This window comes from Dromiciops gliroides, chromosome 2 (genome assembly GCF_019393635.1).
Source record: "Dromiciops gliroides isolate mDroGli1 chromosome 2, mDroGli1.pri, whole genome shotgun sequence".
Lineage (NCBI taxonomy): Eukaryota > Metazoa > Chordata > Mammalia > Microbiotheria > Microbiotheriidae > Dromiciops > Dromiciops gliroides.
Window position 1 is genome coordinate 10,605,013 of NC_057862.1, and position 288,358 is coordinate 10,893,370.

The following is a 288,358-nucleotide window of genomic DNA, read 5'->3' on the forward strand; positions in this document are numbered from 1 at the left end:
GGGGGTTAAGTGACTTGCCAGGGTCACACAGCTAGTAAGTGTCAAGTGTCTGAGGCTGGATTTGAACTCAGGTACTCCTGAATCCAGGGCCAGTGCTTTATCCACTGCTCCACCTAGCTGCCCCCAAACCATGCTTTCTTAAGTACTTTCAAGTACCAGCCAGATGTGCTTAGAATCTAGTCAACTATAAATCAGCCAGTAATCCAGTCAAATCAGCCAGTAATCCACTCAGGTGGGCTCCTGAGTATCTGCCAAATGTCATCTATCACATTCCATTATTTTGACAGTTTCCCCCCTTTGTTTCTTCTAGGAACAGGGTGTTCCTTGATGAAACACACCCTATGCTAACAAACAGTATGATAATAACAATATAGAAAAGAGAGAGAGAGAGAGAGAGAGAGAGAGAGAGAGAGAGAGAGAGAGAGAGAAAAGTTTTGTCCAGAGGGGTGGTCCCTCATGGACGTGATGCTTTGACATTGGTCTTGCAGAGGGAGGGCCCCTGCAAGTATATAATAACAGAAGGAAAAAACAAAATCAACAAAACAAAACTGTTCATCTGAAGTCTCTGGGTTCTCTTGTCTTCTTGGAGTGGTAAGATGTCATCAGGAGAAAACTGGACTCTGTTCTGTATGATGTTTAAAATCTAAATTGTGGTCGCCTTAAATTAGAAGCTTCAGCACCAGTCTTTGGGCATTAAACATTTATTAAAGCATAGAGGTATTCACAAGGAGTTCAGAAGAAAAAAAAGTCCTACCTAGCCTAGAGTTCCAGCCTGGTTGGGTTCTTCCTGAAGTCCTCCTCCATGAGCCTACTTTAATCAGGAACTCTCCAGCAAGCTGACTGTGGAAGCTTTTTATAGGTCTGGAACAGGGACGGTCCTTACACACTGCTTCAAGCTGATTGGTTGGCATCATCCAAATCCATTGGTTTTGAAGGTGTTCTCAAGTTGAGTTCACAGTCTAGCTTCTGAGAACAATACCTTCTTAAGAGTTAGCCAGGTGTGATTACAGTCCAGTTAACTTGAAGTAGGCTAATCAGCAGTCAATCACCCTCACTTGATTCAATCAGTCTAGATTAATCTCCAGGTGGGTCTTTGAGTATCTGCTAAATCCCATTATTTCATCACATCTGGAAAGCTGGACTTTCTTCTTTAGCTATTTGAGCTGCTGGATTTTTTTACTAATCCTTAGCATAGCATTCTCAAGTTGATTGGCTGGTAGCCTTGATAGACAGTACCCATGAGCAAACGTCTTGCCCTCAGAGGCATTCTCCTCATGATGGAGCTTTCCTATAGTAAGTCTCCAGCAGGTAGCATCATTCTAATCATCACACCCCTCTGTTATCCCCACTCTATCACTTATCTCCAGTCTCTCCCTCTCTATTCATTGTTTTCCTACCTCCTACAAATGGGCCCCGGGCTTACCCATCCTCAAAACCCCCACTGGATCCTTCCATCCCTGCTAATTATCCTCCCATGTCTCTTCTGCCCTTTGCGGCTGAACCCCTTGAGGAGGCTGTTTACAATCAGTGCCTTTGTTTTCTCTCCTCTCGCCTCTGAACTCTCTAGTCTGACTTCTGGCTGGACATTCCACCAAACTGCTCCCTCCAAAGTTACCAGTGATCTCTTCATTGCCAAGTCCTCAGTCCTCATCCTTCTTGGAAGCCTCTGACATGGTTAGCCACGCTCTCTTCCTTGATACGACTCTCCTCTCTAGATTTTTGGGACACTCGCTCTCTTCTGGTTCTCCTCCTCCTTCTCTGACTGCTCCTTCTCCATTTCCTCTGCTGGATCCTCTTCCAGGTCAGGCCCTATAATAATGGGTGTCCCTCCCAGGTATGCCCTGGGCCCTCTTCTCAACCTCCTCTATGGGAAATAATTTGGTGATCTCATCAGCTGTGGATTTAGTCACCATCTCCATGCTGATGATTCTCAAATCTGCCTAGCCTGCCCCAGTCTCTCTGCTGACCTCCCATCTCATGTCTCCAACTGCCTTTTACATGTCTCAGACTGGAAGCCCAGTAGACACCTGAAACTCAGCGTGTCCAAAATGGAACTCTTTCTCTTTCTCCCATTTCTCCCCTTTCCCCCTCCAACCTTCCCTATTTGTATAGAAGGCAATACCGTCTACCCAGAACTCCAGACGCGAAACCTAGGGCTCATCCTGGTCTTCTCAGTCCTTCTCAGCTCCCTCCCCCAAATCCAAGCCGTCAATTTCATCTTTTTGACATCTCTCAGATTTTCCCCCTTCTCACCTCTACTACAGTCCCAACCCTGGTGCAGGCTTTCCTCACCTCACCCCTGGAATATTTCAATAGCTGCTGGGGGCAGGGGGATGGGGGGAGGGGGCTGCCTACTTCAAGTCTCTCCCCTCTGAAGTGCATCCTCCATTCATCCACTGAAGTGATTTTCCTAAAGTGCAGAGTTGACCTCCTACCCCTCACCCCAACTTGATAAACTCTGGTGGCTCCCTATTGCCTCCATCATAGCCAGCTCTGCTTCTACACACACCCTTTTCCAGTCTTCTGACACCACCACACACTTTGCAGTCTTGTGACACTGGATGGATTCCTCCAACAAAATCCTCCATATCTCACTTCCAGGCACTTTTTTTTTTCCTTTGGTGAGGCAATTGGGGTTAAGTGACTTGCCCAGGGTCACACAGCTAGTAAGTGTTAAGTGTCTGAGGCTGAATTTGAACTCAGGTCCTCCTGAATCTAGAACCGGTGCTCTATCCACTGTACCACCTAGCTGCCCCACTTCCAGGCACTTTCTCTGGTTGTCTCTGCTCCCTGGCAAGTTGTGGGGGCGGGGAGGCTCTCCTTCATCTCGACCTCCTGGGTTCCCTGGCTTTCTTCAAGTCCAGCTAAAACTACTTTCTACAGGACATCTTTCCCAATCCCTTTCCATTATATTCTATGTATCCCATATAGAGCTTGTCCATACCTAGCTGTGCTGGTGTTGTCTCCTCCACTAGACTGTAAGCTATTTGAGGACAGGAACTGTCTTCTGCCTTTCTTTGTGTGTTTAGCACATTGCCTGGTATGCAATAAGACCTCAAATGCACATCCACCCACTGATCAGACCCACTCTCATTGTCCCTGGACGGAGAGTGCCCACCTGCCTCCCTAAGTGCCCACCTGGCCAAAGTGGCCCTCTCTGGCCTCGAAGCAGGGACTGATTCTGATCGTGTATGTATATCTGCAGTATTTGGCACCTTTTATATGCTTAATAAAGCTTTTCCCTTTATTTTTCATTTGTGCCCATCATTCAAGGCTCCACACAACACTTTCAACTGTGTTTCATCCTAGTCTCTGACCAAACTTGCTAACACTTAGCTCTCTGCCCCCCAGCCAAAATCCCAACACACCCAGAATTCCATTTTCAATGCATTTCCTCCCAACAGCTCTCTACCCTAGGAAGCCCTCCCTCTTAAGCTAAATTTCCCAACAGCCTTTCAAGCCTAATATGCCACTTCCCCCATGAAGACTTCCTTGATTTTTTCTTTCTTTTTTTGTAGGCAACGGGGGTTAAGTGACTTGCCCAGGGTCACACAGCTAGTAGGTGTCAAGTGTCGGAGGCCGGATTTGAACTCAGGTACTCCTGAATCCAGGGCTGGTGCTTTAACCACTGTGCCACCTAGCTGCCCCCTTCCTTGATTTTCTAATCTGGGGTTCCCAACTTTTTTCAGACTCTGTACCCCCTTTCAGTAAACATTTTTGCTTCCTCTATTCGATAGAAAAGGAAATAAATTCAGTTTACCACTCACATGCATGTAAGAAATGAGATTAACTATTTCCAAAGTCAACTTTATTTGATACATAACATTTTTAGTAGCATAAAGTTGCTCGAAGTTTGTCAGAACACAAGTAAATGAGACCCTTCATTCTGCCTTTTGTTGTCCAACAGTTTTATTCTCCACATAATTTTAAAAGAGATATCTACGTGTCATGTGCAGCCTTCAGGTTGGTTCTTGCTTTGGATTTGGTTGAGAAGTGCACTGGGTAAGACTGGCATGGACTTTGCCAAAGGGTCACCCCGAGTGGTGGAACTTCATTGATGGCAAATCACTTTGGAGTTTCTGGTTACTGTGGAGATCAATTATCTCAGCTTCCACTGGGTATTTGTCACAGGTTGCTCAATATGAAAAAGCTTTCTTGTGCAATCCTCATTCAACTGGTCCTTTAATTTGCTCGAAATTGTTGGATGCACTATAACAACCTCTTCCTTTCCCCTCAGCCTTTAATAATTATTTTTCTAGTCATTTATTCATTCATTCAGCAAACACGTATTAAACACATACGGTTTCTTTTTTAAATCATGCCAAGGACCTGGCTGAGGGTTTGGGTGGTGGGGCAAGTAAAGACAAAAAGAGGCAAAAGACAGTCCCTGCCCTCAAGGAGTTTACTAGCAAGCAAACAAAGCAAGCTATCTAAGATAAATAGGAGATACAAAACCCAAGGTAGGCTCCTTAGAGGAAAACTTCCAGTAAAGGATGACATTTTCATTAGGACTTAAAGGAAGGTTGGGAGGTAGAAAAGTGTTCAGGGTATGGTGCACAGCCAGAGAAAATGCCCCGAACCGAAAGATGTAGGGTCTTGTGCACGGAACAAAATTGTTTTCCTAATGATTTCAATAGCACTGTAGGGATTTATGAAATAGCTCCCACACCCCTTTGAAAAGTTTCTCAGCCCCTCTGGTTTGGGTGGGTACTCCTGCCCTGCTCAGGAAAGACCTTGCTCCCCACACGTCAAAGAACACTTCGGCTTGTGATTCAGAGCCTCTAGCAGGCAATCTTGTGGATCAGAGATGTCAATGTTGGTATGTGGTGCCCCTACCAGGCTGTGAGATATTACCACGTCATGTGTGTTGGTGTCTAATGCCCTTGCCAGGAGGTATGAGTGAGTGTCATGAAGACAGACTGAACCCACTCCAGTACTTAGGGGCTCAGAGAGCCAGAAGTTGAGGAGAAGGCAGAGCTGGGTTCAAATCCCTGTGTGACATGGGCCAATCCCTTAAACTGTCTAAACAGGTTCCTCACAGCCTTATGGGCTGTTGGGGGGGGGGGTAGGGACCCTGTAAAAGTACTCCCAAAGCTCTGTGACCTCAGCCATTCCCATGTTCCCTCCAGTCTGGGTAGTTATCCTCCCAAACCCTTCCCATGATGATGTCCTCAAACCACTCAGCATCCATCCAATGCAACAGACGATTTGGGGCAGGAAGACACCATAGAGGTCTAGGCCAACCCACTCATTTTACAGATGGGGAAACTGAGGCCAGAGAGAGTGCAGTACACTTTGCCCAAGGACATATAGCTAGTGTCCCAGGCAGGGTTTGAATACAGATACAGCCCTCTCCCTAGGTACCAGCGTAACTCCGGGGCTGTCCACACTCCTCACCAGGGAAAGCAACATAGAAGCAGCAATTCTTGTTGTGATTACAGGTAGCACTTGTTTTGTTTCTTCTGCGCATGGTGGGGGCTGCTCTGCCCACTTTTCTTTGGTTTGAGCTTGTGATTTAAGCAGTGTGCAAACCAGCAGCTCCTCTTTCACTTAGAGATACCGAGGGCAGCAGCCAAGGGCATCGGGAGGTAAAGCAACACTCCCTGGGGTCAGTGGGCAACAGAGGAAAGACCTGAACTGGGGTCTTTCAGGGAGAGTGGGGAAGATGAATGGACTTAGAGGAATGAGCGGTCTCTGTTGCTTACAACCTATGTGACCTTGAACCTTTGTAGATCTCATCCTCATCTGTAAAATGCAGGGGCTGGAACAGAGGGCCTCCTAAGACCTAAACCCAGCTTTCAATCTGGGTTTTAATGACCAGCCTGACCCCAGGGTCCCACTTCCTATCTCTGCACATTGTAGGCACTCAGCAAATGTCTGTTAGGAATAAAGTTGTTTTCCAGTTGTGTCTGACTGTGACCTCATTTAGAGTTTTCTTGGCAAAGAGACTGGAGTGGTTTGCCATTTTCTTCTCCAGCTCATATTACAGACAAGGAAACTGAGGCAAACAGGGTGAAGTGACTTGCCAAGGGTCAGATTAGAACCCAGGTCTCCCTAACTCCAGACAGAGTACTCTTGTCACTACATCAGCTTGCTGCCTTAGTGGTGTTTAATAATGGCTTTTTTTTTGGTGGGGCAATGAGGGTTAAGTGACTTGCCCAGGATCACACAGCTAGTAAGTGTCACGTGTCTGAATAATTGCTCATTGGGCGGCATTCATTGCAAGGATCCAGATAACTTTAGAGGTAGAAGGAAACAGAAACAATCTAGTTGAACCCCCTCATTTTACAGATAGGGAAACTACCCCCCCCCCCCCAGGGACTTGCAAAAGTTCTCACAGGCAGTAACTGGAAGAATTGAGTTTGAACCCAGATCTCATCCTTCCTTCCAAGGATCTGCTAAAGCCCCACCTTTGACAAGAATCCTTTCCCCAGCTTCCTCTTCCTTCCCTCTCAGATTATCTCCAATTTATCCTGCACTGATTTCATTTGTATACAGGAGCTTTTTTACTGTATCCCCAGAACCTAGAACCATGTCTGGCTCTGGCATATGGGTGCTTAATGAGTCCTTGTTGATTTAACTTGAGATTCCCAAACTTTCCTCCCTCCCACCTTGGTCAGTCTCCCATCTTGTCTGTCCAGCCTTCTTCTTTTCCCCCTGGTTGGGGGACAGCAGAGAGTTTCTCCCATTCCCCTCCTCATTTCCCACCCTGCTCTCCTGAACGCCAAGATCTCCAGAAACTGACCACCTTTCAAGCTCCCACCTCCTCCCATCATTCCCTATTCCACAGAAGGACTTCTTCAAGCCCCTTCTGGGAGGGGCAGGAGGTGTTACCTTCCTCACCCTCTTTTCGGAGTCTTTGTATGTCTTCCTTCATTAGACCATGAGTTCCTTGAGGGCAGGGACTGTCTTATGACTTCCTTGGTATCCCCAGTGCTTAGAGCAGTGCTTGGCACGAATTAGTAGGTGGCACAAAGGACAGAGCCCAGGCCTGGAGGCAGGAAGACTCATCTTCCCAAATTCGAAATCTGGCCTGAGACACTTCTAGCTGTGTAACCCTGGGCAAGCTACTTCACCCTGTTTGCCTCAGTTTCCTCATCTGTAAAGTGAACCAGAGAATGAAATGGCAGGCCACTCCAGTGTCTCTGCCAAAACCCTAAATGGGGTCACAAAGAGTCAGTCATGGCAGAAAGCATTGACTCCCATCCTACCTAACCAGCTTTCTCCACCCCCCCCCCACCCCCCCAGTACAATCTTGGAATCCCATCAACCACTCCACTGAGTGTTTGTTGGTTTGAAATCAGCCAATCAAGTAACTGGAGACTTCAGTTGAAATGGTGGCGCTGGGGATGCAGAGTATTCACGTTTTCATTGAATTCCTCTCTGGCCTCCGATCCACCTTGGTTACTGCTCCTTTAGGCTAAGGCGATCTGCAGATTTCCTGGGGTCCAGGGCTGCCGAGTGAGGCACAGGAACCTCAACTTCGAAGGCTGGAGAATGGGTCACAGATCAGCTGGGGGAAAGTGCTCCAAGGGGTGGGGGCAGGGTATTTCTGTGGGGAACTTGGGGTTCAGGCACACCGCCTGAAACAGAAAGGAGGGCAAGGAAAAAAATCTGCTTTCCCGTACCTTTCTCCCGGTCACGCTCCGCCCTCCCGCCCCCACCCCCCGGACAGTTTCTTCCCAATGAACTAGGCTGCAGTCTCAAAGCCCCGATACCACCCACGCATGACACGACAGCCACCATCTCCACTACGAGGGGGAAGTGGCCTGAACGAAGGGGAGAGGGCACTTGGGGAGGGTTTCCTAGAAAGATGCAGCAGTGAAGATGAAGGAAAGCTTCGAGCTATCTGAATGCACACAGCCTCGGGGCCCCCCCTCGCCCCCCAAATGTAAAGGGTTCAAGGTCTTTCTCGAGATGTGGTCAGAAGCTCCCCATAAGATTTGGCTCTGGTTGGGGGGAGGGGCGGGGGCTAGTTTGTTCAAACAACTGCTTCCTCTGGGGGGAAAGAAGGGGGCCAGGCTACCGGGAAGCTGGCTGATTTGGGGAGGATTAGGGGCGCCTAGGTCCGGGAGGCCCAGGCTGCTGGCAGCCCCTGGCCCAGCCCTGACACCCGAGGTCCGGCCTCGCCGCTCTCACTGCCCCGGAAAGGCCGAAGTGGATCGGGGGCCCAGGGTGGGGGGAGCGCCCCACAGGTGAGGTGGATAGACAGCAGGGGGGTTCGGGGGGGTTCCGCAAGACCAGGGGCTGCGGGGCGTGGAGCGTGAACAGTAAAGTTGGGTGAGAGGAAGACTCTGCACGTAGCTGGGCTGTTTCTGGGTGCTTAGAAAGCTGGTGGATTGGGGCACCCAGGAGACGCGAATACACGTGGGCCGAGGAGGAGGGGGCGCCCCCAACTCCACGTGGTCGGGCGAGCCCCCTACCAGGGGCAGAGGCCCGGGCGTGCGTGTGGGTATGTGTGTGCTAGCACGCCCGGGGAGCGAGGGGGAAGGTCTAGTTTTTGCTCCTGGGTGGAGAAAGGGCCCCCGGATTTCTGGCCTGGGAAAGCTCACCCTCTCCGGGTTCTCGGTGCCCACGGGCCTCGGGGATGGAGGTTGCCCAGAAGACTAGGGGAGAGATGGGGATGGGGAAGAGATGATGGGGCCGGGGACTGCAGGGGAGGGGAGGGGAGGGGATGGGGACTGGGGCCGTGCCCCTCCCAGCTCCCGCCCCCGGCCCCGGGGCGCTCTGGCCACCGCCGCCTGCCCGCCCGCCCGCATCCCCCGGGAGGGCAGAGCGCGAGCCCATTTGTAGGGACGCGGCTCCGCAGGGGGCGAGGCTGGTCCATGTGGGGTTGTGTCATTGGTTTGCACGGAGAGACCCCGCCTTTGCCCAAAAAAAAGAGCGAGCGAGCGAGCGAGCCCCAGACCCTCACCTCACCTCGCTCCATCTCCGCCAGGAGGAGGGAAGGAGGGAGGGAAGAAGGGAAGAAGGCAGGCGGAGGAGGGGGCGGGAGGCTCCGGAGCGCGCGGGGCTCCTGCGGTCGCCACTAGCAGGGCTCTCGGCAGAGCTCTTCCTGCGGGCAGCAGCCGCGGGCAGCTGGGAGCCCCGGCAGCCGCGAGAGCGGGAGCAGCCCCGGGGCGGGCGGCGGCGGCGGCAGAGGCAGCAGCGGCAGCGGCGCTCCGGCTCGGCCTCCTCCAGGACTTTCTCCCCCCCGCCCCGCGCTCGGCAAAGGAGCCAAGTTGGGCTCAGCATCCTCCGGGGGTGAGCGCTCCTGAGCCTCTGGGCGGCGGAGAGGAAGCGGCGGAGGGGGCGGGGTGGGGAGGGAGCGGGGGGCGGGGGTGGGCTGGGCTGGGCTGGGCAGGGCTGGGAAGGCTAGGAGCTGGAGGAGGAGGAGGAGGAGGAGGAGGAGGAGGAGGAGGAGAAGGAGAGGAGGGGAGGGGAGGGAGGGCAGCGGCGGTGGTGGCGGCGGCGGCGGCGGCGGCGGCAGCGGCAGCGGCAGCGGCAGCAGCAGACCAGCAGCAGCAGCAGCGGCCGCAGCTGGGAGCGCTGGCGGGAGTGGGGGGGAGGACGCCGGCCGAGAGATTAAGTTTTTGTGTGGCTTGGGCTGCGTGTGCGTGTGCGTGTGTGCGCGCGTGGCCTCGGAAGGTGGCTGGCGAGCGGCGGCGGCGGCGCGGGGAGCCGGGGATGAGCCGGCGGCGGCGCTGAGGGCCGGCCTGGGGGCCGAGGGGCCGGGGTCCCGCCTGCCGGAGCCCACCGAGGCGGCAAGCCCGAGCCGCGCCCGGCCACCGCGCCTTGTCCTGCGGCGAGCCCTGCCCCTGCCCGGCCGGCCAGCCCGGCGGAGCCCAGCCGAGCCCGGGGACGCCGCGGGACCCCGGCCGCGCGGCCGGTGTCAGGTAAGCGCCCGGGGAGGGGGATGCGGGGCGCGGGGGCCGGGGCCGGGAATGCGGCGGCTACCTGCGGCGGGGGCCGCGTCCATGTGTGCTCGCCTCACTGCGCCACAGACAAGAGCTGGGGGAGGGGACAGAAGGGGAGGGGGAGGGGAGGACGAGGAGCCCGACACGGACCCGAGGAAGGACATCTGTGGCCACTCGCTGCGCCCTGGCCCGGTGGGGCTCGGGTCCCCCGATCGCCGCCTCTTCCTCCTTCCCCAGAATCTTCCCCATCCCCACCCCGCCCCCACTCCCGGGATCTCCCGATTTGGGGGACTGTGGGTCCGAGGTGGTGAGGGCGAAGTAGGCGGCCGCCTTCCAGTACACCCGGACAGCCGGGAGCCAGCTGGCAGGCGGCTGGGCGGCAGCTCTGCTCCCGGGGACCCCCGTTCCCTCTCGTGGATCTGCAGGGACAAACGGGCTTTTAAACAGAAAGCAGCGCCCACGTAGATGCCCGTGGGCAGAGTGCCGGCCCCTCGGTCCTGCCGTGTTTGCACGGACTTGGAGCCAATGTTGGGGGGGTAAGGGGAGAGCAGTCAAGGCTGGGGGGGGGCACCGGGGAGCGGCAGGGTTGGGCATGGGGGCACTTGGGGGAGGGCAGGGGGTGAGGAGGAGCCTGTCCCCATCCGAGCCCTGCCCACCCCAACCAGCCCGGGGTGCCCCCAGCCCGGGGTGCCCCAGCCCCAGGCCCCGGTCGGGGCGGCCTGAGAGGGAAGACTCTAAACGAGGTGAAGTGGGAATCTTTTGTTTTGCCGGGCTGCGCATTGTTTACTAGGGGCCGCGGGTGATGGACTACAGCTGCCAGCAGATTAGCGGGGTTACCCACGGTTTGCAGCCCAGCCAAAGTCTCGGCCAAGACGGGGTGGGGGAGGGGCGGGGGCACCGGCGGAGGGGGCAGGAAGAGGGGCGGGGGGCCGCGCGGGGGGAGGGACGGACCGGGAGGAGAGGAGGGGACGTATTTTCTCTGGCTGGCTCTCCTGCGGGCAGTGACTTCCTCTTCACACGCTTTGCAAACCTCCTCCCCCCCTTCCCTCCTGTCTCGGCACTTTATTTTATGCTAGCAAAAAAAAAAAAGTTTAACTGGAGAAAAGGGAGGGGGGAGTGAGTGTGTAAAACACGAATGCACGCACCCCGTGCTTTGTTGAGACTTGGGGGGGGGGGACCCGAGTCCTTGTTTGCTTGACGGTTGCTGACAAATCGAAAGATTTTTTTTTCTCCTTAAATTTGATTCCTCCCTTCTCTTCCTGATGGCAGGAGGTATCCTTCCAGAGAAAGAAAAGGAAGGGCCGGGAACCCGGGAGGGAAACGAGCCGCTGGAGGAAAATCCTTTCCTTTTTCCTGCCCCCCCCCCCGTGCCCACGCTTGGGCCCCCTTTCTTATTATTATTTCTTTTTTTCCCTGAGAGTTTGGGAAGAAAGGAGGCTGGGAGTTGGGGCTGGGAAATTTCCCGCCGCTGGTTTGCCCCACTGGTGGCTCCTTATCAAAGAGAGGTTGTGGAGAGGACTCTGGGTCGGCCTCCCCAGGTCAATTTCAGGGTACAGCTTTCTTGGACCACTCACTGCCTCTTGGGAGGACTTCCCCTCTGTCTCGGGAAAGCCAGCCCTCTCTTCCTCCCGGACGAGCTTATAGGCCTCTCTATTGAGGTGGCCAAAGCGGTCATCGGGATGGGGGGCGGGGGCCAACATTTTCCCAAATGCATTTCTTGAGGAAGGGGCTTCTGGAGGAAGTTGAGCTGTCTACCCAGTCTTTAGGGATTAGATGTGTGTTGGCTTTCTCCTTCCTCGCGGTCCTTTTCCTGGGAGGGAGGGAAACTGATGGTTACTTGGTGCAGCTTGGCCCCTGGAAGTGCCCCTCTGAGGGTTTTAGGGTTTGATCTGATGAATGAATTGCTGGGGGCCAGTAGACATTGCTCATGATTAAAGGGGCCTTGGTTGCAATGTCCCTTTTCTCCCCTCCCATATCTTTGTATGTGTGTTTGTGTTTTTTAAGATTTAAGAACGGGTTATATCATCTTAGAAAGTCCCCTCCGGGGTGGGGGGTACGGAACTTGTGTATGTTCTGAACACTCCAAAGGAGAATTCTTTTTTCTAAAACAGTGCCTTGGAAAATTAAAATGCTTAATATCGCCTTTGTCTTTCTGTGCCCTATGGGGGGGGAAGGAGGCTAATGCATTTTGATCTGCAGATTGATACTCTTTTGGGACTTAGCATCATGGGAAGTAAACAGACCTCTGGTGCAACTTGAAGGGCACAGGATAAAGTTTTCTTACCTTTTTCTGCTGCTGCTTCTCTCCTCGAGGCCTCTCTGTTTCCTAGATCCTTCACAAACGAGTTAGGACTGAGAAAGGCTGGCCCTTCCCCCCCCCCCCCCTTGTGTTCTCAAAGTGTAATCGGTCTTTTTATGTACGTGTAGATAATTTCACTGTGATGAAATACCTTTCAAGAGTCTTCGGGGCCTTTGTAGCTGTGGCCCTAACTAACTGGAAAAATAAAAATCCCTTTTAAAATATCACTTCGATGTAAAAGAACATTTCTAAGACTTGTTTAGAGAATCATATTTAAAATGTTAATTAAACCTTTTTTTAATTCAGGAGTGATTTTAATATTAAAGCAGCCTTTTTTTAGTAACAGGAATTTTATCTTTCTCCATGAAAAACTGCATATCCTTTTGTCCTGCCTTCAGAGCTCCCCCCAACCGGCCCTGACACTTTCTTGTAAACAGGGAACCGTCCCTTTTTATTGCCCTAAAAGAAAAGTTAATGAGATGGGAGATTTCCAGCTGAAAAAAAGCAGCCTCCTTCCCGTGCTTAGAATGGCCACAGAAGGTGCCTTGAAGTTAGCTGTGACTGCCCAAGGTTTAAATGGAAAACCAGTTTAATGTTCACACTTGATGGAGTGTAACTGACCGATGTAACTGACCAAACAAAGGAAATTAACAAATAGGTTTCTGGTAGAGGCTCGGAAGGGGTCCTTGGGAGCCTTGCTCTCCTTCCCCACCCCCACTCCAGGGCTCAGGAGATAAATGGAATGAATGCTAAAAGAATTTCGGGACTACTTGGTTCCTGCCCCCCCATGCCTGGAGGTGCTCGGCCACCCCTCTTATTTCCCTTCCCCTGGGGAGGGGCGGGGCAGCTCTTTCCTAGATTGGCATATGAAAGTGTTGTGATTGGGGTGGTTGTGAAAGATCTCTCTCCAGCCTGCAGTTTGTTTGGGACAGTGAATGAGGTAGGAATGAGATAAATTTTTGTCTTGTGACGGAGGCGGTGTTTTTGTTTTGGAGGCTCAGGGCACAGGCCGAGTTGGCATTCTTCACTTAGTCTCTTAATAATTATGCAAGAGAGTTGGAGATGGTCTCCTTGGGAAAGTCTAGACCCAGAATCCTGTGGTTTATGGAGGACTACAGTTGGGATCTTTCTCTAAATGTGTGTGGTCTGCAAGTAGGACATTCTCTTTACTGTGGTTAATGCATACGTACACATATATTTATTCATGTGTATTCTTTGTCCTGAAAGTGTGCTTTTTTCAAATGCCTTTATCTTTTCTAGTTGAAATGACAATTAAAAAAATCTGCCTGGGGGTAATTTATTCAGGAAAGGAGTTTTGTATAATGGATGGTAAAAGATAAGAAAATTGGCCTTCCAAATAAATATCTCTGTTTTAACAAGTGACTTGAATACTTATTTTGTGACACCTTTTAAAAATCCTACCCAAGCCTGTTTGTTCCCTTAAAGTTAAACTTTGTCTTCTAGGCCCTTAAGATAGGTGAATTACGAGTGAACCCTTTCTCTTTCTGTTGAATACTGTATCTTCACCTCTTTTTCAGAGCCTGCACAGAAATTCTGTCCAGGGAGAAATCTGAAAAGAGGCTTTGGAGAGAGAAGGAGGGGGTTATAAGGCCTCAAGAAATAAGAATCCGAAAAGCAAATGCTGTTCCTTGGATCCTTAGGGTAAATAGAGGCTGGTCATCTGAGCTTATTTCCTGCAGACTGAATTGTCTTTAGAAATGGAGGAAACTCTCTTAGTTTATAATTATACTGGGCCAGTCTGTGAAGGGAGAGGAGGGAAGGTCCTCCTGGTGGTCTAACTTTGCAACTGATTAGGACTGACTAGGACAGCCTCTCCACGTGGACACCCTGGGTGCAGTCACCTCTCAGCCTTTGGCTCATGGGCCTCCCTTCCACCATTAATCCTTCTGAGGGCTCAGTTAAATGCCCCTTTCCTGCTTAATGCTTTTCCTAAGTAGAAAAAACGGGGAGAGAGTAATTGTAGTTAAGGGACAGAAGTCCTATTGGTTCTTATCTTTAAAGGCTGTGTGTGTGTGTGGGGGGGTCTGTCTTTTTGTCCATCTGCCCGTCCTTCGGCCTAGTGGCATCGTCTCCCAAGCGTTCAGATACAGGAGCCTCGATGTACAGTATCCCAGAACCGTGCCCAGTGTAGTCATTAAGTCTAGGGCTGGTGAAGAAAATGGAAGTGGGCCGCTAGTCCCAGATTCTAGCAGTATGGATGGATGGATTGGGTCTTAGGGAGGAGGAAGGCGCTCTTCACTGTTGGAATGAGTTTTTTTTTATGGGAACATGATTTCCTAGGTCTTCACTTGGAAAGTAAAGGATGAGGATCAAGAACAGAAATGGGGGGGATATCTTACTTTGCTTGAAATCGCTTAGCTTCTGGTGCTTCTACTCCCCAAACTTTTTGTAATGGGTGTATTAGAATGTCCGCTAGGGATCTGCTGTCAGTCTAGATGACTTCACCTGCGGAGGTATCTGTTTCCCACCTTACATCTGGTAAGCGTGCCCTCATTTTCACTGAGCCTCAGTTAAAGTTACAGAGGACAGACACTAAGGAACAAGAAGGGGGTAAAGGATGCCCCCCCCCCCCACAAAATGTTGTGAAGTTAATTTGTATTCAGGTCTGTGTTTTATGGACCATATATCAAAGACCAGAGAAAGCTACCCCCTCCCCCTTGTGTTCCATCATTTCTCAGAACTTTAGAATGATTATTTTTAGGGTCTTTCATGCTTCCTTTGATGCTGCCTTAACGACCACTCTCCCAAAGCCGTCTCTGGTACATTCATCAAGTAACACTGGATCCCACTGTGGTCATCGAGGTTTGCTTTTAGCTCTCAAGTAGGAATGGTGAACGTTGAACTAACTGCTTTCCTAGTTGGACCTGAACTTGGGCTTCACGCACATTGGGAGTGAGCCTCCCATTGCTCCTGGGAACCTTCCTCTTGGGAGCCCAGGGCTGGTGGGAGCGGTTCTTTTAGGCTCAGGACCTCAGCCAGTGAGGACTTCAGGAGCTGGGAATTGGTGGAGAGCAGGAACCACAGGTGCCTTGGCGGGTGGGCGTGAATACCCACCCGCCTGCTGCCCTTCTGCAGTCCTGGGGAGGACTGATGTTCGGGGCTCTGCTCTTGGTAGAAGCGGTTGGTTTTGTGTTCAGGAGAGGTCCAGAAGAAGTGGCCTGTTAGAAACGTGCATGTCTGGCTTCCAGCAGTCACTGCCTTCCTCTTGTACATTTGGGGCTGTGACCAAGAGGAGAGATGTTGGTCCCTTCTTCAGAGCCCCCTGCTTTGGGGCCCTGTGTGCTTGGGACTGTTCTCAGTCAGCCCTGTGTTGTCCAGAAGGGAATGCAGCAGGAAGAGCCCTTGGATCTGTTGGGGCCTGGCATATATCAGGCACTTAATCTGGATGGATGGATAGATGGGTGGGGATGGATGGATGGGTGGGTGGGTGGGTGAATCCATCAGAGCAGCTCATAGATTTAATGACACCTTTTCGAATGGAAGGAGTTGGGGGTGGGGGGATGGCAGCAGCCCTAATTTTGATCTTCATCTTGAGTGTCTGGGGCATATTGGGATGAATAACTATAGAAAGTTTTTTTTTTTAGACATATTTTATTTTTCAGGGCATTGAGGGTCACTTAGACTTACCCAGGGTCACACAGCTAGTGTCAAGCATCTGAGGTCAAATTTGAACTCAGGTCCTCCTGAATCCAGGGCTAGTGCTTTATCCACTGCGCCACTTAGCTGCCCTTGGAAAGGTTTTTTTGTCTTTGTTTTACCAAAATTCATTATTGATTAATCAGCTGCCTCTGTGCTAGGCCCTGTGGGAAACAAAGACCAGAGTGAAACTGTTCCTGCACACTGGGAGCTTGCGTACTACTGTGGAGATATCAGTAACACAAGATAGTTGTTGAGTCATTTTTTCAGTCCATTCTTTGTGACCCCATTGGGGGTTTTCTCTTTTTTCTTTTCTTTTTTTTTGGGGGGGGGCAGGGCAATGAGGATTAAGTGACTTGCCCAGGGTCACACAGCTAGTAAGTGTCAAGTGTCTGAGACTGGATTTGAACTCAGGTCCTCCTGAATCCAGGGCCAGTGCTATATCCACTGTGACACCTAGCTACCCCCTGGGGGTTTTCTCAAAAGAGATACAGGAGTGGTTTGCTATTGCCTTCTCCAGCTCATTTTATGGATGAGGAAACTGAGGCAAACAGGGTGAAGTGACTTGCCCAGGGTCACACAGCTAGCAAGTATCCAAGGTGGGATTTGAACTCAAGAAGCTAAGTCTTTCTGACTCCAGGCCTGGCACATTATCCACTTTACTACTTGGCTGTCCGTGGAGTCCCTTACAGTAAAAACAAACAGATAAAAACTTTGGTCTGCTGAGGGCACTAACACATCATTGTGCCTGCCATGTGCTAGGGATTGGGGAGAGCCCCTGCCCACAGAGAGCTTCCGTCTTTCTGGGGAGACAAAGTACATACCAAAAAAAGTGGGGTTTTTTTGGTGGGTAGGGGGAAGATGGGCAGTAGCTGTGGGATGCCGAAGGAGAGCAGCTTGTAGGTTGTGTGTGTGTGTGTGTGTGGGTGTGTTGGGGGGGGCATTTGGGGGGGTGTTAACAAGTTTTTCCAGGCCAGGCTACTGATTGTCCCTGTTTGAGGATTGTCTGCCTTGCTCTTGGCCAAGCACTGTGTTTTGGGGCCAAGTTAGTCTCTTAATTTTTTGTATTAGTATTTGCTAATCTACACATTTCGAGGGTCTTTGATACTAGTTATCGATGTTTGGAGATTCAGTGGGGAAAGTCACCCCAGAAAAGCTAGTAATGGCCGTTAATCAGGCTTGCTTCTGTCCCTCTGCTCTCCAGGCTGTGGGGAGGCAGCCCCAGCCCCATTTTATATGCATCAAAAATAGGAAATACGCAGTCTGGAGTCATCATGGGACCACGGTTTTAGAACTGGAGAGAACCCCAGAGGTCATGGAATCTACTTTTTTCATTTTACAGAAGAGGGAACTGAGGCAGATGGGGGTGGGAAGAGTGGTCAGTCTAGTGTCTTTCATAGGGAACATTTGAACCCAGACCCATTGAGGGGCTAATCCAGTGCTGTGACCCTGGGCAAGTCACTTAGCCTTCATCCTCCTCAGTTACCTCAAGTGTAAAATCGGGGTTGTTGGAGAATCAAATGAGGTGATATTTGCCCGGTTCCTGGCACATTGTAGGCCTTAATAAGTGCTCGTGGGGCTGCTAGGTGGCACAGTGGAAAACGCACCTGCCCTGGATTCAGGAGGACCTGGGTTCAAATATGGCCTCAGCCGTTTGACACTTACTAGCTGTGTGACCCTGGACCAGTCACTTAAGCCTCATTGCTCAGGCCCCGCCCCCCCCCAAAAAACCTGCTTGTTCCCTCCCCTTCTCCATATGTTGGTTCATCATGAAATTCTGTTTTCTGTATCTATATTCCTCTATCAGCCATTACTCTTGCTTGGATTAGAGGTCAGCTCAGTTTGAGAGGCCTGCCTGAGGGAGCTTTCTCACCCACACCTGTCTGAATTTCAGGGAGAGAACAAGGCTGGGGGCGGGGGGCATCCTCCAAGTGAGGACAGAATCACCCATAGCATTGGTCATAGAAACATAAATTTAGATTTGGAAAGGACCTCCCATGTCTTCTGGCTGGTCTCCCGAATCTTACAGCCGGAAACCAGGTCACCAAGTGCACAGCTAGGGTTTCAACCAAGTCCCCCTGACTCAGCATACTTGCCACTTTCACTTAGTGGATATTTCTTCTCTTTTAAAGAAGGAATTCTCAAAATAAGCCTAAGTCTATTTTTAAAAAAACATAGAAGTCTCTTAGTGCCATGGACTATAGTGTCAGGATGTTTTCAAGAAAATGAATGAGTAAAAAAGTAAGATGATGACAATACGACTAATAACGAAGGGGTTTACATCGAGCTGAGGGCTTTGCGGAATGAAGTGGCCATTCCCAAAGTGGGGTCTGGGCTCCCCAGAAACTTTCATCAGGCCCACAAGTTTAAAACGATTTTCATAATAATCCCCAAATGGTTTAATTTCTAAGATGGTAAATATCAATGCATTTGACACATAACAAGCTCTTGGAAGGGAGATCCTTAATATTCTAAAAGAGGTAAAGGTGTCCTGAGCCCAAAAAAGTTTGGTGCTGTGCTTTGAGTCAGGCCAGATTCGGGAAGACTCTGTGATGCTGCATGAACCAGCAGATCGATGCCCATCTGCCTTGGTCTTAAGTGTCTCACCCTGCTCCATCAATACCAGCTTCTTGGATCCCCCAGCCCAGCTTGGTCCCCAGTACTCACTTCCTTGTTGGATTGGATCCTCTGGATATTAGTTCTGGGTTTCGACAGCGGCACTGGTTGAGTCCAAGCTTGGGTTACTCTGAGAATCAGTGGTGCCAACCTCAGAAATGGGGGAAGCCAGTTAAGGGAGACAAGTTAGTTTGGGACCTGTTGAATGTGAGGATGTCCACTGGGGTTTTCCAGCCAGAAATATTGGCTGGGGGCCCTGGTAGGGGAACCCATCTCCCTAGAGGTGATAATTGGAACCCTGGGTGTGGATGAGATGAAGGGGTGTGTGGGGGGTGGGGAGTTGGGAAAATCCTTGGCCTCCCTAGAACTTCAAGGAACTCTCTTGGGGAGGTGTAGGAATAGAAAGAAGGGAAAAACAAATGGAAGAACTGGGAGAGACCATTTTGGACATCTGGGGAGGAGCTAAAAGGGGGAGGGTTTGGCTCCACTGGGTGAAAGGTGAATAACAGGGTCATTGGCTGCTTTGGGGAGAGCTGTTTCAAGAGTGAGTGGTTGGGAGAGAAGCTTGGAAGTTGTCTGGGGGCTAATGGAGTGTCTGTGTAGACTGCTTCTAAAACATGGATTGATCTCTTGGGAGGACCTCCGCTCTCCCTCCCATCCCCTCCCCCGAAAGCCATCCTTTGTATCAGTGAACAAAAAAGAAAGGGGGGAGAGCTGGGCCCTCCTCCACGTGACCTTCATAGTGATGGATGGATGGATGGATGGATGGATGGATGGATGGATGGATGGATGGATGGATGGATGGATGGATGGTGTTCAGGGTCCACACCCACCACCACTTCCCAGAGGGCTGCATTTTCCCTTGGGAGGGGCTGGGGGTGAGCTTGGTCTTTCTATAATTAGACCAGTTTTTCCAGAAGTTTAGCCCTGGGGGGAGGAGTAGGGAGGAGTAGGGGAGGGAGCTAAGGAGGAGGCCGGGAGTTGAGTGCAAGGTCAGGGGACTGGACTGAGTTTATTGCTATTGTCTACCCCCTGGGACCGGGGCGAGCCTGTTCTAAAATTTGTATCGCTTGGAGTGTTCCCGGGGTTGTAAATTGTTAAAAGAAAAGAGAGTCTGAGTTGGTGCTTGTCTCCTCCCCACGGCCCCCCCTGGACCCCGGTATGTGCGGTAAGAGCTTAATAAATGCTCGCTGATGTTTGGGTCCGGGGCACGGTCCCATGTTTTTTCCTTCATTTCTCCTTCTGAGCCTCAGTTTCCCTCCTCTGTAAAATGAGAGGGGAGGGGGCTCGGCTGAGCTTCCTCTTGACCTCCTCCAGTTAAGCTGCACTGATTGACCTCTGCCCCTGTTGGTTGTGCCCTCCCAGCCCCAGGAAGTCACTTGAGGGCAGGCTCTGCTTGTCTCCTTGAGGGCTTAGGTGTCCTGGGTCCCCCGGCCAGCTCCCCTCCCACTGCCTGGGCCTCTGGGCCCTCTGGTCAGGCTTTGTTGGCTGCCCAGCCCCTCCCCTGGCTTTGGGTGAATTTCAGCTCCTCTCCCAGGGTGACCAGCTTGTTTTTTCAACTTGTAAATGAGGGAGTGTTTCTGGCTAGGGGAGGTGTGAGCCCCATCCGGTACTGGGATCCCACCCCCTTCCTAGTTTGCATATGCCTTCCTCACCCCCACCTCCTCCAGTATTTAGAGCTGCCAGGACCTCAGGGGTCCTTCCCCTCATTTGACAGATGAAGAAACTGAGGCCCAAAGTGGACATACAGGAAGTGGAGGGCAGGGTTGTTAGGGCCTGCTTCCCATTATTTGATAATCGCTTGTATTTTCTCACCCGTGGTTATTTTTCTTCCAGCTGGGTGGCCCAGTGGATAGAGCTCTGGGCCTGGAGTCAGGAAGACCCTAGTTCAAATTCATCTTCAGACACTTACTGACTGGATGACCCTGGGCAATTCTCTTCTGCTTGCCTGTTTCATCCAGTGTAAATGAGTCAGTAATAGTACCTACTTCCCAGGGCTGTGCCCAAGTGAGAGCCCATTTGCTTAAAGAAATGCTTGTTCCCTTTCTCCCCAGAACGAGACCTTCTGGAAGGTAGAAATTGGCACTTTAAGATTGAATCAGGTTCTGGTGGAGGCAAAGGTGGTCATCTGCCTAATCACCATTTAGTCTGGGACAAAATCTGGATTTGAATTCGGGACCTTAAACCTGCTTCTCCTCCAGAGCTCTTTATTTTTCCTGAGAAGGCAAATGAAAGGAACTCTCAATCAGCATTTATGAGGTTTGCTTGAGTTTATTTAGCTTACTACTTGGAAGAATGCCCTTCAGTGCAAGGACAGAAGGTAAGATTCTGGGAAGTCAAGCAATCTCTATAGGGAGCAAGTCGGAAGGATTTCTAACTCTTCCAAAGGGAGGTGCCCCCTCCGGGCTTCCTCCCCTTCCGAAGCCTTTGTTATGCCTTCTCTTTAGAAGGGGTGGGGCCCCCAGGTCACCTTCTTCCATTTCCCAGCCCTCCATCCTGAGTGTCTGAGGGGGCTGGACTCCGCCTTTTCTAAGTGGCCTGTGTCTAGTTCTGAGGGGCCCTGACCCTTCTGAGCAGACCCACCCCCACTCCTTCAGCGTCAATTGCCCTGGAGTTTCCCACCTGCCCTTAAAAAGAAGCCTGCTTCCAGGAAATGTTGGAGACTCTGCTGTCTCTAAGAGCCTTTGGGGCAGGGGCTGGCTCTTATTTGAGGTCATAGATTTGGGAGAGAGTACCTGAGACCATCTAGGTTGACTCCCAGTTGTATAGAGGAGAAACTGAGGCTTCCTGGGGAAGTGCTTGGAAATGCCGCTGGGGGGGTGGTAAGGGGGGCCCCTCCATTTTACTCTTTTTTCCAGGGCAATGAGGGTTAAGTGACTTGCCCAGGGTCTCACAGCTAGTAAGTGTCAAGCCTCTGAGGCCAGATTTGAACTCTGGTCCCCCTGAATCTAGGGCTGGTGCTTTTTCCACTGCGCCCCCTAGCTGCCTCTCCATTTTACTCTTGAGGTAAGCCTGTCATCTGTGGAGTCCTGCTGAGTCAGCCATTTGGAAGCCGGGTTCAAAACGAAAACCAAGTGATATCTCCTTCCAGGATCGTCAGAGGTTCCTGGCTGTCCGTCATTCAGGTGGAAGTGAGACTGTAAGGTCCTTGAGAGAAAGAGTTTGTCTTTGTATCTCTGGGCCTGGCACCGAATTCTCCCCAGGAGCACAGACACCAGTAGGACTGGAGTTTTTGTTGACTCGTTCCGGTCATGTCTGACTCTCTGTGATACAACATTGGGAGATCTCTTGGCAGAGATCCTGGAGTGGTTTGCGCTTTCCTTCTCCAACTCATTTTCCAGATAAGGAAACTGAGGCAAACGGTGAAACTGACTTGCCCAGGGTCACAAAGCTAGGAAGTATTTGAGGCTGGATTTGAACTCGTCCTCCCGACTCCAGGCTGGATGGTTCTACCGACTGCCCTAATACCTAGAAGAGGCACTTGTAAATGTGAATTGGAAGAAATAGACTGTTCACCTCAGACAGTGACCGTTGTCTTGGACCTCTGCTTTGGAAGCTTCTGGGGGAAGGGTCAGGCTCGCTTCTGTGTTTGTAGCCCAGCATTGACAATGACTAGTGGCCCTGTTCCTGTGACCGTAACTGTAGAGCTGGGGAGTATCTTAGAGATCTCCCTTCCTTAAAGGCGCTATTGTGTGCCAAGTGCTTGGTAAACTGTATAATGTGGGGCAAATGTCAATGGTGGTAATGGGGGTGGAGGTGGTGATGGTGCTGGAGGAGGAGGAAGAGAAAGAAACCCAGGCTCAGAGAACAGCTGACTTCCCCAGGGTCGCACGGATGGCAAATGGCCTGCTCTGGGACCCCTGACCTCTTCACTTTCATGAGAAGAAAGCCTTGCTGCTCAATCTCTTTCTTCTGGAATGGAGAATCCCAGTTTCCGGTTGTAATTTCTCTTTCTTTGGGACCTTCCTTGCTGGGGAAGGAATTTGAGGAAGCTGGGAGTTGGTTTGTGGCCTCCAGGTCTGCGTGTGGCCTGCTCTATTTGTCACTCTTCTCTCTGCCCGAGCTTTCTTGTGGTCATGTGGTGTGGGCAGCCTGCACTGGCTTTTCCCTCAGGTGGACGGTTCTCAGGTCTGTGGCTTCCCACCCTGTTGGAGTAGAAGGGTCCTCCCGTCCTTCCCAGCTCTGAATCTGTGTGCGTTATTAATGTTGTCCCCCCCCTTTTCACATGTGGGTTCCTGGGTAAATAAATCATTGCCTCTGGGCCTCAGTTTCCCCTCTTGTAAAAGGAGGGAGTTAGACTGGAGGGCAGCTAATGTCTCTTCCGACTCTAAAACTGTGGTCGTGCTATGAATCTTTTAGTCAGTTTCCAAAAGTGAACCAGTGACACATTCGGTGGTGCCAGTTGAGAGGAAGTGCACTTCCCCGAATTATTTGACTGGTCTCCTTGTGTCAAAACTTGTAGGAAGAAAGTTCTGGGCCTCAGTTTCCTTGTCTGCAAAGGGATGGGGTTGGAGGAATCGGGCTTCCCCTTGCCTGCCCAGTACTCAGCACTCTTTCCAGCACATAGTAGGTGTCTAATCGATGCTATGGGGTCTGATGGGGTCCATCGGGGTCCGTCGATGAGTTTTCCTGCTGGTTCGTTGCCACTTGGCATTTGTGAGGTGCCCAAGGAGGGCCCAGCATGGGGGCGGAGTTTGATCGGCAGCTGACACCCCCCCCCCTTTCCCCCTTTGCTTTGTCCCTGGGCACTTGCTTATCGGTTGGTGGGAGGGTGGGACTGGGTGTGCCCAGGCCTGGCGAGTCTTGGATGACTGCGCTGCATGAATGGCAGGCCTGGCAGGTGATCCCGATAGCTCTGACCTTGGCATCACTTCTAGGATGATTTGCCTCCAAGGTAGAAATTTTCCTGAAGAACGGGATCCGTTTCATTACAGGATTATCTCTCCCTGTTGGACAGCCTTTTCTTTGCCCTTTTCAAACTCTTTGTGTGACACAGGAGGGAGATCATTGATCCCACCGGTCCATTTGGCCACCAGCTCCTGCATGCTCCCCCCCCCTACACCCCATCCTTGAGAGGCAGCCAGCCTGAGCCAGAAGAGGCAGCCCTCCTGGGGAGAGCTTTGAACCCCACGATTGCTGCCCTTCAGGCTCCACACGGCTGCAAGGTGGCGCTTGAAAAATTACTGCATCCTGGCTGCCTTTCACCTGTTTTACTGATGGGTGTGGGGGATGTTGGGCCAAGGGCATGCCCCTTCATTGGGGGCCGCAGGGGGAGCTTCTGTCACCAGCTCTGGGCCTCTGTCCAGAAGGAGCAGTAAGCAGCCTGGCCAGGGATGCACACCTGCTAGCTGATCGGCTAATAAAGGGCAGTCATTGGGCATTTAGGGGGCTCGCCTGGAGCATCTGCCCTGGTGTGGTGCAGGGAGCCCAGGAGTGAGTCATGGAACTGATCTAGGCTCCTCACCTCAGTTAAATGAAGGGATTGGCCTGCCTGTCTTGGTGTGTTTGGGCCCATCTCTGTCCCTTCCCAAGCTCATGGACCCTGGGTAATAACCCCTCATCCTCAATGGCAGCTCTAACTCTGCCATCCTCTTCTGCCTGCATCCTTTGCCCTGGCTGGGACCCTCTTTCTCTGAACTTCGGATTTCCACTTGAACACAAGCAGGTGGGACAGAGCGCATCTAGGTCCTTTCTGTAATCTTGAAAACACCGATCCAAAGTTGGAGCCTTTGGGAGTCGGGACCATGGCTGAAGGAGGGTGTGTGCGTCTGTGCGTCTGTGTCTATGTGTGTCCATGTGTATGTTTCGCTGTCTCTGTGTGTGTCTGTCTTTGTGTCTCTATGTGTGTGTCTGTGTCCGTTCATATCTGTATGCCTGTAAAAGAGCCAATCTCTCTTTAGGGATTGGTCCAACAGCAATGCTCGGAACTCACAGGCTTCCTTCCACTATTGCCTGCTGCTGGCCACCCAGCCAAGGTCCCTGTGGTGACCTCCAAGGGCACCCTCGGATTCCGCTCCCCAGTTTGTCCCTGGTTCCACATTCGGGGGCCCATTCCAACCGGCCCCTCCCCCGCCCCATCCCCCCCAACTGTGTTTATTTTCACACACATATCCTTTCTCGCCCTTCCCAGCTAAGCTCACCCTCGGATTAGGACTGCGGCTTGGCTGACAAAAGCCAGACGATCTCAGACTTAAACCTGAAACTCTAGCGCTAATCCTGCTCTCCTGGGTCTCCTTACTAGGGGGGCGGGGAGGGGAGGGAGCCCTTGAATGATGGCTGGGGTGGTTGGGGTCCTCAGTTCTGAGGAGGGGGCTTAGAATTGTCTCAGCCTTTCTTTGTACCAGCTTTGTGTGTGTGTGTGTGTGGGGGGTTGGAGGTGGCATACATGGGAACCCCTGTACCCGGAAAGCGGAGCCTGTGCTCAGCAGTTAGGCAGAATGCGTCTCCCATTTGGGCCTTTTACTCCCACCCATTGTTAGAAAAATCCCCAAGGTTTATGACTTTTTTTGAATGGCGATGGGGAGGGGGCTCCTCTTAGGCCAAGGCTTCCCCTTCTTAGCTCTGGGTGTGAGGCAGTAATTGAGGGACCCTCTGGGCTCCTTAGTTGAACAGTGAATAATGGTGCCACCAGCTGGGGGGACTCGCATCTGTTTCTCCATCTCTGGCAAGACTGAGCTCCTACAACCTCCTAAAGGACAGAAAATTAGGAGGTCTTGGCCCCGTGGGCAGCAGTATCATCCAGCCTAGTTAGGTGGGGTCTCTTGGGACTCTCTGATTGTGTGTGTGTGTGTGTAGACGTGCACATGTAGAACACACATACATATCATTGAATATTTCATCAATGCTGTTTGTTTCCCATAATAGTCTCTTAGAGGGAAAAAATGAAAAAGTAAAGCCAAACCCACCTTCCCAATTGGATAGCAGCATGTGCAGCATCGCACACCTTTAGCCTACCACCTCTCCACCTACAGGAGGGAAATAGCTTTCTCTTTTTTTCCTTGACTAATTCTAAGAACATTAGGGGGGATACAAAGAAAGACAAAAACAGACCCTGTGCTCGTTCTAAAGGGGAGGACAACATCTGAGAAGAATGGGAAAGGCCTCCTATAGAAGGAGCACGGGAGCAGAATCTTGAGAGAGATTTTTGGTGCCCAGCACATAGTAGGTCTTTAATAAATGCCCGTCCATTGGTCATTGTTTTCTTCTTTTGTCTCTTAAAGTTGGGTCAGGGTCTGTTGGGGCAGCCAGCGTATGTTGTTTCTCAGGCCATCTCTCCCCCTCTTCCTCACCCTGGATGCTCGGTGGGCACAGGTCCTTGGAGGCATTTGCCCGGCGATGGGATGACTGGTGGGCTCAGAGCCTGCTGGTTGGGCTTCCTGCACCCAGGCTCTCCCTGCGAGGGTCTCTCCCGTACAGGTCTGATCGTGTGGCCTCCGTCTTCCACTCAGCCCTCTCCTTGGCTTTCACAACTGGTTTCTTCACCTTAGTCCCTCTTCCTCATAGTGTGTGACCCAGTGATGCCAGCCTCCTTGCTGGGCCTCACCACAGGCTCCTCCATCCCTGTCTCCCAGCTGGCTGGTAGCCTTTCACTGGCTCTAGCACACCAGCAGGGCTCTCCATGCTGACCTCTGGAGGCCTCCTGGCTTCTGTCAACAGTCAGCTCATATCCCACCTTCCTGGTGACCAACTGGGTCAATGTACCCTCGTTCTGAAATGGCGTAGCCGCTCTTCAGAAGTGTGTGTGGTGTGGTGTGGCATGGTGTGTGTGTGTGTGTGTGTGTGTGTGTGTGTGTGCATGCACACACACCCAGGGCTCTATGTGTGTGCTTGTACGTATCCCTACACCCAGGACTGCCTGAGGGGCACCCCCTGAGCTCTGCCCCTTCTACCTGGCTGGGCTCCTTTGTCTTCCCTGTCACAGACATCTTACAAAGTAACACGCTTTATTTACGGTTCTTTTGCTTTCTTGAGAGCTCACTGAAGCTTCCCCAAGTACCTTCTTATTGGACCAAGCAGAAACCCCAAGATGTCTGCAATTGAGCCCACATCCCATTTGGTGACTGAGGGGAATGAGGCTTAGGAGAGCTTGTCTTACCCAAGGTCGCACACTTGGACTACATAGCCTTGAAGGTCCTGTCTGGCTCTCTATACCTAACTCCTCATTTTGTAGAGGGAAACTGAGGCCCAGAAGAGAAATGCGTGCCCAAGGTCATAGAACTGCCCAGTTCCAGGTGGATGTTCACTGTCATTGAACCTGGAGCCGGGGAGGTAGGGGTGGGGGTGGGGCACCCTCCCCATGTGGCTGCAAGCTAGTCCCAATAGCTAATGTTTACATAGACCTTTAAGGGATACAAAGTGTTTAGTGTTTTACTTGTCTCACGGGATCCTCAGTGACTCTGGGAAGGAGGTGCCATCATTCTGCCCATTCTGCCGACGAGGGAACTGAGGTGGAGAGAGAGAGGCTAAAGGACTGATTGAGGTTACCGGCTCCTAGGTTTCTGAGGCAGAGTTCACACCCATATGCTCCTGAGGCCTATACGAGCCCTGCCGCCGCCCCCCCCCCCCCATGCTGCTTTCCTTGGAAGGGTTTTCATGGGGAAGAGGGTCAGACCTATTGTTCTGCTTGGCCCCAGAGCTGGTGGGAGTTGTGGTGGGGGCAGGGCTCTCTGTCAGTGTATGTGTGGTAGAGAGGTTCCCAGCTCAGGAGCATTATGCAGGGATGGACTGGACAAATCGGAAGACCGTCCACTCTGAGCTCCTGGCATCCTCGGTTGGCAGCGAGGCCCCTGCCCAGCAATGAGTTCCTGTTTTCATTGTTTCCTGGGGACTGAAGGGACCAGCCCAGGGCTTGAATGGAGCAGGGAAGGCTGCCCTGATTCTGTGGAATGTGACCAGGCGTGAGGTCATACAGGGCAATGTCCAATAACTGCCTTCCTTTCTGTTTAAGACCTGACTTTGTGTCTTTGCAGAGAGGGAAAGGGAAAAAAATGAGTAACGTGATCTGGGCCTGACTGCCCTTCTAGCCGAGTCAGGCCCAGCAGCGAGGAGGAGGAGGAAGACAAGAAGGAAGACGAGGGCGGAACGGGACATCCCCCAGCACCACGAGCCGAGCAGATACAGGTATGCCCCACTTGAAGAAAACCCTCATAACTGGCCCATGGAACCCAAGGATGGGCCGAGGGCCAGGTGGGGTTCTTTGGTCCTCAGCCACAGCGCCTTTGTTTGGAGAAAGGCTGCTTCCCCTCTGGGCTCCAGGCCTGGAGGCCTTGGTGGGCAGCCGGTCCAGCCTCTTCCTTGTACAAGGTCACCCTCAAGCCCCGATTCAAATCCGCTTCTCTGCCTCCAGATTGGGGTCTTTGGAAGTTCAGATGACATTGGTTATGGACCTGTCTGATGGGCTGATCCTGCCTTGTAGATGTTGTCTCCCCTCTCCTGGGGTAGAATTGGTCATCTCCTCAAGGGCAGTGACTGTCACAGAAATGAAATGGGTCCCCATAGACCCAGGGCTTAGCGCACAGTAGGTGTTTAATAAGTACCTGTTGATGGATGATCTGATTTTCTACCGCATGGCGATTTCTGGGTCTCCCCCTCTCTGCCCCTCCCCTGCCCCCATCTGGAGTAACAAAAATAATTAAGCAGAGTCAGGCTCAACTGCAGCCATGTCGGACAACATATGGCACCCTCCCCTCCAGCAAAAGGAGGGAGAAGACTTTCTTTTCTACTCTCTGGTCCTGGGCTTGGCCATTCTCAGCAGGCAGCCTGAGATTCTGTTGTCGCTGCCTCCCTTTTTTCCTGAATCCTCTTGCTTCCTCATTTCATGCATGTATTCCCCTTCTCCAGATTCCTCAGGGAGTAGGAGTATTCCATCACAAGGCTCATCCACAATCTATTCAGATGTTTCCCATTTCCCCATCGGTTTCCATTTCTTTGTCACTGCCAAAAATGATAGGACAAACTTCAGGGAAGATCTGAGACCTTATTTTCTGCCTTCGTCGATGGTACGTCCTGTGGTGAGTCTCTTCTCCGGCAGAAGATAGGAACCCAACAATCCCAAGGTGTTTTCCAGGAGCTGAATCCACCCACAGACTGTCTTCATCCCCACAGACCTGGCATCATCAGGAATTAATAAATCAATACTAACCAGTAAGACCAAATCTGATGGTCTTTTCCCGTTCCTCAAACTTTTCACCCTCTCTGCTGTCTGTTTTTGACACTGTGGACCATATTTTCCTGTTGGATAGTCTTCCTTCTCTTGGATTCATTCATTCTCTCTCTCTCTCTCTCTCTGATTTAATTCTCATCTCTAGTCAGCTGACTCTCAAATTTGTATTTCCAGCCCCAAGTCTCTCTCCTGAGCATTAACAAACTGGATGCCCTGGATACATCTCAAACTCACCTTCCAAAACGACCCCTTATCTTTCCCTCTCCGCCCTCCCCTAACCCCAACCCCTGCCCCTTTTTCTTACTTCCCTGTTACTCTCCAGGGGGGCTGTCTGCTTCTTCCAAACTCCCAGATTCACTACCTCAGCATAATCTTTGACTCTCCCTCTCCTTCACCCCTCATCTCCAGCACCTGCTTAATACCATAGAATGCTTGTTCATTGATTGATTTGACAATTGGCTTTTGCCGTTTTTGCCAGTTGACTGGTTTTGAAGTATATAACTTTGGAGTTGTATTTTTAAAAAAATGAGTAGTTTTCAGCAGTCATTCACTCTGATTCATTTTTGAGAATTGCTTGTTCCTGTCTTTTGGCTATACTCATTTCATTTCCTGGAGGCAACGACTCTTGGTCTTAAATATTTGTATTAATAACCCAGGGATCTTGGCTATTAAACCTTTGTTTGAGATATTTCATGCAAAGATTTTTTTCCCCTTCAACAGTTTTCCTTATCCTTGCTGCATTGTTTTTGTTTTTTCAAAACTATTTAATTTCATGTCATCAAAATTGCCTATTTTATCTTACTTCTGTCCATTCTTTGGCTAAGAATCCTTCTTCTTGCTATAACTGTAAAAGCTTCCTTAGTGTATTTTAAGTGATTTAATTGATAATTAAATACATTTTCACTTTAATGCTCATTTTTACAGAACGCTTCTGTTCTATAAATTGAGATGCCCCTATTCAGGTATTAGCATAAAAAGTAATACTCCCAGTCATGTTATTTTAAATCTTAAACTTTTTTTTTATCTATCTTATCTGTCTGTCTATCTATCCTACCCCAACTCCCACTTCTTCCCCAGTAAGAACTGGCTTAAGTTATTCAGTCTCTAAGCTCTGTGGAGACAAAAAGTGCAATAACCCCTGTCCTCAAAGAACTTAGATTCTGTTCGGGAAACAGCTTGTACATATACAAGTCCAGTGTGTACACATAGAAGGTAAAGGGATGGGGAAGTAGGAGCCAAGTAAGAAAACTAGTTAAGGGGAGAAAAGCTTGGGGACCTTGTATGACCTGCCCCGCCTGGTACCTCCCTGCCTTTCTTCCTGGAGGGGGAAGGGGAGTACATTTCATTGATCTAAGATTAGTCACTCTAATTACTCAGCTCTGGCTTCCTGGCCTTGGTTTTTTTTGTTGACATTGGTGTGATTGGTGTTGTTGATGTTCCCTTGGTTCTGTTTATTTCCCCCTGCATCAATTCTTACAAGTCAGAGCTGGATTTGTCAGTATTTTTGAATGCTTCCTTAACTCTTGTCTTGAGATCATTACTTCTTTGTGGAGGAGGAGAAACTTGGGGAAATAGTGTCACAGGGATCCAGAAGAACTTGGGAAAGTCCCCAGTTTAGCTGGGGCAGGGACTTGGGGCCAGACCTGGAAGGAGATGACTTGGCACAGGGGCCAAGAAGCTCACGGTGCTGAGCTAATGCCGGGCACAGAAGCACCCTGGGGAATATCTGCTGGTGGATGAGTGACTTTGTCAGTGACTACAGGGGGAGGTATATGACAAGGCTCTGTCGGCTTGATTGGTCTGTGGCCATTTTAATGCACGTTTCCTATTTGAGATCTTGCCCTCACTTTTGGAGAAAAGGTTTTGTTGCCTGAAATACCACCATACGATGATTCTTGGCCCCGTCCCACTGGTGTGCCTCAGTTTCCCTATTTGTAAATATATGGATGAGAACATGGTGGGTTTCACCACTTTTTCAGGCAGCTGTAGTCAGGAGAACCTGACTTCCGATCCAGCATGAAACCCTTACTAGCTGTGTGACCCTGGACAAGTCACACAACCATCCTTGGCCTTAATTTCCTTGCGTATAAAATGAGGCAGTTGGACAAGCTAACCAATCTGAGGTCACTTTCAGCTCTAGATCCTAATTAGGATCATTAATTAGATACTCTGTTTGTAGATGTCAGGTTACTGAACCAGGGGTTTAGCCCTGGATGGAGGTCAGGCCCAAGTACAGATCCCATATTTGCCCTTGTTACCCGTGTGACTCTGGCCGAGTTGGTTTATATCTTGGGCTCCTGCCACATCTGTGGGGGAGCATTGTTGTAGCAAAAAGCTTTGCAAACTGTCAGGTGCCATGGATGTGTGAATTCCCCAGATAGCTTTACTTGACATGCACAGTGGGGCCCAGGGGGCCAGGAACTCCTACCCACCCAGGCCACAATTCTTTTTTCTTTTTTTTTGCGGGACAATGAGGGTTAAGTGACTTGCCCAGGGTCACACAGCTAGTAAGTGTTAAGTGTCTGAGGCTGGATTTGAACTCTGGTCCTCCTGCATCCCAGGCCACAATTCTTTACAGGACCTTTCAGCCTTGTTTCAGTCCCTCACAGGCCGCTGCTTCCAGTCTGTGACTGAGGGTTGGGGACTGGGCAGGTCGAGACCACTTGTAGAGGACACTATGGATGGGCCTCTCAGGAAGATAACCAGCACACTGATAGCCCAGCCCAGGCCACTGTTGACTCTCTGATTCCTGCCTGCTTTGGAGATGAACTGATAGTAAAGTGACTGCTTGACCGATGGTATTTGAGGGGGCTCAAACACCTATCTGTTTTCCTAGAGACATCTTGACTCTCTGATTCCTGCCTGCTTTGGAGATGAACTGATAGTAAAGTGACTGCTTGACCGATGGTATTTGAGGGGGCTCAAACACCTATCTGTTTTCCTAGAGACATCTTAATAGAGATTAAACAAGAAATAAAGTCACCACAAGCAATATTGCTGGGCTTGCCTAGTCGTTATGCTTTGTATATGCTTGCCAATTAAGTGCTTTGCCGGCGGCTTGAGGCAGACAGTGCATGTGGGGCAGTGGGAAAAGAGCTGGTTTTGTTAGCCTGGGCAAACCTCATCCCTTGCCCAGCCTCGGTTTCCCTCCATAAATTGAGGCGGTTGAACCAGACGATGGAGCTCTGTTTCCATTTCTAACTCCGTGATCCTTAATGCAGTAAAGTGAGCATTTATTAATGATCTACTCTTGTTTTTAGCAGGCTGACCCTCAGTTTTCCTTATCTGTAACATGGGAATAATCAAATACCTGTCTGGTAAGGCTGTTGTAAGGACCAAAGGTGACTCTGGCTACAAAGTGCTTTACAAACCTTGAAATGCCGTCTAGATTTCTCTTCTTGAGAGGGAGGGAGCCTGGTGTCATGGATTGGAGAGGGCAGGCACTGACATCCGCAAGACCTGGGCTCAGATCTTGCCTCTGACATGGCCTTCCTGAGTCTGAGCAGTTCACTTGAACTTTTCTTACCTGCCATAATTAAGCTCCCTGAGGGGCAGCTAGATGGCTCAGTGGATAGAGCACCGGCCCTGGAGTCAGGAGGACCTGAGTTCAAATCCAGCCTCAGACACTTAACACTTACTAGCTGTGTGACCCTGGGCAAGTCACTTCACCCCCATTGCCTCAAAAAAAAAAAAAAAAGCAAAAGAAATTAGAGGTAAACCTGAATCCTGTGTGGGATGTTGTGGGGGGGGGGGGCCAGGGCAGAAAAGCAAGAGCATCTGGTGTTTGAAAGCTTCTGAAGGATTTCACCCATCAGCGTTTGTTAGAAGGTTTGGGGAATCTTGCCTCTGTGACCCTGGGTAAGTCACTTCTTCTGCCCTCAGAGCCGCTCATAAAGCAGGAGCACCCACCTCACAGGGTTATGGGAAATGTGAGCCCACATTGTGTTCCCCCAATGGGCGCCTCTTCAATGGGAGTCCCTGATTGATTGTCTGAAGCCCGGGAGGCTGAGTGGTTTCCCCCTAAACACACAGCCCTGGGCATCAGATTCTCTTATCTCATAAACACTGCTATGAGCTCTTGCCCAAGATCTCTAGGGTCCCGGCAGGCCTGAATGAATGAATGACGTTTAAGTGCTTACTAGGGGCCAAGTGCCCTGTTAGGCCCTGGATATACCATATAAAAGTGAGGCAGGGCCTCCCCTCAACAGGTGTACATTCTGCTGAAGGAGATATGACCAGCTGGGGAGAATGGGATTCCATTGGCACAGCCTTTCCAGAGCTGGGGTGGCGAGAATCTGGGTAAAGAGAGAGAAGTGGGAATGGAGGGAGCAAGAGGGGAGAGCAGAAGGCAGGTGTGTGGCCTCTGAGGGGGCAGCACATGGGGAGGAACATTCCTGGGCAATGCAGGACTAAGTAACTTGGCTTTATGTCTGGTTGTGGGAAATCGGAGGAATGAGCATAGTCCAGGATTTCCATCGGGAATCCCTGTGGAAGACCATATGTCCTCGGTGGGGATGGGGATGAATGCAGAGGGGTGGATGGCGTCCTGAGCAGAGATCAGTGAGGGGGGAGCTCCTGTGGAGCACTCACAGTTTTCATTTTTCTGGCTGTGGAATGAATAGAAGTTGCTCTCCCCACAAATTGATAGAGACACACCCAGGAATGCTTTGTCCTAGCCCAGACCTCCCTCTGGGGTCCCATGCTCTCGTCCTCGGGACCCCAGAAGGGCTTCCTCAGGGATTCTTGTAGTCGCAGTTAGGAGCCATGGTCCCTTGGCCTGAGACGAGGGAGATTTTAGAGGCTGAAGTTCTATATTGGAAGTCTAAGTATGTGTTGGTAGTATTTCTTTCTGGGGTCCCAAGCTGTGATCACCCTCCTCCCCCGATAACTTTGTTGTATTTTATACTTAAGTACTTTCCTGTGAGCTCCCTGCGGGCATCCCCCCAGTGCTTGGCGCATAGTAGGTCCTTGATGAATGCTGTTGAGGGGATGGAATGGAATGGGGATGACAGCGCTTTGGGTGCCTTTGGTCTTCCCTCTCGCGCAGTCCTGGAGGAGTGGGTGCAATATTGGAGGGACCTGGAGGGGTGGGCCGCTGATGCTTCTTCTCCTTGGTGACAAAGGGAGGTGTGTACATGGGTGACCCTGCTTCTCTGGACTTGGCTGACTCCCATGAGGAAAGGCGGCAGGAAGCAAGCATTTATTAAGAGCCTGCTGTATTCCAGGCTGTGCTGAGCCCTTACAAATATTATCTCATTATCCTATTTTACAGTCCAGGAGGCCAGGGTTCCCACAGTGTGTGAGGCTGCATTTGAATTTCTAGACTCTAGGCCCAGAAAGGCTTGGACCTAAATAATCACACCTTGAAGATGGCCTTGTCTAAGTAGCTCTGAATTCACCCCCTAAGCCCTTGCTGAGCGCCCACTGTGGGCAAGGACTGGGTGGGCTCTTTAAGCTGAGAGGGGCACAGCCCTGGGAGGGCAGACAGCTCTGTGCCGTCTCAGCTCAGCCCCTTCTTCTGCAGCCTGACTTGGCCCTCCCTCCTAGCGTCAGAGAACAGCTGCTCGCCCCTGCCCATAGTGGGGTCTTTCAATTTATCTTGGAAAGGAAATGCCAGGAACAGGTGGGGTGTTTCTCAGTGAATGACCTAAGTCCCAATGCATTTAGGGACAGAGGGTGGGCCACTGACGCATACAGATGGACGGGCGCCGCTGCTTCGGAGGGCCAGCCGTTCCACTAATGCAGAGAAGAGTATGACCTTCCCCCCCAGTAAATCCTTCCTCATCCCAGGAGTGGGGCATCCTCCCTTCTCCCCATTTCCTGTGTCCTTTGGAGGCTGGTGGTGCTGGTGGCAAAGGATGGGGCACATCCATCAGCATCCCTCCTCAGAGCTTAGACCCAGACTTCACAGAGACTGGGGGGGGGTCCCTCTCATTCTCCCAGAATTCCAGGCTGACTTCCTATGTATTTGGCCGTATCTAGACCAAGCCTAGATAACTAGACTTCTGTTGGCCTAAATCAGTTGAAATTTGTATTAATCAACTGGTGTTTCTTAATTCTTTTTAGTTTTTTTCAATGAGCCGTCATTCATTTTTTCCCCCTCTCGAGAAAGGAAAAAAAGAAATCCCAAACCCTCGGAACAAATGGGCCTCTTCAGGCAAGACCCGTTCCCACAGCGGCCACAGCATTCGCTGTGTGCCAAGCATGATGTTAGGCCCTCGGTATATGGTCTCTGATCCCAGGGAGCCTGTATCTGTTCTCTTCTGTCTCTGGCTCCGCCACTGCAGAGACGCAGGACGTAAGTATAAGCCAGTTTGGGGTGAGGAGACACCAGCAGCTGGGGGCTCAGGAAGGACCTCCAGCCTGGGCTGGAGGAGGACAAGTTGGCAGGGAGGCCGAGCAAATGGGCTGATTCGATTAGAATGGAGACTGTGTTTTTGTCTCTTTTTTTATTCTTTTGATCTTGTCTACATTTTTCTGGGTTTCACATTGGGAAACTGAGGTACCTAGTGAGGCCTTGAACAACTTTCTGCCTCCATAAAGTTAGTTATTGGTAACCTCCAGCTCTCTGCCTTGACTTACTCCCCAGTCAGGGAACAAGTGGTCCACTCTTGCCTATTAAAAAGAATGGCCTTAGGGGCAGCTAGGTGGTACAGTGGATAGAGCACTGGCTCTGAATTCAGGAGGACCTGACTTCAAATCCGATCTCAGACACTTGACATTTACTAGCTGTGTGACCCTGGGCAAGTTACTTAATCCTCATTGCCCCGCAAAAAAAAACCCCAAAACAACAAAAAAAGAATGGCCTTTACATTCAGGAATTTATTACGGGAAAAGTAGAAAGCTGGATTTTATTAAGGGCGGGAGGGGGCAAGAGTGCCTTGTTCAGAAACACACTCATTAAGCCTACTGAGTAATGCAGTCCTGAGAAATAGACCTGTCCATATGGCCAGGGCCCCTGGCATCAGAGACCGTAGAGCCCCAACGTCCCAGGGGAGAAGCTGTGGGCTTCCTTTGCTCTGACCTCAGTGGCCGTAATTCCCTCTTGCCCAGGGAGAATGGCGAGGCCCCGGCTCAGCTGCTGCACAGCCCCCATTGCATGGGAGGAGAAGCCCCCTTCTCAGAGGAAGATTATTTGAGACAACTGGAAGCAATTTGCTCTTGGCTGGCTTCTGTCTGGCTTTCTCTGGTGCCTCCAGCTCAGCTGTTGAATGCCTGTGGCAGGGAATAAGGAGTCAAGTCGGAAGATGGTCTTAGATTGTGCTTTTATTGACATGACTCTTCCCAGAGCTGCTCGGCTAAGAAAAAACACTGTCTTGAGATTCTGGCCTCTTAGAGCATTTCAGAGAATTTCTGAATTTCAGAGTTGGAAGAAAGAAACCATTGGCTCTCTTTTTAACCTGCACCTGGAAAAGAACCCCACTCTGATATAGTCAGCCAGAATCAGCTACTTCTGTATGCATGCTATCCCATAGTGTACCATATGAGGTCATCCGCTGGGGCCACTTTGGAATAGCCCTGCTCTGGACACTTACTGTCAATGTCCTTGAACTTGGGCTGCCAATATAGACCCCACTCCCCCAAGGCCTGATTTCTGATGAAGAACTGTGAATGACTTGACTGTTCTCAGCAATATTATGATCCAAGATAATCCCAAAGGACCAATGATGAAACATACTACCCACCTCCAAAGCAAGAACTGATACTGAGTACAGACAAGCACGCTATTTTTCACTTTCTTTAATTTTTTCCCCTTTTAATCAAGTTTTCTTGTACAAAATGACAAATATGGTAATGTTTTATATAATCGTAAAAACAAACCCAAAACAAAATAGAACCCCCCCCCCCCATTTGGCTTAGGGTTTTCTCACCACCAGGCAAACAGCTGATCATTTCTCAAGATGCCTGCTTCATGGATGTCATGTAGGGTTCAGAGTAGGAGAGGAAAAGCCCTCCATGTCCAGGGCTTTCCACTTTTTCGTGCCTCGGTTTCCCCAGATGTAAAATGAGGCCATTGGATGAGCGGCCCTCTGAGAACCCCAAACCCGGGATCTGTGAGGTGATGCCCAGCCCTGACATTCTGTCATCATCAGCGAAAATTTGCAGAATTTGCTGCCAATGGGTGGGTCCTCACTGCTCTGTAGAGAGCCCTGGGTACCAGGCTGGGGACTGGAGGAGAGCATTGCTGGAGACTTGTAATTCTCATGTGTCTGTTTTCAACCTTTGCCCAGGGAGTGCTGCCCCCCCCCCCCATAGTAATTATTCTTTCCGGATATGTAAATTGATGACTGCCTCTCCTCAAAGCTTGTGCAGCCAGGTTTGTTGAGCCAGGTTGTTTTTTGCCTTGTGTTCAAAATTATTTTTAGCCTATTGGTGGGAGCTCGGCTCTCCCAGTAGGAGGGAGTCATTTTTTTACTTTGTCTGGGAACTTGGGCTCTGTTTTCAGTGGGATCACAAGCTCCCTGAGGGCAGGGACTATTTTCCCTTTTTTGTATCCCCAGTCCTTAGCCTGCTGCCTTGCATATAGTAGGTACTTAATAAATGCCTGTTGACTTCTCATAGCCACTTGAAGGCTGGCCTTGGCATCAGATATTGGGTGGGATTCACATTCTGCTGACATGGACTGTTTGTCCACACTGGTTTGTATGACCTGGGGGAAGTCACTTAATCTTAGTGCGTCAATACCCCCCCACCCCCACCCCAAGCTTTCTAAGACCAAGTTACAGATGAGTTGACTGACCATGCACATCATGGCCTAACCAGTCCTCTGCATCTGAGGAGGGACTTTGCACACTGGGAGTCCCTGATGGAGGAAATCACAGGTCCAGGCCAGAAGTGTAATCCCAGGACCCCAGCATGCCAGCGTGCCTTCCTTCACTGGGCTGGGTTCAAGCACAGGGATCTTCGGGCCTTTGTGTTGAAGAGGACCCTTTGATGGGGTCCCAGCGTGTGCTCGCTGAGAGTGAGCAGATTCAAGGCAGGGGCAGCTTCAGAGGTGTTGGGCCGGGCTGGCTAGTTAGCCCAGCCATCCCTACTTCTCTGGGGAGTGGGGTCAGGATTCCAGTCCCACCAGGAGCAGACCTGGACTCTCTCCCGCCTTTGGCTTCAAGCCACTGGTGGCCCGGATGTTTGCAGAGAGTTGCTGCTGGTTTGGGAGGAGGCTGTGTTTAAAAGCACTCCCTCTCCCCTGACACAAGACGTGAGACCCAAATTCAAATTCTGACCCATCCTTAAAAGGTGTGCAACTCTCTCTGGGGCTGTCTCCTCATCTGTAAAATGGAGGAATGCTCCCTATAGTCCTTCCTTTCGCCGGCGTTGGAGTCCCGAGGGAGATGTGTGGAGACTGCTCTGACCCCCACCACTCGTGACTTGTCTGTCTCCCGTTGGGTTGAGCAGGAAGAAAGAAGGGGCCTTGTTCATTTTCTATTTCTAACAAGGATCTTGGCAACCCCTGGTGTTTTCTGGCGTGCATTTCTATTTAAGGGGACTCATTGTGGCCGTGGCCTTTGTCACATATCCTGTTCCCAGCCGGGAAAAATGTGTCCCGTGGTCTCCCATCCGAAGCCCTGGGCCGCCCTTGGAATGGGGAAGGCTATTCTTCTGGGGAACAATGGTGAGGCAGAGAGAGGCCAGGGCCTGGAAAAGGAGGGAGGGCTCACTCCCTGTGGCCTTGGGAAAAGGCGGGGGTTAGATCAGGTGGCCCCTGAGCACCAGCCTTTCACCTCTCCAGTTCTGTAGAACAGAAGCCACTGGAGGCCAGGCCTGGCCCTGGCCCTGACCCTGGCCTTGGCCGCCCTCTGCCGTTGGGAAGCCCAGCCCTGGGACAGTGCTCAGGTCACACAGGCTGGTCTGCTGGCCTTGGGCGAGTTCGCGATCCTGCTGCTTTTCTCTGCTGAGTGCTGCTGCTAGAGGCAGCCGGGTTCTGGTGGTGCTCAGGGGTCCACAGCCTTCCTTCAGCCCGCTGCCTCCCCGAGAGATGACCCCCTCCTCGCGTCCTAGAGCAGCCTTCCCTCTGGCTGACGCTTCCTTGGTGAAATAATAAGAAAAGTGGGGAAGGGATCGTGGGTCCTTGAAATTCACTGCTGAGATGTCTTTGATGTCCATGGATGGTTTGGTCCAGTAGAAAGAACGCATTAGCTTAGGTTCAGGAAACCTGGGGTCAGTCCTCACTGTCTGGAAGACTTTGGCAGCCCCTTCTCTGGCCTCAGTTTGCCCCTCTGTGAGATGAAGGAGTTGGCTTCCATTGGCCTGGGCTGATGGACGTGGCCCCATTTCTGACCCTGCACATATTTCTGTAAATCCGAGCCCGTCGGGCTTCCTGGTATGGAGACCCTACTTCCACTCACAGCGACAATCAAATCAGTGACGCACTTCTCTAGTGCGCTTTGATTCCCATTTTACAGAGGGAGAAACCAAGGCCCGCCGAGATGAGGCCGCTTTCCCAGAACCAGGGACCTTCCCATCTGCTGCCTTTGCAGTCCTTGGTTTAGGGACAAAACTTTTCGTGCACAGTTAAGACAGATTTACCTAACCTTTTGTAGCTAGATCTCTGGGGTCAGGTGGAATTAAATTGAACTCTCTAATGCCCTGGTAGTCCTGTGTCAGGAGATGGGGACTGGTTGGTGTGCCGCCCTTGCAGAAGGATCGTCAGCACATTAGTTTGTGTAGAAACAGGAAAAATCCCTGTATTGTGAAAATCTGAGGAGAAAGGGAGTGGGGGTGGGGTGCAGCATTCTTCCCCTTCTGAGCTGATGTTCCCCCATGGCCCAACACAGTTCCCAAATGAGAATGACTGAAGGGGCAGGGGCTCATTCTTTTTACCAATCTCGTTTATAGATGGAATGGATGGAAATTGATGAAGGGTCCCATCCACTAGGGAAGCGAGTCCAGGGCTTTCCTTAGCGGGGCCTGCCTTCTCGGGGTCCCCGGCAGGCCTCTCGTCTCTCCGCGACTGCCTTTTGATTAGCCCGACGGAACCTCCAGGGCTGTCAAGCTCGGTGCGTCAAGTGATGGAAAATTAAATTTTTAGAAGTGTTTACTGATTTGAATTTATTGAACTCAATTCATTAGAAGGATGTGCAAACAGAGCTCAGCTGTTTACTAAATTGGAGCCTTACTTTTGAGGCTTCAGCACATCATCTGTTCTCACTTGAACGCCGCGGGATTTTGTTGGTAAAGAGTTCAGCAGATGAAAAGCCGCCTTTGAGGAGCAGGGTCTGTCAGAGTGTTTCTTCCGCTGGATGCGTCGAGTTGGGTTTTGCACCTGGGAGCCAGGTGGGTTGTATCTTTCTTACTTTATCTTCCTTTTCCTCATGCACTCAAAGGTGGCTGATGGGGTTTCTCAGTCACATGGGACCCGCCTCACCAAGGGACCGGCCCCTGGCTCTTTAGATGCTTAGTCACAGTGGTCTAGAGACCAGAGCACCACAGACACGATTCTGCAGCCCAGGCAGCCTCCCCTTTGGACGCAGGAGCAGATGCTGCTGTGGCTTCAATCCCAGGCCTCTCTCCCTACATCTCTGAGTCTGTTGTCTGCCCATCTCCTTCTCTCCAAGTTGGTGTATTGGCCTCCTTTGTTACCTGGTCACCTCCTAAGGCTGATAGCGGCTCAGAGATGGGCTGTGGCTGCCTTCCTGGCTGCAGTCTCTCCAAGGGGGCCCTGGCCTCCCTTTGCCCTTTGGGAGGAGGGGTCTTGGGTGCTGTTTGTCCTCATGATCCTGAGAGCTTGGGTGGCATGAGTTCCCTGTTCCTTCCCTTCTCTTTGTCCCGCCTGCCGTGAGGCCCTTAATCAGAGCTCCAGGGGCCACTGCTTATGGTTGGAGGGAATGAGATGTCAGATGTGGAGGGGGGACACGCTGAGCCTCCCAATTGGATGCTCAGTGGGCTGGGGCACTGAGACCCAGAGGAGGTGAGGCTGGAGGGGCACAGATGTGCTTATCGATTCCAGGTCATGCAGGCTTCATTTCAAGCAAGGTGAAGTGACTCACCTAGGGTCAACCTTCTTATCTTACAGATGGGGAAACTGAGGCTCGAAGAGAAGTGAGTTACCCGAGTCACACATGGAAGTGACAGAGCCCAGGTCTTTTTTCCCCCCAATCTGCTGCTTTGTTCAGGTACCATGTCCCGGTTGCTGGGGGCAACGCCAGATCTCTAGCTTTCACTGCCCCAAAGAGCTGGGTTCTAGTCCCAGTTCAGCCCCTGGCTAGCTGGGAAGGCAGAGAGCTGCTGGCTGGTCTGTCATCTTGTGGAGTTTGGTGCCTGAAGTGAGACCCCGAGCCAGAAAGAGTGTGAGAGGTCACTGAGACCAGACCCTTCATTTCCTAGCTAAGAGCCTGAGCCCCAGAGTGACTTCACCAGGATCTCCCTGCCTGTGTGTGCTTGAGGCTGGATTGGAACCCAAGTCCATGAGCCTAGCGCACTCTCCACTGTACCCGCTGTCTGTCTTGGGGATGGGGAGCCCTCATTCCCAGAGGTCTTCAGGCAGAGGTCGGTTGGCTCTTGGCCAGGACGGCCTGGACCCCAGGGCTTCAGGGCTGGCCAAGGGCCCAGCGTCCTTAGCTGTGTGTCCCCACTGTGTCAGGCATTAAAGGACGGCTCATACTGCGAGGGGGTGGTGCGGGGGCTCCTGAGAGCATCGCACTCCGGAGATGTTGTGACGCGCCTTTTGTGAGCATTTCCATCAAGAGAGCCGGGAAAGGCCTCTACTTAATCAGTCTAAATGTCAGTGGTGTATTTTAATAAATTCTTGATTCCAAATGTGCTGTTTGGAATTGCATATTTCAAAGGAAGCTGCCACCCCCTTTGGAAGGGGGCTGACATTTCAAAGATCTACAGGGAAGATTGGGTTGACGGCTTCAGATTACATTTGAAAGAGTTTTTCTTTGAAAAAAGAAAATGAGTCCTTCCCCTTTAAATGCCAACACAAAGACATCAACATATTTAATCGAATTATATATTTAATTTATGTAAAGTGTAATTTTTATTCATGGGAACGCTTCACTCGGTACATTTTTAGCAGCTTTGAAGCTGGCCAGCCGGAGTGATAGAAAATGATTAAGCTTTCTGAATAAATTGCTCTTTAAGGACTTCCAGGAGAGGCTGGGAGGGCCTGGCCTTAGGCTTAGGAAGTCCCGGGTTCAAGTTCTGACCTTTGATTGGGGGTGACCATGTAGAAGTCCCTTCAGGGTGCCTTAGATAATTCTTGAAGACCGTAAGTCACAGATGAGTTATGGGGGGTAGAAGGAGCTTCCACGCCAGGGACGTTAGGTATGTCTTAAGGGAGTTGCTGATGCAGTAGATGGGGTGCTTGGCCAGGAGTCAGGAGGTCCTGGCTGTGTGACCCTGGACAAGCCAGATAACCTCTGTGTGCCTCAGTTTTCTCATCTGTAAAGTGGGGTTCATAATAGCACCTTCTGTCTTTAAAAACAGATTTATTGCAACTTTCCGCAGTGGGATGGGGAGAGATGCTATCTGGGAACGTTGCTCTGAAGACTCTTGGGGCAGGATGCTGTTGGAATGCACCTGCAGTTGCTCGCTCTGTTTCGGGTCTCTGAAAGGCACTTGAGGTTTGCAAACCACTTTGCCGGTGTGTGGTTGGTCCAAGGGCCCTGGGGCTGCTGTGCCCATCCTGCAGATAGCCACCATGAGGCCTGGATCCCGAGTCCTCTAGAGAGGTTCCTAATCCAGGGGAGGGGAAAGGATCAAACACCAACCTGCAGAAGGAACCCTAGAACTCGCCAAGTCCAGTGCCCTCCTACAGGAAGGGAAACCAAGGCCCCAGAGAGAGGAGGTTAGTGGTGGGTCTGTGTCCTGGCCCAGTCGGACTTCTCTGGGTTATGTTAGAAGGAAAAAGGAAACCGTTTTCTAGGCAGGTTTGGTGAGCCCGAGATGCCAGACATTAGTGTCTAGGAAGTGGTCGCTGCTTGTTTGCACGCGGCTATTTTATGGAGAAGCAGACAGGCTATGAGAAGGGGTTTAGCCAGGAAAACATCAGCGTTAGTCTGTTACTACCACCGGCACTGTCGTTCTTAGGGCCACCTTATGAGGTGCCTTGGGTGCCAAGCTCAGACTCTAGTGGGTCACTTGGTTCTTGTGCCGTTTTTACAAACCTTTGGCACATCTGGGTGAACCACAGTTCACCAAGGAGAGCCCCACAGACGGCAGGGGGAGCGGAAGGGGGGCAAGCGGGGAAATGTCCACCAGAATCATTTATTATCCTGGAAAAACCACTGGCTTTCATTAATCCCAGCTCTCGAGGAGAGTCACCCCTTCTGGGCCATAACCTCTCCTTTGGCTTCAGGGGTCGGCTTTGATGACCTCAAGGGTCTGAGCCCGGGGATGGATCTGGCAGCTAGTTTGAGGCCTGGGCTTGTCAGGGGAGGCTCAGAGAGGCAGTTGTAGGAGGAGCCCCCGATGTTAACGCAGACTGGGGCTGGATGTTGGTCTTGGCATTTACTCACTGTGTGAGCATGACTGAAGAGTTAGCCTCGAGCTTCAGTTTCCTTTGTTGTAAAATTGGGACAATTCCCGTTCTATCTAGGTCAGGGTTGTGGGAGGAAGCGACACAAGTGGGAAATTGTTACTGTTAGGGGTGTGTGGAGAATCCGTCCCTCGGGAATTGGGGCTGGGCCTGGAGAGACTGACGGGGATCTGGAGCCTTCAGATGACTTCTGACTTTTATTTTGGAGTGAGGGGCTGCACAGGTTGGGGGGTGCCTTGGAGAGTGGGATGGCATTTTGTAACGGCCTGTTTCTGCACTTGGTGTCCCCTCCAGAGTTGTGTGACTTGGGGAGTTGTGTTCAGTTCCCTCCGCTGCTCCTGGGACGAGCCTGACCTTTTCTGGATGTCAGGGGGTGCTCTCCTACTCCAGGAATCGGCAGACTTCACCACATCCTCTTACGTAACTCACTTCTCCCATCTGACTCGCTGACATTTGCCAGCTGAGGTCTTCCTGCCCTGCCCTGCCCTGCCCTGACCCCAGTAGACCCTGGGGAAAAGCTGCTTTGGTGTCATGTGGTGCCAGGGGGCGAGAGGCCGGGCAGCCTGGGATGAGGGCCAGAGTAACCACCCACCCACAGGGCCTGAGCTCCTTGGGGCTTGGTTAGTTATTCCTATCAGTCTTGGACTAGTTCTACTGCTTGACCCGGAGAAGGTGCCGCCTTCTCCAGGGGTGATGGGGTCCCTATGCAGGGTGTTGATGCCAGGGGAGTATCTGCCTCAGGCCTCAGTAATGGCCTCACCAGTAGTGATTGAGAGACGTGGCCCAGTCAGGGCCCACGCAGTCCCTAGCTTGAGGCAGAGGGGTATGTGTGTGTGTGTGTGTGTGTGTGTGTGTGTGTGTGTGTGTGTGTGTGTGTGTGCGTGCGCGCGCGTGTGTGTGCGTGTGTGTGTGTGTGTATGCGTGTGTGTGTGTGTGTGCGCATGTGTGCATATACGTATCGATAACGACATTTCACTGCCATTGGTTGCCCCTGCAATCCTGTGTCTTTTAATCATTTAAAAATAAAATCGTGAGGATTGTGTAGTTTTCACAACAAAGGACTGGGACACCAAGGCTGTGCCTCCCGGTCCCAGTCCTGGTGTTCTCTGAGCTTGGAGAAGGCTCCTCCCCAGCCGCGCCTCAGTTTCTTTGTAAAACGATGGGATTGCACTGAATCTAGGTGTCTGTCCCTTGCAGCTGAGTTCTGTGCCCAACCCTAACTCTATCCCCATTATTTTATCCAGAGGCAAACAGACTAGAAAGGAATGAGCAAGGAGTCGGTTGTCAGTCACCAAATGTTAGGACTCACTTTGTGTCAGACTTTGCGGGGTACCTGGCCCCCAGGGTACAGATACCAAAAGCAGGACTCATCTCCTATTGGGGTTTTCTAGGTGATGGTGAAGGGAGGTAGCATCAGGGCAGGCGTATCTATCACATCTCTCTTGACTACTGGAAGGGCTGCCAAGGAATAGGGTATAGTCTTAGGGCCACCTCTCTAGACCTGGAAAGGACCCAAGCAGGCCTCCCCTTGATTTGCAGTGGCTCAGTGAACTCTGAAGGGTCTGGTTCAGCCAACCCAGAACCCGGATAACATCACAGGCTGGATTTGAACCATGGTCCTGTCACTGCAGAGGCCCCCGAGGGCAGACCCAGGACAGTGGAGACCAGATTAGGCTTGACTGAGGGGAGGACTCCCAAAAGTGGGAAGGGTCTCCTTTGGGTGGGTGGGGGAGCGGTCCACTCACTGGAGATGTCCTTAGCCAATATGAAAGAAGCCTCTTGGATGTATCGGGTGGGAGGCCTGAGGTTTGAAGTGGTGGGAAGAGTGGTGGCCCAGGGAGGTCTGTTTGGCCGACTTTCTGTAGAACTTACAGAATGCAGAACGCCTTGTTTCTAGTGGAAACGTGTTTGGCTGTTCTTTCCCTTAGCTCAGAGCCCCAGAAACTTCCCTCTGTTACTGGGGGGAACATTTCCCTTTTTCTTTTGCCGGACCCCTTTTGTCTCGGAAGGACTAGCTTACCACTGGTCCCATAGACCCCACTGGGGAGTGGAGGAGGCCTTTCGTGTCCATCTGACTCACCCAACTCTCCCCTGTGGCTCCAAGAAGCTGCAGGGTATGCAGCAGCCACACCCCAGCAGATGGGCTAACCCCAGGCCCAGAGGAGCCGGCAGGCCTCGGACCTGTCAGAATGGGCGGGGGGGGGGGGCATCTACCCCAAGCCGGTGAGCACTTTCTTTGGGGGATGGGCAGATGAGAACAGTTTGTTCCAGCATCTGGGAAGGTGGTCAAAGCAGGTGCCATGGGGTGCTTAGAGCCAGGTCAGGAATTAGAGACATCACAACCATCCAGTGCATCCTGGGCCACCACCGGTCATCATGGTGTTGGTCCTGCTGCTGGACTTGGATGCCTTTGGAAGAGCGAGTGAGGCCGACTCTGCAGCCGTGCCTCACTCAGGCTCTGCAAGACATCACCCCCTGTGATGTCACTGGTCCTTTTAGAAAACGGAAGTCCAGCAGGAAGAGAGCCTTCCACCCATCTCCTGCCCTTCTGTGTGTGTTTGCAAGAGTTAAAATAATGCAGCTTACACCCTTTATTTCCTCTTTTTCCTGTGTATCGTGCAATGAATGGGAGGGCTGTTTAATGTATCACCTCATTTCATATTGCATTTGCCAAGAAAGTGTAATTTTATTGAACATCAGGATTGAATTCTTAACTGACTAATCAATTTTTGTACTAAGTTAAAATGCCTGCTATTAATGGACAACTCCAGCCATCCATCAGGGGTGCAGTAGATTAACGATGGTCAGCGTTTATGCTAATGGTCCTTATAAACCAGAGGCTTATGAATTGCATCTTATAATTCCACATTGCTTGAAACATCGGGTCATGTTTCCCCTTCCCCCTCTGATGTTATTGATCGGTGCTTTCTTCCTTTGTGCTTTTTGGAGATGTGATGAATGCTGAGGGAAGCCTACCTGCCAGAGGACAGCCCAGTCCCCCTCGTATATCTCTGAGCACTGGGCCTCGTGTTGGAGAGGATGGAAAGGGTTCATTTGTTCTGGTGCGCCACCGTTGGGCCTGATATAGCACACGATGGATGGAGACAAATAGAGCCTTTTTAATGAAACTATCCATTCAATCTCGGGCAACCAGAGGCCTTGCAAGCATGCGATTAAAGGATGGTCAGGTATAAATAACGACGGCTTCAAGCTCACTGACCAGATCCATTTTCCTTTCAGGGTTTCACCAGGGAGGTGGCCGTAGGCCCATGAAGCCCGGTTCTTGCACAGCTGACGAGCCCCACGTTGCCGCGTGAGTCGTATGGTCCATGCACAGCCTGGTCTTGGTGAGTCAGAGTCCCCGGCATGGGTTGGGTTTGAGGGACCATTTGGATTTATCCAGATCTCTGTGAGAACAGCTTGTAGTACATAGCAGGGTGTCATTGCTGGTCTTGCAAGGTCATGGATCGTATTGCCAACAGTGTCTGTGGAACGGACCAGTGAGGTTTCACAGAAGAATTTGCTGGTGTGGAGGAAGGGATGGGGAGCTCTTTTATCTACTATGTTCGGGGATGACCCCATGGCTGAAGTGGAGACTCCCAAGGGAACGTAGAGGAAGGAGTCACCCACTGAGCCCCTCACGCCATGACTGACGCCAACACCTCTGGGCTAGCCCCTTTATACTCAGCTGGCGGTGACATTGACACCCTCACTGATCTTCATCCCACTGTGGGGAGCTCAGAGGGTCAGGGACAAGGGTGTCCTTCATGGGCCGGTCATCAGGCCACAGCAGAAAGAAATGTCATATAAGGGAGAGAATAGTGGTTCTCCTCAGTGTGTCTCTGACGGGGCTGCCCACCCCTTATTTCACAGGCATAGAGACATTGATCCGTTAGAAAACTGGAAACGTGCCTCTTGGTTCAGAGCCAGAGGAACAGGAAGCAGGGGGTCACAGGATGGAGGAAGAGGGCCACGGCCTGGGGAGTGAGGTCCCCATTGGACAGGCAAAGCCCATGGAAGACCCAGGGATTGTCAGGACTACATCAGTGATTAATTCAGGGGCTCCCTGCAGAGGGACTTTGCGGCGGTTTGGGAGACAAGTCGATGGGAATTATCCAAATAGGGAACGAGTCAAAATGGAAGCTACATTATTACTTCCATCACAGTAATAATTAGAAAGAATGAAAGCGTATTAGTGGAAAATTGTCTGTCGCTGAAATTGTATCATTTCTAATGGCCTTAAGTCGGAGCAATGTTCTCTGGCAAAATCTATTTTAAGAAAAAACAACCACCCTCCCTCAAGGCAAGCCTTCGATTGGATTGGGGCCTGAGGATCTCAGGGTTCTCTAGAGCTTTCTGAAGACCACCTGGTTCAGTGGTCAGTTCCGGGGATATCCTCTCTTTGGCACCATGGATGCGGATGGAGGGGGGAAGGCTGGTGGCTCTGCCCACACTGACCAAAGAAGCTTCGCTTTGTCAGCACAGCCTTTGGGGACAGATTGTCTCCCACAGCCTGAATTTAGCTTTTTATTTTATCATGGTCAGCCAAACCCCCTCCATGAAGTGGTCACCGATTGTGCTCCAACATGCCAATAGACCTGTGTGCCCTTGTCCTTGTGGCTGTGCCATTCTGTGATGCCGATTGCAGCCCCTTCTTCTCTGTCATCCCATGTGACTTTTGTTCTCCCCCAAGTTCACCTAGTGTTGGGAGGCCCTTCTTGTCTCTTCTGGGTCTCAGGTGGCTACACATGCAGCCGCTAGCCCAGAATCAAGTGGGAGGTGGAGAGTACACTGGCTGGCCGTTGGGAAATTGTAAAGTTTTCCCTTGGGTTGTAAGCATTCAATTTAGAGAAAAAGAATCCTGTTTTCTCCTTCAGTGATCTGCTTAGCCCCTTAATTTAAGGGAAGAGAAAAGACAGTGTATATGCATGTGCATCAGCGCCCCATCCTCTCCCCCTCTCTGTCTCTCTCTTTCCTCCTTCCAGTGTCTGTGTCTCTCTCTATCCATATGTCTCTGTCTCTGTCTCCCTCTCCTCCCTCCCCTCTCACTGCTGCTCCAGACAAACTCCTCTCCCTATCTGAGGATGGTTCCAGTTCTCCAGCCTAAAGACTTCTAGGGTGGGGAGGTTGCTGTTACAGCTGGGAGGATGGGGAGCAGCTGGGTTGGGTGCCAGTGAGGAAGGAAACACACCTTTCCAAGGTCACACAGGTCACCACATTCCCCTCTGCCACAGCTGCCTCCAATGATCATTAAAATGAATGTTTGCTCAATTAATCGTAACCATAATAATAAAGGAGCAGATGAGAAGAACATGATATTGATGAAGATGACGATGATGATTCTGTAGAATTAACTGGGCTCCAAGCCCTGTTTTTACACTAAAGGTGATCATGGAGCTAATGGCATTCAAAGGGCTCCTCTAAAGCTTGATATAAACGCGAATTTCTAGTCGATGTTATTTTGAAAGCCAGCCTACTGAGCCTGGTGTGGAGGGAATACAGGATGGGGAGTCAGGAGTCCGGAGTGCGAATCCCTAGTCTGCTGCCCCTTTCCCAGAAGGGGCTGGAGTGATCAACACTGGCCTGCCCCTCCCCCTGTCGTGGAGGTGATGCTTTGAACGCCCAGGTAATCATGACTGTAAAGCTGCATCTGGCATCAGCCACCAGTGTGAAGGGTGGCACTGAGAGTGCCGCTCCCTGGTGCTGTGATGCCTTTGCTCAGGGTCCTGTCCTTCAATTCAGAGTGACCTTCTTGCCTGAGTTGCCTAAGAGGGGTTTGGGGGGAGATTATGTGGACCAGTGGAAAACTCACTGGTCAGAGGACCTGCTAGTGATTATTTCTACCTGGCCAACCTTGGGCAGGTGACATTGGCTGCCTGGACCTCCCTAAGCTTCTATATCTGTGAATAGAAGCAGACAGACTCACCTCTGTGGTCTTTTCCAAGTCTGTGATTCTCGATGCTGCCAAGCTATGAAAACATGGCTACAGATTATGGTAATGCAGCCAATGTGAGATTGAGTGTCTATTCTCGAGGGCCTCAAACCCTGCCCGCCGCCCCCCCCCCCCCTCCTCTGTGTCAGTGTTGTGGCTCTGCTCCCGTGACCCCCGCAGAATGCTAGATTGTTGGGTTTTTTCTTGTTGTCTCCAGTGTCTGTCACAGTGGCTTGTGCTGGACACATGGGATTTGTTATTGTGAGCCAATCAGGACCTGGCTGTGCCACCTGGAGCCTGCGGTGAAATCTTCTCCGTGGCCATGTGCTCCCACCAGGGCCATGCAGTTCTCTGACAGATGAGTCATGTCCCGGTTTCTAGAGGCTTTGCTGAGACTAGGTCCCTGATAGCGTATTCTTCCTCCTTAAATCTGCGCCATTTCCCCCACTGCTCATTTGTAACTGGCAGGTTTCTTCTCATCCTATCCACCTGTTGCATAGCCACGTGGCTCAGCTCCTAAAAAGGAGAGTGGGCTCTTCAGCTCTCTTGTCTTCTGATGTTTCAAGGGAACATCTCCCTTCGGAACTGGCTTGTAGATGTTGGAGCTGCCACCATGTTTAACAAGATTATAGACTTGGAATAGATGGAAAGAGGTCTCTAGTCATACAGCAACAGGATACCCAGGTGTCCATGGTGGGCCCGATACATGGGATGAACAGAGCAAGGTGGCCTAGCCTAGATAGAGTGTTTGAAGTATTAAAGTCCGGCCTCTTGCCTCTGACCTGGGCAAGTGGCTTGACATCTCAGTGCCCTGGTCTACTCTGAATCTCTCCAGGTTACAAATTAGTTATTATCTGCATCTTTAGTTATCATCCCTGCATCTTCGGAAGAACTCTCCATGTTTACCGATGAAGTTGTCAGTCAGGATAAAACAAGGTCAACAGAACTCAGGTGTACTCTTTATTCAGGCCCTCCCGTGTGAGAACATCCATCCACATGTCTCTCTGTCCATCCATCCCTTTTTTGGGATCCATGACTTCCAGACCCCACCTGATTTCATGTGCTGTGGCTGCCCACAAGTGCCTTTGTTCTTTCTCCTGTGTTATTTGCTGTGATTTTTGCCCGGCATCTTCATTACCCCCCTCCTGTTTAAATCATAAGATTCCCATCTGACCTAATGGGGTATGTGGGCTTTTTGTTTTCATAATATGCTTTGGAAAGAAACTGCCAAGTCACAGAATGTCCAGGCTGGGGAGGACCTCAGGACCCTCTAGGTGGACTCTACCTGACCAGGGGTCTCATCTGCAATATCCTTGACAAATATTCCTCCAGACTCTGCTCAGATACCTATCTTCAGGAAAACTGAGGCAGCCCAGGGCCACTTGAAGAGTCCTACCTCAGAGTCAAACATTACAAACCCTACTGCCAACTACTGAGTGATTTTAATGAATTCTGGAAGAGCAAAGCAGCTCATCTGACAGCATATTCACTATTCTGACCCTGTAGGCCCCCACCTCTCTGTCCTTGTCATTGAACCTCAGCCGTCTTGGTGCCTCTTTTTTGTGAACGGATTCATTGGGCAGGTTGCTCTCCCGCTCGCGTGTCCTTCTCTGGGCTTGGCTAGGCTTTCTTCAACTTCTTCATCAACCAGTCTGTCATTGAGCCTTTAGTGAGTGCCTTCTGTGCACTCATCTCTGGAGATAGGGATGGGGCCTGGAGTTCTGATGTCCTCGCTATAGGAGTCTCCCGGGGAGGTACCTCCCTTTGCCAAAGTAGGTCTGTGCCAACCGATAGGTCAGAGGCAAGCCCTGCAGCCAGCTCCTACCCTCAGGGAACTAACATTTTGTTCTGAGGCGTAGCTACCATCCTCAGTCAAGTAGACAAGCATTTATAAAGTGACTACTGTGTGCCAGCTATGATCAAAGATCTCGGGGTCCCCCTCTTCTGAGGCTGGGAGAGGTGTGACTTACTTGAAGGTCAAGATAGGAAGCATTGGCCAGAGGTTGGGGGATGGGTGGGACTTGAACCCAGGTCCCGACTGCAGAGCCGGGTGGTTTTTTGATTGGCATCCATTGGTTTCTAGTCATTGCTGATGAAAAAGGAAAATCGGGCAGCTCTTCCTTCCATGGCAGGGGCTGATTTCTGTATCCTTGGCTTTCTTCCTTTACCACTTTGTTATCAGACATTAATATTTGCAGCAACTGCCAATTATCTTGTAATCTGAACAAATGCTCCCAAACAAGTGGGTCTGGAAAGAAAGGACCCAGCCTTTTCTGGTGTAAAATGATGGCCCCAGAAGCCCACCTGGTTCTGCAGATACCAAGTCGATGATGCTTGTGGGTGCAGACGGAGGAGATCTTGAGCCCTGTAATTTGGACACATCTCTGTAACAGTAACAGGATGGGACAGGTTCATTGTACTCTGACTGGGGGCTCATGGGGGCCCCTTGGCCCTTGGTGCCACAGAATAGAAGGGGCTCTTCTGGGATACCTTAATAGAATGGCTCTGTGTTATAATAACAATAGCTAGCATTTACCTAGTGCCCACTGTGTGCCAGGCCCTACTGTGTGCTAAGTACTTGACAATGATTATATTATTTGGTCTTCACAACAACCCTTTGAGGGAGGTGCTATTATTACCCCCATTTTTAGAAATTGAGACAAATGGAGATGAATTATCGATCCTGGGTTCCCCCGGCTGATAAGTGTCTGAGGCTGTTTGAACTCGAGTCTTCCTGACCTCAAGCCCGGCGCTCTCTTCACTACACTCACTATCCAGCTGCCATCATTGACTCAGAGGCCAGCTGTTCCAAGCTTTTCATTTCCAAAATGAGGAACTGGAGACCCGAGGAAGTGAAGACACCCCTAGCTCAGGCTTTCCAGACTGTGGAATCACACGGCGTCACAGCTGGAAGGAGCCCAAAGAGCACCTCTGTCCTCCGGCGCTCTTAGGAGGAAACTGAGTCCCACGTGCCGTAAGTGGGAGAAGGTTGGTGGGGTGCCTCTCCTCCCCCTAACCGGGCTCTCCACTTGGCGACAGTCCCTTGACCCCACTTGGCCAGATGACCCACAGAAACCCAGGGAGGAAAACATGGCCTCTGCACACAGGGTTCAGCTCAACCAACGAGGGAAGTGTTGGTTCTTTCAGTGAGCAAGAAATAGGTTAAAAGCCTAGGAAACCCCTTCCAAATGGCCCCAGTGGTCACGGAGTCCCTTGTGGTCCTCCTGTTACTAACAGCTCACCCCCAGCCTGGCCACAGTCTGCTGCTTCAGTCATGGGACCATCTTGCCCAGGTTTCTCCTGGGCCTCCTACAGATCTGCCTCATCTTCATGGTCAGCCTCCCATTTGGCCTTCTGATCGGCCTTCGTTGTCCAGGCATGGCCGGCTGAGGGCATGACTGCCCACTCAGAACTGGTCCAGTCTCCAGAAAAAACACAAGAGTGCTGGGATGGGAGACAGAGCCGGACAGAGGAGCCTCGTCTTCGAGGATTCTTGGTGGTAGAAGCGAGAAGAGAGCCTTCAAAGGCAGAAAGGGGGTGATGGGAGAATATTGGGATGCTCTGTTCTCAGGAACAGCTTTCTCTTTCCTTGAGAACTCTCTGGAACTGAGAGAGATCGAACTTGGCTCCACTGATTTCTGCTCCTTTTAGGCCCAAGAAGGCCACTGATGTCCTGTCCACTCTGATGTTCTCTGACACATTCCACAAAACTCTGCAGTAAATATCAGAAAAGCGTTGTGGTGTGTGTAGGGAGAGAGTTCTGGACTTGGAGTCGGGAGCACTTGGGTTCAAATCCTGCCTCTGACACTTAGTAGCCGGCTATTCAATTTTCTGTGCCTCAGTTTCCCCATCTGTAGAATAAGGGAGTGGGATCAGATAGTCTCCAAATATGGCATGTCCTAAAAGTCTTAGTGCAAATTTTCAGTTTTAATACCTTAAAACTGAATTAAAAAAACCAAAAACTGAATCAAGACTTTGGGGGAGCAGGTGTTATGATTACCCCCATTTTTTAGATGGGGAAACTGAGGCAAGCAAAGGTGACATGACTTGTGTGGGGTATGATTTATGGTACAGTGATTCCTAGACTGGGGAGAGGCCATGTGTTATGGTAGATAGAGTGCTGTATTTGGAGATAGACTTGGGTTCAAATTCTACTCCTGAAAAATTTATTCATTTGGGACACTTAAAACTCCCTGACCTTCAGTTTCCTCATTTAAAAAGGAGAGCTCACATGAATAGTGCCTCCCTCCAAGGATGTTTGTGAGGCTTAATGAGATCATATCTGTCAGGTGCCTTGGACACTGGCACAGAAAGGTCAGTTGTGAGGGTTTCTCTGGATAGGCTGGGGATGTCACCCGTTAGGGGCTAGAAATTTGAGGCCGCATAGCCGTTCTTTCAGCCTTATACCAGGCACTGACACCCTACCCCCACCCCCACTCATGGATAAGAACAAACCCAGGGTCTTTCAGAGTCAGTTCATGCCTTTGTTCAGATGCTTGTTACCCACGTAACCTTGGAAACATCGGTGCATTTCTCTGAAAATTGAAGGGGTCGAGCTCTTGAGCCCTCCTGACTCTAAACTCTATGATCCTCTGACATCTCCGTAGGGACCCTGGGATTTTGTAGGGATCTTGGAGATGCTTCAGAGGCTGTGTCACCCTCGGCAAGTCCCTTCACCTCAGCCTGCTTGTTTCCTCATCTACAAAATGGGGGTAATCCTGACAGCTGCTGCCCAACCTTGTTGTGAAAAACCAGTAAGGTCATACTTGGAGAGAGCTTCACAGGGCTTAAAAGTGCAGGGTAAACACTAGTTATTTAGGGCAGCTCTTGTTTGCATTGGTGACATGGGTTTGCAAAGCATTCTGTGACTAGTAATGGCCAGCTTGGGTCCTGTCACTCTCCAGGGCACCCAAAGGCCTGCCTCTCTTATCTGACCTTGTCACTAACCTAGTGTCCGGCCAAGGAGTATCAGCCTGCGTGGCAGGCCCTGACTCATGGCCCTCTGTGTGTCCTGTGTCTGGCCTGCGGGTTCCACTAAGTGCCCCTCCACCAGCTAGTCTTCCCTCTGCTTGGCTCATGTGTTATCCGTGTGTCGAGATAATGCTGAGATTTGTGATGTCCTTGAGAACAGGGGGCTGTCTTTGACTTTTCTTTGTATGCCCAGTCCTTAGTGCACAAGGCCTGGCTGACAGAAGGCACTCAATAAATGTCAATGAACTGATCGACTGCCCCTGCCAGGGGCCTAACTCCCCAAGTTTGACACTATGCACTTATAAACACTGCCCCTTTACTTTTTTGGGTTTTTTTTTTTGTGTGTGTGTGTGTTCTTTTTTTGAGGAGCAATGAGGGTCAAGTGACTTGCCCAGGGTCACACAAAGTGTCAAGTGTCTGAGGCTGGATTTGAACTCCGGTCCTCCTGAATCCAGGGCAGTTGTTTTATCCACTGTGCCACCTAGCTGCCCCCTGCTCCTTTACTTTTGAAGGCATTCTCTCATGTCCTTCCCTCTAGTCTAGGGGCAAGAATCCATCTATCAGGGGAAATTTCATGGAGTAGAGGGGGCTTTTGTTTGGTCTTATCTTTGAAGTGGAACTCACAGGTTTTCTACAGAATTTCAACATGAATCTCAGATATTAAAGGGACCTCAGAGGTCTCCTATACCTGACCCTCTGCCACATTCCTCACGAGTGGTTGGTCAGTCAGCCTTTGTTTGCAGTGAGGGAGAGCCCACCCACAACCTCCCCATTTGGGATAGCTCTGAGTATCAGGAAGTTTTCCTTATTTCCAGCCCAAGTCTGCTCCTCTCTACCCCCTTCTGCCTGGTGGCCTTTAAAACCGTGCTAATGTTACAAAGTGAATGGTGCATGTGGAAAATTTTATTTTGTTAGGTGTTGAAAACCTGCGTGGCGTTCATGTGTCTAGACTTGACTATTAATCCTTGTTAAAGTAGAAAACAATGTGATACAATTACCCTACTAAAGTGAGTCATTAACAGGGACAGAAAAGTCAGCCACCAGAAGCAAGAGGTGATGTGCCTAAGGGTTTGTTTTCATTTTTGTTTTGTTTCATTAGTGGAAGACAATGGTTGTATCTTTCATAGCAACTTTCTCCAGTGACCTCCAGGCACCGAATTAAGCATTTGTATCTCTTTGTGTCTGGACTTTGTGCCGTAAAAAAAACATGCATTTATCTTGGGCAATTGAGGAAATTCTGGGGCCCATTCATTCTCCGTGCCCATTTACAACTGGCCCTGATAAGCCCGTGCTTTCTGCCTGGCTCAGGACTGTCCTGAGTTCGTTAAGTCATCCATATTAGTGTGCACAAAAACATTGCAGGATTTGGACTTTTGCTCATGGAGATCAAACGGAACCGGTTTTTCCTTTCCTTAGCTTGAGAAGCAGCCCAAGAAATGGCATTTATACATATTTCATAGCGTGGTTTCTATGGGCACGCAGGCCCAACAAATCAATTCCTCAGCAGCGCACTATTTAAAAGAAACACCAACAACCTGTGGGCTGAGTTGCGGAAGCTGTTAAAATTAATTATAAACGGCAGAAGATGTAACATTCAGGAAAATGCGCTAATGTGTGAAGCATCCTAAGTGTGCGGGAGAGGAGGGATTTCTGGGGCCTCCTGTGGCTCTCACTCCCTTTCTCTGAGCAGGGACACTTTCAAGCAAGGGTCATTCCTGTGGCCTGGTGGGATCCAGTGTCAGCATTAGCTGTCACTCAGCCCCGGCTCAGAGTGGGATCTGAAGTAAAAGATTTGTGGATAATGCCTGCTTCTGGGAAAGGGATCTGCTTCACGTCCAGTCCCTTGTAATTCTACCCTGGTGGCGAGGGAGCCTTCTCATTTACACTCGCCCATGCCTGGTCCCAACTCAAAGGGGCCCATTGTTGTCAGGGGCCACGGTGTAACTTGCGACTGCTTGAAAAATTCAGCCCAAGGAGAACAGCCACATATCTGTTTCAGCAGAGATGACATATGGGAGAGGCCCATAATTCTCCTTTGCAGGACCCTGGGGTCTGTCACAGCAAGATTGCACAGTTCTGGAAAACTGGCAGCTGGCCTCCCAGTTTGCCACTGGGGAAACTGAGCTTTCTGCTCCCTGGATTGATCGCCAGAGTACCCACGCCCCCCCCAGGGGACCTCAGAGGCCAGCTCTGGCCCAGAATTCCCTCCTCCAGTGTAGCTGATGAGCTGTTGCCAGGGAGGGGCGTCCCACCACCTCCTCAGGCCCCCCCCTCCATTCCATTTTTGGAAGGATCCGTTAGGTAGCGGTTCCTGACTTGGCCCCATGTAGGGTAAATGAGACCCTTCCCCTGCACAACAAGCCTCAGGATAGCTCTCAGGGACCCCCTGAATCTCCAACCTGGTCTCTGGGTTGTGGTTGTCTTTGCCCATTTCATGGCTCTCTCTTACTGGCGTATTTGAGCATCTCTTCCTATTGCCTCCAGCCATGTGCTGGGAGCTGTTTGGCCCTTTATCTGTGGGAATCGTGGTGGTCACTGATGGATTTGATGGTAAGTGAAATGCCACGTCCTTGACCAGGCTTATTGGCAGAGCGTCTCCCTCCGTCTTTATGTGCTAAGTAACACGGGCTGTTTTCATAGTAGAGACTTGGGTTCGCTGACAGAGCGATGGGCTGGAGTGCAGCAGCGCCTCCGCCCATGTTCCGGGCATCACTTTGGGTTGTCACACACCCTAAGATGCAGCTTGGCTTGAAGGTAAGAGTATGCTTGGGCTTGATGCCATCCTGGGCTCAGGTGGGAATTTTCCTCCTCTAGACTAAACTTGATGTTGTTGTTTTTTTAACACACCGATTCATTTGCTCCCAGTTGACAAAAGGACAGTTAAGCCTAGTGAGTGGCAGTGTTCTTTTGTTGCAGCCCCGTCCCTCACCTTTCTTCTGTGTGGAGCAGATCCATGTATTCTATCATTTCCCCTCCTGGGACTGAGATTTCTGCCTCACGAGCCCTTTCGGTCTGCGGGGACTGAGCTCCCAATTCAGCCTTGTGTTAGCAGACCCCTCTTTGTTCCTCACGAAGGCTCGGGGCTCCCTTCTCCCCTTCCCTTTCCAGTCACCACTGACTCATGGCTCTGTGTGACCCATAATTGACCGCCGCCTTAACCATCTCACATTTGCCAAAAGCCTGCCCATCAGGCCGTGCTGGCGCCTCGTCGTGTGAGTATGCACCCAGCCTGACTTCAGCTGACTTTCAGACGACCGCCTCTCCACCCCGTATGATGGGGCTCCTCCAGGAGGGAGATTCCCCGCCCACACACGCCGCATCCCACCCCACGAGTTGGGGGCTGCGTGCCGTTTTGACCCTCTCTTTTTAAGCACACAGAAGGATAAGTCCTCAGATCGGGCGCCTGCGTTCATGGGCCTCGGCTGAAGCGAGTGATCCCCGCTGGGGATGGCCCTTTTCCTGCACAGAATTTCCTTAGATGTAGACAGACCATGGTATAGGAAATGGGAACCTGCCAGGGGATCCTCTGGCTCGTCAGCATCTGGAGGGTGTGTGGGGGAGGAGGAGGCTGGGCCAGCATCCTGGGGATGTGGCAGAAAGGCCTCTTGTGTGGCCCTTGCTGAGTTTCTGTGGGACAGGAGAGGCAGAATCACAGTGGGAAAGAAGAGGCTGGGCTGGCCCTGCTGCTTTGGCTCTCGGGTTGGGGGAGGGGGAGGGTGGTGCAGTGGGCAGACGACCTTGAATTCCAGGTCAGGATTCATAGCTGCAATCCTTCATTTTACAGAAAAGGTAACTGAGTCTCCAGCTGTAGAAGCAGCTTGTCTAGGCTCACGTGGAACTCCAGTAGCAATTGCCCATTTACATCATGAGATTTGGAGCTGGGGGGCCCCTGAGAGAGCCCCTCGCCGGCCCCTTCATTTTATAGATTCTAGGAAACGGATGAGGCATAGATGGGTAGGCCTTAGAACCAGGATTCAGAACCAGTCCAGTTCTTCTCTTCAGTTTCACCCTCCTACCTTTTCTCCCCGGGGAGATGAGATTATTTCGGTCCGGGCCTCATCAATTATTTAGAAAATTGTCCTGACTGTCAGGCCCTGTATTTGTGGACGCAGGCCCAAGGCAACTCTTCTCTTTTCCCCCTGAGGCAATAATCCACCCCAAAAGAAGTTTGTGGAGAAATGGAAATGTTGTTTTAGCCTTAAGAGGGCCCCATGCTAAGACATGCTTTATAGTTGCTGGTGCTAATGTGGAGCCATTTGCTTCCTCGGCCTGAGTTATTTTTTAATGGTTAAAACTCCATGTACCGTGACATTGGATTCCTTCTGAAAAGCTCTGTTTTTGGGGGGGGGGGAGTTGCTTAACATGGGTTAGGGCTCAGGGTTTCACCGAATTGCTGCCTAATTAAGCGGCTGGGTTCAGAAATTGGCTTGTTAATTCTGAAGTGACGGTGGCTCGGCTCTCCTCGCCTCTTCCAGGGGTTGACCAGATCCCGCCATGTTAGAATCCGTCTCTGTTCTATGTAATGCGACACCTGTTTCCTAACATATGTCCCACTCTAAGGAGACGTCCTCTGCCGGGCTGCTCATCGCCAGGGGCCTCTGCAATTTGCCGAAAATTAAGTGTGACGGAAGGCTCCTGACACTTGGGCGGCTTCCCCTCTCTTACTGTGGCCCAGTCATCCACAGAGAGAGCAAGAGGAGGGCCTGGGTGACACCCCCCCACCCCCAACAGAAGCGCGGGTTCGGGGAGGCTGTGCAAGGGGGCCGCCACCGCCACCCATGAATAGTTGTTAGATTCAGGTCAGTGAGTTTGGACGGCTGCATTTCATGGCAAAGTCTGAAAATGCAGATTTGTCTCAACTCGTGGTAATGAATTCAGACTGTGTATCTCGCCCTGAATAAGGACGTCAGCGATGGGGCCGCAGGATGAGCGTCCCTCCTGCTCTGGGGATGGACCACAGAGAATGATGTCATACCACATTATTTTTATTAACAGTGTTTATCATTAAGGAAAATGTCCATTTGGTATAATAACAATAACGATAATAACAGCCCAGTCGTTCAGGGCCTAATCATCCCATCTCCAATATGGGAGTTCACCCATGGACAGCTGATCCCTTTGTGCTGAGCTCATAATGCTTTTGTGCCCTTGGGCTTCTCACTTCTAAGCATTTAGAGAATATTCTGGTTTTTTAAAAAATGTAGATGTCCAAGTATAGTCTGTGGAAAGATGCAGAAAAGAGCGTCCCGCCTGCCGTGTCCTTCCCTTTTCACTTTCGTGATGGTTCCACAGCAAAAGCCACGTTGCAGTCAGCCAAGCTTGGGCGGTCACCCACCATTTGGGAATTAGCAGTTAGATCTCTTTAATTTGGGGGTCATCCCTCTTCCCTTCCCCTGTGGCCTAGAGCAAAGCTAAAAGGCCTCTGTGACCTTTCCTCCCGGACACACTGACCCTGAGGACCCAGACGGGCCTCTCTGTGGCTGGAGCTGCCTGTCCCATGAGAGCATGCTTCCCCTGGCACCATGTTGGGAAGGTAGTGGTTTTTAAACTCAAGCAAAGCAAACCAGGCCGGCTTAGCCTAAGCCATCTCTGGTCCTGCACATTGTGGGGGGAATCCAGCCTCGAAACGTGGCCCCTCGGGCTTGTATTCTACAAGAGGAACAGGATAGACAGGTCTGTATCGGAGCATGTGCGCAGTGGGAGAGGGAAGAACGAGGCTTTTCTGGGCCAGGGTCTCTGCCTGCCTGGGCTCTTCTATGTCTTACCGCCAAGCAGGACCAAGCAGCATGGCCTTGTTTCTCACAAGGCCTCAGGGACCCACCTTAAAGACACCTTGCCCAGGGGCCCACGACGGAGCTCCCAAGCTAGGATTCGCACTCAGTTCAGTCCTCTGGCTACAGGTGCAGAGAAGCCCCGGTCCATGTTAGTTGGGGGAGTTCCCTTAAACCAAGGAAAATACAAGTATGGATCAAAGAAACCTCAGCTGGGTAGAGAGATGCAGGGCGGGAGGGGTAGGGGGATGGACACGCCTTTTTGTTGGGATGGCTTTCCAGCCAGTGGCTCATTGGGGCCCATCCCCCAAATGCTAGGGAAAGACCAGAGGTCCTGGGTGGGGAGGGGGGAGCTAGAATTCCTTGATAAAGGTTTAGAGATTTTGAGAAATTACTCTTGAGCATTAATCAGGACTAATTATTATTAATACCACTTTAATAATATCTTATTGTCCATTTAAGACCAAGCGTTAGAGTCTGATTTTATGATGAGGGAATATGGAGGGAAATTATTTATCCAGAGATCTATAATTGGTATAGTCGAGCATTTTAAGACCTGCCCCACGTCTGGCCCCCAATGCGGGCTCTTCTCCTTCGAGGTATCAGGATGTAGGGGTGTCTCTGGGAGGGGGTCAGGGTGGCGGGATTGAAACGTCAGTAATCCATCTCACCAAGCTCACTGTTGTTCCTGTGACACCTGGCAGTTCCCCTCCCCAACAGTTGGCTTCCTTGATGAGGAAGATCCCGGGCATCTGCAGGGTGGGTACTCACCAGGCTGTCTTGAATCTACTTTGCCCACCCTAGTGTTAGGTTGCTTCAAACAAATAGGAAGACCGACAAGCTGGGTCCACCTTCTTGAAGGCTCCGAATTCCAAAAGTTGGGGGTTGGCAACTCAATACCTCATCCGTGTGGCTGTTGTATATTGAAATGAATGGAGGAAAGACATGTGTTGTGTTTGCTGTGTACCAGGACCTGCCCTCCAGAAGCGGACATTCTAATGGAGAACACAACCCATGGGGGAGTTGTGGTGTTTGTCTTGGCAGTAAGACAGAGAAGGGAAAGGGAGTGGTATTTATTAAGCACCTACTGTGTACCAGGTACTCCACTAAACCCTTTAAAATAAAAACTCATCCTTTCTATCTCCACAACAGCCCCATGAGGTAGGAGAGTTGGGTTGTAGTAATCAATGACAGGTCCTTTCCAGAAGTGTTCGTGTTGGTCACTTTTCTCAGAGCTAGGTAGAAGTGGCAGTAGGGGAGGGTCTGGGTCAGCCCAGAAATGATGAAGCGTCGCTCATCTGGAGTGAGAACTCTAGTGTGCTCTTCCCTTCCCTTCCCTTTTCTCCTCCTGGAGCTGGTGCACACTCTGTCGTATTTGGCATGTAGGGGCTTCCTTGGCCCCAGTGCTCTGGGTATTGATTGTGACTATTTCAGGTGTTGTCTCTGCTCCTCCCTTCGTTACCTTGCCTGGGTCACCTTGAACTTCTTGGGGCCTCAGTTTCTTAGTCTGTCAAATGAAGGGGTTGGATTAAACAAGTCTCCAAATTGATGTCTCCCATCTCTGAATTGGTGTTCTGTGATCCATGATTCTCACTCTCAAAAGTTGGCTTCCATACTCAGATCACTGACCCCTCGTAGCACGTATTGAAATGATTGTAGCTTCAGTATGGGGAGTATTTAAACAGCTCGGTTTCCCCTTTGAGTTTCCTGATGAGTTGGAGCTGCCTAATTCCAGCCTAGCCAGTTTCCTAATTAGATTTTAAAAGGTAAAACTGGTGGCCTTGCTTTGTCTGTCCCGACAGCGGTGAGATTCACTCTCCATGCAGGTATCGGATTATTTTGTCACGCCAACATTAATATTGGAAGCACACATATAATCGGGAGTCAGCAGGTTCACATACTACTATCTCATTAAATTTTCAGGCAAAAGCTACAAAAATTAATTGGAGGCGTGTAATAGTTTAGAATGTGAGCCGGCTTATGGTAATATAAATTACACGGCCAGAAGACAGTTTTATATACTGTGAGAGGGAAAACTGGTTTCCTTTAATGAGAAGAGCTAGAAATGGGGAGCGGTTTCTTCTTCTAAACTGTTTGGGCTTATTGATGAATAGACTTAATTCGTGGCTACAGTTCGAATAATTCATGTTGCACAGTTTAATGACTTCTAGATAAAAACAGGATTGAAATGTTAATTTCTATGAAGAAATTGGAGCCCCCTTGTACATCAGCCTGGTTTTTCTCCCTATTAAACCACTACTTAATTTCACCAAACAAGTCTCTAGGAGATATTTCATGCAACATAAATTTTGGTTTTTTTCTTACCTGAGTTGGCTTTATTAAATACTCACACACATTCCCCACCTCACCCAGCTTACTTACCTCCTGCCTCCTGAACTTTAATGTTCCTGACCAAGCTCTTTGTGGTTTGGTTTTGTTTTTTTAACCCAATGGTGGGGTTTGTGAGTGTATCAATTTTTTCTTCCCAAAGTATGGATGGTCTGGTTTGTCCTTCTGTGGCTAATGATTTGTGCCAGTTAGGGGAGATAAGCGAGTCCTTTGGGTTTGACCAGATGTGGTTAGAGCTTTCTCTGTGTGGCCTGGTTGGGACGGGCCAGGCAGCATTTGGTTTGAGTCATGTTTTCATTTGTCTCAAATGCATTCTCCTGATGTCTTCCTCCATGGACAACTGTCGTGAGCCCAGGGAAAGAAAGCAGGCTTTGGAAGCCAGCGGCCTGGGGCTGGATCCGGGCACTGCCAGCTAACTTACATGGGTGAACCTGGCCAAGCCATTTGCTTTCTGGGTCTCAGTTGCTTCATCTGTAAACATCATGGGGGAGATTGGACGGGTGATCTCCGCAGCCTAGTCCGTGTCTCTGATCTTTGGATCGGCTTCATGGCCTGGAAGTGACCCTGCGTTTTCAAAGGCTCAGCCAGTGGCGGGGAGCCCCAGCAAGCAAACCATCCCAAGCTGGGAGTCTCCGCCACGGGATGCTGGCTTTTTGCAGCCACAGCCACTCCAAAGGCTGTGACCGTGTGATGGGGTAGGGGCCACTAAAAGGGTATTCTGTAGCATTTCTTTTTCTAAAGAACAGTCAGCTGGGTACTCATCAGTACAAGTTCAGGGTTTCTTGCGGGGCTTCTCTTCCAAGGCTGATTTAGCAGTCAAAGAGTAGACGTGAGGAGTGTGGTACAGTGGGCAGAGAGCTGGTCTTAGAGTCTGGAAGACCTAAGTTCAAGTCCCACCTACCCAGTCAATTGACATACTGGTCAGGTGACCCTGGACAAGTCATTTAAGTGCCCCCAAGAAGTTCTAGGTGCTCTTTACCCAGTCTGTCTAAGGCGAGCTCTGTGGTTCTTTCCAGCTTAGGTAGGTGGACACTCAGGGGTTGAAGACAGAGGAGGAGGGAGGAGCCTGTCCTGATGATGCTTATATCGACTGCCCTGGCTCTTCTCGGGGACTTTCTAGACGAAACCCCCCAATTGTCAGCCCAAGATTCAGGGCATTTGGGCCTAGAAGTGTGGGGTGTTGCTCCTAGATGCGTCTTCTTGGGTCTTTCCCCAAATTTCAATCATCAAAACCTCAGAAATAATAGCTCCTATTTATACAGCACTTTGGACACTCATGACGCCTCTGCGAGGCCTGTGCCCACTTCACATATGGGGAGAGTGAGGCACAGAGAGTTTTAGTGACTTGTCCTGGGTCGCACCAGCCAGTTTGAGAAAAATCTGTTGTTCCTGTGGATTCTGGAAGATGACCACATGTTCCTCTCGGCGCCACCACCCCTTTGCTCAGGGACGCTTTGGTCTCTTGGCCAGGCCCAGAAGACGCAGCCTGCTGTGGATGCCCACAGAGATCCAGCCCATGTGAGAGGGAGATGGAAAGTGGTGGCGTGTTGGGGGCGGTGCAGCTTGGGCTCTTGGGAGACTTTTTCTTTTTTTTGCTGGGCAATGGGGGTTAAGTGACTTGCCCGGCATCACACCGCTAGTAAGTGTCAAGTGTCTGAGGCTGGAGCTCAGGTCCTCCTGAATCCAGGGCTGGTGCTCTATCCACTGTGCCACCCAGCTGCCCCAAGGGAGACTTTTTCAAGAGAAGTTTCTACCTCAGTAAATATTTGTACAGTGCCTGCTCTGTGCCACACACTGTGCTAAGCACTAGGGATCCAAAAAGAGGCCCTGCCCTCAAGGTGCTAATGATCTAATGGGAGAGAGGACAGGCAAGCAAATATATAAAAGGCAAAGTATCTACGGGATAAATAGGAAACAATTCTTAGAGTCTGGGCACTTGGGGGGCAGTGGAAAAAAAGCTGGATTTGGAAGTTTTAGACTTGGCTGATGGCCACTGGCGTCAATTCCTTGGGTGCTCGATGTCAGAAGCATTTTTAGGCAGGAATTTGCTTGAAAGTGAACTGATGTTTGGGGGCACTGGGCGGGGCAGTGTCGTGAAATGCTTCACCCCGGGTCACACAGTAAGAATGAAGAAGCATGATTCAAACCTTGGTTTTCCATGGCCCAAGCCCAGCTCTGTCCACTGCACCACACTGCCTCTCTTAGATCCTGAGATTGTGGTGACCAGCCGTTTCCCCCTGCACTGCCCTCACGCTGAGGACATTGTCCTTTCCTGAGGTTCAGATTGACCTCTTGGCTCCTCATAGCTCCTTCCTTCTCTCTGGGGTCAGGCAGAAGGGGCCCAATCCCCAGGCCCTTTGATGCCTGGTGGATGGAGACAGGAAGGCCGGTGGGGAGGCCGGGAGCCTCCTCCCTTCTCCCTCCTGGCTCTGCTCCCTCGCCTGGGTGTTGGTTACAGGCCCCAAGACAGACAGGTTTCTTTGTCACCTTGTCACAGTGACAGCTCGGTCTTGCTCGCCTGCTTCTGTGTCCTCGACACTCGGAGTCTGTGCAGGGCGTCATTCAAATGGGATGTAGTTGTCTTATCAGCCCGCACTGAGCATAAGTGACTGGCTGCTCTCCTCGTGTCTTTAACTTTTAATTGAAATCATTCGCCTGCCACCCCTGCTGTTGAAATCTGGGGATAATTAAGGAAGCCCCATCTGTCCTTTGAACCACAGGATATTATTTTTTTCCTCATCAGTGGAAAGAGACGGGCTTTGAAAGCAACTCTTGTCTCTCCTTCATACCCGGGCTACATCTTAGAGGTCAGCAAATCCTCTCTTAACTCGCCCAGGTGGAGTTCAGTGCCTCCATTACCACCCTCTCAGGCTACAGGGGGACGTCAGCTCCAAGGTGCAGAATCACCCCCAAACCAGTGTCACCTCATGTTGACTATTGAACTGAGGCAAAATGTATAGCATGTGCAACATTCTGCACCCATAGTCCCCTACCTGGCCATTGGGGGCATTTCCTCATCCCTTCTCCCGAGCCGGGACGAGTCCTTTCCGTGAGACAACTCGTGGCTCCGTTTTCTTTGTTGATTCTTGCATCTATTTGATCACTTATTTAATCATGTGTCCGTGCCTTTATTTGCTTGTTTTGCCTTCTCGTAGTCAGGTATTGTTTTTGAGATTCTGCCCATGTGGCAAGAGTCTTTTTGCTGCTCAGTCATGTTCTCTTACATTCCTAGATATACCCCTGTGAGTCCGACCATTCTTTCTAGCTCTCTTCTCCTGAAATCGAGACACGCCGCCGAGATCAGATGCTCTTGGGGCCGCCTTCTCACAGTCCGTGGACAACTTTGTGAACACACATCTGTGGATAACAGGTTGGAGAGAGGAGAGGCAGGAGTCTTGTTAGGAGTCGAGTTAGAAAACATTTGTTAGGCACCAGCTGTATACCACAACCCAGTCACAGAGACAAACATAGTCCCTGTGTGTAAGCCACATTTTATGGGGGTGGGGGGGAACAACATGTAAATAACTGCGTACATATAACATCCATACATCCCACAGGACAGCTAAGTGGTGCAGGTCCCCAGGCAGGAAGACCCGAGTTCAAATCCAGCCAAAAATACTAGCTGTGTGACCCTGGGCAAGTCACTGCATCCCTTTTGCCTCAGTTTCCTCCTTTGTCATGAGCTGGCAAAGGAGGTGGCAAACCACTCCATAGCTGAACAGCAACAGGCAGGACTCCTTCAGATACAGGGAAGAGCAACACTTAGAATAAGAGGATCTTTCGGAGCACTTTGAGTAAGAGCACGTGGTGGAGTAGGCAGCACCCTTCATTCTCAGCCGCCTGTGAACCGTGGTTGTGGAAGCTGGATCCCTGGCAGGGGGAGGGGGGCACGGCCTAGAGCCCCCTGGCCTGGATCCTGGGCAGGCCGTAGACTCCAGTGTGCACCCTGCTTGGCCTCAAACAGGTTGAGGGCCCCAAGTCCGCAGACTGAAAAATAAACAGTGCAAACAGGGCTGGGACCGGTTTTCCCTCTCTGTCTTGGCTGCCACTTGGGACATTGGGGTCCTGCCAACAAGAAGGCCTTTGTCCTGCACCTGGATTACCCGGGTGTCTTAGGTGCTCCCTCACCAGCCACAGCAGCTCTGCCGGTCGGGTGCCTGATGCTGGGCTGCATAGGTCATGGACCGTGGCCCTGGTTTTTTGTCCCCAAATTCTGAATTACCACCTCATGTGAAAAAAATTAAAAGCAGTTTTCTGCCCCCAAGTTTATCCTCCACTGTCTTCTCCAGTAAACCTGAGTGAGGGGACAAGGCCTTTGTGTTTATGGTCTCTTAAAAAAAACCATTATTTTTATTGATTTTGTAAAACATTTCCCAGTTACATGCACATGTTTTTCGAGGGCAGGAGCGGTTTTGTTTGTGTTTGTGTTCTGACACAGAGAAGTAGTTAATGAATGTTGGCTGATTAATTGATTGATTCTTGCTCTAGGCCCATGATCTTGTCTGGGCAGGGAAACTGTCCAATGTAGAAAACCACCTCATGCGTCAGCCTTTCGACTGCGATCTCCTTGGGGGCTCGGGCCCAGTGCTTGGCGCACAGTAGGTGCATAATGAATGTTTATTGAACTACCGAGCAGCTGCTTTCAGTCTCCAGGAAGTGGTCCCGGATTCTGACCCATTCGCGGGTCCTGACGCAGCCTTTGTGAGTCAGAGGCAAGACCAGACCCAAGGCCTTCCTGATGCCCAGACCACTGTTGGTTCCTCCCCATCATCACTGGTAATTTATCCATGAAATTCAGCAGACATTTATCAAGTACTTGCCCTGTGCTAGGGACACGGAAACACCAACAAATCAGCTCTGCCCTTGATGGCGCGGGATCAAACCTGGAATTACCTCCAGCATCTGGGGGAGGGGGACACGAGCTCAACTTGCTGTGTCGTGTGTCCCCCACCCCCATTAGAAAGCAAGCCCTTTGGGACAGCGAGGTGGCACAGTGGTTAGAGCACCGGCCCTGCATCCAGGAGGACCTGAGTTCAAATCTGGCCTCAGACACTTGACACTTACTAGCTGTGTGACCCTGAGCCACTCACTTAACCCTCATTTCCTTGCCCCCCCAAAAAAGGAAAGAAAGAAAGGGAGCCCTTTGAGGGCAGGCGATGACTGGCTTGTTTGGTTTGGTATCCTCAGTGCTTAGCACCCTGCCTGGCATACACTCAGTGCTTAATAAACGCTTTACATGGGGGAAGGTGGCCCTGAGCTAAGCTTAGCCCTGATGATGGGTCTCTATTCTCAGGGCCTCACCCATCATTGTGGGAGAGCCCTCATGCTGCTGAATTGAACAACCAGCCTCTGGCACTTCAGGCCCAGGGATCCTCCCCCAGATACCAACTCTCCCTTCAGGTGGTGTCTGGGGTTGTGGGGAAGGGTTGGCTGTTACAGGCTGCCCTTGGCTCTTGGTACCAGACTCAGGTCAACTCCCTTACCTTGACCTCAACTTACTCCTGCTTCTCTTGCTGTGCCAGCAGATCCATGGAACACTGTGGCTCACACTGACTCCTGTCTCGAGTCCTTTTGGCCTGTTGCTGGTTTAGAAGAGCTCCGGGGGAGGGTCTTCCCTTTCAGAGTTCCCCCGCTCATGAGCCCTGAGCTGCTGAGCTGCTGATCTGTGAGCCCCATCCAGCTTAATCCCATTAAGTCCTCCTGCCGGTGACAGGCCCGCATTATGCACTCCCTGCCTGCACAGGCTTATTTGGAAACTGGTTTGAAGGCTGTCAGAGAGGCCGTAGACACACATAGTGCCTGAACTCAAGGTTTGAAGGGACGACGCGCATCAGCCCAGTCTCCATGGTCAGTCACTTATTTCCAGTTTTCATTGTCCTTGAGTGAAAGAACTTTCCATCCTAAGTTATGTTTCCAGGATGGGCAAAAATACCTTTTCCCAAAAGTTTTGGCATATTGTCAAAGCCTGGCTGTTCATCATGGGCTCAGAAGTGGAAAGGCTGGTGCCTGGTGGAGGAAGCAGGGATGCCCAGCTTGGAGGAGAGAAGGCTCGGGATCTAAGAGCTGGAGCAGAGTTTGGGTTTGTTCTGTTTGGTCCTGGAGGGAAGAACTAGGAACGGGGGATGGGAGGATCGAGGCTTGAGAACAAAGAAAACCCCCGTTGCTACGACAGACCCTCAGGTGCCCTTTCTTGGCCAGGCGCTATATTTGGTGGGGGTGAATTTTCAGAAGGGTCTCCCCCCGGATTCCTAGATAAAGTTTTCTCCTCCCTGCCAGTGTTACAGGTGGCTGGCAGCTCAGCCGTGCCCCCACCCCCCAGTCCGTGCCAGAAGCATCCCCATCATTTCCCTTCGTCGGCGACTCTGTGTCTCAGTGCCTTTACCAGCCAAATCCCTCTCTGATGACATCCTCCACCCTGCAGGGGACTTGCTGTAGCCTGCCTCTTCAGGGCTCTTTGGGTGACCCCAGGCGAGTGTGGGGCCCACTCTGGGGAAGATTTTCTTCTGGGAATCAGAAAGGCTCCTTTTTACTCATTTCAAAGAGAACATTGGCCTTAGAAATACTGAGGATTGTAGAATTTGACCCAATGGGATCCTCAAAGTGTCTTGTCCAACCCTCGCCTTCCTTATTTTAGTGCCTGAAGGAACCTTAGACATAGGCCTGTAAGCCCCTTTATTTTACAGTAGAGGAAGCTAAGGCCAGGGAGGTGAAAGTACTGAGGTCACACAACTTTTGAAGCGGGGCCCTTTGTACTGTGCTGTGTGATAATTGAGACCCAGAAAGTTGGCCTGTGAATAGCCCTGAGCTGGCATGAGGGGGTGCCGGTCACCTCCACCTTGGCACCATTGTCCTGGTGTTGTAGCTCTGGATCATGAAGCATCCGTGGCTTGTCTGCACTCTCCCCATTACAGGAAAAGGAACCCCTTCGCTTGCAGGGCGGATGCTGCAAACCGTCTCCTGTTCATGGGGTTTGAAGATGGTAGGATCCTCTAGAAAGCACCGTTGATGACCACCATGTGCACGCAGCAGCTCTCTCTGGGGTAGGGGGGTTCCACGGGTATCTTTGTTTTTTGTTGTGGGTTTTTTTTTTTTTTTTTGGTTTTTGGTTTTTGTTTTATTTTTGTTTGGGTGGGGCAATGGGGGTTAAGTGACTTGCCCAAGGGCACACAGCTAGTAAGTGTGAAGTGTCTAAGACCAGATTTGAATTCAGATCTTCCTGAATCCAGGACCGGTGTTTTATCTACTGTGCCTCTACAGGTGTCTTTGACAGAGCGTGGAGTCCACCCAGAACCACCTGTCTCCACCATCTTTTCTCTGCTGTAGAAGTCATTGTCAGGGTGTCTTAGGAATCAGACAGGAACAAGATTTCTCTGATATAATTATGCTGTCAGTAAAGCTGTTTCAGTATTTGCTCTCCTTTCCCTCTCAGCCACCCAAATAAAACACTATTTATCTTGGAGTTGGCCACTGTTGCAGGTGTGTGTGTGTGTGTGTGTGTGTGTGTGTGTGTGAGAGAGAGAGAGAGGGGTTGGGTGGGGGGAGAATGTGTGCGCACACCCACCTACTCACCCACTGCCCTTTGGGTTGTGAAGCAGGGCTGTCTGGGATGAAGCCTCCCCTGACGCTGATTGCAGTGTTTGAAGCCCTTGGTCAGTCCGGGAGTGGCTCTGTTTCGGGTTCAGTTCTCTGGCTCACATGTGGCTGGGCTGGTGGGTCAGGGAGCACAGAGCCTGGGAAAGGGGACAGGTCTACCCAGATTCCCAGAACCAGGGGTGCCTTTTGGGCTCTTGTTTGGAGGGTTGGTTGTTTGCATGGAAGCCACCACTTGAAATCTTGGCTTTTACAAGCCAGGTTTCTGTAGTTAATATTTCAGTGATGCATCCCGAACATAAATTCACCCCGAAAATCAGTTACACGTCAAGTGATTTTACTGACATGGGAATAAAGGAGGAGCAGATGTGGAGGGCCGAGCTTCCCCATGTGTTGCTGCTTGTTGGCCAGGGGAATGTTTATGGAGAAGGGAAGGATCATTTTCCTGGAAGATTCCTAGATTGGTGAGCACAGCCTGGCCTCGAAGAGGAGGGAGCGGTCACACTGCACTGCAGTGCCCATCAGGCCCTGGGGGATGTTCCTAAAACATTGCATTGTGACGATGGAGCCACCCCTGCCCGGGTCTGACAACAAGAAGACTCATTTCCAAGCTCTTGGCAATGGGACGAGTCCATTGAAAAGTTTCGATGATAGCCATGTTCTTGAGCTAATGGGTGGGGGGGTGCATTTACTTATCTTTGTACATGTTCCACACACACATTCTACCTGACCTCCAGTGTACTCTCCTTTGGGCAGATCACACTTTTAGTCTCCACTTTACATCCCCGTTTACTGGCTTCGTGCTGGGTGCAGAAAGGTTGTTTAAATCTGGTGTTCTTTTTTAAAAATGCTGTCTCGGGGGGGGGGCAGCTAGATGGCGCAGTGGTTAAAGCACCGGCCCTGGACTCAGGAGTACCTGAGTTCAAATCCGGCCTCAGACACTTGACATTTACTAGCTGTGTGACCGTGGGCAAGTCACTTAACCCCCGTTGCCTAAAAAAAAAAAAAAAAAAAAAAAAAAAATGCTGTCTCGGTGGCAGCTAGGTGGAGCAGTAGATAAAGCACTGGCCCTGGATTCAGGAAGACCTGAGTTCAAATCCAGCCTCAGACACTTAACACTAGCTGTGTGACCCTGGGCAAGTTACTTAACCTTCATTCTCCCCCCCCCCCCCCCCCCCAATGCTGCCTCCACTGAGAGCCTCTTCTGACGCTCCTTTTTGCTGGAGAGAGTGTGGCTCCTCAGAGCTTGTGCCATCAGAATCTGTGCATGGTGAAGACTGTGTATAGGCAGGGTCCTGGCTGATAGCCCACGGGTCAGCTGTCAGATGATGAGTGTCAGACGCCTTCAGGATCTTCTTCCCTTGCTGAGGATATGTGCACACACTGACTAAGCCGGGGGTCCTTGGAGGCCAGCTCTGTGCCCCTTTTCCTGCAGAGGGAAAAAACTCAGGATCTTCGGACTGTAGGGGGCCTTCCACGGCCCTCAGCAGAAAGTGGGCGGCTGTCTTTGTCTTTGTCTCTTTTTCAAAAGGTAGAAACAGCATTTGGACAGAGGAAGCAATAACAAAAATGGCAGTTACTAGAGCGGTGACTTGGATTGGATCCCCTTCAAACAAACACAGGAGGACTGAGAACTTTGCAGGCAAAAGGTGTCATCAGTGACACCAACCAGCCATGATGGTGGGCTTGGTCTTGTCTTCTACATCTTATGCTTTAGACATAAAAGCAGTCAAGGGACAGGTTAGCTATAATGGGGAGACTTGGGCAGATGGCATGTGGGCCTGATTCAACCCTGGCCGGTTGTCTTCAGGCACCTGCGGGGGTCCCTTTCCCAAGGACCTTTGCATTGGTCTCATTGGTCTGTTCTGTTGGTTGGGACTCCCTGAACCCTGTGCTCACTACATTGTCCAAGCACAGGAAATTGTCCGCTTGGTTTCAGCTCGAGCCGGGAGCCAAGGGCATTGGTCTAAACCATGGTCCCCGGCCCAATGGGGGCACCCCTTCTACCTCCCACTCAGTGCCCTTTACTCTGGAGGGAGAAGATAATTTACTGAGAATTGACTGATGGGCTAGACACGGGAAACTGTGTTACCCCAGACCAGTTGGAGGATCTGAGGGGTTTGGCCCCGATGGGGAGAGGCCTCATCACTCTTCTCCGGAAAGAGAGGAGACAGGTTGTGGACAGACCCCAGAGGGCAGAACCAGGATCGTTGGGATCCTGGAGGGAGAGACTTCCATTGGCTGTAAGCAGACTTTCCCTAAGAATCGGCTTGCTTCAGCAAATGGGAGCAGCTGGAAGCGGAGCCTGGAGGGGCACTCATCTGTGCCCAGTCTGTGGCTCGCCTCCTTCCGCTGTTGGGGGTCTCACAGAGGGGATTTTGGTTTCAGCATCAGGGGCCTGTCTGAAATGATTCTGTGAAGCTGAAGTGTGCTCAGTCTCCGAGCGGGCATCTGAGGCTCTCCCTTGCCCCCTTGTGACTGTCTCTGGTCACGTCGCCCTCACCCCTAGATCAGGACCTGGAAGGGGTCTCAGGGACCATATGTGCCAAGCCCCTCCATTATGGATCAGGCACAGGCAGATGACTCGCCCGAGGCCATCCCCCAGGTAGGGTTTAGATGCCCAAATGTGTTTGTTCCCTCTGGCTCCATCATCCCTGAGGTGGTCGGCCTGCTTCTGCACCGTGCCACCCCCACCCAGCTCCTGACTCTCCTACCCCCAGTGTTCCATGTCAGCTCTTCCTCCTCAGATTAGAGGCTTAGCCCCTCCTCTCCTCTCCTTTCCAAACCCCCAAACAGCTCTCAAATATTGAATCATCATCTCTTCCCTGGTCATCACTAATTGTTAATAGTCCTAATGTGGCTTATCTGCTTTCATCCAGCACTGACCTTCCCTCCCCATTGTGTTCATGCTGGCTGATTCTGCGGTAATGGGCGCAGGGGACGGTCGGTAGGAAGTGGGGGGTGGTCCTCTCTGAGCCTCATCCCTTGGCTCTCAAAGGACCTCAGCTGCGTGGCCAAGACTCAGGACGATGCCTAAAGTTCTTAACTGCTCTCTGCCTCAGTTTCTCATTAGGGGAAATAATGCCCACGATCCATCTCCACATCATTGGGGTTGTTGTGAAGATCAAGTGAGACATGTTTGTACAGAGCTCTGTTTTTATTACTATAATTAGAAGCCATGGAAAAACCCACTGACCTCCCTAGCTGAGCTGGACCAGTGAGCGGCCTGACTAGTCCTGATCGTCATATGTCTGCTGCATTCCCAACCCACAGTCCACCACGTCTTTGTGGAACCTGGAAAGGGTTCATGATCCCTGGATTCTTCTGGGAGGGGCCGGTCATTACAGTTAAGGAGACACCGACTTCCTTTTTATTTATCATCGACTTCTGTGTGTCCTTCTCCCCACTCTCTGCCTCTCTTCCTTCCTCCTGCTTCCTTCTCGACAGCTCTGGGATAATATTCATTCCACTGACCCCTGGCCGGCCTTCCCCAGCTGATGGGCCGAGCCCTCTTTATTCCCAGTTTTTATTGTGTCCGGCTTCGTTCAGGGCATGGCACGGGGCCTGCTTCCTTGGCCTGCCCTGTCCAGATGGGCAGGAGGGAAGATGGCCCCAGGTCCATGAATTATTCATGAGCTCAGCTGCTCTTGGAGGATCTTCCCTTCCCTCTCTGCCTTTGGAGAGGAGGACCCTTGGGTTCATTCTAGGAAGGTGGTGACTTGAGTAAAGGCGATTTGGCTGTGGGCACCTGAGCCACTGCGGGGCAACCATGGTGTCCTGGAGGGGAAGGTCAGGATGGGAAGGCTCCCGAGGGGGCCCTGCTCGTCTCCCCATTGCTCCCTCCTACCATGAAGGAGGACTGGTCTCTGCTGACCCCTTCCCCTGGGGCCTCTGAGATGGGTGTAGCCCCAGGGGTTCTCTGCCCAGACTCCCCTTAAGTTCACCTGTAGAACTCTGGATCCGATTTCCAGGGCTCATTGCTTGTTTGACCTTTGGGGGGCACCTCCCTTTCCTCATTTGCACGATAATTGGTTTGGACTTGGTGGCTTTTGAAGCCCCTTTGGCTCTGGACCTCTAAGCTAAAAGGACCTTAGGTCATTCATGCCAGTCTCTTATTTTACGGATGCAGAGCTGGGGCCTACTTGCCCAAGGTCACGTCATCAGTGGGTAGCAGAATCAGGATTTGAACTCGGTGCCTTTGACTCCACATCAAGTGTTCCTTTCAGATGGTGCTGCCTTCCATTGGTTGTTCTGGTTTATTTGGGAGCCAGTGATGTTTTGGAAGGGGAAATAAGTTCTTTGGGAATCACTGAATCCCAAGTTGGCAGGGCCCTCAGCAGCCATCTGGCCCCAAACCAGCGGCCTCTGCATGGTGGCCAACCTGTGCTATTGGTTGACATTTAATAGAAGTGGATTGGATAATCTCTAATCAATGTCCAAGCCAGGTGTGACCTGCGTGAGGACCTTCTAAACATGGGAAGATCAGCCTGGGATGAGCCCCCTGTTCCTCATCTTAATGGGCCTCAGAGGCTTGGTCTGCCAGAAAGCATTTTGGAAAGGAGCGTTCCCAGCCGCAGGCCAAGATGGACCGGCCATCAAGAGCCCTGCCAGAGATGGCTGGCCTGCCACAGTGGAGGCTTCCGGACCATCAGGAGAGAAAGACCAGGCTTCCATTGGCCAGTGTTTGAGGTTAGACTCCCCGCGTCGTAACCTGCTCCGGCCTAGGGTGCCTCCCTTTCCCGTTTCACCCAAGGGAGCCCAACAAGGGGAAAATGTCTTTACGATAAGAAGCCAGGCCAGTGTGGATGCCCTACACGTGCCTGTCCTTGAGGGCAGTGTGCGTGTAACAGGATGGGACGTGTAAACACAGGGGCCCCAGGCCCGGACGTTCTCCAGTGGACACAGGCTCAGAGAGGGTTTCGTGGACCTGAATGTAGAGGGAAGGAAGGAGGGACAGAGGGGTCAAACCAAGCTGAGTCCGGAGGTCTGGGCATGGAAGAAGGCAGACACATACTTTCTGATCTTCATTTCTGACAGCTATCAATTGGGGATGATAACCCCTTCCTCGGGCTTTGCAAGGTAATGGTGTCTGCCACACTTTGGAAGCCTTTAGAATGCCACAGATGTCGGTGGTATCAGACATCTACAAGGCGGGGATGGGTTCCCCATCAGTAGACCGCTTTTGTAGGAACCAACTCTAACGTGGTATTGTGGAAGGGGAGTCGGAGAAGAGGGAGCCTCATTCTGACTCTGCTGGGGGTCTGGGAGACCGCATTTCTCTTGTGAATAAGGGGGGTAGGACGACCCCCTAGGACAGAGGGGATCCCTGAACATCGGCTTTGCCAACTGTTAGACTCGGACACGAATGCTTCGGATCACACGGAAGCACCGACCTAAAGAGATTTACAGCGGGAAGAGACGACTCCAGTCCTGTCTTTCTGCAGTTGAGAAAACGGAGTCCAGGGCAGCAGAGTTCAGCTGTGCTGGCGGGGAAGAAGGTCCTCCGGCTCTCGTCCTTTCCACCAGTTTTACATGAAGTGACTCGCGACCAGCGAGGGCTATTTCTGCTTCTAAGATGGTGGGCGGCCATCGCCTCCCTCCTCTGGGCTCTCCAAGCCCCAGGGCTGACCCTTTCTTTCCTTCAGGAAGTAAAAGTTTGGACGATGTATCTCCAGGGTTATTTCTTGCTATTGTCATGAATGGAGCCGCAGGAAATAAAGAGGCTTGTCGTTCTTGGCAGAAAAACAGTCATTTCAGGGGAAAGAAAGGGTGCGGGCAAGCCCAGGAAGGAGGGGTGTGCATTGGCCAGCTCTCCTCTCTGGGAAGCCGTCGGCCTTGTCACAACCCGGAGCCGCCATTGCACTTTCATGCCCCTGTGGATTTGTTCAACTGCTTGGGACCAAATGCTGCTTGGATGTTGAGGCTCTGGTAGGGCAGGACATTGCGGAATCTGTTTTTCTGTAGAGGCCTCCATCCATTGGGAGTGGCCCTTTGGTGAGGGGGAGGGAGGAGCTCACAGTGTGAACACAAAAGAGAGTGATACAAAAATGTTTCCTACAGCTCAGGTGTTTGGACTCAGAAGACCCAAGTTCAAAAGCCTCCTTCTGCCATTTGCAACGTCTGTGACCTCAGGCAGGTTATTTTATCTCTCTTGGCCTCAGTTTCCTCCTGTCAGATAAAAGGGCTGGACCAGAATCACACCTCAGATACCTTCCCAGCCTTAGCCCCAGGATCCTGTGACAGATCCAGGATAATGGGGATGTCCTGGGCCTGTTGTCCCCTCAGCCTTTGCCTTAGTGACCATACAGAGCTACTGATCAGTTCTTCCAGACCCCTGCAGGAGTTAGAGAGAGGGCTTCTTGTGGGGAGAGTCAGCAGCACATTGCTTGGAGTTGATTCTGCATCCCTGGGCTGTGGGATTCACTGGCCTAGGTCCAGGAGCAAATCTCACCTGGGAATCCATTAGGAAGAAGCCAGAATTGTGTGTCTGTGTCAAGGAGCCTTTGGACAGCGCCATGTTTGGAATTGGTTTCTTCTTTCCTTTTTCTTTTGTAATTCTTTTTCTTTTGGTTTCTTTTTTTATTGTTTTTAACTTGGAAAATGCCCAGCAACAGAAGCAGGACACCATGAGGATCCGCTTGCTCTTTGGAAAGTCCATGATGTGTTCAGCATGTTCATTTCAGAAACGTTCTCCTCAGAGCCTTCTTTATAACACCTGAGTAGAGTCTAGTTAAACACACGTGCCCATTGGCCACGTCAGGACATGGATGTTTCATTATGAATCTAGCATCCATCACCTCCCTGGCCGGATGCTTCCTCGTTGGGTCTCTGGACTTGTGGTTGGTCACTGCATTGCTCACAGTCCTTAGGCCTTCCATCAAGTTGATTCTTTCTTGATCATGTATACATTTTTCTCACTCTATTCTCCAGCAGTTTGTATCCATCTTTCTGGCTTTCTCTCATACCATCCCCTTTTAGCATTTTTTAAATAATAATCTATTGAGTTGTTCAGCCATTCTTAATTTGATTAGCATAACTACCTGTGGGTCCTCCTGCTCTTTGATCTCTGGGGTATTTGCTACGTAGTGGCATTGCTGGGTTAACAGGTATACCCACGCAGGTTAGCAACCCCCAGGTCCTGCCACATGGCTGGTGTGCAGCTCTACCCACGGTACATCAGTGTGCCTCTCCTCCCACTGGCCCTCCGACAATGGAAATTTTCCTTCTTTGTCATTGTTGCCAATTGGTGGGGTGTGAGATGAAACTTCAGACCTTGGCTTTCCTTTGTTAGCATTGTTCACATCCTTTGAAAGCAGCCTTGGAAGAATTTGCCATTAAGAAGTTATTCTTATACATTTTATAAAAATTCTAATAATATTGATAGGAAGAAGTTATTATGTTATTACTATGTACTTTAATCAGTTCAAGTTTATCTTGGATATCTGACCTTTATAATCGACATGTCCTGCAAAGAACATTTTCTCTTCTAATTTTAGTTGTATTAAATTTATTTGTGCAGTAGTATTTCATCTGTACTCCTTAGTTGATCAGGAATTTACATCATCCATAGTTGTAAAAGGTATTAATTTCCATTCTCCTCTTTTGTATGTAGTCCATGCATCTGGTTGGAGCTTATGTGGTGTGTGTGATGTGTTGGTCCGGACATAATTTGCACTAGACGGTTTCCTTGTTTTCCCAGCAGTGTTTGGCAGATTTTAAGCCTTAATGCTAGTGGTTGGGATTTGTCAAACTCCGTTGCTGTATTTGTATGCTGTGAGTTTCCTCTCTTCTATTGATCAACCTCTTTTATCTTTCTGTCGATACGAAATCATTTTCATTACTGCAGTATATATAGTATAGATTGAGACCCGCTTCAGCCAGGTCCCCTTCCTTCTTATTTTTCATTCTTCTTCATTATTTCATCATCAGAGGTGTCTCCACTCCAGATGTTCTGAGCTCATTCATTCATATTGGTCCGATCAGCCACATGCAGACACGCTATGCCTTGACTACAATACAATGAGGTCATCTGGGTCCTAGCTTTTCATTACGAGAATCTTGACCTCTTCAGATATGTTTTGTTGTTATTGTTTGTAGCTCTACAAAGTAACAGTTTGGTTGCTTTGATTGGTAGGACAGTGAATATGTAAATTAATGTGATTATTTTCATGAACGGTATAACTCCAACCTGGTCACAAGAACGCAAAAGCATTTGCTATGCTTTACATTCATCACTGTTACTATGTGCCAAGAGAGTGTACCAAGTGACGAGGCTACACATACCGCCAGGTTGACCCTGTGCTCAGGATGCTTATAGTCTCATAGGGGCAGATAACACATACAGGAAAGCAAAAGGTAGAAAGCTTGTGGGAAAGGAGGGAAGGACTTATTGATGTCGTGACCAGGTGAACCCAGGTAGTCTTTGAGATGGTTTTCTTGTTTCTTTTTTTCTTTTTTTTGCAGGGCAATGAGGGTTAAGTGACTTGCCCGGGGTCACACAGCTAGTAAGTGTCAAGTCTCTGAGGTCAGATTTTAACTCAGGTCCTCCCGAATCCAGAGCCAGTGCTTTATCCACTGCACCACTTAGCTGCCCCCTTTTAAATGGTTTTCTGCAGATTCTTTGCTAATATGTTAAGAAATATTTTTGTGCTAGAATTCATTAGAGATATGGGGTCCATAGCTTTCTTTGCTTTGTCTCCCTGTAGCTTAGGTAACAACATCATATTTATATCATAATTGGTAGGTTCCCTTCTTTTACTCTTTGTAAAAAGTTTGTGGAAATTATATGCAGTAGTTGGTTTCTTAACAGAAGGATAAATCCAGGGACCCCAGTCGCAAGCATTTATTAAACTCCCACTTTGGGCTCAGCTCTCTGCTGAGTTTTCTACGAAGACAAAAAATGAACTGATCTCTGACTTCTTTCATGAACTCACACTGCGCCTTTGGTAGAAGTCATTCGTTTCCTAGTCCTGCCAGCCTAGTGCCTTCCCCCTTCAAGGTTACAAGGTATTTTATTTTTGTTGGTTGTTTTTTTCTGTATCTGTACACAAACATGCTGTCTTCCCACCTTGGAACAAGAGGTGGTTAAAGGCAGAGGTGATGTGAGAAAGCATTCCAGGCATGGAAATAGGAGAGGGGGGACCAGTACAAACGGATCCTGAGCCCCTGCTACATGGCAGACACCGTGCTAAACACCGGGGAGACAGAGACAGAAGGGAAACCATCACTGGCCAAAGGAAGTGGCATCCTCATCAAGTGACAGCTATGATGAAGACTCCAGTACTCAGAATGAATTCTGTAGCACTGGGCGGGGGTTAATTTGGGGAAATGCCAGTTAGAGATTAACACCCTCTAATGGTACAGGTTTGTCTGAGCTGGTTGTCTTAAGATCGAATCCCTGCTTCCCTTCAAGGTTCAACCACCAAATGTTTGTCAATTGACTAATAGAGCTTCAGGTCTAGGAGTCGAATTGTAGGGTAAATGTTTTGGTGAATAAAAAGGAAGAAGAGTTTTTTTCCTAGATAAAGAGATGTATGGTTGAGCCAGGGGGAGGAAGGGAGCATTTTGCATCTCTAAGATGAAACATTTTTGTTCTGGGTCATTAGTTTCCTGTAGAAACCCTTCCTTTCCCAGTACCTTGTTTGTCTCTGTGCAGGTGAAGCTGCTGCCCAGAATTTGGAAACTCCCTGATAGCCCAACCTAATAGCATCCACTGTGCAAAAGCCACTAGCAATGGCCAGGTTTGTTCTGCTTTGCTCTCCTCTCTAATGCCTATTTGCGAAGAGGTCCAGGCAACGTGGTTTTTTAACATCTTTCAAAGTCTCATTATAAGTAAAGACTTCTCAGCCAAACCATTTCTGCAAAGTAATGGGTATAACAACAGAATTCATTCTGAGTACTGGAGTCTTCATCATAATATTTACTTGCATAACATTTTTTTTCTTGGGACTTATGCAAATTTTTTTCCCCACTCTGTAATGTTTTGCACATTATATGCTGCATCCCAAATTTGCTTTCCTTGTACCTTGTAACATTTTCAGTGTGTCCTGTGATACTTTCATTACATGTTTTCCTCAAATTCTGTATCATTTCTATGGTAACGGTTGACAGCATTGGCAGCATCGGGTGATTCCTGTGCTGACATCCCATCGGTAAGGTTTAGCATGTATACTGATTTTTCTGCTGTTCACAAGAGAGTGGCTACTCGCTTGTCCAACAAGGTTTAGACAGGATCCTTGATCAATTGTGAGTTCAGTTATATTCACAACAACACACAACTTCCAGCTGTGCAGTTCTGTGATTCCCTAAGTTTATGATATATGAAAATAGGCTTCCGAGTTAATTGAGGTTAATTCAGTGACCTGACCGAAGCTTCTCCATTGTGTGATTTCACATTCTCTAGGACAAGAGCCAAGAAGATGCCAACCAGCCAGTGGGTGGCTCCAATGAAATAGCTTCTTTTTGTTGACTTCAACTTTTGGAGACCCCGAATTCACTGAGCCCCAGAGTGCCCGTCATTGGGTGCCAGGCCGTCTTGTGTGTCCTTTCCATTAAATTCATTTGGAAGCTTTGCCCGTCGAAGCAGCGTTTTCGTATTTCCATTTTCACAAATTAGATTCAAAGAAAAAGCCAGTTAAAAGGGGAATGAAATCCAGCAGGGAAATCAGATTTTATTTCCAAGTGTCTTAAGTGCACAGTACCAACAAATGAGTGTGGAGAAAAATTAAAAACTATTAAAAATAATTGACGATGCTCTCCCTGTAATTAGACTGACAGTGAGGACTCCTGATGAACCCTGGGTGTTAAAACATGCAGGCACTGATTGTAGCCATTATGGGCCGGGCTCTTTTCAGACACTGTGTTCTCGGGCTCTGAAGTTTCCTCTCAGCTGTTTCCCATTCTGCCATGCTTCTGTTTATTATTACTACATCCAGCATTTTAAATAATGGCCACATAATGATCTCTGCGGCACTAATAGTAGATTTTGTTTTTTTAACTCTTCCAGGCCTTCTTTATAAAACAATCAATTATCCATCTCTCCAGGTGCCTAGAGGTAGATCCTCTGTGACCTTGAGATTGGAGGTGGGTAAGGCCCACTTGCTTTTGCAGGCCTGCCCTGCACACCCATATGTCTCCCTCCATTCTAGATGCCTCTCTTCCCTTGGGACCTGCTAGGCAACTGTTTATTCCAAATCATTGGCCTCAGTTGGCAATTGATTACAACTGACCTCCTTCCAGGTGGCCCCACCTACTACCAGGAGGCCCAAGACACACTTGCCCCTCTCCGTTCATACCAAGAATAACCGCTCACAGTGAAAGTGATTGGAGGGGAAAGGGGAGTGGGTAAGAGTTGCCAGCTGGGGGGAAATGACTCTTTTGCCTCATCCTTCTTTCTTTTGCAATTTGTTCTTTTGTCTCTAAGCTGGTTTTTTGGTTTTGTTTTTCATTTTTTCCCCCTGGCTTAGTCCTTGGGTGATCAGTTCAGATGCCATTTCCTATGAGCAGCCTTCCTCATTTCCCTGGTTGTCAGTGTTTTCTCCCTCCTCAGATTACATGGGGCTGATTTCTTTGCTCAAAGCCTGCCTCCTCTCTAGTAGAGAGTCAAGTCATTGAGAACAGGAGATGTTTTCCACATTTGTCTGTCTCTCCCTGGGCCCAGTATGATGCTTGACAGACAGTGCTGTGCACTGATCAGAACTGATATGTCGGTCTCTGAGTAAGTACAGCACCAGGGGGTCTAGGAAAGGTGTAATTGTGTCATGGGTCTGTTGATAAGCATTCATCCCTGCCACTGCCGTACACCTGGGAAATCAATCAGAAGGGCAAGTGTGTATTAAACATCAATAGCAAAGTGACCTAGTCCTGGATTCAGGAAGGATCCAGGGACTGGCTTGGTCCCACTTCCTCTCCGAGGCTAAATCCAGATTGGTAATGAGCAGATCAGCCTTTTACTTCACATTTCTAGTCCAGCCTTTGAACAATTCGGCATTATTCCGCCCTAGTGAATCTCTCCAACTGCCCCGGTGTGCGTGGGCCGTCTCCCTCCATCCGCATCTTCTCCTGGAATTACATCTGCTTAATTCAAGCACTGTAAGTTTCTGTTGGCCTCATTTTGATGATATCTCAATCTGACTTTCTCCTCACCCCTCTCCTTTCTAAAAGCAGAATGGGAGAGCCCTCGGCACCCGGACTTAATTTCCTGTGGGGTGGGGCACACCCCCCCACTACCCAGACAGGCTGATTTGTCAAAATACTTTACGATTTCCTCCAGGCACAGCTCTCCCAGTCTTCTCATCTTAATTCCCCAGCTCTCCACCCACAGAGAGGCGGCAGGGGATGAGGAATCTTTTTGTAAGGCCCCAGTGACCGCTATTCCTTCCCCAGCATCCTCAGGGCCAAGGGATAGGTAATTCAGGGAACTGCTCTTTCTACCCAGGCTGACCCGGAAAACCAGCATCTCCTTGTGCTGTTGTTCTTCCTTGGACACAAGGCCTTGTGCTTATCGAGCCTCTGCAGACCCATGCAGGGGCCCCAGATCATTGTTTCTGTGTGTGCGAGCACATGTTTGAACAGATGTGTGCTCATGCCCACAGGTGCGTGCTGTCCCTGAGACCAGGGCTGGCTTCTCACCTGTAGTCCCTGAACTGGCTTTTATTTTTATTTTATTTTATTTTATTTTTATTTTATTTTTATTTTATTTATTTATTTATTTATTTTTAGTGAGGCAGTGGGGATTAAGTGACTTGCCCAGGGTCACACAGCTAGTAAGTGTCAAGTGTCTGAGGCCAGATTTGAACTCAGGCACTCCTGACTCCAGGGCTGCTGCTCTATCCACTGCGCCATCTAGCTGCCCCTCCTGAACTGGCTTTTAAGCAGTACAATTGGCTTTCTTCTGCATTTAAAAATGGGATTCTGGGGAGCCTGTAGATTTCATCAGGTTTCCAGGAGGGTCCAAAAAAGGTGGTGCATCCTTGACCCTGAGGTGTGTTGCTTTGGTGTGCCAGAGAGCCGCCCCCCCCCCCCCAAAAGAGGTGTGTGGGCCCAGAAGGGACAAAAGACAAGGTAAGAGGGTGGAGCTGCAAATCAGTAGTGACTGACTATGTGACCCTGGGTAGGTCACTTTCTTAGCCTCGGTTTTCTCATCTATAAACTGAAAGGCCGACTCAGTGGTCTCTGAGCTGGGTTCTGGCCCTAAATTTATAATTGTGTGAGAGAGATTGAGTAATCCACCCAGATGGAGGATTTCCCACTTGGGAGGAACGTTTTCCCTGGCTGAGTTCTCCAGAAATTCTACAGCAATGGCCGATTATAACAGAGGACATTGGCACAGAAATGAAACAAGTTTTTTTTTTAATGGATTCTCTTGTGGTTCCCAATTTTACTTCATACAAATCATTTCTCCTCGATAATTTAAAGGAAAAGACGGTTTCTGGACTTTGTTCACTTGGAAACGTCATGCTCGGTGTGGGCCGGATCCACCCAGCTCGTGCACCCTCTCACCCTCAGAAAGGGGCCCACACCAGAGCCCATGTGCCAGTGGAAGTTTGTCCCTGCTGAGGGCCCCCTTTCTCTCTACTTGTGTTTGGTCTGCTGCTGTCTCTGAAGGTCTGTGTTCTCTGGGCAACAGCGATTGGCACTCCTACAGCTCATGTAATTATTAATTGTTGATGGGGTGGTCATTAACAGAAAGAGGTGGGCCCAGGGCTTTTAAAGTGTCATTAACTCCACCTATCATTTTCCAGGTGTGAGCAGGGCCCCCTCACTCCCCCCCCCCCCCCAGGGTGTGGCCGGTATTCAGGTAGAATGGGAGGTTTAGTGGAGGTGGACACAGAGAGAGATGGCAGACCCTCCTCTGTAGGGACTTAGAAGCCCTTCACTTCATGGACGAGGCCAGAGAGGGGAATGGACCATTCCATGACATGTTTGCTCCAGGGGGCCCCCTCTGTTCTCCTGTGTCATTAAGGAAATGAGATTAGATAAGGACAGGGCTGGAATTCCGGCCCTGCAGCTGCCAGGTAACCTAGGCCAAGCCTCTTCCCTTTCCTCTACCAAGCAAGGAAGGCTTGGCCTGCTTGAGCTCTTCGACCCTCCCAGCTCTGATCCCTTATGTCTCTGCTCTGTTAAGGAGACTCTCAGAAGGCCTGCCCTGAGCCTACGATACAAGTTGGAGGAAGCCAGGATCGAGCCTTGGAAATAAGGAAGGAGAACTCTCCCCCTCCCCCATAGGACAGGCATCGAGCCAGTAAAAAGCAGGGAGGTAGGAGATGGCGTTGGCAGGATCCAAGTGTAAGAAGGGGAACCACACAGGAAAGACAGGCTGTGAAGGACCGTCTTTAAAAGCTAAACAGAGGAGTTCATGTTGGATCCTGGGAGAAATGGGGAATCACTGGAGGTGATGGAGGTGGGGAATGCTATGGGCAGAGGCCAGGGCATTTCTAGGGTGGGCAGGCCGCCTTGACCTGGTAGGGAGATCTTCAGAGGGAGCTACCCAGGGTTTCTGCATTTAGCTTAAATCACCCGTTTTTGTGATCCTTTTATTTATCCATCTTTTACTCATTCATTATTCTCCTTGGTGGATGGTACGTTGGGAGTAGGGGAAGCGAGACCGTGTGGATACGAGCACCACACAAATGATGTGGTCATGATTCCTCAGTTTGGGGGTGGCGATTTCCTGATCCCCAAATTTTTATTTCCAGGAAAATGACCATGATAAGCTATCAGGGCATCTTCTTAGACTCTTCCAATTAATTTTCTCCTAGGCTTAAATTAACCCTCTCCCAACATAGTTTAGATTCTTTTCATGTGGATTAAGTTTTCCACAACTGAATTATGGGCCAGTCCTTGTCCACAGGGCATCTGGCGATAGAATTACTCTCTAGAGTGAACCATGAGGCCTGGGGGTCTCCCCAGGGATCATGGCCTGAAAATTAAAAAAACACGCATATTTTTACCTAATATAATGCAGGGGCTGAACAATGAGAACCAGTTGTGGACAATTTGGATGGAATAAACAGAAAACAGCCAGGCCTGCTGACAGCTGAACATTTTCCGGGCTTTGGGGACGGAGGCCTGAGGAGGGGGAGTCACATTCATGTCTGGGATGCTGGGGAGGGCCTGGTGTGAAGGTCCAGGAGGGAGGGGCTTTCCCGGGCTCTCTCTCTCTCTGCACTCAGAAGAAGGTGCATTCACTAAGAGATACCACAAGTTCTGTGCTGGGTCTGGGCCCTAGTCTTCCTTGGTGGGGGACCCTGAGTTTCTTTAAATCTCAAAGATGAAGGGTGAGATTTGTGCAGTTTACTTATCTTTGTTGTAGCCGTGGCTAGCAAGGTCCAGTGGAGAGTATGCAGAACCATGGGCCAGTCCCCGCTCCATGCCTCAGTTTCCTGCCATATCAAATGAGAGGCCAGGACCAGTGGGCCTTCAAGGCTTCTGAGTTGGGAAGCCAATGAGGCTGGATAGGGAAGGCTCTATGGGGGGAGCCCACGATGGAGGGTCATCTCCAGGTGGCACACAAAAGGACCCCCAAATGAGGAGGCAAAGAGGAGACAGTGACAGCCTCTCTGTTGCTTTTTGGGGGGGGGTGTTTTTTGTTTTTGTTTTGTTTTTGGCAGGGCAGTGGGGGTTAAGTGACTTGCCCAGGGTCACACAGGTAGTAAGTGTCAAGTGTCTGAGGCCGGATTTGAACTCAGGTCCTCCTGAATCCAGGGCCGGTGCTTTATCCACTGCACCACCTAGCCGCCCCCTCCTCTGTCTGTTGCTAATGGAGACCAGCTTAAATTTGTCACCATCGGGTGGGGGGGCGGGGTAGGCTGCAGAGGTTGGATTTTTCTGTTGATCTTCTTCCAAGGGATCTAATTTTCTGTGTGACAAAGCCCAGCTGCGGCTACCACTGGGGGTGTTTAAGATAATCCGGGAGAATGTTTTTCTGTTCATTAGGTAGGTAGTAAAACTTGTGTGTGAGGGACGGGTTCTGCAACGCAGTCCAGAAGCTGGAAAAACTTGGCAAGGGCTGGGTGTGAGCTTAGTCAGCACATCCGCAGCCTATCTCCTCTCCTCCTTTCCCATTTCTCTCCCTTGGGTGCGAGGAGATCACAGAGTCGTCAAGAGACAGGCTTACTGGGACCTGTCTGCCTGAATGAGACCCAGGAGCCAGCCCACCTCTCCCCTCCTGTCTGCTTTGTATTTTAGTCTCAGATGTTTATTCTCATTCCCATGTATTTGAAAGGTGGCGTTGTGGAGACAGCCAGCCAGCAAGTCCTAGGTTTGAATTCTGCCTCGGACACAGATCAAATCGCTTCCCCTCCCAGCCTCAGTCCCCTCATCTGTAAAATAGAGGTGACAATAGCACCTCGCAGGCACAAAGGAGACAGTGTATGTCAAGGGCGCTGGGGGAACATTGATTGTTATTATTTCTCAAGATTCAAGCTATTCATTGAAAAGGAATTCTAAATCTCAAAGCCTCCTCCTTGGAAGGGTTACTTTTTTAGAAGACATTTGTCTTTCTTTTCTTTTTTTTTTTTTAAATTAATAAAGTATTTTATTTTTTTCCTGTTACATGTAAAGATAGTTCTCAACTTTTGTTTATACGAGCTTTCCAATTTCAGATTTTTCTCCCTCCCTCCCCTCCCTCCCCTCCCCTAGACAGCAGGTAATCTGATATAGGTTTTATATACATACATACATATACATATATATATACATATATATATATATATATATATATATATATATAATAACATTAATCCTATTTCTGCATTAGTCAAGTTATAAGAGAAAAATCAGAGCAATGATGAAAAACCTCAAAATAGAAAAAACAACAGCACCAAAAACAAAAGAAATAGCATGGTTCGTTCAGCATCTATACTCCACAGTTCTTTTTTTTTTTTCTGGATTGGAGAGCATTTTCCATCGTGAGTCCTTTGGAACTATCTTGGACCATTGTATTGCTGAGAAGAATCAAGTCTATCACAGTTGATCAACACACAATATTGTTGATACTGTGTATAATGTTCTCCTGGTTCTGCTCATCTCACTCAGCATCGGCTCATGCAAGTCCTTCCATGTTTCTCTGAAATCTGTCTGCTCATCATTTTTTACAGCACAATAGTATTCCATTGTATTCATATACCACAACTTGTCCAGCCATTCCCCAATTGATGGGCACCCCCTCAACTTCCAATTCCTTGCCACCACATAAAGAGCAGCTATAAATATTTTTGTACATGTGGGTCCCTTTCCCCTTTCCATGATTTCTTTGGGAAAAAGACCCAAAAGTGGTATTGCTGGGTCAAAGGGTATGCACAGCTTTATCGCCCTTTGGGCATAATTCCAAATTGCTCTCCAGAATGGTTGGATCAGCTCAAAGCTCCACCAACAATGCATTAGTGTTCCAATTTTCCCACAGCTTCTCCAACATTGATTATTTTCCTTTTTTGTCATTTTAGCCAATCTGATAGGTGTCAGGTGGTACCTCAGAGTTGTTTTAATTTGCATCTCTCTAAGCATTAGAGATTTAGAGCATTTTTTCATATGGGAATAGATAGCTTTGGTTTCTTCATCAGAAAACTGCCTGTTCATATCCTTTGACCATTTCTCAATTGGGGAATGACTTGGGTTCTTATAAATTTGATTTAGTTCCCTATATATTTTAGGACATTTGTCTTTCGATGGACAAAAATACAATGAGGTTTTCCCACCCTTTCCTTGGAGGGTCTTGACTTTGGAGGAAGGGCCATCTCTTGGGTCTAATCATTCATTTGAAATCGGTAATTGGACGCTCCCATGGGATGGAACTTGTAGTGCAGGCTCCCGTTGGCCCCCTAATTCAGGCCACTTGACTAGGGTCTTGTGATGAACAGATACCAAGCCCTTTTACCAACAATTATGTGATACCAAGGTCTCAAAAGATTGGGGAAGAACATAATCCAGATCAAATTAGGTGGTGTCTGCTTTACAAGCAAACACACAAACAGATAGTTTGATGGGGATCCATAATATCTGACACCCCTCTCTCTCTCATTGTCTTAGGCTGCATTACCAGCTATTTAGAAATTCATTGCCCTTGCTTAAAACTTAAAAAAAGAAAAGGCAATCAACAGTGATTTATTCCTTTAATGCATTTTAAATAACTAGGCACCTACATGGAAAGCTGTGCTGGATAATTAAATTAGAATTGCCACTAAACTTGGGGCTCCGGATCTTTCTGGGGTTAGCGGGCCCGTCACGTTCCAAATGAGAGCTTGCCCTGGTTCTGCACGCCGCAGGATGCAGTCTGAGAGATTAATAAATTTTAATTAAATAATCATTGAATGCTGGCAACAGCGAATGGTTCGATATTTCTATTGGCAGACCATTGGCCGGCAGCCTCAGCGTGGGCCCCTCCCTGCAGTCACTGCTTATTTACTCCTTGTAAATACACTCTGGCCAGTTTTATTGAAAGCCGTTGTTTACTTTGAAATTTTGTCCCATGTTAATGAATTTATAAAACTTACATTACCCATAAAACCGTCACTGGCACAAAATAGACTCGTAAGTCAGGTAATGTATTTCAGCCGCTCCTCCGTCGGTGCTACCCTTGAGCTAATAAATTGTGTGGCTTCATTTGCCTGGAATCAGCAATTTTATGCGGTAATTAATTTTTACTGCTGTGGGGAGTCAAAGATGGAGACTTAGTTTTGTTTGCACTGATAGGGAGCTAATGTGGAACCTTTTTCCTGGAGGGGGTAGAATTTGGGGGGCATAGGGGCCATCTTTGGGAGGGGTCATAGATTAAGGTCATGGTATCTCCCCCCCCCCCCCAATGTCCTTTTAAGAACTGAGCTGAATTTGAGAATTTGCAGTTAACAATAGGGTCAGCTATCTCAGAATCATCCTTCGAGAGATGGAAAGGACTTTTGAGATCCATATGTTTTACACATGGGGAAACTGAGGCACAAATTATCTGAGGGTGGCACAGCAAATGCCTGAGGCGTGATTTGAACTCCAGTCTCCTTCCTCTTCTGTATTGCTGAGGCCAGAAATAGAAGTGTTGTTCAGAATGGTGCATGGTTGCATTTCCACGCATGCATGGCGGATACCTAGAATGTCTGGTCCAGTTATAAGAATTCTAAAAAGGAGCCAGTTGTCACTTGCTAGTTTCCCAATTATTGGCATTAGGTCCTTCGGGGTTTGCATCTGCTGTATTGTCATCTTCAAGGGGGTGGAGTATTGGCAAACCCGTGTTAGAGCTCGGGGTCATTGGGAAAACTGGAAGCATTCTCTAATACCTCTCCGCCATGGTAATCCTAGGAGGAGATGTGACCACCCCACACCCCCAGGATAGCCAGGCCTCAGTGGCCTGGGACATGTCGCCCACAATGATGGCATTGCTTGCCTTGGGCCCGTTGAATATATAGCCTGTCATCTCCTGCCTGCTGTGGCATCTGCCATTCCCCAGGGGAGCAGATGCCAAATTCTGCCAAGGAGGTCGTAACCTCCATTCTTCATTCATTCTGGGTGGACGGGTCCTGGCTGGGACATTCCCAGAACGGGAGCTAAGCCTTAGGTGGAAGCAGGAAGAGATGATGTTCAAACACTTGGCCACTGATGGTGCCCTGCACAGAATGTTTACGCGCAGGTACTTGGGTCTGAGAGCATGCCCAGCCACCGTGCAGGCTTGAGCCACCAAGACCCTTTGGCTTCCTGCTCTATCCTAGGGTCCGTGTATAGATAGGAAGGAGATAGTCTGTGGGTTATCTTTGCTTATGCATAGACTGAGTCAGAGGAGTGAGCCCAATCTTGGAGCCCAAGTCCTGCCAGTGTCGAACTGTGTGACCTTGGGCCAGTCACTGGCCCAACTCTGGGCCTGAGTTTCCTACTCATGAGGGAAAAGATTGATGTCTTGTAAATTTTCTTTCCTCCCCCATGATAGATTTAATAAATGCCTATTGATTTAAGAGTGTCATCGGGCCTTTTGGAGGGCATTCCCTTCCAACCCCCTCCCTGATTAAGTAGGTGGTATTTTAGTTATTGTGGTGCCCCTGACTCCCCCTCCCCCCACCAAAAAAAAAATCTGGTGGGCAGCATTGTGACAGTGAATTTCTTGAAGTTTGACACATCTCATATTCCAAAGACAAGTGTATTCCCTAGCTGAGCCCTACTCAGATAACCTGTTCGGTGGGTTCCAGCCAAGAGGGGATATTCCCCACCAATGTGATTCCTTAGACTCATTGATCCACAAGCCCTTGTTAAGGGCTGGTTCTTTGGTCTATTTCTCTAGCACCTTGCTCACGGCATCAGCCACTGCCTACCCATGTACAGTGCATCCTCCTCACAGAGGGATGGCCTGAGTGTATGTTTAACCTCGGCCACATGGTTTCCCACCTCTTCAAGCCTGATGATTTATTTCTCCTATATCCTTGAATACGCGAAAGTGAAAATGAGTGGTGAGGACCCAGGAGATCCAACCTTGTGGCTTTTTTTCTCCTGTACCTCTGGCTTGGTTTCCTTTAACTTGTCCTCATGTGCTAAATCCACCATGTTGATAAGCGATGGGTATTTGAACCCTATGAGTTTTTCCATTTCCTAGTTTTCAGGAATGAGAAGGAGGGCTAAAACAGAACAAGCATGTAAAATGAAGGCCGGAGATAATGGCAACCCTGGACCCGACTTTCTCCGGAAAACCCTCCTTCCTGGGGTTTGCAGCATTATTAACAAAACATGGCGTTCCTCATTTGGCCTCCTCTTTGGGGGCTGCTCCACAGAGGAGTTTTTGAGAAGCCGTTTTCCTCCTCTTTATCACTTCCATCTGTCCCCAACAAAGATTTCCTCCCACTAGCGCCATTCCCCAAGTGTTGGCAGGTCCCGGCCTGATGCACTGCAGGCTCCCCCAAAGTCCTGATTGTATTTGCTTCCTAGCAACTTGGTGGGTCAGGTCAATTACAAAGGACACCGAAACACATTCCATCTGGTTCTCCAGCCCCAGATGCGACCACCCCAAGGAGCCATCTGATTGCTCCACATTGAAACTTGGGAAGCTTCTCACTAGCTGGTGGTGCTCAGACAGACCCTGGAGAGGCAATGAGATCCACATGGCATCTCTTCCCTGCGTGGTGGGCCAGCCTGCTGCTGTTTTAACCCACCTGTAATTTCGGCAGCTGCTGTTTGAGCAACACGCAGAATTCTCAAAGGAGACGGTGCTTTTCGAGGGCTTTTAGTATCTAGTTGTTGTTTAACTCCTGTGTGAGAGCTGGGCCCCTTTTTGGCCCCTGGCTTAGTTTTACCCAGTCTGTCTTTAGTAAGGTTCTAAAAAGCCTATTAAGTCCCTGTAGATTATTAAGTAGGCATCTGTCTGTAGCTGAAACTTTGTATTACCCTCTCTTCTCTGCCTGTGGTTTTTTCCTCAAATCTCAAAAGCTCCTGAGTTAGGTTTATTTTTACCATTTAAAAAAACAAATCACTCTTGTGCGTGACTCGCTATTTGCTTCTTGTGGCCAGCGGGTAATTCTGGAGGGATTGGGGGGACGAGGAGAAGGGAAGCAAAACTTCCCCTCCTCTGGCGTCACAGTGTACACTCGGGTAAGGGCCGATCCTGTGGTCCTTTGCCCGGGCGACGGCCCAGATACCCCATCTATAATTGAGCCTCCTCTTGTCGATTTTGCAACGGAACAACTCCCTTCGTTTCTCCCTTAATTGATTTGAGTTGCTCTTGCATCAATCAGTCATTCAGGAGAATTTGAGTGTTTTTGAAAACCAGGAACATTCATTGACGTTCCATTCTCTGTGCCTGCGTGCATGTATACATTGCTCGTTTTGCGCCTGGAGACCCCCAAGCCAAGGAGGCTCACTCCTCCTCCCTCCACATTGCTTTCCTGTAAGCCCAGGAGTCCTCACACGGGACTCTGTGAATCTGGCTTTTGTCTTTGTCTCTATTGCAGTATTCCTCTGTTATTTTATGTGTGTAAAAGTGTGCTCCCAGAAGCAAGGGGTCTGTGGGCCCTGCTGTGTGGTGCATGTCGGCACCCCCAGCCCCAGTCCTTGCTTGGTCTTGACACAGGCCCAGGCCCCTGTCCTTGGAGGGCCTCAGGCTACCTGGGCCCAGCCTCCTGCCCGGGCCCCTGAGTTCAGCACCCTGGACATTCCCCTCTGAGCCATGGAACCAACTGTCCAAGAAACAACAAAACTATTTGTGCCCCTCCCTGGTCCTGGCAGCTGGGTTGTCCCAGCAGCTAATCCCTCCCATCCATTCCCAGCCGGTGGTGTTTCCCTGCTGTAGTCCCTTCATACCACGGTTTCCGGCCAGAGTCTGGGCCAGGCTCACAGGAAGCATGATTGGGCCAGGAGCAGCGGGCTGTCCGCCCCGGCTCTCCCTGTCAGGACTGTGACATAGAACAGGGCCTCCCTGGGGATGCAAGACATGGCCTGGAGCACCATCCATAGGTAAGTCTGGGCCCCCTCAAGGCTAGCATGAGCCCACCAGCCTGGTTTAAGCCCTGATGTGACCCCGCCCCAGTTTCCTGTTTTTCTTAGTGTGGCGGACTTAGTTTAGTTTCTTTGCTCCTCACTTTGAGCCTTTCGGGAGGCCGTGTGTGTCTGGGGACCAGGAGGGCAGACCTCCATGGGGCAGGGGGTGAGGGCAGTAGAGTAACCTGTGATGATGCAATGCTCACTGGGGGTGGGGAGAGTACTCCCTCCCAGGCTTGCGGGGAAGGAAGCCCAGGTGAGGGGATAACAGTAAAGAACTTTGCAGGGTGCTCTACCCCCTCAGGTTCCACCCCTCCCTTCTGAGAGTAGAAGGGGGTGATGGGGAGGATCTTGAGCAGATTGTCCAGCCTCACGGCCCAGAGCGGGGCTGGTGGGGGGGGGGGGGGGGTCATGAACACTGAGCTGAGCCATGTGGCTCTTTCGAGGAGTGCAGAGATGGCCAATCCCAGCCCAGTAAATCACCTTCATTTCCTGCTGACCTTTTAATAGGAGCAGATGTTTTTTCTTACACAAGACCATTAGGCCGGCTTTCCTCACTGACCTCATCCAGTTGGGTTGTGGCTCTATTCCTGAGGACAGTTTCTCAACACTCTTTAACCCTTCCCTGCCCATCTGGGCTCCCTCAAGGCCCCATCCACCTCCTCTGCTTGCCCCGGTGGGTTGTGTTTGGTGATCCAGCCCTCCTGTGGGCTGTGGAGGTGACCAGAAGGGCCTCGCCCATGGTCATTTAGGCACGAGTAAGTAGCTGTGGTGTTCTTGTAAACACCATGTAAAACAGCAGGTGGTCAGGGCGAGTTCTGGTTCAGCGGATGGACCCAGGATGCCAGTGAGAACTGTAAAAGAACCCCTCGCCTCAACCGCCGCCTTGCCCCCAGTGGCACCCCTCTCTGTCTCTCAAGCCCTCATCGATTCAGCTTTGCTCCTAGGAAGGGTGTACTGGGCTCTTGCCCTGTGAATCCCCTCTCCATCCCCAAAGCTTCCAGTCTGCCCCGCATCCCCAGCACATTCCCCAGGGTAAGCCCTGGCATGTGGGAAATACTCATTCACTCATTCATGATGCCAACTTCATGTGCAGAGACAAAGTTAGGCCCGGAGTGGGAGAAATGCCATCCATGTCTACACCTCAGGTGAGCCACATTTATCAGGGGCTCCCCTGTGCCAAGCACTTTCCTGAGTCCTCGGTGTGCAAAAGCAATGACGCCTCCCATCCTTCGGAGTAAACAGATGCTGCACGAGGACGGGGCCTGGTCTGTCGTCTGAGAGCCGGTCAGCACAGAGCGGGGGGCTCGGCTTGGACGCTAAGGGCAAAGGCCCGTGTCTAGTAGAGGTTCAGACTTGGGTCCTTTGAGGAGCAGCCTGTGATCCCTTTGGGGAGACTCTGTGGTAGGGGTCAAGTTCATCTCTGGGGAAGCTGGTCATAGTGGGGATGCCAGGGGCGGGGGGTGGCAGTCACTGTCCAGCGATCCCTTAGCCGCGGTCCTGGCATGCGGCCCCTGCCACCGTGTATGCAGAAAGAATTATTGTCATGCAAGGCCGTGGTCCATCCCACAGGTCAGGGAAGATGATGATTGAGAAGAGGCCCGGCCATCTTTATTTCCTGCTGTCCTCTAAGGTCAGTGGGTGACCTTTACTGCCTGACTTGTAGCAGAAACCTTCCATCTGTGTTGTCTTCCACATCGGAGTGTGAGCTTCTGGAGAACAGGCGCTGTCTTCCTGTTCTGTTTGCATCTCCAGAACTTGGCATTGGCTTTGTATACAGTAAATGTCTGATAAATGCTTTTTTCATTCATTCATTCATTCATTCGTGTCCATTTAAGCAGAGCAAACCAGTGTCTGACGGTGTCTTTACCCCTCTTCCCACCTGACAGTTTCTGACCTTCTGTTAATTTTTTTTTAAATTCTGAACTTGAACGTTCCCATATGCAAAGAACAAAACCCATAGCTCTCCGTTGGTTTCCCATTTAAAAACAGTTATAATTGTCATGTTAGTTTCAAATCTGCCCTCCCTTTTGTCTCCCTCTGTCTTCTGTGCATTTAATGTTTCACTGGCCATCTTTTTTTGGGGGGGGGTGAGGCAGTTGGGGTTAAGTGACTTGCCCAGGGTCACCCAGCTAGTAAGTGTTAAGTGCCTGAGGCTGGATTTGAACTCAGGTCCTCCTGACTCCAGGGCCCGTGCTCTATCCACTGCGCCACCTAGCTGCCCCTCACTGGCCATCTTTTGATGGGGGTGGGGGGCATCCCTATCCCCCCTCCCTCCCCCTTTGGGTGGAGGTGAGGAGAGCAGTGTGGATTGGATCCCTGATGGGTCTTCCTGTGAATTATTCTCCTGCTTCTCATCCATCACATTTTCTGAATTGATTCGATCACTGGTCAGGAGTTTGGGAGCTTAGAGCTAGATTTGGTTTTTTGGAAACTCCTTGGGAGCTAAGTCAGGGATGTGACTGGAGGATAACCTCAAACAAATTAGGCCAGAGGCGGCTGTGGTACTGACTAGCCTGGTGAACAGGGTGCTGGACTTTGACAAGGCAAGAAGGCTCAGGCTCAAATCTGTAAAGATGAGTAAGTTGGGCTTGATCAAAATCAAACCTTAAAATCTATGAGCCCGGGGGCAGCTAGATGGCGCAGTGGTTAAAGCACCGGCCCTGGATTCAGGAGTACCTGAGTTCAAATCCGGCCTCAGACACTTGACACTTATTAGCTGTGTGACCCTGGGCAAGTCACTTAACCCCCATTGCCTAAAAAAAAAAAAAAAAAAATCTATGAGCCCATGAGACTGACCTGGGTTCCAATCTTGCCTCTGATGCTTTCTGTATATAATCTTGGGCAAGTTATTGAAGCTCTCTGGGCTTCAGATTCCATTTCTGTAAAAGGAAAGGGTTGGACAGGTTAGCCTTTGGAGTTGCTTCGAGGTCCATACCATTGATCCTCTGGAGGACGTCAGAGATGACTGGATCATCTCCTCCTTCACTGAGGAAATGAAGGGCCTCCGAGGGAGGCCGTGGCCTACTTGGTCACCTGGAGATCTCGCCCCTGACGCCGGGCTCCTGCCTCCCAGTCCAGACCAGGCTTCTTGGTCTGTCCACCCACGTCCTTGAGCACTTTGAGTGAGAAAGAGTAATGAAGCCTCTGTTCTTGTGTGGCCCCGGACTGTTACAGAGATTCAGGATTGCACGGGGCTTGAGTGTGCTTGTTGCCCCTCCCAGGCTAACCCGCCTGGCCCAGCACTTAGCATTTTGCCACATGTGTAGTTGTTGCTTAATTAATGTTTGTTGACTGACTGGCCACCTTGACCACTGGCTTCTTTTTATAGTGACCCTGCTTCAAGGACAACTTCTGGTAGTACTAGAGGAAGAGGGAGTTTTATTTGCCCAGTAAATTCTCTCCCAAATCCCCACAGAGAGGTGCATTTACAGCTTGGGCCCGGTTACCTGCTAGATCTTCTTAACATTCCCAGGATTTATGTCTGGGCATGAGTCAGACGCCAGACCCCAGAGTGCCTTCGTTAACTCGATGAATATTGAGCATAGCCTTGAAATTTATTTTACGTGTCCAGAGGTAAGTAAAAATAACTGCAGGTTTGGCATTACTCAGGCCCAGGAGTTTTTGCTGATGTGAGGAGAATCTCGGAGCTGGACCCCGAGAGTTTACTTAAGGGCATCCATCATAGACCCCCTTCACCACTTCCACAGCCCCACCAAGGGATGATTGAGGGCATTCTGAGCCCCTTTTTGTCCCAGCATCCTCCTGTGCCCCGGAACTCTGGGCCGTGTTTGTATGTTTGGTGTTTGTATCTCTCCTATTTAATTATGTTGCTTCCCTACATGGAGCAAATTTGATAAGTCGGGTGAAGCCTATTGAATCTGCTGTGGGAGCGACAGGATTTTTATTTCTCATCTTGGGGGTGGAAGGGCACCAGTCATTTGGCTTCCTGCTTGGACCAGAATCTGGCCAAGGCCCACCAGGAAGGTGACTGAGCCATCTGCAGGAAGTGCCCTTTTTGGCTTGATTCTGGCCCCTCCCCCCATGTCCACAGCTGTAACAGCCCCCAGACTTATCCAAAGGGCGCTATATCCCCCAGCAGTCCAGAAGTGTTGTCCCCCTGGGGGGGAGAGGCGCATGCTGGTCCCAAAGGCCCCCTCCATATCTCTGGCTGACCCCGCCACCATAACCTTTGTCCATTCCCTGGTTAATGTCAACCAAGTGAGTCTGAGGTCCTATTGGGTGCACCTTCTCCAGATGGATTCTGGACAGCCTTCCTCCCCAAAAGCTGTTAAGCTCTCAGCCCCCTGCTGTATATTTGATCAGAGCAGAGGGAACCAGGGCCTCCTTCTGGAATACCGGAGAGTGCCTGCAGCTGAAGAGGGAGGGGGGAGAGGATAAACTGCCCCTCTGGGTGTGGAGCCCACTGGGGGTGTCTGTCCTCCCTCTGATCCTTCAGGACGAGTCTTTACTTGTCTGGAGCATCCACACCTGCGCCAAGTCTGCATTTCTCTCTCTCTCTCTCTCTCTCTCTCTCTCTCTCTCTCTCTCTCTCTCTCTCTCTCTCTCTCTCTCTCTCTGTGAGGCAGTGAGGGTTAAGTGACTTGCCCAGGGTCACACAGCTAGTTAAGTGTCAAGTGCCTGAGGCTGGATTTGAACTCAAGTCCTCTTGAATCCAAGGCTGGTGCTTTATCTCCTATGCCACCTAGCTGCCCCCAGTCTGCATTTCTCTTAAACAGTCCTGGGAGGATGCCTTCAGACTTAGGAGAAGGGATCCCTGTCTACCAAACCTGGAACAATCTCCCTCCTTCTGAGGAACAGGCACAACGGAAAACGTTTAGAAAGAAAGACCAGTTCAGAGGGGTGCGTTCACAAATCTGAGCATGCGTTACTCTTTTTATTTATCGTCCTAGGATCTTGCTGTTGACCTTGGCCTTCTGGATTTGAGCCTTCCACCAGAGGCCCACCCATGCAAGGCCACTTTGGGGATATTGGGGTCATGTGCTATTATCTTGGCTGCCCTGGATCTGGGGTCAAAGGTTGAAATAGTGGTTTTGCTTGGTGAATGTGTGACCGAGGCAACTGGGCCTCAGTTTCCTCAAGTGTAAAATGATGACTATTGGCCGTTCTTTGATCCCCCTTGAGCCTTACACGTGTGCCCTGTATACTTAACAGATAGTTCAGATGCTTGTTGGCTTGAACAATTGGCCCGGTGGCCACTCTCTTAACCAGTGACGTCCAGTGACGGCTTTGCTTGACAGTGATGATTAGTAATAAAAGAATGATAACGATAGCACCACCTTAAAGCTCGCCGAGTGCCGTCCATCTGCTCTCCAGAGCTGGCAGTCAGCTGCCAAACATACCATTGGAGGGGCTCAGATGCTGGTCATCGATCTGCTTTGGGCAGGGCAGCGTCCCTCCATCTGGATTCCAGATAGAAGGAGGGGGTGGGCGCTGTCCCAGCAGCATCACTGATCCCAGGATCTGGGGCCTGGACCAGGCCGGGCCAGGGGAAAGCACTAAGGACCCTTGCGTCTTCTCCGTGTTGGAAAAGGCACCTAAGGCGCATCATCCCCTTTGGCTTTTCAGCCAAAGCTCATTCAACGTCTGCTGAAGATGCTCAGCTTCCAGAGGCAGGCATTAAGTATCTCCTGCCCTCAAGGAGATGATAGTCAATTGGGGGAAGGGGAGGAACACAACATACAAATGGGCCAAATGCTGCTTGTCCCTGGGGGAGCCCCAGTGCTCCCCACTAAAAGCCTACTTTCAGTGAGCTCACAGTCTGCTGGAGGCATGAAATGAGTGCAAAGCCTCACCTGTCTTCTTAAGCTCAGAATATTAGATGGTGGCCTTGTGGGCCTGAATTTGGTATCCAAACACCTAATCACTTAAGAGCAACATTTCTGTCCTGGCTCTTTATCTCCCTGGGATTTCACTGTGTACAGCTTTCCCATAAATTGGCTGACGGCAGATTTATTAACTTAAAATGACCATTACCTTGTCAAGAATTCTTTTATAGGATGTTGCAATAAAACTTAAGATCCATCCGCATTAGCACCCGGTGAATTTTAATTATTTTAACAGGTTATTTCACCCGAGATGTCCTCCCCGTACCTCCCATCCTCTTGTTGACATAGAAGGTCGTGGGCCAGTCCCCAAGGACCCTGTTTGAAATTCCTCCTTACACAGGAAGTCTGGCCCTGCTGGGGAGTGGCAGAAGTAGACTTTTCTGCTCCTCTGAAGAAAATAGCGTATTATTTAGTTTTTACGGTGTCCTCTTCTTTCAAAGCCTGCAGAGGTTTTGCTTCTAAGAAAAGGGGGGAAAGCCGTGAATCTCCAAGAGCCCCCCCCCCCCACTCCCCCCGCCAAGCTTCTACCCCCTTCCCCTGTGGAGGGGCAGGGAGATGCCTCCAGGACCAAGTGGGATCATTCTGGAGTCCAGCTTCATTGTTGTGGTCTTCTGGGGCAGCATCTCACCAGGCTTCTCTGTATTGCTTCACCTTCATCCTGCTCCCAGACCTTTGTCGCAGGGTCTTAAAGGCATTTAGGCCTGGAACATCTGGACCAGCTGTGAGCTGTTCCGCCCAAGGGCCGTGTCTGACAGGAACCTTTTGCTGTCCCCCAGGTGCTGGTGTCCTTGGCCTTCTAAGTGTTATTTTTTTAAGTTCCGTTTTCTGTGACATTTCCCCCAGCAGAATGTAAGCTCTTTGAGGACAGGGACCAATTTTGCGTGTTGTTTGTTTGTTTTTAAATCATCCCCAGTGTCTAGTGGAGTTCTTGGTAACACCCGCACGGATGCAGGTAGATTGCATTCATTCCGTTCCGTAGGACTGTCAGTACCAAGAATACCCATGTTACTGGAAGATGAAGATGGACACCAGAATTTAGCCTTTCTCCTTTCTCCTTCTAGAGCGGGTGAGTTTGGCCTGGAAGGGGCCGTCCCTTCTCCTGCCACGACCCAGTTTCTTTGGTCTTTGCCATTCTGGCTCCCAAGCACACTGTGCCTCTTCCCTTTGAATTCTCTTTAGGCCGTGTCATGCACACATGGCTTCCAGCTCTTTTATTTTGTGTTGTTAACCATTTCCATACTAGATGAAGAGGTTTTCCTTGCCGCAGGTTTGAAAGAATGAGACTCTGAGATAAGCATGATTTATCAATCTGGAGACTTCCTGGAAATACGGGTATCTAATTTCTGCTCATCATTTCCATGCAACTATTTAGCATGAGACCCAGCCTGCCGTGCTGCAAATATCTTTATTTCAGTCAACACTGGCTTTATTTTTCCTTAATGAAAGGATGCAGCAGATTTTAGGAATTCTGGGAATTTCCCTCTGCAGAACAAAATCCTTGTCAGTCTGAGACCGCCCTGGCTTGGGAACCCTCACCTTGAGGGTAGGCAATGTTCTTGGGTTGTTTGGGTTTTTTCCTTTGGGCTCCTAAGGAGCTGTTAGGATTTGCCCAGCCACGAGCCTCTCTGGGCTTCAGGCTTGTGCTCTGGGAAATGAGGAGAGTGAAATGATAGAAAATCCTGGGAGGACCCAAGGTCATCTTCAGGCGCCACTGGAGAGGGGCCGGGTCACCCTGAGCCGTTAACATTTCTCCCCTCTAGATGACAAAGTAGGGAACCTTGGATGGTTCTGAGGACGTACCTCTGACTTTTATTTCTGTCTCTTCCTGGTTGTTTTCATTTGTTCCTTGTCTCTAGCTTGGTCAGATTCAGTACGGATATGCCAGCATGTGACAGGCGGGTTTTTTCTTTTTGGTAAATACATTTTTTTATCCACTCTCGCTGGGTGCACTGTCGTCCCTGGCCAATCCAGAACCCCAAATCCTGTCTCCAGATGCCATTGTCTTTTCCAGCTTATTAGTCATAATCATGGCTGACCTTTATGTAATACTTCAGGGTCTGCAAAGCGCTTCATCTATGATTCCCCCAGCCTAAGTGCTGCCCTTGGCCCCATTTCTCAGCTGTGGAGGTTGAGGCTAAGGGAGGTCAAGGAGCTTGCTCAGGACCATGCTGGAAGTGTCTGAGACTGGACAATCTGCCCAGGCACCCACACGCCCCCATAAAGTACCTTCCCTGCAAACAGATAGTTTGTGGGTTGTCAGCAGAAAGCGGGGAGGCGGACCTTTTAATTCTGACAATACATTACCAACACAAACACTCGTATCTGGGCTTTGTTTTCTCCTTAATTTGATTTGTCTTGTTGTAAGTCCGGCCTGTCTCTCGGTCTGGGACACTGACTCCTGTACTTGCCAAGATCCTTCTTTTCTCCCCTTGTTATTGACAGGGTTGGGTGTGTCTGGCTCCGGGCTGGACCAGTACCACCTCCCCCAAGTCTTTCCCTCTTCTCAGAATTCTTCACACTCATTCGTCCTGAAGGTCCAGTCATAAGCCATTAGGATCTTAGACAACAGCTGGTTCAGCCATTTCCCAATTACTGAGGAGTCTATTTTGTGGGAGCAGTGAAGGAAGGCAGTGATGAATCTTTTGTCCGGGGGTATCTGCTCTTTGTCACTGACCTCTTTCCCATTAATGTAATCTCCGAGTCAAAGGGTATGAACCCTTTATGAACCAAAGGGCATGAATCATTGTCGTCCTTCCTCTTGGTTTTCTGAAGAGTGAGTTAGGCCTGCTTTCATCTCCAAGGTATCTTCCCGGATCCCCTCCAGGGATCTTCCCCTTCTCTCATCATTTCCTTCACCTTTTCCCCTTCCAATACCAGCTATGCTGAAAGTGCCACCTGGTTCTCAAAGTCGTTATGGCCCTTCCCAAGGGTTGGAGGTGGGTTTTGAGCTGGAGATGTGCCTAAGGGTCCTTGGTTGTGTGCCCCACCAGAGGGGACGTCTCCCCTCCCAGACTCCTTGCAAAGAAATGATGAGCTTGATTGGAGCCAGGGCTGGGGAAGGAGGGGGATTCCCCTGGCTGGTGAGACATCTTTTTTATCTTTTTTTTTTTTTTTTAGTGAGGCAATTGGGGTTAAGTGACTTGCCCAGGGTCACACAGCCAGTAAGTGTTAAGTGTCTGAGGCAGGGTTTGAACTCAGGTACTCCTGACTCCAGGGCCGGTGCTCTATCCACTGCGCCACCTAGCTGCCCCCTGTGTTAATTGTTAAAGCACAGGCCCTTAGCCAGGGTCTGTTGGCTTTAAAAAAATATTTTGAGAATTATTTCAATATAATTGGTTTCTTTTTCAACATTCTGAGAAGGGTCTCTAGGGTTCACCACTTGCCCAGGGTTCTCCATGACCTGCCAGGGAAGAAAGGTCCTCTGTTTGCAATGAAGTGGATTTTTCTTGAGAGCCAGGAGAACTTGGGGGAGGAACTCAAGCAGTTATCGGACCAAGAAGGGACCTTCCTTGTGTAACCTTTGAACAACACTGCAGACCCACACAGCCCTTTGCGTTTTCTGCTGGGTTAGCCTCAAAGGTGCAATGGTGGCCTGTCTGTCGGCTTCTTCAGAGTGGCTACTGTGCTACCCTCCCCAGCTCAGGCCAGAAGGAGCCGCGGAAAGTGCCTGCTTGTTCACACCCCATTGATTTTTCTGAAAACAAAAAATATACAGCCCCCGCTAGACCCGTCAGACCAGATTTTTGGAATCGACTGTAGCTGTGGCTTATCCAAAAAAATTGTCATCCCTTCAGCAGATTTCTCCTTAAAGAGTCATTTGAAAAGAAAGTACATTTTCATCATTTCCTCCTACAAAATAGGGTTGTACTATAAGATCTCCAAGGGCCTTAGACCCTGAATTTATGATGGTCCCTCCTGGGCCAATAGCCACCAATGAAGGAATCTTCCCTCCCTGGCCAGCCTAGCTCGGCCTAGCTTGGTGGTGCCTCACCCAGCCAGGGGCATTCCTGGCTGGCCCGTCCTGTTCTTTCCCTAATCACGTTATCTTGTATTTACTTACTTGGGTAAAGTTTTATCTCCCTCCCTCTCACTCCAGCCCCCCAGTCATAGTTAACAAAATAGCTTTGATGATGGAAAAGGGCTTTGCCGAGAGTATTCCCACGCTCCACGCTTCAGATGAAGAAAATGAGGCTGAGAGAGAGAAACGTGAACCGCCCAGTCATAAAAACTGGTGGCTGCTGATGACAATCGAACTCTGGTCCTCCCAAATCTCAAGTCCCATCCTGTTAACAGCAGGCTGCCTCTAAGCCCTTGGAGGGCCAACTCTCCCTTCCTTCCTTCCCTTCTCTCTGGAGTGACCAGCTACCCATTAGTCTGGAGGTCAGAGATGTCCAGCCAGCTCTTGGGGCCTGGGTTGCAGACACATCCCCCGTCCACATGTGTCTTTCCAAAGTCCCACCCTGAGCCTCCCCTTCGGCCTCTCCAGGGCTCTTCACTTAATACAGACTGTGGCTTGGACGGTCCGTGTCCTCACTTCTGTGTAGGTGTTAGTGCCCTGTAATCATGGACCACAGGGATGGAAGGGAGGGACAGGTGTGGCCTTGAACTTGAGCTGGGGCAGATGTGCGCATCTCCTGCTAGGTGCAGGTACCCACTCGCAAGCATCCCTGGCATCCCACGGGCACAAGCCCTGGTTCTGAGAGCACAGACTCTCGGTTCTCTTGGTTCAGCTTGGAGGGCAGAACGGGCCTTTCTTCCGGATGATTAAATAGATAATGAATGGGTCGTGGCCGCCCAGACTCAGATTTCACTGGTCATATTTTAGATATTAAAACCTCTCTTGTTCTGAGATTAATCAGGGTCGGGGTGGGGGGGTATCTCTCTGCCTCCAGCTCTTGAGGCTGCCTTTTCCTGGGGGCCTCTGGGGGAGGGGAGGGGGGAGAAGAGCCTGACCCACCTCGGCTTCCCTTCCTCATCCCAGCTTCCCTTTGTCCACATGTGACACATGGAGCCTTTGAAAAGCAAACACTAGGAAACAACAAGCAGCTAAAAATACTCTCCAGCAGCTACAGATGGAGGGAGGGTGTGTGTGTGTGTGTGTGTGTGTGTGTGTGTGTGTGTGTGTGTGTGTGTGTACACGCACACATGTGCGTGCATGTGTGCCCTCTGATGGCCAGAGAGCCCAATAACGAGCGTTCAAACAGCTGCAGTGCTCGAGGTGAGATCAGTATCTGATGGGGGGGCAGGCAGACTGTGAAATTCAGAAAACTCTCTGTCCGATGGGTTCGTGGGGGGAAGTGGTGGTCATAGTGTTTGTTTTTCCTTTGCTTTTTATTTTGAATCTAAACAGCCCAGTCGAGGAGGGGGTGAAGCTTCCTTTGCACAGATGAGAAAATTGAGGTTCCCTGGTCTCTGTTCTGCTTCCGTTGGAATGGGGCTTTGAATGCCGGCGCCCTGCTCCTCCGGCCACTTAAACACTCTTGTAGCTGGCGTTTCTCCAGCTCTGTAAGTGAAATGGTTTTACCTTTTAGGGTTTTTTACACCCATCATATCATGACACTACCACTCCCCCATCGAGTCCTCCCTCTTAACAAATAGAAAGAATGAAGCGAAGGGGGTCATGTCTGAGAGCGTATGTGCCCTTCCACACCCATAGTCCCCCACCTCTAGGGAGGCTAGATCAGTGCGTTTCATCATCTCTCCTTGTCCTAGATTGGCGCGTTCTGATTAATCATGTTCTGACTGCCTTTATAGCCACGCCTTCATTGGTGCCCCAGTGCTGACCACGTCTGGGCTCGTCATGCCCACTTAGCCTCCTGACTGGTTGTTATGATTGCGTCATGGTTGTCATTGTGTTCATTTCCTTTTGCCCAGTCTGTCCATAACACAACCCCCGCAGACCCATTTCTACGGAAGTGACTTGACCCGTGTCGCATTACTCATAAGTGACTAAGACAGGACTCGAACCCGAGTCCTAGGGCCAGCTCTTAGATCATTTTGCAATCTCCCAGGTATCCAGCAGTCTCTTGAGGCCCCGTCCGGCCTCAGCCGAGAGTCTCGGGGCTCCAGGTAGACTCTTCTTTATGCCAGCCATGTTCCACTGTGGCTGGAGAAAGTGGAGGCCCTGTATTGAATGAGCTTCTCCTCCCAGTTACCACGAAGACGGTTCATTTTAGGGCCTCCCAGCAAATCGTGGAGGCCTCGGGAGTGGGCAAAGAGTCACTGAGAGTCAGACTCACCTTCTGGGAGCCAACATTTTCATTTCTCCATTAATGTCCTTTTAATCAACTGCTTTGTTTAAATGGTAGCAGATAAAAGGTCACAGCAATAAATCATCCCAGCAGCGGGGAGATGGCGCCTGTCACGGGCACCGTGCCCTTCCCAAGCAGCACCCACTGAGGGAAAGAAGAGTCGTTCTCTCTGTGAACTCGGCTTTGAGACTAAGAAAACATTTTTCCCAGTACCCATTGGGTTGAAAGTATTGAGATCTGTTAGCCCAACGTCTCTGCACCTCAGCTTTCTCACCCGGCCCTGCGCACTTCTATGGTCCCCTCCCCTCCCTCAGGTCACTTTTCTAGTCCTCAGTTGACTCCCTTTCAGTCCCAAATCTCCAACCCCATGAATTCCATTCACAGAGAAAGAAACTGGGACTCGGGGGAAGTCACCTCCCCAGCTCATGCTCCCCATGGGACAGATGAGCATGGGGCCTTCGGAGTGCTTCTGGCCCTTTCCCAAGGGCAGCCTCTTGAGAGGGGTTCTTGCTATTCCAGGGCCTCCCGCGAGGCTCGACGTACCCAGCAGGCACCAGATGTTTGATACCTCAAATTCAGTGGGAAGGGGCGATGTCCACAGAGCTAGGATCTGCCAGTGGGTGTGGCTGCGGCTCAGAACCCAGGTGGGAAATTCCATCCCTCTTGAGTCTGCAGCCACTCTGCCCAAAGCTTTCTTGCTTTGTAAACTCTTCTTTGTACAGTGTTTTTTGTTTGATTGGTTGGGGTTTTTTTTGGTGAGGCAATTGGGGTTAAGTGACTTGCCCAGGGTCACACAGCTAGTAAGTGTTAAGTGTCTGAAGCTGGATTTGAACTCAGGTCCTTCTGAATCCAGGGCCGGTGCTCTATCCACTAAGCCAGCTAGCCACCCCTACAAAGTATTTTTAAAGGAGATGTGTAGGCAGAACGTTTCAAAGAATGAGGAGCAAAATCTCTTCTGAGTTCTCTGCACCGACACTGGGGCAGCTGTGTACACACACACACACACACACACACACACACACACACACATACACTCTTCCCTACCGACCGGCACTGGTACGGGGGAGTTATCCACAGTTTGAGGCAACAAGAGGAGGAAGAAACCTGGGAGCCAAGTGTGAAAGAGATGAAGAGACAGACAGATGGACGGACAGAGAAAGGCGAGGACGGAGAGACACACAGACAGACCACGCTCCAGTTTTCCATGTTGCGTGAGGAAGGGGACCTTCACAGGGCCTGCCGTGAGGCTGGGGTCAGCTTGGCCCTCCGCCCTCCCCAGGGTGACTACTGTGGAGGCTTGGTTTCTTTCCCACTCAACCAGCACACACAGTTCCCGCCCCCAGGCTGTTGGGGCAAGTACCTTTGTGTCCCAGGGGTTTTCAAAAGGGCCAGCCCCCCACCCCCCAAGACCTACACACCCTGATGGAGGAGAATCCTCAGTTTGGGGCTTCCTGGTTTGAGGTGGGAGGGGTGAACTCAGTTTCACTGTCATGCTTTCCCTTACCTGGACTGAGGCAAGAGGTCAGGTTGTTACCACACTGCTGTTGCATTCAGGTGTGTCAATAAAGGGACAGGAAGTACATGCCTTTAATGGAGAGATTTGTTTGAGCCCCACAGACAACAGTCAGACTAACCATTGGCTAACAGATGGCTCTGTAAGCCCAACTTTGGAACCTAGAGCCACCCCCCCCACCCCCATTTTAGGTTCTTTTTTGTTATGAGCCCAAATTTTTGTGAATCTCACTTGGTTTTTTGGTCATTTAAATGTCCCTCCATATTCCTTCTAAAACTAGTAAAAACAAATGAGACTCTCAAAAATTTTTTTTGATCATTTAAAATTTTTACACACACCACCCCCTCCATATTACTTCGGGGGGGGATGTAAACTATTAAAATCTGTGTATGTGTGTGTGTGTGTGTGTGTGTGTGTGTGCGCACGCATGCAGAGAGAGATTTGTTACTTTAAATTTTTAAATTTCCCTCCTGTATTCCTTGTAGGGGCAGCTAGCTAGTACAGTGGGTAGAGTGCTGAGCCTGGAATCAGGAAGACCTGAGTTCTAATCCAGCCTCAGACACTTAGCTGTGTGACCCTGGGCAAGTCTCTTCACTCTGTTTGTCTCAGTTTCCTCTTCTGGAAAGTGAGCTGGAGGAGGAAATGGCAAACCACTTCCAATAGCTTTGCAGATGGGGTCACGAGGAGTTGCATGTGACTGACTGAAACGACTGAACAAGAAAAAAGCTCCTCCCACCTCCCAGAGAGCTGTCCCATATAAAAAAGATATTTTTAAAGAAAAAGAGAATATAGGAAGCAAAAATAATGGATATTTTTAAAAAGGAAGTTATAGAAAATGCTCCACAAACTTGACAACATTTGCAGTGTGTAATAGAGAGTCCTACGCCCGAGCTTCCCCCTTCTGCATAAGAGTGCAGTAGGAGTGTCTTCTCATAGCTTCCCTTTGATGATTTTGTTGTTCTTTCCACGTAAGTTGTGCTAGTCATTGTGTACTTTTCCTGGCTCTCCTTACTTTCCTCTGTCAGTTCAGTCCAGTCTTTGCATATTTCTGGATCCATCACATTCAGGGTTTCTTACAGCTCAGTAATACATAAACCGTGGCCTGTTGGCCGTCGGCATTCCTCATAAAAAGTGATGTGATCAACATTTATTCTTTTTATTGGTGAGTTCGTAGGGCATCATCTCTGGATGCTTTGGCCGCATGCTGTTGTCCAGAGTGGGCCACTGGAGAGGAAGGAGGGATGACCCAGCGTGGATGGAATGCTCTTGTCTTCAGCCTCATCTTCTTCATTGTAGTCTCTTGTTCCATCGTGTCTGACTCTCCATAGCCCCGTTGCGAGTTTTCTTGGCAGAGATACTGAAGTGTTTTGTCATTTCCTTCTCTGACTTATTTTACAGATGAGGAAACTGAGGCAAACGGTGAAGTGACTTGCCCAGGGTCACCCAGCTGTTAAGTGACTGAGGCCAGATTTGAACTCGGGAAGATGAATCTTCCTGACTCCACAACCAGGTGCTTTTTTGCACTCTGGCACCCCCTAGTGGCCAGCTTCCACTTCATGATGTTAGGCTTGAGTTGGTTCCCATCACATGGTTGTAGATTTGGGGGGTATTTTCCTCACTCTTATGTTCCCTCGTGCAAGTTTTCTCCCATGAGTATGTCACATTCCTTTTCTCTTTGGTAAAATAATATTCCATTGACTCATACTGGGGTAGATGTACTCTGTCATTACCCAGTCATTGGGCACACAATTTTTTTCCAGCTTTTTGTTATTTCAGATAAAGCTGCTATGAATGTTTGGTTACAGATGGGTCTTTTCTTGCTGTCAATTACCTCCCAGTCAGAGGATTGATGTTTTAAATTTTTTGGCTGCTACAGAAAGTGCCGCTCTGAACATTTTGGCTTCCTTTGGAACTTGTCTTTCTGTCATCGGACTCCTTGTGCATTAGATACGCCCAGCAGTGGGAACACTGAGTCAGGGTTTAGTAGCTGTTCTCATAATCCTGTATGGGTTTCCAAAAGAATTCGACCCAGGCCCACATCCCCGGGCAAAAAATGAGTGGACCTACTTTGCCATATTCTCACTGTCATCTACTACCTACCTTTGCCAGTTTTGATGACTCGGAAGAGATACCTCATTTCTCTAATAAATCCTTAATCCTAGAAAGTCAATGTTCTTCCTTACTTCCAAATCTGGTTCATATCGACATTGCACCCAGGCCCCTGAAACGAGCAAAAACTTAACAAAAACAACATGGCACCATCGGTATCATTTTTAAGAAGCAAGCATCCAGGGGCAGCTAGGTGGCACAGTGGATAGAGCACTGGCCCTGGAGTCAGGAGGACCTGAGTTCAAATCAGGCCTCAGACATTTGACACTTACTAGCTGTGTGACCCTGGGCAAGTCACTTAACCCCAATTGCCTCACAAAAAAAAAGAAGAAGAAGTAAGCATCCAGAGGTATAGAGTCTGTGAAAACAAGGACGTGCCTAGCATCTTAATGATCCCGGCAGTCCCTGCCAAGCCCAAATCAGGCGTCCCTTTGCTTGACTTGTCACTGCCCATCTTATGCCAGGACAGGGCAGTGGATATTAACCACGATCAGTATCATCTAGGGGATACGGTCTAGCCAGGCCTGAGACATTGGTGACAAGGCTTTTTATTCTCTTAGCTCCATCTCCTGAAAGGTGGACTGGATTTTTTCATTAGAGGACGAATTTTCCATTGTAATTCTCTCTCAGTCTGTTTGCCGCGGATCCTCCGGCTCGCATCAGCCTCCTAGGCTGATGAAATTTCGCATGAAATGCATTCTGCACACTCCACTGAGTGTCCCCCAAGAACTGTTAGGAATTGTGGTGATGCATTTGGGGTTAAAGCTGGAGACTGAGGATTTCACCCCTTTCCCTCCCCACCCCCCACTCTCCTTTAAAATTAATGTATTTAAGTCGATTTCCTTAACACAATTTAAGGCTATCATCATGTCTAAATGTTTTTAAGGAAATTTACATTTTGAAAGACATTGCTGAGGCCTGGCAAGGACATGCAATTACCCTATGTAAATCTCTCCCGTCTCATCTGACCAAAGGCTAGAAACCACCCAAACCCAGGAATTGTCTGATCCCTTTTCACAGTGTGTTTTGGGTGATGAGAAAGCTTTGGGCTTTAATTAAAATCAGCACAGGATGTACGGGTCTCTCTAACTGGTAAGTGGATGGGTATTATGGCTTAATCACCAGCAGGGTAAATAGGACTCATTCTGGCAGTGGGTGAAACTGGTTACACTCTGATCTTGGGTTCTGTCCTCCTAAAGGAAAGATTGGTTTCCATTCCCCGGCCTGCTGCTGCTGCTGCTGCTGCTGCTGGGCAGGGGCAGAATCTGAGGTAAAACAGCGTTTTCTGTTTCTTAATCATCTGTCATTCTTCCTCCAAGCCACTGTAGGGGAAATAGAATAATAATAGTAAAAATAATGACGAGTCTTCATAGCACGTCCCTTTTGTGTCAGGCACTGTGCCAAGGGCTTTGTGCAAATACTCTCTGGTGTGTCCTCACAACCACCCTGGGAGGGGGGATGTGCTATCATGACCCCCACCTTACAGTTGCCAGGTCTTGAGGAAGCTTCAAGACCACAGTCATCCGGGCTCTGGCTTCTTGTTCAATGTGGGTCCCGATCTCAGCCTGCCTCCTACATTCTCCAAGCAAGAAGCAGTTGGGCTCAATGCCAGTGTGCCTCACAGTTGGGGCAGGTCTGGTGTCAGTGTGATGGGATCCGATCAGGAATGCTTTCTGTGCCTCCCCTGTCGGTCCTGTTCTCTTTCCCCTGGGATGGCTCATCACTGTGGAACCAAAGGTGATGCTGGGGTCTCCTAAAGAGTTGGCCGTTGCTGCCAACTTGGAGTGGCTTTGCGTGTGCATTCCATCGTGGAGCCAATGGGTACCTGATGTCCAAGGACCAGCCTAGCCCAATTCCACGGGATGGGTTTTGTGTCCGTGTCTGGCCTGGTGGCTGGTGAGCAATCCAGGCTTCCTGGACACCCACAGCCAGGAATTCAGATGCTTGTGGCTTCAAAATAACTACGTGATGGGATTGGATTCCCTGCTTTTCCTTAGAGTTCTTTCTCACGTCTGACTTTTCTCGAGCCTCCCCCAGATTTCTCTCCTCGCCGACACCAGAGTGAGAGGCACTCTGCTGCCTGACTCAGTGGCCAAGTTTGCCAAGTTTAGATCAGAAAGGAAGTAGAGCTTACTGGGGCTTCTGCCGATCAAAACCAATGTGACCTCGTTCGGCCAGCTTTCCCTTCCTTGCTTGCCTCAGTTTCTGCAGCTGTGAAATGAGGACTGTTGTGACTATCAAACACGTTTGTGTCTCTTAAGCGTTGTAGAAACCTTAAACTACAGTGGAGGAAGTGCAGCCACTACTATTGCTCCAGGAGGAATTGCTGGCTTTTCTGTAGTGTTTGATGTCCACACCAGCCCTGTGAACTGGGTACCACAGGTGCTAGTATCTTCCTCTTTTGGGTGGGAAGATGGAGGTTTGCAGAAATTTAGTGACTTCCCCATGGCTATGCATCTTTTTTTATTTTTTATTCTGACCTTGAATCCACTACCCCTAAAAAGAGCATTTCTGTTGACACAGCAGAACACAGAAGAGGATTTGTCTATGAAACCATGAATTTCCTTCCCATACCAAGCTTGATTCTTTAATTTCCTATTCAGAATAAACCATCACCTTTTCCTCCCCCCTCCTCGTCCTGCTTTGTACCCTCTTCCACCACCTACGGCCAGCCATTGCCTCCATCACAGCTCTTCCACTCTCTTTGGAAGTTGGGTCTCTCCTCCGTGTTGTTGCTGTTGGGTGTATGGTCTCCTTGACTCCAGGATGCGCAGACATCTCTTCTTACTCATCTCCATTCCATTAATCCCATGGTTTGGTCAGGCACCCCCTTTGTTTCTCGTTCTTGTCTTCTCTTCTCTTCTCTTCTTCACCTTCAGGAAGTTCTGCCACACGCATAAGTACTCTCATTTTTTCCGATCTTCTCCTCAGACTAAGGTTTTCTCCAGGCTGTCGAAGATGGCCTCTGAGCCTCATTTCAGGCTTAGATCGAGATCTTCTTTGGGCATCCAGCGGTCACCCATGCTCAGGGGGTTGGCAGTGAGCGCTGTGGAGAAATCACCCTAACTGGGGATATTTGTGGAGGCAAGATTTATACACAGGAAGATTGTTGTCATTTAAACAGCTGCTGGATCTTGAGTGGAAAACTGTTTTCCCTCCAGATGTTGCTTTCATACTGGGCACTTAAGCCTCAGCCTCATTACAGAGAGAGTCCAGGAACCCTGAGATTGTGGGGGCAGTAGCCCCATTATTAGACTAAACACTAGTTCCTCTCTGCAGTTTAAGCTCTATCGGAACTGTCAACACCAAGAGGAAATTCTATGTTAATTGAGTTATCATAAATAACTTCTTGTGGAGGCCAAGGAGGGGAGGCATGAGGAAGGACATCATCCTGTTAAAGAGAAAGAGGTTGTTTCCATAGAAATGGGTGGAGGACCAGACAGCAGGGGGAGGAATCCTCTGAAGTCCAGACAGGGACCAGCATCAGTTCTGAGGCAGCTCCCCGTGGGTCCCTAGGCTACAGGAAGTGTCCATTCTTCAACTGATGGCTCAAAGTTGCTCGATGTATGATGCAGACTGAGGGCCCTACCATTCCCAGGTCTTGTGGGTGTGTTGGATGGGAAGGTCCTTCCATCCAGTTTCACTTGTCCCCCGTCCAGACCCGCCCCTGGCTTCTGAGTCTCATGAGCCTTTCTTAGACCAACACAAATAAATGGGGGTGTTGTGTGATTCCCTGATGACTAATCTTTCCTTTGATTGCGTGCTAGAGACTCTGGTGATCAGGATTTTTTTTTTTTTTCAGGAAGTCATCTAATTATACAAATTAAAATTCAAAGGAAAGCAAAAGCGTGATTAGGTCTCACTCTGGGAATTTGGAGAGGAGGGTGTGAGACGCTTCATCTCAGATGAAAAATGATAGCATTGTCATCTTCAAAGCACTTCACAAATATTAACTCAATTAATTTTCACAGCCTCGTGGAAGGGTGAGAAGCGTGTCCTCTTCCATCCACTCTGCAGATCAGACCCCTGGATTGGGAAGCAATTCTTCGAACCTCCCCATGCCATTCATGGGGCAGAGAGGGAGCTCTCCCTGACAAGGGAAAAGATCTCAAGGGGGGGGGGGGGGGGCTTTGGCATCAACTTGGTCAGAGATTCTACGCCACCCAGGGCGTATACCTCTAGACCCATTACAGATAGTGCACTCTCTCCCGTACCCTCCCGGGACAGAGAGAAGGGGCAGACCCCTTTGCTGAGTGGTGAGCCGGATGGGCAGTGGGCAAAAGCAGGCTCATTGAGTTTGAAGAGGAGTTCTGCGGCCACCAGGTTGTTCATGCCCAAGACGGATGAGCCGGCCCATTAAATGAGCTTGGTTGGCATTGGTTGGTTCCCCCTCCTCTCGTTTCTGTGCAAGGACAACAGTGAGCCTGATTTTCAGAAACTTCCTTGATTGGGATGGAAGTTTGGTCTTTCTTAAATGATGCATTAATTATGAATGCCAATGAGACTCTCACTCCTAAGTGTAGTACTCTGCCCGCCCCCACCCCCTCAATCAGTTAATCGTGGCTGTAAATCCTGGTGGTTCTTCCTCAGCCATAGTGCTGGGAAATTGCCCATTAACAACCAGGAAGAAGTCCCCTGCCCTCCCATCCGCCAGTTGCCATTGTACCACACAAGCCTTTACTTTACAAATTAACTCCCAATGTTCTGCATAATTGACATCCATGAATAATCGTCATCACTGGCTCTGTGGAGGAGACTTGTTCTCCTGTCTGCAGTCCTTGACCAGACCAGGCCCGACAGGACCCGCCTCCTGTGGAAGGTCAGTGCGCTTCTCACTCTTAATGGTTTGTACTGTCATCAGGATCCATGGGGTGCGAATAGAGAGCGGAGGATGTGGCCCAAAGCCCTGAAGCCTTCAGAAGAGAGACCCTGGTGGCTTTGCTTTGGGGGGGGGGGGAACGGGAAGGAAGCTGGCCTGTATGGAAGTCATTGATCTGGGCAGCTCAGGCCTGAGGGCAGATATGAAGACAGTAGACCGGGTTGATGTCAGGAAGTAAGGTGCATCTAGACCTTGAAAAGATATATCTGGTGGTGGTGACCTCTCCCTTCTTGGGACCCGAGGACCCAGTTATGTCTAGGACTGGCTAGTGACTGGAGAAGGAAATGGCAAACCACTCCAGCGTCTTTGTCGAGAGAACCCCAGATGGGGTCACAGAGACAGACGTGACTGAAACAGTGACCGAGCTAGTGACTGAAGTCCCCTCTGCTCTGGGATTCCGGGACTCTATGTCAGGCTTGGAAGAGAAAGGGGGACACTGCGAATGCTCAGGGAGAGACTGGGACAGGTAGCAACATGGCGGCCTCCCTATAAGGTGAAAACCAGAGGGGCAGAGGGTGTGAGACCCGAGTTTGGGCCTTGGCTCTCCCTCTCCCAGAGGGCTCTCACTACCTCTCAGAACCTTAGTTTCTCCCTTGGTCCAAGGGCCTCTGAGGGTCACAGACTGAAGAGGAATGGGTTAGACTAGAGATGCACAGCCATCCCCCCTAAATTCTGCCTCTTGCTCCCAAGATTCACAGCCGAATTGTCTTTCAGCTTAGACCCTGCTTGACTCTTCCTTTTGAGGTCTTCCTAAATGCAGCTGCAGATGATTCAGTTTTTTCAACAGTTACTGAAAGGGAGTGGGCCACAACGGGAAGAATCTGAGCGTGGCTACCAGACGTGGTGGCCAGAACCACAGGGGTGGTTGACAGGGCTTGGGGGAACAGCAGCTAGCCTCGCTGCCTCCAACCTCAGCATGCATCCAGCAAGGATGCAAAGTCATGTTGGTAGGGAATTTCTCAGAAATGACCTCTGAAGCAGCATCTGAAAGCCCAGGGCCCAGATGCTGCCGCCATCCGCTGCTTTCAGGAACTGTTGCGTGTGGGGCTGTCTCTGATTACCAGGCATGCAAGCCATCCTCGTCGGGGCTTTTGCTTCTCGAGAGCCTGTGAGTTCCCCAGCCTCAAAGGAGGGCTGCTTTGTCTCGTTGCAGGGTGTCCGGAGCCGTGATGTACGCAGGCCCTGGGCAGCGTTCCTAAATCCCCAGTGCACCGCTTTGCCCCTGTAGCGAGAGCGTCGTGACGTCCACTCAAGAATGGCCCTGGTGGATAAGCACAAAGTTAAACGCCAGCGACTGGACAGAATTTGTGAAGGTAAGTCATTCAAATGGACTTTAAAGTTGTGTGATTTTTGTCCTTTGGCTGTGGTGTCCTTGCCAAGGAAGGAAACGCCTGGGGCCGGAGCCAGACTGGAGATGGGAGCAGGGGCTAGGAGGGATGGAAATAGGGATGAGGCTCTTGGCTTCCAAGAGCTGACCACCTGTTATCCAGGCGTGGCTCAAAACCCACCTTTCAGGCCCCACTCTTACACGTGACCAACCCCAGAGATAAGCACACATACATAATACATAACGTGTACACACACGTGTATACATATACCTATACACACACAACACACATGTGCATACATGCATAGAAATGATCACTCATGAAGGTGAACATGGGAGCTCCCCTCGCTTCTCTGAAACTGAGACTCCTGCCTGCTGAAGGGGGCCCCAGCTCAGAGCAAGCCAAACCACGGTCCCTCTTTTGTCTCTGCTGGTTTTCTCTGGGCAGAGGGCCCCTTCACAAAGTCGGTGCATGCAGTGAGGGAGAAGACCTGAGTTCTTGAAGCGCAGGTGGCCAGGGCACCCGGAGGGGCCCTGGGACAGACTTTGTGATAGCGGCATCTCCTGTTTTGGGGGCTCATTCGTTCCCCTGATGTCACTTGTAAGCATGTATTGGGTGCCCCCTCAGTGTCTAGTGTGGATTTTTGCTGTTGCACCAAACCTGTTCTGATTCTGCCAGTAAAACCCAGGGAGATCTGTGGGGATGGGGCCACACACTCTCCTCCTCTCACTTTTCCAACGAGAACAGATCTTTGGCTTGGGCCCCGTGGCAGTGGGCAGTGGGCAGTGGGCAGTGGCCCAAGTGGTCCAGGTGCATAGTTGTGGAGTCTGTGCCCAAAGGACTGAGGTGAGAGGCACCCGCCACCCCGACTGATGGGGATAGACTGGGGCCTGCACCAAGGATCTCATCTCGTGCCTGGTGGAAATGATTTCAGCAATAATCAGATGCTTCGATCCTCTCCATTTGGAATGACACCAACACGCTATGAAAGCTACTGTGGGTTCTTATCTCAGGCATACATAGGCTCACTGCATCAAAGAATAGAGCTGGGAGTAACACTTTCATTTTATGGGTAAAGAGACTGAGACGGGTGGGGGGGGTTAGGGGGTTGCTCGCCTGGGTCTCCTTCTCTTCGTGCCTCAGTGGGTTCATCTTGGGAAGGCGGCCTTCAACCCAGACATTCTTGGATCCCTGGGCCAGTCTGATTCTCCATGTCATGAATGCTGGATTCTTCCTGCCCAGTCTAGCATCTAATGTTGGTCCCGATCTCCCTTTGTCATAAATGGTGGCTTCCTCCCTACGGTGGTGACGGGACTCAGACTCTTCCATTGCCTGCCTGCACCTCTCAGGGGTCTGCAGTTGCCCTGCTTCTCCTCCAGGCCCATGTTTCTATTCTGTTCTTTCCCGATCCTCCCTGGGCCAGACCCTCATTACTCTGTGGCAGTGTTCTAACTAACAAGCTGCTCAGCCTTCTGATTACTCTTGGATCACTTGGCCTCTGAGGTCCCATTACCCTTCTCCAAATTTCTCCTTGTTATTCATTGGCCCCCATTCGCTATCCTAATAGCAAAGTGCATCAAACAGTCTCTGTGACCTTGTGGGGAAGATAGTAAATGTTTTTCCTGTGCCCATTTTATAGATAAAGATAATGAGGCTTAACATGATTTGCCCATGGTGGTATCTAATTAAGGTGTGGAATGGAATGAGAATTTATTAAGCACTTACTGTTTATTTGAACCATGTGGCTTCTGCACCTTCATCTCTAAAATGGTGCCTTTTATATACAAAGGCCAGAATTATTTTCTCAAAGTCACGCATCACTTCTTAGTGGCTTCCTTTTGTCGCCAATCCACGTTTCTGCAAGGGGGCTAGCTTTTTTTTTTTTAATATCCAAAAGGAAACATAGATGTTTATTCTTATAAACTGCAGACATCTTTATAAATAAAATTACTGATTTTGCAAACAAAATTGAGAAAAAAATTTTATGCAATATTTTGCACATGGATTTAATTATAAACTGTGGGAGAGAATGATCAGGTTGTTAGATATCTGAATACACGGCATATGTGCTACCTAGATATGTATTTTATATATTTTTGAAATCCTTTAAGTTTTTCTCTTTGCTGCAACATTCTAATGCTGAATTCAGAAGAGGCAGAGTAGTATTCTTATGGGTCTAATAGAGAGAATCAAAATTACAAAGTCAAGAGAATAAAAATGTTTGAAATTTATGAAAATCAAAACATTTCCAAAGTAGTTCAATAGAATAGAATTTAAGCTAATACATCTTAATTAAAAGTCAATGAGGGGCAGCTAGGTGGCGCAGTGGATAAAGCACCAGCCCTGGAGTCAGGAGGACTCGAGTTTAAATCCAGCCTCAGTCACCCAACACTTACTAGCTGTGTGACCCTGGGCAAGTCACCCAACCCTTATTGTCCTGCCCCTTCCCCTCCCCCCCCCCCAAAGAAAAAGAAAGAAAGAAAGGTCAATGATTAACAAGTATGAAAAGTTAAGCTGAAGCAATATCGTGGTATACTTTAAGGCTATGAAGATTGTATTTTATCCTCTGAAATAAAGAACAGCTGGTGTTGGTGCTATTTTTTAAAGCAGAAGAATAACGATCTCCTTATCAATAAATATGGCAGTTGTTTGAGGCTGATTGACAGGAGTAGAGGGCAGATTGTGGGAGAGGGAGACTCATTAGGAAGATATCACAATAGTCCAGGCAAGGGGAGATCAGGCCCTGGACTAGAATGGTGGCAATTTGAGTGAAGTGAAGGGATAACCAAGCAAATATTTTAGAAGCAGAACTGACAGGCCTTGACAGCTGAGAGGAAACAGTGGGATAAGGTGGAGCTTGCTGGGGGGCGGGGGGGGGGGGGGGGGGGGGAAACGGGACAGGAAGTAATAGAATTCACTACCCTTTCTCACATAACTGTCCCTTTTTCTGGACCTATTTCTGTCTGGCACCACTTTGTTTTCCATCACTCAGGTTCTGAACCTCAGTGTCATCCTTGACTTTTCACTCACTCTAATTCACCCCCCACATAGCCAATCACTTGCCAGATATTGTCATTTTTAGGGGGCTAGCTTTTTAATAGCTGCTTATTGCTGAATTACATCCCTCCAGTCCTGTGTTTCTCCAGTTCTCTGCAAGCTCTTTGAAGACTAGAACATTTTCTGTTTCTCCTAGTAGAGTGTAAGCTCTTTGAGGACAGGCACAGCTTCATTTATGTCTTTGTAGCCTTATCACATAGTAGGTCTTTCACAAGTGTTTATTAATGGGCCACATTATTTAAATTCTTTGTTTCCCACAGCAGAGTGTAAGCTCTTTGAGAGCAGGGACGGCTTCGTTTGTGTCTTTGTAGCCTTAGCACATAGTAGGTCCTTCACAAATGTTTATTAGTGGGTCGTCTTATTTAACTTCTTTGTTTCCCACAGTGGCATGTAAACTCTTTGAGAGCCGGGATAGTTTGTATCCTCAGTGATCGGCACAGTCTCCCTCACCATTAGGTTCTTAATAAATGCTCCTTGAGTCTTTTAATTTGATTGTTTCCTCTTATAAACTCTTTGAGGGATAGCTGGTTTCTTAAAACATGTTTTGCTGATACTAGTGACTCTCTGCTCCCACTCCCCAGTAGAATCTTCCTTTGTAACAAGAAAGTAGAATCTGGCCAAAGAAGTCCGTGGCTGGGCCCACTGCCCATTTGCTGGTCTGGCTCTTCTGCAGTCATGACTGCTCAGCCCTGGGCTCAGAGTTCCCGAGCCTGTCAGCATTTTCTTTGGGGCTGTAATTGTGCTTATTATTGGTCCTCTAGGCTTTGGCGGGGGTATTTTTCCCCTCATTCTGTTCCCTTCTTCCCGTTTTTCTCAGAAAAATGTCACTTAATGCTTCGCGTGGTTCCATTTCTTTCATTCACCGGTCGGTTTAGCCATTCGCAGAGACTGGTTTTTGTAGGTCGCAGATTCAGAACTAGAATGTGATTTAGAGACCATGCAGTCCAACCCCCTCGCTTAATAGCGACTCATCTGTCCTCAGATGCCTGCACTTCACTCTCTGCCCTACTTCACAAATGCTTGTTGTGTTTGCTGGAAGCCAGCTCTCACTCCTCCGTGAGTGCAGGTGCCTGAGCCCCTTGCTGGTTCTCTTTGCAGAATGTGTTCCACACCTATTCTGTGCCTCCATGTTGTGATATTTTATCCCTCATGCGTTTGTGAGCCTTGGGGTGGGGGTGGGGGCAAGCCCAGCTTTTCCAGCTGCCCAGGTCGTGTCCCTTTTGCTTAACACAGGTTTGGAAAGACCCTTAGAGGCGGTCAGTGTCAGTGATGGGCTTGGACCCAGATCCAGCTGCCTGCCTCCCCGTGCCCTTCACTTCCACTAACACTGGCCCTGGTGGCCACCCTGTGCCGGTCCCAGAGATCAGTCACAGGCTTAAAGGCAGGGCCAAGGTTGCTGCTGACCCTTGGAATGCCACTGAAACTCAGAACTCGACAAGCATCAGGAAGGGGCTTTGAAGCTGACTTAAAAGGGCCCAGCCGTCTATCCGAGTCCTGATTTCCATTTGTGTGTTTACCATCTGATCCCTTTTTGCTGTTGTTTTTCGTGTTTCTAGCCCGAGGTGCACATGTAAGAACCTGGGCATCAAAGGCAGTGTAGACTCCCCAGCACAGACCCTCATTTCAATTTTCACATGCCACGTGCAGCTTTAAATGGTATGACTTCAGCCTCTGAGGAAAGATCCTCTTGTAAACTCTACAGAAGGGAAGAGAATTCTCTGTGGCCTTGAATCAGGACGTGTGAATTACCCAGGATGTTACTAATCGGTGCCGGTTAAGCATCCCGGTTATATCAACAGGGCCAAAAGGCCCCAGAATCTTCTGAGACTCCCCCCGGTCAGGTCTGCCGCTTTCTCTTTTGTCAAAAACCCCCTTCCTGACTGGAGTCAAATCATTCATTTGGCATCTTCTGGTCCTGAGGCTACCGAACATGGAATTCAAAAACCAAAAAAAAACCCATCAGCCAGTTTAGTTTACCTGGTTTTGTCCAAATGTCATGGAAGGCGTGGGACCCAAAGATGCTATCAGCTGGGCCAGGCTCAGCCCCTTTTCTGCCGTCGCTCAAAGGGCCCCTTTCATTGCTCCAGAAAATAGATGACAGCACCTCCTTTTAAATAAGGGACCCCATTAAATACGCCCTGGGCTGTTTCTCATTAGTGTTGCCTAGAGCAGACTCGGCGGATGGAGGACACCGGGGAGAAATTGGGGACCAAAAGTGGCAGACAGCTGTTTGTTTTGTTTCAGAATCACTGAGGGATGTTTGTATTTAAGATGGGTGGGAGTAAATTGATGCAGATTAGCTGACTGGACACCCTTTCCGGGGGGTTTACGTGCAAAGCTCTGCTTCCTGTCTTTGATCTGTGGATTGTTTCTAGAAAGCCGGTTTGCTTAGATTGGAGGAATGTAGGTAGGGACCAGCCATACACATGCTCAGCATTTTTTACATGATTTTTTACTTTTCATTAAGCAGGATGTATTTCCCATGTAGGTGCCTGAGAGCAGCACACCAGCTTAGTCATACGACATTGAAGGGCTCAAAATGGTCTTCCCCAGAACAGGCCCTCGGCACATCCAAGCCCAGGAGTTTCCCGTTTGCTCTCACCCCCTCCCATGTCCATCCTAGCCTCATCACCTCCCCACCGGCCAACCTGCGGCTCCCAACTCTCCTTACAACACAGGCCTCACGGCCCAGCCTCCAGAACCCTTCACAGCTTAGCCCTAACTTAGCCTTCGTCTACACTAGATTTCCCTTCATCCCTGTTCACAGACTGCTTAGGAGGACTGAAGAAATCACATTGCAGAGCCTAGCCCCCAAAAGGAAGGGGATTTGTTCAGTGATCTGTGTGTCACACCCTCCCAGTTCCTTGGAACCCCGTTCCCCCATCCCAGAGTGGGGAATCAGGACCACGAAGGACTTTTCCCCTTTCCATTGGTTGCCCAAAGGCCCCCCTGGTGTCCAAGGAAGGGATGTCTGAGCAGAGCATCCTTCCAGCCTAGTAAGTTCCTTTCCACTAGCCAGGGAGCAATAGACCATAACGGGTTGAAAATCCTCCTGTGAGGGGGCGGCTAGGTGGCACAGTGGATAAAGCACTGGCCCTGGATTCAGGAGGACCTGAGTTCAAATCCAGCCTCAGACACTTGACACTTAGTAGCCGAGTGACCCTGGGCAAGTCACTTAACCCCCATTGCCCCGCAAAAAATAAAAATAAAAAAATAAATCCTCCTGTGAGATTTCCAGTGTGGGTTGGGTTTTTTCCTATCTTAAATAAAATATGGTCCTACAATAAATATATACACGTTTGTGTGTATCTCTGTATACATAGGTATATATTCCTTTAGGGGTGAAAGAAGTTGAGATTGTACAAGCGTGAAAGAAACTTGAATATTCCCCCAAGCCAGATTGGGACCGGCAGCTTCAGTTACTAATTATGTCTGAGAAATATCTCCAGATACCCCCCAAAACTTGTGGGGTGTTTAAAAGTGGGATTTACAAGGTGGCTGGCTATACATCATAATGGCACGTTCCAATTAAGTAATTATGTAGGCTTCCACTAATTAGGCTATTAGCTGTAATTACATCAGTTCTGTAAATATACAATAGGCAACTAGACATGACATAAACCACATAGAGTGAGTCCAGTGAGACAATGTGATTGTTCTGAGGAAGGCAGGAGGCAACCTGGGAGCAGAGCGGGCCGGCTGGCGGGGACTCGGGGTCTAGTCTACCTCGATGCTTCTTCCCTTTCCCCACAATCGGGTTATTACTTGAGGTTGAATCAGAGCAGGTCCCTGTTCCTGGCGTGTGCTGTTTTTAGAAGTAGGGGCAGGCAGGAAGGATGACACAAATCCCCTAGGAGGGCATGGTTATAATCCTGGGGCCAGGGTAGGTGAGCTCTTGCTATTTGCTGATCGCAGCCCCTCTTGCTGCTGGGCACGTGGTCTTCAGCTCAAAAGTTCCTTACACATGTCCATGAGCGCCTCCCTCAAGGGAGGATGGGTGCTACTATGCAGACATCAAGCACCCCACCTGTTGTAGGTTCCTGGCAGGTCTCCACCTTCAGCGCGGACTTTAGGGCCCCCTGGTCCCTTCGCCCATGGCCCGGCCCAGCCTTGTGTCTGCAGATTGTCCTGGATGCATCAATATGAATTCCAGCGTCTTTTGAGGAGCTTCTGTGGAGTGTGGACTTGGAGAAGCTGGGCTCAAATTCCAGCCCCTGACTTCGCAGCCTCCGTTCTTTCCCTTGTCATGTGGCTGGGGTTGGATGGCATCATCTACCACCCTTTTCTAGCCCTTTGAGTTCTCCTTCACCCCAGTGATTAACCGGAAAGGGCTGGGCACTTGTGGCTCAGTTTGGTCGTGGGGTCCCAGATGCTGAGCATCTCCTAGATGTTGGATGAACGTTATGGGAAGAGGCAGCAAACTCCAGGAGAGACTCCCCTTCTGTCTCAAATGTTTGCAAAACTCTCTGACCTTCCCCGTCCTTGTCTTCTCGGGCTCTGATCTCCAGTTTTTACAAATGTGCTTTGGTCTTACAAGATCGACTTCCCGTTACTGGGAAGAAAGTTTACCTGCTTCTCTTTGGGGGAACCTCGGTGCTTTGTGGGCCCTTTTCCTGCCTTTCACCCAGAAGGCTTGGCTTCAGAATTTCAGCTGATGGGAGATTGCCACATGCTCAGGCACACCACCACCCTGCTGTGCTCCTGAGCTCCTCGGCCCCTTGTGCCGCGTCTGACCCGTTTCTGGTGGATCATCAGACCAGTTTATTATCCAGGCTGCAGCTTGAAGTGACATGGGTGCCCAGCAGCGTTCAGTCCTGGGGGGCTTGTTCCCAGTTTAGGGACGCAGGCCCCAACAGGACAGATGGGCTATCCTCATGTGCTTTTGTACAAGCCCACGTACGCTGTCTACACGCCTGCATCACCCTCGTCGTGGCCCTGGGGAGTCTGACAAGAACAAGTCATGGAGGTCAGTGGGGTTTACAAAGCACCACCAGCCACCTTTGGACTCTCAGGTGTCTGAGAGTCTAGCCTGGACAGGTGTTGGACATCATAGTCCCTTTGCTGCATATGAACATCTCCTTTTTGGGCTACGTTGCTGGCTTGCTCCGATTAAGCAGATGCTGCTTTTTTCTTCAGTGGGTAGGGGCTTGGAGTTTCCTCACTGTGTTATCTTGGGTGAGCTACCTTGGGAAATGTGTGGAACCTCAGAGGTAAAGACGTAGACACTGCTGTTTGGTTTTGGTTTTTTGTTTTTGTTTTTGGTGAGGCAATGGGGGTTAAGTGACTTGCCCAGGGTCACACAGCTAGTAAGTGTCAAGTGTCTGAGGCCGGATTTGAACTTGGGTCCTCTTGAATCCAGGGTCAGTGCTCTATCCACTGCGCCACCTAGCTGCCCCTTTTTGTTTTTGTTTTTGTTGCTGCTGTTTGATGGATGCCCGTGATCTTGGTCATTGACCCCGCAGGCAGAAATGTGACCTTCTGATTAGCAGCCCCCTCCCAAGGTTGTTGTGAGGAGCCTCGAGATATTTGTAAAGCACTTCTCTGACCTCAGTGCCCTAAAAGAAATGCTAGTTATTTACCATTTTGTCCCAATTTCCATTAGTCTCTGGCCAAGGTAGGTAGGCAGGCAGGGGTTGGCTATTCCTGGAGAGAAAAGAAGAGTAGCTAAGATGTACAATCCTTATGAAATAAATGATTGTCCATAAAGTAACCGGAACAGTAACAACAACAGTAACATTTATGGCTCTGTGGGGCGTGCCAACTGCTTTGCCGAATGGTCTCTAAAAGGGAAGACATCAGTATGGTAAAAGTGCCAGTCACCAGGAGAGGTCAGGGGCTGGAGGTCAGAAGAAGGGCCCTTGTTGCCAGTTAGGAGGTCATTGGTGTCTGTGGAGAGGTGTGACAGAAGTAAGGGAGCGGGTACATTTCTGCATCTTCCCCATGGCCTTCCATGTGTTTTGGACACATTAGGTGTCTATTGCATGCAGGTTCAGTGAATTATTCTTCTGTTTCCTCTTGTTTAATGTATGCACATATGGTCTCTTTTCTGTGTTACAAAATAACGTTGCTGTTTGCCTTGACAGTGTCTGAAATGGACTGTGCATCCGTCACGTAGGTAGCTCGTGTTCGGAAAAGAGACAAAGGGGGAGAGTCTGCTATTCCTGTGACCCAAGATTTTAGGGTCAGATGCAGTACGGGCCCCACCAGGCCTTCTGCCTTGGACTGGAAGCTCTCTGCCTTTCAGCTCCTCTCAGCCACCCGCTGGCCGCTACCTTCTAGGAGTTGGGGCCTGCAAAGTTGTGGCTGGCTGACCCCGGAGGGTTGGGTAATGCAGGTTAGACACAGAGTCGTGGAAGTGGTTGAGCAGAGCTCTTAGCCCAAAGGGAAACATTGATTTGAAAGTTCCTCCCATCGTCGGTCCCTCCCATGGTGCACTTGTGCGGTTGGGGTAGGTAGGAGGGTAGAGTGGGGGGTAGCAATGCACGCCGGTATTGGTAATTCCTTCTGAATGGGCTTTTGCTCATGGGCCCCCCAGAAATTGGGGGGTCCCCAAAATCCAGTCCTTTTTCTACATAGGATGATCTTTTTATGTTTTCCAGTTCAGGGAACAAAACAAGCTGGGGTGTCAGAGCAGTTCCCCCTATAACAATGCAGCCCAGCAGCCCTCATTGCCATCAAACTTGGCAAAGAATCCTCCTTAAAAAGTGAATTCCTAGGTGTTCCGCCGCGGTCAGGCGGGCGGCGCACATAGCATTAGCCCGGTGCCAGGCTGGACACGAGGGAGACAAAGGAACACAGCCCTCTGCCAAGGGCATCCAATACATTCCCCTAAGTCAGTACAGAGATAAGTTGTCGTGTCAGGCATAGTGATTGAGGAGGTGGGAGGTGACCCTTGAGCCGTGCTTTGGAGGGAGGCAGGGGTGAGGATGACGTGCCTTCTGTGCATCGGAGCAGTCTGTAAGGACACACAGTGGGACCGCAAGAGAGAGGTCTGCTTCTTGGAATCAGTGATGTGGGGAGGGCTGTTCCCACTCATTCCAAACTGTGTGAACTCCATGGAAAGGATTTGGGCCCGAGACGAGCAAATCTAAGGGAGCTTTGGGGCTTCCACCTTGCTTCTGTAGAGACAGAAGGAAAAGGGTGGTGAGTGCCTCTGCCCTGCTCTTGGCTTCCCTTGTGTTAAGGGTTAAAATTCTAGCTAGTCTGTCTAAAATATCTAATGAGTGGTCGCCAATAAATTATAAGCTTTAGCAAGAGTTAGACTTTTAAGCATTTATTAAGGAGAATAAGAATTTGGTAAAGAGAGAGAGAAAGGCCTAGATTCCTATCTATTAAAGGGAGAGCACATTTCTAGCTCCGCTCTCCGCCAGAGTCCAGCGGAAAGAGAGCGAGACTGAGCGCCAGTCTCTTCCTTCCTCCTCCCACTAGTCTGCGTCACTTCCTCCCCGCCAAAGAAAAGACTCCTGGTCTTGCCCTCAAAGACCTTCGCTTCATGGGCAGAACTCTTCTACAGTAAGTATCCAGCAGGTGGCGTTATTCCAATCGTTACAGTCCCCCCTGTTGTTCCTCAAGAAAATGTTTCCTTGACGGAACAGTAAAAACAATATGATAACTATTGCTAACTAATAATATGTGAACAACAATATAGAAAAGGAAGAGAGGAAAGTTTTGTCCAGAGGGGCGATTTTTTTTTTGTCCTCATGAACCGACGCTTTGACATTAGTCTTGCAAAGGGAGGGCCTCTGCAGAGAATACATGTTACAGATGGTGTATATTATAACAGAAAGAGAAAAAAACCAACAAAAAGAACAAATCAAAACTGTTCATTTAAAGTCTCTGAAAGTCTTTTCTCAGATGTCCTCTAGGTGTAGTCGTGGAATGGAAGTCTTTTCAGGGGTTGATGTGTGGATGCTGGTAATCAGCCAGGAAAATTTCCTACAAAATTGAGCTTAACACAACTTTAAAATAGCTTTGTCAATAATCAAATCAAACAATGAAAGTTCTCAAAAACATGTCTAAGGGAATTCAGAATCTTAGTTGTTACACATGAAACATATAATAAAACAAAAATTGAACCATTCTTTAAAGTTATAATATTACTATAGTCCCCCCCTTATGGAGGGTAATTGAGAAGACAATTGCTGCGATATTAATTATTAAAAATAATTTTTTATCTTTGTTTCATCACTTTTTGCATCATCTGCCTAATTATCCTCATGCCATTATGAGAAATTAAAAAATCTAATATAATTGGTAACAGGTGTCAAGGCCAAATTCAACACTGTATTTATCATGACACCTGAGATAATTATGGGGGTTACCATAAAAGAACAGAGAAATGATGGGATATGAGCATTCCCACACTTGAGCGATATGTACTGCCCATACAGTATGCCAGGCTTAAAATAGGTGGATGGAATATATGTCCATGCCACCAAACATATTGGAAGAAACTGAGTCAGACTTAATCAGATGCATGGGATTGAGATGTCCATGGCATCAGGCATATAGGAGGGAGCATAGAAGCCAGGTGTAGAAGTGAGATGGGTGGGATGAATACTTCCAGCCATCTGTACAATATTGTGGGGAAAAAGAGAATAAAATATTAAACCAAGAGAATCCAACCTCAACATTTGTCAAAAGCCGTTCCCTCGGCCATACCTTGACTTCATGCATGTCTCCCCTCATGTGACAGTTCAGTGTCTGCTCTTGCATGTATTCCTCTTGTGATTGGATGGCATCTTGGCCAACTGGCATCTGATAACTCAGAATAAAGGCAATTAATTGTCTTAAATGATAAGTTCCCATAATCCAAGTCTCATATGGATTTAAAATTGAGGATAATAAATGATTGCAAAAAATGTGAATACATCTTGACTCAAAATATAATATATAATTATGCAACAATTTCAAATAATACCCTTTTTTTTACTTAGTATACAATTACTTTTGTGAAAAATCAGAACATACTTAAATACAAGTTAAAGCACAACAGAATCTCAAAGAACTTTTTTTTTTTTGAAAAAAGAAAACTTTTACAAATGTTCCCCTCTTTTTTTTTTTTTTTTTTTTGGAATATGCTTATCAAAAATAATACTTCTAGAATCAATTTACACTTGCCATGGCAACCAATTTGCCAGGGAAATGCTTTAAAGAGTTTGATCAAATAATCAGTTGAGAAAAAATAACAAAAACAAACAACTCAGAATATGGGAGCACAATACTCCTAGAATTAACATTGTATTATGAAATCAAAACCATCTTGCCATGTTTCAAAATTAGATAGACAAATGAATAGAAGAAAATACAAATGGAACAATAAAAGACAGTGAAATTCAAACTAAGGAAATCTAAATGAATATGAACTTAATATCAATAAGAGTATTATAAAATATAAACTTGATCACATGACTATAAAAAGCTTTTACAAATATTCTCCTTGTTTTAAAAACTAAGTATAAGACACAATCTCAAAAGCATGAAAATCTCTATGAAAATAAACCCATACCATTAATTTCAAAATGTATATATAATAGCATAGAAATCCTATGTAACCTCTGAACTGACATTAATACTCTGAGTGAATTCAGAACACTTTTGATTCCGATATCTAAAATCCCCAACACTCGTATCAATACCTTGCTGCTTACTTCTACATTTCTCTAAAATATATACCCTTCCATGGCAAAAGAAGCAGAGTCTTGAACTATGTTGATGGTTGTCATTCTTATTCAGTTTAAGTTTTTCTTCTTTAACCCCTTTATATTGTCTGTCAGTCTTTTCACCATACAAATGCTTTATAAGATTACTAATTAAAGACAAAAGCAGGTTAGCAAAATTATGAACAAAACAAGCATATCTGGAATTTAAAGAGTTTTCTAAGATTGTCTCAAAAGCACAGCCAGGCCGGGGAAGGGCTGAGCCTGAAGCTGCAAATGCAGGTAGAAAAAGTTGAGCATGCGCATCAGATCTCTGGACTTCCCAGGCAGGGGAAGCAATGGGCTTGGCCATAGGAGGAGTAGAGGGTGGGGTCTGGAGAGGAGGGGAGGGACCAGAGCAATTTGAATCAGACTTGATTTTGAACTCAGGCCTGGATTCCTCTTCCCCCACTTTGCCTCCAGGTGCTAGGGGATTAAAAGCTTCTAGAGGGTGGGTCATTGCCTCCAGGCATGCAAAATTAGAGCAACAATTAGTGTTAGAACTGGGAAAAGCTGCGGGAATCTCTTCAGGTTTCTCTGAAAAAGCATGGTTGGGAGAGGGAGAGATATTTCCTTGTGTGAGTAAGTTGCTGGCTCTTTTAACAAAAATAAAAAGAAAAATAGAAAATCCACAAAAACAAAGCATTAACATGATCTTATCTCCCATTTGTCTGGTTAAACAGACCAAAATCAAAAATAGGATAATTAGGGAGTTTAAAAGGTCCATTCGAAAAAATTCAAAGGAAAAACACAGCCAGTACACCAGTACTTAGCAGTTAAAGGGAGAGGGAGGGGAAATTTCTTACCCAACCAGCAGATCAGAAGAAGACTGAGGGTTAGTTTTCCTCTTCGTGGTCAGCCATCTGTTAAGGGTTAAAATTCTAGCTAGTCTGTCTAAAATATCTAATGAGTGGTCGCCAATAAATTATAAGCTTTAGCAAGAGTTAGACTTTTAAGCATTTATTAAGGAGAATAAGAATTTGGTAAAGAGAGAGAGAAAGGCCTAGATTCCTATCTATTAAAGGGAGAGCACATTTCTAGCTCCGCTCTCCGCCAGAGTCCAGCGGAAAGAGAGCGAGACTGAGCGCCAGTCTCTTCCTTCCTCCTCCCACTAGTCTGCGTCACTTCCTCCCCGCCAAAGAAAAGACTCCTGGTCTTGCCCTCAAAGACCTTCGCTTCATGGGCAGAACTCTTCTACAGTAAGTATCCAGCAGGTGGCGTTATTCCAATCGTTACACTTGGATTCAAGGGCATCCACCATGGCCCCGAGTCTTGGGCTTTAAGCTTGTCCCACTTCTGACGTTCATACCCCGTTCATTTCACGGCATGTCCCAAAGGTTGGATTGACTTGGCCCAGCTTCAGGCTGGACTGAGCATGGCTGCGTGGTGAGCTCTCCTGGGCTAGGACTACTGCGTGTTCCTTGAGGCTTGAAAGACTGGGCTTTGGTCTGGAGGTTCAGTCGTGGTCTTGGAGTCCTCAAGCCTCTGAGCCTTGGGCCGGAAATCAGTAAAAGCCTGTGGCTCCAATCCAAGAGCTGAGTGCTTTCAGATGCTCTGCTGGGCCTTTGATTAGTGAAAATGATTCCTGTACAATTCAGCTAATTTTCCCTTTGTCCTCATCCAATTTAGAGGGAAAAGACGGCTTGAAAGCAGCCCATCCGTGCTCTGTGAGTCCCCCCCCACTTTTTAACCATTTCAAGATCCCCCTCCCCCTTTCCCTCTAGTTGGTGTAAGCGAAGACGTGATTTCTCCAGGGCATGTGAGAGTCAAGAAAACAAAAACAGGCTCGATCATGTACTTAGCAGACTCTTAGAACTGAACCTCCAAGGACAACAAAGGGCCGTTGGCACGGTTTGGACGGGGTCCGCCGAGGAAGTGTGGATGTGTCATGGCCACTCTGCTTTCCTGCCCTCCCTGCCAGAAGGGGGTCCCCTGAGGAGAGCCAGGCTACCGGGAGCCTCAGCCGGCCCAAAGAGCTGGCAGCCAGTCTCCCATCAGAGATGGGCTTCTGGGAGTGGCTGTGAGCTGGTGTGTTAAAAGTTAAATTCTCACGGGGTTCCCTTGGGAGATTCTGCCGGTAAAATAAATAGCATTTTGTTTCATGTATTAAGCGCCAACTGAGTACAAGGTATGGTGCTTAAGTATGGGGGAAGCCAAATCTCCTGTCCCTGAGGGATACTGTGTGTGTAATCAGCCCACCAACAAGCATTAATTAAGGGCCAGCTGTGTACCAAATGCCAGGTGTTGCTAGATATTGGAGACACAAAGACAAAAGTACAACTTGCCACAAGAACTTTCTGTTCTATTGGAAATTAGGTTTTTGGTCAGTCAAGCAACAAACCTTGATTATTAGTTGGGTGCCGTGCATGATGGTCAGGGTTCGATGCAAACCATCACAAATGTTCTCCCTTCCTGGCATGGGAAGGCAGGGCCCAGCATGGTGATAATCGAGAGTGGGTCAGGAATACAGTGGGCCTAAATAATGATAATAATAATGAACAGGAATATAACAGTGTTGTGATCGCTTACTAACAATGTCTGTACAGCACTTACTGTGTGCTGAACATTTCTCATAATTTTCTCATTTGATCCTCATCACTACTTTGGAGATAGGGGCGATTATTGCCCCCATTTTACAGATAAAGACACTGAGGCCCAGAGGGGAAAGGTTACTTGTCCCATGACAGGCAGCCAGTACAGTGTCAGACCTAGGACATGAGTGTTTGGTAAGCACCCACTGTGTGTCTGACTATGCGCTTGTTGTCTAGCACATAGTAGGTAGGTACTCTTGCTCTTGTTAGGAGAGTTAATACAAAAACTTTAGCATCTCAAGGTTTTCAGAGTGCTTTGACTCATGGCATCCTCACAACTCTGTGAGGGAGGTCATTCAGTCATTAGACATTTAACACCTACTATGTGTTAGAAACTGCTATACTTAGAGACGATATTGCTGTCTGAGACCCACTGAGATCAAGTGACCTGCCTGGGGTCACTCAGCTAGTAACCAGCCATGGAGGGATTTGAACCCAAGTTGTCCTAGGGCCTTTGGGGCTCCACTGTCTGGTCAGTGCAGATACATGCTCCCCCCTCCTCTCCATGGGATCCTGCCCCACCCTCCTCCCAGCCCCAGCATCCTTCTCTGTTAGTCGCTGGTCAGATGATGGATCATGACATTCTCATGGGACATGAACATGGGGTTTGGGTTGGATTTAAGACCCATCTCTTCAGTAGTTACTGAATGCCGGGCACGGTGTAAAATGCCATGCATTTTAAGCCCTTCCCACCTGATATTCTCTGAGGATGTGAGATAGGGTCTGCAGTGGAGCCTGGGCTCCCTCCTCCCCTTCCCCTTGTATTCTCTGACTGGAGGCTCCCCCTTCTCAGGAAGAGTTTTCCCCAATCCTAACAGTGGGCGGGACTAGGTGACTTAAGGTAGCTTCTCTCTCCAAATCCTCTGCTTCTGCTTTGGATGGGTCCCAGGAAGGGCTGATCTGCATTTTTTAAATGTCAAATCCAAAGGGATTTTTGACTTTGGGGCATCAACCAATGAGAGGCCCTTTGTGGCTGACCATGTGACTCGGTGAGCATTTGGGTCAGAGATAGCAGCCAAGGCACGGGGCCATGGGCAGGTGTCGGTGTTAATGAGCTTTAACAGATTTGTGGGTCCAGTGCACGGCCTGCTCTTGGCCATTGCAAGAAGCCGAGTGATGCTCTCTGTTCTGGATTGTTTTAAAGTAGAAAATTCTTGCCCGTTTGGCGGTGGTGCAAATTGGCCCAAGCCAGGTACTATGGTGCACGCAGGTGGTCTGTTGTCTCTCCTCTTCGTGGCTTCCAAACACAGACACAGACCCCATTGGCCTCAGAAAAACTGTGAGGCTTAAATAAGAGCTAACAGTTACTTTGTGACGATGACGAGTGTGTCAGAGACACCCAGGGCATTTGCCGTAAAGGGGTCAGATGAGGATGTTGGGGGAGCCTCCTGCCTGCCACTGCAGGTGGAAAGCCATTGTCTTGCAACAAAACAAAGCAGCAGCAGCAGCGCATTACCTTGACAGAATGTCTGTTCCTTATCAACATCATGAGTTAGAATCTTGAGGCAGAGGAAAAACAAGTCACTGGCGTCAGCCTTGGTGGAATTCCGTGTGCTCCGTATCTATCCAGAGCAGGATTCCTTTATCAGGAGAAGCCAGGCACCCCCTCCGTTCTCGTGCTCACCCTGGGCAGAAACCGCGAATGCTGGAGAAGTTTGGAGGCGTTCTGTCTATGCCTAAAAAGCGGACAAGGCGGCAGGATGCAGACAAGGGAACTGTCCTTCCCTCTCTCCTGCCCCCTCTCCTTGAGTCTGAAAATTCCCAATCCAGATGACACCCCCTCTCCCCCCGCCCCAATTTTTCTCCCTAGAAGCTTATTTCTCAGGACAAGGAAGAGAAATTTGGGTTGGTTTTTGTTTTGTGATGTGGGGGGACTTTTCCAGAATAAATGAGCCCATTCAAAATGGGTCATCTCCCCCCCCCCCCCCCCTCAGCCCAGCTCATTTCCATTCTCCTTTGGGTTGTGGGGTGCCTTGTGTCCACTGGGCTTCCCGTCCAGTCCTGTCCCCCGTTCACATTTCATTAGCGTTTGTTGTGTCCAATGGATTAACATATCAGGGAGGATTAGGATGGAACTGACTTAGAAGCCAGCCTTTTTATTTCCCCTCTCCTTGAAAATGGGACAGACCGTCCAGAAAGAGCAGGGGTGGGGGGCAGCGGGGGGTGGGGGAGGCGCGCCTGCGTTCCCCGTGAAAGCGATTGGCAGCAGAATTCCAAGGGCTGCCTGGGTGGGAGCCTGCCTTCCTCATCGGCCTAATTCTGCACCATGTCACATGGAACAAAGCTTTGTGGGCTCGCTTTAGCCCTTAATCCCCAGTCGGTTCTGCCGCAAGCCCTGTGAGCCAGCGCTGTCCGGGGCTGGAGGAAGGGATAACCAGGCCGGATTAAGTGGGCCCACCCCTTCTGTGACTGAATGAGACAGAAAAGACCTTTCAGCGCCGCTGACAGGGACAGAGGCAGAGTTACCCGGAGCTCTCTGTTTTGTCGACTAAAGTTTCAGGGAATTAATAATTCAGTAAATACTTGGAAACGCAAAACCTCCGGTGGGTTGCTGCGGCCATCTGCGTGGGGCTCGCGGGCAGCCCGTTCTTCCTGAGACGGATGTAATTGAAGCGCTGTGCCCGCCCTCTCCTTGGGCATTGTCTCTCCTTCATGCCGGTCCCCAACAGGCCCGGCAGTATCGGCCGTTCTCAGAGCTGGGATGCTGCTGGCTGGTATGACAGCAACTGGGGAAATGATGGCGCCCTGGACTACCCACGACTGCCAGCCAGCAGAAGGAGCTCCCTGACTCCCAGCAGCGAGCATGCCTGGTATGAGCAGCCCAGCCCCCAGGGCCCTGAGCTCATGCTGCATGGAGGGCCAGAGCTGAGGCAGGAGCCACACCTGTACCAGGACGCAGCATTCGGGGCCGCTCCCCCGAGGAAGAGCTCTGCTCCCGAGTTTGTCTATTACGACAGCAGACAGGTAGCAATGTCGGGGCGGAGCTCACTGCCCTCCCATGACTTCTATGGTGACCCCTCCCTAGCCGCCAGGAGATCCCCGAAAGAGCCTCCCTACTTTAGGGACCAAATGGTTAACAGGCCAGGGCTGAATTATGGGATAGCCGGAAGCCGATTGGTGTGGGATCAGATACAAGGTCGGTCACCTGCCGCTCACGAAGCCAGTCGCCTCTACCGAGATCCTGTGGGTAAAATGATCCCCGAGGGCCCGAGAATCCGCAGCCATGATCCTTCTCTCTCCAGGTATGGGGCTGAGCCGCCACCTCTTCTGAGGTATGGGATGGAGGCCCCAGTTTATTCTGGTCGGCACCTCCTGAACGATGTGGGTGCCAGGCCTCTCGAGCCCCCTCCCGGTGCCAGGCAGACAGCGCCAACATGCTTAGTGGTTGACCCCGGCATGTCCGCCGGGGCCGAGGGGAGCGCGGAGCCCTCGGCAGGCCCCCTGAGCCAGACCTATGGCCCAGGCCAGGAAGCACTGAATGCCAAGATGGCCTATGGGGTGCCTCCGCCGGCCCCTGCGTCGGCAGCTTTCTCTGGGCAGGACAGCAAGAGGACTGTGGAACCCGAGTTCCTGGCCCTCCTGAGGACAGAAGGCGTGTCCGAGAGCACCGTCCGTGCCTTGCTTCAGCAGGGGTTTGATTGCCCCAGTGTGCTGGCTGTGATGGAGGAAAATGATATCAGATCCGTGGCCCCCAACCTGGGTCAGGCTCGTGTGCTTTCCCGGCTGGCCGGTCAATGCCGGGCAGAGCTGCAGCTGCAGCGGCAGGACCGCAAGGGCCCCTCCTCACGTCCCAGGACCCGTTCCAACAGCTTCAGTCATCGTAACGATCTGTCCTACGACTGCTTGGGCCAGCCCGGCCCGGGCGTCCTTGTGGCTGCGGATGCCGGGCAGCCTCAGTCCACTTTCCCGATGCAGACAGCCCCGCCCCGAGCAGAAGCGACTCGTAGACCCTCCAGTGCACCATCTCAGCACCTTCTAGAGACTGCCACCTACTCTGCAGCCGGCATGACCCATCCAAACCCCCATTTCCCGCCCAACCCTGGATACAATTCTCCTGTGCCATGCACCGTGAATGCCCGCTTGGGGCCATCTTACTCTCCCCAGGCTGGCATAGCCATGACTACCACGGTACAAAACAGCCACCTCCACCCCAGTCCCAAGACCGCCTATTCTACCGCTTACACAGTGCCCATGGAACTAATGAAACGGGAGCGGGCCACTGCCACGTCTCCCCTGCACAGCCCCCATGGCAGCCCCCAGCTCCTGCGGAAGCCAGCCGCTCAGATGGATGCCACGTTGCCACCGCAGGCGAGCCAGAGCCTCCACACTCCTCACTCACCGTACCAGAAGGTGGTCAGGCGCACGGGAGCCCCCATCATTGTGTCCACCATGATCTCACCCGAACAAAGTAATTGCCTGCGTTTCTTAGCTTAGTGGGGTCTGTAGATCAGGGCCCGTGGCTGCCTTTTATTCGACCTCATGTTGTTGTTAAATAAGCTGTGTCCCCATCTGCACTCGGTAGGTACCAAGCCCTGACTGCTGCTTAGACTTGGGCACTTTCTGCCTCCTTAGCTAAAGGGGATCTTTTTAAGAGGAGGGTGTGGGAGGCCGTCGTTCTGATCCCTTCATTCTATAGATGAGGAGGGGACAGGCCTAGGGAGATTATGGCATCCCCAGGGGTACCCAGAGGAAAGTGACGAGGAAGACTCGGCCTCTCAAGGCTAATTTGGGGGTTTGTGCATGGGCTCCTCAGAGGGTAAGTCCAGCCTCGCTCTGGTCTGACCCGAGTCATGTCCTTCACTTTGACTCTCCGAGGGTCCTTTAAGCTTGGGGTAAAAGAAATGTGCTTTTTTCTGCAGCCTCCGCACAGAATTGTCAGGCCCGTGGAGGGAATGCTCATTCCCTGGCACAGGGTGGGAGGACGTGAGCCATTAGCCAGGTGGGTTTGTACTTCAGTCTGTGATCATCCCCTTTGAATGCCATGGGCTGAATTAAGAAAACTCTGGGCATCAGTTTTGGGTATAGCTTAAATTTTCTAAAGGATCTGCTCCAGCAGGAGCAGTGACCAGCAGGGTTTGGTTAAGAACCTGTTCCCACGGGGACCTTGACCACAGTTCTTTGCGGTCTAATAGGACAGCTTGTCCTTGACGCAGACCCCCGTGACTCCCATTGGGCTCAGTCCCATGATGGTTTTCTGCCTCCTCGCTCTGTGAGCCAACGTTGGCCCAACAGAAGTTACAACAGGAAGCCCAAAACAGAGGCCTTTCTTTCCAGCCATGCCCTCTCTAAATGGCACCATCTTTTCATCCCTCCCCTTCTCCAGAAAGCAACAACAGCTTACAGTTGTTGGGAAATTCCTAAGACAGACAAGCCTGCCGCCACATTCAGGAATAACCGTTCTGTCTCCCCCAGCCTGGAGGGAAATTGAGGGTTGGTTCTCTGTGTGCTCTGAAGGTGAATCTGTTCATTGTGTCCGCACTCATCAGGAGCACTTGAATCTCCAGTGGGAAGAGAGAATCATGGGCAACGCCAGGTTACCTTCACAATCACTTGTTATCATACTTTTTGTTTGTTTGTTTAAGTCTGTTGGTTTTTGATTTGGGCAGGGGGATCGCCTTTTGTCCTATACATGACATTTGGGCTCTTTGCCCTCCTGGGGGGGTTGCTTCTGGTTTGCTCTTTTTATCTGCCTGGTTCCACCAGTTATGTTTTGATCCATGTGTGACCAGAATCTCCTGTGATTTCTCGGGGGTCCTTCATGAGCCAAACGTGCTTGCTTTCCAGTCAGCTCATTTGCATGAGGACCACATTTGTTGCTGTAGCGATCTCATCTGATAATGGCCAGCTTGCAAAGCGGATCTGAAAACATATTCCTTAATTATGTGTTGCTAGGCGACGGAAAGGTTTGGTCGTAATCACAGAAAGATTATCTCCTCATTGAAGTCATTGAAAGGTTTAGCTAAAGTAGGACCTGCAAAATTGCCTGATTTTTTTTTTTTTTAATTTGATGCTACCTTCTCACCAACATGAGCCGGCCCCTATCTCTTTTCCCCCATTGAATTTGAAGGGTGCTGGTCAGTCAAGGTACTTTAGAAGAAACCGAGGGATGTGGGTTTTCAGCTTTGTTCCCTGGTTCTGTCTCAATTTCAAGGAATTTCATATAATTAGAATAGGAAGCTCGTCAGGGAATAAATCAATTTCTTTGTCAAACCGTTGGGTGGCAGTTTTCAACCAAATGCCCGTTTGCTAATGTGGACAGAGGCCGACACCGCCATCACCCCCTAAGAAAGCCTCTGGCTTCCTTAGTGGTTACCCCCAACCCCACCAGGGTCCCCTCATCCTCAGCCTTGTTTTGTTCTGTTGGGGCCAACAGTTTGGAAAAGGCATCATCTTCCCTCCATCCTGAACCTTTTAAGAAGGAGCTCTGTGCCCCTGGGTAGCTATGGGGAGGGGGGATTGAGGTGCCCTGAGATCCCAGCCAGATAGGGGAACACCTTGACCTCCAGCCTGGGCTTAATGCTGGCTAGCTTGCATCCAACAAGAATGAATCAGCTCCTGTTTGACTCCCAAATGACTCTATTTCTGCTTGATTTGGGGGTGGGTATGAATTGGACAGATATTGTGCCTTGTGGTCAATCCGGAGCTGGAGAGACCTTAACAATCTTTGAATCTTAAGCCAGAAAACCAACAATACCAGGCCTCAGCTCTTTTTTTCAAGGAATTTTATTTTGCGTTTTTAAAAACATTTCTGTTCTTCTTGGACTTTGAGCCCTTCTCTTGATTTTTCCCTCCTTAAATGAAAACCTGGACATCAGTGTTTTACCTGTACAGGGACCGGGAAGTTGGGGGGGGGGCGGCAGTGCCCCAGGCACACAGTCTGCAGAGAGGTCCGCATCTCATTGCAGCTGGCGTGGGCAGGAGACCAGAAAGATCATTGCTTGGTGGACCTGGGCTACTTCTCTGTGATCCTCAGATGGCCCAGACTGATCCTAGGGCATTGTGGGGAAGGGTCTGTGTGGCCACAGTCCTGCAGAAGGCTTCTGTGTAGGAGCCCAGAGCCCATCTCCTGTCCCGAGCTAGGCAGATGGAGGGGTGTTCTTTACCTATTTAAAACTGAGTGATCCCCACTGTAGCTCAGGAAGCGCTGAGGGAGACACCCATCCTAGCTTTCTTGCCCTAGCTCAGAGGGCACTGAAGGAGACACCACACCTTCTTGCTTGGGCCTTTGCATTTTTTATTTTATTTTTTCATTTCTCTTTCTTTTTTCTTTCTTTCTTCCTTTTTTTTTTTTTTTTTTTGTTTTGCAGGGCAATGAGGGTTAAGTGACTTGCCCAGGGTCACACAGCTAGTAAGTGTAAGTATCTGAGGCCAGATTTGAACTCAGGTCCTCCTGAATCCAGAGCCAGTGCTTTTTCCCACTGTTTGTTTTCATTGCCGGGTAGTTGGTTTTCATCTGCAGCACTGTTGAAGCGGCTGGAGAGATGGGCTGCATTCGTGTAGACAGGCTGCCGTCAGGCGAGGCTGGCGACTTGGCCATTCCTCTGAATCTGCAGGTGGACAAGAATCCTTCCCTGAGGATGGGAGGGAGGCCGTTGAGTTTAAAATGATTTCCAAGGCTCCTGTCTTCGTGGAATGAGTTACCTTGGTAACATTCTCTGCTGCATTAGGCTCAATACTGCACCAGTTTGAAAACCCCAGGGTCCCCTGGCAGTTCTCTCCCCCTCCGCTGTCTCCTCAGAATTGCCTTTCACTCTTGATGGTCTAATCATCCAGCAGCACCTAGTACAAGTCTGGCTGCTAAGGGGGTGCTTGTAAATCATCCTCATTGGGAGGAGCAGTGATTGACAGCAGCAGATGACAGAGACCTCTCCAGAGAGTGTTGGAGGGAAGAGGACGTTGGCCCAGGTGGGATCCTAGGCTCTGGTACCATGTCTGGTGTTGGTGGTTCCTTCTCCACTTGGGAAGAGAAGTGCCTTTGGAACACATGCAGTCCATGGCTGGCTGCACCAAGCCACCGGTGTCTCAGAACCCCAGAGACATCTAGGTGTCCCGCCCTCCACCCTTGGACTTCAGTTAACTCTGTGACGATCCTTATAAGTGGCCATTGGGCTCCCCAAAGTCCGGCCTCTTGGGCCCGGAGGGGAGCCCAGAGCTTAGCCCATATATAGACCAGGAGCCGCAGGGGAGCAGGGCCTGACTGATTTTCACCTTTGGGTCCCCAGTACCAAGTGCTATGCCTTAACACCGATTGATGGGTGTTTGGAGGTAGGTGGCCTCTGGCCCTGAGATTTCGTCCCTGTGAGGATGAAACTTCCCCATAAAGATTGCGGCTCCCCAGCTTACATTGTCCGCCCATAGGTGTTCCAAGGCGTCCCAATAGCTGAGCCATTAAAAATAATGAGCCGGGGCAGCAGAAATCCTGCCCTTTCCTCATCTGGAAAGGAATGTACGGGCCACTTGTTGAACAAATCTTCCTGAGTAACCTCAAGGTGGTCCTCAGTTTCCCCTTCTGAAAAGGAAGGGGATCAGACTCGATATGGATCTGAGGGCCCGCCTGGTTCTAAATCTGTGCTCCTGCCTCCCAGGGCCAGACCTGGAGCCATCCCAGCCCCTTAGACTATGCTGGATTTTGTCCTCTCCCGGCTCAGCCTCTGGGCACCAGGGGTCAGATCCCACAGTCGAGTTTGAGAGGACTGCCGTGGATGGTGGGGTCCGGAGCCACCGGCCTTCTCATCAAATGTTTCTGGGTGGTTCTCGTGATGATGTCTCCTTGGGTCATTTCCAGGAGCTGATTCCCTTGAAAGATAAAGATGCCTGGGGAGTGTGTGTGGGGGGGTGTCCCCAAAGAGCTGTGTTCCCTACCCAGGGTGTGGCCAGCCACATCAGAGAGTGGGCCTGTGCTCGTCTTGTTGGGGCTGCCCCCAAGCCGGCCCCTCGTCTGCTCCTCGTCTGCCCCTCGTCTGCCTGCTCTCTAAGAGGCTTCTCCACCATCTCCCGGACGGTGTCTCTCACTCGCTCACATTTCTCCCCTCCCTTCTCCAGCACGTCACCTACATGCCCGGCCGTCCTCATCACCAAACCACAGGTCCGCATCCTCTTAGGGACCCACATGGTCTTGGTTGTCACTCTTTCCGGGGCGTCTGGGTGATCTGGGAAGTGCCGCCCTCCAGTCTCGACCTGTGGCTGTGGAAGGCACCGCGTGCCCCCTGCTCTCTCCATGATAACGTGAGGAAAGCATCCAGTTTGGGGCCAGCAGGTGGATTTCCAGCGAGTTCATGGGTAGAATAGGACTTTGCAGATTTTTCTCCCAAAAGGCCTATTCCGCATGCATTTTAGACACAGGTCGTTTTGTGAAGTGCAGAGGATGCTGTTTTCAGAGTTAGAAAGGCCTGGGTTCAAATCCTGCCCCACATGCTGCGGCCCCAAGCCTCAGTATCTTCATCTGTCCAATTGGAGGCGGGGGGGGGGGTACAGGCACAGAGTGTTAGAGCTGGGAGGGACCGTGGCTGTTCTCTGTCCCTTCCTTCCCATTTTCCAGACGAGTTCATCTAAGCAAAGAGCATTATGAGCCTGCAAAGTGTTTCATCCATGTCGGCAGCTCCTGCTCTTTCCCAAGGCCTCATGGGTACTGTCAGGATTCGAGCCTGGGGCGTTCGACTCTTACATCCAGGGCTGTCCCACCGGAGCCCTCCTGCCTCACAGGGAAGGGGGGCTCCAGTCTGCAGACTCCCAGACCCTGGTGAATTCTGGCTGCTCTTCCCGGGCTGACGTAGCCATTTCCTACCCAAGGGCTGGAATCTGCCCCTTTGTACTGGGTGCCCGGTTAGAGTCCACAGCCTAGGACAGATTTATGACGTGGGTGAGGAGCGGTGATTTTTCATTTTGCAAAATTTATTATGTAAACAACATCCCCCTTCCTTGTTTGTCAGCATGGATCTTGTAACCAGCTGTTCCAGAGGTGATTGCCAAACTGCTCAGTTTAGTTATGTTTGGTTCAATATTTACAACACTCCACTTGTCCCTTTTCTGTACGTTTGGAAATTGGCAAATGCATAATGGGCTTCTCGGCGCAGATGACTGTCCCGCTTGGGGTCTCTGCCGCCTTGCTCCTCGGGGTTGGAAACAGTCTTCCATCACCACCACCACCACCCCCTCCCCAGGGAGTTCCTAAGCTCTCCTGGCTCTCTCCCAGGTGCTGAAGGATTCTCGGTATGTGTACGAGGGGAAGGTTACAAACAGAACTTCTCCCCCTTTTCTTTCTTCTGGATTCTGCCCAGCCAAATCCTGGGCCGCTGTTCTTGACTGTGGCACATCTCTGAAGCGAGTCAGTAATCCAGCTCCTTCTTTACAGCTCGAGAAGGCGTGCCCCCAACCCAGCTTTCTCTTCTTTTTTCCTTCTTGTATCTAAACGGGACTTTGCTTATTTATTGGGGGTCACAGGACCCCAGAAGGCCTCCCACACATCGTGCATGGAGCTGAGCCCAAAGCTATGGGGACTCTAGCTTCAGGCCAGATTGGACTTGTGGCCCTCATAGGAAGAGAATCCTTTAAAAAGGAAAAGAAAAATACCGTCCCCATCTTGTCCCTTGCTCTCACAATCGGAAGGTGAGGTGTGGGAACACCACGCCAGAAAATCAGTGGGGATCTTTGCAGAGTGTCCCTGAATTGATCTTGTCAACAGAATCAGGTGGGTGAGGAAAGCTTTCTGAATGTTTCCCAGGCTCTTGGCTGAAATTTAGAAATTTGTCTTTGGAAAGAGGCAGCAGCTTCGTAAACTACCAGGCTGGTATGTACAAAATACGCGGGGAGGGGAGTGGATTTTAAAACAAGTAGCCAAAGCCCGGGATCCCCCCCCCTTTCCCTTCAGAGTTCAGCGTCGTTCTGAGGCCGCTCAGTTCCAGAATGATCCGTCCATCCATTTCCGAGGAGGCCATGCACCAACATGAGCCGTGTATCCCGGTTCAGCTGAGCATAATGGGCGGATCCCATTCCTTTTGCCAAGTTCCAGAAGGGCGTAAAATCAGCCTGTAAACACCCATTCCCGCTGAGGGTAGGCCGGCCTCGGGGACCCATTCACATGTGCACGGTTGAAAGTTTTCTCCTGGAAAGGTCTCGCAAATAGAAGTGGAGCAGTGTGTTACATAAACAGCAGGCAGACACACGAGCTGGTGGATCCAGTTTCTGGGAGTTTGTGCTGGACAAGGAGGGAGGGCTCTGAGGCTCCGCTCTCTCTTGGTCGTGAGTGGGAAATTCTAAACCACCGTTGACTTGCAGGATTCAGAAATGGGGACAATTGATCCGGGTCCTCTGGATGGTTCTGGGGAGAGTCCTTGTCATTGGCGTCTGGAGGATTTAGAGACCCTGAGGCAGGGGGAAAGAAAATTGGGTCAGATCAGGGGCCGGCATCTTTGGGAGAAGGAAGACAGGCAGTCAGCCCCCCAAAGCTTGTGTGTCTGCCATAGCAGATGGTCAGAGAAGAGTCTTCTTGGGCTGGAAGGAACCGGAAAGAACATTAGGTCCAAAATAAAAGGAAGGTCCAGAGAGAGCCCATTGCCCGTGGTCTTGGTTGGATTCAAACTTGAATCCTTAGGAGGCAAATCCAGGGCTTCTTCCTCAGCCTGCTGTGGGAACAGGGAGGACCATTGTGAGCCAGGGACCCACCTCAGCGAATGAGCTCTGGCTCGGGCCGAAAAGAGAGGCCTGGGCTGAGGATTCAACCAGTCTTCAGGACCTGGGCATGAGTGTGTCACCAGGTCTTGGCTTCTGCTTCTCTAAAGCGGGTGTGATCTTCAGGTCACCAGATGCTGTCCTTACACTGTCCCCCACAGAGCAGGTGGTGCATCCCCACTGAGCCTCCAGCATCATCATGGAGCACAGAGACGTCCACCTAGACGTGTGTGAGTTGTGTCCTTGTCGATCCAACACCAGTGGGCCCCGCGTGCACACACCCACAGGGGGCCCTCCCAGCCAGCATTACCACCCCGCCCCCCACCCCCGCCTCTGCTGGCCTCTCACTCCTCAGCCTGAGGGTTTCTGTATTCTCCATCTGATTTTATTATGTGAAGAAATAATAACAAGAGCCTCCCCCCGAAAGAGGGTTTGGGGCCTGGATGGATTTAAAAGTCATCAGACTCTGGGAGGAAGTGATGGTGGAGCAGCTGCCCCTGGCAGCCCCATCAGGCATCCTCGGGCAGCCAGCTGGGCCCCAGCAGACCGCCCAGCCAGTGGCCAGGGGCTTTTTGGGAATCACTTAACCCTTGAGGTTTTATGACCGCATTAAATGCTGATCAGCCTGAGCAAGTCTTCTCCCATCTCTTGATGATAATTGGTGTTTGCTTTGGGGCGGGGAGAGGTGCACTGGGTGTCTTCCCTGTTTGGGGCATTTCCTTTTTCTTGGGGCTTTTTTAAGAGTGATAGACCAGGGTCATTGGGTGACCTCAGTGCTACTTTCCAACAGTGGGTGCTGGGGTCCGCTGTTTGACATCGGAAACCTTTATGGGAAACTCTGGCTTTATTCGGGGTGGGGACCTGCATTTGGGGAGACTTTAAATAACCCTTGGACCCGCCCGGAGTCGCCTGCGCTTCTGTTACCGTCCAGGGCTCTCGCTGACTCTAGGGGTGCACGATTAAGACATGATGCCGCCCCTCCTGAGTGCCCTTGTTACGCGGAGCCTTTTCCGGGAAAGGCTTGGGGCCAAAGCTTAGGGCTGAAATCCACGGGTGTGCTGAGTGGGATTATCCTGCATTGATTTAGGAGTTGGGAGGAGATGGAGATGATCTCGTTTAAGCCCCACATTTTTTAGATGAGAGGTTTTGGCACACGGGGCCCCAAGCTCCCTTGGGTCGGGGGTCTTCCCAGGATATGGTGTGTGCTTCCTTGGTGCTCTCTGCTGGCTGTGGGATGGCCAGAAGGGTGGAAGGGGCTTTGTCTTGATTGTCCTCACGTTCCTGAGAACGTTTGGCTGCCAAGGGCATCCTCAAAGCTGGGTCAGCGAGCCGCCCCCAGTGGGTTGACAGGACTCTTTTTTTTTTTTTTTTTTTTTTTTAGTGCGGCAGTTGGGGTTAAGTGACTTGCCCAGGGTTACACAGCTAGTAAGTGTTAAGTGTCTGAGGCCGGATTTGAACTCAGGTCCTCCTGACTCCAGGGCTGCTGCTCTATCCACTGCGCTATCTAGCTACCCCTAAAAGTTTTGGTTTGTTTTGGTTTGGTTTTTTGTTTTGTGGGGCAATTAGGGTTAAGTGACTTGCCCAGGGTCACACAGCTAGTGTCAAGTATCTGAGGCTAGATTTGAACTCAGGTCCTCCTGAATCCAAGGCCAGTGCTTTATCCACTGCACCACCTAGCTGCCCCTGACAGGACTTAGTCTTAACGTGCCTTCTGCCTCTCTGCTTCTCCTGGGGAAACACAGTTACCTTAGGACCCTTCCCAAGGGCCCGGCTGGCCCGCTGATCTTACTGCCCTTGACCCCTGTTGGCCCGGCCAGCCAGAAGTACCTGCACTGCTACCAAAGATGGGATGGGGATGCATGCGCGTGCTTATCCTGCAGGAGGGGCAAGGGGGCAGCCCCGCCTGGCATTGCCAGCTTCTTTTGGGCATCTTTGATTCTCTTTCCTTATCTTTATTTCATTTCTTTTTGCAAACATACTTTTCTGTTGTTGCCACAGGCACATTTTTAGAAACTCAGTGAACCACCCCCAAGGCTTCCAGACTTGGACGCCCCCCTGGGAGCTTGGCAGCGGGTCCCTCACAGGAGGCCCTGGGGGTGCCATGGGGCAGGCTGTGGCCACCAGACCTGGGTCTGAATGGACCAGGTACAGGCGAAATCCTTATAAGGAACTGCCTGCGGGGGTTGGGAGGAAAGGGGGAAGGGGCTAAATAGTGGGGACAGTCGTCCCCAACTAGCTTTAGTGCAAGGAGGCAATGTGCACAGGTATAGGTGGATACAGGCCAAACATGGAAGGGAGGGTTCTGGCACCGAGAGAAGGTTGACCTTGAGCAGAGTCTTAAAGGAACCCACGGGTTCTCCACATCAGAACTGAGGAGGGAGAGCCGGTGCAAAGGCGTGATGGTGGGAGATGAAGTGTCATGTAGGAGACACAGCAAGGGCACGGCCCATTTAGCTGAAAAGAAGAGCGCTTGAAAGGGGTTCGTGTGGAGCAAAACCGGAAGTTGGGAAGAGGTTTGAGGAATGTCCGTGCAGTCCTGGGGGTGATAAAAGCACCACTGCAGTCGGGGGGGGGGGGGGAGCCTGAGCTTTTAAGAAGTCATTTGGGGGCAGCTAGGTGGCGCAGTGGATAGAGCACCGGCTGAGTTCAAATCCAGCCTCAGACACTTGACACTTAACTAGCTGTGTGACCCTGGGCAAGTCACTTAACCCCAATTGCCTCTCTCTCTCTCTCACACACACACACACACACAAATCATTTGGGTGGGTTTGGAAAGTGAATGAGAAGTAGCTTGAGGCAGAGGCCAATTCAGAGGCTGTTGCAGTAGTCTAGGTCAGAGGTGATGAGGGTCTAAGGAGTGTGTTGGATGTGAAACAGCAGGATTAGACCTTTGTTTGGCCATGTGGGCTGAGAGGGAGACATTGTGAACTTGGGTGAAAGATGGTGGTGCAGGTGTAACAAGGGTGAGGCAGCTGGGGCTCTGTTCGAGGGTACCAAATTTACAGGGTGCACATGACCCTTGGAGGGCTTCTGCATCATGGGAACACCACGGCTTGCCGTGGGAGGCCAGGAGAGGCAGGGTCAGGCAGAGTAATTTTTTTGCCTGCTCTGGGTCCCTGTGCTCTCCTCCCCCTCCCGCACTGTGAGGCGGTTTCGTGACCCTTGCTCCAGGTATAAAAATTCTTCCTTAGAGTCCTCATTCCAGACATTCCCAGCACATGTAGAGCTCTGTGTGGCTGCCATTATGGGACGTGTTTTTGCCCGTTATGTTAAAGTCCTGTGAAAATTGACACATGGCCGGTGACCATCTTAGACATCAGAACCCTTTTCTGGGAATTGGGCCTGGCTTGGACTCCTTTCCTCATAAAGGATCTTTCTTGGTTCATCTCTTGCTGGTCCAAGACCTAATCTGACGCCAGTACTTGCCCAGTGGGCTGTCCGGCCAGCTGTGCTGATCTCGGCCCCCTCTTATCTGTTCACCCATCAGGTCACCCATCGGGGGTCTATTAGGAGGAGAGGCATGCTGGCTCAGCTGCCTTCCAGGGGCTGCAAGAAGGGCCTTCTTCCACTCCCACCCCCCCCTCCCCCCCGGATCTAAATGGGAATTCCTAGTGGGTGATGTGAGGAAGCCTTCCTCGAGTGTCGGAGATAGGTTGGGTGCAGGGTCTGCTAAAGTCAGGGCGGGGGGTGCATTCCTCATTCTCATATGGACTTGGCTGATGAGGTTTGGGGGCTGGTTTTCGTGTCCTGTTTTCCCAACCTGCTGTTTGTTTGTATGTTGGGATGGGCTGGGGTGCACAGAGGGAAGAGGAGCAGCTACTGGTCAGGCTCAGTGACCTTGAGGGGCTCCCTTCAGATCCCAGCTCTGCCCCTTCCAAGCCCTGTGAGCATGGGCAGGCAAGCTCCCTCCCCTCCCTGGGCCTGAATTCCCTTCACCCTAAACCAAAGGTGTTTCTGGATGGTCCCTGAGGCCCCTCCCGCCCAGGTCTTCTTCTCTCTTGAGTCTTTCCAGCTCTGAGATTCAGGGGCGGCCCCTGCTCCCTTGGCAGCCCCATTTGGGGATGCAGACAAAAGCTGTGCTCTGATTAGGCTCCCCTAGGGAAGTCACCTCCCCTGTGTGTGCCCCCAGCAGCGCCCTCAGACTCCCCTTGCAGAACAGGTTCCCCTAGAGCCCTGGGAGAAGGCATTTCCTCATCCTTACCATGCCCACACAGATGGAGGTGTGTCTCCAAGAGGTGCCAAGAGAGCACAGGGGGAGGGGGGGCTACACAATGCAGGGAGGCTTCCTGGAGAAGGGGTACCCTGGAGCTGGGGTCGAATGGAGGGATGATGGCCTGGGGCCCACACACCGCTGGACAAGCCATAAGCATCAATGGATGCTGGCCAGGGATGGTCAGCAAGGCGTCCTTGGGGAATTTCCCCCGCTGCTCTATAGACATCAGTTGGCTTGATGCTTCCCTCCCCTGCCAGAGATCTGCAGTGATTTCCTGGCCATTGGGAACATTGCCTCACTGTGTCAGGAAGTGGGTTTTTCTATGTAATTATTTATATTAAATATTCTTTATTGATATCTTTTGTTTATATCACCTAGATTTTCCCCATATCTTTCCCCTCCTGCCAGAGAGCCATCCCTTTTACCAACCCCCAAAAACATTTTTAAAGGAAAAGGCAAGAAAAAATTCCACAAAGATAGCACCTCATACTATAAGAAGTGTGCCATGGACACCCCATTTCTCCCCCGCCTGCAGAGGAATTGGGGGAGGTGCCCCCTGGTGCTTTTCTCTGGGCCTGCCGGTTTCCAGCATCCCATTTTCTAGGGTTGTGGTGGTTGGTCTTACCATGGACATTCCCCTGATTGTTGATAACAGGTTTTCCTGGTTCTGCTCTGTCTCTTAAGTCTTGTCATCATCCGCTTTTGATCTGAGCCCAAGGACAGAACAGGGAGCCCCCCTCCATGCCTCGAACTGCAGGCAGCACCTCCTGTCCTGTTAAATCACAAGGGTTGTTTAAACAACTCATCTCCCATCTCTCCCTGCACCGAGAAGCCGCTTGGGGAGGGGGATGGGGCAACAATGAAGAGACAGGAGGAGCCATGGCCAGGCTCCTTTGTAGGGAGCCCATTTCTTATCTCAGTCATCGATCCCATGGGGTCCCCTGGAATTGCCAGTGAGGCAGTTGTTGTCTTGTTGTAGGTCATAATGATGCCCTTAGGTTCCCCATAACAGGCTTGGGAGGCAGGAACTGCAGTTACTGTGTCCTCCCTTTTACAGGTGGTGGCTGACCCTTGGGATCCAAGCGTAGGACCAGCCCCCCTGCCCCCTCCCCTAAAGCAGGACCATCCCACCTACCCCAGCCCCCCTGCCCCCTCCCCTAAAGCAGGACCATCCCACCTACCCCAGCCCCCCTGCCTTCTTCCCTAAAGCAGGGGCAGCTCCTGGGGTCTGGCTGCCCTACAGTGTGAAGGCCTATTTGGGCACAGGGAGGGAGGCCCGGACATTGTCTAGTGAGGCCAAATTACCCTGGCCTCCCTGTTAAGGCTACATGGGAAACCTACCCCTGCAGGAGGAGACTGGGGGACTCTGAGGACCAGTGGGGACAGGGACCATGTAGCTTGCCTGGTGGCCTGCCAGGGGCTCACTCTCACAATAGCTTCTTGGGAGTCACTGGGGTGATGGGACGGTTGGTGTGGGGCAAGCTTAGCTCGGTGATGGCTGGACACACACGTGCCAATACCACAGGAGCATCCTTTTGGAGAAATACCCAGACCCTTCAGTGGATCCAGATCCACTGGCCTGAATCCCTTGGAGGTCTAGAGTGGGGCCCTGAATGTCAGGGCAAGGATTTGGCCTCCATTCGTTGGGCTTTCGAGGGAGGAGTGGCCACTGGGCTGGGGGCTCTGTCCTGTCCACTGTCTGAGTAAGCTGCTGGCTCTCACAGCATGTGGGGACCAGCCCGGCTGAGAGACCGTGTGGCCAGCATGGCGGCAGTGAGTGGCTGCACCATTGCAGGCCGGGGGGATTCTCCTTGGGGAGTGGTGCCCGGCTGAGTCCCAGGGTGATTAGCTTATCTCAATAAATAACCTGTACCCGGATGAGAGAAAGGTGTGTTTCACTAACCAGTAACCAAGCAAAAGCTCGGGCGGAAATGACTCGGAGATTCCCATCCAAGGGGCAGGATCCTCCCTGAAGGCTTTGGGCTCTCCAAGGGAAGGGGGCTGGGTGTGCCGCTCCCCTCTCCCTTGGATGCCCAGGTATGGCCCCAGGAAGTCCCTCTGCCTGCTTGGCACCCTTTGCCTACCCCTGGCCCAATGGTCTTGGGTGAGGGGATTGTGGGCAGGCTGGTGGGTTCTCAGGGAGCTCAGATATGGGGAGAAGTCAGGGCCCCCAGGCTGAGCTGGGACCTCTCTCCATCACCCTTCCTGTTCTCCCGTCTGCCTAGAGGGAAGGAGGCTGCCATCAGGACAAACAAGGGCCCCCACCCCCACCCCCACCCCCCAGCAAGGGCTTACTTGTAAATGCCTGAAGACCTGGGATCCTGGAGCCGAAAGGGGCACTGGAGCCCAAGGCTTGTTCTTGGGCAGACGAGGAAATGAGGGCCCACGTTCAGGTGACTGGTCCAAGGTCACACAGCCAGACTCGGGGCTTGGACCCGACCCATGTGCCCATAGACAAGCTACACCCCATCCCTGAGCCTCTACTTCTTCACTTTTATAATGGGAGGAATTCATCCAGTTTGCAGTCACTGCCCCCACCCAGAGTCATTGTGAGGAAGGGGCTTCACCAACTCCAGGGTCCTGTTGAAACAGGACTGCTTTGTTTGCTCCCCTTAACGCTGAGTTGGAGACTTGGCCAGGTGGGGGACTCTGGGACTAGCCTGGCCCCACCTGGGGCTCCCAGGGACCCCCTTTTCTACAGGATGACAGTCCCTCATCTGGGGCTGGGACTGCCCGGCTCCCTCACCCGGACACACAACCAAGGCAGTCCTCCCTGAACAACTCTACTGGATTTTTTTTTTTGTCTACTTGAACACGGCTGGCTACTCCCCCTTCCTTCCTCCCCCTCCCCCCCTGCACTTCCTGCTCCTGTCACTATTCAGGCAAGGTCAGCAGCCTCTGCCATGGCCAGGGAAAGTCCCCAAACTTTCGGACCCGAGGCTGCTTGCCCTCCCATTGTAAGCGGCTGGATTTGGCAGAGCCCCCTGCGGACAGGCGCCTTTCTTCCCCAAGAGCCCATGGTGGGGGAGCTTTCTGGGGTGAGATGAGCCAAGGAGCCAGGATTTCTGGGCAGCAAGAAGCTATGAATGGAGCCCGAGCATCTCCGAGTGGGAGGGTGCCCAGAGTGCCCATGCCACCACAGCAGGTTTGGCAAAGTCTGCCCCGCCTCTCCTGGCCTGACTGTTCTGGGGCTTGGGACAAAATCCACTTATTGGTTTGTGTGTCCGGAGATGTCACAGCTGTGGGCTCCCGCCGTGGAACTCTTCGAGGCCTGATGGGCCCCTAGCCCATGGGGCAGCAACAGAGCAGCAACACCCACCAGGGAAAGTGGTGGTGTTCCACCCAATCCTTGCTTCACCCCCCTCTCCCTCCGCTTCCAAGTGGAGGCAGCATTTGCCAGGCCCTGAGTGCCTCAGGAAGTGCCGTTTCTGGTAACACTGTCACTACTGGGGTGAGGGTGCCACCTGGGCTGCCCTACCAGGGATCCCGTCGGGCTGGCTGGCAGAGGTACTGTGGGGGGCAGTCCGGGAACTCTATCAGGCCGGCCAGTGGCCGCACAAAGCTGGCCAGGCTGCCCAGGAGGCTTCCTGAGCAGGGCCATAGTTGGGATCCGATAAAGCTCAGCAGCAGAGGGGAGGAGCCCAGGGAAGGAAGACAAGCGGGCTTTTGTGTGCGGACAAGGCAGGGAACAAAAGCGGGCTGTCCGCAGGTGGCTAGCTCCAGGAAATGAGATGGGCCCTTGGCTATCCAGCACCAAAGGGCTCCGCCAGATGCCAGCCAAGGTCTCCCCGTGCCTGGTCAGCTAGGACTCCATGGATTAACTGGAGCCCCCTGGGTTAATTCAAGGTGCTGGGCTCATCCCACAAACACCCGGGCCCTGCCTTGGGGCCCTGAGCCCAACCAACCCCCTGGCTCTTACTTTGTTTCAGAATATTTCAATGATTCTGGTGTGCGCAGCAGCGTCCATGGGCATGGGATAACTAAAGGTGGAGCCCTCTCCCATCCCAAGTCACCAGGCTTGGGTTCTGGGGTGGGGTGGATGAAGGAAGAGCACCCAGGGGTCCCTCTTGCCTTGGGATCATCTTCATCTTGAGTGTGGACATCCCGCGTGTAGGGCTGTGGAGGGAGGCAGGCACAGCCTATAAAACTTGGCTTCTTCGTTTCTGTTCTTGTCCTGAGTTTCCCCATCACTCAACTTAGAGGGGGCCTGAGGCTGCTTTCAGTCCCGACGTTTTCAGTTCTGTGTTCCAGGTCCCTTCTGGATCCCCAGACTTGCAGGTCGCGTGTTCCAGGTCCCTTCTAGCTCCTCCCCACTCTCTGACTTGGAGTTTTACAGTCAGAGGCTCTGCTCCTAGTCCAGCCCCACAAGCAGGTGACAGGCTCACCGCCCTCGACGGAGGCATCCTTTGGGCTCTGCCAGTAGCTGTGGCCACCCCCAGGGCCCGGGAGATCCCAGGCTTGGGTGCCTCCCCTTGGCTCGTCCGTCCTGGTGGGGCAGGACCTTCGGCAAGCACAGCCCTCCTGCTCGTCTGATGGGAAGGACCCAGGGCTGGCGTCTTTATGGACGCTCGTCCCTCAGCACCAGCTGGAGGTCTCTGCAAACACGCTTTCTGCGCCCTTGTGCCCGGCTGGCTGTGGCCTGGCTGGCGGGTTTGACATCCCAGCCCTCCTGGCAGGATGGGAGCCCTGCCCCAGGTTGAGATTCCGCTTCAGAGTGGTCTCCAAGCTTTGGAGAGCCTTGTGCCTGATGAAGGCCCTGGGGTCCGAGCCGGAAGGACCACCAGAGCCGGGGGGGGGGGGGGGGGGCATTCTAGATCTGAGTGCTGGAAGGGAAGGAACCACACAGCAAATAATCAACAGCCACCCCCACGGCTCCCATTTCCTTGGCCAGCCTCCCTCTTGCTTGTCCAGATCACCCACTCCCAGAAACGCCGGTAGAAACCTCGGGCCACTTCATTTGCCCACTTCCTGAGGTGGTTTGACTGTGGTTTTTTTTGTTTGTTTGCTTTTATTTTGCTCGTTCTGGCTCCTAACAGTGATTAATGTGAGCTCCCATCCAGAGGGGGTGGGGGGGCATCGTTTTCTAGCAGTGAGGAGCATTTCCATCTGAGGAGAGACTTCAGGGGCCGCCCCGCCACCCCTCCAGCAGCTGCTGAGGGTGCCTGCCCGCCCCGCCGTCTCAGATGTTCCCTACACGGGTGGCCTCCCCCAGTCAGATCTTGTCCTGTAGGCCCGTCTGTGAGAAGGCAGGAACACCGCAGCAGCCCTACCCGCCAGAGAGGGCCCACGACCTCGGCAAATGGGATTCTCTTGCTCAAACAACGAAACCCCATAGCTCGGAACTTAGAGGCCCTGAGCACTGAACTGGGCAGTGTTTGCTATTAGCAAAGTCGGGGGTTGGGGCTCCCAGAGGCTTGTCATTGTTCAGGTGGCCGGCCCGGGTGTGTGCCAGCCAGCGCCGCAGGTAGTCACGGCAGCGGTTGGCAGAGGATGCTGGGGGTGGCAAGGAGGGGCACCAGTGGCCCCCAAAGTCCCCCCATTTGTGCCTCCCAGGCACATCTCAGCTCCGTCTACCAGATCTGCCCGGGGCGGCAGAGGCAGCTAATGGCCGTCCCCCTGAGCAGGGCCCTCCTGGGGTCATTCCTGTTGGAGTCACCAGCTCCTGGGCATGCTTAGGAGGCTACAGCGTCTGGTGGCTGGGCTGGCACATCTTAGCTGTGTCTGGTCTGTGGACCTTTCTTCCACGGGCATTGCCCTCAGTGAATGGGGCTAGGAAGGTCCTCCGAGACCTGAGCCACATCTCAGTGCTGGAAATGGGAGGGCTGACAAAGCAATCTGCACCTCAGGGAACCAGCAGGGAAGAGTGGAAAGGGCACCGGTCCTGAGTTCTAGTCCTGCCTCTGATTTGTGTTACCTGGGTGACCGCGAGTGACTTATTCCCATAGTTCCCTCCTCTGTTTAGTGGCAGTGATGATATTTGTGTGATGACATGCCTCAAAGAAGCAGATTTAGAGATTGAATGTGGGGTACACCACCACTGAGACCCCCCCCCCCCCATACTGAGGCACAGAGAGATTGAGAGCATTGCCCAAGGCCAGAGGTCAGAGGCAGAGCTGACTTTGAACCCAGGCCTCTGGGGGATGTTTTTAGGAAAGTGCTCTGCAAACTATGTGGTGCTGCCAAAACGTGAGCAGGTGCCAGCCACTGCCTCTCCAGAGGGCACACCTGGGATGTACCTGGGCCCCTCCCCCATGGTGAGTGGCAGCTCCACCCATCCCCAGAGCACAGCCAGTTCTCATGGTCCCTGCCCTCTTGTGCTCCCTGCAGGTATCCGCCCCCAAATCATGAATGGCCCCCTGCACCCCCGACCCCTGGTGGCCCTGCTCGATGGGCGAGACTGTACCGTGGAGATGCCCATTTTGAAAGACTTAGCCACAGTGGCTTTTTGTGACGCACAATCAACTCAGGAGATCCATGAAAAGGTGAGTGGCCCCAAGGAGTGCGCACACAGGGCGTGCGTCAGTCTGTCCTGTCTTGTCCTATCCCTGCCTCCTCCTTCACTCCGTGTCCCTCCCTCACAGAACCAGCAGCATCCCCAGGCTCCATCCACCACCCCTGGGATGGCCTGCCCCCTGCCTCACGTGCTTTGGCTGCATACCTCCAGGGAGCAGCAAGTGGGCTTGTGTGCCTGGCAGACCCTTGGCATCCAGGTGCGGACACCGGTAGGAAGGTCCCCATCTAACCCTGCAGGGGTCGGATGGCCCAGTGGAAAGAGCAGCACCTAGACTCAGAGGAGCTGGGCCCAAGTCCAGCCTGTGACGTTCACAGCCCATGGAAACATGAGGAAGTCGCCAGCCTTCCCTGTCCCCGGGTCCCCTCCAGCCCAAGACCTCTGGCACCAAGACTGACGTGTCCCGGCCGAGATTGGGCTCGCCTCCGTCAGTCACCTAGGCCAGGTCTACAGCGACCTTTCGGCCTCAGTTTACTTTTCTCCGGATGAGCTCTGAGCCAGCTTCCAGCCCCGAGTCTGCTCTCTTCCTGTGATCTCACCCAGATTGGGGGGGTGGGAAGCCACGAGGGACAAAAGTCCCTCCTGCCTCAGATGGCCACCTACCTCCCCAGGGACCCCCAGCAGGCTTGTAGGAGCGGGTTCTTGGAGCCAGATGGACCCCAGAGCTGTCCCCCCCTTTTACGGGTGAGACAGTCATGGTCTGGGGGGCGTGACCCACAGAGACTGAGCTTGGGCGGGGGGTCAGAGGTCATCCCAGACACATGGCCGGTCAGTCCGTCGCTCCCAGCGATCACTGCTGACTCTGGGCTTCAGCATCCTGTGGGCGTATTTGTCTGGAGGGAGGGTTGCCTCGGAGAATGTCTCTTCCTCCCAGGGTCTGTGGCTCCCCTGTAAGTGACAGAAAGCAGCCCATGCCCTGCCCTCCCTGTCCCCTTCCTAATGACACCTAATGACACCCAGTCAGCCCGGGTGCCCGGGGCTGGTGAGGCTGTAGGTCAGCGGGAGGGACGCTCGTCCCCCTGATGCACGTGAAGGCTGTCGGGCTTGGCTGGGGCAGAGTTGGGGGAGGGGAGGGGCTGCTTCTGCTGTAGATGCCTTCGCTCCCTGCCCGTGTGAGCCTGGGCAGGGTCTTCCCTTCCCTGGACTTGGGTCCCTCCTGTAAAAGAGAGGGGCCATACCAGGCGTCAGTGAGCTTCCTGATGATCCCATGCCCGCCTCACACTGGCTGCATGACCCTGGCCGGGCCACTTAGGAGCGTCTAAGCGTTGATAGAGGGAGCCTTGTCGGCCCCTGGCCCTCTCCTTACAGGGACATTCAGATGGACATGTGGGGCCTCTGGCTGGAATTACTGACCCCTCCGTAGCAGTAGCTTCCCCTCCATGAATGCCCTGGACTAGCCCCCAGGATCCCCTTGCTTTTAAGAAGAATCACTTAGGGGACAGCTAGGTGGTGCAGTGGATAAAGCACTGGCCCTGGATTCAAGAGTACCTGAGTTCAAATCCAGCTTCAGACACTTGACACTTACTAGCTGTGTGACCCTGGGCAAGTCACTTAACCCTCATTGCCCTACCAAGAAAAAGAAGAAGAATCACTTAGTTTTCCTTAATGTGCCAGGTCTGCAGAGCTGCCTGGAGATGCCCTGTGAGTGATCCTAGGCTCTGGGGAGTCTGGAGACAAAAATAGGGGACATCCCCTGGCCTCAGGGCCTCCCCATTGCCCACTTTGTAGATGGCAAGGCGGGGTGATTCACTCAGGGCTTGAGGCCGAGTCTTCGTCTGCCTCACATGTTAGGGGGAAGGGCTTGGGAAAGTTGAGGGGCACAAGGATCAGGCCCCATGACAAGCACTGGCCAAGGTGGATTGGCTTTCCCGTCCTGCCCAGCATTGAACCAGAACAGCAGCAGCGAGACCCCAAAGATGGGGTGGGAAAACGCTTCCGGGGGCCTCAGGTCAGGGGAAGTCCTGACTCCCCCCATTCCCCTATCTGCCTTGGCATCTGCTGTCATCTGAAAGTCTCCCTCATTATCTCTGCCCACGTGATGCCCCTTGGCACGGCCAGAGCAGCCCACTTAATCCTGCTGGGGATTGAGCTGTAATCTCACCCCCGGCAGTGGACGGGTGGACAGTGAGGCGCCTGGGGGGGTGAGGGATGCTGGGCAGGCATCACTCTGCTTGCCTCCTTCGGGCCACCCCAGACCTCATTCCCCTGGTCCATACAAGGGACAGACGGAAGAGATGAAGGGATCGGCAGGTCTGACCACTGCTCAGGAAGCCCCAATTCAGAATCCTGTGCTGGGCCCCAACCAGAATTAGGATTCAGTCATTTCTCAGTCGTTTCCAAGACGCTGGAGCGGTTGTCATGTCCCTCTCCAGCTCATTTTACAGATGAGGAAACTGAGGCAAGCAGGGTGTCCCTAAAGCTCAGCCCACCATGCCAAGGCCCCGGGTGCCCCCAGAATAGCAGGGCCTCACTGATAAGGAAACTGAGGCCGAGAGCTTAAAACATGCCCAGGGTCTCCTAGCCAGTAAATGTCTGAGGCGGGATTCGAACCCAGATCTTTGTGGTGCACGCTCCAGGCCTCTGTTTTTAAACTACTTTGCATTGGTCACCTGCGCCAGGTCTCGCAGAGGCCCCTTTGTCTGTTCACTGTCCCACATTCCTCACACTTTCCAGAGGAGCAGGGACCACGTGGCTTGGCCTTGGGCTAGGGAGTGGTAGCACCAGGATTTGAACCTAGAGCTTGTGCCTTCACTGGCTGGGGTTGCCCAGACGCACGTAGTCCCCTGGCTGATGGTGATTCCCACTGCTCTTACGGGGTCTTGGCTCTTCTTTGTCAGGTATTAAATGAAGCCGTCGGAGCCATGATGTACCACACGATCACCCTCACGCGGGAAGACCTAGAGAAGTTCAAGGCCTTACGGGTCATCGTGCGCATTGGGAGCGGTTACGATAACATCGACATCAAGGCGGCTGGAGAGCTTGGTACGTACATGCTGGTGGGTTTTCTGCTGGTGCCTGGGTCAGAACCTTGGGGACGGACGCCATGGGAATGACCCCTTTTATACAGGGGGAAACTGAGGCTGGGAAGGAGACCCCAGCTCTGTAGGGGAGCCTCTCCTGGACCAGCCCAGCCCCACCATGGGGCCCCAGAATTGTTCCTCCTAATGCCCCTTCCAGCTCGAGGTCGAGGGGGCCTATCACGATTCCCTAGCCCCAGGCCTCGGTTTCCCTTTTTCTAGCATCAGCAGGTTTTTTACAATGTCTTTACACCTTTTAGCGGCAGGAGGTAGAGTGACGTTCTGTCTCTCCCAGATGGGCATCACAGCGTCCAGGCCTTATTTAAGCCCCTGACTCCCAAAAGAGGCTTCAGTTTCTTCATAATATGGGGATAACAATAGCACCCACCTTGCTGGGCCAATTGGGGGCAAAGAGCTAAACAAACCATAATGGGTTTTGTCAATGTCAGAATGTAGAGAGTGCACTGGACCTAGAGTCAGAAGACCTGAGTTCAAATCCAGCCTCAGACTCTCACTTGCTGGGAAGTAACTCTGGCTCCAAAGAAAGGGACAAGAAGCAGCTTCCAAAGCAGACTCCCTTCCCCCAATTCAGAGAGTACCTGCCTCCTCAGGGGGTCAATCATAGAATCAGAGCTGGGAAGAACCTCCGAGGATGGGAGAGGAAACAAGGATTGGGAAAAAGCGGCAGAGTCAAAATTTGAACTCATCTTATTAAAACAGACCTGTGACATGGTTGGATGGCATCTTGCCTCCCTCTGCCCATGCACATGCTCGCCCCTCCATTACTGGTAGGTGCTGAGGCTGAGTAATTGACCCACCCGGGCACAGCCAGAATTGGGCTGGGCTCACCCCACCTCCTTGAACCCAGGCTTACTTCCCCACCCCGAGGCAGCGGGAGGGAGGCTGTTAGGACAGTGGCCCGTCTTGCATCTTTGTCAAGGCAGGAAGACGACCTCAGTTTGAATCCCGACCCAGCCTGAGGTGAGGAGAGTGAGCATTATAGATATGGAGGTGGGAGATGACCTCAGGTGAAGGTCTGGTGTGGAGCTGTGGCCAGGACAGGTGGCCCCGGCTGCCCGCCTGCTCCCCAGCTTCATCTCTGTCATCTCCCCTCTCGCCAGGAATAGCCGTGTGTAACATCCCCTCGGCGGCCGTGGAAGAGACAGCCGACTCTACCATATGCCACATTCTCAACCTCTACCGGCGAAACACCTGGTTGTACCAAGCCCTGCGGGAGGGCACGCGGGTCCAGAGCGTGGAGCAGATCCGGGAAGTGGCCTCGGGAGCGGCCCGCATCCGAGGAGAGACGCTCGGCCTCATCGGCTTCGGTATGTACGGACTGTGGGTCCCTGTGGCTACCTCGCACCTGGCAGAGGGCACTGCACACAAGTGGTGCTTATAAACGTCAGCTGATGTATCGTGGGTAAGATGCATCAGGAAGAGCGTGTTGTAAGCTTTCACCCATTCCTGCTTTCAAAAGGCAGTTGTCCTCTGTGGGAGGGTGAGTGAGCGAGTAAAGGGAAGCGGGCAGGAGGGGACGGATGCATGAACAGACATTTGCATTTAAGTGGTGAATGACCACGAGAAACACAGGAAAACTGGCCTGAGAGGGCAGCTAGGGGGCGCAGTGGATAGAGCACCGGCCCTGGAGTCAGGAGGACCTGAGTTCAAATCCAGCCTCAGACACTTGACACTTACAACTCCCCCCATTTGACAAATGAGGAAACTGAGGCCCAGGGGCTAGTAACTTGCTCAGGACCACATAGCTGGTAACTGGGGCAAGATTAGAACTCGCATCTCCCTGCCTTCCACCTGCTATACTGTTGGGGGAGGTCAACTCTTCCCTCTCCTGAGAGGAAAGGAATTTGGGGAGGACCTGGGTTCAAATTGCAGGTCTGCCTCTTGGGACCTCTTTAGACAAATCCCTCTACCTTTAGGCCATGGTTTCCCCATCTTTAAAAAGACCCGGGGCAGGGGGTGGGGAGACTAGACAAGCCCTGCCCTTTCCAGCTCTTCCTGTGAGGTGTAGACTGTTAGAAGCTGACAGGTAAAAATTGTGGATAAAGTATTTAGAATGAATCAAAATGTCTCCCGCGTGTAAGGAGGGAAAGAGCAGCAGCCAGTGGTGGCCGTGGTCATCCTCAAGGGAGTTCATTCCCCTTTTCGTAAAGGTCGTTGATTTTAGAGAATCGTCATTGAGCTGGAAGGGGCCCAGGAGCCCATCTTATCGGCCGACGGGGAGTCAGAGGCTAGGAGGGGAAGGACTTGCCCAGGGTCACCCAGCAGCACCCAAGATCACAGAATTAGAGAGCCTCACACCCCCCCCCATCCCCCCCCCCCCCCCCGGGTCCTTGTCGGTGCTGTGGGCAGCACACAGTGGAGGGGGCAGGAGGAGCTGTGGGGAAGCTGCCCCCAGGCCCAGCCCGAGCACACGCTGCTCAGCTCACCTTCGGGAGGAAGGGGAGTCCTGCACGCCCTCTGTGTCTCCACAGGTCGCACCGGGCAGGCCGTCGCCGTCCGAGCCAAGGCCTTTGGCTTCAGTGTCATCTTCTACGACCCCTACTTGCAGGACGGCATCGAGCGGTCGCTGGGCGTTCAGCGGATCTACACCCTCCAGGACCTGCTCTACCAGAGCGACTGTGTGTCTCTGCACTGTAACCTCAACGAACACAATCACCACCTGATCAATGACTTCACCATCAAGCAGGTGAGGAGGGTGACCCAGCCCCCGCCTGGGCCACACAGTGTGGCGGGCTCAGGTTTTTCAGATCTCCTCCTTCCTCCCCTGCAGATGAGGCAAGGCGCATTCCTGGTGAACGCGGCCCGTGGCGGGCTGGTGGACGAGAAGGCCCTGGCCCAGGCCCTCAAAGAGGGGAGGATACGAGGGGCGGCACTGGACGTGCACGAATCAGAACCTTTTAGGTAAGTCCCATTAAGGGGGGAGGGGGCAAACATCTTCACTGAAAGCCACGCTTAGGTGCCTCCTGGGGGGGCAGGCCCATCCACCCCAGAGAGGAGTCTGCCACAGTTGCCTCCCATCCCCTTCCCCTTTCTGGCTTCTGCCTTCCTCCTGAACGTTACCCACGGTCTCTCTTTGCCAAGTCCCATACGCTTGCTTGATGCTCTCGATGGCCGTCCTTCTGCATGCCTTCCCAACAGCTCTGCCACCATCCCAGCTGTGGGGGCTCACCAAGGTCCATCCGGCCACTCTTTTTTCCGGTGAGGCAATTGGGGTTGTGACTTGCCCAAGGTCACACAGCTAGTAAATGTTAAGTATCTGAGGCCGGATTTGAACTCAGGTCCTCCTGACTCCAGGGTCGGTGCTCTATCCACTGCACCACCTAGCTGCCCCTATCTGGGCACTCTTGGGAGCTCCCGTGGATGTAACAGCCAGATTTCTATGGCCAGCTCCAGCCTCTCCCCAAGGCTTCACTGCAGCATACCCAGCTGCCTGCTGGACATTTCAAAGCGGATGGCCCAGACCCAGTGTTCTTTATTCTGTCCAAGGCAGCCATCCCCTCAGTTTGTAGGCTTGGCAGCATCCTGGGCTGCCCACCTCCACTGGTCGGTCAGCTGCCTTCACTTCACCAGCCCCCAGCCTTCCTCTCACTATCACTAGAATCCCCGAGGCCTGACCATATCACTCCCTGCTCAGACAACACCAGTGGGGCCTCCTGGGCTTTTAAAGCCCTTCACATAACTTTCCTACCCCCCTTTCCAGCCTTCTTGGACATCATTCCGTCCCACACCGTGAGGTGCGGACAAACTGCCCTTCTCCGTCCTTCCCTCGTGACACTGTAGTGCCCTCTTCACTTGACTTATGAGCATCACCTTCTATGGGAAGCCTTAAGTAATCCGCCCCCGACCCCCCACTAGTACCCTCTTTCCTAACTGCCTTAGCCTTGAGGCTATATTCATGCATACATACATACATTCACGTGTACTTAGGTAACTGGGAGAAACAGCTTTTGTTCCTATGTGAGGAGGCATGAGATAATTTGGGGGGACCAAGAAAGGTTTTTGCTGGCTTTGTCTCTATTCTCTTACTGAGCCTGTTTAAAGCTTCCAAGTCTGGCATTAGGTTAAGGGAAAAAAAGGCAGCAGCAAAGTGAGGCACTTGGAACAAATACATGCCACTCTCTAGCTGTCATTGGGATTTGTCTTGTGCTGCAGACACATCCGTGTACAAAAGCAGCTGGGTCTCCATGACTTTGTCTTAGAGTTCACAGGGCCATTTTGCACCTAGTATGGGTCGAAGGGAGGCCAGTCTTCCCTCTAAATGATAGAGCTCCCTGCCTCCCAGGGTGGTTGTGGAGAAAATGCAGTGCCAAAAGGGGAGCCCTTATTGAGAGGGATAGGAAGCCCTCGGGGGAGCCCGTGGCACTAGAGGGATGACCGGGGAGATGAACCTGGCAGACTGCTTTCCTGCTAACACGTTGTTCCTTCTCCTTCCCCCACTTTCATTTTCATAGTTTTGCTCAGGGTCCACTGAAAGATGCACCAAATTTAATTTGTACGCCGCACACAGCTTGGTATAGTGAGCAGGCCTCACTAGAGATGAGGGAGGCAGCTGCAACGGAAATTCGCCGAGCAATCACAGGTATCACTTTTCCCTGAGGAATTTGACATGGGCGCCCAGGCGCCAGGCAAAGCTTGGCCCAAGTTCCCCACAGCTATAGGGTCGAGTGCCTCTGCCCCCATCTTCTTTAAGGTCTCATTTACATGAAGTCATTTTTAGGGAGCAAGTCATGGGACCTTTTCACGGAACCTTGTTTCAGGAGTGGAGTAAGATTGGATGTGTTGAAGCCACAGAGACACCCCCCCACCCCCCAATAAGCTTTACACGTTAAATAACACTAGAGGGACCTCTCCACAAAAGAGCCTCGTGACAGGCTGCATCGTCCAGTTGCTTTGTTCCCATTCCCTTTTTGAACATGTAAATAAATTAATAATAAGTGATAGAAGGAAACTTACAACAGAAGGGTTCCTATAAGCTGGGGTCCAAGAACTTTTTTTGACAGGCCTCCTTTGTAATTTTACTTTATACTTCTGAGGAGGGCTCCAAAGGGGACCAGGTTAGACGACCCGCCCCCCCCCCCCCCCCCCAGGGCTTTTCCTGTGTCTGAAGCAGCCCTTGGCATGTTGGGGAAGTATGGCTGCTGTCTTCCCTCCCACCCCTCATCACCTTTTCCACTCTGAACGCTATAATCCTTGGGTTCTAGGTCGCATCCCAGACAGCTTAAGAAACTGCGTCAATAAGGAATTCTTTGTCACCTCTGCTCCCTGGTCGGTAATAGATCAACAGGCAATTCATCCAGAGCTCAATGGTGCCACCTACAGGTGAGAGGGGGGAACTGCGCTCTGCACTAACCCTGGCCTCCTGGGGAGGGATGGAAGGCCTCGTTAGGCCCAACAAGTGGCCACCCGGAGTCCTGGTGAAGACTGGAGGCCGCCCATTCGATGGAGGGATTGCTTTTGGGAAGCTTCCTCCCACAGCTCCTGGTTCTTTGGTGCAGACACAAGTTGGCTCCCTCTTCAGATGAAGATTGCTCCGACAATCCTATTTTCTTCTGGCTGAACATACGGGCCAAGTCCCTGAGCCAAACGGTCTTTTCTTAAGTCCAGGATATAAAGACTACATGTGTTCTTGAGTTAAGAACAACGTTTTGGGGGTAATGCTCAAGGGCCACTTGGAGTTGGCTTCTCTTCCTCCGAAGTGAGAGTTTAAATTTTAAAGATCCACCTTCCAGACGCCTCCTGGAACAGGGTGGAGACACTGAATGGTAAAATAAAGTCATAAAAATGGATGCTTCAAGCCAAGGCACTTCAAGCCAGTGCCTTTCACAAGGAAAGAGCTTTCTCCACTTTTGTTCACCCTTTGCATTTCTGGACATCAAGCCTCATTAATAGCAGATCAAAGAGGCAGCATCAGTACTAGCTGTGAGAGCCTGGACTGCAGCAGTATTTTCATACTAGGAGTTAATGAAATAAAAACTGACCAAGTCAGAATACCCAGTGATTGCTTAGACGAGAGGGAGGGAAGATTGGAGGAATCGGACATTTTACCATAACACATGTTCATCTAACTGCATGTTCTACCTAAGTACCCCAAATAGGAGGGACTTTTTTTTTTTTTTTTGGTGAGGCAATGGGGGTTAAGTGACTTGCCCAGGGTCACACAGCTAGTAAGTGTCAAGTGTCTGAGACTGGATTTGAACTCAGGTCCTCCTGACTCCAGGGCCCGTGCTCTATCCACTGCGCCACCTAGCTGCCATTCTGTTTAACTGTCCATTCAACTTGGTGGTCCTCCTTGCATGAAATGTCTCAGTAGACACTAAGAAAACCACCTAGGTGGTAACTTCAACCAGCACATGGACAACTGAGCAGCCTCACGCTGGGCGAAACCTCCCTTCTGTGGAGCTTAAGAGCTTTTACCACATTTCTTTACGTAGCTCACATGGACCGCAGCCAGCAGCTTCCCAGCTCTGTTCTCTTACTTGGTGTGGGAATACATTTCTACCTCACTGACATCGAACTGAAGAGAGCAAGGTCTTGTGTTCCCCAGAATCCAGTGTTCAGCTGCATCCCGCCTCCCTCTCCCCCAAGTAAACTGAGGTCTCTGAGGGGAATGAACCCTTTGTTCCAATTGAACAAAAGGCAGAATGTGGGGAGAATTTTGAGTGGGTTGTGGCTCCTCTCAAGTCTCCTTTCTTGAGAAAACTTTCTTCAGTTCCCTTCAAGTTCGAGAGACTTTCTGTGTCATGTGATCTAAAGTCCCTCTCGTTTCTGATTTACATCAACAATAAAAGGACAAACTTCTTCCTTTGTAAGATACCTCTCTCACATCTCTCCACACGCATTCCCTCTACAGTTGACATTTCCATTGCAGAATTTTTAGAAAGTTGTCTGTACTTGTAAAGGGCAGAACTTGGTATCCTAGGGGGGAAACTCCTGTTACTTTGTGATTATAAAGAAAAAGGGACTGCCTCCCAATTCCCACATGAGGGTCTGGCATAAATTTCATTAAAGCATTTTAAAATACTGAATCTTCCTTTGGCCTTTTACATTCTGACCACTCATCAGAGAGGGAGAAATGAAATCAAACCTGAGTTACCTTATTCAGAACATTAAAAACATGTAATGGGGCAGGTGCTGGATGCTTACTGCCCACCTTATTGCCTACTGTTGAAATACATAGGCTTGTGCATAAAAGAAATGGCATAGTCTGTAGGTGCCCAAGAGCACCTCTCCTCTTTCAATCAGCAGCTATCCAAGGAGGGCATTTCCCTGTGTTTGCTCCCTCCTTTGCTTCCTTGAATGGATCTAAGGCATTTTTGGTTTCCCTGGTTCCTCTTTACATAATATACATGGAGCAAAGCATCCTTGTAGTGCATATTTCCCAGTACATCCAGGGTCTAAAAGGTGTATTTTCTTCAACACAGTGCCCCTCCTTATTGTAACACACCTCCCCTATGTACTGCTAAGTTCAAACTGCTTCGGGTATAACTCCCGAATTTCAGCTTTAAGCTGGGCAAAATTTAATATTCAATTCATCCATTTTGAATTGAAGATGTCCTCTCACAAAACTATGGTTTCAAAAATAAAGGTATCCTCCAAATGTGAAAACTGCAGTGAAGCACAGATGGGAAGTGGCTTTTGCACACGTATTTGCACAAGCTTTATGGGTTGGGGGCAGGTTTTGAATCCGTTTAAGGCAAACCACTTAAAAACAACCAAATTATAATGGAATTGTAAGTCTAAACAATACTTGCTCTGTATCAGTTTTCCAGGTCACAGCCTTCAAGTCCACATTGAATTCTAAAGACTCTTCCTAGGGCCAAAAGCAAAAAAGGCATTGTTGTCATCATACGACACTGGTCACAAAAACATGCGTATTCTCACACCTCAACTGCAGCGTCTCTTTGTAACTTGCCTTAAACCACCAATCTCTTTTTTCTTCTTCCTTAGATACCCGCCTGGCATAGTCAGTGTCACACCTGGAGGAATTCCTGCAGCCATGGAAGGCATTATTCCAGGAGGCATTCCCGTCACTCATAATCTTCCAACAGTGGCGCATCCTTCCCAAGCTCCCTCTCCTAACCAGCCCACAAAACATGGGGACAATAGAGAGCATCCCAATGAGCAATAGCAGATAATTTAATGAGGATAATCACTTGCATAAACTTGGGACCAAGAAACTGAATAAACATGAACTACGAGAAAAGGAATTCGATGCAGAATTCACAACATGGATTTTGGACTGATGCATCACGGATGTCAGTGTTAAAAGAGCAGATCCAAAGGCAAGACGGGGAGAACCACCCGGAAGTCAATGCCTCTGCTTACGAGTGCTGGAGAGCTAGGACGTGATAACATTAACAATCAACTTCTGTTACTGTGTGTTGTTTTTTTCATCTGTGCACCAATCACAAGAATAAATAGATCTTTTTCCTTTCTCAAATCCCTTGGGAATAGCAGGTCCTGAACATCTGCTTCAGAATGTTGCATCAAGAGATCCAACCATCAGAATATGAAATTGCAGAGAGGAAACCTGATCACAGGACTGCAGCCTCTTCTGTCCACATGTGGCTGGTTGCCTCTTTGGTTAGGAGGATAAACTATCAGAGATGAGGAGAAAATTGTTTTCCTATGTTAGACACTACAAAGCATAAGATACTGAAGATACTCAAGTTTCCTGTGTACAGTGAAACCTATTTCTCCCTCATCTGAACTATATATACACACATACCCTGAGCGGTTGGCTGTAAGCTCAGTAAAACCCTCTAATGATGCAAAAAAAAAAAAAGAAAAAAGAAAAAAAAGAAAAAAAGTATTAAATTTCACACGCTGTTTGTACTCAAATATATTTTCTCAGTTTCAGATCCTCAGCTATTTTATTGAGTGGAAAGTCTTGAGCTGAAAGAGCTCAAGAAGAATAATGTTGCATTTCCTTATGTCTCAGGAAACACTTTTTATGGTAATTTGTCAGATTGTCTATGAACAAAACCCACTTTTTTAGACATTGATAAAAGTCTTCTTTTCTTCACGTGATATTTTATACAAGAACACTTCCAATGTGTTATTAGGTGTGACTGATTTTAACAAATCCGATTAGATTTGTATCAACTAGTTACATGTTATATTCATAGTCTTTTGTGAACCATCGCCTTTTTGTTTAAAAAGATGGCCTGTTTTGAGCCTTTGTAGAGGTACATTCCTGTTTCTGTGACAAAACGAAATCTTGAAAACTGTCCCAAACAGAAAACCAAGAATGGCTGTCAACAAGCAGTATGTTTTGTTTTAGTGTGTTCCCCGTTCTTGTATTTGTTTATGGTAAAAGTGGACATTTAGCGTTCAGTGCAGTTTTCAATAAAAAGTGATCAAAACTTCTGTTAAGTTCTGGAATTCAAGCCCCTTGGGGCCACTTGAACTTAGAGAAAAAATGCTGGTGTTCCAACCCTTTCCTGTCCCTTAACAAAAGGCCTTGGCCCAGATCATGGAGCATTCCAGTGACCACTGGAATCAGCTGTTAAGTAAGGATGCAGGACAGACAGACCCTTCTGGACCTCACAGAGCTCTCTACACAGTTACAGACATTACCAGGTTTGCTATAAAACTTAGGAGCATTTAAATTGAACCTCTCAGGTAGTGTTGTCACTGAAATGACCTTTAACTTCTATGCTGTTCTTCAGATGAAATGATCATCTTCAAGGTATTTTAACATTAAATATTCATAAATTTCTACTTCTGGTTTTAAAATTTGCCCCAAATTACCTGTTTTGTAAACACAACAGAGCCATGAAAAAAGTACTTTATTATCCACCATTTATTATCAAAATGATTTACGATCTCGCTGTGGCCTTTTTTTCTTCCAGGAAGATTGACTTTGAAATACCTTAGGGAAGCGGGATAGATTGAACAGCTTGTGCAAGTGGCTCCCTGGCCAGTGACCTCAAGTATTTTGGTATCTTCCTTCAGTACATACACCTCTTTTGAAAACGTGCTTCTCCCCAAAAGAAACATTTTGCCAAAATGTAAAGCTAACACTCAAGGTATAAGTCATCCTTGTGGTCTAAACTCCCTTTAGAGCTGGGCTCGTAACATAACATCCATAATACAGATACAAAGACACAATTTCAAAGTCCATGACGATATAGAGATAGGCTACTGTGGCAGTTAATTTCAAAAGGAAATCCATAGCGTTGGGACAAGCACAAATAATTTCCTGAAGAGTCACTGAATGAAGCCCTTACTGCCTAGTCCTGCTTGGTGGCACAGTGTAATGACCTGATTGGGTTGGTGAGGCACCTGTTAAATCCAATAGGCAGCATGGGTTCCCCTCACCACGCATTCCTGTTCCTAGCAGTTTTGACTGACTGCAGCTACCAAGCAGCAAGGAACAGAAGGCCAGTCAGCTCTCCCAGGACAAACTCAACTTCAGTGGCCAAAGTCCTGGTCCCGGGTAGTTCTGTATAGTGGCCCTTTAGGATGGTGACAAAGAGCACACACCTTACAAAGTTAAAAAGCTCATCCTGTACATTGTGGTTATCAGAAATAAGCTACTTAGCATAAATCTTATTTGCCCACAGAGTTCATTTTCATTTCCTGAAGATTTCATTGTTTCAAAATAAACATTTTGCTGTGAAAAAGCCAACCTCTAAAAGCCCCCTAACAAGCTAGAAGCCTGGAACAGTAGAGCCAGCAATTATTCCCATAGGGAAATCTCTTGACATGTTGCACTAGCAATGCTAGCTATAGTTTTAGGGTCATTAATCCGGAATAAAATAGTTAACATCTGGACGTGAGTGGAAAAGCCTATCAGAGCCAATCTTCTAAGCCTTACCGATCGATTGATGGATCGATCAATCGATCAAAGGATAAATGTGTTACCTAACTTCTCCTTGGTAGGTCTGAGTGTATAACTACAGTGCTAATACATTTCTTTTCTCAAACCTTTTTATTTCTGGCACCTCCAATTTGGAGGGTAGTCTGCTTCCAACAAGGAGAGCACTGGGATGGATGGATGCCTGCCTCCAGAAGGATTATACCTTTACATGCCACGTTAAGTATCTATTTCTTAGATAAGGAACACTGATCATCCTACTGAGGGAAAAGAAAATGTCTAACAAAGTCTGGGGGAGGGGGGGGGTGTTCTACTAGCTTATTGTAGAAGAGAAAGTATTTGTTCTTCAATCTGTTGGTCAGTGGTTACAGAAAACAAATCCTTTCTATTTCAGTGTCAAAAAAGGGAAGGCTAGAGCCTGTCTCGTGTCCTTGGCTTTTGAAATGGCTGAGGCTGGGGGCTGCCAACATGAGGCCGTTCATCATTTGGGTGTTTTGTCATCTCAACACCACCGCCTTCTAAGCAGCAAACTCTTGAGGGTTTTCTCACAGCCTTCAGCCACGGAGCTCGGGAAAGGAGGAAGATTTTAATAGGAGACTTCTTCCCAGACTCTCCTTTCAAAGACCTTCTATAATCACCCACACCACCACCCCATTTTCAAAGTGCTCATAACGCTAACCTTTTCAGCTGTTTGGGAATGAAACTAGACCCGTTACCAACTGTATAACTACAAATGTCAGCCATTTACAAGGGTTTTCTACTAAAGAATATACTTTGAACCTATACTTAAAAGAAAACTTAAAAGGAATGGCACATCAATCAACATGCAAGAACATCCCAGATTCATCATACAGTGCATTTCAACCATCTGACTCTTTGTAAAATCTTTATTCTGAACTGCCAACAGTGTCCCCACCTGCCTAGACAAAGGCATGCCCCGTTTCCAACAGGATTTACCTTCAAGCCCCAAAGGGTAAGACAGTAAGCATCACACCAGCTTAAAAATCACTCTGCTGTGCATTTTACAGTAACAATCAAGAGGCATGAAATTCTCCATCAAGTCTGAGTTAGCAAACTTCACACAATTCATTGGGCACACAATGGACCACAGCCCATCACTGGATTGGCTACTTCCCAAGTGCTAGCCAAATGTCCAGGGATGAGCCAACTCAGTGGCTGGACTTTGCCAAATACTTGGAATAAGAACCCTAATTTTAGGTCACTATTCCAAACAAATAAATAAGTACTGTAGACTGAAAGAAAAAAAATATCCTTCAGAAAAATGAAAACGATGAATTAATGGAAATCTAGAGACTTCCATGAGAAATTTGGCTTTTCTTCCACAGTTTGTTCCTTTAGATTTTATTACACTGGGCACAGCAGGGGACTTAAAAAAACCCAAAAACCAATAATCCAATAAACTTTCTATTTTGCTGCGGGTAATCTGTGTGAACAAAAAATTCTATCATCTGCCTGTGGCACCAGCAAAATAGAACACAAAATGGTCTTTCAATGTGTCAGAATATTTAAAAAGTGATGTAGGACATCAATTCTACCATCAAAAGGACAAATAGCCATTTCATATGTGCTTTGTAAGCGCCCTTACTGAATAGAAACTTCTCAATAATTTGAAGATGCTGGTACAACTTCTCCTATTACACAACTTCTTACACAACCACATGCGGTACATTTATAGACAGATTTACAATTTGAAAGGAAAAAAACAAAATGTTCTGTCTCGATAATAAAATTAGCTTTTTACAAACTCTAGTCCAACCAGAGTTCTCTGTTCGCACAGCAGATGAGCACTTGTGTTCTCTCCGTGGTGTATGGATCAGAAAATCTCCGGGCCAGCAGGTGTCTGCTAGCCACTCATTCGTCCCGTAGTGACTGACTCTCGCAGCACGACCCCAACCTTGGGGCATTCACCAACCTCGTGGCACGGACAGCTCGCTCCCTGACCACATCACTCGTCTTCCTCATCTTCGTCTTCCTCTCCATCCGACAGGGACGTGCACGGGCGGATCTGCCGGTAGCGGTCGAGCCACTTCTCCACCATCTGTGTGACCAGGGGGTGATTGCGCCGGCGAGAGCTCTTCTGCATGGCGACGAGCACCCCGCCATCCGTCACACAGCAGTCCAGCCACTCCCGGAGCAGCTTTTCTTGCTGTTCCTCATTGCCAAGCTTGGAGAGGGGAGACAGAAGACAGAAACCGGCACTTAGACCACGAGCACAGAGGACGTCCTCACAGCCTGGCACTGCCATTACCACTACCCACTGGGGATGCCAAAGCAAGAGAGTGCATGCGTGTGCGTATGCGTGTGCATGTGTGTGTGCGCATACGTGCGCGCATCAGGGATGTAGTGCTCTCTGTATTCGTGTGTGTGCGTGCACGGACTGTTACACAACTTTCTGTACATTGCCAAAATGACTAGCAAGAAGGCCAGAGAGGGATTTGTTATGGGGCATTTATGCTAACAGAAGATCTGTTGATAACAGGAAGCACGATACTCAGAACACAGAAGGCAGCAGACCGAAGTGAACTCCAGACGATGGGCTCACGTCCAACAATGTGGACACTTCCTGACATTTCTGGGGTCATGATGCTCTCTAAGCCCAAGACCCCGGGCGTGACTGCACTGAGCTGGCGTGAGAATCGAAGGAAGGAGGGAGGGCCGTCTAAGTGGAGAAAGGTAGCGCTATTTCATGGGATCCAGGAGCAGGGACGGGTTCACTCCTGAGCTCTGCCCACGGTGGGAAGCCCCTTGTTCATGGCGTTGCTTCTTACCTCTTGAGCAGAGAGGAAATGTACGTGCAATAACTTTCTCTCACTATCGACCAGAGGTAAGAAAGTGACGGTCACATCGTCATCTGTATTCAAGTTAGCACCAGCGCCCCGAGTGCCGAAGCCATCGTTCTCCATGGCGACCAGGGCCGAAAAGTGGCCCCGCGTGTAGCCGAGAGCGATGGGACTTTTCCAACAGAAACTCTGTTCCCAGAGCAGAGGGAGATACACACCTAGGGGAAAAGGCACTATCAGGAGGCCATGAACAGCCAGCTCTCCTCCAGAAATGTCAAGTCCGCCATTTCCCCGGGAGGGTGTCTGTCACTCCCACCCCCCTCCCACATCCTCAACTGATTTCAATTCAGGCTGTCCCAAAGCCAGGTAATGCGCCCCGGGCACTTTTCTTTCACGTCATTTCTACTCCAAATGTGGGGGGCCTTCCTGCCATCTATCAATAGGTGACAATGGGACAAGAAAGGAAGTGCGCCGAGCCCCAAGTGACCGTGTAACAAGAGAATATGAGCAAATGGCTTACCTTGAAAACGGGTGTATCCTAAAGTTTCTCCCCGGAAACTCTTATAGTATTTTACTCCATAAACTATAATTGGTCGTCTAAGAATATGTGCGAGTACAAAAATGTGTGTCTGCTCCAAGCTTGCTCCGGGCTATGCAAAACACAAAAACAATTCCTCCTTTCAGGTTTGAAGAGCAAACCAGGCAAAAGACAAGAAATACAATAAGAACCTGAAGCCTCTGAGGTTTAGAGCTTGGGCCTTTTTTGGCAAACATCACAAATTGGCAGAGTGACTTTCAGAGGCTACAAGGGACCCCACTCTCTCTAATGCTATGGATGAATGAAAGGTTCCTGAAACACTGAATACAAATGACACTGGGAGACATTTTCCAGTACATGCCACCATGCCCAGCACTCCCAACGGCACAATGTGGCCTCTGAACCTTTTCACAAATGCACAGGGGATGAAGGAGGCAACATGACAGGGCTTCAAATTAACCTAGTATAATGTCTTTGAGAGGATTCTACTTTAAAACTGCTCTGCGTAAGAAGATCAAAAAACAATATTCTTTACTGGACCCAGAAAAGGTACGAGGAAATGTTCCACGGGGAGTCAGAAGAATGAAGAGAGGCAACTGGTGTGGCACATGATGTACCATTGTCGGTCATGGTCACAATCTTGGCTGATTTTAAAACAACTGATGTTAAAGGCATTAACAAAACTTTTTATAAGTGACATGCTTTCTGAAGAGCTAACAAACGGTGGGGTGGGGTCTTTGTACACATTACATTCATTCATTTCTACTTGAGAACTTGCTTTAAAAAAAAAACTGTGTCTTTTCTCCGCCCATACTCAAAACAAAAACAACCCACTGAGAATTTCCATACTGATCTGCAAAGTGTTTGCAATGATACATTGGTTCATACTGTACCCACACATCTCTTTGTTGGGAGGCTATAGCTTCAGCACTTCATTCACCAATTCAGCATCTCTGAAATCATGCTTTGGGCAGGAGCCTTGCCTAGGGTTTTTTACACTCATTTAATAATGATAGCTCACATTTACGATCATTATGTGATTTGTTCCTCACAACAAGCCTGAGGGGTAGGTGTTATTACTATTATCCCCATTTTACAGGTGAAGTTAACATGCCCAGGCATACCCGCATAGCAAGTGTCTGAGGCCAGGCATAAATTCAGGTCGCCCCTCACTCTGGGCAGCGCTACTACTATCTATGACAACACAGAACATAGAACAACCGGAAGGCATCTGGCCCCAAGTATTCTTACCTGACTAGCAAGAGAGAGTATAAATGCCCAATCTTCCTGCCACTGTTCTTCTCTGAGGGAAAAATGTAAACCAAAGCTCTGAGAATACCATGACTCCCACTCTTTCCAACGTGTATAAAACCTAAAACAGTAAAAAAGGCTTTAAGAAAGAAGTACTCTGCAGACATTCACATGTTAACTTTCATTACACTGTAAGGAATAAGGGTAAAGCTGCGTCTCATTTCTCTGCCATGCTCCGTAGGAAGGGACTGAGTAGCTGGGCTTGCACAACCCCCCCACCGTTGTCCTCTTCAATAAGAAGAGCTCACATTTCTATGGTCCCCTAGATTTTGCAAAGCTCCTTCCTCGCCACCCTGATAACTAGTATCCTGGCTATTTTATGGATGAGGAAACTGAAGCTCTCAAGCACTTGCTCAGTCACATACCAAGTCAGCAGTCTGATCATTACCCAAAGTGCTTTGCATTCAGAACTTCACTCTCTAATCCCATGTCTTAAAAACATGACGTCGGGAGCGAGCTGTAGTAGGCAGAGCCATCCTCAGAGGCTGCTTGTCTAACACTGACAATGTCACTTAACCTCACAGTACCCTTGGGCAACTCTCCTGTTTAAGATAGAGGGAAAAAAAGATATTAATAAAGGGAACTTCCTCACCAGGAACGGGAACAAAATCACACAGGCCTGGTCAAAAAGGAAATACCTACTTATTAATCTTTGAAAGTCAAGTCAGGAGGGCCCCACATGGGCAGGTATGTACTGCCCACGCCATATTTCTATTATCAGTCCACATCTCCACCAAAGCCCTTGCCAAAACAATTAGGAAACATCAAACAATAAGAGCAATGCCTGAATCATTTCTCTCTAATTTGGGGCAGTTTAAAAAAATTTTCTGCTAAAACAGAAAAAGTTTACTGAGCTGAATTAAAACATTTTGATGAAATTTCAGACAAATATTTATTAAGTTCAAGCCACTATACTCAGTGCTAAAGATAGAGTCAAAAATTAAAACATGCATAATCTCCTTCCTTCAAGCCTGCCTGGCAGAAAATAAACATCTAAAAATCCCATTTGACCATAAAGCAGTCGAATTAAAAGTAGTAAGTAGCAGAGCTCAGAAGCTGAACTCCAACTGTTCACCTACCTACACGATACTTTTCATAAAACCATGCTTCCTCTACAAATAATCCATAAGTAGAATAATAAGTAAATATCTGTATTCTTTTCAAGAATGATGCTATCTATAATTAGAAACTAAGACGAAAAGAAAACAAGATTCTTCTGCTCTTTAATAAATCATAATTTAACTAAATAACAGCCTTAATATTTCAATTACGCAGAGGTTTTGTTCTTATATTAAATAATGTTTTCAATCAAAATTGGCCTTATTAGTTTTCAAGTATGCAGACACATCTGAATTCTTCAAAGCTGATGAGGAAAAAAAAAGTTTATTCAAAAAGTTCAAGATACAGAATGTTAGTGGATGCCAAGCATATATGATTTTGTTCATAAATTAACACTTGTGTACTCAGCTTAAGGAGTTCTTAAATTCTAGTAGTCTGCAAATCAAAGTCAGATATCACAAGTTAAATGAAGGTTATCACCCCAAACTTCTGAAATTCCAATAAATATAAGTTGTAAAGAAAATAATAAATTAACCTAAAGAAAAATATCACCTAAAAGGGAGCACCAAATTATGACTTAAAAGCTATGAGCTGATTAGGGGTTGGGTGGAGTCAAGACGGTGTCAAAGGAAGCAACTAGCCTCCAAACCACTTTAAATAATGCTTCCAAATGAGTTCTGGAGCAGCAGAGCCCACAAAAGGATGGGGTAGGACAATTTTCCAGCCCAAGACAATTTAGAAGGTTGGCAGGAAAGGTCTGTCACACCAAGATGAGAATGGGGCCCAGTCCAATGGCAACAGCAGCTTCAGGAGCTCTCAGTCCACAGATGGTAAGGGACTCAGACAAGTGTCAGGAGATTACAGGGTATTCTTTACTGACAGTGGGTGCCAGTAGAACTGTGTTGCATTTTCCATACTCAGTTCAAAGTCACAAACCCAGGGCAAAGAGGAGCACTAGCACACTGGAACATGTAGCCACAGGGGAGCAGGGACCCCCCAGTCATGGTTCCAGGGCAGAAAAGTGTGCTTGTGGTCAATTACAAACCAAAGCACAGGCGGGTGAGCAGAGAACACACCTCTCCTTAGAATAGCTGAAAACTTACAGACCCCCAGAATTAATAACAACCCCCAGAAAATAGCAACACAAAAAACCTGAAACTTGGGACAGTGCCCCCTCCAACCTGGGATCAGGGTTCAATTTTAACATAGAGTTAAAAGTCAAGAAATAGGCTGGGAAAATGAGCAAACATAAAAAAAGAACCCAATCATAGAAAGTTACTACGGTGACAGGGTAGATCGAAACAAAAACTCGGAAGATAACAGTGTCAAAACAGCTACATCCAAAAAAGAAAAAAAAATTTAAAGCTACATCAAAAGCCTCAAAGAAAAATATGAATTAGTCTTAGGTTTAAATAAAAAACACCAAATTATAATTCCTGAAATAGCTCAAAAGTAATTTTAAAACTGAAATAAGATAGAGGAGAAACTGGGAAGAGATGAAATAGAGAAAATCATGAAAAAGAGTCAACAGCTTTGTAAAGCTGAAGAAATACTGAAGAAAATAACACCTTAAAAAAATAGAACAGGCCATATCGTTAAAAGAGGCACAAAAATCCAGCTGAAGGGGGCAGCTAGGTGGCGCAGTGGATAAAGCACTGGTCCTGGATTCAGGAGGACCTGAGTTCAAATCTGACCTCAGACACTTGACACTAGCTGTGTGACCCTGGGCAAGTCACTTAACCCTCATTGCCCCACCCCCAAAAAAATCTAGCTGAAGAGAGGAACTCTTTAAAAAATACAATATGCCAACTGGAAAAAGGTAATAAAAAAATTAACTGAAGAAAAGAACTCCTTACAAAATTGAAATGGTCAGATAGAAAAAAAGGTACAAAACTCACTGAAAAATTATAATTGGGCAAGTGGGAGCCAATGACTCCATGAGATACCAAGAAACAACAAAACAAAGGCAAAAGACTGAAAAAATAAAAGAAAATATAAAATATCTCATTGGAAAAACTGACCTGCAAAATAGATCAAGGAGAGATACTATAAAAATTATTGGACTGGGGCAGCTAGGTGGCGCAGTGGATAAAGCACCGGCCCTGGAGTCAGGAGTACCTGAGTTCAAATCCGGCCTCAGACACTTAACACTTACTAGCTGTGTGACCCTGGGCAAGTCACTTAACCCCAATTGCCTTACTGGGAAAAACAAAAAAAAATTATTGGACTACTTGAAAGCCATTATCAAAGAATGAGCCTAAACATTTCTTTTGGGGGTGGGGGTGGGGGGAGTGAGGCAATTGGGGTTAAGTGACTTGCCTAGGGTCACACAACTAGTAAGTGTTAAGTGTCTGAGGCTGGATTTGAACTCAGATCCTCCTGACTCCAAAGCTGGTACTCTATCTACTGCGCCACCTAGCTGCCCCCTAAACATCATGTTTCTATTTCAAGAAATTATCAATGAAAATTGCTCTGCTATCCTATAACCAAAGGGTAAAGTAGAAAACTTTAAAAATCCACCCATCAGGGCAGCGAGGTGGCACAGTGGATAGCACCAACCCTGGATTCAGGAGGACCTGAGTTCAAATCCAACCTCAGACACTTAACACTTACTAGCTGTGTGACCCTGGGCAAGTCACTTAACCCCAATTGCCTTACCACCACCCCCCAAAAAATAAAAAAATCCACCCATCACCACCTGAAAAAGATCCTAAAATGAAAATTCCCAGGAATATTATCAGAGTTTCCAGGTCACGGAGAAAATATTGTAAGCATCCTGAAAGAAACAATTCAAATATCACAGAGCCATTGATGAGGCTATAACACAAGATATAACAATTTCTAAAGGATCAGGATAGGTAGGTGGCACAGTGAAGAGAGTGCAGGACTGGAGCCAAAAAGACTCATCTCCCTGAATTCAAATCTTGACTCAGACACATAATAATTGTATGACCCCGGGCAAGTCATTCAACCTTGTCTGCCTCAGTTCCTCATTTATAAAATGAACTGGGAAAGAAAATGGCAGACCACTCCAGTATCTTTGCTGAGAAAATCCAAAATGGAGTCACAAAGAGTTGGACACAACTGAAAAATGACTAAACAACAACAACATTAAAGGATCAGTGGGCTTGGAACATATTCAAGGAGGGCAAAGGAGCTAGGATTATAACCAAGAATCACCTACCCCTACAATACAGCTATTTGGGTTGGGGAGAGGGCGGGGGAAGATGGATATTTAATAAAAAAGGACTTTCAAGAATTACTGATGAAAAGACCAAAGATGAATAGAAATTCTGACTTTCAAATAAAAGACTCAAAAGAAGCATAAAAAGGTAAACAGGAAAAGAAATCATAAGGGATTCAAAAGGGTTAAACTGTTTACATTCCTACATGGGAAGATAATACCTATAACTTCAAAGAACTTTATCATTTTTAGGGCAGTTAGTATAAAGACAGAGGGCACAGGTGTGAGTTGACTATGATAGAATGATACCTGAACATAAAATTAAGGGATGAGAAAGAAGGATGCACTGGGAGAAGGGGGAGAGATAGAATGTGGTAAATTATTTCATGTAAAAGAAGGGTGAAAGGGTTTTTACAATGGAGAGGAAGATGTGGGGAGGGGCAGAGAATGCTTGAACCTTACTCTTATTGGAAGTAGCTTAAACAGAATAAATACAAACTCGGCCACTGAAATCTGTCTTACCCTACAGGGAAGTAGGAGAGAAAGGGCATAAGAGAAAAGAGGGCAGGCAGAAATGACAGAAGGGGGGCAAAATGGAGAAGGTGGTGGTCAGAAGCAAAACGTGAAGGACAAAGAGAAAGAAGAAAGAGAAGGATAAACGGGGAGAGGGAGTAGAATTGAGGGGAAATACAAAGTAATCATAACTGAAAAAAAATTTATTGCAAGTTTCTCGGATAAAGGCCTTATTTCTCAAATATAGAGAGAACTGAGTCAAATTTATAAGAATTTGTGTCATTTCCTGATTGATAGCCAAAGGCTATGGACTGGCAGTTTTCAGATAAAGAAATCAAAGCTACTTACAGTTATGCAAAAAATAAAATGCCATAAACCAGTACTGATTAGAGAAATGCAAATTAAAACAACTCTGAAGCACCCCCCACACCCCCATCAGACTGTCGGCAAATGGGAAAACTGGGGCAGTAAAACAGCATCAGCTATTCTTGTGGTGTCAGGGAACTTGAAATTGCAGGGATGTGCATCAATTGGGCAATGGCTGAACAAGCTGTGGGGTATGATTGTAATGGAATGCTACTATGCTCTAAGAGATGATGAGCAGAACAGTTTCAGAAAAAACCTGGGAAGATTTACATGAACTGATACAAAGGAAAGGGAGAAGAAGTGTAACACTGTACATAGTAACAGCAATACTGTACAACGATCAACTTTGTATGACTTAGCTATTCTCAGCAATACAATGATCCAAGACAATTCAAAAGGAATTAAGATGAAAAATGTTACCCACCTCCAGTGAAAGAGTTGATGGAGTCTGAATGTAGAATGAAGCATACTTTTTTTTAAACTTTCTTTTTCTTTTCTTTTTGTCTGTGTTTTCTTTCACATCATGACTAATATGGAAATGTTTTTGCATGACTGCACATATATAACCTATATCAAACTTCTCAATGGTGAAGGGAGAGAATTTGAGACTCAAAATTTTTAAATATGAATGTTAATTTCTACAGGTAACTGGAAAAAATTTAAATATTTTTAAAATACTGAACACTAATCCCTCAAAAACAGAAATTCTGTATTTTCTTTAAAAACTAGTTTATCAAAATGTCTATTCCAATTGATTCTACAAGGTTGTTGAGAGATGTCTATGATAAAGATTGGGTTTCTCCTGTACTAATCACCTCCATTAGTTTCCCCATGAGAAATATGATTATCTGTAAGTAGCTTTAGGACCATAGCCCATTAAAGTTAGCTACATCTGATTCAGCAGGATTCACTGGACAATTATTCACATATTAAGTGGCTATAGGAGAAAAAAAAATTAAGAAAACAAATCATTGTTTTGATTCTGATTAACTCCTCCATCATTTGTTTTAAGTTCCCCTGAACATGAAGAAGGTTCTGTATACAACTCTTATCCCCAGCAAACTAACAACGACAAAAGTTGGGAACAGTCAATGTTGGAAGAGCTGTGGAAAGACAGGCACATTAATGCTCTGCTGACTAAGCTATGAATTGGTCCAAGACTTCTGGAAAACATACAGAATTCTGCTAAGAAAGTGATGAACCTGTCCATATCCACAAACATTCATGCCAACAGAGCTCATTATTGGACACATACCCCAAGGGGGCATAAGTTAGGAAGTGAATTCTCACATACTCCAAACACTGTCCAGCAGCATTCATAAAAGCTGAGAACAAGGAACAAAGTCAATGCTCATCAAATGGGGAACCACTAAAGAAACTGTAGAATACAAATGCCTTGAACTACTTACTGAAGCTCTCCACAAGAAAACGATGTGCATAATTGCAACAATGGAACAGAGATAACCAGAAACTAAATACTGCATAATAAGAAAAAACAATCACAGAAGAAACAAGAAAATGCAGAGCTGATAATGATGCCCCCAAAGTAGCATCAATGAAACATTTTTAATTGGGGCTAATGTTCAAATAAGGCTTATATCTTAAAAAGGGAAATATCCAAATTTGGGGTTACGTATGTAATCTTTTTCTGTCTTTGTACAGGGAAACATTCATGTTTGTTGACATCTGTCAAGCTCATAGAAACAAAAAGATATTTTTCTTAAAGAGAAAAAGTATTTCTTTGCAGGGGTCAGGACATATTCTATCAGACTCTATTAATGTATTGGTTGTTTTTATTGAACCAACTGTTTTCTTTCTTTCTGAGTCTTTGTTACACAAGATAGCTCTCAATGTTGGATAAGAGAGAGGAAATATTAGAAATGAGGTAATATTTTTTAAAAATTACAATTTTAAGAACACTTCTGAAAATCCTTAAATTGCTGGTAAATGGGCTGTTTCCACATTTTAATGATTTAGAATTAAATCTTCCTTTCTATCATGTTTAGGATAAAACAAATAAACAGTATTACTACTGCTTACCTCATATACCCAACAGTCAAAGAAAGTATGAAGAGGAATATAAATTTGCTTCAACTCAATGCAGATAAGACAATGGAAGATTTCTTGGTTAAGAATTCATGTCTTGGGGGGCGGCTAGGTGGTGCAGTGGATAAGCACCAGCCCTGGATTCAGGAGTTCCTGAGTTCAAATCTAGCCTCAGACACTTGACACTTACTAGCTGTGAGACCTTGAGCAAGTCACTTAACCCCCACTGCCCCACCAAAAAAAAAAAAAAAAAACCCACACACACACAAAAGAATTCATGTTCTGATTCTGACCGTGAATCTGCAGATCTACTCATCCCGATTCAGCACTAAGTGCCCCCCCCCACCCCCGCCTTCAAACCCTCAAGCAGATAGATGTAAACGTGCTTGCAAAAGCATGCCTTTGCTATCTTTGATTGTCCAGGCCCTGCCCTCAAATGGGAGACATTTAAGATGAGGTGTTAGAGAAGGTCATGCTGGCACACCAGGTTTTGCCAAGCTTGGCAAGCCACCAGATGCCTATTATTAACTCACATACCCTGAGAGCAGGTAGACTTTCGAAGGCAGGCAGGTCCTAATTCTACCACAACAACCAAAACTACCCTGCGTTTCTTCCTCTCTGGCCTCTTCTCCTGTTTCTCTAGCTCATTTCCTATGGGCCACACACAAGGGCTTTGGCTTTAAGCCTTCCTTCCTTCTTAGTGATATTCACAGAAGCCCAGCAGTCACTCCAGCCACACCTTGGCTGTGGCTCACCTGCACTTACCAGCACAAGTGCTGACGAAAGAACTAAAGATTTCCAGACGCAGGCTACCCCCCACTACTAGCAGAGCCATTTTGTAGCCACCAAACCTAGAGGCATAAAGGCCCAAAAGGCAGGGAAATAACCTAAGCACAGCTCTTCAAGTGTGGCCCTTCTCCCTTTTCAGGCTCTCAAAGATGGTGATGGTTTTTAAGTACTCTCAGCTACTTATAATATACACACACCCCATGCCACCCCCCAAATAAATGTAACAAATCCAAAAACGTGATGAGAACATAAGTAATATTTATAACTTCCTCACTCGGGTCCTATTCCAAATCCTCATTATAAGACAGAAATGACCCTGAGCTTTTGAAGGCCATACCAAGTGAATACAAGTTCTAGTGGCATCAAGTATGGGAGTCATCTAAATAATGTCTACCTACTATTTATGAAACAAGTCAAGCTCAGTTCAGAGTAGGTCGTCACTAGAAGGCGGGTAATGCTAGGAAGACAGATCCTAGAAGGGACCGCCAAGGCCATCTCATGCAAACACCTCATTTTAGAGATGAGCAAACTGAAACCCAGGGGCATTAAATGGTTTGCTCAAGGTCACAAAGGGAGGAAAGTATCCAAGGTGAAATTTGAACCCAGGTCTCTTATACTATAAACAGTGTTCTTCCCACTATACCATGATGAATTTCTGTCAGCAAAGCAATTAAAAAAAAAAAGACCATTTACTGAGACATGAAAGTTGTAAAATCACAGAACTTCTGGAGTAATGAATTAGACTGTAAGCTCCTTGAGGTCAGGGACTGTTTTTGCCTTCCTTTGTATCTTCAGTCCTAAAAAACATAGTTCATGGCACATAGAAGACTTCAATGCTTTTAAAAAAAAATTTTTTTTTGCAGGGCAATGAGGGTTAGGTGACTTGCCCAGGGTCACACAGCTAGTAAGTGCCAAGTGTCTGAGGCTGGATTTGAACTCAGGTCTTCCTGAATCCAAGGCCAGTGCTTTATCCACCACGCCACCTAGCTGCCCCTGACCTCAATGCTTTTTGACTAATAAAGCATCCTATAACCACTATCTTTTTTTTTCTTTCTTGTTTGTATATGAGGAAAAAAAGGAAATCTTTAGGGTGGGAATGATCATCTACTTCAGTTACATCTTACCTAGTGCAGAACTCAATATAGTCTAAACTCAGTAACTGCTGTGAATAAGCAGGTCCCTTCGTAATGTTTAGTAGCAGTTTTTGTGTGTGTGTGTGTGTGTGTGTGTGAGGCAATTGGGGTTAAGTGACTTGCCCAGGGTCACACAGCTAGTAAGTGTTAAGTGTCTGAGGCCGGATTTGAACTCAGGTACTCCTGACTCCAGGGCCGGTGCTCTAACCACTGCGCCACCTAGCTGCCCCTAGTAGCAGATTTTTAAGGGTTACACACAGACATCAAGAGTGGGTAAATACCATGCTTCACAATGTAAGAAAAAGGCCATTTTCAGATGACTATTTCATCACCCGGAGGAAAGGTGTGAAAGCCAAACGGCCTGGCTGTCCCACTGGACAAAGCATAACCAGCTAAAACCTGGCTTCGTGCCTACACAAGAGCAAGGAAACCCCACGGGCCTAGCCAGGCCAGTGCGCCGTCTCACCAGTGCGAACAGTCGTGGAGGCTGTCGTGGAGGGCTTTGCGCAGCACCGAGTCCTTGTCGTAGATGCCCCAGGTGGCCTGCAGCACTGAGTCCAACAAGCAGTCTCCTGCCGTCCGATTCCAAAGTGCATAGAGGCGACTGTCCAAGCGGGTGGCCAATTCCAAGGACCAGTTTATAATCGGAGATTCTTCTTCTAACTCTAAGAAGCATGGAAAACATGCTCATTTCGGGTTTCTGTGCAATTAGGGAATGTTTTAGTAGGAAAGCCTATTCACAGCCAATGAGAAGGAATGGAGTAGTATAGCATTTACTAGTGGTCATATAAGTAAACTGGAAAAAAAAAATTCTTCTGAGCTCTCCAAACATCATAAGGATTCACAAATAGATTATGAAACGACCTTAAAAGATCCAAAGCAAAATGCCACTGAGGAATGTTAATCAGGAAATCACATAACCTCATCAATTTGCAAATTTTGTATATACATGATCTAAGAGGTTAACAGTTGGGACCAAGAAGATAATCAAGTCAAATTTCAAAAATGGTTATTTCACCAATTTTCTTGCTGTCTCCTTTATCCTATCAAGAACTGTGATCCAGGACTTTATAATTCTCATATAACCAGACTGACACTTAACAACTCTACCTCAGGGTGTTAAAAACTGAAAGTTTCTATTTCAGTGATCAAAAGTATAAAAGGTATACGCTCAGTCCCTAAAATTTGTGCCATACAAAAATTATTCCACTGATCTGTAACAGTTATCAATAAAGCAAACTATAATCATTCTTGATGTGACTGGTCTTCTTTTACAACAAAGGATGAACAACAACAATTACCTCACCACTTACCTTTCTGAACATCCCTATCAAGCACTTCATCAAATAATTTTTCTTGTACTGTGGGAGGCAAGTCTTCAATATCTGAAAGAATGAGAAAGAAAAGGAGAGGGAGAAGTGGAAATGGGAATACACATTTTATAGAAAAGAATAAACTTGATGGGGTGTCAAATTCCACTAAAATAGCACCATTTTTACTCCATGTTGCAAGACAGATTTTGAATAGCAAAAACATCCAAAGCTATATTCCCATAACTATCAAAATTGGATTTGAGAATGCTGAATGAAAAACATTGTACATAACCATCACTTGTCCATGTTTAATCCCATTACAGGTCTCCCATCTAGCCCTCATTATAATGTTTTAATGCCAAAATTAAATGCATTTATTAACGTAGGTTTCACATCTCTTTCTTCTTATACTTCAGCCCTCAGTTTAAGTCCTAACTCAGTACCTAAGTCCAACACTGTCTCACAAGATCATTAACATTTATAACCAAACTCCACTATCTCCTATGCAGCCAACTGTCCATAATCCTGCCTCCTGCTCAGCCTTTCCTGCAAGAGGACTTCCCCTAACTCCATTTTTCACAAGGCCAATTAGCAGTCAAAGACAAGCTTCTATGTGCACTAGTCCAATACCTTTTTGCCCTTTTAAAAGTCACAACAGACTACTACTCTTAACACAAAATGAAAATCTAGTCATTGTGTTGTTCACATAAATTCCTACTGCTAGGACCTGACTTAAGTATACAAGAATAAATTGCAGTCATTTTTCAAATTAAGTTTACATCAATTATTAGTGTTAATGTAAAACTGCTACTTTTTTTTTTTAACTTTCAGTTGCTGCTAAACAATTCCCACATCTCCTTGCAGAAGGGAAAAATCATTTGCTATTTTGCAAGGATGCCTTACTGGCTGTTGCCTTTCCAATGGACAAGAATAAATTATTCTCCTCCTTTTACTTATCTCTTTGCAAACTGCTCTTTTCAACCATAACATAAGCTGCCCAACAAATTTAGAACCCCAGATGGACACATTACTCTTTTAAAAATGATGGTCTTGGGGGTGGCTAGGTGGCGCAGTGGATAAAGCACCGGCCCTGGATTCAGGAGTACCTGAGTTCAAATCCAGCCTCAGACACTTAGTAGCTGTGTGACCCTGGGCAAGTCACTTAACCCCCATTGCCCCGCAAAAAAAAAAAAAAAAAAAAAAAAAAGATGGTCTTGGGGCAGCTAGGTGGCACAGTATATAGAGCACCGGCCCTGGAGTCAGGAGTACCTGGGTTCAAATCCGGCCTCAGACACTTAACACTTACTAGCTGTGTGACCCTGGGCAAGTCACTTGATCCCAATTGCCTCACTAAAAACAAAAACAAAAACCAAAACAAAACAAAAAAATGATGGTCTTTTTTTTTGTTGTTGGGTTTTGTTTTGGTTTTTGGCAGGGCAATGAGGGTTAAGTGACTTGCCCAGGGTCACACAGCTATTAAGTGTCAAGTGTCTGAGGCCAGATTTGAACTCAGGTCCTCCTGAATCCAGGGCCGGTGCTTTATCCACTGCACCACCTAGCTGCCCCCAAATGATGGTCTTTTGTAATGTTCTTCAATGTTAACTGGCAAAAACAAACAAATCAAACCAAACCAAACCACCTTGGGAACAATGCTCTGAAACAAGAAAAGTTATTTCACAAACACAGGTGAAGCTAAAATATGACACATGAAGAGGGAGCAGCAATTTTTAGAAACCCGCCTATTTTGGGTTTGCTCAGCTAATATACTACTGACTTTATGTAAGGACCTAAACTCCTACTATCTACTTAAATAACTGTATACGTATTATAAGCAGAATCTAACAAATCTCATTTTCCTTAGAATAAGCACATCTCGCTCTGAATAAAACAGTCCTACTAATTTCCAAAGGAAAACCTCTGTAGAAAAAGGCTGGTCAAGAAGACCCATGATGTGAGGTCAGACACAAGAAGAGGAGGCACCTAAAAACTTTCCTTTGCCTATTTATCAAAGCTTGTTTTCACAAGGCCCAGAGGGAGCCCCAAAGAGAGTCCTCAAAGGCAGGCAAAAGACCCTGAAGACCCCCTAGTTCTGTAGAGAATTACAGAAGACAGGCATGAAAATGTCCTATGCTTAAATCAAAAAGCAGATGTGTCACACACACACACACACACACACACACACACACACGCACACGTCCATACCAAAAGGCATATCATTTACATAAACCAGACAAGCACAAAAATGACAATGTAAAATGGAAGGATTAGAATGTGGTTTCTTCTTCTTCCCCTCTCCCCCCCATAGAAAGAGAATAATCCAATAAAATGTTCTTTGGAAGACACTCGTCACTGCCGGCACCATGCAATTAGATAAATAATACACCAGAAAGGCTCCTGGTTCATAGTTACCTGCAGGTAACGTGAATGTGACAAGATCTGTTAGAAAATAGCAAGCAAAGTCCCCCTTTCGTTGATGGAGGGAGGCAGCAATCTCACGTCGGATTTGTTCTGTAAGCTCCGGACACACCATTGCTGGAATGCACTTTGCTGCATGCTGAGATACCTGAAAAAGGAAACAAGTTTTATGTCCCGACAGCAACAATAGCACCTACTACATGTGCTGAGAACTACAGTATAATCTCACTGATCCTCACAACATCCCTGAGAGGCATGAAGGAGACTGAGACAGACAGAGGTCACCTGACTAGGAAGTATTTAAAGGCCGGACTCAGGCTCCCACCCGCCAAGCTCAGCACTCTTCACTGCACCACCCGCTGCCCACTAGGCAGGTGCTATTATCCCCATTCTACAGATGAGGAAAGCAAGGCAGGCAGCTGCAAAGTGATTCGCCTGGGTCTAGACAGTTAACAAGTATCTAAAGATTGGAACTCAGGTCTTCCTGCCTGCTGCTCTGCTGCTGCCCCCACCCCCAGTCCCTGGACACTTACTGTGCTTACTGCGAGATAGGGGAAGGAGAGTGAGAGGGAGCACAGAGAGTTCAGGGAAGTCCGGAAAATCTTTCCTGAACAAGGTTAGCAGCTGAGCTGATTGCTTAAGCAAAGAGGACTTCCCCACTTGCTGGGCCAAATATGGGGTCTGAGTGTTTGGCTCCCAGGGTGAAAAAACTTTTCCCTTCCACTCTCTCCCTCCATTCTCCAGTTTGAGTGGGGGGGGGGGTCAGAGGAGTTATCTCTACAGTAGCAGGCAAGAAAAGATGCTCACTAAAAGAATGCTAAGGACACATTAGGAGGAGGGCTCTGAGTTCTCACTTCAGTTCCTAGGGTTGCCCGGTTTAGGGGGAAACAAGGGAGAAGGAACCAGAAGGTCTAAGGCTTCATGAACCACCTTAGTGATAAACATTTGGCAATGACACATTTCACAACTATGTTGCACTCCAGTCCTATAAAGTAGCCAGAGACATGGGTACATTTCTCACTGGAGATGTACTTCATGTTAGAGTTCTAGATCCACAGGGTTTCAAGGCTAGGAGGGATCCCAATAATTGTGTGGTTCATTCATTTGACAGGTGGCGGATTTCTCTTCAGAGAGAAGAGGGCCTGTCGGAGGCTGGGCTAGGAGGGATGAACTGATGTTAGCTATTTTCTGCCTCTGAGAAGGTAATGGAAAGGGGAGATCAGACTTTGGTTCTGGGAGGGAACGCACAGGTCCTTTCGTCCAAAGTCTCTCTTTTACAGAGGAGCAGACTGAAGTTTATTAAAAACTCTGTTAGGAAAAGAGCAGTTGATACACCCTGCCTTCCAGGCCAAGCCAGACCACACTGTCCTCAGAAACAATGCCCTAATTCAGAGGTGGGTGAGCCTCTCCTTAGGGATTCCCTGTTCTCTGGCTGGTCTGCGTCTGTTACCCTCGGCATTAATCTAAGCAGATGAAACAAAATGCTTACTTGGAACCCTAGCCAAATTATGGGGGCCTTGCCCAGGGTAACTGACTTTTTCACGTAGTTCGTTCTAAATGAGGTATCACTCTTGAATGGGCCGTGTGCTAGGTTTGGGGTCAGGAAAACCTTGCTCCCAGCCTCATCTCGGATGGTCCTATGTGTGTGACCAGCAGCAAAGAGCCACTAATGCTCTTGGAAGCTCTGCACTTGAAAGTCTATGCTAGAGATGGGCTCTGATCTCTATGGGTAGAGGGCCTTCCTACACTGAAACCACACACATCTAGCCCTAAAATTAAATAAATAAATGGAATTCTGTTGTCTTTCACTAAGTCATGTCTGTTCTTCCTCTACTCAAGTCCTACATTCTTGCTTTCTTGTGAACTGGGGGTGGAGGCCTCCAAAGCAGTGGCAGCTGAATGTAGGTTTTCACAGGTCCTTCCAAGCCAGATAAATGCCCACCTAAGGCTGGGCTGCTGTGCATCTGCTGCCTGCCCACCCACACTGAGGTCCATGGGGGCTACAGGGAGACATCATTTTGGACACAGCATCTCCTAAAGACCATTTACAGGGTTTTAAAGGGACTGTGATTTGAGTAAGGGGAAAGAATACCCAAACCACAATCACCACCTTCTTAATACAGAGGTGTTCAATCCTTTCGCCATGCCCCACTTTTCATGATGCCATGGACCACACAGTCCATGGAGTTTTCTTGGCAAAGATACTGGAGCGACTTGCCCTTTCCTTTTCTGGTGGATTGAGGCAGAGGTTAAATGATTTGCCCAGGGTCACATAGCTACTAAGTGTCTGAGGCTGGATTTGAACTCAGGTCTTCCTGACTCCAGGCCCAGCACTCTATCCCCCCATTCCATCTAGCTTCCTCTCTTTTGAGTTTATGTAGCACATAGTCACATGTTGGGAGGAAAGTGGAGCAAGGAGAAAGGTCTCTTATATGATTTCTCTCTTTTTTTTTTTTTTTTTTGCAGGGCAATGAGGGTTAAATGACTTGTTCAGGGTCACACGACTAGTAAGTGTCAAGTGTCTGGGGCCGGATTTGAACTCAGGTCCTCCTGATTCCAGCACCAGTGCTTTATCCACTACGCTACCTAGCTGCACCCCCTTCCTCTCTTAATATATAACACATCTCCAAAACATGAGATTCCTTGTGAAGTTTTGTGACCCCTCCTTGAATAGTCTCGTTAGGTAATTGGTACAGCGGATAGTGAACTGGGCCTGGAATCAGGAAGACCTAGGTTCAAATCCAGTCTCAGACACTGACTCACTGTGTGACCCTAGGCAAATCACTTCACCCTGTTTGCCTCAGTTTCCTCATCTGTAAAATGAGCTAGAGAAGGAAACAGTAAACCATTCCAATATCTTTGCCAAGAAAACCCCAAATGGGGCCAAGACGGAAACAAGTGAATGACAACAACAAAAGTCTGTCTCCCCCATTAGACAGTAAACTCCTTGAGGGCAGGAACAATCTTTGCCTTCTTTCTGTATCCCTAGTACTTAGCACAGTGCCTGGGCACACAGAAGCAACTTAATAAACATTTACTGATTGATAACAGAGTCTCCACTGTCCTGGTGGTGAACCTCAGCTTTAATTCTTGGAGGCCGCTACTCCACAGCTTAAAGTTGTATCAGGAAGTAACTTGGGGTCATTAACAGTACTGCAATTCCCCAACAGCAGCATGCTGCTAGACAGAGACTGTCTCTGAATACCACACACGCCACAGCCTCCTGTGACAACAGCTTCATGTTAACCAGTGCATGCTAATATAATACAGGTTCAGAAATGTCTTCCCTCACAATGATCCTGAGGTGGAGAATCCAAACTGATCCCATGTTTACAGAAGAGGAATGTGAAAATTCCAAGGTCAAGTATCTTCTCAGTGACAGTAAGGACCATGTCTTAAGGCATCATAATTTGGTGGGAAAAGATGCTGTAAAAGTTTCAAATACTACATCTGCCACTTACAATCTCTGCGACCTTGAACAAAGCACTTAAGTCTCTTCTCTGGGCCTCAAATTTTTCAAGTATAAAATAAGGTTAGATGAGATGACCTCTCGGGTCCCTTCTTACTCTAAACAACAAGCTCTTCCTCATGTAACTTCCCTAGTGCACACAGGAAGCTGCCCAGAGAAAGCACTTCAACAGGTAAAGAAATGACAGCTGCCCCAGGACACCACTTGCTAAGCGCACGTGAGAGCTGGGACTGGCCATGGTCTCCCTCTCACTTCTTTAGTGCTGGGACATCAAATTCAGTGACAAAGGCAAGAGGACGAGTACTGAAGACATGTTCGAGAAGCTGATGACAGAATCTAAACTAAGAGCTAGTCTACAGTCATGCCTAAAACTGCTCCACAATGTCTGAGTTAGCACTTCAGGGAATTGACGAGATCACCTAGCTATAGAAGGATGACCACTGCTGAGCCCACAAGCTACGAAGGCCCTCTCAGTCCTCATCCTTCGGACTGCTTGGCAGCCTCTGACCGAGCTCAGGGCCCTCTCCTCCTCGACACTCTCTTCTGACTAAGTTTTCCTGCCTCTACTAGCCCCCGGCTCTCCTCCTAGGGATCTGACCACTCCTTCTCTGTCACCTTTGCCAGATCCTCAGACAGATCACTCTCTCTAGCCAGGCATCCTGCAAGGCTCTGGCATGGGCCTTCTCTTATCCCTCTCTACGACTTCATTTGGTGACCTCTTTAGCTCCCATATATCTAATTACCATTTCTGTGCTGAGCTGATGATTTTCAGAACTACCTGTCCAGCCCTGACCTCTCACCTAACCTCCAACCCTGCATTTCCCACTGCCTACTGTATATCTCAAACTGGATGTCCCATTGACATCTTCAATTCAACAGGTCCAAAACCAAAATAACATCATTCCCCACCAAACCTTCCCACATTTTCAACTTCCCGATTGGTATCAAGGGCACCCCTATCCCCTGCATCCTTCAGGCTCCCAACCTAGGAGTCATCCTGGCCTCCCCACTTTCTCTCACCTCCCAGATCCAAGCTGTTGACAAGGCCTGTCCATTTCACTTGTACAACACCTCTATAATACACCTCCTTCTCTCCTGTGTGTGACACTGTCACCACCCTGGTGCAGACCCTCATCACCTCACACTTCAACTACTGCAAGAGCTGCTGCTGGGTCTGCCCACCTGCCTCCCATCTCTCCACTCCGGTTTATGCTAAAGTGCAAGTCGGATCATGTCAGCCCCTACTCAATAAACTCCATTGGCTCTCTATCACCTGTGGGACCCTGTTTAGCTTTTAAAGCCCTTTCCAGCCCAGTCTGCTTCTCCCTGTGTTGTCTTCTTATGCTTTCCTCCCCCTACAATTCAGCTTCAATGGGGCGCTCACACAAGACCTTCCCTCCCCCAACTCCAGGCATTTTCACTGGCTGCCCACCCCCCCACTAAATCTCTACCCTACAGGCTCCCCTGGCTTCCTGCAAGGATCAGATGAAATCCCACCTTCTACAAGAAGCCTTACCCAATTCCTCTTTAGGCCAGTCCCTTCTTTCTGAAATTACTTCCACCTTGTCCTGTCCATAGTTCTTTTGATGTGGTCTCCCCATCAGACTGAGTTCCTTGAGGGAAGAAGCAGTTTCTGGCTTTGTGGCACAGACCTGGTACACAGTGAGTGCTTAAGGAATGCTCGCTGGCAGAGACAACATGCTGGACCTGTACTCTCTCGTAAGATTCTCTTGAGGTGCCCTAGCACCCAATTTGCACAATACCACAAGGCCTTCCTTTTCCCGTCTCATCTACATTTCATGGATTTCACTGCAGGGATCAAGCTATAGTTCCGTTGGCATACATCGAATCCAAGAGATCCAACCCTGACTTAATTTCTTATGAATGGGGGGGGAAGGGGGGGGGGAAGAAATCATTTGAAAAATGATGCCACCAACTTGCAATCACTATTATCTAAAGGCTACTCTTTGGGTCACTTGTAACTTTAATTCTTTGAAGATTATGGTGCTCAAAGAACACAAACCCCAAACATCAAAGTTCCTACTTACCTCTGTAAGCAATATTGCTAGCATATCCTGCCTCTGAAAACGGATCGCCAGATGTACCAGAGTGTAGCCAACATCAAAGGCAGATGGGCGATTCAGTAAGCGGACTTCATCTGCAGTAAGCTGCCGTGCAATATCGCCACCTGATGACTTATATGCTTCTATAGCAGCTAAATCACCTTCTACAACTCCTAAAAAAGCAACAAAATAGAAACCAGATTAATTATATTTTTAAGAAGGCATAAATCTGTATCACTTACTTCAATGCTAAGTTTTTCCCCCATCCTCTCTGGACTCTGGTTTAAGGCATCAGTTATATTCCTAAAGAGTAAAAGACAAATAGAGATAGGAATAAAAACCTATAAAAGTAACCTATATTTTAAAAATAAGATTTCCTGGTTATTAACTTACCTTACCCATTTAGGGTCGACTCTAAGCTCCAGCAAGATTTAGATATATCTAATATACTGTAAGAACAGGAACATCTATCTCAAAAGCAGGTACTGTATTTTACCTGCAGTTTAGCTGCAGGTTTAGCACAGGGCCCCCCACACAGTCAGCAATTAACAAATGTCTACCTGACTGACTGACTGACTGTAAAAAGTCATGGTGGTGGATGGACTAGAGCTGGTAGTACAGGGACCAACAGTACAGGGTCTTCACAGTAAAGATCCAAGTCTGACTTGGCCAAGCAACCAATGAAAGCATTGGTCCAACTAGTCACTGATCGGGGAGAAGTTTTGTTTCAGGTTTAACAAACGCTGTCACTGTCTTTACGTTTACTTCACGTTTACGTTTCACTTTTAAAGCTGGGTCAAACCCAACACTGACCTCGCTGTGTCTTCAGTGCTCTTCCGAAGTTGTTTTTGTTTGGGGTTGTACTGTATTATTATTTTTTTGTCTGAGACAGGCAGTGTGATTTTTTTGCTTCCAGGTGCCAATTAGGAAGAGATGGCAAAAGAAAAAATATTTCTGATTTTCTGAATTATTTCCAAAGTGAAAATAAGAACTAAAAAGCCTCACTTAAATCTATTACAACTGGGAAAGAGGGGGGAATGGGAGAGAGGTCCTGAGGGCATAGCCCCTAATGTCTTGGCATCCACTTGGCATGATTATCAGAATCGATATTCACCTGTTATGTATAAGACAATAACACTATTCACCACAAAGAACAAAGTTGCAGGTAAACTTCAAAAAAACATCAAGCGGTGTTAATGGCATTAACCAAGGTCTGCTGAGGACTAGCTGGAAACAAAGAATCACAGAATTCAGCGACCATCTAGTCCAACCGTACACCCCACAAGGGAGCTCCACGGGGTCCATTCCAATTTGGAACAGATCTTAATCAGTTTTTCCCTGGCAAGGAAAAAGCCTAAAGAGGTCTCTCTAATTTTTTTTTAAATTTTTTTTTAGTGAGGCAATTGGGGTTAAGTGACTTGCCCAGGGTCACACAGCTAGTAAGTGTTAAGTGTCTGAGGCTGGATTTGAACTCAGGTCCTCCTGACTCCAGGGCCGGTGCTCTATCCACCGCGCCACCTAGCTGCCCCTGGTCTCTCTAATTTTTAACCACTGTTGCTTGTTCTTTCCTGTGGGGCCAAACAGAATGAGTCTAATCCCTCCATTACATGGCAGACCTTCTAAGACTTGAACACCGTTTATACACATCCTCCCCACATCTTTTCTACTCCAATTTTTTCAACTGATCCTTGCAAGTCATCAACAATCAATCAATGAATTACTGTGTACCAAAATAAGGCCAAAATGGGTGGAATGATTTAGACATAAAGGGTGATATCATAGGCAATTAGAGGACAGAAAATTCTACCTGTCATGTCCATGGATAAGAGAAGAGTTTTAGGCCCAACAAGAAATAGAGAATAATACAGGGAGAAAAAAAGGATAATATTGATTACATGAAATTCAAGTTTTTACACAAGCAAAACCAATGTAACCAAAATTAAAAAGAAAGCAGGAAACCATGGGGAGGTTTTTTTTAGAGAAGTTTCTCTCATAAAGTCATTTCTCAAATATCTAGAGAACTGAGTCAAATTTATAAAAATAAGAGCACTCCCTAATTGATAGATGGTCAAAAGAATATAACCATTGTCAGAAGATAAGAGCAAAGCTATTACTAGTCACATGAAAAATGCTCTAGAAATGCAAATTTAAATGACTGATGGTACCACCTCATACCTATCAAATTGGCTAAGATAACAGAAAGGAAAATGACAAATGCTAATGGGATGGGGATGGGAAAAGTAGGTACATTAAAGCACTGTTGGTGGAGCTGTGAACTGGACCAACCATTCCGGAGAACAATTTAGAACTATGCCCAAAAGGCTATAAAATTGTGCATAAACATTGCCCTCACAATAACAGTAACTACTAAGTCTCTATCTCAAAGAGATGAAAGAACAGGGTTGTGGTAACAAAGAAATAGAAATTGGGGAAATGGCTGAACTGACAGTTGTGTATATGATTCTGATGGAATACTAATGTGCTAAAAGAAATGACAAGGGAGATGGTTTCAGAAAAACCTAGGAAGACATACGAACTGATACAAAATGAAGTAGAACGAGGAGAATATTGTACACAGTAATAGCAATATTATAATTATGATCAATTGTGAAAGACTTAGCGACTCTGGTCAAGACAATTCCAAATGACCCACGATGAAAAATGGTACCCACCCCCAGAGAGAGAGAACTTCAACTCTGATTGCAGGGCGAAGCATCTTTTAAATTTTCTTTCTTGTTTTGTTCTGTTCCCCACCCCCAACATGGTTAATACAGAATAGACAGATAACCAACCAACAGACGTTTATTAAATGCCGTGTCAGGAACTGTGCTGTGCATCATTCTTTAAATTTATCCAGGAAAACATATGTAACAATCAACTATAAATATACTAAATAAAGATTATTTACTAGGGACATCATGCAACCATTTTCCTCAATACTAGAAAAGACAATAAAACGCTTTTACTTTTCTTGGGCTTTGCCCTACAGTTTATTTGTGTACATGATTTAAATACTACAAAATGCCAAATATCCAGTGTATTTTCACAGATAACTCTCAATAGTTTAAACTGGTGAACTTAACAATAATATGGGTTGGGTTTTGGTTTATTTTTTGCTTTCTGACTAGATCAGTGCCATATCCCCATCTTCCATGTACAGAATTATAAGTACAGCTGATGGTTGCTAAAGCAATGAGGATTAACTCTTACATAACATTTATAGATTTATATCGATTACTTCATTTGAACCTCACAATACCCTTGGGAAGAGAAGCGCTGTATTACTTTGTTTTACATATAAGGAAACAGAGGTTCAAAGAGGCTAAAATGACTTGCACACAGTTTATGACCAAAAAAGAGATAGAGAATATTATGAAATGCAAAATGGATGATTTTGATTACATTAAATTAAAAAGGTTTTGTACAAATAGAAGCAATGCAACCAAAATTAGAAGGGAGGCAGAAAGCCAGGAAACAATTTTTATAGCCAATAATACTTCTGATAAAGACCTCATTTCTAAAATACATAGGGAACTAAATCAAATTTATAAGAATCAAGTCATTCCCAATTGAGAATGGTCAAAGGATGTGAACAGGCAGTTTTTCTGAATGAAGAAATCAAAGCTATCCATTGCCGTATGAAAAAATGCTCTAAATCACTATGGATTAGAGAAAATGCAAATAAAAACAACTCTGAGGTACTTGACACCTATCAGGTTGGCTAATATGACAAAAAAGGAAAATAATAAATGTTGGAGAGGCTGTGGAAAAACTGGAACACTAATCCATTGTTGGCGCAGCTGTGAACTGATCCAACCATTCTGGTGAGCAATTTGGAAGTATGCCCTAAGGGCTATAAAGCTGTGCATACCCTTTGAACCAGCAATACCACTTTTGGGTCTTTTTCCCAAAGAGATCATAAAAAAGGGAAAAGGACCCACATGTACAAAAATATTTATAGCTGCTCTTTATGTGGTGGCAAGGAATTAGAAATTGAAGGGCTGCCCATCAATTGGGGAATGGCTGAACAAGTTGTGGTATATGAATGTAATGGAATTCTATTGTGCTGTAAGAAACGATGAGCAGGAGGAGTTCAGAGAAACCTGGAAGGACTTGCATGAGCCGATGCTGAGTGAGATCAGCAGAACCAGGAAAACATTATACATAATATCATCAACAGTATGTGTTGATCAACTGTGATAGACTTGATTCTTCTCAGCAATACAACGGTACAAGATAGTTCCAAAGGACTCATGATGGAAAATGCTCTCCAAATCCAGGAAAAAAAAAAAAAAAGAACTGTGGAATATGGATGCAGATTGAACCATACTATTTCTTTTGTTTTTGATGCTGTTGTTTTTCTTTCTTGAGGTTTTTCCTTTTTGCTCTGATTCTTCTCATAACATGACTAATGCAGAAATATCTTTAATGTTATTGTGCATATATAACCTATAGCAGATTACTTGCTGTCTTGGGGAGGGGAGGAAAAAAATTTGAAACTAGAAATCTTATAAAAACAAATGTTGAAAACTATCTCTACATGTAACTGGAAAATAATAAAATACTTTTATAATTTAAAAAATTAATTAATTTTTAGGAAAAGAATTCCTAGAACAGAGTAGTATAAAATATACTTTAGTGGAAAAACTTAGTTAATTTTGTAAAAACTCAAGTTTTTATTACTTTCAAGTCCGTGAAGAACTCCAGGAGTTCCCCTGAACTTGCTAAAGAAATTGCTGAGAATTAATTAGGACATTAAAAGTTTGTACCTCCATGCTATACTGCTTTTGAAGAGTGCTTTAAAACAACTAACTGACTAGCTCTTTGAGAGTATGGCCTATATCTCTTCTTTCATCACTTTTATCACTGTACACCATTCTCCTGGGTAGATGCTTAAAATACTGGTTGAATTTGAAGTAGTCTAAATGTTACAACACCACTACTGCCGCTGCCCTCCCAGAAAATCACCACCACGACCACTTCTTTTTTTGTCTGTTTTTGTCTTTTTGGGGCAATGGGGGTTAAGTGACTTGCCCAGGGTCACACAGCTAGTAAGTGTCAAGTGTCTGAGGCCAAATTTGAACTGAGGTCCTCCTGAATTCGGGGTCGGTGCTTTATCCACTGGGCCACCTGGCTGCCCCCCACCACCACTTCTTTAATTTCATTTCCTTAGAAAGACTATTATGATGAAAGATTATTATGATCAATTCCAAATTAATAAACCTAGATTATAATTCTCCATTTTGGCTCCATTAGACTTAGCAGACTGCTTTCCACTACTTAAGAAATATTAAGCACACTTCAGAAAGCAACAAGAAAGGGCAAAGATCTTGCAAATTTCCCCCCTCCCCTCCAATGAAAAACAACACACATGATACAACCACTGTTTACTCAGAGGTAAAAAGGCCAGGCAAGCCAGTGCAGAAAGTAAAAAAAAAAAATGCTAGTTCTTATCACCCACTTTCCTTTCATTAGGTATTTTTGGTTCGTTATGGGGGTTGTTTTTATTGTTGATCACTACCAGTCGGGTCCTAAGAGATACCTTTATTATTTCTCACTGAGTACTGAAGAGAGAAATTAACTTTTATTAACTCAGAAGAATCTCATTTGGCATTTATATCTACAAACCTTATTTCAAAGATATACATCTATCTACTGATGAGCACATAGATACAAAGCCAAAACATTCCCTCCACCCACTAAGAACAAAAGAAGGCCCAGCAGCCCTATAGCGTGTGTGATGAAGACGGGTCCTAGGCCCAGGCTCACAGAGTTCCCACCCTGCTTTACTGGTGGTAAACCGAGCCAGGGAGTAAAACAAAAGCAAGAGACCTAAGTCCATTCTCTATGGCCCTCACCAAGGCTGTGCACCAGTATGGCGGAGGACCTTGTCCATTACCAGACATATGACGTGTGCAGGAGGTGAGAAATGGGGAGGATGAGCAGGACAGGGATGCTAAAGCATCCGAGTCAGGTCTTTTGACCCATTTAACCCTTCAAGAACAAAACAGATACGACCTATAGAGAGAACATACAGAGTCACAAAAATAAATCCCAAAGCTGAGCAAACTTACATTTTTGCATAGCTGGTATCTGATGTGATCTATGACCAAACATTAGTCAATAAGGAATGTCAAATTCAGCCTGCATTTCATCAAACAAGGTCAAATCAACACAGAGAGGCTAGGCACAGTCTGTGTATTATACAACCAGGCTATTTACCACAGTTTGAAAAACTTTAAAGACATTTTCTTTCTAAATTTTTAAATGCTAGATTTCATTATGTTAGCCTTGCTGCTTCCTAGTTTATAGGGGAAAAATTATACTGAATATAAAATGGTCTTGCAATGCTCCTTCAAATATCAATAATATTTCCAGTTTCTACCCTAGCAGGCCTTTTCCAATTAAGTCACAGAATCTCACAGATAAGTATAGTTGTGGTTTGTTTGTTTTTTAAGTTCTACTTTCAAAAGGCAAAAAGTTGCCCAAAAGACACTGAAAAGTTCTGGTAAGAGAGAGTAAAAAGTAGCCCATATAGGTTTTCTAAGTCACCAAAACCTTAAATTCAATCCAAGAACAACATCTGAACCATTTTCTTGTTTCTTGAAAAACTTCCATACTTGAAATTTTAACATAAGATACTGAAATGTCTATTACATACACCTACCCCTAACCTACTGGGAGAATAAGTGGAAAAATATCTATGTAATTACGAGTAAGTTAAACTCTCAGGCACAAAAGAAAGTCATAAAAAGCAGCCTGAAGCATGACTGATACTTGCAGAATTTAAACGTATACATACTACAATGTGTGAACCAAGCAGCATGATTAGCCCACGTTAACTGGAGAAAATTTTCAGCATTTCCAGAATTGAAAAGCATCATTATGAGGGAAATAAGGATACAATCCAAGCTCTATCATTAAAAACTTCAGCCTTTCCCCACTTGACATGCTGACCTTTAAGCGCAGCCCACCAAGAAAGTGCCTGTGTATCCAGCTGCTCTACAGCAGGCCTTAGTGCCCAGTCATGTTGCTCCTCTTGAGGTCAGAGTCACCCTGACAGAAGACTCCACTCAGACCACAGCTACCATGGAACTCCGCAGATCATGGAGCTGCCTCACAGGTGTTTGAAGGTAACACATTTTTTCCCCCATATATGGCACAATTTTCAAAGTTTTGTGGGTTCTTTTGTTTTTCCTTTATGGCATAAAATCGTCATGATAACTAACTTTGAAAAGAATGCCCCAAATGGTAAAAAAATCTAGACTTACCTGAGCCCCCATGGGCCAGCTCAACCTTACACTGGAGTTCTATGGTAGCTGTGACATCACAGCATGCTTTATCGCTGTGGGGGTCAAGGTGGGCCTGGAGTCAGCGGACACAATTTCAGGAACCCTTAAAAGAAAAGTTAGTTTTAAATGGTAATAGTCAGAAGGTCCTTTTGCAGGGTTAGTAGAGAGGTAGACAGAATCAGGTAGCTACGGCCCTAGGATGGGCTTTTTCTCCACAGCTAAGCCTCTTCATCTACTCCTTCCATGTTAAAACGGGAGATAAATCAACACTATCCATTTGTCCTTTTTTTGTGTGCTGCTGCTACCCAGCCATAATTCAGACTAAAAAACAAGGCTGCTGGTCTCAGGTAAATTGACCTGAGGCCCATTCAGAGTGAATTTTCTAAAGGTTGTTTACTAAAAAAAAACAAGTCACTTTTAAAGGCTATTTTAAAATATCAAACAGCAGCAAAAGTTTTTAAGAAAATTTAGAAAACAGCATAAGAAGTTGCAAATGCAAAAACCAAGCAGAGCATTATGAATTCACGTCTCATTTTCATTTTTCATATAGTCCAATGGCAAGAAGAGACTTTACTAGGTTAAACTCATCCCTGTCTGCTACTAAAATGAGAATAAATTTAGCATGGCCCTTTCTAAATATCAAGTATAAAAATATTCATATCCCAAAGCTGAAAGCAGCTAAAAACCCCAATTATGAAGGGATTCTAGTCTAATTCCAGTCAAATTTCAAGAGAAATATAACCTATGTTAGCTAATTCAATTTAATAATCACACAAACTATTTTAAAACATCTGCTGTGAAAAGAGAAAGAATGAAAGGCAGAGCAATCTCTCCTTCAGATTTCTTCATCAAAATTGACTGTGCCGGGGGCAGCTAGGTGGCACAGTGGATAGAGCACCGGCCCTGGAGTCAGGAGGACCTGAGTTCAAATCCGGCCTCAGACACTTAACACTTACTAGCTGTGTGACCCTGGCCAAGTCACTTAACCCTCATTGCCCCCACACACCACACAAAAAACAAAAACAAAAAAAAAAACAAAAAAATTGACTGTGCCAAATACACAACAGATCTTTTTTAGTTCTCACTCATCACACTGTTCTCAACATGGCAATCCGAAACACCACTCCCAGACCTGGCTTGTCTAAAGTCAGGGAGGCCTATCAGCAGTATCGTTTTGCCAACATATTTCTACATTTTTCCTTTTGACTTACTTATAAGGATGCTGCCTTATTTTCAGGAAAAAACTATTCAGGTCAACATGGCAAAATCCTCAATGACACAAAGAGCAGTTGATTTAATAGGTGCTTTTAAAGAAAGATAAAAGGAAAGACTACCAAAAAACCACAATAAGAACCCTTTGTAAAACACATCAGAAATGTTCACCAATAATTACTTGGGATGAGAGAAATTCTAATTTCATTAATAATCTACTGAAAGGATCAGGTGCAACTAGAGCACCCAGTGGACAGCTAGCCACCGAAGCCTCGAATCAGCGAAAGACTCACCTTCCTGAGTTCAAATAAAGCCTCAAGACACTTTAATAGCATGTGATGACACCTGGGCAAGTTACTTAACCCTGTCTGCCTCAGTTTCCTCATCTGTAAAATGAGCTGGAGAAGGAAATGGCCGACCACTCCAGGATCCCCGACAAGAAAATCCCAAATGGCTTCAAAAAGAGTTGGACACAACTGAAAATGACTGAATGACAAAAACCAAATGATCACAACATTCAATTGAATATCCATATCCAAAGAGTAATGATTGATAATATTTTTCATTAATTGTATATTTCACATCAACCTTGCTGTCTTTTGAACCAAAACTTCATCTGCTGGATTGCAAAATTCTCATAGTTTGAAACTTGTTTTGAGTATTTATCATGTTAAAATTTAAAAGGAGAATTGTATATTCCTATTTCTCTAAATTAAGTAGGAAAAATTAGTTCAGCTCCCTCAATTTACCCCCAAGGTGCCCATGGTCATTACAGGTCCCACAGCATAGGTCCACTAAATCGGAAGGGGCCTTCTTAAAGGTCATTCATCTAAACCAGGGTTTCTTAAACTTTTTCCACTCGCAATCCCTTTTCACCCAAGAAATTTTTACACGACCCTGGGTACAAAAGTATATAAAATAGGTACATATAACCTTTCACTGTTGACAAATTTTTCATGACCCGCACCTTCAGTTATGTAAGCCCATATGGGGTTCATGACCCACAATTTAAGAAGCTAGGATCTAAACCAAGTACTTCATTTTGAATTACATAGAGGAAAAGCGAAGCCCAAAAGTGACTTACTTCCCATGGTCGCACAGGTACTAAGTGACAAAACTAAATTTTGAACCCAAGTCTCTCTAGTCCAGCACAACTTCCAATATGTATCAAGCGGCTTGCTTTTTTTTTTTGTTGCTGTTCAGCTGTTTTCAGTCATGTCCAATTCTTTGTGACCCCAGAGACATGAGACATTTAAAAAGGAAAAAAGACAAATTAGAATTTAGCTTTTAAAAAACAAAACACTTTCAGAAACCTACATCCAAGTCCCAGTCTAAGCCACAAAAACTAGAATCTACAAACTCAGTCCCAAAGACTACTGAGCAGCTGCCGAGCTTGTGCCTTCTGCAGGTTACTTACGTAATCCCCATCACCTTCCTACAGCAAGGCCAGCCCACTATTCACAGTCCATCTCAGCTGCCAGCACAGTCTTCCAGGAAAACTTTAAAAGAAGTAACACTGTTCTGGGGAGAAGAGGTTCCACGTCTGCTGCCAACATCAACGAACCCTTCAGATGATTTCTAGACTCATTTTTCCCCTTAGTTTCATTAGAAAACTACATATTGAGTTCTTCCAAAAGCTTGGTAGGATAAAAGGCTTAACAACTTTACAATTTAATAACTGGGAAAGAATGGAGAACCAAAATATGCGCTGGCCCGTCACAGATGGTTTGCTGAAGATTTTTTAGCAGTAAAAGCCATTTGTGGTACCAGGTGTCATTTCAAATCTGATTAGACACAGGCCACACAGGGAAATTTTGTTTTAAGTTTAAATGAAAAACAAGTAAAAAATGTTCAGTGAAGTATAATACCTTTAGGCAGAGCTATCAGAAGAATTAAACTATATACCTAAGGCAGGAATGAAATGTGTTACATGTTGCAGTAGATAGAGCACTGGGCCCGAGTTCAAATCCAGTGTTACACACACTCTAGCTGTGCAACCCTAGGCAAGTCATTTAATCTTTTTGCTTTAGTTTTCTCATCTGCAAAATTATAAAATAATAACACCTACCTTCCATGGTGGTTGGGTTTTCTCCCCCATGGTTGTTAATGAGATAATAATGGTAAAGCAGCTAACATAGTGCTTGACATATAGTAAGAGCTATATAAATGTTGACTATTAGCTGTTTGTATTATTTTAGCGTTCAAGTTTTTTATAAATATAGATATATGGAGTATGTGAGTACAGCGTGTGTTTTGGTAACTTAAAAAAAACCCTAAATACTAAAATAATAAAAAATACGTGTACACCCACAGAGTAACATACAAGGAACTGCCTATACACTAAAATGTCTTTCTTTGAAGCCACGCCACCAATGATTTATTACAGAAAAATGCATCCCTATTGGACATTGAAACACTTTTCTGAAGGCAGTATGCAGCCAGCTTATACATAATGTGTAGTCAATGTAATCAGAATATCCTATATTAATTAACATTTTCTATGGATCACTAGTTTTCTCACTCACATCCCCCTAAAATCATAGTAGCAACAAGCACAACAAACTAAAAGAAAAGGCAGATAGAGTCCCATGGTTTTCACTCATGAATACAATTAAAGAGAATTCCTGAGAACATTAAAAATGTTCTATGTTGGGGGCGGCTAGGTGGCGCAGTGGATAAAGCACCAGCCCTGGATTCAGGAGTACCTGAGTTCAAATCCGGCCTCAGACACTTGACACTTACTAGCTGTGTGACCCTGGGCAAGTCACTTAACCCCCATTATCCCCGCCAAAAAAAAAAAAAAAAGTTCTATGTTAATAAAAAAAAATTTAAGCACCAACTACGTGACAGACACTGTGCTAAATACTGAGGATACAAAAAGAGGTCAAAGAAAGTCTCTGCCCTCAAGCAACTCCCAATCTAATAGGAGAGACAACATGTAAACAAATATACATGAAGCAAGCTACATACAGGATAAATAGGAAATAATTAATAGAGGCAAGGCACTAGAATGAAGAGGGGCCTGGTTAGGAAAGGCTCCTTGTAAGGTGATTTTCTATGTATTCTAAATTTTATCATTTAAGATCTATCTAACAAATTGCCAAAATGTAGAGCAAGGTATAAATTTCCAAAAGGACAAATTCTGAAAACAACCCAAATAAACTTGAGGAGGTGGGAGAAGAAAAAAAGCACCAAGGCCAGGAGAAAATTACATACTGAAGTTAAGAATAGTCAAGCATTGGGAGCAGCAGCTAGATGGCGCAGCAGTGGCCCTGGAGGCTCCGGAGGACCTGAGTTCAAATTCAGCTTCAAACACTTGACACTCATTAGCTGTGTGACCCTGGGCAAGTCACTTAACACCAATTGCCACCCCCCCAAAAGAATAATCAAGCATCATCCCCTCCTAAGATATTAAGACACCAAGTTCACATAGGGACCTCACCAGGTCTCCAGAAACTCAACCCTGAATCTTACAGCATCTCAATACCCTCTGCCCCTTAGGTCCCTCCATCCCTCTGGCCGGAAAGGGTAAGGGTCCTCTCTTAAAGGATGAAAGCCATGGGCAGAAATATCACCTGGCTAACTAGTTATCACCCCACTCCCACCTCTGCCAGATAACTCTTCTCCCCACCTCCCCATCAGCTTCTTTTTTATGTGTGGCCTCCCATTAGAATCACTGATCAAATAGTGAGTAAATGATAAGTGACAATGAACTCAAATGATAATTTTTTCGTTTTGTTTTGTTTTTGCAGGGCAATGGGGGTTAAGTGAGTTGCCCAGGGTCACACAGCTGGTAAGTGTCAAGTGTCTGAGGCCAGATTTGAACTCAGGTACTCCTGAATCCAGGGCTGGCACTTTATCCACTGCGCCACCTAGCCGCCCCTCAAATGATAATTTGAAATGGTATCCAACTATATAGGCTTACAGTATTAATTTAGACAGTGAGTAGACTACTCATAACTTTTATTTCCCTCAAATACTGCTATGTTTGTGAGAGGCAGCATGGTATAGGAAAGAGCTGGTCTCAGAATCAGCAAGACACATGCTGATTGTGTGACCCTAGGCAAGTCATTTCACTCCATGTTCTGAGTCTCTCCAGAACTGTGAAAGAGAAAAGGTGCCCACCTGAATGAGTAGAGGGAGCTCCCTCATCTAGAATTTTGTTACACCAATAAAATCAGAGCTCCAATTCCTATCCCTACTGCTCAAGATAACACAGGTGAAATGAATTCTGGAAACACATCCAACATTCTTATATGATTTCAAGTCACTAATTTGCACTCATTCTTTGCTTCCTTTTTTCTGTGCCTTCCACTCAGACGCACCTCTCTAATAATCCTGATATCTCAAATGGACACCTCAACAGTTTTTCAAGGATAAGACATAGGAACATAGTATTTCACAAGAAAAATCTAATTAGATAAAAAATAAATAAATAGCAAGGACTAAACAGTTACATAAGGCATAGGGGTTTTTCCTGGTTCTAACAATGATTCAGTTGATACTCTCTATCAGCCCAAGAAAGAGCTTGGCAAATCAGAAATTTTTCCAGTGTCTTTTAGGAAATTTAATCTGGAAGCAGCAAATAAAGCCAAGGCCTAAAGAGCACTGAGACTTGTACATCTTTTTTCTTTAAACAAGCACAACTTAGTAAGCCTGCCCCAACCATCTAACCTACCTTTTGAGAATAATTTCATTAACACCACATTCAGTCATTTTTCAATCATGTCTGACTCTCTGTGACCCCATTTGGGGTTTTCTTGGCAGAGATACTGCAGTGGCTTGACATTTCCTTCTCTAGCTCATTTTATAGAGAAGGGATCTGAGGCAACTGGGGTTAAGTGACTTGCCCAGGGTCACACAGCCAGTAAGTGTTAAGTGTCTGAGGCCAGATTTGAACTCAAGACTCTCCTGCCCTCAGACCAAGCACTCTATCCACTGTGGCACATAACTGTCCCAAAAGCAAGCTGGATTACTGCAGTAGCTAGCTATTGGATCGGTCTGCCTCTAGTTTCTCCCCACCATAATCCATCATCCATTCAGGCATCAAAGTGATTTTCCTAAAGGTCTGACTATGTTAGCCCCTACTCAACAAACACTAGAAACTTCTATTGCCTCTAAGATCAAATACAAAATGCTTTATAATTTAACCCCCTCCTCCTTTTCCAGTCTTCTTCCACCTTATTCCTCACCATGTACTCTTCGATCCAGTGACCCCAGTCTCCCGGCAGTTCCATGAACAAGACTCTCCATCTCTCAGCTCCAGACATTCTCTCTGCTTGTGTCCCATGCCTGGAAGGCTCTTCCTCCTCCGCTCTGATTACTGAATGGCCTGGCTTCCTTTAAGTACCAACTAAACTTCCACCTTCTTGCCTAGTTCCTCTTCATTCTAGTGTCTTCCTTCTGTTAATTATTTCCTATTTATCCTGTGTATGGTTTGCTCTGCATAGATATTTGATTGCATGCGGTCTCCCCGCTTTAGACTGTGAAGGCAGGGACTGTCTCTTGTCTCTTTTTGCATCCCTAAGGCTTAGCACAGTGCCTGATAAATAGTAGGTGCTTAATGTATATTGAGTAACCAAGGCTATGATTTACGTTCAAAAGAATAAAAAAAAACCTAGACACCAGGCCAGTGAGGTCAAGGACACTGAAGAGTCACCTGGCAAGGGAACTATTTCAACAGCTAAGACCAATAGGATGAGTTCTCTATGACAACAGGAAGCACACGCAAAGTCAGTGTGCCAAACCAGAAATGGACATCAAAAGCAAAGCTGGTGGGGCAGTGGATAGAGCACCGGCCCTGGAGTCAGGAGGACCTGAGTTCAGATCCAGCCTCAGACACTTAGCACTTACTAGCTGTGTGACCCTGGGCAAGTCATTTAACCCCAATTGCCTCACCAAAAAAAAAAAAAAAAAAAAGCAAAGCTGGCAAACCAAGCACAGTATGCCCCAGGAGCAATGAAGCACTGAGAGAAGAACAAGTGGTAGAACTCAGCAAGCAACATGAGTTGCTTTGACAGTCGTCGAAGTTGTCCATGTGGCCCACCTAACAACTGTACAGGGATCACCTGGATCTGGATGTCCAAATGAAAGTGCTGAGCACTATGGGAGAGAACGTGGGGCACAGCTTCCCAGTTGAGCCTCAACACCTGTGCCCCTCTTCCGTATCTCTGCCTACTGTAACGACTGGAGTGACCCCACTTGCGGGGGAGTTACTGTAGGGAAGCTCCGCCATGGGGAGCAGGCGGCTGAGGGCAAGCCATGCGGCTTTTCCTTGGCATCAGGAAGTGACGTTTGCTCGTGGGTGCTGTCTATCAAAGCTACCAGCCAATTAGCTTGGAGCTGTGTGGGCATGTGGACGGGACGTTCCCAGTTTCACAGGAGGCTGGTGGGAGAAAAAAGGAGCAAGGCCGGCTCTCTTGCTCTTTTCGTCAGGACTCTCATGGAGAGGGGAGCAGAAATGCACGCTCCCTTTGATAGATGAATCTAGGCCCCTTTCTCTCTCTCTCTCCACCAAATTCTTATTCTCCTTAATAAATACTTAGAAGTCTAACTCTTGCTAAAGCTCATAATTTATTGGTGACCACTCATTAGATATTTTATACAGACTAGCTAGAATTTTAGCCCCTTACTCTACAAAGTGCAAACAAGTACTACCCAAGATGGCCTCCAAGGGAGTCACTTAGAACCTTTCTACTCAGCAATTTCCCTAAATATAAAAAGAAACTACTATTAACAACCCCTTAGGACAGAAGTTGTTGTGGATAGAGCACCAGCCCTGGAGTCAGGAGGACCTGAGTTCAAATCCGGCCTCAGACACTTAACACTTACTAGCTGACCTTAGGCAAGTCACTTAACCCCAATTGCCTCACTAAAAAAAAAAAAGGACAGAGGTTGTTAACTTTTTTTGTGTATCCTGGACCCTTTTGACAATCTGGTAAAGCCTATGGACTGCTTCTCAGAATGACATTTTTAAATGCATGAGTACCTAAGATACCTAAGTACCTCAGGAAGCCAATTATGTACTAAAATAGTTATCAAAAACACTTTTTACGACTCATGGGCCCTGGGTTTAAGAACCCCAGCTTTCAACATTGTTAAGATTAAATTGGGTTTTGCTAAAAATATCAAAGTAACATGATATTTTAAATTGGCCAAGATAATAAGCACGGGCCGACTGTGAGAAAAAACAATCCTAGGATATCAAATAGAAGGCAAACAAAAATATTTAAAATCAGGAAAAATATATACACACTATTGTGTTTTTCAGGCTACTCAGCTTTAAATGTAGGATTCTATGATAAACAAAATTGAGACACTGGGAGTTAGTGAGAGCATTCATATTCAGCAAGACTTAATATCCATGGAATGCTTAGTGTTTGGGGTCATATTCAAGCCCTCTGCCCTCTTTAATTATGAGGGATACCTTCGGTAAATGACTGAGATGGTCAGCTAGGGTGGGACACACAATGCTATAGGAGTTGATGAAGAAAAAGAACTCCAACAAACTGAAGATCCCAGAGATCCAGGCATCTGAAAAGGACTATGGCCATCAGAGGTTACTGTTACAGAACTATGGTTTGGGGCTCAATACCTAACTGTAAGTCATTTCAACATATCCTCACTATGATCTTGGTTTAACAGTTTGCTTAGAATCTTAAGTGGGCACAACAGGGAGCAGCTTCAGCCTCCCTGATTCCTGGGCTCACACGCCTAGAGTGCAAATTTTCACTTTATTTGAGAAGTGTGATCTGCAGTCACATTTCACCTTTTTGATGAAAAGGAAAAAAATTGCTCAATCTAAGTCTTAAGTTTAATAATCACCTAGTTTCTACCATTTCTGATGAGACAGTGTCTCTGCTGCCTGTCACCACATGTGCTTCCCCTATTCCACAGCCCACCCCCCAATAAAAACCCTATACATGCCAAGCAGCTGCCAGCCACATAAATGCATCTCTCTATGATACATCTTGGAACTTCAGGAGATCTGTATCCAGCAGCCATCACTCCGAGCACTTTTACTCAAATATTGTTACTTGGGCAAACAAGTCTTTCTTATTCCTTGGTCTCTAGCTAGGAAATAGAGCAAACTGTCTTTCATGGCCTCAGATTTCCAAGTCCCACAGCCCTCCATCTGGGAGAGGCTTTATAATACAACAGCTATATTTACAGACAACAGACCTAGGAAATAGGTAATATGTTTCTATCTAACAAATGAGGAAACTGGAGCCCAGAGAAGTGAAATGACTTGCCCAAGGCTACATAGGAAGGAAGTAAAGAGTAGGACACAGATTTAGGTTCTGGTTGGCCTCCAAATACAGTGTCTACCTGCTCCTGCACCACAGCTTCCTCAAAAGCAAACAGTGCACCAAACGGTGACCTGCACTGAGCACAAAAGCAGCATAAAAGAGGACCAATTAACATGGATTTTCTAATATCTCTCTCGGACTTCTTTACAACTATGATTACTTAAGGTACTCTGCTTACGCCAACTATGGTAGAAATAAAGAATTAAGATATGTTGAGGCCAGGAGAGAACTGTTAATGCCAATTAAATAAGAACTATGCTCTTTTTCTTGAATATGGTCAAACACACTTTTCCAGGTGGTGGTCAAAAATATCTGCTGAACTATACCACTACTATGTCTGCATCCCAAAGAGATCATAAAAAAGGGAAAAGGACCCACATGTACAAAAATATTTATAGCTGCTCTTTTTGTGGTGGCAAAGAATTGGAAATCAAGTTGTGGTATATGAATGTGATGGAATACTACTGTGCTGTAAGAAATGATAAGCAGATGGATTTCAGAAAAACTTGGAGAGACTTATATGAACTGATGCTGAGTAAAGTGAGCATAACCAGGAGAACATTGTACACAGTAACAGCAAAATTGTGTGATGATCAATTGTGATAGTTCTTCTCGGCAATCCAATGATCCAAGGCAATTCCAAAAGACTTATAATGGAAAATTCTCTCCACATCCAGAAAAAGAACTATGGAGTCTAAATGCAGATCAAAGTATACTATTTTCACTTTATTTGTTGTTATTTTTTTCCTTTCTTGTGGTTTTTCCCTTTTGTTCTGATTCTTCTTTCACAACATGACTAATATGGAAATATGTATAACATGATTTTATATGTACATATACACACATACATACACATATACATACACATATCTCATTGCTTGCCGTCTTGGGGAGGGGAGAGGAGAGGGAGGAAGAAAAATTTAGAACTCAAAATCTTACAAAAATGAATGTTGATAACAATCTTTACATGTAATTGGAAAATAAAATACTACCAAGAAAAAAAAGAAATTTAAAAATATATCTGCTGAATGACAAGTCAAAACCCATAATGCAATATTAAGAACCAGACACCACCAACCATTGAGATAAACCTAAGATACTTAAGACTAGCAACAGGGGCTCACCATTCTGGGAGTGATTCTAAACCTGCCCCAACCATCTAAGCTATCTTTTGAGAATAATTTCATTAACACCACATTCAGTCATTTTTCAATCATGTCTGACTCTCTGTGACCCCATCTGGGGTTTAACAGGAGCCTGATAGATGATTTGGTTAAAGTACAAAGACTACTGACCAAAGAAGGCTTCAGTTAGAGTATTAGATAACCAGTCAAGGAAACAAGCCCTGTTTTGGATTTCCATGTTTCAGGAAAATAACACACTTGGAGAGCTCAACTAATTTTCATTTGTAAATCCATATGCACAGAAGAGACACTTTTAGTTATTAAAGCATGCAAAAATCACTAGCAACTACTAAAAGAATTCATTAAAATTGTACCTTCTATGTGATCAATTAAAAGGAAAGGGCATTGTCTTTTTAGGTCCCCTCTTTTCTGACAGTATATTTTTGTATCTCCTTATCAAGTTTCAAAGAAAATATCTTGATGACATGGAGGAGCACAGATAAAGAGAAAAGAAGGATCACCTGATCTCCTTCTTGTACCCCAGGCCCATAGAAAAGTCTATTTTTTCAAGTCAAAAGCTAGCAAACAAAAAACTAAAATATCTTCAGATTACTCAACATATATAAATAGCTCCATCTTTTCCATTCTTTAAAATACAGTCATGGAATTAAACAATAAAGAAATTAGTCCTAGAAAAAGAATTAATATTTAAAGTACCATTTTGCAAAATTTAAATCTTTCACTCCATGCAAAGTAAATGGAGGCTTAATTAAAACAACACCACCACCACCACCACCAAACAAGAGTCCAAAGTAGTCACCCATACTCAAAACAATTTACATTATGAAGCTCAAATATCTAATCTATTCCAAGAAAACTCATAAGACACAAGTATTTATAGTTGTGAGATTTCATCACAAAGAATTAATTCACAAGGTCAATAATGCAGAAAATCCTGTTCTCATAATCTTTTTTCTTTAATAGCTCTGAGCTAGTAGTTGGAACCAATACATACCTTAGGGAAGAACTAAAAACAAAGCACAACTGGAATTTGATTTTATAGAATCAAATAGCCATAAAAAAAGTTTCCTCAAGTTTGTTAAATATTCACAATAGGACATTCCTATGACATTAACAGCATCTTCAAGGTCAACATTATGCATACACCATCTCTGAATCACATTTTTGTGTTATTTTTAACATCTGACTAAGGCTTCTATTATCCCAAGATGCTCAGACTGTTTACAAACACTCTCAAACTTACAGCTGGGGTGTTCCACAATCACATCTTGTTAGAGTAAACAGTTTTGAACACAGGTACATATTTGATACTGGTGTGTTTTTTTTAAAGTTTCCTTTTTTAAAATTTATTTCAACAGGAAAAGACATTTATTCAATTAAAAATAAGTTGTGATAAAGTAACATTGAGGAGGAGGGGTTGTGAAGAAAGAGAGATTCAGAAATCCAGGTTCATTCATGCTAGTGAAGGCAATGAGCAGACTTTAATGGCACATGCATGTTATTAAGGAGGGTAGAAGTGATGAAGAAAATTGATCCCAAGGAAAAATTTCCATGTCAATTTTAATACCCCCTCTCTGTCCCTCCCTCTCTCTCCCTTTCCTCCTTAACCCCAGATCCCCTTTCTCTTCCTTTTCCCCCTTCTCTCCCTCTCTCCTCCCTTTCTCTCTCTGCCCATGCGAATAATTCAGAAAAACAGGCACTTACCCACGCAAGCATTGAGGAATAGCCAATCAGTCTTTTTCATTCTGTTTTTAATTTGCTTTAGCTTTTTGAAGTCTACTTCAAGCTCCTCTTTGCTGCCAACAGCACCAGCTAATTCAATTCTCTGAAAATCCATGTTCATCTCAGAGTCCCGCTGAGGTGTGGGAGGAGACCTTCTCTGGCTGTTTCCCCCACTGCAGCTTCCTCTCCACCGAGTTCGGTCTTGCTCATTGATTAGTGAAGAAGCCTCGTCCGTCTCTGCCAGTTCTATAGCTTCAATGTTGTTGGGTCTGGGATGATCACAAACAACACACTTTCTAGCCTTGGCCCAGTTTTCATATGTGCAAACAGAACAAGTCCAATGTTGCGTCCTTGTGTTCAGTTTATTCCTATCATTGTACTCCTCACAAGGATCAACTGAAAAAGGGGCTGGCCTCGAGCCTGATCCTGAGGACTGAGGAGATTCTGTGGGACTCCTGGTCCTACGCTGGGACAAGCACTGGGTACATCTGATCGCTCTTGGCCAGTTCAGATACGTGCACATATGGCATGACCACTTATTAGCATTTTCCACAGTGTATGAAGACTTAACTCTTGGTCTCGCACTGGAATCTGGACATATCAAAGGGCTACTTCCACCTTCAGTAACAGAAGGATCCCAGTCTCTACCAACATCACTTGAACCACTTTTAAATGGATCTTCAGTAATAATTGTTCCACTTGGTCTTTGGGCACGACACATGGTACACTTGATTGCAGATGGCCAATTTTCATACGTACAATATTCACAAGCCCACTTAATTCCACGTTCTGACATTGTGCACTTCTTGAAGTGAATTATGTCAGGCAGGAAGCTATAAATAATTAGGAGATGGTTATTAAAGTATAATGGCTGGAAAACAATTTCACCTTTGAAAAGATGTTGACAAATTACAAGTATCTTGAGAAAACAATTTTCTTAAAATTTGTATAAAAAATGAACCATCACCCCACTTCAGTTATGAAATTTTAGACTAACTTTTAAGGGAAAGTTTTGGTCCCAAATATAATAAAAGTTATGTTTCAAAAATATATACAGGAACATAGAAAGGAAAAAAGGAAGAGTGCATAGAAGAGGAATTTTAACCAGAAACTACATAAGAAGAATCAGTTTTCAAAGGGAATATGCCAAAGAGGGACAGTTTTCAGCCGAGGCAATTTTGATTTCTAAAAGGAATTAATGTTATAGAAATTATGGAGTGGAAAAGAAAGAAGATAAAAATCCAGACAATGCCCAGGAACAAATAACCAGGTTTTTCCAAAATTATCAAATGAGGTCCCTTTTTTCATTTATTTTTTTTTAACATACAGGTAACATCTCTTAGAAAAGGGCAACAGTTTCAAAAACTTCCCAGGTCAGAAACAAGCTAATATGCCAACCTCCTGCTGGGCGGATTCCCTTTATTTCCAAGAACAGTTTGCATTCTGCTCTTCCTCTAGTGCTTTCAAAAGCAACATTCCTAAAATACTTTGATTTTAAAGTTCATAATAAAACAACACAAAATTACAGATGCTACCGCTCCTTTTAGAAACATTAAATTCCTAAAAATGACAGAGAGCATATATTTATATATAAACATGTGTACACACACACAGATATATACACATTATATATGCCACACGTACACACGAGCTTTTCCAAATAGACAATCCAGTCTTAGATGCAAGTCCAGTTAGACCAGAAAATATGGATAGATGCTACCATATGATTCTATTTTCCCAATCATTAAAACACTATTCAGTATGTTCTATATCAAACACTAAAGATTTCAAAAAGTAAAATGCAGTTAATTCTATTATTTCTTCAGTTCAATCCACCAACTATTTGTCTAACACACCTGAATCTTACTAAGATCCAATCAGAAGGGCTAGAAAAGATGGGCCTCATCGGTAAAAACGATGCAGTTAATGTTCAGATGTGATTCTCTGCCATTCATTAAGTACAACTGTAAAAGCTGAGATAGGGTTCCCTGAGCCTCCACCATCTTCCTAACTAAGCTCAGGAAAGAAACTCAGTATCTGAGAACTACTCACCTTTACATGGACAGAAAACTGCTTACTGACCACATAGGGAGGTCACTTTCACTAGAGTAATCAAACTGATGCCACTTTCCTAAGATTACAGATAACCACTATAAACACTTGTGAGGCTAAGTAATTCTAAGTATACTAAAAACACATTCAATCTACTAAAGTCTTACTCTCTGGTGCTTCATAATGTCCTAGAGAAGATCCTAGATTCTTAAAGGGGAATACAAACTCTAGCAGGTCTTCCCAAGCTGAAAAGGCTTTACAATAAGGGCTTATATCCAAGACCTTGTTCAGCTAAATCAGAAAATTTCCATCACCAGACTGATCAAAGGAGATGAAGTAAACATTTAAACTACAGCAACTCTACTAAGTTGTAAAGTAGTTATAATATACATCAGTGGAGAATTTCCAACGCCTTTAAAATCACAACTCCTTGAACAATTGAACAAGTGAGTAAAAAGTAAATCGTCCTTTATTTTGGGGGGGTGGGGGGGGGGTTGAGGCAATTGGGGTTAAGTGACTTGCCCAGGGTCACACAGCCAGTAAGTGTTAAGTGTCTGAGGCCATTTTTGAACTCAGGTACTCCTGACTCCAGGGTCAGTGCTCTATCCACTGCACCATCTAGCTGCCCTTAAATCATCCTTTAAAAAAAAAAAAAAAAGATCACAGCAATGAAAAACTTTCATTTTTAAGGAGTGACAACTAATTTTTTAACAGAAAAAAAAAACACTGAATTTTAAGTCAAAGGACCTTGATTTCAGATACCAACTTAGCTTTCATATGACTTATCAAATCATTTATCATGAGCCTCCACTGTCTCCTCATCCATAAAATGGGATGAAGATAGTACTTGCCTGTCCCTACCTCACAAAGCTGTTTGAAAAAACTGGATAGATACAATGTATATAATAAACTTTTAAAATTATCAAATGTAATGACTACTTGTAGTTACACACTAGCCACTCAATACAACCCCCCTCCTTGCTACTTAGTAAAAGAAGGAGGTTGGACAAAATGACAGTTTTAAATTTATGATCTTATCTATGCTCTCTAGCTCCTTAAATGCTTCTCCTCTTACCAGTTTATGGCTGGGAAGGCAGAGACCAGCAGAAAAATATGGATTCTTTGCTGACCTTTCTTTCTAGAGTATCAATCAGAAGTTACTATGGGAGTGTCCATGCCTTTTCCTCGGCTCCCATTTCCCAGATATTCACTATTTTTTTAAAACTGCTTTTGACTAAACATGCAGAATCTAAATCAAACTGCTTGTCTTCACAAGGAGAGAAGTGGGAAGGGAGGGAGAGAATTTGGAACTCAACATTTTAAAAAGCAAATGTTAAAAATTATTTTTACATGTAATCGAGAAAAAATTAATTAAAAAAAAAAAGACTGCTTCAGAACCAGTCAGGATACATTTAAAAGTCTGCTACTTACTATAGCTTTCAATTTGATCACTGCTTTGCCTTATCAATCTTACTTTTATTCTAACAGAGAGACAAGATCCCATCTCCAAGGGAGCTCTGAGCCCAATTTTCTCAAAAAGACACTACAAATGCCCTCCATGGCTCTGGCCTCTGAAGAGATACTTGTGCAAATAGAACAAAGCCAGAGTTTTTACTCCAAACTTCCAAATGGATCTAAATTCATACAAGTTTTCCCTTTTTACCGACCACTTTCAGATTAAACCAATTCATTTCTTCTTGCTTAATAATAACCTACTATAGTTGTAATTTAAAGTTAACAGGACTAAACAGTTTAGCAAAATTAAGACATGCTAATGTCTTTAAAATCAGTATTATATCTCTTTATATGTCAGATCAACTGATTATCTACATTAATCGAGGAGAAAAAATAGAAATGCACCAGGTGAATAGAGAAAAGCAGCCTCAAATTATACTGAATGGGAATGAATTCAAATTTTACTACAGAGAACTCCCACAAAAATGCATAATCTCCCCATCTACAGTACTGACTGAGCCAGGTGCCAGAATGACATGTCAAAGCTCCAAAAGAAATAAACCAGATAGTGCCATACCAGCCATCTTATAATTCAGGAAACCTCATGAAGGGAAATCACAAAGCAAGTTAGTGAAAGATATAGCACAAGAAGCTACCATAATGACTTAAGCGTTCAGCTTCTTTCACTTCATTTGGCAAGGACTTTAAGAAAGGGCACGCATGACCAACAATGACAAAGGCAACAGGTGATGCCTCTATCAGAGAAGCATTCCCAGGCCTTCTTTCCAGGGGCCACTAGGGATACAAAGACAGTCCTTTTTCTCTTGGGGTGTTGGGGGGGGGGGGGTTGCAGTGCTTGTGTTTACAGATAAATAGAAACAGGAGATATGCAAAAGGATTTGCCAGAGTGGCTGGGCCAATTGGAAAAGACCTTTTGAAGGTGCTGGAACTTTCCCTGGGTACTAAAGGAAGTTGAGTCCCAAGAAGAGAGAAGAGAGAAGACGGGAAGGAGGACATTTCAGGCATGGGGGGGGGGGGGCACAGCTTGTGTAAAAGCATGGAGGTGCAAGATGGATGTATGGAGTCCAACAAGAGTGGTCTGGCTGACGCATACACTCTGTTGTCATCAGCCTGGAAAGGCAGAATGATCCAAAAGTGGCAAAGTCCAAACTTTGCTTTCTTAAAAGTAATGTCATAATTCAGTATCTACTCAAATTTTTCCGATTCTAAAGTATCTGCTATTAGTGGTAAATTAGTACTCAGAGCATCTGAACTGGACACATGTCCACCATGCTTGTACACTGCCATCTATGCCAATGTGCTGCCCAGACTCCCTACTATAATTTTAAGTAAAACTATTTTCAGATCTCCATTCTTTTTTTTTGGGGGGGGGGGTGAGGCAATTGGGGTTAAGTGACTTGCCCAGGGTCACACAGCTAGTAAGTGTTAAGATGTCTGAGGTGGGATTTGAACTCAGGTACTCCTGAATCAGGGCCCGTGCTCTATCCACTGCGCCACCTAGCTGCCCCCAGATCTCCATTCTTAAGGAGATAGCCAAATGGAATTTAGACATCTGGAACACGGAACAGGTCATCTTGTCTGTCTCCTCTCATTTTACTGATGGGTAAACTGAGGCCCAGAGAAGTCAGGGAACTTCCATAAGGTCACCAGCATCAGCATCAGAGGTCAAAGACAACCAGTCTTACAAAGTTTTATGCGAAAAGTGATACCAACACATAACATGACACCTACTCTGTCAAGAAGGAAATGAATTAGAATTTGGAGGGGAAAAGATTTTACCCTAAAACATCAGCAGCAGAACTTCATAGAAAGAATTACCTAAAGTATGAGTTCCTGCAGTAGTAACATAATGAAATGGCAAATTTTTTTCCATTTATTAAAAGGAAATATAATGCTCAAGACACTTTTCCACAGATCCCTTAAAATGAGTAAAGAAAAAGACAGAAGTAAATCTCAGCACTGTTATGAAATTAAGATAAAATTGGACATTAGTTATACTTTATCATTTTCATTTCAATGTATAAATTCACCTGAGCAAATCTAGAATTAAAATTATAGGACAAATTAACTTGTACAAAAAACCTAGCTTAGCTCTGGAAAATGGCTGATCAATCAAATGTTCTTCAATGAAATAACATTCAATATAATAAACCCGGGCACAAGACTTAATTTAATGTAACTTGTCCTGTATAATCCCTTCTACTAATCTGCTCTATTTACTGGCTTCTTCCCTATGCTTAACAGAGCAGCTCTCCCCCAAGCTTCAGAAAACTCTCATTCGAAATCTCTCAGTAGTTCCATCTCTCTCAGGATCTCTCCACCCATCCTCAGCCCAAACTCCTAGAAAATGTACACTTGTTGCCCCTATCCTCTCCTCTTGCTCACTTCTCAACCATTTTTTCAGTCTACCTTCTAAACAACACTCAGTTAAGACTGATCTTCTCCAGTTACTGAGCATCTCTCCAGTTACAAATGTATTGGTCTCCCTTCGAGTCCCAAACTGGATGTCCCTATTGACCACCTTCAATTCAACATGTCCCAAACTGAAATCATAACTTTCCACCAAAACCCTTTCCTGCTTCCCAACTTCCCTATTACTACTAAGGGCATCTTTCTGGTCACCCAAAGCTTTACAACTCAGATGTTATCCTCAACACTTTCCTCTTTCTCACCAAGTCTCCCCCATGGCCAATCTGTTGCCTAGTCTCATCCTTTTTTGTAACATTTGTACACAGGCCCTTCTCTCTCTGACACTAACACCCCGTTAAGTACAAGCTCCCCCCCCCACCTCACACCTGGACATTTCAATAGCCTGCTGCTGGTCTCCCCGCCTTTTTTTGTATCCCAGGGCTTAGTATGGTACCTATGACATTGTAGGTACTTAATAAATGTTTACTGGTTGACTGAAATAGACTTCTAATTGGTCTCCCTGCCTCAAGTCTCTTTCTACTCCAATCCATATCATTTCTTGCTCCACATTTCTCCCCAGAATCCTCTCATCTCTACTCACATGGCCACCAGCACTCACCACGACTATTGTAATACCATTCTAAGCTTCCTCATCTGTAAAAACAGGGGGATGGCCTAAGGTCCTTCCCAGTTTTAGGCCTGAGATTCGATGATACAATAACATACTTAATTTGGGGGGGGGGCGGCGGCAATGGGAGTTAAGTGACTTGCCCAGGGTCACACAGCTAGTAAGTGTCAAATGGCTGAGGCCGGATTTGAACTCAGGTCCTCCTGAATCCAAGGACTGTGCTTCATCCACGGCACCACCTAGCTGCCCCAACGTGCTTAATCTTAACTGGATGTTTGTGTACACTGAGAAAGAGACAGTATCAAGAAGCCCCCAGTACACTAGAAACTAAGCCCATTCCTTCTCTTCTTGTCAGCTACTAGAGCACCCAAGGAAATCACAATTAATGGTACTGAGCACTGGGCTAAAAATACTCACCATCCATTAGATGCTTAATAAACAGACTGGATGAAACTGTTGTTAGCTCATTTCAACTACTGAGAAAGAAGTACCAGAACAAATGTTATTTATAACCCAAAATATAAGGGATATGCTCTAAAATCCAGAACATATATATATTTAAGTATGTGTGTATACATATACATACACATGGTCCCAAAATAAAGCCAACTACTTAATAGGAAGCACTGTTTTATTGTGTGTGTGTGTTTGTCTGTATCTGTCTGTCTGTGTCTCTCTCTCTGTCTCTGTCTCTCTCTCTCTCTCTGTTTCTCTCTCTCACCTGTCCTGACAGGCTTTGCCTAACACTGTATTGAAGTCAGGTTGAAGAGAAAGTGGTAAGGTAAGAGAGCACTAGGCTTGGAGTTCAGACACCTGGATTCAAATTCTACCTCAGATACCTAATAAATGATGGACAAGTCACTGACTGTGGCATCATCTCTACTTCCTCAAGCTGTAAGACGTGCTAACCCTTTTACTCACATCTCAGTTTGGGCTCTGAGAAATGTCTGTTATTATTACTATTAAGGAAAAAATATTTCTACTAATCTTCTGAGAGGTTCTCATTTCTTTAATCTCTTTGAATGAGATCAGATTCCAACCTGTATTGTGGGTGCCTGGGTGTCAAGGTTCTAGGATAGTATCATGTCTGTGGTCACTCCATGTCCTAAACTTGGACACACCCACCCCTGTAATCACTGGTCAAATGTTAGGAATTGTACTGCCATATCTTTTCAAATATCCATTCCTTTACAGCCTCAACACGCCCTCATTCAGGTCTTCCTGGCTACAATGTGTTCTCCACATAGCTGCCCCACTCTCTTCCTAAACTATAGATGTAGCCACATCATTCCTTCCTCTCCTAAAACACCTCTGGTGGCTCTTATATAAGACACAACTTCTCAAACTGCACCTAACACTATCTATCCCTCATTAAATTCCAGGCCACCTTCTTAGATTTACTGCACACTACTTCCCCCCTCACACACTCTACACTCTGGCCAAACTAGCTTCCCTGCTATTCCAAAACATGATGCTCTTCTGGGTGTCCCCCATGTCTGCATGCACTCCTTCCTTCACCTCCACCTCTCAGAATCCCCTAATTGTTTAAAGCCTAGTCAGGGGGCCATCCCCAATACCTTCTGTGTGTTAGTGAATGATCACTCTTTTCAAATTATCTTGTATTGCCTGATCTGTCTGTATCCCCCTAGAAGAATGTAAGCTCCTTGAGGGCAGAGACTGTTTCTGTAACTGGTCTCATCTATAAAAGAGAGAGAATAATAATAACTGCAGCTCCTACTAAACAGGATTGTTTGAATAATTACAGTCATCCACATTTCTTTAGCATTGTAAGGTTCACAAAGAACTTAGCTAACAAGAGCATCTTGCAAACATTAAAGCCCAAGACAGACTGGGAGTCGGCATCCCGATGTCAGCCCCTGCAAACACTCCCTCTGTCTGTCCCATCTGACCTTTGCTCCACCTTCTCCCCGCTCTTGTCCCAGTTCAGTCCCCATTTAACGGGTCTGTACAAAGGCTTCCTCCTCCTCCTCATCCTGCTCTCTGGGTCTCTCTCCTTGATCCAGGCCATGCACAACTACCACATTAACCTTGAGAAACAACTTTTCTCACTTCCTTGCTCAAAAACCTCCTCTGCCAGGCACTCAAGAACCTTCACAACTTTGTCTCCTATCATTCACTAACCCTGACCTTAGGAGAACTCCCAGGTCCGCCCCTATAAAATGCATAATGTGGCAGGTGCTGCACAAACAGTCCGACCTTCCCACCTCTCCTCACTTCCTCCAACCTTGGGGTTAGTGAGGGAATCACTTAACCTAAGCCTTCAGCTTCCAAAGGGACAGATCATCACCTACTTTATGCAGCAGTTCACTTATTCTCCCATTAAAAATATTTTTAAGTGTCTACTATGTGAAAAGCATTACCAAGCACTTGGGGAAATTGCAACATTAGATAACAAACGTTTACTTTGAGCCTGCTATTTGTGCCCTGTGCTTCAGTATGATCCATTGTGAAGATCAAATGAGATCATCTGTAAGAACAGAATATGTTGTAGGAAAACACAAAGTATTTCTAATCATTTTAAGGCAAAACAAGGATTTTTAAATAACGTAAATAATCACAAGTGAATTATACATTAGAAGTATGTTAAGCCAAAATGATTAGGAATGGCAACAATTTCAAGAATGTTCAAATGAACATTTAAACTCTCCAAACTCAGGGCAGCTAGGTGGTGCAGTGGATAGAGCACCAGCCCTGGAGTCAGGAGGACCTGAGTTCAAATCTGACCTCAGACACTTAACACTTACTAGCTGCATGACCTTGGGCAAGTCACTTAACCCCAATTGCCTCACTAAAAAAAAAATTGAACTTAAACTCTCCAAACTCACAAATCTGGCTCCCTTTTTCCTGCTATCCCCATGTTATACCAAAACATAAAAATGGTTCTCAGCTTCATTTAAATCATACACAAAGAAAACCCAATAATAACTGGGATCTATTCTAGAGAAATTTCTTACTAATGATCTTCATAGGATATGTTTTAGATTGTTTCCTATAGTAAGAATAATTTGAACTACTCTACAGTTATACACAAGTCTTGCCTTCTGTGCAGAAATATTAGAAATAAGAGGCTAAAGATAATGAGGCTCTAATTATTAATGGCAGACAGTAGAAGGCAAGGCCAGTTCTGGGTCTAACCAACAGGCCAGTTGAGTTGGAATGCAAGTGTGTTCAAGAGAGTAAAAAGAAATAAATCAAAAAAGTTAAAGTCAGATCATGGAGGGCTTTAAGTGGCAGCTAAAGTTTGTGTTTTATCTCAGAGACAATACAGGAGCCATTGAAGACATCTGAGGCAAGAGGGTGGCAGGACCAGAGACATGTTTGAAGAAGGCTGTTTTGGAGGCTGGGCACAGAAGTGGATCGATCACAGGGAAAAGAGCTGGGAGACCCAGAGACCAAGTAGAAGACCCATGTAAAGTAAAAGACGTATAAGTAGAATTACCAAGATCTGCCAAGGAACTGGATTGGGGTGAGGGGGTGGGGGTTGAAAGAAAGAGAAAAGTCAAAGATGATTCCAAGGTTCCAAACCTGAAGGATTAAAAGGTCAGTTTAGAGACAGAGTTTAAAAAAGAAATGAGTTCTGTCTGTTGCATGTTAAGTTTGAGAAGAAACAACTAGGTTGAGATATTCAGAAGGCAGTTGGGCTGAAATTCAGAAAAGATATAATGAATGAATGGATTAATTTAGGAGTCATCTGTAAAGAAATAACATTTTAATCCAATCAGAGCTTCTGAGTTTACCAAGAAAAACTAAAGAAAAGCCCCCAAAACAAAGCACTGGCAAGCCTGTGCCTAGCAGGAGGGGACATGAATTAGATTCCACAGAGACACCTGAGAAGAAGCTGTTGAGACAAGTAGAAGGTCCCAGAAAGAAGTGTCCTGTAAGCCAGGGGAAAGTCAAAGGCAGGGCATAGTAAAGAAGACTGTCCAAAGCTGCAGTAAATTCAAGTAGAATGAAGACTGAGAAAAGGTCACCGTGATCAGCAGAAACTTTGAAGAGAGGAGTTCTCCAAGAGGAGGGGTCCCAAAACAGATTCACAAGAGGTTGAGAAGCATATTTCACGGTAAGAAAGCAGAAACAAAAGGTGGAAAGGCTCTGTTCTGGGAGCTTTGCTGTAAAAGAAAGGAGACACAGGATGAGGGAAATTGTGAAAGGATGGTGAAGTACACTGCAAAGGTCTGAAGGTTTGTTTTGTTTTGTTTTGTTGAGGCAATTGGGGTTAAGTAACTTGCCCAGGGTCACACAGCTAGTAAGTGTCAAGTGTCTGAGGCGGGGTTTGAACTCAGGTCCTCCTGAATCCAGGGCTGGTGCTTTATCCACTGAGCCACCTAGCTGCCCCTTTGTTTTGGTTTTTAAAGCCAAGGGAGACCTGCACATATCTTTAGGAAACAGGGAAAAAACCAATAGCAAAAAAGAGACTGAGTATGTGAGAAAGAAGGGTGTGACAATGAGTAAAGCATCTGTTGTACAAAGATGACTCCACAGGAGATGAAATCAAGGCCACAAGTTAAGGAGTCGGCCTTAGCAAGGCAAAAGGAAGAGAGAATTAGAGATGATGGTGGAGGGTTGTGAGTACAAGGTGCGAGAGAAAAAGGGACTCGATTTTCTCCAAAAAGAAAGAATAAGTGCTACAGTCCGCTACTGAGAAGGAAGGAAAAAGTGTAGTAAAGGACACTTCAGAGAAGAGGAGGTTTGGAATAGTCACTGTAAGGAGTGACAGTCCACTCGAGAAGAAAAAAAGGACCGCCATGTAGCAGTGAGGGTTCAGCTGACAGAAATCTCTAACTGGCTTAGCTTATGCAATTGTGCAATTCTGGCAGTATGCAGCATCATGACAAAAAGAATGTCCAAGACTGATGGTGGAGTTACCTCAGGCTGGGGTTTGTCAAGGCAGAAACACTGACAGGCAAAGGAGCAAGGGATTCAAGGGTACAAGACAGCTGAACCATCAACCATAACATAAAGACTGTGAAGGGAATAAAATGAGACCAGAACACAGGTGACTAACTGAAACAAGGAAGGCTGACAAGTCTGTGTGAGCGCAAAGAATAAATTGAAGAGAAGTGAGGCAGAGAGAGAGGGCAAAGGTCATGATCCATGAGAAGAATTTCAGAGATCAGAATCTTGGAAGTAGCCCACTTAAAGGCGATGGGGATATATACTTGAGGTGTAACCACACCTGTAAGTGGCTGAGGTGGAAGGCGGATATAGGTCATAGGAACTAACTGAGGAAGCTGACAAAATAGGAGGCCAGGGCGGGTGAGAGAAGGGCCATCAACATCACAAAGCACCCAGGTATGGGAGCAGGCTCTGAGATGGAGGGGAAGCTTGCAATCCAGCCACTGAACTCCTAGAGAGAAAAGGAAGAATGCCCCGGAGGCTGATAGATGACTGTCACCAGGATCTGAAGGAGTAAAATCCAGACAGAAGGCGAGCCTTAAAGGAGGAGTGAGTGGTGGCAAAGGGGCTACCCTGAACAGCAGGGAGGAACAAGGACTGTCCCTCTTCCTCCCCCAGACCACTGTTTTGGGGAATATGTACCCAGTACTAAAGAGAGTGTCCAAGAATACAGTGTTTTCAGGAAGAAGCCTGGTTTCCATTAGCACCAAATTCATCAGGAGTATTAGGTGAAGAGAGCCAAGAATAAGAATTCATTAACAATACAGAGATGACTCCAGAGGCAGAATGGAATAAGAGTTCAGAAAAGTAGATGAACTGTGGAAGGGCAAGGGAAAGAAATGTTCACTTAAGCAGGAGGCAATTCTGAGTCAGAGGAATAAGGGGTGCGGAAGGTAACAAGTCTATGCACCAAAGAATGGAGCAAGAACAAATTGGGTCAGCCCAGCTCCACCCAATTAAAACTAAGCATAGCAGTGGTTCAAGAAAGGTGGCATCAGCTCCCAATTGATCACTCTAACCACGGGGGAACTGTGGGACTAGAAGTAACTATCTGGGCAAGTGGGTCAGTAAATAACTAGTTTTCTTGTCTCTCAGACCCAAATATGCCATGGCTATTCATTATATGCTAATTAGTTCTAAGTAATAACTGTACAATATTTTTACTATATTTGTGAAAGTATGGCTTAATGTCAACTTTTCCAGAATTTGATGGCTTCTACTTACCCACTTACATTCATATGATCATAGGATTTTAGGGTTGGAAGGGACAGTAAAGACCGTCTTGTCCAATTCCCTCATTTTTACAGAGAAGGAAAAAAGTTAATTTTGCTCAGTTGCATGAGGCAGTAAATGACAATGTTGAGATCTAAACCCACCTCTTCTGGTTCCAAATCCAAAGTTGTTTCTGCTATACCAATTAAATATTACTCTCACGCAAAGTAAATAGGCTATAAAACAATCCCCCCCACACACAAATGCCCTGTATTTCCAATCAATTTAACAAACCTTTATTAAGGCTGATCTGCTAAGCACCAGACACGCAACAGAAACAAAAAGCCCAATCTCAAGGAACCAAGGAACCTTGATGAGGATGAAACAGTCCACAGACAAGTAAATAGAAGGTCATTTAAAGAGGCGGAAGCACCCAGATTTGGATCAGAGAAGTCTTCTTATAAAAGGAGCAGCTTGGCTGACCCTTGAAGCTACAGATTCTAAGAAGCAGAAAGGAGGACAGTGCGTTTCAAGTATGGGGGACAGCTTTTGCCAAGGCAGAAAGGTGGGAGCTGGCCCAAATGCCAACTTCAGGGGAAGTACAGTCAGAATGTAGAGTGAATGAAATCAACTTTGGAGAGGTAGCCTGGTGCCAGATCTTGAAGGGCTTTTAAATTCTAATTGATGGGCTCTATATGTCATTCCAGAGGCATGAATGGATACACATGCTCCAAGACCATAAGGATTCCATGTAAAAAACTTAAACTTTTAAAGAATCTTTGTGTTCAGGAGTGAATAAAGGGAGAAATTAGCTGTGAAATATAGGAGCTAAGGACTAATAATAAGCAGGAGGAGGAGGAAGACAGGCAGCTCTGACCTATGGAATCAGGAGGAGAGGAGGAGTATAGGTCTGAGAATGGAGTAACAAGGAATAGTCTGGGGAAGTCTGAGAATACTGGGGCACCTATGGACCTAGAGAGAGGATCCTCTGAAGGCGGGAAAAGTATAGAGAATGGGAGGCAGAAGAACACCAGAGACAAAGTCGGCCACTTCAAAAATTTGCTTACGGATGACCCTGAACCCAGGAAAAGAAAATTCTCTTCCTCCTTCTTCTACCACCACATGGCTTCCTGCTCCCAGGACCTATAACTCAGATTAGCGTTATAGCTCAACTAAAGGATGGGTAAAACGGGCTTCTGTGGATCAGTCTGGGAAACCTAACTACCATTTATGGTATTGTTTCTATGGCAAAATGTGTTCCAAGTTCCAAACAACTAAACTTCTGGAACTCAACCTATTTCTACATTGATACAGGGCTATATCCTAGATCAATACAGGGCTTAAAGCCATAAGAATATTAAAAAAGAAGAGTTATCAAGCAGGACCTGAGTATATAGCCTTTCTGAAATAAAACCGTTTCTCACTAGCAATTTTTATATAGTAGTTGAGTTACTATTCACATGTAAATCTAAACAATTTCCCAAAGGGAAAGCTTTTTTAAAAAAAATTATTTAGTACCTGTATGAAGTTCAACTAGATTAAGTGAAATGTACAGGAGAAGCCTTATGATAAAATTGTCCAAGTAAGCAGATTTATGAAAAATATTTGAAACTGTTCAAACATACTATGATTTTACTAACGCCTTAAAAATGAACCAACAACCTGGAGTTATTGCTACAGTTTTGGAATTTTTTTTTAATCTTAGAGGAAAAGAGGGAATATAGCCAGTTCTGCAGATTTTGTACATCAAGATTTAAATTAATTCATATTTCCAAAGAAACTCCCATGAAATGCAAGAAAAACATGATTTTTAGGAAATTTAAATTGTTAGCCATATGAAAAGATGTTCTAATTCTATAAAAATCTAAAAAAGTAAAGCAAATTAAAACAATTTTAAGATATACTGACTTACACTCATAAAATCTGTTTGTCTGGAGTCTGGAAAATCTGAGTTCAAATCCTGCCTCCTGCCTCAGGCACTTACTAGCTGTGTGACTCCAGACAAGTAATTTAGCCTCTACCTCACTTTCCTCATTTTATAGCTGAGGGATTTGGACTCCTTAGTCCCAAGGTCCTATGACTTTTGATCTACTCTGTATCTATCTATTCTGTACATATTGTCTCCCTGGTAAGAATCTAAGCTTCTCAACAGCAGGCACTGTTTTGCTTTACTCTCCCAGTGGGCCTGGTACAGGGCACAGCAGGTGCTTAATCAATGCTTAAGGCCTAAATGAAGTAATACAAAGTAAAATGAACAAAATAAAACACATGAACTCATACACCCCCCCACACACACACATACATACATACATACATTCTCTCTCCTCTCTCCCTCTCTCTGTAACCCAAAAGTCACTTTCAGCTACCGTATCAGAAAACTCCACTTTTATTATTAATCATGTTAGGTAATCTGTTTTTACTTAAAAGTCAAAGCTGTAAGGGGCAGCTAGGTGGCGCAGTGGATAGAGCACCGGCCCTGGATTCAGGAGGACCTGAGTTCAAATCCAGCCTCAGACACTTGATACACTTACTAGCTGTGTGACCCTGGGCAAGTCACTTAACCCCAATTGCCTCTCCAAAACAAAACAAAAACAAAAAACAAAATCAAAGCTGTATCCTAAGTTTGGGCAAAATCCAAGATTGCTGAAACATTAGGCCAGGAGGTAAGGTCCAGTGAAGTTCATTCACTCCAAAGAAACAGACCACTTACAAAAAAGGCCCCTCTTCCACACTTCATTCATATCCCCTTGTTCTCCCCCTTCACCTCCATCTCTGATGAAGTTGGCCCTTATCTTGGCTAAGACCAATTCATTCTTTAGTGCACTCTTCATTTGGTCCCCTCTACAGCAGACCTCCTCCATTATCATTCCCACTCCCTCTATAATCTTTCGTTTTTCCAAATCTACTGCTTCATTGCCTCCTGTCTACAAGCAAGGTCTCTCCAGATACCAATGGTCTTTTTAATTGTCCGGTTCTAAAGGCTTCTTCTCAATCCTACAGCATTTGACTTTCTTTGGATACTCACTCCTCCATCACTGTGTCTTACATGAAGCAGCCTCTCTCCTTGCCAAGACAAACCCCTCTACCTCCACAAGCAATTTTCTTCCAACAGATTGACTCCTATGTGTCATTCCCACTCTATCACTTATTTTTAACCTCTGTCTACTGGCCTCTTCCCTGTTGCCTACATACATGCCATGACTCCCCCATCCTCAAAAACACCCCCACACACACCCCTAAACAAGTCATCACCACTATTGTCCTGTATCTCTTCTGCCCTTTGTGCAGGACTCCCTGAGAAGACTGTCTACATGTCTCAACTTCCTACAATCTGACTTCAGATCTCATCATGCCAGCGTTACCAATGATCTCTTAATTGCCAAATCCAATATGTCTCCTTGATCTTGTCTTCTCTGTAGGTTTTCAGGCCACTACTCTCTCCTAGATCTTCTACATAAGGGACCACTCCTCGGTCTCTTTTACAGAATCTTTGTCCAGATCACCGCTAACACCGATGTCCCCCACAGGGCTCTTCCCTGAATCCTCTTCTTTTCTCCCTCTATAATCACTTGGTGACTGCATCAACTCCTGTGGATTCAATGATCTCTATGTCGACAATTCTCAAATCGAAATATCTTTGATATTCTCTTCTCTCTGGCTTTTCCAGATACCACTGTCTCCTCATTCTCTTCCTACCTCTATAAGATGCTGTTCCTTTTCAGTCTCCCTTGCTAAAGCCTCATGCAGATACAGCACAGGGCTCTATCCTGGGCCCTCTTCTCCTCTTCACTCGGTGATCTCACCCAGTACCTTGGATTTAATTACCATCTCTCCACTGGTGATTCTTCAAGCTACCTATCCTGCCCCCCATTTTCACATCTCCAACTGCCTTTCAGATATCTTGAAATGAATGTCCAGCAGACACTCAACATGTCCAAGACTGAACTCATTATTTTCCCCCTAAACAGCAGGGTCTGCCTCGCTTTCCCTATTGCTGGTGAGGGCACCACCATCCTCTCTCAGTGCTCTAGGCTCACTCACAACCTCAACTCCTCACTGTCTCACTTCTCATATCTAATCTATTGACAGAGCCTTTCCCAATACATAAAGGATATGCAGTTTTCAAAGAAATTCAAGCTATTAAAGACTTATTAAAAGATGCTCCGAATCACTAATAATTAGAAAACTTCACATTAAAGCAACTCTAACATTTTATCTTTCCTCCATCAGATTAGTAAAGGTGACAAAAAAGGAAAATGACAACTGCTGAAAGGGCTTTACAAAAGCAGGATTAATGCACTGCTAGTGAAACTGCCTTAAGTAAGGCCTTAATTAAGGAAGACTCATCTTCCTGGGTTCAAATCCAATCTCAGACATTTACTAGCTGTGTGACCCTGGATCAAGTCACTTACCCATTTGCCTTAGTTCCCTCATCTGTAACGATGAGCTGGAAAAGAAAATGGAAAACCACTCCAGTATCTTTGCCAAGAAAACTTCAAATGGGGTCATGAGAGTCAGACACAACTAAAACAATTGAACAACAGTGACAACAAAGTAAAGCTGTGAAACCAGTCCAACCATTCTGGAAAGCAGTTCACAACTATGACCCCCAAATCACTAAGCTACACATACCCTTTGATTCAGAGATACCACTACTAGGCCTATACCTGAGGGAGATCAAAGAAGATATGAAGAAAAATATACAAAGCCACCAAATTAATTACATCAGCTTTTTGTAGCAGCAAAGAACTAGAAATTAAAGAGGGTGCCCATCTACTAAGGAATGGCTAAACAAAGTATCTTATATGAATGTAATAAATTATTATTGTGCCATAAAACATATAATGAAATGTACAGTTTCCAAGAAAAATGTGAGGGCCTATATAAACTGATATAAAATCAAAAAAAACAATTAACATGTTATAAAGAAAAACAATTTTGAAAGATTACAGAATTTTGACCAATATAGTGACCCCACAACAAATCTACCTATCTCCTGGCCAAAAGCTGATGGACCCAAGATTCAGAACGGGTCATATCTTTCCAGAAATAATCAATGTGGTTAGTTGTGGTTTGTTTTTTTTTCACCTTCCATTATAGGGAGGAGAATTTGGGTGGGCAAGGGAGAGAAAGAACAAGGGAGCAAAAAATAAAGGTCACTGAAACATCTTTTTTAATACAGAAAAGGGAATCAAAAGAAGGTCAGAAAGCACATAAAATCAGGCTGAACTTGTTCTACATTTTAAAAGAAAAGCAGACTATACATGGTAGAGACTACCTCTTAGTCTGTGCTACTACATCAAAAAAGCTGGTCATGTAATTTGTTGTTTGTGAAGTTCTAAATAAAAAAAATCATTTTAAAAGGTTGGAGCAAATGTCATTGAAATTTTCTCTCCAAAAAAAAAAAAGAAAGAAAGAAATTTTCTCTCCCCCAATCTCTTGGCAGAGTGTTCTGACCCAGCAAATACTTGATAAATGTTCATTGATATCAACAGAATCAAACTGCAAAACCAGGAAAACAACACCAGGCCTGAAAGTGGGAACAAGGTCCAGACTTAGGTCCTAGGGTCTTTCTTTGGAGCCAGCTAGCCATGGGCCAGTCCTGTCATCTCTCCGCCCCTTTATGTTTTCAGCTTGTAAAATAGGGGAGTTATTTCTACTACCCTGCCTTACATGCTATTGTAAGAAAAGACTTCGGTAAACTGTCAAATGCTATGGAGATAGTAATTCTTCTAAGAAGCAAGAGGATTAAATAAGCATAAGTGACCTGCCCAGGGTCAGCGGGTGAGCAAAGGATGAGGAGGCAAGAAGAAATTGTGAACTGTAGATGCTAAAGCACAATACCTGGAACTTAATGCTTGTTGAACTAAATTGAAACTGTTAAGTTCTATGTCAATTTAAAGGATTACTAGTATTACATATAAAAACTAGAAAAAATTTAGATAAGATTTATATCAAGTGGCGTCAAGCAGATTCAGAACTTACAATGATGAGAACAAAATCTGACAAATGTGAAAAAAGTAAAACATCATTTTGAGTCTGTATTCTTTTCTTTTTATCAAGTTGTAAATCATGTGAAATTTAGGAATTTTTTTCCAACTATTTGACTAAATCATTATTTTTGTTGTTAAAGACATCTGTTGCTAGAAAAAGTTAGTCTGGCTGGAGGTTCCAGCTCGGGAGGAAGAGGAGAGATCAGAATCGTGGAAAACCTGATCTAAGTTTGGTGTCCCCTTGAGGACACCACAGCGCTCCCCTGATGAGGGCTACTTAATGTTTGCTGAATTGAAATTATAAAAAGAAATACTTTATCAGGCAAGTGTGGAGAAATGGTTTCTTTCTAGGACAGACTAGCAAGTACCATTCTTAGAAAGGAAAAAACAGACTAAGTGTACTCTCAAGGTCTCTGGAATTCTAAAATTCTACAAATTACTATCACTTCTAAAAACAAACATTTTCCTTTTTTAAAATAAACTTTTATTGATATCTTTTGTTTTTACATTGCCTAAATTTGTCCTAGCATTTCCCACAGAGAGCCATACCATATAATTTAAAAAAAAAAAAAAGTGGGGCAGCTAGGTGGCGCAGTGGATAAAGCACCGGCCCTGGATTCAGGAGTTCCTGAGTTCAAATCCGGCCTCAGACACTTGACACTTACTAGCTGTGTGACCTTGGGCAAGTCACTTAACCCCCACTGCCCCGCAAAAAAAAAAAAAAAAAAGCAGTAAAAAGATTAGTAAAACCTATGGGGGCGTCTAGATAGCACAGTGGATAAAGCACCGGCCCTGAATTCAGGAGTACCTGAGTTCAAATCCAGCCTCAGACACTTGACACTTACTAGCTGTGTAACCCTGGGCAAGTCACTTAACCCCCATTGCCCCACAAAAAAAAAAACCCAAAAAAACAAAAACCCTATCAATACATTGAAAAAAAACCTAAAATATATGCCATGTTTCACATCCATGGAATGTTCCTCCATTCCCATCCCCAACCCCCAGTTCTCCAAAGGAGCAGGAGGAGGTATCTTCTCAACCCTTCCTTCCCAACCCCCATGCTTTGTCTTTGCAGTCCTGAAATACTCACTCTCCACTGTTTTCCATTTACCCTAAGTTGTTTTCTTGGCTCTGCTTACTTCTTGGGCCTTGATTCATTTTAGTTTTTCCATGTCTCTTTGTATTTATATTAATTGGTTTCTTACAGTTTAGTAACATTCCCCAACTGATGGCCATATACTGTTTCTCATTCTTTGCCACCAGAATAAGGGCTGAGAGATATATATGGGGTGGGGGGTGGGGAGAGTATGAGGACCTTCTTATCAATCATCTCCATGGGGTAAATGCCTAGTAGCAGAAACTTTGAGTCAAAGGGTATGGATACTCTCTCTACTCCCTTGTTTCCAAAATGGTCACACTAACTCACAGCTGTACCAACATTACACTTAATGGGCCAACCTTTGCACAACCCCTCCAACAGTGACTGATTCTCATCTTTTCTTTTCCAGCTTTGCTAGGCTTCTATGTATTAAGCAAAACCTTGAGGTTGTTTTGTGTTGACTTAGATCTCTTATCATTAGGCATCTGTAGCACTCTTTGATGTGGTTGTTGACAATTTACAAGTTTTCTTTTTACAAATCACTTATTCATATCCTTTGAGCACTTATATATTGGGAAAAAGAAAGACAATTTTTAACTAAAGCCGTGAAAAATCTGCTTCTCAGCAAGGTTTTTTATATAACATAGATATGAAGTCCCAGGAGTTGGATTCAAATTTCACTCCTCTGTCACACTCTCTACTACCTATGGGACCTAGGTCAACTCCTCCCCATTGATTTTATTTTTGGGGGGGGGAGTGAGGCAATTGGGGTTAAGTGACTTGCCTAGGGTCACACAGCTAGTAAGTGTCAAGTGTCTGAGGCCGGATTTGAACTCAGGTCCTCTTGAATCCAGGGCTGGTGCTTTATCCACTGCACCACCTAGCTGCCCCCTCCCCACTGATTTTAAACTTCACAAACCTGAATCTAATTTTTAGACCATATTCAAGTAACTTTTTCTTCTTATTTGTTATGATGGAAAAATTTGAGATTCAATAATACAGAAACCCATTTATGTTTTACATTAAAATATTTGGTCTCTTCTATACTTAAAGCTTGTACTAGTTTCACTAGAGAGAACGGGGATCTTTCTTCCTTTGGCTGGAGGTTGCGGTAGCGACAGCTGCAGGGCCAAGGGGAGCTAGGCTCTTTCCTTCTGAATTCCACGTATTCTTTTTACTAACCCTAATATACTTTAATAAATACTTGATGCCCAAAGATTGGTGCTATATTATGCTTCTAATGCAAGGCGACCACACATTAGATTTTTTAGACATCACAGATTGTAAACTTCACAGGTTTATCACTTTTTGCTCAATACACATATTTTTGAAAGACTAAGTCCAAATCATTTGTTTAAAATAAAATTTTATTCTCTATTTTAGTTGTCCTATAATTTTGAAGGTGCTTCATTTTTACATCTGATTAATGTTCCACTGGCAATGGCTTCTGTCATTTTAAGCTTTCAGTTCTCCTTGCTACTCCTTTTCTTCCTAGCCAATAAAATAGTTTAAAATTCTATACAATATTTAAATGTAATATGAAGTACTTATATTCAAATAACTCATCTAATTCAATTTTTGTAAAAAGTTTTTAAAGCAACAACATTGAAAACATCACTAAAATAAGGAATTGTATAGTCAAGGGGAACATGATGAATTCTCTGAATCTGTGTAATAAATATTTTATACACTGACATTTAATTCCTTTACCATGCCTTATTCTTCAACTACTGGTGATAAATGGAGATAAAAATTTAAAAATACAAAAAGCTATCACAGGTGAGTTTTTGTAGTAAACAACAAACTGAACATGTTATAAACAAGAAAGAATACATATATATTATAGAATTACTATGCTATATTATACTTCATATATTTTGTATGGAACCCCTATCTAATACAGGTGTTGAAGATAACAATATCTACCCCAAAGCCTGCGTTTTATTAGGCTTTAACTATGAAATATATGTACATACGTTTCAGGGGACATTTCTTGAGGTAGAGTATACCCAAATTCATTTAAAAAGGAAATCTGTTTTAAGCAGCATTTTTTTGTGGTAACAAAGAACCAGAAACAAGGTAGATGACCATTAGTTAAGAAATGGCTAAAAAATTGTGTTAAGTGAATATAATATGGAATACCACCATAAAAACTGATGACTATGTTTTAAAAAGAAAGAAAATGAAGAATAGAGGAAGAATGAAAAAGCCTTTTAAACTGATAGAAAGTGAACCAAGGGGGGCAGCTAGATGGCACAGTGGATAGAGCACCGCCCTGGAGTCAGGAGTACCTGAATTCAAATCAGGCCTCAGACACTTAACACTTAACACTTACTAGCTGTGTGACCCTAGGCAAGTCACTTAACCCCAATTGCCTCACTTAAAAAAAAAAAAAGTGAACCAAGCACCATCATCAGAAAAATATACAAAATGAAAATAACAATGTCCAGTAAATGGAAAAAACAACAAAAATCGAAAACTGGATGTTGTATAATTATAATAACCAAGTTTGGCCCTCAAAGAAGAGACAGGAGAATTCACTCCCCTCCCTTCTTTTTGTCAAGTGATTTGTCTGATTTTTGTCTTTGATTTGTCAAGTCAAATCAACAAGCAAGTATCTTAGCCCCTAAGTGTCCTGTGCTGTGTTAAGTGCTGGCGGATACAAAGAAAGGCAAAAATTAGTCTCTGTTCTTAAGGAGTTCACAATCTAAGAGGGCAGAGACAAAATGCAAACAAATAACAAACAAGCTATATACATAATAAACTGGAGATCCTAACAGAGAGAAGGCACTAAAATCAAGGAGAATCCAGAAAGGCTTCTTGTAAAAAATGGGATTTTAGGTGGAACTGGAAGGAAGCCAGCAGGCAAAGATGAGGAAGGAGATAATTCCAGGGATGAAGGACAACCAGAGAAAATGAAATCAGGAGATGGATGGAGCATGATATATAAGAAAGAGTAAAAAGGCCAATGTCACTGGTTGTATTTGTTCAGTCATTTTCAGTGGTGTCTGCCTCTTCATGACCCCATTTTCTTGGCAAAGATACCAGAGTACTTTGCCATTTCCTTCTCCTGTTCATTTTATAAATGAGGAAACTCAGGCAAACAGGGGTACATGACTTACTAGCTTATAGCTAGTAAATGTCTGAGGCTAGATTTGAACTCAGGAAGAGGAATCTTCCTGACTCTGGGCCTGCTACTCTATCTGGATTACAGATTATTTGTGGCAACAGGGGGTAAGGTATAAGAAGTGGAAATGGGGAGAAGGGGTCAGTTTATGATGAGTTTTAAATGAGGTGACAAAGAGCCATTGGAGTTCAGATGTGGTCAGACCTATAATTTAGGAAGATCAATTTGACAGCTGAGTGGAGCATGGGCTGAAATGCTAAGAGACTAACTGGGAGGCTCGCTGCTGCTGGACTAATTACTATCACAACAGTATAGGTACAAGGCCATGAAGGCCTGCACCCAGGCTGTGGCAGCATCAGAGGAGAGAAGGAAACATGTACAAGAAATGTTACAATATAGGAAAGAAGGGACTTGGCAACAGAATGGAGGTGACAGGGAACGAGGAGTAAAGGATGACACCTAAGTTGTAAACCTGGGTTACCTCAAAAACAGTGCTGCCCTCTAACAGTAATGGGAAATTTAGGAAGGAGAGAGGAGTTGGGTAGAAAGATGAGAGGTTTTAGATGTATTAAAATTAAGATGTCAGGGCACCCAGTTCAAGATGTCCAACAGGCAATAGGAGATAAGAGACTGGAGGTTAGGAGAGAGGTTATCCCTGAATAAGTAGATCTGAGAATCATCAGTACAGAGATAATTGAATCCATTAGAGCTGATGAGGTCACCAAGCCAAATATCATAAAGAAAAGAGGAGAACCCAGGACAAACCCATGCAGTACCCAGAGGTAAGGGACTATGGAGGTGGAGCACAGCCACACCCTTAGACTTCATCAATGTTGTTAGTTGTGCTTAAATGCTATTTTTTCTCCTCTTTTTAAATTCCTTGTTATATGGGATTTAGCTCTCTGGATGGGAGGAAGGGATACATTAGGAAATGAAGATGACATAAAAACAAAAGTTATCATTAAAAATTTTTTAATAACAATCTGTTAGGTGTGAAGGAAAAAAGCTTTTTAGCAATAAACACATTTTTCTAATAAATATCATTTAGTAATTTCTAGGAATTGATGGAATAAATATTCTATCATGAACCATTTTTTTTTCAGTGTTTTTTCTTTCTACCTCTTTGCCTTTCTTCTAACACCTTGAATAGGAGCTGAAGTCTTAATGCAAAAATTTATCCAGTAAAATAAAGGAAACATACCTTGTACTTCTCTTGGCAGAGAAATGGCGACTGAGACATGTTAAGTATTACATTCAAAGCCATAGCCACTTTATAGGTTGCTTTGCTTATCTTTCTTTGTTACAAGGAAAGGTTCATTAGCTGGGGATAGGAGGAAGGATATGCTATCCCCAGAAATGACAAATAAAAACCAAAGGCATCAATAATACTTTAAGAAAAAGAGAGAAAAGATTTTACAATCATGGGAGGTAACCCATCACCCAGAGATTCCACTTCTAGGCCTATATCCCAAGAAAGTTAGTGACAAAAAAGTCCCATATACATTAAAACATTTATAGTAAAATAAATGTGGTAGCAAAGAAGGAAATAGAGTAAATGTCCAGACAGTGAAAATAGCTACAAAATGCCATACATGAATGGAATGGAATAGTGACAACGATTATGAATATAAAGAAGGATGTTAAGACTTATATGAATTGGTACAAAGTCAAGTACACAGAACCAGGAAAATAATATAGACATAAAAATGTATGGAGACATACAAATGAAGGTAAAACTAAAACAAGTAGGACTGTAGAAATGGCAACACTCACTACGTGTATAAAAATAGTAACAAAAAACCTACAGGTTTACAGAAAAAGAACAAGAAAGATGAACAAATTATTTTTGGTTTTGAAGTTTAAAACTTCATTTGGGATCTTAGTCACTTGGCATATCTCACTGTTAAGTGTTTCCTGAGATTTTGTTAAGTTTATATTATAAAGTACTGTTTTTTTCAAGTTAGGAGAAGCTGTTAGCTGTCAGGTCTTTGGGAAGGTTCATTTTTAAAACACTAGGATGGAAACAATGTATGATAGTTCATTTTATTTTTATTTATGTGAATTATTACTGCATAATATTTTTCTAAATCAACAATGGCTACAAAGCTGAAATTACATTTTCACAAGAACAAATTTAAATTTTGTTCACATGACCTATGGTATGAAAAACATAGGAAACCATTTTTTTTTTAAGTTTAATTTACCTACTTGGGATAGTTAGGTGGATAGGAGTTAGTAGATAGAGAGCTGGTCTTGGAGTCAGGAAGACCTGAGTTCAAATCCTGCCTCAGACAAAATCACTAGTTATATGACTCTGAGCAAGTCACTTAACCTCTCGCCTCAGTTTCCTCAATTCTTTTGTGGGTGTATGAACTCCTTCCAACTATACAGATCACAATCCCTGTATGATGTAGAAGCTAGTTGGTCTTTTTGAGCTGCTGTAAAAGGAAAATTCATCACCTAGCTAACAGACAACTTTATGAGATGCATCTGCAAACTTAGCTAGACTAGTCTTGGAAATTCAGGTCCAAATAGGAAATCTTTCCAACATGGAAGGATCTTATGGTCCACTGGCAAAGCCTTGGAGAGCCATGGGATCACATTCACTGTGAAGAGGTAATGGAGTAGGATATGAAATAATAGCGTAAGACAAGTTTTAAAATATCAAAAAAAGTATTTCAATGGATGAGGAAGAGAAGAGATAGTTACAGTATATGTGAAACAGCTAAATTAAGCTGATTTACCTGCAGAGAAAAACAATCTACCAAATTTCTACTATGTACCACTCTCATCTAACAAAAACTTATGTAGCAATTCTCTAACAGATAACTGTTAATAGACAATACTGAGTACCCTGAGTGAATGGAAGAGGGAAGGGGAAAAAAATGTACCAGTCATATTTCATCATGGCCTGGTTCCCTTCAAAATCACAGGACTCAGAGATCCAAAGATGCTTAGAAATGATGTAATAAAGCTAACTCCCCATTTTACACATGAACATATTGAGGTCCAGAGAGGGGATGGGATTCATTCAATATCAATACAGGTAGCAAGTAACCAAGCCCAAAGTTGTAACCAGGTCACCTTCCTCCAATTTCGATGCTCTTTCCACTACACCACACTGTCTTATTGATTATGAGAATTTGAGTGTAGTCTGTGGCTGCAGAACTAATGTTCCTTTCTATGAAACTCAATGGCCCATATACAAGGACTAAATTCTGGTTTACTCTCATTAGACTCTCATTAAGCACTATGCTCTAACAAACTGAGCTAACCACTCTAGAATCACAGGTCCATATCTCAATCGAGACCATAGGAAATGAAATGAGACAAGTATTGCTTGTTTTATTTTGTATGGCAGCATCTTTCTCAGCACTCAAAAACTGAGTACCTAGTACTTTGCAACACGGTATGCTTAGATACTGTGGGTATAAAGAGAGTAACTCAATCTAGATGAGAGAGCGAGAGATCAAGAGAGATGAGAGAGATGAGATGAGAGATGAGAGCGAGAGATCGAGAGAGATGAGAGCGAGAGATCGAGAGAGATGAGAGGAGAGATGAGAGGAGAGAGCGAGAGAGATGAGAGGAGAGAGCGAGAGAGATGAGAGGAGAGAGCGAGAGAGATGAGAGGAGAGAGCGAGAGAGATGAGAGGAGAGAGCGAGAGAGATGAGAGGAGAGAGCGAGAGAGATGAGAGGAGAGAGCGAGAGAGATGAGAGGAGAGAGCGAGAGAGATGAGAGGAGAGAGCGAGAGAGATGAGAGGAGAGAGCGAGAGAGATGAGAGGAGAGAGCGAGAGAGATGAGAGGGAGAGAGCGAGAGAGATGAGAGGGAGAGAGCGAGAGAGATGAGAGGGAGAGAGCGAGAGAGATGAGAGGGAGAGAGCGAGAGAGATGAGAGAGATGAGAGAGCGAGAGATGAGAGAGCGAGAGAGATGAGAGAGCGAGAGAGATGAGAGAGCGAGAGAGATGAGAGTGAGAGAGCGAGAGAGATGAGAGTGAGAGAGCGAGAGAGATGAGAGTGAGAGAGCGAGAGAGATGAGATGAGAGAGCGAGAGAGATGAGATGAGAGAGCGAGAGAGATGAGATGAGAGAGCGAGAGAGATGAGATGAGAGAGCGAGAGAGATGAGATGAGAGAGCGAGAGAGATGAGATGAGAGAGCGAGAGAGATGAGATGAGAGAGCGAGAGAGATGAGATGAGAGAGCGAGAGAGATGAGATGAGAGAGCGAGAGAGATGAGATGAGAGAGCGAGAGAGATGAGAGATGAGAGAGCGAGAGAGATGAGAGATGAGAGAGCGAGAGAGATGAGAGAGCAAGAGAGATGAGAGAGATGAGAGAGCAAGAGAGATGAGAGAGCGAGAGAGATGAGAGAGCAAGAGAGATGAGAGAGCAAGAGAGATGAGAGAGCAAGAGAGATGAGAGAGCAAGAGAGATGAGAGATGAGAGCGAGAGTTCGAGAAAGAACACGAACAATTTTACTTGGAGCCACATTTTGAGTGCCCAGTGAGTGTTACTGGAGCTCAGGGGGAAGAATGGTCATCAAGGATGGGCTTCCCCAAAAAGATGGGCCTATTGGATGGGTCCTAGAAGAAAATACCAGGATTCAGACAAGTGGAGAGGAAGGGGGAGGACATTCCAGGCTGGGGGACTTGCTTGAACAAAGGCACCGGAGGACTGCACACGTTATTTTGGGGGAACGATAAACCAGTTTACCTCCAAAAGAGTGTCTGGTAGAAAAGTAGTGGGAGACCAGCTGCAGAGGTAGATGCCTGGGAAGGCTTTAAATATCAGGCTAAGCTGTATGTAGTCAGCAAGGAGCCACTGAAAATAGGGAGGTGAGAGGTGGTGTTTGGGGTTAGAGAAAGGGGGGGGGAGGCTTAACGTGCACAAAATGGCATTTTGTCCAAAACACAAAGCAGAGCAAGAATGTTCCAAAAATACTACACCACTAAAAATAAAGGCATGAGAGATTATGCTAAGAAGCTCCAGAAGAGAAAACTGGAAATATCCCAGATCAACATATATGAGATGGGTCCTTCACTATCACAGACTGGCTGCCCAACCAAAAGAAACCTATGTACAAATTTTGAAGAAACAAGATGAAAAAAGGGGGATCGACTTGTATAGTTCCTACTACTTAATCCTCATTTAGAATAAATGCATCAGATGTACAAGTGGACTTGTGTGCGACATTCTTAACCAGGTCCGCCTTAAATCGGAGGTACGTGAATGTAAGACCCCTAAGCACAACTGCACAACCCGACCCTATATTAAATCCTCACACTTCGAAGTAGTAACTACAAAGTTCGTTGAACCCCATGTGCAATTCATCTCCACCCCTTCACCCCAGTTACAAGGGTAAATAAATGTGTGTAAATACTCTGAGAAGCTACTGGAGAAAAACAGAAGAAAGATCGTTTTTCTAAGTATGTCCACACTGGAAAACCTATCAAAAGACCGAAATGCTGTCGTTCCTGGTCGGAATCACGGGCCCCCAAACGTCATCCCCCTTGTTGTTGTTGTTATTATTATTATTATTATTATTATTATTATTATTATTATTATTATTAGACGCCCAGCTCACCCCCGCCCCCACTAGCTGCTTCCCGTCTCGTCCGAGACGCCGCAAAGGCTTTAATTCCGGGTCCGGAGCAGACCCGCGGCAGAGGCGGCGCCGGGGGGCGAGGACCCCCGCGCATCCCCCTTCCCGGACCCTGACGATCCCGGCCGGCTCCCGGACCAGCTCCGCCCCCGCCTGAGCTCGGTCCCGGGGAGAAAAAATAAACACGCCGAGTGCCCGGAATGGGGGGGGGGGAAGTGGGGTGCAGACACGCCCAGCAGGAAAGCGCAGAGCTGGGGTACAGACCCCCCGCATTCTCGGAGGGGGGCACGGGCAGGGGAGCCCTGCTCCTTTCCTCGCCCCCGGCCCCTCACACGCCCCCAACACGCGCCGACGCCCCCCTCCCCGCGGGCCCCGGGTACCTGGGGACGGAGGCGGCGGCGGCGGCGGCGGCTCGTCCCGCGGAGCTGCGGGCCTGCTCGGTCCCGGCCTCCCTCCTCCGTGCCTCGCCCGCCCTGGGCCTGGGCCCGCGCCCGCTGCGGCCGCCTCCGCCTCCGCCTCAGTCAGGACATGGTCTCGTCAGGCCCGAGCGCGGCCCGGAGGAGGAGGAGGAGGTGGCGGGGACGGGGACAGCGGGGGCGGCCGAGCCCGAGGCGGGGGTGGCGGCGAGGGGGCCCGGAGCGGGTTGTCTTCTTGGGGAGCCAGCAGTGGCAGCAGCGGAGGCCGAGGCTGAGGCACACAGCGAGCGGCGACAACGTCAAGGCCCAACCTGTACGCTGTGCCGCCTCGTCATTGGCCCCGCCGCAGGACGCACGCAGCCAATGGGCGGACGCTTCTTTCGGCGCGGGGGGGCGGGGCCGGCGACCTGGGAGGTGACGTCATCCCGCCCGCCGCAGGCTCCGCCCCTGAGCGGCTAATTGTAAGGCGGTTGGTTACTGGGCTCTCCGCTCCTCGACCCCGCCCCCACAGTCCCCTCCCCCTTCTTCACCCCCAGCTGCTCCGCCCCCTCCTCGCCTCCTACCTTTTTCCCCAGCTGCTCCTCTCCCTCCCCCCCCCACCAGTTCTCCGCCCCTTTTCCGCTCCTCCCCTGCCCCTCCTTCTCCTTATCCCAGCAGCGCCTTCCCTTCTCCAAGCCCTCCACTTGCTCCTCTCATTTCCCCTCCCTCACTCCAGCTGCTCCTCCCTTCCCCCCCTCACTCCAGCTGCTCCGCCCCTTCCCTCCCTCCCTCAGCCCAACTGCTCCTCCCCTCTCCTCCCTCCCTCACCCCAACGGCTCCTCCCCTCTCCTCCCTCCCTCACTCCAACGGCTCCTCCCTTCCCCCCCCCTCCCCCGCTGCTCCGCCCCTCTCCCACCTCCTTCCCCTTTCCTCCCTCCCTCATCCCAGATGCTCTGCCCAGTCCCCTCCTCACCACCTCGAACAGCTTCCCTCCCTTAGCCATCACAGGTATTCCTCCCCACTCCTCCCCCTCCCCGTCTCCGTCTCCCCCACAACTCCCCTTGCCCCTTCCCCTCCTTCCCTCTGACATTCCTCCCCCTTACCCCCCCTCCACCCCTTCCACTTCCCTTGCAGCTGGATGTCACAGGGCATATGATGCATGACTGGGGAGTATGAAGACCTGAGTTCAAATGTGCACTAAAACACTTGTTAGCTGTGTAGCCCTTGAGCAGGTCACTTAATCTCTGTCTGCCTCAGTTTCCTCATCTAGACAAAGGAGATAATAATCTGGACAAAGGAGTAATAATAAAACCAGAGTTGTTGTGAGGATCAAATGAATATTTGTAAAAAGCATTTGAGGGGCAGCTAGGTGGTACAGTGGATAGAGAGCTGGCCCTGGATTCAGGAGAACCAGAGTTCAAATCCCGCCTGAGACACTTGACACTTACTAGCTGTGTGACCCTGGGCAGGTCACTTAACCCCAATTGCCTGACCAAAAACAAAATAATAATAATAATAATAATTGTTTTAAAAGCATCTAAAAGCACACGACGGGCACTTAAATGCTTACTCCTTTCCCTTCCCCCTTGTATCCCTGGCACCTAGTACAGGGTCTTGCATTCAGCAGGCACTTAATAGATTTGTTATTGTTAGGGTTATACCCGGTCTCATGAGGTGTCAAGCAAGGACTTGAGCTTAGAGGCCTGAAACTTGAAGACCAAGAAAGTATCATAGGGGCAGCTAGGTGGCACAGTGGATAAAGCACTGGCCCTGGATTCAGGAGGACCCGAGTTCAGATCAGACTTCAGACACTTAACACTTACTAGCTGTGTGACCCTGGGCAAGTCACTTAACCCCAATTGCCTCACTAAAAAAAAAAAAGAAAGAAAGTATTATAGTAGTATATTTCATGGCCCCCCCAACATTGGAGGTGACCTCAGAAGTCCTCTAACCCACCTCCAAAGTAAGGTTCCTTCCCTCCTTGCATTTGAAGTTGGAGATTCTAGGCACCAAATCCCAGTATCAGCAATGGCTCACAAGCCCTTTCCCCACTAGAATATTCCTTACCATATGGATGGACCAGGAAAGAACTCCAAGAGATCATCCAGCCCCCTTAACTCAGGGAAGCTCCAAGCTCAGCAAAGTAGACCTTGGTTGGCCCAAACCAGACAGAATACCATTAGCCAAAGCTGCAGGTTCTCGGCTGCCCACCCCACTTCTCCACAGCTAGAACAGAGAATCCAGAATGGGCTGGGTGGGGCAAACAGCACTTTCCCAGGGCTCCCTTCAAAAACCCTCAACTTGGAAGAAGGGGAGGGAAACCCCAGATCCCCAGAAGATCATTCTAGACCTCCACATGCTAAATGGATATGGAAGAGAGGGGGGATGTGCTGGGAATTTCAGGATAATCCATAAGATTTGTTAAATCATATGGTCCAAGTCTAGATAGAGCCCACAGAGGTTTGAATTCGAGTTATCGCCCCCAAATACCACAGAATAGCCAACTTCTAAGGAAGAGGACGATGGCTCTTTCATGCTATGACATCAAATCCATGTGTTTCACTTGTTATCTTTGCAAAATAGCAGAGGATGTTCTGATTTGGCCAAATCCCATGAATATGATGAAGGCAGAAAAAACTTCCATGAACCACAGTCATCCTTTTGTGAGACATCTGAGAGGAGGGAGATGCTTAAACAAAATCGTGGACCTCAAGAACATCTCAATCACAACTGAGCCATTAGGGGGAAAGAATGGATGAATGAACCAAAGTAGTTATTCCATCTTTCCTCAGAGCTAAGCATCCCCCTGAGGCTAGAAAGACATGAGACAAACCTTTTCCTGAGGAGCATACAACCTAATACAGGGAGAGAGCACAGAAGAACAGTGGTCCCTACTTTCTCACCTTTACAAATAGTTCCCAAGATTCACCTCTACACATGTACATTAGGAGTCCCTGATGAAGATAAGCAAAAAGAACAGTCTTTACAGTCACGTGATTGATTGAAAGGTGCAGAGGATCCAAGTTCCCAAGATGATTATTGCTTATTAACTTTGGGGGGGGGGCAATGGGGGTTAAGTGACTTGCCCAGGGTCACACAGCTAGTAAGTGTCAAGTGTCCAAGGCTGGCTTTGAACTCAGGTCCTTCTGAATCCAGGACCAGTGCTTTATCCACTGCACCACCTAGCTGCCCCCTGCTTATTAACTTTTAAAAAAGCATTTGATTCAGTAGAGCAGAATGCCCTAAGTCACTCCTCCAACATCGTGTCTCCTATACATGTCAAAATCATACCAGTTATGCTGATAAATGGAATCAAGAGATTTTATGACTGTATAGTATGGATAATTATCATCAAGTGAGGCAGAAAAGAACGATGGATGCTCACCTCAAGTGTTTGACATTGTAATGGAGGATTATCCAGTGTTGTTTCGCTAGATGTTCCTGTATATAGATAACATGACAGTAATTTCAACAAGCCCTGTCTGTCTACCTAGCCACACCAGGGGGAAATAGCCTGACGAGAAAGCCTATCATTTGTCTATAAGAGGAGCAAAGATGAAGAGTAATATAAAACTAGAGAAAAATGATAAAAAGATATGTATACAATTAAAAACAACTGACTTTTTAGACAAGATGTGGGAAATGGAAGGAGGAACAGACACTGACCACAGTTAAAACCATTGCCTCATAAGCAGGACACCAAATGAGCCTGGAAATCACTTCAACCAGCAAAACATTTCATGTCCTTCCAAGTGAAGAGATATGGTGGCCAAGGACCAGACAACTCTAGAATACAAGCACATTTGTCAAATCTTATGGCAAAGGAGCAAGGAAGACTGAACAGAGCTGCCTCACCAAACAGCTCATCACCATCAAAGAAAGATCAGCTGCCATCTTGAGACTCAAGCATCAAAGCCTTGGTTGTGCTGCCCAAGAGCATAGAGACTGAAAAAGGAGACAAAGGAGACCACATGCATGTAGAGAAACTCCAGAGGAGAAATAATACAATTTTGTGGGCATTGAACCATCAATTCTCAGGGCAGGTAAAAGAGAAAAGGAAGTCAAAGGCATGGAAAATTTCTTGAACCTTTTTATTCACACTCTCCCCTCACAAAGAAAGGCAACTGAAGAGAATGGCAATAACTACCATCCCATATGACTACCTTCCCATCCACCCAGACTTTTTGAGAATAATATCTATAAACATTAAGGACATTCTGGATGGGAGCATGAAGAGGGAGGGACTAGGGAAGGCTTTCACAGGTAATACTTCATACAGTCTTAACCATAACTGACCAAGAAACACCAAGAATACCAGAATACTGGACCCCACTGTGCTTATTCTTTGTGGATTGTAAAACAGCATTGGATTCCAGAGGGGAAATGCCACCTAAAGGTCACAATCAGATAAGATGTCTTGAAAGTAAATAAGAAAACTGGGAGAAGGGCTCACCTCAGCATTCTCCACCATCCCAGAAGAGGCCCAGTTCAGAGGCCCAGAGTGATTCCCAACAAATGGTGGGCTCCTCCAGATGTCCTTGTTTCCAAAGGACATTATGCTGATTCGACAGCACCAGAACATTGCAAAGCCTCCTAAATGAGAGCCATGCAAAATCTAACTATCTACATGGGAAAAACTAAGTGAATGAAGAATGTCTGTGATATACAGTTGGATGAACAAGCTATAGAGCTGTTCTATCAGTACCTGAACAGACACTGAAAATGAACAGTGAGCTGGGCTCAGGATTGGATGGGAAGAAGAGAGTAGACTGGGTCACATCTGGGAAATTACACAGTTCCCTTAATGTCCTCAAACATCTTAAAATAAAAGCCCATCTTTCTAATGCCTATTTTCTTCCAATGCTTTTATAAGGCTGGGAATGATGAAATACTTGAGTTTCTGAAGACCTGAAATGGGGATCAGCCAAAGGGCACTAGAGAGATGCACGATCAGTGGGAGCAGGCTGTTTGTTTCAGTTGTTCAGTCACGTTAGACATTTCATGACCCTGTGGGGACTATATTACATCAGGCCCTTATGTCCTTCACTTTCTCCCAGTCTTTCCAAGCTCAAGTTTGTTGCTTTCATACCATCTAACTCATCCTCTGCCATCCCCTTCTACTTTTGACTTCCATCTTCCCCAGCACCAGAGTCTTTTCCAATGAGTCCTATCTTCACATGATGTGGTTGTTTTGTGAAGCTTCAGTTTCAGTATTTGCCCTTCCAGTGAATAGTCAGTCAATTTAAGTATTGATTGATTTGATTTCCTTGTTGTCCAAGGAACTCTCAAAAGTTTACTCCAGTACCACAATTCAAAATCATCACTTCTGCAGTACAGGTTTACCACATTACAAATAAGAAATTACAAAGGAAAGGTAGTATAAGGGATCAGAGAAATAGGTGACTAGGGACACAAAGATGGGCCGGTCCCAGATCAAGAGGAAAACAGAGGAGATGAAGAGTCTCCACTGGTATCTACACAATGTCAGTTTTGTTCATTGTAAATCTCTGATATGTTGGGTGAACAGATCTTAGAGCAAACTTATAGAAGAATATGGGTGAGAGTCACACAGGTTAGGCAAGTATGGGTGGGCTATGATCTTCTCTGGGCAGGCATGCCCACATTAGGAAATCACAAATCCATTATATATTGTTGGAGGGACAATTCATTCTTCAAGAGAGTACATCAATCTATAGCTATATCTCGGATAGACACTGTGAATTGGGTATAAGAATCAAATGGGGGGGGAGCTAGGTGGTGCAGTGAATAAAGCACCAGCCCTGGATTCAGGCAAACCCGAGTTCAAATCTGGCCTCAGACCCTTGGCACTTACTGTGTGACCCTGGGCAAGTCACTTAACCCTCATTGCCCTGCCAAAAAAAAAAGAAGGAATCAAATAAAAGGAGGCTAGTGACCTAGATTACCTCCGAGTTTTATTATGCCATGGTTCTAATGATGCCAAGCTTCTTGAAATGAAGGCATACTGGGAGCAGCTAGGTGGCACAGTAGATAAAGCACTGCCCCTGGATTCATGAGGACCCGAGTTCAAATCTGACCTCAGACACTTGATACTTACTAGCTGTGTGACCCTGGGAAAGTCACTTAACCTTCATTGCCCTGCCAAAAAGAAAAAGGAAATTAAGGCATACCTCTTCAACATAAATACTCTGCCAGTGATATTGTATGATTACCGATCATGGCATATTCAGTCTCTTAACATAAAAGTGGTAGGAAACCCAGAGGACAAGACAGAATCAGTTGGTTTGAGTAGGTAGCAATATTACTGATGATGAGAGAGAGGAATAGAAGAGAAACAGTGTAGAAGAGAGCAATCTGTGTCCAGAAAAGGAGACGGGTCTTGGAGCAAGAGCAAAGGATGAACAAACAATGGTTCCTCCGATGATCCCCATGATGGGAAGGGATACAGCAGGCAGCCCATCTGTATGCTGGATAGAACCTTGCCTTGGATTTTGGGACACTATGGGCAAGAGGTGCACAGGTCACAAGAGGCCATAGACAGGTTCTGGCCACACTGTTGGTAGCACTACCCAGATCCTTCAAAGTATCAAGTATGGCCACCCAAAGGATTACTACTCTTTACACCAAAGCGGTTCCTTTGCATTATTGCATTTTTCCCCTCAGAAGCCAGCCCATGAGCAAAATACAGTCTCAAGCACAAAAAAGTTCAATAATTTACTCACGGGAATATGTCCCATTCAGGGTTTGGACTGGAATCTGATCTCCAAACTGGGAATGCCCTAGCGGAAGGAGACTCAAATATTAAATAATGACAAAACAAGAACGTTCCTAAAGTCACATATCTTATTACATTTGTAGCTATTTCATTTCCCTTTCCTTCTTCCTTCCTTCCTTTTTTTTTTTTTTTTACAACAGTGATCAGGAGTTCTGGAAAAAAAAAAAACACCTCCCCTTTAGTTGGAAGATCTAAGAAAAGACCTGGGACCTGAGATTTGCTGCCAAGTATCTGAAGGGCTGTTGCATGGAAGAGGGATTCTCTTCTTTCAGCATGGCCCCAGAGAACAGAATGAGGAACGCTGGGTACAAGTTGAATGTCAACATCTTGTAGGGGCAAATGCTTTTTCATTTTGTCTTTGTCTCCTTGGGGGAAGAGGCAGTTGGTGTAGCGGCATCTGGTTCTCCCTGATGAATTCAAGTCCCTTGGCCCAGATGAGCTATCTGCTCCAATTCTGAAGGAATCAGGAGGTATAATGGCTGAGCTATTATCAGTAACAATGGAAAGATTATGGAACCCAGGAGAGCTATCACAAGAGTGGAAGAGGGTCAATGTCCTGGTTTTCCAAAAGAGGCAGAAGACAAAGTCTATAAACTACAGATAAAGGATCTTGCCTTCAATTCCTAGTAAAATTCTAGAACTGATCATGAAGGAGATGGGGACATCTAGAAAGGGAAGCAGTGAGTGCAAAGAGCCAGCCTGGCTCCAAGAGCAGCAGGTTGGTCTTGTGAGACTAACCTCATTTTTTTTTGTGAGGCAATTGGGATTAAGTGACTTGCCCAGAGTCACACAGCTAGTAAGTGTTAAGTGTCTGAGGCCAGATTTGGACTCAGGTCCTCCTGACTCCAGGGCCAGTGTTCTATCCACTGTACCACCTAGCTTCCCCAACCTCATTTTTTAATAGGTGGATTACTCAACTAGGTGAAGAGGGGAATGCTCTGGGTATTTTGCACTTGATTTTAGGAAAGTTTTTTGATAAATTATTTCAAACGATTCTTGTGGAGAAGACAGAAAGGTGTTATTAGATGATAAGCACAATGGATTTGATGACAAATATAATTCTATGAAATCAGAAATGGTCGGATGACCAGACTCCAAGAGTCTGAGAGTTATTAATGGTTCAATGTCGAAATGGTTGTAAGTCTCTAGTGGAGAGCCACAGGGACCGGGGCTCGGCTCTAGGCCTTTAACATTTTTGTCAATGACGGGGATAAGTTAAAGGATAAATGGGATGTTCATCACATTTGCAGATGACACAAAGATGGGAGGGACAGCCAGCACACTTCATGACAGAGTCAGACTACAAATAGAGACTGGCAGGCTGGAGCATTTGACTAAATGTAATAAGATGAAATTCAACAGAGATAAATGTCAAGTCTTGCCCATGAGTGAAAAAAATGAACATCGTAAGTACAAGGTGGGAGGTGAATGGATAGACAGCAGCTGTTCTGAAAAGACCTGGGGCTTGGAGAGAACTGTGTGCTCAAGAAGAGCGTGTGGTAGCATACAGCAGCCAGAAATACCCATGAGATCTCAGGACACAGTTCTCAGCAACAGGGGGTAGCAGCCCCACTGTCCTTTGCCCTCTTCCCATCTTTGAGGGCTGGGTTCGTATCTACCCACTACCACTGCGGCGGACACTGCTAAACTCCTCTAGAGTGTCTAGAGGAAGACAAGCAGAAGGTGAGGGGTCTGGAGTCCATGGCACAGGAGAACTATCGCTGAAAAAGGGCAGGGTTAGCCCGGAGAAAAGTAGGCTCTGAAGTATTCTTTCGAGAGCTGTCATGTTCTGTGCAGAAGGGATCTGATTATTACTTCCCTCTAGACAGATGAGCCAGAAGCAGTGGATGGAAGTTGCAGAGAAACAAATTTAAGTTTGCTGTTAGGAAAATGTTTTTAACAATGAGCACTTTCCCCAGGTCAAATGGGCTGCCATGAGTGGTTGGCGACTCCACCTCCTCAGAGGTCTTTGAGCATGGTCATTTGTTGGCTTATGTTCTAGAGGGGATTCCTTTGATACATGGGCACGACAAGATGAGGTCCCTTGCTACAATCCAATTCTGTCATTCTGTGACTGTGGTCAAAAGAAACTCAGCCTCAAATCAGAAGAAACTGGATTTTAGTCCTGGCCTGTTTGACTTGGGACAAGTCAGTTATCCTCTGAGCCACTCAAGTCAACTCTCTAAAACTAGATTGTGCCACAGTTAAGAATCTGCATTAGTAGACATATTCTGACTAGGAATTCAAATTAAATCACAGGTCCAGGCCAAAAAATAAAAATAAAATCCCCAGTAGATCGTAGGCATTTAATGAATCCTGTTGAGTTTAATTTAATATAAATTGCAAGGGGATAAGACAAAGTAGATTTTTTTAAAAAAAACTTTTCCACAATGAGAGCTCTCTCAATGTTGAAGGGGCTGCTTTAAGATGTAGTGGTGTGGGGCAGTTAGGTGGCACAATGGATAAAGCACTAGCTGTGGATTCAAGAGGACCGAAGTTCAAACCCAGCCTCAGACACTTGACACTTACTAGCTGTGTGACCCTGGGCAAATCACTTAATCCTCATTGCCCCACACACACAAAAAAAAAGATGTAATGGGCTCCCCCTCGATTTAGACCTTCAAGCATAGATCAAAAGATAAACCACTTATGAGCCATTGCCATGGGGGCTCAAATTCATGTTGGACTATAAGACCTCTGAGTTCCCTTCTGACTCAGAGATCCCATGGTGATGCAAAATTCCTTCCTCTTCAAGAAAAAGAGAGCACATAAATTCTCTGGGCATCTCTCCCTGTGGGTTCAAGGACAGTCACAGAAATAGGGAGTGCCCCTTTCTTTCCTTCTCAGTTTGTTTAGGGCCTTAGAAAGATCAATTGAATTACTACATTTCTCCACCAAAAAAAGGAAAAAAAAGAAAAGAAAAGAAAAGAAAAAGGGGGCATCTAGGTGGCGCAGTGGATAAAGTACTGGCCCTGGATTCAGGAGGACCCGAGTTCAAATCCGGCCTCAGACACTTGACACTTACTAGCTTGTGTGACCCTGGGCTAGTCACTTAGCCCTCATTGCCCGGCCAAACAACAACAACAACAACAACAAAGAATTTCTACATTTCTCCTTTCTTCTGCTTAATTCCTGAGAATGCTAGAGGTTATTCAGTTTAAATCCTTCCCTTCAGAGAAGAGAAAAGACTTAGAGAGACAGATCCAGAGCTATAGAGGATCACAGAATTTGGGGCTTAGCAGAGATGCCAAGGGCTTCCTACTGCAAACTATAGCTAGAAGGAATCCCCATATGACATGACCAACAAGTGGTTTTCCAGCCTCTGCTTACAGACCTCTGAGGACAGGGAAACCAACACCTTCCAAGGCAGGCAGGCTAAGCCACATCTGGTTAATGATTCTGCCCTTGGGACTTAAGCAGGACAAACCCAGGCTCTTTTCCTCATGACAGCCCTGTCATGAGCCAACATATCTCTCTCTCTCCCCCTCTTCTCCCTCCCCCCTCTTCCCCCTCTCCCCCCTTCCCCTCCTCTCTCGGGACATACAGGTACCAAGTTAGCAGACCTGGAATGGAAACCAAATCCATTGCTCTCTCAGTAGCCCAAGGCTAACTAGTTTCACAAATGCCGGAGGCGCTACTCAGGAACTTGCACAGGTAAAAAAAAAAAAGTATGAACAATAAACATCATAAATTTGCCCTTCTTAAGATGCAGCTGCGTTGGTGTTGCCCATCTTATTGTCTGCAAATGTCAATTCTTTCAAATGCAAACATCACCCCTTTTGTGTTTTTAGACATTGCCAGCATGACCCTTGAGACACAACCTTTCTTCTAGACCTCAATAAAATTCTGCTGTTTCACTCATCTTGTTACAAATATTTATACTGTTTTAAGGAAGACAATATCATCTGGTCCTCCTAGACACCTGCCCCAGATACGTCCCGGACAACCTATTGATCTTGAAAAGGTCAAATGTTCAGTTTGAGCATCAGACTGAATTTCAGTGGCCATGACCACCAGATACCCTCAGCATTACTAAAGAATACAGTCTTACCTCCGTGAGTAGGAAGTTAGACTCTTAGCAAGATGTCTCTATGACTAGATTAAGAAATTTTAAATCAAGGGGCAGCTAGATGGCGCAGTGGATAAAGCACCAGTCCTGGATTCAGGAGGACCCGAGTTCAAATCCGGCCTCAGACACTTGACACTTAACTAGCTGTGTGACCCTGGGCAAGTCACTTAACCCTCATTGCCCTGCAAAAACAAAAAAAACAACAACAAAAACAAAACAAGAAATTTTAAATCTACAGTCAAAAGCTACATTAGTCTAAGTTCAATTAGTTATCAAATCCAATCCAGATTCATTTGTAAAGCCCAGTTTCATTTTGTCCAGTGCCCAGCACGTAGGAGGTATTAATGTATATTTGTTTGGTGATAGCCCAATGGTCAGGCTGCCTTCTCTCACATGGAACTTCCTCTGAGATCCCTCCCTCCCCAGGCTCTCATGACACCTTGCCCACACCTTCCCTCTACACAGATGCTTCTGTCCTTCCATTACACTGGAAGTCCCTTAAGAGGATGACTGATGTCTTTCCCGTCTTTGTATCTTGGTGCCCAGCACAGTCATAAATAATTGTTGAAATGAACTGGATTAATATCCACCCCCCTAGAAAGAACTGATAAAAAAGAATACTTGTGGATTATACATATATAACCTGGTTGTGATCTTATGGAGGGGGGAGGAAAGGGAGGGAGGGAGAAAAATTTGGAACTCTAAATCTTATGAAAATGAATGTTGAAAACTACCCTTACATGTAAATGGAAAAAATAAAATAAATGTTTGTTGCTAAAACAAAACAAAAAATGAAATTAACTGGATTAGGAGAACATTGTACACAGTGACAGCAACACTGTGATGAACAACGGTGATAGACTTGGCTCTTCTGAGCAGTGCAATGATCCAAAACAATTTCAAAGAACTCATGATAGAAAATGTTCTTAACATCCAGAAAAAAGAACTGTGGATTATGAATGCAGATTGAACCACACTGTTTCTACTTTTGGACCTTTATTTTCCCCTTCTTTTGTAAGGTTTTTCCCTTGTGTTCTGATCCTTCTTTCACAATATGACTAATGCAGAAATATGTTTAATGTGATTATACATATTAAAAAAAGAAAGAAATTAACTGGATTGAAGGTGGAGAGGATGATAGACTAATTCACTGAGAAACCAAATGTGCCAATTAGGGAAGAGAAATAAGAAAAGCAGCATTTATATAGAACCTACTATGTGCTAGACACAGCATCACGTGCTTTACAAATATTATCTCATTTGATACAACAACCCTTTGAGGGAGTGGAGGAACATAAGGAAAACAACACTTAAATGACTTGCCAAGAAGTGTCTGAGGCTAGATTTGAACTCAGTTCTTTGTCCTTCTTAAGATGCAGTTGTGTCAATAGCGGCAGGAATTTGTCAGTCTTATTTTCTGCAACATGTCAATTCTATCAAATGCAAAAGAGTCACTCACTCCTTTGGTACTTTCAAACATTGCCTGTATAAGCCTTGGGAGGCAACTTTTCTTCCAGACCCCAATAGAATTCTGTCATCTCACTCGTTTGGTTGCAATTATTTATACTATTTCAAGAAAGCCAATGCTGTGCTGACCCAGCACCCTATGCTCTGCCACCACACTGCTCAATTAGGAAATGCAATTCAATCCACTTTCAGGGCTTGTGCCCAAGTCCCAAGGGTGCTGCTAGTGCCCTACGCATCCCAGGACATCACTCTGTATTCACTTTGCATAGATTTGTATGTATTTCTCTCTTATACACGGTTCACATGCCTGCTGAAATTGAGGGCCAGGGTTGTTTTGTTTCTGTCTTTCTATAAACACAGAATGTCATGCAATCCCTGGTACATACTAAGTGGTTAATAAATAAATACTTGTTGAAAGAACAAGTGAACAACCAGTAAAGGGGGTGATTTGAAAGTCTCCAGCAAAACCCAGCTCACCAGAAATTGCCTCAATAACAAGGAAGAAGGGCAAGAGACAAAATACTCAACAAATGCAAGAAAAGACACCACCAATCTCTTTCATGCTGTGCAGAACTGTGCCAGAAAGGAGGGTCTACTCCATCAGTGTCTTGTCTCAGTAGAGGATGAGCCAAGGAACAAGGCTCGGGTGTTCCAGTTGTAGGCTGCACAGGGGGTTAGGTTTGGCTTACAGGGGCTTTCCTAGTGATGGACTGGGTAAGAGGAGTGGAGAAAGAAGGACCAAAGCCACCACACCCAGGTGTGCACCCAATATAACAAGACAGTGACTTGTGAACTGTCATAGGGACAGGTCCTCTACTGGGTACAGAGTTTCAGCCTGCGTCTAAAACAAGAGACAGGCACTGGGCAACCATCCAAAAGTACAAGAAGAGGCAGAGCCTGAAGTAGGCACAGATGCCCACTTCAGGACTGAATATAGGACCAGGTCTAGTAAGGCTAAAAATAGGAAACTCATAATATGATGAATAAATACTATGGGTTGTGAGACTCCCAGAAGAAAATAATTCCATAGTGATTATGAGTATATGTCCCCAAGACACCCCCCAGAAAGAGAAAGACCCATTTATACAGACATTTCCAGCAGCTCCTTTCGTGGGGGCTGAGAAGTGGACATCAGAGGGATGCCCATCCATGGGGGAAGGGCTGAACACACTGAAGAATATGATGAGGATGGAATATTATTGTGCTCTAAGAAATGATGAGCAGGAGGACTTCAGAAAGGCCTGGAAAGACTTGTATGAACTGATGGATAGTGACATGAGCAGAACCAGAAGAATGTTGTGCCCAGAGACAGCAGAACTGTGACTGACTTCACTATTGTCAGCAAGACAACGATCCAAGACAATCCCAAACGACTAATGATGAGGCATACTATCCACCTCCAGAGAAAGAATTGATATTGATGGAACAAGGACAGGGATGGAACAAGCATGCTATTTTTCACTTTCTTTCATTTTTTCCCTTTTAATCAAGTTTTCTTGTACAAAATGACAAATATGGTAATACTTTGCATAATCATACATGTATAACCCATATCTGATTGCTTGCTGTCTCAGGGAAGGGCCAGGGGAGGGAGGGAAGGAGGGATAAAAATTCAAACTCAAAACTACAAATAAAAATGTTTATTACATAAAAAATAATAATTACAAGTAGAACCCTAGATAAAAACTCTAGCAGTGGGTGGGAAAGGGAAGGAAGAGTTGAAACCAAAACTTAAGAATGAAACGAGAGCAGTGAGAAGTCAAACAATTTAGACCAGAAGGAAGGCAGCCTGATCCAAGCACTGAATACCCTGAAAATAGGATGGAGTAGAGAAGGCAAACCAAAACAAATCAGAAGGCTGGGAAAACGAGGTGGAAAGTTGGAAAAGGGCTTAGACTAAAAAATAGAAGATGTGGCTACTATCACAAACAACTGACCTGGAAAACAGAAGAAGAAATAATTTCAGAAAACCGTATGAATCCAAACAATCTGGTTGCCATATTTGAAGAAATCCTACAAGAAAGCATCCTAGAATTATCAAACCAAAGGGCAGGAGCTCCAGGTCCCACTACCATTAACATGGAAAACTAAACATTTTCTCCACTCCTCACAACTTAGTCCCTCCAAAATAGGAATGAATCACAAGCAAGAGATAAAGCAATTTCAGCTGTCTCCAATGTCGGAGACGCCAAGAACCTCAATGAGGTAACAACCCAATGAACTTGCCAAAGAAAAGACTAATTCCTAATCCCTAAATGGTTTACTCAGCACCCCCTCCCCCATCAGCTACCATACTCGGGTAGTATAATCAAACCCATAGGCTTGCAACAGAACTCAACTCTACATCCTATGCTACAGGAAAGTGGGAAGATTGCTTTGCCTGGGATAGCAGTGTGGAAGTGCCCTGTTCTAGAACAACACTTAGCTTGAGAACTGAGTAATAGAAGAAACTGGGTGCCAGGATATACAGGGAGCTACATCAGGCCTGAAAGAAAGGGGACGGGCGGGCACCCAGCTGAAGCCAATTTAGGCCCATGAGTAGTGGTGTAGGAACTGAGGCTGGTGAAAAGTGAATTCCCAAGCATGGAAAGAGGCTGAGATAACTTTGAGACCCAGTCTCTGAGGAAAGAGTTATCAAAAGAAAAGGAGTCAGAAAGTGAGTAATACAGGAATATGAGGAAAAAAGATTGAAATGATAAAAGATCTAAGGAAGATAAAAATTCCACTAAAGATGATGTTTAACACAAGCATAGAAACCAACAGGAAAAACATTAATAACATAATATGGCCTCCAGATCACCTGAATAAATCCAAACATCTCTGAATAAATATTGTAAGACAAAGGAAAATTAAGGAGAGGACCCTCTTGAATTCCCAAGACAGCATAGTACCACAACAGTATATTCCCGAATGGTTCAAGAGAGAAAGCAAAACATATGACCTGCACAGCAGAAATAATGAAATAGAGGGGTAGCTAGGTGGCACAGCTGATAAAGCACTGACTCTGTATTCAGGAAGACCTGAGTTCAAATCCAGCCTCAGACGCTTGACACTTACTAGCTGTGTGACCATGGGCAAATCACTTAACCCTCATTGCCCCTGCAAAAAAAAAAAAAAAGAAAGAAAGAGAGAGAGAGAGAGAGAGAAAGAAAGAAAGAAAGAAAGAAAGAAAGAAAGAAAGAAAGAAAGAAAGAAAGAAAGAAAGAAAGAAATAGAAAAACTTGAATCCACAATGGCAAATTTCATCAAACAAACACAAGAGAGAATAATAGAACAGGTATGTAAAGAACAGAAGTGAAGAGAAATCTGGAAGAGAAGCAAAAAGCAATAACATTAAAAGAAATATGACCTCCATTCAAATAAAACAAAATTATCTCAGAATAATAGAAGATAGAGATAAAGATTACAGATCTCCTAGAAGAACATACATCCAAAAACCCAAACACCATTATGCAAGAAATAATACAAGAAAACTTCCCAGAACTTCTAAATATAGAAAACAGTGGCAATTAAAAGAATCCACAGATCACCTGCAGACACATAGAGGTGGAGTGATATGAAATAAGATTGGGGGGAAATGGGAGCCAGATTAGCTTTCAGCATCAAGCTAAGAAACTGAAATTGATCCAAGAGGCAGTGGAGAACTACTTAAGCAGGGGAGTAACACAGTCAGACCCACCCCTTAGTTTAATAATTTTGGTAGCTACATGGAAAGTAGTTGGGAGAAAGGAAAGATTGACGGCAGTAAGGCCACTTAAAAGGCTACTACATGGGGCAGTGAGATGTTGCAGTGGATAGAGCACCAGCCCTGGAGTCAGGAGGACCTGAGTTCAAATCCAGCCTCAGACACTTGACACTTACTAGCTGTGTGACCCTGGGCAAGTCACTTAATCCCAATTGCCTCACCAAAAAAAAAAAAAAAAAAAAAAAGGCTACTACAATAGTCCAGGCTCCAACCAGGGCAGTGGTGCCCTCAACACAAGCAGGGAAGTTTCGGGGTGGAGAACTTCAAGAAGCTGAGAGGCAGGACTATCCTTACAAGTAGGAGCACACATTCATACTTTTGTTTTGTTTTTTCAGGGCAATGAGGGTTAAGTGACTTGCCCAGGGTCACACAGCTAGTTAGGTGTCAAGTGTCTGAGGCTGGATTTGAACTCAGGTCCTCCTGAATCGAAGGCCAGTGCTTTATCCACTGTGCCACCTAGCTGCCCCCACACATTCATTCTTAAGCCCAGCCTAAGTAAGTCTCCATCTTCCCCCAGTCAGAACAAACAATCTCCCAGTTCTCAGTCAATGTGATCCTTTGAGAAATCTCTTGAGGTGTTTTCAATAGGTGTTTACCTATGAATTCATATTTGTACTTTCACTTGAAAATTTAAAATAAAATGAACTAAAAGTCATTTAATAAAATTAAAGTTCATTAAATAAGATAAAGTGAACTAAAGGGACACCATGAAGCATAGTTCAGAGTCCACACTGTGCATGATCACTCCCCCCACCCCTTTCTCCCAGCATCCCCAGTAAAACGTAGCTAGAAATCCCCTCACTTTAGCTGAGGTCTCTCTCTCCTCCTGCTGAGACTTCCTTGAGTAAACGCTTAACAAAGGCTTGCTGATTGACTGACTGATCGCTCATTTTGGCCACTAGGAAGGTCTTCTAGATCTCAAGCCTAAATTTGCCTCCTGTTGTACAGCCCCCAGGCCCAGCTCCTTGTCTTTCCCTGTGGGCTGATCAGAACAAAGGGCATCAATCCACTTGATGGCCTTTCAAATGAGTGAAGACAGCATGTGCCCCCTCCCCAAAGCTTCTGTTTTCCCAACTAGATACCCCAGCTCCTTCACCCAGCCCCCCTCCACCTTGGTTGTCCTCCCCGGTCACTGTCCAGCTTATCGATGAGCACAAAATGATGGCACGGGCATCAGGAGGCAGACACAGCCACAGAAACCACTGGTGAGTTACTCAGAACACGAGGGTTCCTGTTATCCATGCACATTCAAAGACTTACAAGCTTGGGGAAAGGGTCCTAAGTTTTTCAGCCATGGGGGTGGGAACGTTGACCCACGAGATAAGAAACCTGAGGACTGGAGCAAAGCCGACAAGTTCGCTGGCGTGCAGGACTACGGAGAGTCGTCTGTTTGGTTTTCGGGGTCCTACCTTATCAGACGGTCCCATCCACGAGTGTCCTTCCAAGGACAGACTTGATGACAGTGGAGACAGAACACCACCACCAGCCTAGAACTGGGTTTGTCTTTGAATTAAGCGGTTTCGCCTCCTGGCTTTGACTGCAACACAAACAACAAGGCTAAGATTTGAGAAATAGGAACAACCTGAGTCTTCCAGATGCCACTCAAGAGGACACGACTCCTCAGCTTCTCATGCTGCCCGTATTTGCCCCCTGACTACATTCCCCACATAAGTGTATGAACTCAGTATTGCTATGCCTCCATCCCTGTCAGTCCCAGTTACCTGGGGACTTACAGAGATTTTCACCAGTCAGGCCAGCCAGTGATGCTGAAAGCAGGAGACCTTTATTAGGCGGGGTTTAACTCACACAAAGGAAGGCATAAGGCCTAACATGGGATGCCCAGGGTTGGGGGAGGGGCAAGCAGCCATAGAGGTCCCTGGAATCTGGTGGAGGGAATGGGTGGGGCCTTGAGGTCATAGCAGGAGTCCACAATGATCCTACCAGAAGTTGCCTTGCATGTGGCACCCCTGGATTAGACCTAGCTCCCCATAGTTGATGGGTGGGTCACATGGGTTGTCATCACCACCTCCACACTGGGGCAGCCCATACATTGGGACAATTTGACAAAGGTTGGGGCCACACAGATCTATAAAGAGGGGTGGGCTTCTCCCTCGGAGGCAGCTGATTAGCTTCCCATCTCATGTCACAGGCAGGATGCCACTGGGGATTCTTTAGCAGGGCTAGCAGGATGGATGGGTCATAGAAGTTTCCAGCTCAGAGATTTCCAGACATGGAGGGCTCCCAAAAGAGCGAGAGGGGAGGAGGAAGAGGCTGTGTCTGGAGCAAAGGCAGCCTGCTGGCTCTAAGAGAAGACAGACATGCCATTTTTTGGATGACTCCCATGCACTATAGTGGACAAGAGTGCTGGAATAATAATCACACATACTAGGTTCCTTTTCCTAGATCTGTCCCTGGACATGTGATTTAACCTGGGCCCTGGTTCTTGTCTATGAAAAAAGCAGCTTGAATGAGATTGGCTAGAAGGTTCCTTGTGCATCTAAAAGTATGATCCCAAGACATATATGATAAATCCTGTAGCACCGTCTACACTGATGGACAAATGCTAAACTCCCACTAATTCCTAATCCCTAAAGGGTTTTCTGAGCAGCCTTTTAAAAAGAGTGAGCTTTGCCGAATTGATAAATGGTCAAAGGATCTGAATAGGCACTTTTCAATTTTTACTTTTCAAACAAAGAAATCAAAGCTAGCTATAGTCATATGAAAAAAAGCTCTAGATCACTGTTGATCAGAGAAATGCAAATTAAAACAACTCTGACGTATCACCTCACACCTATCAGAGTGGCAAATATAACAAAGAAGGAAAATATTGGATGTTGGAGGGGATGTGGGAAAACTGGGACACTCATCCATGGTTGGTGAAGTTGTGAAAAGATCCAACCATCTGGAGAGCAATTTGGAACTGTGCCTAAAGGGCTATAGAACTGTGCATACCCTTTGTTCCAGCAATACCACTGCTAGGTTTCTCTCTCAAAGACATCCCCCAGAAAGAGAAAGACCTATTTGTACAAAAATATTTCTAGCAGCTCTTTTTGTGGTGGCTAAGAATTGGAAATCAAAGGAATGCCCATCCATTGGGGAATGGCTGAACAAGCTATGGTATAGGATGGTGATGGAATATGATTGTGCTCTAAGAAATGACAAGCAGAAGGACTTCAGAAAGGCCAGAAAAGACTTGTATGAACTGAATGTATAGTGAAGTGAGCAGAACCAGGAGAACGTTGTGCACAGTGACAGCAATATTGTTTGATGAACGACTTTACTTTCAGCAATACAATGATCCAAGACAATCCCAAAGGACTAATGATGAAGCATAGTATCCCCCTTCGGAGAAAGAACTGATATTGATCGAATACAGACTGAAGCGTGCTATTTTTCACTTTCAATTTTTCTTTTGAGTTTCCTTATACAAAATGACTAATATGGTCATGTTTTACATAATTGCATATGCATAACGCATATCTGATTGCTCGCCACCTCAGAGAGGGAGCAGAAGAGGGAGGGAAGGAAGTAGGGATGTTATTGGGAACTCAAAACTTTTTTTTTCTCTGGGCAATCGGGGTTAAGTGACTTGCCCAGGGTCACACAGCTAGTAAGTGTCAAGTGTCTGAGGCTGAATTTGAACTCAGGTCCTCCTGAATCCAGGGCCAGTGCTTTATCCAGTGCACCACCTAGCTGCCCCATGGGAACTCAAAACTTTAAATTAAAATGTTTATTTTTTTAAAAAGGAAGACAAATGAAACTAGGGAGAGAAGGGGCGAAATGGTTCAGGATGATATAGTATGAGTTTGCTTTTTTCACCAGAGGAACCTGGCTTAGCCATTGCAATACACATTTCTTTCTTTAAATGCACATGCTTTATTGGCACCTTTTGTTTTTGATGTCATTTCTTGATATGCTGCTCTTGCTTCCTCCTTGAGACCGAAGTGAAGGAAGAAAACAAACCACTGGTAAAAACAGCCTCCTGGGGCCCCCACAATCCCCGGCCTCTGCAGCAAGGAGCAGGGCATGATTATTTCTCCTTGCTGTGGGACACTCACTACTTTTTGTCAATTACTTTAAAAATATTTTCAGATACATTTCAAAGTACTTTTCTAATCAATACCATCAGCATAGCTTAGAAAGAAGGGAAGTGAAATAGTGTGCCTGAGCAAAGCCAGGGGACAGAGATAACTCCCGAAGTCAGAACCACCACCCCTCCTCATTCGAGCTTTCCCATCCCACCTCTCATTCAAGATTCCCCACCTCAAAAAAGGAACTTCCCATTGTCAGGTGGTCACCCCATCTCTCGTCTATAAAAGCTTTGACCTTTCTTCTGTTCCGAGAGGAGAGAAAGATGTCTCTAAGCCATCTCTTCCCCTCCAGGGCACGTCTGTGACTTCCCTCTTGGTCACTTTCTCTAAGTGCCCAAATAGGAGACCATTTTATTCGAATTGGATTGTGTGCCACAGTTGTAATTCTTTAAAGAGGAATACTAAGGGGGGCAGCTAGATGGCGCAGTGGATAAAGCACCGGCCCTGGATTCAGGAGGACCTGAGTTCAAATCCAGCCTCAGACACTTGACACTTACTACCTGTGTGACCCTGGGCAAGTTACTTAACCCCCATTGCCCTGCAAGAAAAAAAAACAAAAACAAAAGAGGAATACTAAGGACACCCACCACCTATTCCCCTGACATATTGATGGATGGTTGGATGAAGAGAATATAGAGATACATGGATAAATAAACAGATGGGACAGATGGATGGACAGATAGAATAGATAGATAGGTAGGTAGGTAGGTAGGTAGATAGATAGATAGATAGATAGATAGATAGATAGATAGATAGATAGATAGATAGATAGATAGATAGATAAAAGGAGATGGAAAGGGAAAATAATAGGGATCTGAATAAGGATAAGGAAAAAGAAAGGGATAGAGATTAAATAGACCTTGCAGATAGATAATGAGCTGAGCCTAGAATTGAATAGCAGGAGAGGGGGATGGATAGTTCTTGAGCCTCAGACATTTGACACTTACTAGCTGTATGACCTTGGGCAAGTCACTTAACCCTCATTGCCCTGCCCCCCAAAACCCAAGTAAGTCTTTTTCTTTCTGGGGGGATGTCTTTGGGATAGAAACCCGGCAGTGGTATTGCTGGGTCAAAGGGTATGCACAGTTTTATAGCCCTTTAGGTACAGTTCTAAATTGCTCTCCAGAATGGTTGGATCTTTTCACAACTCCACCAACAGTGAATTAGCACCCCAGCTTTCCCATATCCCCTCCAACATCTAATATTTTCCATTTTTGTTATATTTGCCACTCTGATAGATGTGAGGTGATGCCTCAGAGTTGTTTTAATCTGCATTTCTGGGCAGCTAGGTGATGCAGTAGATAAAGCGCCAGCCCTGGATTCAGGAGAACCTGAGTTCAAATCTGGCTTCAGACACTTGACACTTAACTAGCTGTGTGACCCTGGGTGAGTCACTTAACCCTCATTGCCCAGCAAAAAACCAAAACAAACAAAAATATCTGCATTTCTTTAGAGCATTTTTTCATATGATTAAGGATAACTTTGGTTTCTTTGTCTGAAAACTCTTCATATCTTTTGACCATTTCTCAATTGGGGAATGACTTGTATTTTTATCAATTTGACTCAGTTCTCTATATAATTGAGAAATGAGGCCTTTATCAGAGATATTTGTTTCAAGGGCACAATCATCCATACAGTGGGGAGAGGTTGGAGGAAAGGGTAAAAGCCTTGGAGCAGACTAAAAGGATCACCTCTGAATTCTGATGATGAACATTTCAGAGACCAGTAGGGAGACAGTTAAGAGTCTCGTTCATGCTTTGTTGGCACCCATTACCCAGGACTACCTGTTTCCGTTAGACCAAAGCCTTCATCTGGGAGATGGCAAAATTGAAGGAAAGCGATTAGCTGGGAACATTCTCCCAAAATGAAAGTCAGTTATTCTGAAAATAAGTGTAAAAGCAAAGGCAGGAAAGAGCTCATTGTCCTCAGCTCGTGGGTTCATCCACTGACATCCCCTAATTATGTCTCACCCTTAAGAAATATTATAAATATCCTCTTGGGAATATGCAGTTATAGTTCCACTGAGCATCCGCATGAATAAGCTTCAAGGTCCACTTTTATGCTGATGGACTGAGTTTATTTGTGGACATCATTACATTAAGAGATTTTCTTATGACTGTGTAGCACAAGAAAAATCAAAGATTCCTGTTTCTCATGTTATTCATGAGTGTGTATTTCTAAAGACCAAGAGCTTCACTTATTTGAATTTTTTTTTTAAATAGCATAGCCATTTCCTGGAGCCGCTTTAAACCATTGAACCCTACCTTGTAACAAAGAAAACTAGTTTGGCAAAAGGGACACTGACAAAATGATAGCCTCTGACAATGTATGCAAATTCTACTCCCCTAATTCCCCACTCCTGTGTCAAGAGAAGGAAGGCATATTTATCATTAACTCACACTTTTTGTTTTTGTTTTTTGTTTTTGTTTTTTTGGCAGGGCCATGGGGGTTAAGTGACTTGCCCAGGGTCACACAGCTGGTGTCAAGTGTGTGGGGTCGGATTTGAACTCAGGTCCTCCTGAATCCACGCCCAGTGCTTTATCCACTGCGCCACCTAGCTGCCCCAACTCACACTTTTTACATAGACAATCATGTAAGAAGAGAAGCAAGTGGCTGAAGGGGTTAAGCTATATTGGGGCAAGAGGAAAATCTAGGAAGGACCCAGGACCTGCTCCCAAAGCAAAGACTTGCTATCATAATCCAGAGGAGCTTTGCAGCCTCTTAGGGTGCTTAGTGTTTTCAGCCATGTTGTCAGTCACCTTCAATGATGACTAACAGCATCAAGGTCAGCTACTGTGCTGCTGGTAAATTCTTCAACTGGAAAGGCTACCAAAAAAAAAAAAAAAGGCTACAAGCCAAGACTAAAGTAGGAGAGTTGGTGCATGACTTTTTGCTTGCAGATGATTGTGCACTCAATGCAGCCTCTGAAGCTGAGATGCAACTAAGCATGGGTCAATTCTGCTGCTTGTGCTCATTTTGGCCTAACAATTAACACCAAGAAAACACAGGTGCACCATCAGCCAGCACCAAACCATCCATACGAGGAGCCATCAGTTACAGAAAATGGAGAAGTTTTGAATACTATGGAACAAGATCACTTATCTTGGCAGTCTACTTTCCAGGGATGTACATATTGATAATGAGGTTGACACACATTGCCAGAGATAGCTCAGTGTTTGGGAGGCTCCAAAGGAAAGTGTGGGAGACAAGAGGTATTGGGTTGCTACCAAACTAAAGGTCCACAGAGCCCTTGTGCTGACCTCATTGTTGTATGCTTCTGAAACCTGGACAGTCTACCAGCACCTTGCCAGGAAACTGAATCACCTCTATTTGAATTGTCTCAGGGAGACTCTAAACATCACCTGGCAGCAGCCTCTCTCCAACCAGACTGCCAAGCATTCAAACTCTACTGCAGAAAGTGCAACTCCAATGGGCCAGCCATGTCATTCGAATGCAAGCATACCCTTGCCTAAAAGACTGTTTTATGGAGAGCTTACACAAGGCAAGCGCTCACATGATGGTCAGAAGAAGAGATATAAGGACACTCTCAAGGTCTCTCTGAAGAACTTTGGAATCGATTGCATGACATGGGAGACACTGGCACAGGACAGCCCAGCATGGTGCACCCTCATCAAAGAAGATCCTGTGTTCTATGAGCAAAAGCAGAATTGAAATTGCTCAAGAGAAATGTGAGATGCACAAGTTTAAAGAATCCAACACAAATGTTCACATGGATTATTTGTGCCCATCCTGTGGCAGAGCCTCCCGAGCTAGCGTCCATCTGATCAGCCAGTCAGACACACTGTACCTTGACTCCAGCATAGTGATGTCCTTCTCAAGAACAAAGGAAGCTGGGAAGCTATTTGAGGCTGACCTGCAGACAGATGCTGATCCTCGCTGGCAGAGAGTTTCCTCACCTGGGAGTCCTCCATTAGTGAAAAGCCAGGCCTGATCCCTCCTCCCAGCATGCCACCCTGCCTTATCACCCCTCTGTGTCTCCAGCTGTCCATACCTCCGTTCTTTCCTGCCTCAGAGCCCAGTAGACCCTTCTCCCTGCCTATGCCCAGCATCCCGCCCTCTTCCCTCCCCGTCTCATCCCCTCCTCTCTCACAGAATCTCAGAGCTGGAGGGGGCCTCCCATCAATCTGGTCCAGCCCATGTCCCTTGGAGCACCCCCAGAGAAGAGAGATGGCCCTTTGGCTGGAAGCCTTTAGTGAGAGGAAAGTAAATGCTAACGGATTCAGAGAGCGAGAATGACCGCAGTGTTTCCGGCTGAGAAATGGGCAGTCTTTCGAACTTCTGACCAATTTTCTGGAACTTCTTTCTAACTTCCTTGAGGGGTGGGGGTTATCACTCCTGGGGTGCAGGTGGGGAGGGACATCAATCAGCAGCAATGACTTTGTAGATTCAGTGAGCAGGCCTTATTGTTCTAGAACAGATGAACAAGGGGTTCTCATTCCCCCAGCACAAAAGGGTAAGACTGCCCTTTAATGTGGCTCAGCTCATTGTTTCAGAGGGTGCTGAGATCTTAATAATGTGGAACTGAAAAAGTGTCCTCTGAGCTTGGCTTCCACATGCAAGTTACATCATTAGAAAGGGCACAGGAGACACGGGGAGGGGCACAATGGAATTCCTGGACAAAGCCCAGAGTCGGGCCTTTAAAGGGCAAGCTTTCCTCAGGTCTTTGAAAGGGAGCAAGCCTTTGACTGAAGTCTGTGCGACTCCTGCATGGAAGGTGCCATGCTGGCCACGGAGGGGCTTGCCCCCCAGACTCTCCCCTCTGTTCTTCAAGGTCCCCTTCCCTGCCGGCTCCTTCGCTAAGGTTTAGAACACTCCCTCCTCGCATCGTCTGAACTTTCCTCAACCAGATCTCTCCTTTACCAGCCCTTTCTGGTAGCAATGCCCCTCCTCCCCGAACTGTGTTCTTATCTGTGCCCATCTTACCTCCCAGAGCATGGGCGACCCTTGAGGGCAGGGACTCATACCCCCAGCAGCCAGTGCAATGCCTGGCACAGAGTGATAAATGTTGCTAACCATCATGTAACACTTTAGGGTTTACAGAGTGCTTGTTGTGTGTTATCTCATTTGATCCTTCCATCAACCCTGCGATGATTATCCTCATTTGATGGCTGAGGAAATGGAGGCAGAGGGTGGTTAAGTGCCCAGGGTCACATAGCTAGTAAGTGTCTGAGGCTCTGCACTCAGCTCTTCCTGACTCTAACAGTCTAGCCACTGCCCCTCTTCACAGGTGCTTAAGAAATGATGCTTGCTAAACTTGGGGGCCCAGGCCCAAGCCTTGGCTACCTCCTCGATGATCTGGCACTGGGAGGGAAGAGCACAAAGACCAGATATTCCTACTTCCCCCTTTCACCCAGAGCTGGCCCCCTATGAGGAAGGGCTTCCTTGGAGACACATGCCCCGCACCGTCCTGGTACCCCAGCAGCTCTGCCTTGGAAGCCTCCCTCCTGTTGATTTCTTTCTTTCTTTCTTTCTTTCTTTTTTTTGGAGAGGCAATTGGGTGACTTGCCCAGGGTCACACAGCTAGTAAGTCTGTAAAGTGTCTGAGGCTGAATTTGAACTCAGGTCCTCCTGACTCCAGGGCCTGTGCTCTATCCACTGCACCACCTAGCTGCCCCTCCTGTTGATTTCAGTGGTGCTTCTGGGCAGGCACCCTTGGGCATCTCTGGTCTGATCAGTGTAAACCACAAGGTTTCTCTTGCCTCCCTCGACAACAGAACAAACTCTCCAAATTCAACAGGAAGCTTCCCCCCGCTTCTGGAACTGAAACAGGTACATTAAAATCAAGTTCAGAGCAGCCCCAAGGACCTGCAGGCTTAGGCTGGCATTTGGCTTTTGAGGAAGGACTCGGCCAGGTAAACAGGGGTGCATTAGGGGCAAGAATGGTCCCCATCACCCCAAGTGAGTCTTCTACTGCACGCTGAGGTCAAGAAGCATTGGATCAACCCATTTTCCAAATGAGAAAACAGGCTCAGAGAGTTTAAATGGCTCGCCCCTGCTTGTACCCCCTACTGTAACTATTCAAGTTAGGGCTTGAAGCCAGCTCTTCCTGACTGACCCCCAGTGTCTAAGTCTAGCACCATCTCTACTGCATGGAAGTTGGACAAGTTACACAAAACAGCATTCTAAGAGCCAGGGTCCTCTACCATGGGATGTGTGCATACGCATCTGTAGATGTGTGTATGTGTGCACGCGCGTATATGTGTATGTGTACATGTGTGTGTGCATGCATGTGCATGTGTGCATGCATGTGCATGTGTGTGTGTGCATGTACATGTGTATGCGTGTGTCTTCTAAACCAAAGATGGCCTCCGTGGCAGGCACCAGCACCGAGGTGGGCCAGGAAAGGCTTCTTACAGAAGATGGGCCTTGGAGGAAGCAGGAAGGTCTGGAGATGGGGGTGAGGAGAGAGCATGTTCCGGGCACATGAATCAGCTGAGAGAAGGCCCCGATCCAGGGGGTAGAAGGCCCCATGGGAGCCATGCTCAAGCAGCGGGCAGCCCTGGATCTCCCAGGATGAGAAGCTCAGGAAGTCGGGGATGGTGGGTGGGGCAGGTTTTAGCAAGGTGGGGATGGTGGGTGGTGCAGGTTTTTAGCAAGGTGGGGATGGCAGATGGGGCAGGTTTGAGAGGGCTTTGGATGCCATCCAGAGGATTCCCCATGGGACGCTGGAGGCAGCAGGAAGATGCTGGAGTTGACTGCCAGGTTGGGTCACCCGGCCATTAGGAAGATCACTTAGCCAGCTGAGTGTGCACAGAATAGGCTGAAGTGGGGAGGGGCTTCTGGCAGGAGGGGATGAGTCTGGATCGGTTGGCAGCACATCAAAGGAGAGAAGGGGGCATGAAGGAGAGATGGACTTGGAAATGCTTGCATATGTTGGGGGAAGGAAGGAGGCAGCGATTATGCATAAGGAGTCAGGGATGACACCAAAGCTGAGAGTGTCTTAGGGGGAAATGTAGAGAAGAACACCTACAAAGGGAGTGTGGGTGGGGGAGACAGGATAGAGTCAATCTGTGAGGCCTTTAAATGCCAAGGAGATCAGTTTATACTTGCTTCTAGAGGCAGTGGTGAGCCCCTTCCTAAGCCAAGTGACACGTTTAGGCCTGTGCTAGACAGATTAGAAGGAGGAGACCTGATGTAGGGAGCCAACTGAGGAGACAACAATCCAAGGAAAAGATGGTAAGAGACTGGCCCAGGGTGGTTAGGGCCTGAAGAGAGAGAAGGCTGTGGAGAGGGACACTGAGGAAGGGAAACCAACAAGTGATGAGCTCTCGGGGGTCAGGAAGGGGGGATGAGTAAGAGCATTGCAAACCTGAGTGACCGTGAGAACTGTAGGGCCATCTATACCAATAAGCAAGTCAGGAGGAAGGGTGGGTTTGGGAGGAAAGAAAACCATCTCTGTTCTGTTTTGGCCGTGATGAGTTTGAGTCGTTTAAAGCTGGAAGCTGGAGCTTGAGTTAGGACCAGAGCAATGGAGAGAGACTGAGGCTGGAGCTGTGGGTGGGAGCTCTAGGCCCAGGGTATGTGACAGTTGGATCCATGAGAACTGAGCCATTCCCAGAGGAAAGAGAAAGAGGGGAAAGGAGAAGGCTTGTCAAGAGACATCCATGCATACGCAACTGGTGGCCATGGTGGAAAGGACAAGAACACTGAGAAGCAACTCCTTTCTCCTGGAGTTTATGGCAGAGGGCAGCACAGCAGGGCATAGTCCAAAATACATCCCCAATTTGGGGAAAACATTTCAGAGGGTTCTGAGGAAGAGTAGGTCGGATGCCAGGAGCCAAAATCCTGTGAAGGAATTTCGCACGGGAAGCACGGGAAGCTCTCAAGAAAGAGAGAGACAGAGACAGAGACAGACGGAAACAGAGAAAAGCAGTTACAACAAGGTGTAAGAATGGGAGTCACTGACCCAATGACTGAGATTTTGAGAAATGAACAAAAGATGACTGGCCTCAGACACTTGACACTTACTAGTTGTGTGACCCTGGGCAAGTCACTTAACCCTCACTGCCGCACCAAAAAAAAAAAAAAAAAGATGAAAGCAAAGCCAGTAGCTGAGAATGAATAGAGGAGGAGGGCAGGTAAGAGAAATGTTAGGAATGCCAAAGCTCAGGATGACCAAGGCTGGCTAGGGAGTGAAGGACAATGAAAAGGGTCTTTTTCTTGGCTACCCTAGAGAAAAGGAGAGGTCCACAGAAGGTTCTGACAGCTCAGTGTGGATGAGAAGGAGGAAGAGGAGGAGAAGGAAGAGGAAGAGGAGGAAGAGGAGCTGCTCATTGCTGATCATCCCTTTGGTTTCTCTGCCATGGACAGGAAAGGCCAGAACAAAAATGGCTAAAAGGTCGTAGGAAGGAGATAAAGCAGAATTAAGTAAGACCACAGGAAGAGAGTGCCAAGTGGCCTTGTGGGCACACACGAGGTGTAGACTCAAGGACGAATCCAGTGTGAGCCTCTGAAAATGGAATCAAAGGAGGCTCCAAGTCTGAGTTCTCTCTGTTCGGAATGAGGAAAAAAAAAGACTGGCCCATTGCTCAGGCTCGATGCATACAATGCTAACAGGTTATGAGGAAAATGGCCCCACTCAATAACTACTTTGTTTCCTTGTTTCCCTTAAAAAAAATGTATTCCAAACTGGAAAGAGCCGAACAAACTCTTTCATTCAGTCATTAAGAAAGTCAAATCCAAGATGGCCGTGGCGAGAGTAAGAGTCCCTGGGGCTCTCAGAGTCCAATGCTCTGGGTCCCAAAGAATGAACACGCGAGGGTATTGAAACAATGTACAAACATAATCTTTTGAGCAATGACAGAAAACCAAACAGACTCCAGAACACTGTCCTGATTTCAAAGGTGGGTGGAAGTCATTCTGGAAACTGCATTCTCATAAGCAAGATGTCGATGCCAGGGAGAATTTTAGACTAGATGTTTGTGAGCACTAAGAAAGGAAACAATGTGCACCAGAAGCTAATGCTGGTTCATTAGGTACATACCATGCCCAGCCAAGCTCACTTATGCTGGTTACAAGACTGAAGATTAAGGAGGATGCTCTAGCCGTAGTAAATCTGGATTTCATTGATGCATATGACAGGGTCTCTGCTAGCCTTGTAGACAAGATGAAGGAATGTGGGCTAAATAAGAGCACAGTCATGTACAAACTGACACAAAGCAGGAGGACAACGTACACAATTACAACAATAATGTGAAGACAACAATGATGAAAGTCTCAGGAGCATTGATCTACACAGCGACCAATCATGATTCCTGAAGACTTGTGATGAAATAGGCCACCTAGGGGCAGCTAGGTGGCGCAGTGGATAGAGCACCGGCCCTGGAGTCAGGAGGACCTGAGTTCAAATCCAGCCTCAGACAATTGACACTTACTAGCTGTGTGACCCTGGGCAAGTCACTTAACCCCCATTGCCCTGCCAAAAAAAAAAAAAGAAAAAGAAAAAGAAATAGGCCACCTATCCTCTGGGAGACTGATAGACTCTGATAGAGCTGATAGACTCAGGGTAAAGATCGAGACCTGGGTTTTTTTGGACACGGCCAATCATAGAATGTTCCTTGCTTGATTATACATGTTTGGAATAAGTGGTTTTGGTTTTTTTCGTTCTTTCTTTCTTTCTTTCTCTCTTTCTTTTGCGGGGCAATGAGGGTTAAGTGACTTGTCCAGGGTCACATAGCCAGTAAGTGTCAAGTATCTGAGACCAGATTTGAACTCAGGTCCTCCTGAATCCATGGCCAGTGCTTTATCCACTGCACCACCTTGCTGCCCCCTCTTGCTTTCTTACTGGATGAGGTAGGGACGGAGAGATGGGAGGGAGAAAAGGTGAATCTTTGTGTGAAAAAAATTTAATGAACAAAGTACATTGGAATCTAAGGGAAATATTTTTAGCTAGTCTAAAATTTGTACCCAAAAGTATCAATTAATGAATTCATGTCCACTTGGAAGGAGGTTCCTTTAAGTGCATTTCAAGGCCTCATATTCTGACCAATTGAAAGATTCACACTTCTTATTTCTGTCACCCAATGTATTGGCACATCTTCCATAGTTTGGAATTATCTACAAATTTGATTAATATGTATGTGGATTCACATACTGTGGATAAAGAGGATGGATCAAAATAGAAACATCCTCAACAAGAAGTCACTGGGGCTCTGCTTGAAAGCATAATCTAATATGGGCTGGGGAGTTATTATCATCATTTGACTTGACTCTTGGCACAAGCCCAGCAGTCTCTCCTGTGAGTAAAGTGCATGAACCTTCCCATATGGCATTCATGGCATCTGTCCTGGTAGCTCAGGGGCCTTTTTTGTTTACTTCCTGTCACTACCAGAGCTCTGTGGACAGAAAGATGGATTAAAACAGGGACAGCTGGGACCCAGAGATAAGATAGGCCTACGGCAACTAGGGCACACCCCTTCACACTCCCAGTCAGCAAGTGCTTCTTTTTTTTTTTTTTAAGTGAGGCAAATGGGGTTAAGTGACTTGCCCAGGGTCACACAGCTAGTAAGTGTTAAGTGTCTGAGGCCGGATTTGAACTCAGGTACTCCTGAATCCAGGGCCAGTGCTCTATCCACTGCGCCACCTAGCTGCCCCAACAAGTGCTTCTTAAAAGAGAAAAAAAAGTTTCTGTGTGAAAGCCATAAGAAAGAGACCCTAAGAAGAAGTGAATCCTGTTGTGTCCTGGGTGGAAGAATGTCATGCAGAGAAGGAAGAGGAGAAGGAATTCAACATCTGGAGCTAAGAAAGAAATTTCAGGCCCTTCTTGAAGAGAAGGCCAATCCAAGTACTCTGGGTAAAACATAGCTATCTGTCCCCTAGCAATGGTAAACTAAGGCGGGAGAATTTCCAGTAAAGAGAAGGGGCAGGGGCTGCCCCTTGCTGAGGATCACTGAGCCCAATACTGGCCTGGCTGATGAGAATCAGAGTGACACTGTCCTCATGGTCTGTCCCTAAGATGTGATAGCGCTTCCTAAGACTTCTCTATAGTCATGTCAACACAAAGGATGGTGCCAGAAGGAACTTAGAAAGTGTGGCTTCCTCCGAAGAGCGGCCTTTCCAATAAGACCAGGGGTAAAGCAGAGAGTCCATTATTGGCACGATTGTTTGCTAGAGTGCTAGAGATGCTGGCTGCATTAAGGCACCCCTCCAGACTGCCTCCTTTGTGAGAGCAAATAAAACAAGAATACAGCGAGGACAAAAGCACAGGAAAGGGGAGACAAAATGATCCCTTTTCATACACAATGAGCAATTTAGAGAACCCTAAAAGTCAACTAAAAAAATGACTTCAGCTAAGTTGCAGGATATAAAATCAACACACATAAATTATTAGCATTTCTGTACATTACCAAAACCAAATAGGAAGAGATCAAAAGAGAAATTCCATTCAAAATAATCACAGAATCTATAAAATATTTGATAGTCAACCTATCAAGATACACATAGTACCTATAGGAATCCAACTACAAAACTCTTTTAAGAAGTAAAGATAGGGTGCAGCTAGGTGGCACAGTGGATAAAGCACAGGCCCTGGATTCAGGAAGACCTGAGTTCAAATTCGGCCTCGGACACTTGACACTAGCTGTGTGACCCTGGGCAAGTCACTTAACCCCAATTGCCTCACCAAAAAAAAAAAAAAAGAAGAAGAAGAAGAAGTAAAGATAGACTTAAATAAAGGGAGACATTGTTCATGAAAAGGTTGTACCAATGCAATAAAAATGACCATGCTTCCTAAATTAACTAACTTTTTCAGTGCCATACCAATCAAATTGCCAAAGCATTACTTCATAGAACCAGAAAAAATAAAATAATTCATTTGGTGGAACAAAAAGTTCAATAATTTCAAGGGAAAATTTTTAAAAGGGAGAAGAAAGGGACTTAGCATAACCAAATTTCAGATTATACTATAAATCAGTAACCATTAACAGTTTGGTACTGGCTAAAACAGAGAGAAAATAAATTGGTGGAAGAGATTAGGTACACAACCAACAGAAGCAAATTAATATACCACAGCATGTGACCAATTCCCAATCCTCAACTCAACTCACTATTTGACAGAAACTGCTGAGAAAACTAGAAAGCAGTCTGGTAGAAATTAGGTTTAAGCTAATCATATATCAAGAGATTTTAAATGATTACATGACTTAGGTATCAAAGGTCATGTCACAAGGAAATTAGAGGAGCAAGAAAAAGATATACTTTTCATGACAACAGACAGAAAGTTCATGACAGAACAAGGAATAGAGAGGATCACAAAAATTAAATGGGCCATTTTAATTAAATAAAATGTAAAAGTTCTTGCAAAAACTAAAACAGTGCAGTTACAAGTAGAAGGATAATATCGAACTGTTAAAAAAAGTGTGCAACAAGCATCTCTGTTAAGTTTGTCTGATTGAAACACATAGGATCAAAAGGTATTTCTCATTAAATAGATAAATCATCTAAGGATTGAACAGGCAGTTCTCAAAGGAAGAAGTCCAAGTTCTCAATAGCCACATGAAAAAAAAAATGCTCCAAATCTCTGATTAGAGAAATACAAATTAAAATAATTTCAAGATTCTGCCATCAGATTGGCAAGAATGACCCAAAAGCCCCATATTTTTGGTAGGGTGGGTTGTGGGAAAATTGGCTCACTAATGCACTGTTGGTGGAGCTATAGCTGGACCACAGAATTCTGGAAAGCATTTGGAACACTGCTCCCAAAGTCACTGTACCACACATAAGTATTTCACCAACAATAACATTACAGCTTCTTGGCTTCCTTCCATTCCCATCTTCTACAAGAAGGACTTTCCAAGCTCTGTTAATGCTGTTGCCTTCCCCTCTGTTGATTATCTCCACTTTACTCCTACACAATCTGTTTACTCATAGCTATTTTCATGCTGTCTCCCCCATTAGGCAGAAGAACAGGGACTGTCTTTTAACTTTCTTTGTATCTTTGTGTTTAGCAAAGTAGCTGGTATACAGTAGGTGCTTAACAAATGTTTGTTGACTATACCTCCAATGAGATAGAGGAAAGAGGCATCAAACTTATATATACAAAAATATTTATAGCAGCTCTTTTTTTTTAAGCATCTGTTTGTTATAGTGGATAAATTGTTGGACTCAGACACAGGAAGACCTGGGTTCAGATCCTGCCTCAGATAATTACTAGCTATGTATCCCTGAGCAAGTCACTTAACTTCTTTCATCTTTAGTTTTCTCATCTGTCAAATGGGAATAATAGTGGCAGCTATCTCACAGGATTTTTTTGAGGATCAAATTGAGATTACAAAACACGTGGCAAATCTTAAAGCATTATATATATAGTGTCTATTATTATTTTGGAAACTGAGTGTTGTAAGGGCTAAAATTCTAGCTATACTATTTAAAATCTAATGAGTGGTCGCCAATAAATTATAAGCTTTAGCAAGAGTATTTAAGTGTTTAAGTATTTATTAAAGAGCATTAGGATCAGAGAGAAAGGTAAAAATCTAACCATTTCTAAGAAACTCCAGCATCCGACCTGCCATAGCAAGGTCAGGAACAAAAAGGACCCAACACCTCCTGTGAAGCTGGGAACACCCCCGACACGTGCACACACAACTCCAAGCTAATTGGCTGGTAGCTAGCACCCACGAGCAAACGTCACTTCCTGACGCCAAGGACCTGACTGCATGGCTTGCCCTCAGACACCTTCTCCTCATGGCGGGGCTTTCCTACAGTAACTCCCCAGCAGGTGGCATCATTCCCGTCATTACAGTGTACAACATTTGGAGAATGGATAAACACATTATGATACAGGAATGTAGTGGAATACTATGTAGCTCTTGCTGGACACACGGCTTCACTGGGTTCTTCTGGTCTCACTCCACAACCTCTCTTGTGCTGGCTTTCTCTGGGAGTGATTCCCCAGGAGCTCATCTTTCCAGGGGCAGGCAGGGCCTCTTATCTTTAGTGTGCTAGGGTATAGTAGCTAGAGACTTTCTCCAGGAGGGTCACAGCTGCCCTACCCAGTTAACGCATGAAATGATGGTTTTATAGAAAGTTGGGAAGATTTATATGAACTGATGCAGAACCCAGAGCACAATTTATGCAGTAACAACATTGTAAAAAAAACATTTTTTAAAGACTTAGAAATTCTGATTCCTGTAATGACCAGCCAAGACTCCAGAATACCTGTGACAACTCCTCCTAACAATGGGGTAGACTTAAGGTGCAGACTGAGACAGTCCTTTCTGAAAACAGACAATTTTGGACTTTATTGTGTGTGATGATGAATATTTCTCAGTAGGATTTTTGTTTTTCTTTATTTTGAGGGAGTGGGGCCTGGGCAGAGAGGGACTCCTGATAAGGTTATCTGAAAAAGCCATTGAATCACTTATTTTAAATCCATAGAAGAGAACAGAACAAAAGCTAAAAGACAAGCCAAATAGATTTGAAAGTTACATGGTTTTTTTGTTTGTTTTTGTGTGAAAGTTACATGTTGAGGAAAGCTAGGTGGTGCAGTGGATAGAGCAGAACCTAAGTTCAAATCTGGCCTCAAACACTTATTAGCTGTGTGACCCTGGGCAAGTCACTTAACCCCAATTGCCTCCAGGAAGAAAGAAAAAGAAAGAAAGATAATGGCCTGTGGGCTATTCAGACCAGATTGAAACCTTTGTTATTCTTCATCCAGAAAGTACCTGAGCTAATAATATTTTCTCTTTTCACTGGAGAATTCAATAATCAGAGGAGGAAAAATGTCTTTCTCTACTTTGAGATATTTATTGTCCTTTTATCTACTTGAACTAAAGCAAATGGTTTTCATTGTCATTTAATGGTGTCTACTCTTTTTTTCTGTAAAAATAAGAATAAAGAGGTATCTTTATAACCATCTAGAATTTTTTCAATATATCACATACATAGTTCTGAGAAAGTTCTCAGGGGTTGGCAGAGGGAGAAGGAAAATTAAATTTGAATCAAAACTTGACTATCATAATTCTTACCCTAATCTTCCTTGAAAGAGTAAAAGGGCAGAAAAAATAAATGATATTCAAATTCTTTACTAAAAAAAGAAAAAAAAGAAAAAGAAAGAAAGAGAGAGAGGGAGGGAGGGAGGGAAGGAGGGAGGAGGAAGAGAGGAAGGAGGGAGAGAGAAAGAAAGAAAGAGAGAGAGAGAAAGAACCTGTTATATTTATTATATACTTAAAAGGATAATCAAGCAACATGTAAGAGAGGTTTCATGATTGCCTGTATAATCCTCTTTTTCCTCATTATCTTGTCTATGGGAATGGTCATATTATTTTATTGTTACTGTTGTTGAGATCTGATTTTTTTTTTTAGTCAGGCAATTGGGGTTAAGTGACTTGCCCAGGGTCACACAGCTAGTAAGTGTTAAGTGTCTGAGGCCAGATTTGAACTCAGCTACTCCTGACTCCAGGGCTGGTGCTTTATCCACTGCACCATCTAGCTGCCCCCTGATTTTTTTTTTTAATTAAATTAAAAAGAGAAGATTACGGCACAGCTAGGTGGCGCAGTGGATAAAGCACCAGCCCTGGATTCAGGAGTTCCTGAGTTCAAATCCGGCCTCAGACACTTGACACTTACTGGCTGTGTGACCTTGGGTAAGTCATTTAAACCCCATTGCCCCACCAAAAAAAAAGGAGAAGATTACAAAAGATCAAAATATTTTAGGTCAGAAATGGAAGACTTTAGTGGCCCTTAGCTAGTACCTGCATTGCTGCTGTTGCTAGACAGTTAAGGAATCCAAAAGGAAAAGCAGAAGGGGAAAGTGAGTCACAGCTGGATGAGAAGATAGTGTCTCAGGAGTTTGGGGTTTCTGGACCATCACTCCAATAGAAGAATGACAGGTTGGCTCCTGACCAGGAATGTCACACACTGCCCAGGGATGGTCAGCACGGTGTGTCCCTGGGGAATGGCCCCTTCCATGTGAGGCCCCCAAAGAGCTGCCCCCGCTTAGGGTACTTCAGGGATTTACAGTTACCCCAAATGGCAGCTTATGAGTTCTTTTTCTGTGCTTACCTTTTCCCTAGTCAGTCAGTCCCAGCACAACAGAAGCATTTAATGAAATAACACAGTAAGAAGGCCCCGCCATCAAATGGAGAAAGAGCCAACATAGGGATCACAGATGAGGGATCACAAGGGAAATGAGGAGGAGGGGTGAGGAGAGGAAGAACTCATACCTCTGCTGCTCCAATGACCCTGATATCTTCTGATGATGTCATCACACATACAACCTTTAGGCTAGAGATACCACTCAGCAGGCTCTGATGGTTCCAACACATGGTCTCCACTGGTGGACCACTCTGCTGGGCTCTTGCTGGACACACGGCTTCACTGGGTTCTTCTGGTCTCACCCCACAACCTCTCTTGTGCTGGCTTTCTCTGGGCGTGATTCCCCAGGAGCTCATCTTTCCAGGGGCAGGCAGGGCCTCTCATCTTTAGTCTGCTAGGGTATAGTGGCTAGAGACTTTCTCCAGGAGGGTCACAGCTGCCCTACCCAGTTAACAAAAGCCGGGCAGAGCTCCCTCAGATCCCTGTGGCATGGCTGTGATCAAATATTCTGTTTCAGGTAACTGTCTCACATGGGGTTCTGATACTCTTCCATACTCCCATGATGCTCTCTGGCTTAGCTGCAGAGTTGAGCTAAGGAGGCAATGTCCATGTTCTCCAGCCACGGGCCCATCTGGCATTCCTGGCTTTGTTATCCATCTTTGACAGCACCTCAAAGCCTGTTTGCTTTGCTAATGGCTGAGAGGAGGCAGTTAATAAGTGCTTGTCAATTGATCTAGCTAGTGAAAAACTTCAGCCTTCCTACAGGTATAATTACCTAATGTCTTGCGAATAGAATAGAAGGAAAGAGAAAGGAAATTACCTCTATAAGCACATCACACTAGATACTCTCAGCAGTAGCTACAAGGTCAGGGCAGCAGCTGGGTCACCCAGAACGTCCCAGTAAACAAAACACAAGAGAGGAGGCAACAGTAAAACACATGGCCTCCAATTTCTACACAAAAATGTATAAATTGTGGCCAAAAGGAAAGTTAAATAGAGAATCTAATTGAACAAGGCAATGACACCCTAAAGTATCACTGTAGGCAGGTGGGCCCCAGCGCAGTGGATAGAGTGCTGGGCCTGGAGTCAAAAAGACTCATCTTTGTGAGTTCAAATCCGGCCTCACCTACTCCCTAGCTAGGTGGTCCTGGACAAGTCACTTAACCCTGTCTGCCTCAATTTCCTCATCTGTAAAATGAGCTGGAGAAGGAAATAAAAACCACTCCAGGGTCTTTTCCAAGAAAACTCCAAATGGGGTCACAAAGAGTTGTACATTAGTAGAATGACTGAACAACAACAGAAAGTATCCCTGAGATGGAGGGACAAGACTCATGTCTGCCTTGTACCTCTAAGAGTGGATAGACACCTTCCCCCAAAGAAACAGGGTCAGTACAAAGTAGAGGTGAGAAGGTACCCTTGTAGTGGCTATGAGGAGTTTAGAGTTATGTGGAAAATCTAGACACTAGAGAGGGAAAGAACAGTGGAGGGCACTGGACCAAAGCAAATCAAGGCCAAACAGAAACAATCTTGTCCTCATGTTATAGGGCCTAGTACCCCAGAAGTTCTCTGGGACACATCAAAGAACATTCTCCTTGAGAAACTAAACCAAAGGACAGACACGCCTAAAGAGATCAGTGGAACCAGATCAGGACTGAGCTAGCTCTGGGACCACCACCCTTCATTCCAGTCTCCCTCACCCCTGGGAAGATAAGATTAGGTGTGTCTGCTGCCTTTGCGGAGGGAGGAGGGGAGAGATGGCTTGAGAGATCCAAAGCCACCCTCACCCAATTTCCCAGCCACCACCAGTGAGGGATGGTCCTCCCTCAATAAGGGAACTATCCACAGTCAGACGATCACCTCATCAGACCACCATCGGACCTCTATAAAAGTATCTGCCTGTCTCCTGCCTGAGGAGATTGGTATCTCAGAGCCACGCTCTGTGCCATGCCTTCTCCCCATGAGAAGAAGTCCAAGGATTTCTCTCTTAGTTTCCCTTCCCCAGCACCAGAATAAACTATTATCTTATTCTATTGGTTCTGTGTGCAAGAGGGTATAATTCTTTAAACAGGAATTCCTAAGAAACCCAAACCCAAACCCCAACCCCTACAACAAACCTCCTACCCTATTTCCCCACAACACTCAGAAGAGATGATCGACCATGTAGGAAGAAAGAAGAAACACAGGAGGAGTCAGGATACAAGTTAAAAGCCTGCTGTACTTGGTAGTGATGGGGGGGAGGGGTCAAGTATCCAGACATCTCCCAGAGTTCTCCCTCTGCCACAACAGAGCACCTAAGAACTGGTTTGACTTGACTCAGCACCTGGGGCTTCCTCACCCTGGATATGTATTTGTTATTTATAAAATTAAAATACTAAGTTACATGTATTCAAATATATTTAGTTATATCTAAATGTAATAATGTAGAAAATTTATATTATATATGTCATATATGTGCCTTTGTGTATATTCTATGTTTGATATATGTATAAGATATAATTATATATCACAAATAAAAAAAGAATTTTTTAAACCCAGCATATTAGTATCTGCATTTTTCCATATCCCCTGTAGAATCTGTCATTTTCCTTTTCTGACATGTTAGCCAATGTGATGGGTGCGAAGTGGCACTTCAAAGTTATTTTATTTTCCATGTCTCAAATCAGTAGAAATTTAGAGCATGTTTTTTTTTTTTTATCAGACTATAGAACTAGCTCTAAAAACAGCAGCACAAAAAATGCTACAACTTGGGACAGTGACTCCCCACTGCCAGGTGAGTAGAGCCCAACTTTAACATAAAGTTCAAAGTCAATAAACAGATTTTTAAAATGAGCATACAACAACAACCACAAAAAAGAGCCTGACCTTAAAAAGCTACTGTGGTAGCACTGAATATCAAAGCACAAACTCAGAAAAAGAAAATGATGTCAAAACAGCTATAAGCAAAGCTTCAAAGGGAAAAAAAATGTAGGTTGGATACAGGCCAACAAGAATTGCTGAAAGAGCTAAAGAAAACAAAGTGGTAGAGAGAGAGAAAAATTGGAGAAAGAAATGAGAGTGATACAAGAAAATATTAAAAGAGAGTTGACAGTTTCATAAAATGAGTCACAAAAAAATACTGGAGAAAATAATACCTTTAAAACAGAATTGACCAAATGGTAAAAAAAAAAAAAAGGCATAAAACATTTATTGAAGAAACTAACTACTTAAAAAGTAGAGTTTCCCCAAATGGGAAAGGAGATACAAAAGCTCACTGAAGAAAATAATTCCTAAAAAATCAGAAAAAATGGGCAAATTGAAACTAATGACTCCATGAAATAATAAGAAGCAATCAAGGGGCAGCTAGGTAGCACAGTGGATAGAGAACCAGCCCTGGATTCAGGAGGACCTGAGTTCAAATTCGACCTCAGACCCTTGACACTTACTAGCTGTGTGACCCTGGGCAAGTCACTTAACCCCAATTGCCTCACTAAAAAACAAAACAAAACAAAACAAAAATCTAAAAAGAAGCAATCAAAGTGAAGAGATTGAAAAAATGGGAAAAAATGTAAAAAAAAAAAATCTGATCAGAAAAACAACTGGCCTAGAAAATAGATCAAGGAGAGATAATATAAGAATTATTAAACTACTTGAAAAACATGATTAAAAGGGGAAGTGCTAGACAATATATTTCAAGAAATTATAAAGGAGGGGGCAGCTAGGTGGCACAGTGGATAGAGCACCGGCCCTGGAATCAGGAGTACCTGAGTTCAAATCCGACCTCAGAACATTGACACTTACTAGCTGTGTGACTCTGGGCAAGTCACTTAACCCTCATTGACCCGCAAAAAAGAAAAAGAAAGAAAGGAATTATAAAGGAAAACTGCCCCAATATCTTAGAAGCAGAGAGTAAAATAGAAATTGAAAGAATCTATTGATCAGTTCCTGAAAGAGATCCCAAAATACAAACTCCAAGGAATATTATAGACAAATTTCAGAGCTCTCAGGTCAAGGAGAAAATATTGCAAGCAGCGGAAAAGAAATAATTCATATACCATAGAGCCACAGTCTAGATCACACAAGATTTAACAGCTATCACTTAAAGGAGCAGAAGGCTTGGAATGTGATATTCTGGAAGGCAAAGTTAGGGTTACAACCAATAACCTACCCAGCAAAATAGAATATAATCCTTCGGCAGGGGAAATGGATATTTAAATGAAACACAGGTTAAACTATAAGGGAAGATGATACATGTTAACTCTAAAGAATGTTATCATTATTAAGGCAGTTAGAAGGAGTCTACATAGACAGAAAGAATGGGTATGAGTTGATTATGTTGCGATGATCTTTAATTAAAAATGAAGTGGTGAGGGACAGCTAGGTGGCTCAGTGGATAGAGCACCAGCCCTGGATTCAAGAGAACCTGAGTTCAAATCCGTTCTCAGACATTTGACATTTACTAGCTTTGTGACCCTGGGCAAGTCACTTAACCCCAATTTCTTCACACACAAAAAAAAAAAAAGAGAGAGAGAGAGAAAAAAAGTGGTGAACAAGAAGAATGCCTTGGGAGAAAGGCGAAGAGAGAAGAAGAATGAAGAAAATTATCTCACGTAAAAAAGGCATGTAAGGAAGAGCTTTTAAAGTGGAAAGGGAAGTGAGGGGATGGTGGTGAGCAACACTTGAACCTCAATCTCATTAATAGATGAGCTTTTAGTTGGGACTTAAAGGGTGTCAGGGAAATCAGTAGTCAGAGTAGAAGAGAAAGAGCATTCCAGGCATAGAGGACAGTCGAAGAAAATACCCAGAGCCCCCAAATGGAGCATCTTGTTTGTGGACCAACCAGGAGGCCAGTCAAAGAGTATGTAGAGTGGGGAGTAAGGTATAAAACTGGAAAGGTAGAAGGGGGCTGGATTATGAAGGACTTTGAGTATTAACTGCTTGAAGTTAAGTGCTTAAAGGTACTGTGCTAAAAATAATAATAATACTTATCCTTCACATAGTACTTTAAGGTGTATAAAGCACTTTAACATCTCATTTGATCCTCACAACAACCCTGGCATTTAGGCATTATTATTATCCTTATTTTACAGATGGGAAAACTGAGGCAGAGAGAGGTTCACACCATTAGTGAATGTCTGAGGTAGGATTTGGACTCACATCTTCCTATACATTAGAGCTATTCTCCTGTGTAATTATTAAAGGCACTGTGCTAGGTGCTTGGGATATACAGACCAAAACAAACAAACAAACAAACAAAAAAACCAAATTAGTCCCTGTCTTCAAGGAGAATGCAAAAATCCAATCTTTACAACCAATGTACAAAAGTCACATGCAGCAATCAGCAATGTTGAGGATACTGAGAAATGAGACTTGGATCCTTATTCTCTCATGTTGGGACTGGAGAGAAGCTAAACTGCAAGTTGAGGTTCTATGCATTGTTTGATAGCCCTTTGGGCAAAGCTCCAAATTGTTCTGCTGAATCCTTGGATCAGCTCACAACTCCACCAACAGTGCATTAGTATCCCTATTTTTCTACCTCCCCTATAGCATTTGTCATTTTCCTTTTCTGTCATGTTAGGCAATCTGATAGGTGTAAGGGGTTACCTTGGAATAGGGTTTTTTTGTAATAAACATTTTTATTTATAGTTTTGTGTTCCAATTTTTATCCCTCTTTCCCTCCCCTCTTTCCCCTTCCTGAGGTGGCAGTCAGATATGGGTTATACATGCATGATTATGTAAAATATTACCATATTTGTCATTTATGTACAAGAAAACTTGATTAAAAGAAAAAATGAAAGAAAGTAAAAATAGCATGTTTCAATCTGTTGCATCAATATCAATTCTTTCTTTGGAAGTGAATAGTATGCTTTATCAATAGTCCTTCAGGATTGTCTTGCATCATTGTATTGTTGAGAATAGTCAAGTCATTCATAGTTCTTCAACAAACAATATTGCTGTCTCTGTGCACAATGTTCTCTTGATTCTTCTCACTTCACTATACATTAGTTCATACAAGTCTTTCCAGGCCTTTTTGAAGTAATCCTGCTTGTCATTTCTTATAGCACAATAATATTCCATCACCATTATATACCACAGCTTGTTTAGCCATTCCCCAATTGATGGGCATTCCTTTGATTTCCAATTCTTAGCCACCACAAAAAGAGCTGCTAGAAATATTTTTGTACAAATAGGTCTTTTTTCTCTTTTGGGGGATGTCTTTGGGATAGAAACCTAGCAGTGGTATTGCTGGATCAAAGGGTATGCACAGTTCTTATAGCCCTTTGGGCATAGTTCCAAATTGCTCTCCAGAATGGTTGGATCTTTTCATAATTCTGCCAACAGTGGATTAGCACCCCAGCTTTCCCACATCCCCATCAAAATCCAATATTTTCCATTTTTATTATATTTGCCACGCAGATAGGTGTGAAGTGATACTTCAAGGTTGTTTTAATTTGCATTTCTCTGATCAATAGTGATCTAGAGCATTTTTTCATATGATTAAAGATAGCTTTAATTTCTTTTTCTGAAAACTGCCCATTCGTATCCATCAAACATTTATCAATTGGAGAATGACTTGTATTTTTATAAATTTGACTCAGTTCTCTATATATTTGAGAAATGAGGCCTTTATCAGAGGTATTTGTTTCAAAAACTCTTTCCCAGTTTTCTGTTTCCCTTGTAATCTTGGTTACATTAGTTTTGTTTGTGTAAAAGCTTTTTAATTTTATATAATCATAATTATTTAGTCAATAATTATATTTTACTCTATATATCTTCTTTGGTCCTAAATTCTTCCTCTGCCCATAAATCTGAAAGATAAAAGATTCTATACTGTCTTTTTTTTTTTTTTTTAGGTGAGGCAATTGGGGTTAAGTGACTTGCCCAGGGTCATACAGCTAGTAAGTGTCAAGTGTCTGAGGTCGGATTTGAACTCAGGTCCTCCTAAATCCAAGGCCGGTGTTTTATCCACTGTGCCACCAAGCTGCCCCCTTTCTAATACGATATTGAATAATAGTAGTGATAATGGATATCCTTGGTTCCCCTCTGATCTTATTGGGAAGATTACTAGTTTATTCTCATTACAGATAATGCTTGCTTTTTCTTTTAGGTAGATACTAATGATCGTTTTTAAGAAAGGCTCCATTAAGTCTTATGTTCTCTAGAGTTTTTAATAGGAATGTTATAGTTTGTCAAAATCTTTTCCCACGTTTATTGATATAATGTTTTAATTTTTGTTGTTTTGTTATTGATATGGTCAATTATGTTTAAAGTTTTCCAAATATTGACCCAGCCCTGCACTCCTGATACAAATCCCACCTGGTCACAGTGTATGATCTTTGTGATATATGGCTGCAATCTCCTTGCTAGTGTTTTAGTTAGCATTTTTGCATCGATATTCATTAAGGAAATTGATCTATGGTTTTCCTTCTCTGTTTTTGCTCTGTTTGGTTTAAGGTATCAGCACCGTGTTTGGGCCGTAAAAGGAATTGGGTAGGATTCCTTCTTTACCTATTTTTTCCAAAGAGTTTATGTAGTATTGGGATGAGTTGTCCCTTAAATGTTTGGTAGAATTCACTTGTAAATCCATTCAGTTCTGGGGATTTTTTCTTGGGAATAGTGTCACTTAACAATTTCCTATTTATCCTCTCTGTAGCTTGCTTTGGATATATTTGTTTGCATGTTTTCTCTCCCATTAGACTGTGAGCTCCTTGAGGGCAGGGACTTGTCTTTTGCCCCTTTTTATATCCCTGGTGCCTGGCACATAGTAGGTGCTCAATAAATCTTTATGGTTTGATTGCTAGATTGAGTGAACTTGAATTCAAGACTTCCTGACTCCAAGTCTGGTGGGACCCTTAACCTCAGTTTCTTCATCTGTACAAGTGGGACCATAATAATTGTAACATTTACCTCAAGGCATTGTTATGAGAGGGAAATGAAACAATTAAGGTTAAGTGCTGGATCCACCTTCAAATTCTCTATTAATTCCTTTTTGAGGATCATGTGAGGCCAGGGAATCAGGCTAAACATCAAATTTCCTGGCCTGTGCTTGACCTGAATAAGAAGGAGTGGGACTCCAACAGGAAGAACTTTCTAGCCCAGGGAGCTGCTCCCAAGTAGGTGTATGGGCTGGGAGCACCTGTCAGGACTGACATAGAGGACCTTCCCTCCCTCTGGGATCAGGTGCTACCCAGGCCTGGGGGCTCTGCCTCCAGGGGGTTCTGTACCATTTGGGGAAGCAGCCAGTCCAAGGAGAACGTGAGACCAGACCCAGGGGGTGTGGGGAGCTACAAGACCTTGTACTCCCAGGATACACTGGCTTCAGACAGAAGCTCTGCAGCATGGAGACCAAAAGACCAATCTAAACAGAGTAAAGGAACAGCCTTCCCAAGTCTAAGATACAAGCTTCCTGGGCACTCACAGAAGTGGAAGAGCTATGTTCTCACTTAAAAGTATAGGAAACTTCCTTTAATAGACCATTTTATTATAAAGGAAAGAGTTTTGTAGGTTTGGGAGGCCTTATAAGAAGTTCTGGTATCAGAGGCTGTGGGTTCAAATCCTACCTCTGTCATTAACTTCCTCTCTCTGGCCTTAGGCAAGTCACTTGCCCCTGGGCCTCTGTGAAAGGAAAGAGTTAGACTTGGCCTCTGGGGGCTCTTCCAGCTTGAAATCTCTGGCACTCCCATCCCTACAGCTCAGATTCCTTGGGCAGAAAGGATGAAAGCAGTCCTTCCTGAAAAACTGGGGTCATTCCACAGTGGAAGCCACCAATCAGCAAGCCCAAGATCTTTCCAGGTAGAACAGGCCTGAAGAGTGGAACGTAAACAGTGGGTGACGCTGGCAGCTGGGCATCTGCCAAACCCCTCTGACCTGATTCCAAAGGGTCTTTGCCTGGAGACGTGGTGAGAAAGACAGCTCAGGCTTGTGACTTTCGTCTGTGGGGCATGAGGCTGCCTTCTAATAACAACAAGGGTTGCTGGGTAAGGGTGGCCTCCAAATGGCCCCCAGCAGGGCTCTAAACACGCCCACCTTGGGAACAAGACCCTCCTTTCTTGCACGTGGGGAAGGCAGGTACAGTATGACAAGAGCGCTGGCTTTGGGGTCCAAGGACCTGTGTTTGAATCCTGCCCCTGACACTGAAGAGCTAAGCTGAGCTAGTCAGGGCATCTTGACAAACCTCTGTTTCCTCAGGGGAGGAATAGCAGGCTTACCTCCCTCCCAAGAGTGTTGTCCAGAAGGTGCTTTGCCAGGCATGGAGTGCTATAGGGAGAGGGAAGCCGTGTGGCTTTTGTTTGCTTTGTTTTCATCACTAGGCTGGGAATCAGGAAACTTGGCTTCTCATCCTGACACTGACACTGATCATCTGTGTGGCCTTGGGTGAGCTATTCAACCCCTCAGGTCTCAGTTTCCCCTCAAATGTTAAACCTCCAACATCCCATGAATCTAATGAGATAGCTTGTGCATTCACTCACTTGCTTTCTCTCACTCACTCATTCATTCATTCACTCACTCCATCTATCCATTCATTCATTCATCCATTCATTCATTCATTCATTCATTCATTCATTCATTCACTCACTCATTCCTTCATTGAATAAGCACTTACTAAGTACCTTCAATGTGCCAGGCACTGGCCACATCCTACCTAGCAGCAGCAAAGCGAACCAAGTCTGCCCTCAAAGAGCTTATATTATCCTCTAGGGGGAGAGGCACAGACCATAGAATAAAAGAGACATAAAATGAATACACAGTAAAACTAATGAATCAGGGAAGGCCTCCTGTGGGCCAGTACTGCAATGGAGCCTTCCTTTAAAGGGGCCAGGGAACTGAAGAGGCTGGAATCCATGCCTGGAATGTCCCCCTCTTCATCTCTACCTACGGGTTTCCTTTAAGACCTAACTAAAACTCCGTCTTTTACTGGAAGCCGTTCCCCATCCCCCTTCATTCCAGTGCCTTCCCTCTCTTAATGACGCCCTCTTTATCCTCTGCATAGCTTGCTTGTACATATTTGTTTGCTTCTTGTGGTCTGCCCAGTATACTGGGAGCTCTTCCGAGGGCAGGGGCTGTTTTTTGTTTCTCTTTGTATCCCCAACACTTAGCACAGTGCCCTACAATCAATGGATAAACATTAATTTAGACCTACTCTGTGCCAGGCACTGTGCTAAACACAGTGAATACACACAGAGGCAAGAGACACAATCCCTACCATGTAGTAGGCACTTAAATAATTGTCTGTTGACTGACTCTATTGGCTGATTGGCTTCATTTTCCTCCAAGGGAAAATGGGTGGGTTGGATAAAATGGCCTCTAATTATTCATAATAGTATTATAAAGATGCCAGGTCCCTTCCAGCTTCCAGCCCTATGATTACATAGGTCTACATTCTCTCCCTCACAAGACTGAGACTGACTCCAATGCAGGCCCCTCCACCTAGCATTCATTAGAGCTCCATGAGGCAAACACTATAGGAATGAGCTGCTTCCTAGTTCCTTACACCCCACCCTTCCAGGACTATTATTGGTTTGTTTGTTTGTTTGTTGCGAGGCAATGGCGGTTAAATGACTTGCCCAGGGTCACACAGCTAGTAAGTGTCAAGTGTCTGAGGCTGGATTTGAACTCAGGTCCTCCTGAATCCAGGGCCAGTGCTCTATCCACTGCGCCACCTAGCTGCCAGGACTATTATTGTTAACCAAGACTTCAGTACTAAATTATAATCCACAAAGAGACCTTGGCACTAGAAAGGTCACAGAAAACCTTCCCTCCCCCTTGGGCCTGACCTAGAACAAGAGCAATGTTTGCTAGAAGAAGATTTATGTCCCTGTACCAGCTCTGTCACAACTGGCTGTGTCACCTTAGGCAAGTCATTGCACCTCAGGTTCTTCCCTTGTGAAAGGAGAAGCTTGGGCTGGATGGTCAAATAAGCAAGCAAGTAACTTATTTATTAAGAGCCTAGTATGGGGGCAGCTAGGTGGTGCAGTGGATAGAGCACCGGCCCTGGAGTCAGGAGGACCTGAGTTCAAATCCAGTCTCAGACACTTGACACTTATTAGCTGTATGACCCTGGGCAAGTCATTTAACCCTCATTGCTCCACGCAAAAAAAAAAAAAAAAGAAAGAAAGAAAGAAAGAGCCTACTATGTGTCAGGTACTGTGCTAAGTATTTTGATTCTCACATTTGATTCTCACAACAACCCTGGAAGACAGATACTTTCATTATTTCCATTTTACAGTTAAGGAAACTGGGGCAGCTAGGTGGCGCAGTGGATAGAGCACTGGCCCGGGAGTCAGGAGGACCTGAGTTCAAATCCAGCCTCAGACAGTTGACACTTACTAGCTGTGTGACCCTGAGCAACTCACTTAACCCCAGTTGCCTCACCAAAAACAAAAAAAGTGATTTACAGTTAAGGAAACTGAGGCAAACAGAGATTAAATGTCCTCAGACACTTGCTATTTGTGTGACCCTGAGCAAGCCACTTAGCCCTATTTGCCTCAATTTCCTCATCTGTAAAATGAGCTGAAGAAGGAAATGGCAAACTTCTCCAGCATCTGGAAGAAAACGCCAAATGGGATCATGAAGAGTCAAACTAAACAACAAAGTGCCAGGAGAGAGGTAGCATGGGGTCAGGGATAGAGAGCTGAAGCCCTCGACCATACTAGCTGGGAGACCTTGGGCCAGTCCCTTACCCTCTCAATGCCCTCAACAATTCTCTATAAGGCACAGAGAACTTGCCAGTCTACACTGGGAAGGTCTCCACCAGGGCTTTCAGGACCACTGAAATCCCAGGCCCAGCATCCCCCATGCAAATATGCCAGGCACCGGGGATACAATGACAGAAATAAAACAATCCCTCCCCTCAAGGAGCTTGCAGTCTAATTGGGCAGATCTGGGGTGCACTAGATGGGCACCTTCCATCCTCTGATTCTGCCTGTGAGGTTGGTCAGTTTCAGAGGGTCTGGGAGCGGGGCTGGAGAGAGGAGAGGGAGATTGGCTTGAAAACAGGGACTCAGCCTGATAGAATCAAGAGAGAAGTAAGCTCTGAGGCAAGAGGGACCCGGAATCAAATCCCGCCTCTGACGCTTAGGAACTTTGGCCATGAGCAAATAACTCGGCCTCTTTAAAACTCAGTTTCCTCAACTGTAAAATGGGAATGGGATGTGGAGCGTATCTCCTCCTAGGACAATGGTGTATGGCTGAAAAGTCCTCCCCACACCCAGGAGGCCCAACCAACTCTCTGTGGTGTGAGGGAGATGTTGGCCCTCTGAGATAATTACAGCTGCCACACCTCTTTCAGGAAGCTTTGTCATCCAGGCATTTAGTACAGAGTTATGGGTCGGTCCCCTTTTAATAAGCCAGCCAGCAGCTGACTCAGTGATTGCCCCAAGCTCAGTGGGACTGAGACCAGTCATCATAATAAAGGCAGATGCCTGACTTGTGACTAGACCTTGGCAGATCAAAACTAGGACTCCCCTTAAACTATGGTCTCAGGCTCAGTCCCATCTGCTTTATAAAGCTAACATCAGAGCTATGAATGGGGCCAAGAAGGAAAGAAGTAAGCACTTACTAAGTACCTACTATGTGCTGTAACGATTGGAATGACGCCACCTGCTGGAGACTTACTGTAGAAAAGCTCCGCCATGAAAGGAAGGTCTTTGAGGGCAAGACCATGCGTCTTTTCTTTGGCATCAGGAAGTGACGTTTGCTGGTGGGAGGAGGAAGGGGGAACCGGGCGCTCTGTCTCTCTCTCTTTCCTTTGGACTCTGGTGGGGAGAGCGGAGCTAGAAATGTGCTCTCCCTTTAATAGGTAGATGAAAGTAGGCCTTTCTCTCTCTCTTTACCAAATTCTTATTCTCCTTAATAAATGCTTAAAAGCCTAACTCTTGCTAAAGCTTATAATTTATTGGCGACCACTCAGTAGATATTTTAGACAGACTACCTAGAATTTTAGCCCTTAACAGAGCTTTACAAATATTATCTCATTTGATCCTCACAACAGCCCTGGAAGATAGGTGTTATTTTGCCCCCATTTTCCAGTAGAGGAAACTGAGGCAGAGGTCATACAGTAGTTAAGTATCTGAGGCCAGATTCAAACCCAGGTCTTCCTGATTCCAGGGTACCAAATTTAGAAGGTGCTAAAAGCCCTTGGAGCCCTTCAGTGGCATAGGAACAACAGAGCCCAGGAACTAGTTACTAATATAATTAGAGAACACAGAAGACTATGGGATGAGTGAGCACCTTGGGGAGCTGCTTGCCTGTCTCTGCACAAGGCAGGCCGACCCTACCCAGTGAGGCCATGGGGTATGGTGTCCAAACAAGGTTTATGGCACTTGTCCTGGGCCTGACTTCCTGGCGATGGCCATAGGACCCTAGCTGGGATGGACTTCAGAGACCATTGAGTCAAACTGTCTTATTTCACAGATACGGAGGCTGAGGCGTGCCCCCGTTGGCTCTGTGGGAATGTTTCTCTGTGCACAGGTGGAGGAGCCTTCAAGGCTTCCTTTCTCAGATGAGTATCTTGCCTATCTAGTTGAGGCCCAGACGAAACCCAAGACATGGTCCTGACTCTTTAGAAACTTACACTTCTTGGGAGAAGTCTGATTCACAAACCCAGAACTGGAGAATCCCATCATGGAGGGGACCGCCAATGGCATCAAGTTCAACCTGGCCAAGAAACAAGGAAGATCCTGGGAGAAAAGGTCACGATGTCCTCCTAAGCCACAAGATCAGCAGAGTCAGAGCTGGAAGAAACTTTAGAGATTATCTGGCTCAACTCTGATTTTACAGAGGAGAAAACTGAGTCCCAGAGAGGACAGGTGACTTCCCAGAGGAACCAAGTACATATCTGAAATGCGGTTCTAACCCCAAACTCCTCATTTAGTCCCTCGTTCTTCTTTTTTTAAGAATATTTTTATTTTTCTCAATTATATGTAAAGAATTTTAACATTTAAAAATAATTTTTGAGTTCCAAATTCCCTTCCCCCTTCCTTGAGAAAGCAAGCACTTTGATATAGATTATATTATGTGCAAGCAAGCAAAATATATTTCCATATCAGCCATGTTACAAAAGAGAACACAGACAAAAAAAAACAACAAGAAAAATAAAGAAAACAAATTTGAAAATGCTTCAATCAGGGGCAGCTAGGTGGTACAGAGGATAAAGCACCAATCCTGGATTCAGGAGGACCTGGGTTCAAATCTGACCTCAGATACTTGATGTTTACTAGCTGTGTGACCCTGGGCAAGTCACTTAACCCTCATTGCCCCGTGCAAAAAAAGAGAGAAAGAAAGAAAGAAAGGAAAAAAAGAAAGAAAAAAATGCTTCAACCTGCATTCAGACTCCACGAGTTCTTTCTCTGGAGGTGGACAGCATTTTTCATCATAAGGTCTTCAGAATTGTCTTGGATCACTGTATTGCCATGAATAGCTAAATCATTCACAGCTGATCATCTTACAGTATTGCTATTACTGTGTACAGGGTTCTCCTGGTTCTGTTCACACCACTCTGTATCAGTTCATGTAAGTGTTTCCAGGTTTTTCTGAAACCATGCCCCCAATAGCCCAATAGTATTCTTTTAACCCAATAGTATTCCATCATGATCATATACCACAGTTTGTTCAGCCATTCCCTAATTGATGGGCATCCCCTCAATTTCCACTTCCAAATTACTCTCCAAAATGGTTGGATTAGTTCACAACTCCACCAACAGTATATTATTGTCAGCAAGTATTTCTTTAAAACCTGCTAGGTGCTAGGGACTCTGTCAGATGCTGAGAATAAAGACAAAAACACAGCAATCCCTTCTTTCAAGTAGCTAAGCATGGTGCTTGGCACATAGTAGGTGATTAATAAATGCTCATTGATTGATTGAGTTTATTTTCTGTAGGAGAAAATAGCATGTACTCAGATAAACACAAAATATTGCTGGAAAAG

The 288,358-nt window shown here is 46.9% G+C and overlaps 2 protein-coding genes across 7 annotated transcripts; one reads left to right on the forward strand and one right to left on the reverse strand.

Annotated features, from left to right (window-relative positions):
* The first annotated feature begins 9,115 nt into the window (after positions 1-9,115).
* On the forward strand, positions 9,116-164,759 carry CTBP2 (C-terminal binding protein 2). 6 transcript variants are annotated; one of them, XM_043987284.1, is made up of 12 exons: positions 9,146-9,243; positions 27,438-27,588; positions 46,350-46,456; positions 113,917-114,076; positions 151,645-151,799; positions 154,666-154,810; positions 155,967-156,173; positions 157,338-157,552; positions 157,637-157,767; positions 159,318-159,445; positions 160,068-160,185; positions 162,814-164,759. In XM_043987284.1, exons 4-12 carry the CDS (start codon positions 114,019-114,021, stop codon positions 162,992-162,994), a joined length of 1,338 nt encoding a protein of 445 aa, XP_043843219.1. In that variant the 5' UTR covers positions 9,146-9,243; positions 27,438-27,588; positions 46,350-46,456; positions 113,917-114,018; the 3' UTR covers positions 162,995-164,759. The 6 variants fall into 6 exon arrangements, with proteins under 6 accessions (XP_043843221.1, XP_043843219.1, XP_043843218.1 ...); XM_043987283.1 differs by lacking the exon at positions 9,146-9,243 and adding an exon at positions 9,495-9,875; XM_043987286.1 differs by lacking the exon at positions 27,438-27,588 and having other exon boundaries at positions 9,116-9,243.
* Positions 164,760-166,255: 1,496 nt separating this feature from the next.
* Positions 166,256-237,611, reverse strand: ZRANB1 (zinc finger RANBP2-type containing 1). The gene is made up of 10 exons (XM_043984682.1): positions 237,263-237,611; positions 208,351-209,201; positions 188,674-188,861; positions 183,151-183,304; positions 180,742-180,813; positions 179,895-180,093; positions 170,279-170,399; positions 169,010-169,139; positions 168,478-168,707; positions 166,256-167,873 (listed from the first exon to the last, which is right to left on the reverse strand). Exons 2-10 carry the CDS (start codon positions 209,162-209,164, stop codon positions 167,655-167,657), a joined length of 2,127 nt encoding a protein of 708 aa, XP_043840617.1. The 5' UTR covers positions 209,165-209,201; positions 237,263-237,611; the 3' UTR covers positions 166,256-167,654.
* Between the last annotated feature and the right edge of the window lie 50,747 nt (positions 237,612-288,358).

Excerpts from the sequence above, each read along its gene's own strand:
- CTBP2 (XM_043987282.1), top strand. The coding sequence starts at position 132,090 with ATGCCGGTCCCCAACAGGCCCGGCAGTATCGGCCGTTCTCAGAGCTGG. Across the intron at positions 157,553-157,636 it reads ATGACTTCACCATCAAGCAG|ATGAGGCAAGGCGCATTCCT; the intron begins GTGAGGAGGGTG and ends CCTCCCCTGCAG. Across the intron at positions 157,768-159,317 it reads CACGAATCAGAACCTTTTAG|TTTTGCTCAGGGTCCACTGA; the intron begins GTAAGTCCCATT and ends TCATTTTCATAG.
- ZRANB1 (XM_043984682.1), bottom strand. The coding sequence starts at position 209,164 with ATGTCAGAACGTGGAATTAAGTGGGCTTGTGAATATTGTACGTATGAA. Across the intron at positions 180,814-183,150 it reads CACATTCACGTTACCTGCAG|ATATTGAAGACTTGCCTCCC; the intron begins GTAACTATGAAC and ends TCATTCTTTCAG. Across the intron at positions 168,708-169,009 it reads AGGATACACCCGTTTTCAAG|GTGTGTATCTCCCTCTGCTC; the intron begins GTAAGCCATTTG and ends CTTTTCCCCTAG.